The following is a 288,358-nucleotide window of genomic DNA, read 5'->3' as shown; positions in this document are numbered from 1 at the left end:
ATGAAAATTTTCAATATGGCGACCTAAGCTTATCAAATTCTGTGAAGTACTCGTGGATTCAAACTGCTCACTTTCCAGAATGGGGTCACTTGTGGGGAATCTCCATGTTTAGGCACCTTAGGGGCTTTCCAAATGCAACATAGCGTCCGCTAATGATTCCAGCCAATTGTGCAGTCAAATGGCGCTCTTTCCCTTCCGAGCCCTGCTGTGCACCCAAACAGTTGATTTCCATCACACATAAGGTATCAGCATACTCAGGAGAAATTGCACAATAAATTGTATGCTGAATTTTTTCCTTTTACTCTTGTAAAAAAAAAAGCTACTTGGTTGAAATAACAATTTTGTGGTAAAAATGTATTTTTTTTATTTTCACAGCTCAACATTATAAACTTCTGTGAAGCACCTGGGGGTTCAGGGTACTCACCAAACATCTAGATAAATTCCTTGAGGGGTCTATTTTCCAAAATGTGTCCACATGTTGGGGAGCTTCACTGTATAGGCACCTAAGGGGCTCTCCAAATGCAACATGGCGTCCGCTATTGATTCCAGCCAATTTTGCAGTCAAATGGTACTCCTTCCCTTCCGAGCCCTGCTGTGTGCCCAAACAGTTGATTTCCACCACATATAAGGTATTGCCGAACTCAGGAGAAATTGCACAATAAATTTTATGCTGAACTTTTTTCCTTTTACTCTCGTGAAAAAAAAAACAACTACCTGGTTGAAGTAACAATTTTGTGGTAAAATTTTATTTTTTTATTTTCATGGTTCAACATTATAAAATTCTGTGAAGCACCTGGGGGTTCAGGGTACTCACCAAACATCTAGATAAATTCCTTGAGGGGCCTAGTTTTCAAAATGGGATCATTTGGGGGGGGTTTCTGCTGATTAGGTACCTTAGGGGAACTCCAAATGCGACATGGTGCCCGCAATCTTTTTCAGCCAAATTTCCTTTCCAAAATTCAAATATTGCTCCTTCCGTTCCAAGCCCTCCCATTTGTCCAAACAAAGGTTTCAGACCACATGTGAGGTATCACCGCGCTCATAAGAAAGTGGGTAACAAATGTTGAAATCAAATTTTTGGAATTACCTCTTGATAAAGTGAGAAAATTGATGCAAAAACAACACTTTTGAGAAAATTATTAAAATTTTCATTATGACAACATAACGTTAACAAAATCTGTGAAGTACCTGTGGGTCCAAAATGCTCACTATACCCCTAGATAGAAGCCGTGAGGGGTCTAGTTTCCAAAATGGCATCACTTGTGGGGGGTTTCTTCTGTTTAGGTACCTTCTTCTGTTTTTCTCTCCTTTGTTTCTTCTGTTTAGGTACCTTAGCGGACTTGTAAATGCAACATGGTGCCCGCAATCTATTTCAGCCAAATTAGCTTTCCAAAGTTCAAATATTGCTCCTTCTGTTCCGAGCCCTCCCATTTGTCCAAACAGAGGTTTCTGACCACATATGGGGTATCAGCGCGTTCATAAGAAAGTGGGTAACAAGTTTTGGGGTCCATTTTGTTGTGTTATTTCTTCTAAAAATGAATAAATTTGGTTTAGAGCAACATTTTAGGAAAAATTTAATTTTTGCTTTTTTTCATTCCACATTACTTTTGTTCATGTGAAGTACCTGAAGGGTTAATAAACTTCTTGAATGTGGTTTTGAGTACTTTAGGGGGTGCAGTTTTTAGAATGGTGTCACTTTTGAGTATTTTCTTTCATCTAGGCCTCTCAAAGTCACTTCAAATGTGATGTGGTCCCTAAAAAAATGGTTTTGTAAATTTTGATGTAAAAATGAGAAATCGCTGACAAACTTTGAACTCTTCTAACTTCCTAACAAAAAAAAAATTTGTTTCCAAAATTGTGCTTATGTAAAGAAGACATGTGGGAAATGTTATTTATTAACTATATTGTGTCACAGAACTCTCTGGTTTAACGGTATAAAAATTCAAAAGTTGAAAATTGCTACATTGTCAAAATTTTTGCCAAAATTCAATTAATTTCATAAATAAACACAAAAAATATTGTACTACATTTGGTACTAACATGAAGTCCAATATGTGATGAAAAAACATTCTCAAAATCACTGGGATCCATTGAAGTGTTCCAGAGTTATAACCTCATGAAGTGACACTGGTCAAAATTGCAAAATTTGGTCTGGTCATTAAGGTGAAAATTAGCTCCGTCACTAAGGGGTTAAAAAAAGGACATGGGTCCCCCCTATTTTTTTTTTTTTTTTTAATCCAATCAATTTTTATTGTAGGAAGTTACATTACAAAAAAAAGGAGAAATTCAGGTATCATTGGCAATAATACACAAAAAAAACAACGCTGTAACATGTGGTAGTATCACTTTTGATTATGATTCACATTTCCTGTCACACCACCACCAATCATGTCTGATGCAAGTTGCAACTTTTTTAGGTTAATCAATACCCAATACGTATAGAGTCAACCTACCAATTTACTCTTTAATCCTCAAAATGAGGGATCCAAACAACCAGAACCAGAGAGTAAGAAAGGAAGATAAGAAAAGGGAGGGGAGAGAGAGGTGGGGGAGAGGGGGAGAACCATGGATGGTTGCAAGGAAGCAACCAGGGAGGGGGAGGGGGGAGGGAGGGAATTGGATGGCGTTTTGGGGTAGCCCGAGCAGTAACAACAACAGAGATCTAAACACCTTGACTATTGACATGTGGTATGGGTGAACTCCCTGCGTAACACACACTTTGAGCCTATTTGACCCGTTTTTAATTATCAACAGTTTGCCCTGGAAACAGATGCCTGACAGGGGATGCATATACAGAGTTTAACCACGTGTCCCAAATCTGAAGTATTTTGTTTTTGGCGCAGATGGAGTGAGCCAGACAGAACTCGTATTGGCATTGGAGATTAATTCGGTTATATAGTTCAACTAATGTAGGCGTCTTTGGGGATTTCCAGTGCAGACTTATGCAATATCTGGCAGCTACTAGAATGTGAACTAATAAACCCCTGGATTCCCAAGAGAACTCCTCTATACCTACGTTTAGCACTGCCAGAGCCGGATTCGGATTAATACGATTGCCTGTCAGCTCACCCATCAGGCCAAACACCTCCAACCAGAACGAGAAAACCTTGGGACAAGCCCACCAGCAGTGACCAAGAGTACCCCTTTGGAGGCAGCCCTTCCAACAATGTGGCGAATAATTTGGGAGGAACTGTGCTAAGTTGGCTGGGGACCGATACCATCGCAGGTGTACTTTTTTCAGTTGCTCCAGATGATTTATACACTTGGAATATTTTTGGATATTTGCTGATGCCGAGTGCCAGTTTGAAGGTGAGGTAGAGACACTCAACTCCACGTCCCATTTATTCATATAAGGAGATTTTTTCTCTTCGGGGGGGTTATTGAGCCATTTGTATGTCGAGGAGATAGCTTTGGATTTAATTATCTTTTTAAATACCAAAGCTTTTGTTGTAGGTAACAGAGGCTTTGACTTTGGAGGAAATTTAGAGGCCAGAAAATGGCTAATTTGGATGTGTTGATAGAAACAGCCCTTTAAAGAGGGGTGTTCCCGTACTATTTCATTAAAGGGGTTAACACCCAAATCAGAGTATAGATCCGCCAGCACTGTAATGCCCGATCCCTCCCACCTGGCCAGATTCAAAAAGGGGATTTGAGATTCCAACGACTTGAGGGAAATCTCTGAAAGAGGAATCTGAATCTTATGAATCAAGTTATTTCGCCAGACCTCCAGGGAGGCTGACATGGTGGGAACACACGGGGAGAACCGTGAATGGCTCAAATATTCTGCTTCCATCATTCTTCTGACCGAGCCCTGGCGGGACAGGAAATTTTCAATCTGAGCCCATCTATGTGAATTACCTGGACGCCACCATTCCTTTAGTGATTCAATTAGTAAGGCTTTATAATATGCCGTTATGTTTGGGGTGCCCAATCCCCCTAAGTCATATGGGGGTATAACACTTTACCTGCGACCCTAGCCCTTTTATTACCCCAGACAAATTTGTTAGTCAACGATTGAAGTTTCATCAGGGTTTTGTGAGAAATTTTGATGGGAAGGCATCTGAGCACATACAATATTTTGGGTAAGAAAACCATTTTAAAGGACTGTATCCTGGCCATCCAGGACAATGATATTTTTTCATATCTTCCCAATTCCTTTTCTAAATTTTGGATCAGAGGTTCCAAATTTTCTTTAATTAACATCTGCGATGGTGTCAGCTTAATACCCAAATAAGGTATCCCCCTGTCGCACCATTTGAATTGAAAGGCCCCCTCCAGCGCACTCCTGGCCTCCGCCGGTACATTAAACGGCAGTATCAAAGACTTTGCCGCATTAAGCTTATAATACGACACTTTAGAAAAGTTTGATAATGTGTTCACCACTGCTGGAATCGAAACTGCAAGGTTAGAACAGGAAATTATCACATTGTCTGCGTATAAACCAAGTTTATGTTCAAATTCCCCAACTCTTATACCAGAAATGGCTATGTTTTTTCGTATAGCTTCCGCCAGAGGTTCTACCACTAAAGCAAAAATAGCGGGAGACAATGGACACCCCTGGCGGGTGCCATTACTTATTTGAAATTTAGATGACAGAAACCCCGATGCCAACACTAACGCATTTGGGTAAGAGTAGAGGGCTAGAATGGATGACTTGATGTTCCCCAAGAACCCGAATTTTGTTAGAACTCTCTCCAGGTATCCCCAGTGCACCCTGTCAAAGGCTTTTTCAGCATCAAGAGACAGGAATGCACTGGGTTCACCCGATATCTCCACCAGTCCAATCAAGTCAAGCATCCGTCTGGTGCCATCCTTAGATTGCCTCCCTGTCACAAACCCAACTTGATCTGGAGCCACTAAGGTCGGGATCACTTTATGAAGTCTATCTGCCACTAGTTTGGCATAAATTTTAACATCACAATTTAGGAGTGAAATGGGCCTAAAATTACCCGGGGTGTCTGCAGGTTTCCCTGGCTTTGGTAGCGTGATAATTATCACTTCTAAGTTGTCTGGGGAAATTGACCCTTTATTTTGCCAAAAATTGAAGGTTTTTGACATAAAGGGGGACAGAGTGGATGTAAATTGTTTGTAATATTCGTATGGCAGCCCATCGGGGCCCGGGGCAGAGTTAGACTTAGTCATTTTAATGGAACCTAGGATTTCATGTGTAGTAAAGGGAAGATTAAGTTCCTCTAATTGCTCATCTGAGACCCGGGGAAGATCCAGGGTGTCTAGGAAACCCTGTATATCCACTTGAGTCGGCTGTGACGTATTGGAATCATATTTTAGATTATACAGGGCCTCATAGTATTTCGCAAATGCTTCTGCTATTTCAATGGGATGTCTAGTGATTGTTCCGTTCGGGTCCCTCAGGAATTCTATTTTAGATTGGATCTCACGTTTTTTCGTCCTTCTTGCCAATAAGGACCCCGCTCTATCCCCCATAGCATAAAATGTCGATCTATTTTTTTTAAGATTATGTTCGTATTTTTGCAGGAGTAGGGATCTTAGTTGGAATCTATGGGTTACAATTTCTTTAGTCAAGTTAGGGGATGCTTTGGCTTTATTCAGGGATTCAAGGTGATGAATACGGGTTAATATATATTTAATATCTGCGTCTTTTTTTCGTTTTTGGATGGAGGCTATTTTTATGAGCTGCCCTCTGACTACGGCTTTATGAGCAGCCCACAGGGTCTCGTCAGAAATTTCCCCATTATTATTAAGTTTAAAATATTCTGTTAACACTGACTCTACTTCATCATGTACCTTCTGCCTACCAAGCAAGCTGGTATTCAGTCTCCACCTAGGGGAATTTTGAACATTAAAGCTACCCTGAACAGACAAAGAAATCGGCGCATGATCTGTCCAAGTAATTAAACCAATATCAGCTGCCACATTACTTATAGATTTGCTGTCGACCAAAAAAAATCAATTCTACTGTATGAGCGATGCCTGGAAGAGAAGAATGTATAGTCTCTTTCTGATGCGTGCAAATATCTCCAGATGTCATGAAAATGGAATTCATTGATGAGATGCTTAAGTTCCTTAGCATGTGGGATGCTGGTGTTGGAGCAATCCATGGAGCGTATTACAGGTATATTAAAGTCTCCACAGATGATTTCCGCCCCTGTGGCAGTATCTTTGAATGCTTGGAAAAATTTCCTAGCAAAGGTCAATTGTGATGAATTTGGGGAGTAGACCGTTGCCAAGGTATAAGGGATGCTGTTGATATAACAAGACAAAATAATATATCTTCCATCCGCTCCATAACTGACATTTATCAATTTAAAGGCCACTGAGTTCTTTATTAAAATGGCCACTCCTCCTCTTTTTTTTGAGTCATTAGCAAAAAAGGTGTGTTGGAAGCTTGGATGAAGTAGCCGTTTATTATCTGTGGAAAGAAGGTGGGTCTCCTGAATGCACGCTATATCACAGTTAGATGCCTTCACCTCTCTCCACATCATTGACCTTTTTGCTGGGGAGTTGAGTCCGTTCACATTAATAGACAATATCTTAATTCTCATATTGGAGCCGCAGGGGGGTTGAATTCCTAGGTACGCCATCAGGGATGAGAGGGGCTAGACCAGCAAGGAATTGAGAGAAATGTCCAGAAAAAATTAAGGAACATTTGTGAGAAGAGGAACAAAAACAAAAAAATTCCAACAACACCGGTTTGCCCCGAGTAGGGTGCCCGGTGTATAACCGCTCGCCATAGGCGAGAACATCAGGGGGGCTACGTGACATCCCGTGTCACAGGAGCAGGGACAGCAGGTGCCATAAGCAGGAAGGAGTCCCAGCTAAGCTACTGACCATTCAGGGTTAATCCTGTCTGGAGGGCCTCTATGATTCTCCTGCCCACCAGGGTTTGGTGGGTGGGCTATTCCCCAGTCATCCAGCAATTTGCCCAGCTGAGAAGGAGTATGACATATGTGAGTGCCTCCATCTTTGAAAATTATCATCTTCACCGGAAAACCCCACTTGTACTTGATGTCTTGATCTCTAAGGAGTTTAGAAAGGTGGGCAAATTCTCTTCTTTTATTAAGAGTTGCAGCAGAAAGATCTGGGAAGATTTTTAGTCCCATGAAAGTGTCTGGCAGGGCTGGATTTCCCCTCAGTGTGTGAAGCACAGCTTCTTTTGTTTTATAGAAATGAAGTCTAGCCAGGACATCTTTAGGCAGAGCTGGATCTATGCCTTTGGCTTTAGGGACTCTATGAATCCTGTCCACTATCAGGTCTCTGGTGTCCCATCCAGGGAGTATAAGCTGCAGAAATTTGTGGAAGTATTCCTGGAGGTCTTTATCTGCTACTGATGAGGGAATCCCTCTGATTTTTAGGTTATTTCTTCGGGATCTGTCCTCTATATCACTGATTTTAAGTTTTAGTGCCTCCACCTCCTTTTCCAAAGCTGTGTTAGCATCTATCAGATTGTTATGTGATGTTGCAAATTCAGCCATCTTAGTTTCTACATGCTCTGTGCGAACCCCTAGAGACCTGATCTCTTCCTTCAACTCTCTAACTATTTCTCTGAGATCAGCCTGCAAGGAAGCCCTCAGCGTTTTCAGCAGAGCTTGCATTGTTTCCTCTGTCAGAGGAATGGCTGTGCAGCCTCTTAAACAGCCTGTTTCTCCCTGTGAGGAGTGGGAAGAAGCTGAGTGTGAAGCCATCTTGCTTGGTGAGGAGAGATCCCTATCCCGGGGGAAGAAGTCTGTCAGTTTGGCTGGAGTGCCAGTTTTTTTAGGTCTCCCCTTAGGCATAGCTGGGGGCTGGGGTTACTCACACCTCCTGTAGCTGGTAATCCTGTTATCTGTGAGCTGATAAGAGCCGGTTTATCCTGCTGTCAGCACAGAGCTCTCCTTCAAGCAGCCGTCGCCATCAGCGTGCAGGCCACGCCCCGGTCCCCCCTATTTTTCATAGGCAGCAAAAGGTGTTAGATTGTGCTGTCAGAGTTTTACAGCACAATCTAACTAGTTAACAGGCGCAGGCAGATCTCCGATCCACCTGCACCTGTTAGCTGCACATGTATGTCAGCTGATCAGATGAGCCAACATGTGCAGGGAACAACGTCACAGGCCTAGGAGTAAATAGATAATTAAAAAGGTCTCTGCACTGTCCCATCATGTATTGATCATTGTAATAAGATGGCCCCTAAGCCATCGTTTTTTCAAACCGATTTATCCCAAGTTTAATAACCTGGCTTGTTATTACAGTCCACCAATTCCTTTAATAACTTTTGTTGCTCTTCTCTGCTTATACATGGCAGACCTAAATTGTACACCGTATCCTAAAGTGTGGTCGCACAAAACTATGTTCTTGTCATAAGCATCTATGCATAGATAGATAAGCATCTATTTAATGCATCTCATTATTTTATTAGCCTTGGCAGCAGCTGCCTGACACTATCACATGGTGTCTGGCTCAAATGTCAGTGTACTGCCCCGCGGGCTCGGCCAGCTGCCGAGCCACTCGGATCCGTGGTCGTACGGTGGGTGGCTCGAGCTCTTCCACGGACCCGGGGGACCACGTCACTCTGAAAGGGGGAATTGGCGCTACACGCAGGGACTTCGGTGGGGTGTTCCACGGCCGGGGCCGCGGTGGTTTGTAGGGAATTTAAGTTTGTGACGCCACCCACGGGTTGTGGTGAATGGATGGACACCACCGCTGCCGTTGACTAGGCCTCCCGGGGACGGTGTTGCACAGCTTGGTGTTGACCCCTCCGTGGGTAGGGGGAGTGATGGTCCCGGGGGCCTGAGGGAGGGGATGGGTGCGCGCTGGGTGCTGGCGCGGTGCGGTGCGCAGCCCGAAGGCAGTGGTGTACTCACTATGATACAACACACCGGAGTTTTTGGTAAACCAAACGGGATGATGAATGGTGCCCAAAGCCGGCTGCAGCTTCCCCTTAACAGGTTGGTGGTTTGCGCCTTTCTCCTGCACCTCTTTAATGTGAATGTTACGACTCCTATGCCTAAGCAACGGTAGTCCGCTCCCCGGCTTGCTGTGTGTCGGGAGAGCCGTTTGCCCGCAGACGCTGGCTCCTTGGGTCTCTATGCCTTGGCGGTGGCTTTACTCTAATGGTTGGGCTGTTGTCTTCAGTCGGGTCTTGTGTGGGAAAGGTCCTAAAGTACAGTCCTCAATCAGTTTATTCGACTTAGCCCAGTGGTTTCTGGGCTTCGTACTGGGTCTGAGTACCCCTCCTGGTGCTCCGGTTTCCAATCGGCTCCTCGGTTCGGTACCGGCGGGCCAACGCCCGACCCCGGTCCTTAAGGTTCCACCGGCTGTAATCCCAGCTCCTGCAGGCGGCTACCACCGTCTGCCTTCTTGCCAGAGGTGACTGGGCTCCAACCCAGACACCTTGTAGACTATGGCAGGCCTGGTCACAGGTCTGCCCTTGAACTTGACTTCTCTCCTCCACTGTGTCAGGGCCAGGTGGACGGGCAGACCCAGGAGGTGGATCCACTGGGCCGAACTCCTAGATGGTGGTAAGGGGTCCGGTAGCTGAAGCACTATAGGCAGCAGAACAGTCCGTGCACACGAGTATAACGGAGAAGTCCCTGGGACCACGGAGTCACTGATGGTAGTCCGGGTGACGCAGCTCAGGTTCGGAAGCCGAGAAGATGTCAGGCGGGGTCCGGAACCTTTAGAGCGAGATGACGGGTCACCGCAGGGATCCGAGATGGTACGGACTGTCAGGATGGCAGATGGACAGCGTTCGGGGTTCGGGATTCGGCAGGACCGGATGGCGAGGCAGGCACGGCTCTACAAGAGAGATAGGTGAGTATATCATAGAGACACCAGGAGACCTGACTCCTAGCTTAAGAAACACGAAGATCAGGCCCCGCCCCCTTGGACATTAAACCCCTTTATACCCTGTACCTGTTTTGCATCATTTCCTGTTAATGGACGCTGGCCCTTTAAGAAAGGGTCAATGACCGCGCGCGCGCCCTAATGCGCATGCGCGCGGCCCGAGTGCCAGAAGCCAGAGCAGGAAGCTGCGAGGAGGAAGCAGCAGGGCCGGGCTGGGGCTGAGAAGCCGACGGGCGCCGGGAGCGGGGACCAGGACGCCGGGGACGCGCCGGCAATGGCTGCTGGAGAGCGGGGAGCGGCGGTGACTGGACCGAGGAACCGGGAAGCGAGGCAGGGGAGCCGGGGAGCGTGACAGGTGAGCCGGAGGGCAGCGCAGGGGACCCGGGGAGCGTGACACACTGTCAAAGCTAATCTACTTAGAACTCTCTGTTTTTCCCGCCTCCAAGCCTGTGAACTCCTCGGTGGGCGGAGCCAACCACCTGGCTCCGCCAACCTGGTGTGGACATCAAACCTGGAGGGTGGTGACAAGGGTTTGTAGGTTGGCTGCTGTCACCTTTATAAGGGGAGGGGGTGTGTGTGCATGGGTCTACCTGGAACGACCTGACTAGTCCAGGGCGTCACATCAGGACTACTTCTAACACTGTTCACACAGGAGAGTCAGACACTCCGCACGATGCTGCTTTTGAGTTGCACAGACAGGCTAAGGTGTCAACCAGCTGTGCTCTTGTTAGTAATCAGACTGCAGGAGTTAACTTCTGCTAGCCTGTGGATTGCTGCTGGAGTCATATGTTGCAAGAGACCTATCACAGTCACCCCCGCCCTTTTTAAGATGATAGAACTTGTTCTTTCATGCCGATGATAGCTTCATGCGAGTCCGGTCCTTGTGCTTTGAAATCCAGTTGCTGGTGAACTTCTGTCTGCTGTTTTGTGGAAATACTCTTGTTGTCTGATTATTTCCTCCCTTCCTTTAGTTTCCTCCATATTACATCTCGTCTTTACCTTTGTGAGTGATTGTTGTGAGTTTGAGTTTTAGTTTTTCCCCCTTCTGTTTATTTGTTTTGGATTAGTCACTACTGTCCCGGCTCTCTCCTGTGTGGAGAGAGGGGGGCCACTAGACCAGGGTTGTTCAGGAGCTAGAGCAAGGAATACGGACCAAATAATGTCACCTTCAGACATATCTTTCGGATCAGGATCAGCCAGGTTTCACCTAGCCTGGGGGCCAGTTTAGGCTCCCCTGTTCCCGGTGATTTCGTCACACCCCGTGACAGCTGCAGTTTCAATGCATAGTGGGCATCGCCTGTGGCCACGACCCCAGCATTGACTGACAGCACTGATGCAATGATATGACTAAAAGCCGGAGGCTGTCGGAAGGAATAAAGTTAAATTTCCTCCTGCCAGCGGAGCTCTCAGTGCAGCTGCCATAAAGCTGCAGAATATTATTAACCTGATGATTAACCAATAACTGCAGGTTAATAGCATTTTTTTACATTACAGGTGCCCTTTAAAGACAGGAGACCCCCTGCTCACATTTCTGAATCAAATCTACTCTAGATGGGGAACTTTCCCCTATGTTAGAGCCTAACCATGCCTCTATGGGACAAAAGCTTCCCTACCCCCTGAAACCCTGTTTCTGTATAGCCAGCTATGCCTACAATGTGCACATACATACCATGTCAGCAGATCCATATCCCTTGTTGCCCAACCTGTTGGATAATACAGCTGCGTCCAGCAGATTGCAGCGTAAATGTGGATAAAACCTTGTAGTGAAGACTAGGCCAGGAATAGCATGATAGGAAGTCACAGATGAGTTGCAAAGATGCCCAACCAGGTGATAGAGACATCAACAGTTTGTAGAATATAGAGGTTACTGCTTGTTGTTATCAGATACAGTAGAGATAGTCAACACATCAACTGCATAAGAGCCCCAAAAGTCAGAATTAATTAGGGAGAGTTTGACAGTCCACAGTACAGTCATTATTCACCTGTCGGAGTTGGTGCTCTGAGAGTTCAGCAGCCTGCTGAATAGAGATGTGACCCTGAGAATCAACAAAGTGAATGAAGAACACTACACTGAAACATGCTCTGGACAGCAGGGTACTTTGCTCATTCTGTTGACAGCTGAGCAGTAGACCTGTATATATTGCAAGTGGTAATCTGCCGCCCCCACGTCAGCAGTCGGGCTGCTCGGATCCGGATCCGCAGTGTGGCTCGAGGGACTTTCCGGAGCCGGGGGTCTCGCGGACACTTCAAATGAAATGTGACATATATGTACGGGGGTTGCTTTAAACTCTTCGTGACACCACCCACGGTGTGTGGTGAGAGGTGGCACCACCGCTGCTGTTGGGGAGCACCCGGGGGCGATGGGATAGCAGCTGGATATTAACCCCTCCGTGGGTAGGGATGGATGCCCCGGGGCCCAGTGTCTCTGTGCGGAGGATGGTGGCCATTACTCTGTTTGCCTTAATGGGAATTATTTTGCATGCTTCTTTTTCCATCATTGTGATTCTGGTAAAGATTATGGCGTTGTATATATTTACTTATATGTAAACCTGCTTTATTCCATCTTACAAGCTTTTCCATGCCCTATCCTATGGTTGATTGGATTAATATATGTATTTGGGCATTTTTGCATATTGATTTTTACATATTAATGTATTAGCCATTTGTCTTTGGGACTGACACTTATATCTTTGCTGTTTTTTTTTTGTTTTTTTTTTGCATGCTATATGATTATGCTTCATTGGTGTTATTGATTGCAGTACATGGTCTAAAATCTCTGAGGTGGACACTTCTCAGAGGCTTATGCTTTATTATAGCAAACCTATGATGTTTATTGTACTTCATGTTTTTAGATGTTTTTAAACTGTTGGTGTTTTTCCTACAATAAACTTTTGAATATTTATTGCAATTATTGTCTTGGTGATCTCCTCATTAGCACACCACCCTTTTCTCCTTTTCATTGTCACAGTCAGAGAAATCACACAAGTCTTGTGGTAAACCAAGGTGCCAGTGGCCGGCGGCCGGGTGTATTCTGGTCCCTCACCCGGTTTTTAGTTCTCCTTGGACTTCTCGGTATAGAACACGGGAGTCCGCTCCCAGAACTATGGGTAGCAGCCTTGCCCGCAAACGCTGACCCGTGGGATCTAAAGGGGCCCTGGCGGATGCCCTATCCCCCATGGTGGGCTGCCGGTCTGCTTTTGGGACTTTGGGTGGGACAGGACCTGTAATCCTGTTCTCAACTGGTAAATTAACAAAGCCAGTGGTTCCGGTCCTTGCTTCTGGGTCCAGGTACCCCTTTCTGTGCACGGTTTCCGGGTTGGTTCTCCGGTGTCGGTACCGGTGGGCTCCTACCCTGTCCAGGTCCACCTCAGATCTCCGGCAGCCGTCTTCCCGTCTCCTGACAGACACGGACCACCATCTGCCACCTAGCCAGCACGCCGGGGCTCCAACCCCAACGCCTTTCCTCTCTGGCTTAAACTTCAAACTCCAACTTCAACTCTCCACTCTGCACTCCACTCCACTCTCTACTTCAACTGGACTTCAACTTGCACTACTTATTGTCCCGCCCCGGGTTTTCTAGACCCCTAGATGGGCGTTTTCCTTCCGCCTGGTCCCGCCCACCGGTGTGCCTTTCCTACCCTGGGGGGGTGACTAGGGTTTTGTCCGCTCGGTGTAACCCTGTGAGGGAAGGTGTTATGTGGGGGTCTATTAGGTGTGTGACACCTGGTGGCGCCAGGGCGTCACAGTAACAGATATCATGGGCACCTACAGAGAGGAACAATGGTAAAGAGGCAGAGGTCAGAGTAATAATAATAATAATAATAATAATCTTTATTTCTATAGCGCCAACATATTCCGTAGCGCTTTACAATTCAGGAGGATCATATACAAACAAGTAACAGTTATAGAAATACAATATTTAGAGGGGAAAAAAATACAACCCTGCTCGTGAGAGCTTACAATCTACAATGAGATGGGGAGAGAGGCAAGGTTCAAGTTCAAGTGAGTATATTTTTTACAGACAATCATAAGGACTAAAGCCCCCGTCACATTGAATGACTTTCCAGCAATCCCGACAACGATACGACCTGATAAGGATTGCTGGTAAGTCGCTACGTGGTCGCTGGTTAGATGTCAAACAGTCAGATCGCAGCAATGATACAGCTACCGTAGTGACCTGACTAACGATCTCGGTGGTCGTTGGGACCCTGGCTGTTGGGACGTTTCTGAGCGCTGAGTCGGCAACAAGGTCGTTGGTAAGGCGTCAAACACACCGATGCAACCTGCCCAGCAGGTCCTCGACGATCAAAAAATGGTCCAGGCCATTCCGACACAACCAGCGATCTCACAGCAGGGGCCTGGTCACTGCTATGCGTCAAACGTAGTGAGATCGCTGGCGAGGTCGTTGTTGCGTCACAGAATCTGTGACTCAGCAGCGATCTCGCTATGTGTAAAGGTACCTTAAGAGTCCAGCAAGTGACCAGGTAAATATAAGAATGATGTGCACCAATAATTCAGTACACCCCCCCCAGTATCAGTTACTATTGACATCGGACTGATACGAAACATATAAAATACTGTTGATGCTGCTGTCAGCACCACCAAACTGTACCACAATACTGAGAATAGTCTACAGCATGAACCTACAGCATGAACCTTTACTGAGAGACTGTAGCTATTACTCTTACTGCTCAATCCCTGATTTGAGTATCAGGTTTGTGTACAAAAGCTACATAAAAACTGACTGGAGGGCTACAGAGTCCCCCATATAACTACATACTGTATATTTAAGTTTACTTGGCTTTTCAAAATCATCAATAATGCATTAACTGATTTTTACACACAATATATTTCACATATTTCTCACTCCATGATATGTATATATAGCTGTATTTAGTGCCTAGTGGTGTTGCTTCATGGATATATACGTGAAGTAACAGCATAGGTACAGCAGTTATGCCGGCACAATCATTCCCAGGAGGGTGGTTGTGATTGACTTCATTCTTGTTTAAAATAATTTTAATTGAACATTTTCATGTTAACAATTAGCATTTTGATGATTGACTTCAATCTTGTACTTAACAGGCTCTTAAGATCTTAGCACTTCGATCTTACTGTCTTACATAGGAGACCGACCACGAGACAGACTTCTATTGAGCTTGTAAGCACTGATGTGAAACTGGCCAGGATTGATCGAGTGAACTATTGGCTTCCAATCCCTGACATCTTCAGTCCAGTGCTAATATACTAGACAGCAGCAGTGATTGGTCTCTTAGGTTAAAAAAAAAAAAATGCGTTAATATGTTAAAGGGAACCTGTCACCAGATGTTTATAATACTCACCTAACGGTCGGTGCAGAGCAGACTGGTCGGATGGGCGTCTCCGTTCTTCAGGTCGACGCCTCCTCTTTTGGACAGCTTTGTCCTCCTTTTGAAGCTAGTGTGGATGACGCATTCTACGTCATCTACACTAGCTGACATTGAGGTCCCACGCAGGTGCACTACAATACTTTGATCTGCCCTACTCACGGCAGATCAAAATACATCTGCGCGGGACCTCAATATCGGCTTGTGCGTATAACATAAAACGCGTCATCCACACTAGCTTCAAAAGGAGGACAAAGAAGGCCAAAAGAGGAGGCGCGGACCCGAGGAACGGAGACGCCCATCCGACCAGTCTGCTCTGCACTGACAATTAGGTGCTTATAAATATCCGGTGACAGGTTCCCTTTAAGAATGGCTGAAAATTTAATAAACATTATATTGCAAAACTGTGTGTGTTTTTCAAACACTAACCGACATTACCCATCTGTGAAGATGGACATAACTTTTAAAAAGCGTTGTCTGAGAATTGATACCAAAAAATACAGTGCACAACCGCTAAGGCCAGTGGTTGGATGCAAGAATCACATGTCCTTACAGCTTATAAATAAGGACCAGTATACTAGATTGTATTTTGGCAATGAAGAGAATAAGAACAACAATACAGAAGAATGTTTTGTTGGGAGAAGTAAAACAGAGATGGAAACTTTTTGAAGTGTCTTAAGTATGTTAAAATGATTGGCTATTGAAAACACCATCATAGAAAAGTAATTATTAGCTACTAGGTGGAAAATTGCAAATGTAGACGATGTGGAACAATCTGATTTGTAGACTGCGTGAGAAGTGTACAGATGCAAGATATGTAAAGAGTTCAAAGGAATTTGTATAGTAAATAAGTCTAGAATATCGAAAGTCAAAACTACCCCCGTCTGTGCCGCAGTCTCATAATACTGTAATTGATTAGGAAGCCGTGGGCAGCAAATAATGGCTCAGTTACAGGGCTCATTATTCTTCTAGTGAATATAAAACAGAAGAAAATTCTGTGTGTTTGTAACAATCCACAAAAGCTTCATGCAGTATTATATAAAACTGAATTGTGGATCTTAAAAATGTATTATTGAAGGGCATCTTTCAGGTCCCTTAAAGGGAACCGGTCACCAGTTTTTTTCACTATGAAACCAAAAGTATTACCTTCTGCAGATCCTGGCTGCATTCTATGAAGGTGCACCTTGTGCCCTGACTCCCTGTAATACTATTGTATGAACTGAGGATTTCGATTGCGTTGAGGCAATGACAACCAGAGACGGGTTCTTGGTGCAAAGACGTTTATAATATGTAACCACAATATGTACACAGAACATAAACACAGTAGAACATAAACACAGTAAATACCTGCCAGGTTCGGAGCAAAGGGGAATTCCCGGGACCGCACACCGGACTCCCCCAGGGAGACCACCAGGAGCGAACCCCTATACAGGGGCTGTCTGGCGATCACCCCAGAAGGCCTAAATGCGCAGCAGCCGGGACACGAAAGGGCAACAGGTATAGTCCAAAAATGTCCGTACGTGATGTGAGTCCTAGGGTGGATATGAAACGGAAGGAATCGGGCAGAAGTGCCCACCAGAGACAGCAGACGGAGTCCGGGCACAGCTTGATCAGACCAGCTGAAGTCCAGAGCCGGTGTCGGATGTTTCAACAGGATCCAAAATAGCAATCAGGAACCAAGAGCAGCAGGGCAGGAGTAGACAGGAAGCAGTATACTCAAGCAACTAGACTAAGCTTAGGGGCGGGCTTTTAAACAGATGAACAGAAAGTAGGGCAACAGAACAGAAAACTCCATGTTAACAAAGGGCAAGATCCTTCAGAACAAAACTGGAAATCCCGGAACTCTGACACTCCCCTTGCAGACCCCGAATATAACTTTATAAAACCTGACCGTTAGGTATGCTAATGACCTTTGGGGCTCAGATGAGCGTGCTCATTTTCGTCTCTTGTCCCTCCTTGTGGCCTTCTTCGCCATCCTCCTTTCATGATTGATGTGATGACGCCGCCGTCATCATGCACGCTGCATGTGGTGTTTGCGCATGCGCGAGATAATGGTCGGCAATGTGCATGATGTCCCCTGCGTCATCCTCGTACCAGACCATAATCCTGCGCATGCGCAAACACCGCACTGGCTCGCAAGAGGGCGAACTGCGCCTGCGCAAACCGGGAGAATGACTGCACAGATGCAAGATTTAGCCAAGCACCGTGCATGATGACGGCAGCACCTTCATAGAATGTAGCCCAGGAGCTGCAGAAGGTGACACTTTTGGTTTCATAGTGAAAAAACTGGTGACAGGTTCCCTTTAAGTCTAAGTTCACATGATGGGTATTTGGTGAGGTTTTGATGTTGTAGAAATTCTGAACCTTTCATGTAATTTAGGTTAATGTGGTCATGACACACTGTTATGGGGCGAGGATCTGCTGCTGACACTGTTATGGGGATAATGTCCCCAAATTCTCTACTAAAGTACCCCATCTTGATAATCATCCTCCTGCCTTGTATATGATCCCCATCCTTGTATATATGTCCCTCATCCTGATATAGCCCCATCCTGATAAATACCCCTATCCTGCTATATACCCCCATCCTGCTATATACCCCCATCCTGCTATATACCCCCATCCTGCTATATACCCCCATCCTGCTATATACTGCCATCCTGCTATATACCGCCATCCTGCTATATACCGCCATCCTGCTATATACCGCCATCCTGGTATCCGACCTGCATCCTGTGTCACACAAAAAAAAATAAATGTTCGTACTCAACTTTCCTCACTCCAGCAGCATCGCTCTGGAGCCGGTCACCGTTCCCTGCAGCATCGCGATGTCCTCCTGTCTGCTGGCTCCCTGATGTGTGTGGATCCATGCGCAGAGCGATGACGTCATCACTGTGGTCACCGCTCTCTACACAGATCAGTGATCCGGCAGACAGAAGGACATCGCGATGCTACAGGGAACGGTGAGTATACCGTACTTATTCACTGCGCCCCGCGCAGATGATGAAGTGCGGGGGCAGTGGATATGGCCACACATGAACACTCCAGGCTGTAGTAGCCAAGGGTGATCACGCGGGTAGGCTGATAATTATGTGCGCACCACCCATCATCCCGCCCACCTGTCAGTGCCGGCTTCAGTGCTGATTCGCGGGAGGATGCATGCATATGAAATGAGAGGGTCCACATGGTCAAGGTAGGCGCTACTACAGCCTGCTCATGCCCCTGATGACCCGCTCCACCACGGTACCCTCATTCCCTGCAGCAATGCCCTACATTCAGACTATAAGACGCACCCCCCACTTTCTCCCAACATTTGGGGGGAAAAAAGTGCATCTTATAGTCCAAAAAATACGGTATAAAACCACAGAAGTGGTAATTTTGCTTGCTACACTTCCCTCCAAAAAAATAGGGGTAAAAAAGAAATCAAAATGTCATAGGTATTCCAAAGAGGTACAAATAAAAACATCAGCTCAGGGCACTAAAATCCAGACTTCACACAGCTTCATTAAAGAAAAAATGAAAAAGTTGCAAATCAGAAAATGACGACATAGACAAAGAAATAAATAAAAAATTACCACTAAAATAATAAAAAATCCGGACAAGTTTCGTATCACCGTAATTGTAGCGCCCCTGAATCTATCAGGAGCTACAGGGAACTGTATCCTGTCAGAGATGCAGGGCCTACCCCCAGGGACCCAGAAGACCAGTGCCGGTAACACCAAAACACTCATCTGCCTCCCTCTTGGTTCTGGGTCCCCAACTAAATGGTGTTGCCTCCAACAGCAAATCAAATCCTAGATACACACTGCACCACACCCACCAGACACACCAGTGGACGACTTGAGTGGAATAGAGTTGCCCACCTGGGGGGGTCAGGGAGGGGAGGTGACTAGTGTAGTCAGTTAGTTAGTCTGGGAGTAGGGAGAGAGTTGTGAAGTAGCCCTCGAGCTATGAGGCGCTCAGAGGAAGTCGGGAGTGGTGACTCCTGAAGGAACTGTCTAGGTTGCAGACGGTGGTCTGGGCCTAGAGGAGTCGAACCCCTGGTTGCAGGGGATTGTGGCAAGGGGCCTGGAACTGTCGAGGAGGACAGCTGGCAGCCTAGCACTATCACCGGTCTGGGACCAAAGGCACGACGGGGTACATGGACCCTAGGTCGGGAAGTAGCTTCAGGCAACCCGACAATTCACCTGAGGAGAATAGAGCCTTTATGATCTGTTCCCACTCACTCCAGAATCGGGGCACTAGCGCAACGAGGGGGATAGGACTTTCCAAATCCAAAATGGTCCAGAAAATCCCAAACGTGAGCCCTGAGAGCAAGCTCCCATACTTAGCCATAGTAGGGAGCGGGACCCGGCTAGTTCCATGCTACCGGGCCATCAAGTTGAAGTCAAACTAAGTGCCAGGAGGCAGGTCATGGATCACCAGGCAGCACCATAGGGGACGGGACCCGGACGAGCTCTCCTCAAGCGGCAGCGATACCCCGAAATTTGGTTTACCCAGTTATCAGCGTCTGCTTATTGACTGAGAGAGTACCTGAGTGACCCCTGCATCCCATGGCACCCCTCTCCGAGTCCCGGGGCACCCCCCTACCCGTGGAGGGTTACAACACCTTGCTGCACCACTTCATCACCCCGGTACTCCCAACGGCAGCGGCGGTACTCCCCAAATTACCGTACACCACGGGTGGTGTCACAAACTATATACCAGTTCCCCTGTAAATATTCCCCTTATATTTGAGTGGCCGCACGACCCCCGGGTCCGGAAAACTTCGAGCCACAGCGAACCTGGATCCGAGCAGCTCGGCTGCTTCCACGGGGGCGGCACAATAGCACCGGGGGAGTGCAGAGCCCTAGGTCAGGAAAACGCTCCAGGCAGACTTGATAAAATCTGCAGTGAGGGGACCATCCAGGAGCTCACCGACCGTAAAGTCCGGGGCACAGCTGTGACAGAAGAACCTGGGACCGGGAACAGTGAACCAACCCAACATGTTTCAAACTGCCTTCCGTACGGACTAGAACCGACAGACAACCAGGAGGGGAGCCCCAGACGCTCCAAGCCACAGGGACCCACCAACCAGAAACGGGTGCAGGGGAAGTAAGCCACTAGGTCACCACACCGGCAATGGAACTAAGGGGACCAGTGGTGAGGACCAGCCTCCATCGGGTTGCAAGCATCACCATCGTGAATAAAGAACCAGTTACACTGCAATCCCTTGTGTGGACTACCTTCTTTCTGCGCCCCGGTATTACTAACAGACATAAACCACAGCACCATCATTTATCCCCTGGGGCCTAGCCCTACTTGCGGAGGGCAACAACATCCAGGCTGCCATTAGCATCAGTCCCAACAGTGAGAGACAGAGCAGCGGAGGCTCCATCCATATAGCCGCAAATGGCGTCACGATAATAACTTTATTATAATTCCTGTAAATACTCCCCCTTTTAAAAGCGACCCCCAGGGTTCCGGAACCGGGCATCGGCCATTACACCCGTGACACTATCCCCGTGAAACCAGGCCCGGGACCGATTACCCCAAGGCCCTGGGGCGCGTCATAATCATACTTACCTGGAGAATCATGTTGCCACATCATTTTTTTAACACAAAGAATGCTATAAAGATAATACAAAAAAAAACAATGTATATAGGGAAGCAAATTTTTTTTTTTTTACACAAATGAAAAAGTTCACATATGCCTGGTTTGAGTTTGATTGTTGCAAAAAAGTGGCTTACGAGCCATTTAATACGTCTCTGGAAAATTAAATATCCAAATTGCCTCTTCAAAGAGAAAGTGGACTTGAACTCTACTGTCACCTATTAGAAGTAGACAAATCAGATTTCATGCTTTGCAACTGATATGGAGCAACAACCTGAAACACATGTCTGCAAATTGACATTCTGCTTTGGCTTTTATCCGAAGGATCCCGTTACATGTAGCGACGTTCCAGCGATCCCAACAACGATACGACCTGGTCAGGATCGCTGGTACGTCACTACATGGTCGCTAGTGAGCTGACAAACAGGCAGATCTAATTAACGATGCAGCAACGATACGGCGATCCGTATAACTACCTCGGCGTTCGTTGGGACCCTGTCACACAGCAGCTATTCTGACGACTCAGATCTCGATAGAGGCGTAGTGTTTCCACCTAGACGTGCCAACGAGGTTACTCGTCATTGTTATGCCGTTAAACACAGCGATGCATGCTGCCCAGCAGGACACCAACGATCAAAAAATTAACCAGGATGTTCAGGTACGATCGGCGATATCGCAGCGGGGGGCGGTCGCTGCTATGTGTCACACGTAGCGATCTCGCTAACGACATCGCTATGTGTAACGGGGCCTTAAGTCTCGGTAAGGATCAATATTGACTTTTAGGAATGCCACTTTCAATGGGTGGCGCTAGAGTTCAAGTCCTTTTTTTCTCTGAAGAGGCAGTTTGCATATTCAGAAAGGTGCAATTGCTCGAGGAGGATATTTGTAACATGGGCGAGAAGCATGGGCGAGAAGCAGGGGCGGACATATCATTGATGCAACCTATGCAGCCACACAGGGGCCCTAGAAGTAAAGGGGCCCATTTCCACCTCCAAAGCAGGTGTAACTGTGCATTATGATGATGAGCTATTGGATTGCAAAGGGTCCATATATTGTTCTTGCACAAGGGCCGTCTTCCGTTTTTGACCGTCAATGGTCAGAAAGTATGATTTCTCTCGAAGAAAGAAAATTGCAGGAAGAATAAAATTAATCAGTTCAACTACTAAATACACAAATGCAAGTACAGCAATACACAATGTGCTATAGTTCTGTTATTTTTAAAGGGTTTGTCAGGTCTAAAATGATAGGTCTGCGGTCACTCTGTGTCTGCAGACTTATGAATTCTCCCAGAGCACACACTGTGCGTTGTGAGGATTCGTCAGTTTCTGAGCCGGGAACGGGAGTCACGTGACTGCAGGAATTTTATTCTTATATTTTTAGCATATTGGTAAAATAAATTATGCCATTAAAAACTACAACTCATCCTAGAAAACACAAGCTCTTTTAGGTCTGTCGAAGGAAAAATAAAAAAAAATTATAATCTTGGTAGAAAGGAAGGAAAGATCCTATAGAACGAAAGCAAGGAAATTGCCCAGTCCTTAGGGGTTATACGTCAAGATTATACAGCCATTAGCATTTCCTAATGGGATTTCCAAAGCATAAACTTAGACCAGATATAATGGCCAATTTGCCTGTGTCTGGTCCATTGTAAAATGGAAAATGGCAACACCTTTTCCAATTTTTGTACGGTATATATAAAGTCAGTGTATATATATATGTCCAAACTAGACTCGTAGGGTTTGGTTACATGAGATATTTTTGACCACTAGTTCGATACTGCATTGAAAACTGTAACAATTGCTGCGGTTTTGCCACAAATTGTCACAGTTTTGCAACAATGCAGTCATGAAGTTTTTACAGGTAAAACATTAATATTTGATGCAGTTTTTACTAGTCAAAACATCACATTAAATAGACCCTTTGGAGATACGAGAATAGAATTTTGTAAGTAAAATGTGGTTTTATGAAAAGTAAAATAAGGCCTTGTGCACACACTGCGTTTTTACCCGCGGTTTTTCTGCAGAAATTTCTTGAGAAATGTTTGTAACCTTTCTGCAGACATTTCCCAGCAAAACCTATGGGAAAAAAAAAAGCTGTGCGCACACTGCGTTTTTTTTCTCAAGAACATTCTTTTTGCAGAATTTCTTGAGAAAATTTCTTGAGAAAATATGCATGTCACTTCCTTTCCGCAGGTACCTGCGGAATACCCCCGGTACTTCACTCCATTCACTGTAATGTAATCGCGAAATACCTCGGGTATAGCGCAGGTAGCAAATGATGTGCGGTATACCCGCGGTTTACCTGCGGTAATGTTCATCACTGCCTGCGGTTTTGCAGGGAAGTAATGTCATTATGACAGGAAGAGGAAGCAGAGCAGAGAGTAAACACACACATATCGCACTCACACAGAGACACAGACATATAGAATACACATACAAATCAAATGGACATATAAAAATAAAAAAACGCGGGCTCCGCCGTATTTTTACCTTCCAGCCGAGGTAAACACACAGCGGCAGCCCGGTATTCTCAGGCTGGGGAGGGCGAGGGCCAGGGTTAATGCCCCCCTCCTCCCGCAGCCGAGAATATCAGCCCGCAGCTGCCCCGGGACTGTCGCATCCATTATGCGACAGTCCCGGAGTGTCCCCAGCTCTTCCAGATTGCCGTGATGCGGTGGCAATCCAGGTAATATGGAGTGAAATGGCAGCGGATCGCTGCCATTTAAGTCCCAGCTTAATCATGGCAGCGTCTATGAGACAGCTTTCCTGATTAACCCGTGAGTAAAGTGAAAAAAACACACACACCGAAAAATCCTTTATTTTAAATAAAATAACAAAAAGCCCCTTTCACCCCTTTATTACACCCCCCAAACACAAAGCTCCAGCGTAATCCACGGAGGTCCCACGACGCTTGCAGACTGCTGCAGCCACGTCTGACACACTACTGAATGCAGCCTCGTAACGAGCCTGCAGAGGTAACCACAGGTCATTTCTCACGGTCTGTAATGTGGACAACACATTACCGCTCGGGAGAACTGCGGTGATCTGTCCTCTATCTATTGATTATCTATCTATCTATCCATCTATCTCAGAAGGAAATTACTTTTTTTTTTTCTTCAATGTGCTTTATTGCATTGAATGCATTAAAACACATGTACCAACCTGTGGAAAAACCGCGGCAAACACGCACCAAAAACGAGGCAAAACCGCATGCGTTTATCCCGTGGTTTTGGTGCGTTTTTTTACCGCAGATGCGGTAATCTTCAACTCCCAGAAGTTTCTCAAGAAATTTTCTTGAGAAAAATCACTTTTCTAGTGCACACATAGCCTAATGCGGGCTTTACACGAGACGATAGATTATGCGATATGTCGTCTGGGTCAAGGTTTTCGTGACGCACATCCGGCATAGCGCACGACATCTTCTCGTGTGACACCTCTGAGCGACGCAGTATCGCTCACAAATCGTGAGTCGTGTACTCGTCGTTAACTTTCATAATCTCGTTTATTTTCATGGGTGCAGGTTGATCATCATTTCTGCGGCATCACACGTTGCTCCGTGTGACACCGCGGGAACAATGAACACAGCGTACCTGCGTCCCACGACACCCGCCTGCTTAATGGAAGGAAGGAGGTGGGCGGGATGTTTACATCCCGCTCATCTCCGCCCCTCTGCTTCTATTGGCTGGCTGCCGTGTGACGTCGCTGTGACGCCGAACGTCCCTCCCACTTCAGGAAGTGGACGTTTGTCGCCCACAGTGAGTTCGTCCGGAAGGTAAGTACGTGTGACGGGGGTTAAACGAATTTGTGCGCCACGGGCAACTAATTGCCCGTGACGCAAAAACGACAGGGGCAGGTACGATCGATCGTGCTATCGCACAATCGGTCGTCTCGTGTAAAGCAGGCTTATAGGTGTTTACTTGTAAATAGTGGCCAATCACCAGAGCAAAACCAAAGCAAACTGCAATAAAAGGGCAGCTGGTTTTTAAAATGTACTTTTGATGTGGTTTTAATTACAACAACATTCCTTAAACTTATCATGGACAAAACAGAGTTCATTGTCTTTCCCCCTCCTCACTCATCTCCTCCAACAAGCCTTTCCATTAAACTTGATGGTTGCTCACTCTCCCCAGTCTCACAAGCACGTTGCCTTGGAGTAACCCTCGACTCTGCTCTATCCTTCAAGCCACCCATCCAAGCCCTCTTCAGCTCATGCCGATTACAACTCAAAAATATCTCCCGGATCCGTGCTTTCCTTAACCAAGAATCAGCAAAAACATTAGTGCATGCCCTCATCATCTCCCGCCTTGATTACTGCAACCTCCTGCTCTCTGGCCTCCCTTCCAACACTCTTGCACCCCTCCAATCTATCCTAAACTCTGCGGCCCGCCTAATCCACCTCTCCCCTCGCTACTCCCCAGCCTCGCCACTCTGCCAATCCCTTCACTGGCTTCCCATCACCCAACGACTCCAGTTCAAAACATTAACCATGACATACAAAGCCATGCACAACCTGTCTCCTCCCTACATCTGTGACCTAGTCTCCCGGTACCTACCTGCACGCAACCTCAGATCCTCACAAGATCTCCTTCTCTGCTCCTTGCTTATATCCTCTTCCCACAATCGCGTACAAGATTTCTCCCGTGCATCCCCCATACTCTGGAATGCTCTACCTCAGCACATCAGACTCTCACCTACCATGGAAAGCTTCAAGAGGAACCTCAAGACCCACCTCTTCCAACAAGCCTACAACCTACAATAGCCCTCAGTCCAGTAGACCACTGCGCAACCAGCTCTGTCCTCACCTATTGTACCATCACCCATTCCCTGTAGACTGTGAGCCCTCGCGGGCAGGGTCCTCTCTCCTCCTATACCAGTCTGTTTTGTACTGTTAATGATTGTTGTACGTATACCCTCTTTCACTTGTAAAGCGCCATGGAATAAATAATAATAAATAATAATATTAATAATGGCACCAAACTGATCCAAGCATTTACATGTCTATGAGAAGCTTGTAAGTGCCTGCAGGGATGGAGGATACCCGCGTCCTCTTTTTGTCTTCGATTCAATCTTTCCCCAGGACCCTCCATGTATTTCCCTGGACTCTGATATTTCCGCAGGGATTTTGGAACCTGTACCTGGAAGCCTCAATCATGGAGAGATTAAAAGGGAATAATTACCAGCATGTTTTGTCCTATAAACTAGAGGCAAAGCCATGATGGCAGTAGGAGGCTGACTAAAATTATACCTTTAGATAAGAAAACCGAGGCTTGATTGCAGAAAAATCCTTGTTCAAACCTTCAGAAATGACATCATTGGTGTAAAATCTGCAGTATATCAATTCTTTCTGCATGTTTGGCTGCGTGTTCACCATTGAAAGCAATGAAAAAATACATTTAAAAATAATGCATGAAAAAAACCACATCAAATCGCTGCAAAAACTAGAGTTTTTGCAGCAAAGTTTTTCCTGCCAGGAGATGCAGATTTGGTGGAGAAATTTCTGCAGCTAAATCTGCAACATGTGCACATAGCCTTAAAGAGAACCAGCCATCAGGATGTTCATATATAAAGTAAAGCCAGTGCTATACTGGCGCTAGGATGCTGAATGTAAGCATAGCTTGTGTTCTGAGATTGGATGTTTTATTATAGGCCAGGAAGGAAAACAGGGACGGCAATAGATAGCAAAACCTGACCCACATATTCCTGCTCTTGTATATTCCTGCTCTTGTTGCACCTGTCAATCAAATAGCAGTGCATTGCAGTAACTTTACTTGCAGATATTTCTGAAATAATACATCCAATCTCAGAATAAAAGCTATGCTTACATTCAGCATCCTAGCGCCAGTATAGCACTGGCTTTACTTTATATATAAGAACCCTGATGGTTGGCTCTCTTTAAAGTATCACTTTCCTATGTTCTGGTTTTGGCTGCTATTGCCCCCTTGTGGAGATAAAAAAAAAGCACAGCTTCCCAGTTGCAATATCAACTTTTTGGTGCTACTGAATGTAAATTGATATACCCATTCTACTTTACTGACAACTTTATTACCTTTGGTTTCTATTTTCCTCTGCACTACAATAGTTTTCCCTATTCTGTGCATTCCTGCTTTTTTAGTAATCTGCAAGACTGTCTCCTATTGAGCGAATTTCCAACAGCTAACAAGGAATTCTTAACTGCATGGCAAACGTATCTGTTTTGCATAAAGCTAATCTGTTCCTATTACATTTTTGTGCCAATTCATAACAGCAAACTTATCTGAGCTGACTGTTCTGGGTAGTCCAAGCCTAAATTCAGCTGCGTGTAGCTTAAAGGGAACCGGTCATGTGAATAAAACCGCTATTAACCTGTAGATATGGAGTTAATCCACAGGTTAAAGGAAATTTGTCACCAGGTTTTTGCTCCCCTATCTGAGAGCATCATGATGTAGAGACAGAGACCCTGATTCCAGTAATGTGTCACTTACTGAGTTGTTTGCTGTCATTTTGATAACATCACTGTTTTCTCTGCTGCAGATCTAGCAGATATTTGAACGTAGAGAAGGGTTATAACAATGTCATGCATCTGCTGGACTACCTGGCAGCAGGATAAGTAGTCCTCTAATGGTAATTTCCTGCTAATTAAACAGTGATTTTATAACAGCTACACTAAGCAACCCAGTAAGTGACACACCGATGGAATCAGGGTCTCTTTTCCTTCTACATGCTGCTCTCAGATTACTTGGCAAAAACCTGATGACAGAGTCCCTTTAATAGGGTTCTAAAGCTGCCCAGCAACTACACTGAAAGCCCGGTTACCAGGTGGAAATTAAACCCTATTCATCCTAGGTTGCTTCCCTCTCTCCATTTAATGCGGGCTCACACGGCGAGCCTTCATTATTCCCGGCACATGTCAGCTGCTCTGATCAGCAGGCATGTGCAGCCAACAGGAGCAGGTGAATCGGAGATCCACCCATGCCTGTTTACCCTTTAGATCAGAGCTTGACAATGCAATCTAACGAGCTCCAGTGGGTATCGCGTCATTCCCTGCAGCCACGGCAGCCCCCGTGACGTGATCACGGGGTACCAGTGAGTTGCCATGACAGCTGATGATCAGATGACCCCTGTCACTGCCATGACTCACTTCCAGTGAATGGCAGCACAGTGCTGGCATTAACAGAACAGCATTTCTGCTGATCAGAGGGATGCTGAAGCATCGCTCTGATCAGCAAAAACTATTGGATAGTGCTGGCATAAAGTTCCATAAAGGGACTAGTAAAATCAATTAAAAATGTAAAAAATTGTTTTAATAGTATGAAAAAAAACAAAAAAAAAAACAACTAAAAGATGAAATCACCACCCTTTTTCCTTATTGAAAATAAAACAAAAAATACACATATTTGGTATCGCTGCGTTCAGAAATGCCCGATCTATCAAAATATAAAATCAATAATTCTAATAGGGAAAGGGAGCAGTGATAAAAAGATCAAAAATGTCAGAATTACGTTTTTTTTAGTGGCCACAGCATTGCAATCTAATGGATGCGGCAATTCCGGGCAGCTGCTGGCTGATATTTTTAGGCTGAAGGGCTCCCCATAACGTGGGGCTCCCCATCCTGAGAATACAAGCCCTCAGCTGTGTGGCTTTACTTTGGCTGGTATCAAAATTGGGGAGGACCACACGTCTTTTTTTTTTAAATAATTTATTGTACTGCACGATATAGACCCGCCCACCAGCGGCTGTGATAGGTTGCAGTGAGACAGCTGTCACTCAGTGTGGGGGCACGTCTGACTGCAACCAATCATAGGCACCGGTAGGTGGGGGAAGCAGTGAATACGAGATGGAATAATGAGCGGCCGGCATTTTCAAAGCAGGAGAAGCCGCGGGAGCTTTGTGACAACTGTGCAGCACTACGCAGGTGATCGGTGAGTATGAGAGAGGGGGTGAGAAGGAGAGACCGACCGACAGAGAGAGACCGACAGAGAGTGAGAGACCGACCGACAGACAGAGACCGACATCGACAGAGAGAGACCAACATCGACAAAGAGAGAGACACAGAGAGAGAGAGAGAGATATTTTTCTAACCAGAAAGGAATTTACACATGAGCATGCTCAGTTAAAAAAAACTGGATCCGTCGGTGGAATGTGTTTTTTGCTGGATCCGGCAACTATAGGCTTTCATTTTACAACACGCCGCACAAAAAAAATTCCCTTGTGCGTCCTTTCCGGCAGCCGGACACAGAAATTTCGCCGTAACCGACACACGCCGGATGCAACGCAAGGGCATCAGGCACAATCCGGCGCTAATACAATTCAATGAGGATAAAAACGCATCCGGCGCCAGATTCGTTTTATCCGGTATTCGCCGGATTGTGCCTGACGGCAAAAAATGGATGTGTGAAAGCAGTCTAAGGCCCTGTGCGCACTTACCGGATTTTGCCGCGGATTTTTGCGGTTTTGCTGCATGTTTCGCTGCAGAAAATGTTCATAACATCTCTGCAGTGAATCACCAGCAAAACCTATGGGCAAAAAAAATCCTGTGCGCACTAGGCGGAATTTGACAGCTGCATGTTTTTGCTGTGGGATTCCCGCAGCAAAAACAATTGCATGTCACTTATTTTCCGCACGTCGCTGCGGGATTTCACTCCATTGACTCCAATGTTAATCGTGAAATCCCGCAGGGAATAACGCAGGCAGCATATTCTGTGCGGTTCACTGCGTTTTCCTGCGTTATTCCCTGCGGTATTTCGCGGTTTACCTACGGTAATGTACATCGCTTGTCTGCGGTTTTGCAGGGAAGTGATGACATTACAGGAAGAGGAAGCGGAGCAGAGAGTAAACAAACACAGATCACACACACACACACAGACATCACAGACATAGAACAGACACAGACACATAGAACACACATAGAAAGAAAACCGAAATATAGAAAACAAAGAACGTGGACTCCGCTGCATATTTACCATCCAGCCGAGGTAAGCACACAGCGGCGGCCCGGTATTCTCAGGCTGGGGAGGGAGAGGGGCAGGGTTAATGTCCCCCGCCTCACTCCCACCTCCCGCAGCCGAGAATACCAGCCGCAGCTGCCCCGGGACTGTCGCATGCAATATGCGGAGTGTCCCGGCTCTTCCTGCCGCCGTGTAGCAGTGGCAGCAGGGTAATACAAGGGGTTAATGGTGGCGGATCACCGCCATTAACTCCAGGCTTGATCATGGCAGCGTCTATGAGACAGCTGACATGATCAACCCGTAAGTAAAGTGAATAAAACACACACACAGAAAAATCCTTTATTTTAAATAAAACAAACAAGCCTCGTTCACCATTTTATTAACCCCTCCCGAAACAAAGCTCCGGCGTAATCCACAGGTCCTGCGCTGCTTACATCCAGCCGCGACTGACAAACAGCGCTGAATTACCTCTGCTGTCTCGCAGCGAGACAGCAGAGGTAATTACCGGTCATTTCCCACGGCCGGTAATGTGAACTCACTGCCGACCGTGGGAAATGCAGCGATCTGTCCTCTATCTGTCTATCTATCTCTCTATTTATTCTTCTGTCTCTTTATCTATCTACTATCTCATAATGAAATGACTTTTTTTTTTTTCAATGTGCTTTATTGCATTGAATGCAATAAAGCACATCCCAACCCGCACGCGGCAAAACTGCGGCAATACCGCGAACAATACCGCAGTAAAACCGCAGCAAACCGCGGCAAACCGCATGCGGTTTTCGGGTGCGGTTTCCCGCATTTTTTTACCGCGGGTGCGGTAATCTTTGAATACCTGCGGAATTTTGTTGAGAAAATTCCATTTTCCAGTGCGCACATAGCCTAAATAAAAAAACAAAAAACAAAAAACAATCGCAATAAAAATCGCAAGGTGGTAAAAGGGAATAACTTTTTTATTATCAGCAGCCTCCAGCTTTTAGTCATAGGTTTGCACTGGTGAGACTTCAGTTATCACTCAGTTCATAGCGACCGCCAGCGCCGTGCCCCAACACTTAGGGTGGAAACACATCTATGCGAGTAAAATCGGTCCGACTGGGCTGAAAAATACTCGGCTGATTTTAGTTCACGTTAGGTGCGAGTGCAACGCAAGTGCGATGCTTTTTGCTCGCGTGTGTGTCGCGTTTGCGATGCTAGTTTCATGCAACATCTTAATTAGATAAAAGTTATTACACATGTGTCATTTAATTAACCTATGGGAATGTGCTGTCACATTCATCTAATGAGCGAAGTTACTGCCACACTCGCAAATGTGAACGGTTGTGCGCGTGTGTGATGCTACTTTTAATCCCCTTCCATAGGAAATCATTGGGACAAATGGTGCGAGAAACTCGCAAAAAAGCAGCATGCTGCGATTTTTTTCTCGGTCCGATTTGGACTGAGAAAAAAATCGCAGATGAGAGCTGAATCATTCACTAACATGTGTCCGATTTCAATGCGAGTTTTTCTCGCATTGCTCTACTGCGAGAAACTCGCAAGTGAGAAGCAGCCCTTACTGACAGCCGGCACCCCTACTGATCAGCTGAAATCTGCTTTGACAGAGAGGCCTATAGAAGCTGCATAAACTGCAGATGCCTCAGTGCAGAACTGCAATCGATCTTCTATTCACTTCAATACATCTGTAGCTCTAAGTCACTGGTCACTAAGTCATTGGGCTGGTATTGAACCAGATATCAGCTAAATTGTTGGAGTGTCGGGTATCATACCCCCACAATCTTGTATTAAACAGTCTTCAAGTGCAAGGGCTTACTGCATGTATGGAGTGAGGTCAAAAGCCCCATACAGCATAACAGCTGTGTTACACAGCCAGCACCTGGGTCTAACTGCTGTGAACAGAGCTAGCTTCAATCACAACAACTGTATTTTAAGAGGTTGGAAATTAGATAATTTTGTCATGGCAATAAGAGACCTACTGTAGGCCCCAATTTTTGCCACATTTGTGCATCTATAAAATGGTAATCTTACAATACTGTACAATACTGTATTACAGTATTGCAGTATATTGTACAAGGAATTGCAGGTTTAAAGAAGCACTCCTATCAAAGTTTTTTCCTCATAATTATTGCAATCATATTATATAGCATAGTGGGCATACTATTGCTCATTTTGCCTTTCTAACCAGTAAATTCTTCTCTTTTCTCTGCTCTATGCAGAAACAGGAAGTCTCTTGTCCCTGCATGAATCATTCCCCTCTTCAACTCATGGCCCAGCTGCTCCTTCCTCTTGTGTCCAGGAGTTTTGCAGTGACTCGACTCATGCAGATAAGGCCCGTTTCACACGTCAGTGTAAAACACGCACATGTCCCTCCGTGTGCCGTGAATCACGGCACACGTGGGTTGTCTAAGTGCAATCCGGGCTCCGTTCTCCGTGGCCCGTGATTACACTTAGAGATTAACTCACCTGTGCGCGCTCCCGCTCTCCATGGTGCTGATCGCTCCCGCGGTGCAGCATCCGGCCGGCGCTGACCCCCGCAGCAGCTGCTTCCGGGTCGGCTGTGTCGTGCATCATGAATATGCGCGACAGTAATAAGCCGGCTCAGAAGCAGCAGGGAGGACGGGCTGCAGAGGACATCACTGGGACCGGGTGAGTTAAAATGCTTTTTATTTTAGAAGCACGTTTTTTTCTGGCACGTGTTTCACGGATCACACCACTGCGTGGTTCGTGGGACATCAGTGATGCCAGAAAAAAAATGGACATGTCTCCGTGCGGCAATCACGCACACGCGGGTATGCCGCACGGAGACACGTGCAGTGAAAAATCACTGATGTGTGAGCAGACCCATTCATTATAATGGGTCTGCGTATGTCAGTGATTCTGGTACGTTTAAAAAAAAGCACAAACGTACCAGAATCACTGACGTGTGAAAGGGGCCTAAAAGAGAGTTTCTGTTTCTAAATAGAGCTGAGAGAAAAAAATAATCTATAGGTAGAAAGGCAAAATAAGTAATTGTAAGTGCACAGTGCCACAGAGTATGATGATTGCCATATATTAAAGGCTACTTTACACACTGCGATATCGGTCCCGATATCGCTAGTGTGGGTACCCGCCCCCATCTGTTGCGTGACACGGGCAAATCGCTGCCCGTGTCGCACAACAGCCGTCACACATACATACCTGTCCGGCGACGTCGCTGTGACGGGCGAACCGCCTCCTTTCTAAGGGGGCGGTCCGTGCGGCGTCACAGCGACGTCACTGAACCGCCGCCCAATAGCAGCGGAGGGGCGGAGCTGAGCGGGACGTAACATCCCGCCCACCTCCTTCCTTCCTCATAGCGGCCGGGAGGCAGGAAAGGGGAGCTTCCTCGTTCCTGCTGCGTCACACGCAGCGATGTGTACTGCTGCAGGAACGAGGAACAACCTCGTTACTGCTGCAGTAACGAGATTTGAGAATGGACCCCCGTGTCGCCGATTAGCGATTTTGCACGTTTTTGCAACGATGCAAAATCGCTTATCGGTGTCACACGCAACGGCATCGCTAATGTGGCCGGATGTGCGTCACGAATTCCGTGACCCCAACGACTCCGCATTAGCGATGTCGTAGCGTGTAAAGCCCGCTTAAGAGTATAAAAATCTTGCTGGGAGTGCTTCTCTAAGTCCCCTAGTAGTACTAAAAAAAAAGTGTAAAAAACAAAATACTATGGGAATAAAATAAAGATATAAAAGTTTGTTTCATTGTATCACCCCTCAGTAATTGGGTATCGCCTCCAGGGTAACTGAACTAATAAAATGTACAAATATTAATCTGATATACTGAACATCACAAACCAAACAAATATAAATAGCAGAATTGCTGTTTTTTATCTCTTCCCCTCCCAAACTGTGGACTAAAGAGGCTAGAAAGTTGTATGGAATCAAAATGGTAACGAGAAAACCTACAGCTCAGAGGTGAAGCGGGAACCACTGGGACTGTCGCCCAAGGACATGTAACTCGGGGGTGATCATGCCCATAGCTCCCAATCATCCCAGATTCAGAGACAGTCTGGATTGAGGGTTCAGTCCTGCTGTACCGGCAGTCGGGAGTTTGTCCCGGGTTCCTCTCACTTCTCCAACTCCATAGCTTCTTGTCCATAAGGGGGCATGGCCAGCATCTCTCCACACACACATGAATTAAATGAACAATTCTCCTCTAAGGTCTCCAAGAGTCAAACTCATGGACTCAGTGTTCCTCCAGCTGCGCAGGCAGTAGCTCTTGCATTGAGCCATTGCGCACATTAAGGAACATGGTGGAATTTGGTATACTTGAGCTGTATTGCAAGAAGTGAACCCAAGAGCAGATTATACAGGAACATAGAGATACATTGTACATAGCTTTGTACTTCTATGTACCGGTATTCTAGAGGTGAAGAAAAAGTCACAACTGTTAAAATAGATGAAAAACAGTTAAAAAAAAAACCCTTGTATTTTCTATGTACGCCTCTGCTCTCAATGTTCAGTGAAACACTGAGAGAAGCGGGAAGAAAATCCAGATGTCACATGAGCATAGGCATGAAAATTGCTTGTGAGTGGAGTGGCCATGGGATGAATGCTGGACACAGCAGAGCTAAATTCTGACAGGGAATATATTACACATGGTTATACTGGGGATGTTACAGTGCTTAAATTTATAATTAAAGGGGTTGCTAAGGTTTGAGATGAAAGTCTGCAATCATTCTAGGTGACTGCAGGCTTCTGAATTCCCATAGCGTGCACTGCACACTTGTAGGACTCGCCCACGTCAGTGGTGAGAGTGGGTGGTCATGTGAGCACAATTACGTGATTTGTAGACTTCTAGCCACATTCCGACTAGACCTGTCCGTCCTCACTCAATTAATTTTGATTAAACGAGGCCATGCTTGTCCAGTGGGCACGTGACTACATATATGTAAACTTATGGTTTTGTGACCTCTACTCTCACTGCTGGCACCACAGAATCCTGACAGTGTGCAATGCGTGCTGTGAGAATTCAGAAGTCAGCAGTCACATAGAAAGACTGGAGACTTTCATCACAAACTTGGACAACCTCTTTAATTCTCCTAACAAAGAAAAACGTAACCGTTAAATTGTCACACAGCACAATACTTTATTAAAGCGGTTGTCCACTCTTATCCTTAGGATAGGTCAGCAATATCTGTTCATAAAACTGAATAGGATAACTGAAGTGAGCACTAATATATATATATATATATATATATATATATATATATATATATATGAGTGCAAGCCAAAAATACATACTATATATAAGAATAAGGCTGCATATCAAACTTAGATAATGGTATAATGCCTCAAGCATATGGAAAAATATTGGAATATACAATGAAAAATGCTACTTGCTAATTTGAACATGTGAATAATGAATTGCATACCTGCCATGAATATTAGGAAAAAGGAGATATTTAGCAATCGCATTGATCAATGTAACTGAGCCCCAAGGCCTCGTCAAGGCATATCTCTATATTGGGGTCCCTAGCTCTGTGACCCTAACTGTGTGTCATCTCATTGCAATTAAAAACTGCTATGGGTAGCAGTTTTTAATTGCAATGAGATGACACACAGTTAGGGTCACAGAGCTAGGGACCCCAATATAGAGATATGCCTTGACGAGGCCTTGGGGCTCAGTTACATTGATCAATGCGATTGCTAAATATCTCCTTTTTCCTAATATTCATGGCAGGTATGCAATTCATTATTCACATGTTCAAATTAGCAAGTAGCATTTTTCATTGTATATTCCAATATTTTTCCATATGCTTGAGGCATTATACCATTATCTAAGTTTGATGTGCAGCCTTATTCTTATATATAGCAATATCTGTTCGGCCGGAGTCCGATACCCGGCACCCCCATCAAATGGCTGTTCTAAGTGTCGGCAGCAAGTGGCTGGAAGTGCTTAGTTCCAGATCTGCTCCGTCTTCTGATATATCCACCCTCACCACTTCATCCCCCCCCCTCCTTATATCTCCTTGTCTAGTATTGTTTTGTTTGTCTTGTCACATTCCATGTTTTTATTGTATTAGTGGATAGTATGATATGTACACTGATTCTCGGTTTACAGTTATTGCTCATATGCTTGTGAGACATATCTATGCATTCATGTACTTTTTCCGTGTCTGTTTAAAAAAATTTAATAAAACATTCAGGTATAAAAAAACCCCAAAACCCTCGTCAGTACAGAAATACATAACCAGAACCACCATCAGTACATGGTGTATCAATTGTCATGTCAGACCCATATACATTTGTATTGCATGAACCTATAACTACCAGTAAATCATTAACTCCCAGTATGTCCTTACAATTGTTATCAGTCATCATCAGACTGCAGACCATACAGGAACCACAGTACTGATGAGAATTAGTCAGTATCACAAATAATCATTTACATTCAGGTACTTAATAGATGACGTTGTATCCAATTGTAGTAGTCTCTTTATTTTCTTCCTCTTGTCCAGATGCCATGATAACTTTACACATTCACAGCTTGACTGCAGACTTCTATCTGCTCTGGTCTTCTGCAGCACATCATGACACTATACCCTTAAAAATATTAGAATGATTATAATAGTCCTATAAAAAATATCTGCCTTATGCTGTGCCCCTGAATAAATAATGGCCCCTCACTGTGTTCTCTGCACAAACTATGACCCATCTACTGTCCCTTTTATGATATACCCTCTACACTGCTCTCTCCTAACCATACTGAGCTCCCTCTTCACATTGTTATCCACACTGTATCTCCCTATACTGCCCAGTCTTTATACTGTGCCCTCTCATCACATACCTCCTCTTTCCTATGGCCTCACACTGTCCCCCCATGCTGCCCCTTGCTATCCAGTATTTATTCTGTGCCCCCACACATTTTTTTTATTCCATACATCCATGCCCACACCTCTCACTTCTCATACAGTGTCTGCACCCATCATCCCTCACCCCCCATACTGTGTTTACATACAGTCGCCCCCTCTAGCTCCCCATACTTTGTCTGTATAGATTCCCCCTTCGCTCCTCATACTGTTGTCCGCATACATTCCCCCTTGCTCCCCATACGGTGTCTGTATACATTCTCCCCTTCACTCCCCATACACAACTCCCCTCACCCTCTCTCCACATATTGTGTCATAAACCCATATATGTTTCCCCTCATCCTCTCTCCCATTAGAGTCCATATGCATTCCCCCTCACCCTCTCTCCTCATACTAAGTCCATATACATTACCTCATACCTCATCCTCTATCCCTTTACTGTATTCTTATACATCTTCCCTCACCCATTACTATTTCCATATACATCCCCCCTCATGCTCTCTTCCCATATTGAGTCCGTATACATTTTGTTGGCATGTCATCTCTTCCATTACTGTATCCATATTGTGAGGTAGCGTGGTCGGCTGCGCAGCAGAAGACACGGGATCCAGGCATTAAGGTTCACAGCACACGGTTTAATGTCCAAACAAAAGTCCACAACAATATACATGTGCCTCTCCAGCAGAGAACTCAGGGAGTTGTGTTCACTCCCTCACACCCGGCACACCTGCCCTTGTTCCTGTTTCCATTTAACCCTTCATTCAGCTTGTAGGGAAACAGCATTAACCCTAGAGTGGATTTACTTTCTATCATGGAGTGAGCACAACCGGGGCGAGACATACCGGCCGTCATAGATAACCCCGGTCACAGTCTCACATTCCCCCCCCCTCAGTTCAAGCGTGCGGGGTTGAACTCCCGCCATCAAACACGGGCCGCGGGACAAGGCATCGGCGTTGCCCTGCAACCCACCGGCCCTATGTTCAACCGTAAACCGGAAGTTCTGAAGAGAAAGGAACCACCGGGTAACCCGGGCATTCCGTTCCTTGGCGGACTTCATCCAGACCAGTGGAGAGTGATCCGTCACCAAGCGAAACTGCCGTCCCAGCAGGTAATAGCGTAGGGACTCCAAGGCCCACTTGATCGCCAGGCACTCCTTCTCCACTACGCTATAATTCCGCTCGGGAGGGGTGAGCTTCCTACTTAAGAAGGTGACGGGGTGTTCCTCCCCCTGAACCACCTGAGACAGCACTGCCCCCAGGCCGACCTCAGAGGCATCCGTCTGTACTATGAACTCCTTCCGGAAATCAGGGTGTACGAGAACGAGCTGTCCGCACAGGACCCCCTTCAGGGCCCGGAAGGAGTCCTCGGCCTGCGGAGTCCAGCGCACCATGACGGACTTCTTGCCTTTGAGAAGGTCCGTCAAGGGGGCTGATAGTCCCGCAAAATCCTTTACAAACCTCCTGTAGTACCCCACGATACCCAGGAAGGCCCTAACCTGCTTCGTGGTCAGGGGTCTAGGCCACTTCTGGATCGCCTCAACCTTGTTAATTTGGGGCTTAATCACTCCTTGGCCTATCACGTAGCCCAATTAGCGGGCTTCCGTGAGTCCCAACGCACATTTCTTGGGATTGGCTGTCAATCCGGCTGTTCGAAGCGCGTCCACCACCGCTTGTACCTGTTCCAAGTGGGTCTGCCAATCGGAGCTGTAAATAATGATGTCATCAAGGTACGCTGATGCATACGCCTGGTGGGGTTCCAGCACTAAGTCCATCAACCTCTGGAACGTGGCCGGAGCGCCATGTAACCCAAAAGGCAAGACAACATAGTGGAAGAGACCCTCCGGCGTAACAAAAGCGGTTTTCTCCTTGGCGGACTCCGTCAGTGGCACCTGCCAGTACCCCTTGGTCAGGTCGAGCGTGGTAAAATATCGCGCCTGTCCCAGCCTATCAATCAGCTCATCCACCCGGAGCATGGGGTAGAGATCGAACTTGGATATTTCGTTCAATCTCCTAAAGTCATTGCAGAACCTTAAGGAGCCATCGGGTTTTGGTATTAGGACAATCGGACTAGCCCATTCACTCCGGGATTTTTCGATGACCCCCAGGCGTAACATTGTCTTTACTTCCTCCGATATGGCTTGTCGTCGAGCCTCCGGTACCCGGTATGACTTCAGGCGTACCTTCAGGTGGGGCTCGGTGACAATATCATGTCGTATCAGACTGGTCCTACCGGGCAGCTCGGAGAAGACATCGGGGTTCTGCTGAACCAACCGTCTGGCCTCTCGCCTCTGAGTCTTGGTGAGGGCTTCTCCAATCCTTACTTCCGGTTCGTCCTCTCCGGAGGTCACTGGAGCCGGAGGTGAACGACCCGAAGAGGAGGGAGATGGGGAAAAAACAGCCATCAGGCTTTCCCGTTCCTGCCAAGGTTTTAACAGGTTGACATGGTATATTTGTTCAGGTTTCCGCCTACCGGGCTGCAATACTTTATAGTTAACCACCCCGACTCTTTCCTTTATCTCGTAGGGGCCTTGCCACTGAGCCAGGAATTTACTCTCCGCCGTGGGGATTAATACCAACACCCGATCCCCGGGTTTAAAGGTCCGCATGGTAGGTTGTCTATTGTAGCGGCCGCTTTGCGCGGCCTGAGCCTCCTGTAGATGCTCCTTCACAATTGGCATGACCGCGCTTATGCGGTTCTGCATACCCAAAATGTGTTCAATCACACTTTTATGGGGGGTGGGCTCTTGCTCCCATGTTTCCTTTGCCAGGTCCAACAATCCCCGGGGATGTCGCCCGTATAACAATTCAAAAGGCGAAAACCCCGTGGATGCCTGTGGCACCTCTCGTATGGCAAACATCAAATAGGGAAGCATCATATCCCAGTCTTTCCCGTATTTTGAAATCACCCTTTTGAGCATGGTTTTCAGGGTTTTATTGAAACGCTCGACTAAACCGTCCGTTTGAGGATGGTACACAGACGTACGCAACTGCTTGATCTGGAGTAGCCGGCATAGCTCTTTGGTCACTTTAGACATGAATGGGGTCCCCTGATCCGTAAGGATCTCCTTGGGCAACCCCACCCGGCAGAACACAGCAAACAACTCCCGAGCTATAAGCTTTGCTGCAGTATGTCTGAGAGGTATCGCCTCGGGATACCGGGTGGCATAGTCAACGATCACTAGGATGTGTTGGTGCCCTCGAGCGGACTTTACGAGGGGCCCCACCAGATCCATCCCTATCCGTTCAAAAGGGACTTCTATAATGGGTAACGGTACCAACGGACTGCGAAAATGGGTCAGGGGTGCGGTAAGCTGACACTCCGGGCAGGTTTCGCAGTACCGTTTTACCTCTCCAAAAACCCCGGGCCAATAGAACCTTTGCAATATTCGCTCCTGCGTTTTCTTGACCCCTAGGTGGCCACTCATCAGGTGTTTATGAGCCAAGTCGAGGACCCGCCGGCGATACGGCTGGGGCACCACCAACTGTTCTACCCCCACGCCCCGTATTTCATCTACCCGGTAGAGTAAATCTTGCTTAAGAGCGAAATGGGGGTACCTTACCTGGGCGCCGGGCAGCTGTGCCACCCCGTCAACTGCTGTCACCCGACTCCGGGCATGTATTAACGTAGGGTCCTGGAGTTGGGCTGTCCCAAACGTATCCGGGGATGCCTCCAACTTCGGGATGGGCTCGACCATTTCAGCCTCTCCTGCCAATACCTCTAGGGGTGACCTATCGGGTTCACACTCTGTCCCTATCATGGTGACCCCTACGGCAGGCGTCCCGGATTCAGGATTATAGGGCTCAGGTCCCGGACTGACCAATATCTGAGGGGACTTAGGGGGTCCCCTCCATAAAGTCCAAAAATAGGGCAGATCCCTTCCTAGAATCACGTCATAAGGAAGAGTGTTAAGAAGTCCCACCTCATGTTGCACCTGACCGCAAGGTGCTGTGATGGTGACAATCCCCGTGGGATAGTCTCGGCGGTCCCCATGTATGCAAACCACCCCCACTGTACGTCCTGTGGCCTTTACTTTAGCCCTCAAGGTGGATCGCACAAGGGTCACTAAGCTCCCGGAATCCAACAATCCTGTAACCGGACATCCATTCACCTGTATTTGGCACAAGTGGGGCTCCGTCTTTGGGGAGACCAGGTCAGCGGTACACACCACCTGAGCATACATTGAACCCCGCCGGGTAACCCCACAATCCATGGGCTCCGTGGTGAGTGGACACTGGGCTTCCATATGTCCCACCCGCTGGCATCGCCAACATCTAATGGGGACGGAAACCCCCTTGACGGGTTGTCGTTTAGGGTACAGAACCTTCCGGACCTCAGGAATGGCGGCCACGGCCTCTGACGGGACGGTAGGGGATTCCTGCACCGTTGTCAGCGGTGGGTCCTTGGCCCTAGGCTTGGGGGGGCCGGACCGACGGGCGGTACGCAAAGTCTCAGTGTCCCGTATCAAGTCCTGCGTAGCCACATGCCGCTCTACCAGGGACACTAATTGGTCCAGGGTACTCGGGTCACCCTGTCCTACCCACCGTTGAACGGTGACGGGTAAAGTGCGCACAAAACGATCCACTACTACCCTTTCCACCATTTGCGCCGGGCTCAGAGTGTCAGGCTGCAACCACTTTTTTACAAGATGCAATAAGTCATAGGCCTGGGAGCGTACGGGTTTGGCTTCCTCATAGAACCACTGATTTACCCACTGAGCCCGTACATAGGTATTCACCCCCAACCGAGCCAGTATTGCGGCTTTCAGGGTCACATAGTCAATGGCGTCCTCGGTACAGAGGTCTAGGTACGCTTTTTGGGGTTCCCCCGTCAGATAGGGCGACAATACCTCAGCCCACTGGGGGGTCACCCGCTCAAACACCGCCAGGAATGCTTCCACATCATCCCCCGGAGTCATCTTTTGCAACGCTTGTCTCACCGCTTTCCGGACGCTGCCGTCGTCACCCGGTCCTGGGGTTGTTGCTGCCGGTTCGGCACGGATCGACTTGGCCAGGAGAACCATCTGTTCTTGATGTCTTTGTTCCTGCAATTGCAAGGCTTGCTGCTGACGTGCATTGGCCTGAACCAGCTGTTCTTGGTGCCTTTTGTCCTGCCCTTGCAAGGATTGCTGCTGACGTTCCAACGCCCGGAGCAGGTGTGCATTGGTCTCTTGTTGCTGTGCATTAGCCTGAGCCAGCTGCTGTAGTATGTCCTCCATGGCGTCGCCGGGTTTGGGCTGTAGTATAGCCGCTCGAATCCAGGACATGTGCTACTGGGTCACCAGGGATGGATGCTACACCTCACCGGGCTGGCATGCCCGCCGATTCTCCACCATATGTGAGGTAGCGTGGTCGGCTGCGCAGCAGAAGACACGGGATCCAGGCATTAAGGTTCACAGCACACGGTTTAATGTCCAAACAAAAGTCCACAACAATATACATGTGCCTCTCCAGCAGAGAACTCAGGGAGTGTTCACTCCCTCACACCCGGCACACCTGCCCTTGTTCCTGTTTCCATTTAACCCTTCATTCAGCTTGTAGGGAAACAGCATTAACCCTAGAGTGGATTTACTTTCTATCATGGAGTGAGCACAACCGGGGCGAGACATACCGGCCGTCATAGATAACCCCGGTCACAGTCTCACAATATATACAACCCATATGTGTTCCTCTTCGGTATCTTCAGCTCCACTGGAGTACTTACCACCAGAGCTGTCTGCCGCGCCAAGTGATGTCAGTAGCATAATCGACTGACCTGATCACGCTGCTGACGTCAGCCTGACCTGGAAGTGCCGGAGGTCAGGGCTTCAATTGTACTTGCCTCTGAAAGACATGAGTACAATTTATCACAGGGAGCTGATGCGCTGCACCTTCTCTGAGCCGGCTGTCAAATTGACATCCAGCTCAGAGTATAGTCGGCTCCCACTAAAGGTGGGCAGCAAAATGCAGCTGCCTGAGAGACACTGAGGACTGCTGCATCATTTAGCCAAACAGCGCCCCCATGCCAGCTGCGCCAGAGGCAAATGTCCCACCTGCCCCCCTGGGGTACGCCTCTTTTGGACAGTCCTCTATTTGGGTCTACGCCATGCAGTCTTGGGCATCTGCTGATCGTCCCTCACTGCCACCGCCCCTCTGACAACTCTTTCTGCCAGGGTAGAAAGAAATGACAAATGGGTGTGGCTTGTTAAAATCTACTAGTGCTAAGTACACCACATAATTTGTCCCTCTTTCTGTTCGACCAAAGTTGGGAGGTACACATGCCATTATGGAGAACTGTGGGTGGCACTACTGTTCAGCCTAGAATGTATGGGCTGTGTCCAGGCTAGTGGGCGTCACCGTCGGGGTTGGTGGGCGTGGCGATGTTTCCATCCGTCCACTTTATGCTCCCTGCCGCCTCCGCCTGGAGAGACCCCTCTTCTATTATAAACAATTCCATGACCACGTGGACTTTAAAAAAAAACAACTTATTCTGGAAATTAGGGGGGCATTTCGAACACGCCCCTGTCACGTGACAGAAATTACGTCATACCTGGAAGGAGCGCATACAGTCTAGCATCTACACTGACACTAGGCGTGCAGGTACCGGGTGAAGCTGTCACTACAGAGTGATGTGGCCGGAGCCATAAACCTATCACAGGACGTTCGAGATAATGGATATAGCTCTAATACAACAAATATCCCCCCTCCCCCACCGACCTTACTGTACTGTATACACGACCCACAGACCCGCCCCCACACCAGCGGCGACCACACTGATGCGCGATACGCCCCGCCCTGCACCTCCACCAATCGGAATCGAGGAGTGTCTTCCGCCATATTTACTAAGGTAAAGTCTATCCCGACGGAAAGGGCGAACGAGACAAAAATACATCAGCCAATCAGAGAAGCCCAGGTTGAAAATCCACCAATGCGAATATGCAGTGGTATGACACTACTTCCGGAGCTGCTTCTTGGCCTGGACGCCGCAGGTAGTAAGGTGCTGCTGTCTGGGTAGAGAGCAGAGCTGGCAGGCGGACGGGCGCGGCCGGGATGCGGTGAGCATGTGTCTGTGAGGCGGGCACGGAGTGTGGAAGATAAGGGCCGGATGTTACAGCCACGGCTGGGCTGTGCAGGACGCATCCCCTCAGTGGACGGGCTGCTAGGTGAGTATTGTGTGCGCTGAATGCACCGGCTTCACCATATATGGAAGAAGGCTCCTCCCACGTGATGCCTTTCACAAACAAGTCACAGGCAGGAAACCTGTAGTGCTGTGGCATTGTGTACCTCAGTGTGACACCATGCCCCTCCAGTGTGACACCGTGGCCCTCCAGTGTGGCACCATGCCCCTCCAGTGTGGTGCTGCGCGCTCCCTTACCACCCCCCCTCCAGTGTGGCGCCGTGTTCCCCCCCCCCTCCCCCCTCAGTATGGCACCACGCTCCCTTGCCGCGCTCCCCTCCAGTGTGGCGCCGCGCTCCCCTCCAGTGTGGCGCCGCGCTCCCCTCCAGTGTGGCGCCGCGCTCCCCTCCAGTGTGGCGCCGCGCTCCCCTCCAGTGTGGCGCCGCGCTCCCCTCCAGTGGAGGGGGGCGCCGCGCTCCCCTCCAGTGTGGCGCCGCGTTCCCCCCCCTCCCCCCTCAGTATGGCACCACGCTCCCTTGCCGCGCTCCCCTCCAGTGTGGCGCCGCGCTCCCCTCCAGTGTGGCGCCGCGCTCCCCTCCAGTGTGGCGCCGCGCTCCCCTCCAGTGTGGCGCCGCGCTCCCCTCCAGTGTGGCGCCGCGCTCCCCTCCAGTGTGGCGCCGCGCTCCCCTCCAGTGTGGCGCCGCGCTCCCCTCCAGTGTGGCGCCGCGCTCCCCTCCAGTGTGGCGCCGCGCTCCCCTCCAGTGTGGCGCCGCGCTCCCTTTACCCCCCCCCTAAGTATGGCGCAGTGTTTCCTCCCCCTCCCCCTTTTATAAACCATAAATTTCACCATTGTTTTCTGGGGGGCTGGGGTTTTTTCAGGGTGGTTTAATGTTGTATTTTGATCATTTGATCATTTTTGTGGCTGTGATAAGACCAACTATGTTTGTTTTCTTTTTGATCTGGGCAATGGATCAATCTAAACGTTGGCTGTTTAACACAGTCTGCATTTGCCGGTATATACTGTGGGCTCAGCTCCATCAACGCACAGCTCGTAAGTCAGGGTGTGTGGAGAGGTGTATACCAACCGTGCTGCTGTAACCTGATATTGCTGAGGGTCTGACCTCAGACCACCACTGATTTATCTGAATGACTGCCGTATAATGTGCTTCCTTATAGCAAAATCAACTGTGGGGTTCCAAGTGTAGCCGTTCTGTAATGGGATAACCCCCACTGTTAATGGCTGGTTGGATATATGGGTACGAAGCCTTTTGTTTTTTCCCCACTTCTCTCATGTTTCTGTGGTTTCTGTACTGATCTCATCCAGCACGTTAGATTTTGTTGTGCCGAACTGCTCCTGAAGCAGGATAATAATAAAAACATTGCATGCAGCGCTTTTCTGTGCAGCCATGTACATTGCAGTGGCACACAGCTTTGTCATCATTTTCGGCCAGCCTTGGTATAAGGCCGGTTTCAGACGTCCGTGTTTAATCTGGTACAAGCCACATGAATGTTTTTGGTCATGCGTGTGTCATACATGTCACACGTGTGACAACTGTGTTTGCATATGTGTTACACGTACTGGAAAAAACACGGGTCTTTGAAAAAAATAGACTTTCTATATTCACCTGTATCCAGCGCTGTTTTTTCGGCTCTGCTGCCTCCTGCTTCTGGCCGCTGCTCATTATATTCATTGATTATTCACTGCACTGAGGAGCTGGAAGCCGGAGCAGCGCTGAGGACAGATGAGTATCCAGCAGTGTGTGTGTGGTGACGTCCAGGAGGTCATTTGAGTTCCCAATAAACTCTGATGACATCCTGATGACACCTGCGCTGCAGCAGTTGTCAGGATGCTGACTTTACGAGTTCATCAGAGTTCATTGGGAAATTTGATGACCTCCTGGACGTCACTGCACACACACTGCTTGCTGAATACTCACCTGTCCCAGCGCTGTGTCCAGGATGCTCCGGCTTCCAGCTCCTCACTGCAGTGAATTATCAATGAATGAATATAATGAGCGGTGGTCAGAAGCTGGAGGCAGCAGAGCCGGAGAAAACAGCACTGCATTCAGGTGAATATTGAAAATCTTTTTATTTCATAGATCCGTGTTCTCTCTGCTACTTGTCACACGGATCACATCATTGTGCGTTCCGCGTGACACCCGTGCTGCCGGATAACAAAACGGACATGTCTGCATGTGTGTGTGCGGAGCCACGAGGGGTCACACGGTCTGTGTGAGAACACAGACGTGTGAGTAACAGCAAATAATAACATGAGTACGTGTGGCATCAGTGTTAAAAACGGATGTCACATGTACCTGAAACACGGACGTCTGAAACTGGCCTTAGGCTGAGCTTGTGTCCGGTAATCATCCTTTAGGCTATGTGCGCACGTTGCATTCTTCATGCGTTTTTCCTTGCAGATTTTAATCAATACTGCAAGGAAAAACGCATCCTATCATCCCATCTATGAGAATCCTGACTTGCTGTGCACACTGCTGTTTTTTTTTTTTTTTTTTTTTTTTTTTTTTTTTTTTTTAAACCTTGCAGATTTTGTTGCTGAAAGACAAAGCAGCATGTCAATCTGTTCAGCCTATTTTTGTACGTTTCTATAATCCACTGCAGAGCTCGGTCACTACAGTTTATATCACAGCACTTTGCCTCACACACCATGCATACAGCGTGGTCTGTGAGGCAATCCTAGCTCAGTAACCCGGGATCGTAATGCTGATGATCCAGGGTTGCCATTGCAGCGATCGGGTCCCTGTGATTGCATTACAGGGACCCGATCGTCAGGGAGAAGTGATCAATTCCTCTCCTTGCCTCCTAAATGTTTGATTGCATTGATTGCAGCATTCAGGGGGTTAAACTGGCTGGCGCGGGCTCTGCATCAGGCAGTGAGAGATGGGTCCAGGCTGTAACATCAGCGTAGGAACCCACACAATGACCTTGACGTTAAAAAAAATAAATACGCAAACGCGATTAAAAAATACGCATTTTTTCAGCTGCTTTTTTGTGAATACGTTCACAAAGCCTTAGAACGGATCCAGCAGCAATCCATTGGCAAAAAAAAATTGGGCAAATATTACTTTTTTCTTATTCTGTTTTTAAATAATTGAATCTGTTGTTTTTTGGGTTTTTTTCTTTAACATTGAAGTCTATGGAAACAGATCCTTTAATGGATCGCTCTTTATCTTCCATTTGCAATTGATCCAGTAAAAAAGAAATTGGATCCTTTTCAAATGAAAGAAAAACAGATGGCTAATTACCGGATCTGTTTTCCATAGACTCCAAGGTTGAAAAATTGGATCCAGCTAAAATCCATTATTTTAAAAACAGAGAAAAAAAGTTGTTTGCACACACTGTTTCTGTCTCTGTTCTAACGGATGATTACTGGACCTGTGAACCCCTCCGAAGACAGGCTGGAAACAACTGATATATACAGACCCAACCTAATGACAGCTGCAGCACTCTCTTCTGAAATTGGGGCGATCCCAGCAGAGGGAAACCCACTGCATCAATATTATGGAATGCCCTGAATATTACCACTTACTTTTCTGTATACAGTGGGGTCCAGTTATGTGCTACGCTCTATTATCACAGCCCTAAGTTATAAATGAGCTGTTACAAGAAGATCCCACATCTCCGAGGAAAGCATCAGTTACTAAGACAATACAATGACAGAGGTGCCCGGGATGCCAAAGGATTACTGGCACAGACGTGATTACTGCCCAGGTCCGTCTGACCTCTGAGGACCGTACGGGAAGCTGGGCCAGGGTGGTTTGACTTTTTGTTCATCTCTGATCATGGCCACTGAAGTCCAGGAGGTTTGGGATTCTTGCCAGTTGTGCTGCAATGTAGCAGAGTGATCTTGTGATGCTACAGCAGTGTTTCTCAACTCCAGTCCTCAGGACCCACCAACAGATCATGTTTTCAGGTTTTCCTCAATGTTAGACAGGGAATAATTCCATCACCTGTGCAACATTAAGGAAATCCTGAAAACCTGATTGAGGAAAACCTGAAAACATGATCTGTTGGTGGCTCTTGAGGACTGGAGTTGAGAAACACTGTGCTACAGTGCTTTGCAATAAGGGAGTCCATACACTCAGGTTTGGTCTTCGGTCCAGTGTGAAGCAGTCATTGATTTCCGATCTCCAGGCTTATTATGCCTCGTGATAAATATCTAATACAATACACAATTATAGTGCGGACACGGGGCTGAGATGACACAGTTGTCAGAGGTTGCATCATGTTCCCTGTGCGAACAAAATAGGAAAGTATCTAAAGCATGGGCTACGTCTTTGGCAGCTTGTTATAAAGATGGCATCTAAGGCTGCTTTCACACATCCGGTTTTAGTGCGGCTAAATCCGGCTCTAAAACCTATGCGGCGAAAAAACCGCATCCTTTGCATAAGTTTTTACATGCGGCCCGTCCGGTTTTTGCCAGTTGCGGCATTCTACTGAGCATGCGCAGTGCAAGAAGCCGGATGCGGTTTTTGCCACATTGCTCCGCATCCGGCATCCATAGGCATGCATTGGAAAAAGTGCCGCATCAGCTGGATGCGTTTTTTTTTTTGCCGGACAAAAAATGTGCCATGCAACGTTCCATCCGGCCACCGCATGGGCTAAATATGCCGCATCCGGCAAAAACTGGACCGAACGCAAGGCCATGCGGCACAATCCAGCACTAATGAAAGTCTATGCGGAAAAATTGCAACCGGCGGCAAAAAAAAAAACTGTTGCGTTTTTTTTTGCAAAGAGCCGGGTTGTGCCGCACAGCAAAAAAATGGATGTGTGAAAGCAGCCTAACTAATGTCATTCTGGTCACCATGCGGCATGTGACATAACTGTTGCCAAAAATATAGACCTTGATTTTTGGTTTCAAGTCGCTCGTGACAATGCAATTATCGGTTACAATGTCAATCACGTGACTTGCTCATCCCCTGCCTGGGATGGTTTTAAATATGAAGGACTGGAGAAAACGGGTTTATTGCCGCGCTAAAAACCACGAGCATGTATAAGTCAAAATATTCTCTTTATTTAGATCATTCCTACGCGTTTCTGAGGCTCATCTGCCTCCTTCCTCAGGGAAAAAGAATCTTACAGACAGAGAGGATTTATCCTTATGGGATGGTTTTAAATAGTAAAATAGTTGTGTGACCGCAAACCACAGCCAGATCATTAATTCAGGGTTTTTTTTGGGAGGGGTAATTAAACTTGTCAGAGAAGTGTCGTCAAATGGCCAGATTCGCCGTCTAGCCTAAAAGGGAGCCTGTCGGTCAATTCATGCTGCTCAAACTACAGGCAGCATGAACCATAGCCTGGCCAGAGACTGGAGAGACCATCCCTGTCCAGCTCTTCAAGGGTTTTTTCTATCTATAACACTGGATCTTTTCATAGAAAAACAAGCCTGGTGCTGCCATCATACAGTATGAAGCGCCTCAGATTCCCTTCAAAGAGAACCTGTCAGGTCCCCTATACTCTCCAACCCAGAAGCATTCATACCTGTATGTCCAAATTCCCTCCCTACCCAGCCCTGTATAATGCTATTCACTAATATGAATGTTTAAAAAAAAAACAAAAAAAAAACTTTTAACCTTTTAGGCCTGAGACTAGTCTATGGGGTGTTAGTTCCTGTGACTAGTCGTCCTTTTTTCCATGTTATCACGTCTCTGGAAATCTTACACTTGCTCACAAATCATTTCAGCCATGTCAGTGTGCCTTTGAAGCCGGGTGTAAGCTTCTAGACTTCCGTTGGGCACAGGGCACAGTACCGTGACTGTAGGTTCAGCAGATGCCGACTCCTGGAAATTATCACCCCACATGTGGTGTGATAACATGGGAATAGGCCGACTGGTCTGGGGAACGAACACCCCTGCGACTAGTCACAGGCCTAATTAACAGAGGGACAGCGACATTTGTTTGTTTGTTTTATTTTAAACATTGACATTTGTAAATCGCGTTATACAGGGCTGGTTAGGGAGGGAATTTGAGCATACAGCCATGAATGCTGCTGGGTTTGAGGGAATAAGGGACCTGACAGATTCCCTTTAAGCATAATTCCCTGGGCACTGCAAACGATATGCACTTTTATTGCTGGATACCGCTGCTTTTCTGTACATGCCTTTTAAAGGAAACAGGTCACCAGATTTGTCCCTTGTAAACTGCAGTCACCACCAGTAATTTCTTATGTACGGAATTCTAGAATACTGTATATAAGAGCCCAGGCTGATATGTATAACGTAAAAAAAGACATTTATTATACTCGCCTGGCGGGTGGTTTGGTCCGATGGGTGTTGCTGGGCTCGGGTCCAGCAGGTCCTGCATCCTGTGTAGTCGCCATCCTCCTTCCCAGCTCTGTGATGATGCATCCTACGTCATCTACACAGAGGCCTCCATTGTACTCCTGCGCAAGCGCACTGTTATCTGCCCTGCTGGGGGCAGATCAAGTTATTGTAGTGCGCAGGCGCTCTTTGACCTTTTCTCGTGCCTGTGCATTACAGTACTTTGCCCTCAGCAGGGCACATCAAAGTGCGCAGAAGCGCAGTGGAGGCCTCTGTGTGGATGATGCAGGATGCGTCATCCACAGCAAGATATGAAGGAAGAAAGCGATGGATGAAAGAGAGGCTCTGGACCGAGACCAGTGACGCCCATCGGACCTGATTGCCCCACATGTGAGTATAAGAAAAGGTCTGTGTTATACAGAGTGGCCGGGGCTCTTGTGTACAGTATTTTGGAATGCTGTATATAAGGGCTGACTGATGATGACCGCAGCTCATAAGGGAAAATCCTGGTGACTGGATCCCTTTCACTCTTTATACACTTGAAATGTTCCTACCGTGTTACTTGATAGTTTATAACCCCCTACAAGTAAAATATATGTTTACACGTCCTAAAAGTTGATGGAGAACCAAATGTATCCAAAATATTAAAATATATTTTTTTTAATTGAGAAAAATTATCCAATATCACCAGTCTGCGAGAGGTAAAAGTATGGGAACCTTTGCTTTCAGTATCCACTTGGAGGAATTTTATCCCATTACTCCATGTAAATCAGCCTCACTGCTTATGTTGGTGAGTTTTCTCGATAATCTGCTCACTTCAGGTCCTTGTACAACATTTCTCTACAATTAAGGTCAGGACTTTGCTAAAGTTAAACTTTCTTCTTTAACCATTCTTTTGTAGAATGACTTATGTGCTTTGGGTCGTTGTCTTGCTGCATGATCTCTTGAGAATTGACTCATGAACAGATGTCCTGATATCTTTCTTCAGGATCTTCTGATCAAATTTGGAGCTCATAGTTCCGTCAAATAAAATTCTGAAGGGTTCACAAACTCTGAAGCATCACGGTTTATAGGTTTCGAACACTGCCAGTTATTGCATACATTATTTTTTTTTTTTTTACTGGGATACTAAATGCTTTTGTCTTGCTGACATGAATAATCAAAAGATGTTTTAATGTATTTCTCAGGTGATTCATGGCCGGGGACGTGGAAGGGTACTCTTCTTCAATCCATGACAGCAGTGTCACTGCGGGGTTCAGGGCACTGTATGAGGAAGGCCTGCTGGTTGATGTCACCCTTGTGATAGAAGATCACCAGTTTCAAGCACACAAAGCCCTGCTGGCCACTCAGAGTGACTACTTCCGCATCATGTTCACGGCCGACATGAGAGAACGTGATCAGAACAAGATCTACCTTAAGGGATTGACCGCTACAGGCTTCAGCCACGTGCTCCAGTTTATGTACTATGGTAACATAGATCTTAGTATGGCCACCGTCCATGAAATCCTGCAGGCGGCTATGTATGTGCAATTGACTGAAGTTGTCAAATTTTGCTGTTCGTTCCTCATGGCTAAGATTTGTCTGGAAAACTGTGCAGAGATTATGAGGCTCCTGGATGACTTCAGTGTGGACGTTGAAGGTGTCAGGGAGAAGCTTGACACGTTTCTACTGGAAAACTTTGTTCCCCTAATGGCTAGACCTGACTTTCTCTCTTACCTTAGCTTTGAAAAGCTCAAGACCTACCTGGACAATGACCGTCTGAGTCGGTTCCCCGAGATTGAGCTGTATGAAGCTGTTCAGGCTTGGTTGCGCCATGATAGGAGACGCTGGAGACACACAGACACCATCATTCAGAACATCAGGTTTTGTTTGATGACTCCATCCCATGTCTATGAGAAGGTTAGTGAGCTTGAAAGCACTAGACAAGATTCTTCACTTAGCTAGGGCACCACCACATCAATAGGTAAGATATAATTAGGGTTGGGGGGTAAAAAACTAGAAACCTTTTGCAATGGAGATGGCTAGGAAGGATTACCCTACCTTTTACTTGTTTCTGTATATTGTTTGATTTTAATTTTTATAATTTTTCAATATTATTTGTTAAATATTTACAACAAATAAAAATGACGTATATGTGTAGAAAGTATATTATCGTGGTCCTTCTTAACCTGTTTATCAGTACTTACCCTTTTATTTTGTCTTGCATTTACAAGCATGTTTTCTTTTTTTTTTTTTCTTGTTTTTTTTTTGTTTTATTTTTTGTTTTCTGTTTCAGTTCTAAGCCCTTGACCTGTTTATTTTTAGTCATGATTTATGTACAGCAGTCACTGGATTAGCCACCATGATACAAAATTACAATGTAGCCTATGAATATGTGCTGAGAACATGGGCATATGTCCTATCACATTAATGTAGTCATGGGAGGATGACCGCCATCCAAAGTATGTGGACACCTGACCATCACTTGTTGGACATCTCATTCCAAAACACTTGATGAAAAGGACTTTGTCCCCTTTTTGCTGTAGCTTCATCTGCTTTCATAGACTTTCTACAAGATTTTGGATATTGACTACTGGAACATGTATCCAGTTGGACATATGGTTAGCATTACAATAGATTCCAAGAGATACTTGGAGTTTAGTTTTGAGATATGTGCATTTTGGGCAAGTTCTTCTGCATTTTCTATAATGTATGTGTGCAGAACTGAGGGACTTCCATAGACCACTTCAAAATACAGCCCTGCCAATATTTTATCTACTCCAGCTGTGCAGGGATTTTATGAAGTGAACCTTTGTCATGGTAGCATCCTATCGGGGTGCTTTGTCAAGTCTTAAGGCCCCTTTTACACACTGCAACATCGCTAGCGATATCGCTGTAACGTCACCGGTTTTGTGATGTAATAGCGACCTCCCCAGTGACATTGCAGTGTGTGACACGCATCAGCGACCTGGCCTCCGCTGTGAGGTCGCTGATCGCTACAAGCCGTTCAGGACCATTCTTTGGTCCTTTGTTCCCCGCTGTGCAGCATGTATTGGTGTGTTTTCACCGTTACAACGACATCGTTAGCGACCCAGCCCATAGGCGTGCTAGCGTTCCCTTTCCAGCGAGGTCGTTCTGCAGGTCCGTATCGCTGCTGCGTCGTTGGCCAGATCGGCCTGTTTGACAGCTCACCAGCGACTGTTAGACTTCAGAGATCCCGGCCAGGTTGAGATCGCTGGTGGGATCGCTAGAAAGTCTGTGTGTAAAGGGGCCTATAGAGCTCTCAGATAACACTCATCTATTTATCTATGGACGTTGACGATTTTGCCAATATGTGTGGCCAACCCACCAATTTTAGAAGTGTTCAATTTATTTTGGTCATGTATCATATGCAAAGGGAGAGGCTTATGATTGGTTTCCATTGGTCATGTTCACTGCTAATTTCTGCCCCCCAAAATTTCCCAGCTGCCTCACTATTTATCTACTAAATCAAATATTAAAGGGAACCAACCAGCAGGAGTGTCATATATAAACTAAAGCCGATGCTGAATGTAAGCATACCTTTTGTTCAGAGATTAGATATTTTATTTCAGAAATATCTGCAAGTAAAGTTCCTGCAATGCACTGGTAATTGACAGGTGCAACAGGATGGGAATATGTGGGTCCGGATTTTCAATCTATTCCCACCCCTGTCTGTCTTCATTGGAATTAATTTCTATGATGGCGACACTGGGAGGAAGGCCAGACAAGGGTGGGAATAGATAGCAAGACCCAAACTACATATTCTCTTCCTGTTGCACCTGTCAATCAAATAGCAGTGCATTACTGGAACTTTATTTACACATATTTCTGAAATAAAACATCCAATCTCAGAAGAAAAGCTATGCTTAATTCAGCATCCTAGCTCCAGTATAGCACTGGCTTTATTTTATATATGAAATCCTGATGGTTGGTTCTTTTTAAACAGATTGGTTCCAAGTATACAGAGCTAGTCAGTCATATACATTCAGTGCTGCAGGGTTATCATTCATTGAAAGAAGGAAGCCAGGACTACATAAAAGGGAACCTGTGGGGTTCCTAAGGGTCAATAAACTAATTACATTTCTGGTTGGGTTGTTAAGCGACAACTTCAAATGTGCTCAGTCCGCGCCACCAAAGATGTCAATCAAGCATGAGCGTTCAGACAAGGAGTTATTTGGAGTATTGATGTAGTTGCCAGTAATTGGTCCACCCTTGGTGCACTTACACGCATTTACAGAAAGATTTGAGGTATATTTTCTCAGTGATGCAATATATATTTGTAGAAAGGAAGGCATGGTTATACTTTTCTTTTCTACTCTGTACTGCAATGCAATTTGGTGCCCGTAAAGCTTCTGACAGGTTCCCTTTAAAGAGGACCTGTCAAAAGTGAGCAGTTTTTGTTTTTATGATATGCCCTCAGCTCCCATAAGTATTCCGTCTTTTAAGTCCACCAATACAGTTCCAGAAATGGGGCATCTTACGTGGTCATTTTTATAGGGTTTGCCAAAGGGGCATTGCTCACAAGTTAATAAAGCAGAGCAGTCTAACAAAATGCCCCTGGATAAAGCCTATAAAAACTAGCCTAGCAATAAGTTAAAAGCTATGAATCTCTGGAAACATGGCGAATTTTTTTTTTTTTTTTTTTTTTTAAAAAAGGCAAAATATAAGAGCAGAAACTGGTCACTCCTGACTTGGTGACTGGTCCTCTTTAAATCTGTCTGGTAAGTATGATTCTAGAGGTAGGGGCTTAAATGCAACCGTCCATTTTGAGATGTTATGTCCCCCTCTGTATTGTCTTGTATGAAAAAAGTATTTACATTTGTGTAAAGAATAAGTAGACTCTTAATATAAGTGAATGTCTGCAAACATTCCAATAGCCATAGATTATAAACAGATGAAAAAAGAGGTTTACTATAAAGCCAGGGCGGTTGATGCTTCAATCTAGTCTTTATGTGGTAGTTTGTCTTTTTACCTTTTTCAATGCTGTTTTAAGTAGTAGTTCTCCCCTAAAGGGGTTGGCCACTACGTTTTGATCAGTGAGGGTGTAATATCCAGCACTTCTGCCGATCAGCCGTTACCGTTGGCGGATGGAGGTTCTTGGAGGCTGCCGGAATGCAGCATCTCCATCATTACAATAGTGGATAAGGGGTGGATCTGCAGCACTCTGCTATGGCCACTAGTGTAACGACGGAGCTGCTGTGTTCCAGTAGCATCCAACGACTTTTGGCCAGTGACGGCTGATCAGCTGGGGTCAGACATTGATAGCCTTTCCTGGGGGATAGCTCTTCTGTATCAAATAAAAAAAAAAATAGTGGCCATCCCCTTTTAAGGGCCATTTCACAGTGCGTTCTTCCCCACGTTTAGTAATCCCTTTGTGACTTACATATGAAGCACCCCGCAAAGTGGGATTCGGACAAGGGTTGACAGGCCCATTGATTATAATGGTGCAGACTGAGTCACAGTGTTCTCTCTTGCACCATTTTCAGGTGTATGCACCTATTGGAGGTGGACACCCAAAAGTAGTAGATGCGTCTTGAGTGTCCAGTAGGCGTGTCTCCCAAACAATGGTTCACGACAGAGCACACTGTAACTCCTTTTGCACCATTCTAGTTAACGCCCCCATCAGCACGTGTCCAAATCCTGCTTTGCGGAGGGATTCATTTGTAAGCCCCGATGGGACCACTGAACATTGCGGGGGAACGCTCTACAACAATATACAAAGTGTGAACTTGGCTTGACACTGGATGCGCTCTTTCAGAGGACTCCCAGATCTGTCGTGCAGACAGTCTGTCATGTTTGTCACCGTGTCTTTGATTACTTATATTTTTGGTTTTATTTTGTGTTCTTGATTATAACGTTTTATATATGTATAATTCTAAACATTCTTACCAGATGCTGAGGTAATATACTATAATATATTAATATTGCAGTGCAGGTGTTTCTCTACTCCTGTCTTGTACATGAATGTATGGATATCTATGCACGGTTTATGTATGTTTTTATGCACGTCCATGCTTATTACGTGACTCAGGACATTTCTCTTAAGGCCTCGTGCACACGTTGAGTATTTGGTGAGGTTATTTTTCCTCAGATCACAGAAGTGGTGCTGGTGTTTCTATTATACTTTTCATCTGATTTTTTCCTTTTGGTATGTTGGGTTACAAAAACTGAGGTAAAATACTGACCAAATACTGATGTGTGAACATGGCCTAAGTGTTTATAGCTTTTAGTAAGTTACGGTAGATAGCATTTAAGATTGTGACTCCATGATTTTAGTAGGATTATAAGGGGGTAAGAAAATAAGCTCTGCCCTTTTCTATGTCGTGGGATTGGTGATTTACTATTGTGCACCCCCTCCCTCCTCATCTGAACAAAGTAAGGCTAATTTCATTTCTGGCATGAATGTAATGTAAATGCCACATCTTATAAGGGTAATCTCTTACACAGAACATCTTGTGTTTTTTTTCTTTCAGGTGAAAACCTCAGAGTTTTACAGATATTCCCGTCAGTTGAGACATGAGGTTGAGCAGGCACTAAACTACTTTCACAACGTAAGTGAGCAACCATTAATGGAGATGAAGTCCAATCACATCCGGTCAGCAAAACCCCATACAGCGGTGTTCCGAGGAATGATTGGACATAGCATGGTAAATAGTAAAATCCTCCTTTTGCACAAGCCACGCGTTTGGTGGGAACTTGAAGGACCTCTGGTACCTCTACGACCTGATTGCCTGGCGATTGTCAACAACTTCGTCTTCCTACTTGGAGGAGAAGAACTAGGTCCAGATGGAGAATTTCACGCTTCATCAAAAGTCTTCAGATATGATCCACGTCAAAACAATTGGGTGCGAATGTCTGATATGTCTGTACCTCGGTCTGAGTTTGCGGTGGGTGTTATTGGGCGATATATTTATGCAGTCGCCGGAAGGACGAGAGATGAAACCTTTTATTCAACAGAGCGCTACGATATTATAGAAAACAAATGGGAATTTGTAGATCCTTATCCCGTAAATAAGTATGGCCATGAGGGCACTGTTCTCAACAGTAAGCTGTTTATCACTGGTGGGATTACATCCTCTTCAACATCCAAGCAAGTTTGTGTTTTCGACCCAAGTAAAGAAGGAACGGTCGAACAGAGGACTCGTCGAACGCAGGTCCACATGAACTGCTGGGAAAACAAGTGCAAAATGAACTACGCCAGATGTTTTCACAAGATGATATCTTACAATAGCAAACTCTATGTCTTTGGGGGCGTATGTGTTATTTTAAGAGCATCTTTTGAATCGCAGGGCTGTCCCTCTACCGAGGTTTATGACCCTGACGCTGATCAATGGACTATTCTGGCATCTATGCCCATTGGCAGGAGTGGGCATGGAGTAGCTGTGCTGGATAAACAGATCATGGTGCTTGGCGGACTCTGTTATAATGGTCATTACAGCGACTCTATCCTTACTTTTGACCCAGAAGAAAACAAGTGGAAGGAGGATGAATACCCCAGAATGCCTTGCAAGCTGGACGGCTTACAAGTATGCAGTCTCCATTTTCCAGAATATGTTTTAGAGCACGTAAAACGATGCACTTAACAGTAATATGAACTTCCTGTTAGGTCTTTTTGTTTTGATTTGTTTTTTTTTTATGTCTTGAGCAACTCTGCCCTTTTCCCTTTCTATTCTTTGTGTAAGCTCTATATTAATTGCTTTCAGTGAAACAGGGAGCAAAATAATGTCCGAAACTGCAAATGGTTCTGGCCTGAATCTTGCAAAATTTCATAATTAGTGTGAGTAAATTTTATCAAATATTTTTTTGTTTTTTGTTTCTCTATGACCTTACTTGAAAACTTCTTTAATTTTTTTTTGTTTTTTAGCATTGAATCTGCCATGTGGCATGCAAAGAAGAGATCCTATATATTCAGTTAAGGCGTATCATTAGAATTGAATACGTGCTAAAAATTTTCCTATACAACTATCAACGTTCAAATATCTGCATGACTCAGGCCTCTCGCTACCTCTGATATTCTTTATAGCTGCAGCATTTGTCATAGTATTGAAATATGCGGCCACTTCATCTGGTCCATACACTTGATTACCCAAAAACCATGGCAGCTGTAATTGAGGGTGCACAAAGCACAACTATTGATGAGGTTTGCAGAACCCTCAAAACAAAAGGGAAAACTTTTAGCTAATAAATGTATTATTGCTGAAATGACTTAAGTTAATGATTTCTTAAACATTTGAGTTGTTTTTTTAAAGTTAGAATATACTGTACCTTCTGTAATATCCTTCTATCCTTCATACCGTTAGTATTGAGAAGGCTTTTAAAATTAACAGGTTCATAAAAATCTAAAATATAGGTTGACTTTATTTAAGCAAAATCTACATACTACTGGTACTATCTAACATACAGGTATTTATTACTGGATAATTATGAAATGTATTCTCCTGCCCACATCTTTTTACAGTTTTACATATCATTGCTTGGGGGAGATAGCAGTCCAGATCATTGAAGAAATTCTAATAATTTTTAATAGTATGTTGTGCTTATGTTTAACGTTACGTTCCCACAATACGTTATTTTGCCCACAAAAAAAGAAAACTCCGCATCTTACAGTTCCAGCAAAGTGAATGGGTTTTATAGAAATCTCATTCCCTGTGTCTTAGTTTTACACCGCATAAACTGTCCTGACGGTGCGTGTTTTACATCCAGAACATATCCATTTCTCTAATTTGTACACTGCATTTTATGTGCTGATTTGTTTCGTAGAATTTCATTAGATGCAGAAAATCTATAGCTTAAAAATTGCACATGACTGTAATAAAGATTTGATAGATTTGAGCCAGATACCAAGAAAAATTAAAAACCTGCTTAGAGGGTTGCCAGGCCTTGGGGTATAAATTTACAGGAACTCTGTGACTGCATATTTGTGAATCCTCACAGAACGCAGTGCTAACGCCAGGAGCAGGCGGTCATGTAACTGCCAATATGTTTTGCGTACTTCCGGGCACATTCCAACTAGCGGTTTCCAGCATCTCTCAGTTCACTTGCATTGAGCGAGACCATGCACGTCTTGTTGGCACGTGACTGCATGTATGCAAATTACATACTTGAGGTCACACGATTACCTCTCCCGACACCAGAGAATCCTCACAACGAACGGTTGATGCGCTGTGAGATTTCACAAGTCTGCTTGTACTCTAAAAGCCACGTCACACTAAGCAACATCGCTGCTAAGGAACAACCTTTGTGACGTAGCAGCGATGTTGCTAGTGATGTCGCTGTGTGTGACATCCAGCAACAACCTGGCCCCTGCTGTGAGGTCGTTGGTTGTTGCTGAATGTCCTGGACAATTTTTTTAGTTGTTGCTCTCCCGCTGTGAAGCACACATCGCTGTGTGTGACAGCGACAGAGCAACAACTGAATGTGCAGGCTTCTGCGGACGCTGGTAACCACGGTAAACATCGGGTAACCAAGAAGCCCTTACCTTGGTAACCCGATATTTACCTTCGTTACCAGCGTCCGCCGCTCTCACACTGCCAGTGCCGGCTCCCTGTTCCCTGCACTCCTAGCCACAGTACACATCAGGTTAATTACCCGATGTGTACTGTGGCTAGGAGTGCAGGGAACAGGGAGCCGGCACTGGCGTGAGAGCGGCGGATGCTGGTAACGAAGGTAAATATCGGGTAACCAAGGTAAGGGCTTCTTGGTTACCCGATGTCTACCGTGGTTACCAGCGTCTGCAGAAGCCGGCTCCTGCTGCCTGCACACGTAGCAGACTACACATCGGGTAATTAACCCGATGTGTACTCTGGCTAGGTGTGCAGGGAGCCAGCGCTAAGCGGTGTGCGCTGGTAACCAAGGTAAATATCGGGTTGGTTACCCGATATTTACCTTAGTTACCAAGCGCAGCATCGCTTCCACGCGGCGCTGCTGGCTGGGAGCTGGTCACTGGTTGCTGGTGAGATCTGCCTGTTTGACAGCTCACCAGCAACCCGTGTAGCGACGCTCCAGCGATCCCTGCCAGGTCAGGTTGCTGGTGGGATCGCTGGAGCGTCGCTTAGTGTGACATCTCACCAGCGACCTCCTAGCAACTTACCAGCGATCCCTATCAGGTTGTATCGTTGTTGGGATCGCTGGTAAGTTGTTTATTGTGACTGGGCCTTAAGCCCAGACAATCCCTATAAATTTAAAATATGGTGTACCTGGAATTATAAGTTAAATGGATGCCATCTGTCATAATTTAGGCTTCTGTTATAAAATGACAACCCTACACCATACGTTAGTTTTTATTTCTTTTTTAACTGGATGCACTTTGCCAGCACTTAATGTGAAAAGACCCTGATGTGTTGACTCCCTTTGGATCAATTAAGCCACACTAAAGATCTATAGTGATGTAAATCACATTCAGTATAACCAAGGGCTTGTCAGTTAACCACCAGTACAATTCTCCAGTCTGAATGAGGTTTTTAAACTTAAAATTATAGGAATTTTAAAGTGAACCTGACAGTTGATTCAGACTGCCCGATCTATGGGCAGGATGAATCGCACAGTGGCTGCATTATTTTATGTTTTTAGTGTACTTAGAGGGGGACTATGCATCTTAGCTGACTAAGCGGTGGGAAGACTCGTTAGTTTAGAGGAGCGAAGGTGTCGGGGACAAGTCATCTGAGAAGCATGGCTCCCAAGATGTCATGGTTTCTCCTAAAGAGGTTTTCAAAAATACTGGGTAAGCGTGGAGGAAAAAAAAAACCCTCTTCTTTGAAATAGTTACTGATTAAAACCTCCAAGCTAGACACTGCTCAACCAAAAGGTTCCAAACAACACTGCAGGAAAAACTAATCTACGAATCACTTCAAATCCAGTTCAAAATGGCTTCAGGAAAAGAAAAACTTGCTCCAAAATAGAGCATTTCCTGAAGCGATTTCTGCTTTTAAAACTTTTTGTTTAATTGCCCATAAAACTGTGAACATGGCCTAAAACATGGATCACTTATGAAGTTCACTTTAACTTTTCATATTGGGGTTCCCATAGTGATGTCTTACGATTTCTGGCTTTACGTACAATTACATGAATATCCTAATACTTGGTACAGTTTAGATCTCTCCATCATACTGTACTTTATGCTTCGTATTACATTTATCCATAAATATGGTCTATGGGGTAACTTTGGTAATGTGTTACCTTTTATTTGATGTGCTGCTGGTCTTGAGTTGCATCCTGGATTAAAGCTTAGCTCTACGGTCAGCACTCTGCTGATTTTCTTGGAAAACAAATCACAAATTTTATTTTTTTTTTTTCTTACACATCACTAAGCATTAGAAGACAAGCCATCAAGAGTCCTCCAGATCAAAACTATGGGTTTAGTGTGAGGTGACCCTTGCTAATCAGCTAAGGATGCCCTTTATAATGCGGATATAAAGTGGTTGACTAATGACACTTACCAGCATTTGTAAAGTACAGCCCAAAGTTAGTCTAATACTTTTTCCTTTTTTATTTAATTTCTGGTCAAAATAACATTTCAAGTGAATAGATTGCCTAGATTTTCATTATGAATTAACACCTAAGTTTCGTTTTTTTTTTCTAATTAAGATTTCAGTATGTGAATTCCTGTTCTTTTAACAGATTTTATTTATTGCATTATATGGACTTGGGAAACTTTTGTCTGGATGGTGACACATTTGACTTCCATCGGGGAGTGTTGTGTGCATGCTCTGACCTTTTGCCTATCCCCAACATGTCAGGATTTTAAGGCCATGTGCCCACGGGACGCTCGTACCTGCGGATATATTCGCAGGTACGGCCGCATGTTTCCCGCAGCTGCCCGCCGGCAGCCACAGCTATTTTTAGCTGCGAGTTTCCAGCGGAATAGCTGCGGGAAACATGCGGAGATTCACACGATTTACCTGCGGACGTCCCGGCCTCTATCTCCATAGCGGAGGGCCGGGATCTCCGCAAGTGAATCCGCATGAATAATTGACATGCAGTTAGGTGCGGCTGAGGGATCTGCGCAGGAGATTCCGCAGCCGCACTTTCCGCAGCGTGGACACACACTCCCCATGTCCCATAGGGTAACATGGGGAGTGCCTGTACATGCTAGAACCTGTGGATTTATCTGGAAAATCCAGATAAATCCGCAGGTTTTCCGCGGCAAAAAGCTCCCGTGGGCACATGGCCTAATTGTTTATTTTTTTTTATGTAGAGACAAGGGAATGTTGTGTCCTGTTCATTACATATACATATTGATTGTTCACTTTTGATGATCTTTTATATATTTTGCCCATGTAAGTCTAATAAGACCTCTGCTGTTTTTGAAACGTTAGATCTTTAATCTACAAATTTAGCCCGTACAGATATTTTGTACTGCTAGAATTCTACATAAGTATACTACACTGATAGGATACTGAGTTCGGAGCAAAGCTGATCAGTGGCAGTCCTGGTAAGGTTTTAGACCCTACTTTTAAATTTCCTTTCATTTTTTTTGAAAAAAAAAAAAAAAAATCGCAAACAATTTTCATTAAATAGTACCTGCTATGATTCCCCGAAAAGACCTATCCTGAAAATAAGCCCTATCCATTATTTTGCAGGATTTTCGGTGTATGCTTGAAAATGAAGCACTACTTAGTCAAGGCTGGCATGGGGGGGGGGGGGGGAGAACAGCTTGTATTTTGAAGTTAGGAATAAGGACCTTTGGTGGCTTCAGTCATGTGACCAAAGGTCTCTTAATTCCAGGAGTCCACAAGAACTGAGCAGGAGACAGGCTGGTATGCAGGCCTGGCATTAGGGTGAAGGGAGAACACGCTGAGAATTTTTACAGGGCCCAGAATCCGACACAAAGCTGCTCTGATGAAATGTGCAGCTCATCAGACGGAAGCTTGTGTGAGCCTGTACTTCGTGGAGTATGGGCTCACAGACGTTCTTTTGAGCTTGTACAGCGCTCTGTGCACAATGGTGCAGAGCATCTTCCTTTTTTTTTTTTTTTTTTTTTTTTTTTTTTTTTAACAATGGTAGGTGTCTCTTGACCTAGATCCCCACGATCTGCTGTGCATTTAAGGTAATACCGATCTGTTTTTGTTTATTAATTGAGAAGTGCTCTTTAAATGTTATTTTAATTAATTTAAACTTGTTCTACTTATTGCAGATTTCAATGTCCTTTTACTGGTAAGTGAAATATCACAAAATAGGGTACACCTGTCTTGTCATTATAACTGTGAATGAGCTTTTCATATATATTTTTTAATTATTTTTTTTTTTTTGTTTTTGTATATTCAATCTTATTTGAAACTTGAATGCAGATGGAATGTTTATGGGGTCTTTTAGTGGGAGGTGACCGGAGCCAAACGTGTGGTTTTCTTTTTGTTTTTTGTTTTTTTTTTCTTGTAAATGATATAAACATTTGCAAAGTTTTCTGGAGGAAAAAAAAAAACCTTTTACATTTTCATGACCCTTTTGGCGCTTTGGCAAAACTAATTTATTTTGCTTGCTTATAGCGCTAACCTATTACACAGCTCTTTACAGACTCATCACTGCCCCATTGGGGCTCACAATCTAAATTCCCTATCAGTATATGTCTTGCAAGTGGGGGAGGACACCCATGCAAACATGGTGGATACATACAAACTCCTTGCAGATGTTCTCCTTGCTGAGATTTGAACCCAGGACTCCCAGTGCTACAAAGCAACAGTACTAACCACTGAGAATATTTATAAATGTGTCCTTTCTCTCCCTAGAGGGATTTGTTGGTAAGATAGGTGACCGCTTCTAGATTAGTGGGGTCTTATCGCTCAAACCCTTTCATGGGTGCCAGAAGATGGGACCTTTGCCCTCTGCTTGACTTGACTGGCCGTATGTGCTCGACTGCTGTTCCATTCATTGTCTGGTGAGACTGAGAGCTGAGAGAATGAATGGGGCATCGTATTGTTGCTCATTCAAGCATAAGCGGAGTCCTGTTCTGGTGATTGAGGGTTTCTGTGGTTAAAGCCCAGGTGATCTAGACGTTATAAATAGTGATGAGTGAGCACTAAAGTGCTCTTTACTCAAGTCGAGCACGTTGGACTCAGACGGGCTTGAGTAATGGAAGTCAATGATTGGGCAGCTTGGCTCTCCTCCCACATATAGCCAGCCATAAACAGAGTATTTCCGGTGGAGAGTGTGGTGTTTTTTTGTCTGTTTTTGTTTTTATACACACATCATCCAAACACATTGTTTTTATCCCCCCCCCCCCACACACACTCTCCCAATAAGAGCTATTCAGAGACTGCAGGCAGCTCTCACTGGTGTGCCGGCTCCCATCTTTTACTGCAGGGAGTCTGCTCTGTCAGATTATTCACGAACACATCCAAGCACCCGCGATACTCGTCCTAGTATTGCGCATACCCGAGCGCCCAGATCAAGCATTGGTGAGCACTTACGCTCATTATTAGTTATAAGTGTCCTATTAAATAGCTAATGTCTTTATTGCATTCCATTCAGTCTCGGGTATTCATCCATCATAGAATTTCCAAATATAATTTATCTAAAGATATGTATTTAAAAATACGCCAATTACAAGAAAGTTAAAGGCTTGGCCAAGCCTCCTTATCTTCTTTCTGTGATCAGTATAATTCTGTCCAGGCGGGCCATTCACTAACTGCTCTTATTTGTCTTTAACAGTAGAGCTGTCTTGAATATATTTTTGGGCTGGATGATGCTACAACCCCTGATTCTGGATCTCGGCAGGTCTTCAGTTTTGCCTTGACACTGGCCAGCATTTCTGATGCTGACTGCTCATTTCAATGGCTAAGACTCTTTCACACATCCGGTTTTTCCTGTGCGGCACAATCCGGCGCTTTGCAGAAAAAACACAACCTTTTTTTTTGCCGCCGGTTGCGTTTTTTTTGCATAGACTTAAGTAGTGCCGCATGGGCTTGCGTTCCGTCCGTTTTTTTGCCGCATGCGGCAGATTTAGCCAATGCGGCGGCCGGATTGAACCAGGGCTGTGGAGTCGGAGTCGTGGAGTCGGAGTCGGAGTCGGAGCTCATTTTGGTGGAGTCGGAGTCGGTATAAAATGCACCGACTCCGACTCCTAAAATATATAATAAATTGGGGACAGGAGTGCAATGCAGAATGTGCTGAATATTTTACTAAATAATAACATTTAGTATAATGCTTATATTTAAGTGAAAAATTTATTGTAGTACAATGTGAACATCAGACATTTAATTGTTTTTATGATACAATAATCAAGATATTTGGATAGAACATAAAATATTTATTGGAATACAACTTTAGAACACAAAAAACTAATAAATTGTAAATATGTAATATATATATATATATATATATATATATATATATATATATATATATATATATATATATATATATACACACACAGTGTATATACACACACAAGATATATATGTAATCTACTGTATATTACATAGTGTATTACATATTTACAATTTATTACAGTTTTTTGTGTTCTAAAGTTGTATTCCAATAAATATATTTTATGTTCTATCCAAATATCTTGATTATCGTATCATAAAAATTATTAAATGTCTGATGTTCACATACACATATTCATGTACTACAATAAATGTTTCACCTAACTAAGCAATATATGTAGGAGTCGGAGCCGGAGTCGGTGCAAGAGAATTTGAGGAGTCGGAGTCGGAGTCGAAGGTTTGGCTTACCGACTCCACAGCCCTGGATTGAACGTTGCCTGGCACGTTTTTTTTGGTCCGGCAAAAAGAACCGCATCCGGCCGATACGGCGCGATTTGCAATGCATGCCTATGGATACCTCATGTGGCGTCCTGCGGCAAACACCGCATCCGGCCGCCGCATGCGTTTTTTTCCACTGCACATGCTCAGTAGCCTGCCGCAAGCGGCAAAAACCGGACGGGCCGCATGTAAAAAACTTATGCAAAGGATGCGGTTTTGTCGCCGCATCCGTTGCATAGGTTTTAGAGCCGGATTGGCCGGCTCTGCTAAAACTGGATGTGTGAAAGCAGCCTAAGACAGCCCTCTTCTGTCTGTACATTGGCTGTGATACTGAATGGGGCTGGCATGGCCATTTATACAGTGCACAGGTAACATGCCAACACAGGAATACGCTATCCCTTGTCAGACACAAACCAGAAGACAATCTGCTAGGCCCTAGGATAAGATGTTGCTGATCAGATGACCTCTCAGACCTGAATTATATTAGTAAGTAGCAAAAGTCACTCATGGAAACAATTTTACAGTGTTTTCTTTAATCAGTCAGTGGCACAGTGCTAATACAGGAGTGGAGTGGGATAGTTAAGGTGGGTGTGACACACAATGAAAAATATATACAGAATACATTATAGGGGATCTTGCATATATTCAGTGAGGGTTTTATTTTTTTTGGGAGGGGGGGCTGTGCACTAAGCCTTTGCTATAAATATATGAATATATTACACATGCTTAGTCTTCAGAGCATAAAGTAATATGCCCTTATCTTGTCTAGGCCATTGCCCTGAAAATCAGTAGCTACTAAATCCAACTTTCAATAACCCCTACCCCCACAGCTGTTGGAATGCTTTATCCCTGTTACCTCTGAAATGTATTGTAGGGCAAGTGTAATTGGCACGAGGAGAGCTACCATACTAGTATTGGTGCTACCGCATTTCTGGGAAAAACTGAAACCATATGTTGAACATGTGTTGGCAACAGATTTGCCATCTACAAGAAATAAGAAATACATATCTGTAATGGTCAAATATAAATGCGTTACCACTAGTTCTGGTTAAAGGGAACCTGTCACCACTTTTTTGGCCGCCACCACTGGGCTCTTATATACCGCATTCTAACATGCTGTATATTAGAGCCCAGGCCGGGGGTATAACCTAAAAAACACTTTATAATACTTACCTAACGGTCGCGCTGTGGGCCTTTATGGGCGTCTGTTGTCCGCTGCTGGCGCCGCCTCTTTTGGCCATCTTTGTTCTCCTTCTCTAGCCGCAACGGGTCCAACGTCATACACCCTTGCCGGCATTCAAGTCCTGAGCAGGACACATGATTAGTACTGGTAGTCTAATACAGATCTCAAAATATAAATACAATAATAAAACACCTAGGGCCATCTTAATGAGGTAGACTGATGCGCTGAGCTCTTCAGTCTAGTGTGGGGGTGGGGAGGCACTAAATATTTACACCTCTGAATAGTCGCAGAATGTTTAGGCATATGGTTGTTTTGCTTTTTTTTTTTTTTCCTTGCAAGATTACATTTTGAGTACATCTTTTAAGATCATTGTGAATTATTAAATAATTGTATGATAGCAGCCAGTAGTAATCCAAGCAATATAGAGGGACAGTCACCAAATTTTTCATGTTTTAACAATTTAATGGGTACTCTCACACGAGGGAATGAATTGGACAAGTGCAATGCGATAAATCTCGCATTGCACTCTGACCAATGTTGTTCAGTGAGAGAGAGCAGACGGTCAGTTTTCTCTCATCCACAATGTGATTGAGAAAAAAAGTCACAGCATGCGTCGATTGTCAGCGATAGACGTGTCACTTGCACCCTTACAAGTCTATGGGTGCGAGTGAAACATTGGACTGCACTCGCATGACGCCGAAATTGCATGACAATGGAGGAGATAGGGAGATTAATCCCTCCCTCTCCTCCACAGTTGTAGGATCGGATTACAGTCACATGACACTCTGCTCACCATGGCAGCACAGCGGGAGCCGAGGGTCATTAGCATCGTGTGAATCCAGCCTAATAGTGACTGCAAAGTAAAATGGAAAAATTATATATATATATATATATATATATATATATATATATATATATATATATATATATATATATATATATATATATATATATATATTATATATAATATTTTAAACTTTTTTTTTTTTCTTTGCCTATGCGCTCCAGCAGTATTAGCAATGTATGTGGCACTTAAACAATAATTTTCTCCTTTTTAAAGTCCAAGTGAGCATTACTAGGCTATGTGCCCACGGGAGTTTGTACTTGCGGATATATCCACAGGTATGGCCGCAGGTTTCCTGCAGCTGCTCGCTGGAATCCGCAGCTATTTTTAGCTGCGGGATTCCAGCGATATAGCTGCGGAAAACCTGCGGACATTCATGCGGATTACCTGCGGAAGTCCCGGCCCTATCTCCATAGTGGAGGGCTGGGGTTTCCGCAGGTAATTCTGCAGAAAGAATTGCCATGCAATTACATGCGGCTGCGGGACAAACACAGCAAGTTCTGCAGCCGCACCTATCCGCTGCATGGACACAGCACTTCCCATGTCCCATAGGATAACATGGGGAGTGTCTGTACATGCTGAAACCTGTGGATTTATCTGGAAAATCTAGAAAATCCGCGGATTTTCCGCAGATAAATCCGCAGGTTTAATCTCCCGTGGGCACATAGCCTAAAGGCCCCTTTACACACTGAGACTTTCTAGCGATCCCACCAGCGATCCCAACCTGGCCGGGATCGCTACAAAGTCTCTGGTGAGTTGCTGGTGAGCTGTCAAACAGGCAGACCTGGCCAACGACGCAACAGCGATCCGGACCTGCAGAACGACCTAGCTAGTCATTGGGGACGTTGTAAAGCAGCTTTCTTTGTCGCTCCTAATTGGGAGACCCAGACAATTGGGTGTATAGCTACTGCCTCCGGAGGCCACACAAAGCACTACACTTAAAAGTGTAAAGCCCCTCCCCTTCTGCCTATACACCCCCCGTGGGATCACGGGCTCCTCAGTTTTCATGCTTTGTGCGAAGGAGGTCAGACATCCACGCATAGCTCCACTGTTTAGTCAGCAGCAGCTGCTGACTATGTCGGATGGAAGAAAAGAGGGCCCATACTAGGGCCCCCAGCATGCTCCCTTCTCACCCCACTTTTGTCGGCGGTGTTTAAGGTTGAGGTACCCATTGCGGGTACGGAGGCTGGAGCCCACATGCTGCTTCCTTCCCCATCCCCCTTAGGGCTCTGGGTGAAGTGGGATTTTACCGGTCTCCATGCACTGAGACCGTGCTCCATCCACAGCCCCTGGGGATTCTGCTGGATATGGAGCTGAGTATCGTCAGGGACAGGGCCCTGCTACGTCAAGGTACTCTGTGTCCCCGTACAGACCGCGCGCAGACACACTGCAGCATTGCTGGGTGTGTTAGTGCGCCGGGGACAACAGCGCTGCGCGCTTGTGCCATTACTAGCTACAGCTCTGCTGAGTGAGTCAATGTATTGGGAACTGCCGCGCCGGCCGCTGCTGTCAGTTCACGCTGCGGCGCGGCTGGGACTTGTGGTGCGCCGGGGACTTCCGCGCTGGCCGTGCATATATGACGGCCGCGCTTATTACTCGAGTCCCCGGCTTTTGCGGCCTAGTTTCGTTTCGTTCCCGCCCCCAGGCCTGCCAGTCAGGGGAAGGGCGGGACGCTGTACAGAACGTCAGCGCCGAGGGCTGGAGTCTACTTTACATACTCCAGCCCTCACACTGGGCACAGTGGGACGCCAGTTTCCCGCACTTTGTCTGAGGCACGCCCACGGTCCGCCCCTCTTCACAGAACGCCGGCAGCCATTCCTGTGTGCAGTCTGAGCTGGAGAGGGGAGACAAGTTCTGGGAGACCCAGACACGGGATTCTGGCGACCACACACCCGCGTTTGAGCGGGCGGTAAGCGGCACCTCTGGTGCTGACCCCACTAGTGCCGAAGTGTACATTTGTATTTTTATGCTTACATGCTATACATTGCACTGTACGGTCGCTGGTGATTTTTGGCTATATACCCTCCTAGATTGCTCAGAGGAGACAACAGCATGTCATCCGCAAAAAGCAAGGGTGCCAAGGCACAGGCTTTCTATGCTGCTTGTACCGCATGTGAGGCTACTCTACCGGCAGGTTCCACTGACCCCCATTGTGTGCAGTGCTCGGCCCCTGTGGCACTTGCTCGGCCGGGGCCTCTGCTAGAGGTGACCCAGTGAGAACCACCTGTGAATACTGTCCAGGTGACGGGGACGGAGTTTGCAGTTTTTGCGGATAGATTGTCTGTGACTATGACTAAAATTCTAGAAACTTTGCAGTCTAGACCAGTAACTCAGACCATGGGCACTGTTGAATCATTGCTCCCTGGTCCCCCTCAGTTGGAACAGCTCCGGGCTCCGGGGGTGTCTCATGCATCCCAGGGTGAAGGCTCTGACACGGACGACAGTCCCAGACAGCCTAAGCGAGCTCGCTATGAGCGGCCCTCGACTTCATCACACTGGTCAGGGTCCCAGCAGGAGGACTCTCTGTATGATGAGGCGGAGGTAGCTGATCAGGATTCTGATCCTGAGACCGCTCTCAATCTGGATACTCCTGATGGTGACGCCATAGTGAATGATCTTATAGCGTCCATCAATAGAATGTTGGATATTTCTCCCCCAGCTCCTCCAGTAGAGGAGTCAGCTTCACAGCAGGAGAAATTCCATTTCAGGTATCCCAAGCGTAAATTAAGTACTTTTCTGGACCACTCTGACTTTAGAGAGGCAGTCCAGAAACACCACGCTTATCCAGATAAGCATTTCTCCAAACGGCTTAAGGATACACGTTATCCCTTTCCCCCTGACGTGGTCAAGGGCTGGACCCAGTGTCCCAAGGTGGATCCTCCAATCTCCAGGCTTGCGGCTAGATCCATAGTTGCAGTGGAAGATGGGGCTGCACTTAAAGATGCCACTGACAGACAGATGGAGCTCTGGTTGAAATCCATCTATGAAGCTATCGGCGCGTCGTTTGCTCCAGCATTCGCAGCCGTATGGGCACTCCAAGCTATTTCAGCTGGTCTTACACAGATTGACACGGTCACACGTACATCTGTTCCGCAGGTGGCATCCTTAACCTCTCAAAGGTCTGCATTTGCGTCTTACGCGATTAATGCTGTCCTGGACTCTACGAGCCGTACGGCAGTGGCGTCCGCCAACTCCGTGGTTTTACGCAGAGCCTTGTGGTTAAGGGAATGGAAGGCAGATTCTGCTTCCAAAAAGTGCTTAACCAGTTTGCCATTGTCTGGTGACCGACTGTTTGGTGAGCGTTTGGATGAAATCATTAAACAGTCCAAGGGTAAGGATTCATCCTTACCTCAGCCCAGACAAAACAAACCCCAACAGAGGAGGGGACAGTCGGGGTTTCGGTCCTTTCGAGGCTCGGGCAGGTCCCAATTCTCCTCGTCCAAAAGGACTCAAAAGGATCAGAGGAGCTCAGATTCTTGGCGGGCTCAGTCACGCCCAAAAAAGACAGCCGGAAGACCCGCTACCAAGGCGGCTTCCTCATGACTTTCGGCCTCCTCTCTCCGCATCCTCGGTCGGTGGCAGGCTCTCCCGCTTTGGCGACATTTGGCTGCCACAGGTCAGACCGTTGGGTGAGCGACATTCTGTCTCACGGGTACAGGATAGAGTTCAGTTCTCCTCCTCCAACTCGATTCTTCAGAACTTCTCCACCTCCCGACCGAGCCGATGCTCTTCTGCAAGCGGTGTGCACTCTAAAGGCAGAAGGAGTGGTGACCCCTGTTCCTCTTCAGGAGCAAGGTCACGGTTTTTACTCCAATTTGTTTGTGGTGCCAAAAAAGGACGGGTCTTTCCGTCCCGTTCTGGATTTAAAACTGCTCAACAAGCACGTGAAAACCAGGCGGTTCCGGATGGAATCCCTCCGCTCCGTCATCGCCTCAATGTCTCAAGGAGATTTCCTAGCATCAATAGACATCAAGGATGCTTATCTCCACGTGCCGATTGCTCCAGAGCGCCAGCGTTTTCTACGCTTCGTTATAGGAGACGAACACCTTCAGTTCGTAGCTCCGCCTTTCGGGCTGGCGACAGCCCCACGGGTCTTCACCAAGGTCATGGCAGCAGTAGTAGCAGTCCTGCACTCTCAGGGTCACTCTGTGATCCCGTATTTGGACGATCTACTTGTCAAGGCACCCTCTCAAGAGGCATGCCAACACAGCCTGAACGTTGCGCTGGAGACTCTCCAGAGTTTCGGGTGGATCATCAACTTTTCAAAGTCAAATCTGACCCCGACCCAATCGCTAACATACCTTGGCATGGAGTTTCATACTCTCTCAGCGATAGTGAAGCTTCCGCTGGACAAACAGCGTTCACTACAGACAGGGGTGCAATCTCTCCTTCAAGGCCAGTCACACCCCTTGAGACGCCTCATGCACTTCCTAGGGAAGATGGTAGCAACAATGGAGGCAGTCCCTTTCGTGCAGTTTCATCTGCGTCCACTACAATGGGACATTCTCCGCCAATGGGACGGGAAGTCGACGTCCCTCGACAGAAACGTCTCCCTTTCTCAGGCGGCCAAGGAATCTCTTCGGTGGGGCTTCTTCCCACCTCATTGTCAAAAGGAAAGTCCTTTCTACCCCCATCCTGGGCGGTGGTTACGACAGACGCGAGTCTTTCAGGGTGGGGAGCAGTTTTTCTCCACCACAGGGCTCAAGGTACGTGGACTCAGCAAGAGTCCACCCTTCAGATCAATGTTCTGGAAATCAGAGCAGTGTATCTTGCCCTACAAGCCTTCCAGCAGTGGCTGGAAGGCAAGCAGATCCGAATTCAGTTGGACAACTCCACAGCGGTGGCATACATCAACCACCAAGGAGGAACACGCAGTCGGCAAGCCTTCCGGGAAGTCCGGCGGATTCTGACGTGGCTGGAAGACATGGCATCCACCATATCCGCAGTTCACATCCCAGGCGTGGAAAACTGGGAAGCAGACTTCCTCAGTCGCCAGGGTATGGACGCAGGGGAATGGTCTCTTCACCCGGACGTGTTTCAGGAGATCTGTCGCCGCTGGGGGATGCCGGACGTCGACCTAATGGCGTCCCGGCACAACAACAAGGTCCCGGCTTTCATGGCACGGTCTCACGATCACCGAGCTCTGGCGGCGGACGCCTTAGTTCAAGATTGGTCGCAGTTCCGGCTACCTTATGTGTTCCCACCTCTGGCACTGTTGCCCAGAGTGCTGCGCAAGATCAGGTCCGACTGCCGCCGCGCCATCCTCGTCGCTCCAGACTGGCCGAGGAGGTCGTGGTACCCGGATCTGTGGCACCTCACGGTAGGCCAACCGTGGGCACTACCAGACCGACCAGACTTGTTGTCCCAAGGGCCGTTTTTCCATCGGAATTCTAAGGCCCTGAACCTGACTGTGTGGCCATTGAGTCCTGGATCCTAGCGTCTTCAGGATTATCTCAAGAGGTCATTGCCACCATGAGACAGGCTAGAAAACCATCCTCCGCCAAGATCTACCACAGGACGTGGAAGATATTCTTATCTTGGTGCTCTGCTCAGGGAGTTTCTCCCTGGCCATTTGCATTGCCTACTCTTCTTTCCTTCCTGCAATCCGGTTTGGAAAAAGATTTGTCGCTAGGCTCCCTTAAAGGACAAGTCTCAGCGCTATCTGTATTTTTTCAGAAACTCCTAGCACGACTTCCTCAGGTACGCACGTTCCTGCAAGGGGTTTGTCATATCGTCCCTCCTTACAAGCGGCCGTTAGAGCCCTGGGATCTGAACAGGGTTCTAATTGCTCTCCAGAAGCCGCCTTTCGAGCCTATGAGGGATGTTTCCCTTTCTCGCCTTTCACAGAAAGTGGCCTTTCTAGTAGCGGTCACGTCTCTTCGGAGAGTGTCCGAGCTAGCAGCGTTGTCATGCAAATCTCCCTTCCTGGTGTTTCACCAGGACAAGGTGGTTCTGCGCCCGATTCCGGAGTTTCTCCCTAAGGTGGTATCCCCCTTTCATCTCAATCAGGATATCGTCTTACCTTCTTTGTGTCCTCATCCAGTTCATCAATGTGAAAAGGATTTGCATTTGTTGGATATGGTGAGAGCACTCAGAATCTACATTTCCCGCACGGCGCCTCTGCGCCGCTCGGATGCACTCTTTGTCCTTGTCGCTGGTCAGCGTAAAGGGTCGCAAGCTTCCAAATCCACCCTGGCTCGGTGGATCAAGGAACCAATTCTTGAAGCCTACCGTTCTGCTGGGATTCCGGTTCCCTCAGGGCTGAAGGCCCATTCTACCAGAGCCGTGGGCGCATCCTGGGCATTACGGCACCAGGCTACGGCTCAGCAGGTGTGCCAGGCGGCTACCTGGTCGAGTCTGCACACTTTTACCAAGCATTATCAGGTGCATACCTACGCTTCGGCGGACGCCAGCCTAGGTAGACAAGTCCTTCAGGCGGCGGTTGCCCACCTGTAGGAAAGGGCTGTTTTTACGGCCCTATCACGAGGTGTTATTTTACCCACCCACGGACTGCTTTTGGACGTCCCAATTGTCTGGGTCTCCCAATTAGGAGCGACAAAGAAGAAGGGAATTTTGTTTACTTACCGTAAATTCCTTTTCTTCTAGCTCCAATTGGGAGACCCAGCACCCGCCCTGTTTTCTTAGGGATTTTTGTTTTTTTCGGGTACACATGTTGTTCATGTTGAATGGTTTCAGTTCTCCGATGTTTCTTCGGATCGAATTGGTTTTTAAACCAGTTATTGGCTTTCCTCCTTCTTGCTTTTGCACTAAAACTGAGGAGCCCGTGATCCCACGGGGGGTGTATAGGCAGAAGGGGAGGGGCTTTACACTTTTAAGTGTAGTGCTTTGTGTGGCCTCCGGAGGCAGTAGCTATACACCCAATTGTCTGGGTCTCCCAATTGGAGCTAGAAGAAAAGGAATTTACGGTAAGTAAACAAAATTCCCTTCTTTTGAAAGGGAAGTCGCTAACGAAGTCGCTGTTAGGTCCCCCTTACACACTGAGACTTTCTAGCGATCATGCTGCACAGCGGGAAACAAAGGACCAAAGAATGGTCCTGAACGATTTGTAGCGATCAGCGACCTCACAGCAGGGGCCAGGTCGCTGATGTGTTTCACACACTGCAATGTCGCTGGGGAGGTCGCTATTACGTCACAAAACCGGTGACGTTACAGCGATGTCGTTTGCGATGTTGCAGTGTGTAAAGCCACCTTAAGAGAGATTTCACTGGGGCATGTACTGATTCCTCTTTTTGACGCTGACCAATCAAAACCAGCAACACAGTATGGAAAGCACACACTGCCACAATAGGTTAGACCAGGCTCAGTGTGAGACATCTATTGACAGTCTACTCTCCTTACTGCAGAGTGATGATGTGCCGAAGTACAGCAGACCTGAGTGTGATTTAAGAGCTTCTATCTTTCATCTCCAGTTGCCTGTGTGCGAGGGAGAGGCAGTACAACAGACCTGATAGCTCTACATGTGCTTTATAACAGTGCTAATGTGTGTTTGATCCTGACAATAAAGCTTATTTGAAAGGAAAGCTACTGAAGTGTTTTGAGACTCAACTTATGCAACACTGCCCCTTCCTCTACACTGACTACCAGAGTTCTAAGCACGGCGTTGCTCGGCGCCTGCTGTGCCCCGGCACTCGGCGCCTGCTGTGCCCCGGCACTCGGCGCCTGCTGTGCCCCGGCACTCGGCGCCTGCTGTGCCCCGGCACTCGGCGCCTGCTGTGCCCCGGCACTCGGCGCCTGCTGTGCCCCTGCTTGCTAATAATTGTAATTGATCAATGTCAGCAGTAGTAGTACATGCCCCCAGTGAAATCTCTCTGGTAATGCTCTTTTGGACTAAAAAGAATTAACTGTTTGCATGCTAAATACTATAAGCTAATATCTCCACAACAGAGAGCTGAAGTAGGAAAAAAAAAAAAATTTTTTATTCTGTTAAGCAGCCACTATTTAATGTGTCCAGTTCAATATAAATATTTTGTGACAGGTCCTTTCTAAAAAGGGAAACTGTTTTAAAGACTTAGACCCCCAAACCAACACTCTTGTTTATATGCTGTGTGTGGGGTATTGCATCTCAGCCAAAATCAAGCCAATAAGACTGAGCAGCAAGGCCAGTTATGACCAGTGGGCCAGAGTGTACAGTTTCTGGAGGAAAACCGCTATTGTTTTCTAATATACAAACCCCTAGGTTTTTTTTTTTTTTTCTTAATTTACAGCTGTACAGATTTGTGTACCGTATATGACAGTGTAGGCATATGTCATCTTTGTCTTTTATCAACTACTGTTTTGTTTTTGAGGTTTTTTGGTGTTTGTGAAACGTTTTCTACTATTCCAAATCCTTATCCTAATTATGCATATTGCATCCCCTAGCTGAACATCAATGTTTCATTTCTATGAGGATGAATGCAGCGGTTCACTCACAACTGCGTATAAATATGCTGAGTGTAATACAATAAAAAAAATCAGATTCGCTTACATCTGTTATTCAATGATTCGTTGCTGATCTGCAGAATGTTCTGTATGGGCGAGTAAAACGCCTGAGACTTGCCAATGCAAGTCAATGGGTGCGAAAAAATATTACACGGACCATCGTATGCTGTCCGTTTTTCCAGATGCACTGCCATTCTGTAGCATAGTGCACTGTAAATGGTCCTATAATGATTGTAGAATAACAGCTGCTGAGGAGGAAAAAAAAGCATTACATACGGATCCTAGGTGAGAGAAAACAGAGTATGGAATACCAAACGGATTTCACTTGTTCAACTTTTCTGTATGGAGCAATTTTTATTTTTATTTTCATACGCAGATGTGAGCGAAACCTAATGATTGTCCTCCTCCTTCTGATTTTAACTTCAATAATAACAAAAAAAAATATTACTGGTGAACTTATTAGCTTGTGATTCCATGATTTTTTTTATTTTTTTTATTTTTTAAAAGTGACTATAAACATGCCACATTTTGGAGGCTTAAAATACAGTCTATGAGCCCATCCAAGTACACACATTGGATGCAATATTCTTGTTTTCAGCAGAGGCTTTCTTTCATGGGGTGTGCTTTAATCCTGCCTATGTCTGTATACCTCTTTAGGGCATATGAACATTATAGAGCGATTTTTCCACCCCCCTAATAATTGGTTTTGGTTAGAGAGGAGAGCTGTCCACTTATTGGCAGACTCTGCTACAATTTGTTTTGCTATGAACATCATCTCCAATTTCGCATCTGGACCCGGGTGCTCTTGCCACTCTTTTCGTACTGTCCAGTACCTTTTTAAATGGATCAATATAGGGATAATTCATCCATGTCCATGTAAACTGTACTAGATTTGACAAATTTTCACTTGTAGAATTAGAATGTTGCTTGGCAAAATGACTAGTGATGAGCGGGACACTACCATGCTCGGGTACTCGAAACGAGCAGGTCGGACACTAGAACAGGCTAGATTCAAGTACCGAGCATAATGGAAATCAATGGAAACTCAACATTTTTTCCAGAAGATCATCCTTTACTTCCATTATGCTTGGTATTCAAGTGTAGCCCATCCTCGTGTCCAACCTGCTCGTTACGAGCACCAAGCACCCGAGCATGGTAGTGCTCGCTCATCCCTAAAAATGACCATTGTTGAAGACTACTAATGAATTATACTATCCTAGTACCTGATTTCCAAGCATGTTTTATAGCAAAGCTAAACAACCCTGAAAACATTGAGTTGTAAATGACTTAAAGTTTTCTAAAACTTTTAAAGGAGAATGTCATCCTATTCAATGCAAGTCAGATTTGATCTAGATTTAGTTTTGTAAGAGAAATGATTTTAATTATTGGTTTGATGGTTTGAGAGCACTTTTTTTCAATCCTTAGCTAAGCCAGCTCAGATGCTTCACTGATCCCCTGCCGGTCTTTGTTTACAAGCTGCAGGTAATGTGTGGTACCACCAAGAGTCCATTGCAGCAAATTAGAGGCCTTATTTACACATTTCATTCAGCCTCCTCACCACTTAGAAACTGATGGATTTGTCTTATCTGGGGCCACCAGCAGGTGATCCGGCTCTGCATACTTTATCCCAGTTCATACAGCAAAGCATATATATATAACATATATTATTGTCTGACATTTTCTCTCTAAAAAAAAAAAAAAAAGGGGGTGGTTTGCTTGTCTTGTTTATTAATCCCTTCTAGATAGGCTCACCATATCGCCTTTTATTGTAATACACGATTTTTAGATATATAAAAAATACACAACTTTTTTTTTCTCTTTTAATATGCTCTTAAAACTTCTGGTCCTCTTGGCAAATACACTATAAATTAGATCTCATAATTTTAATTACATCAACATTAGGCTCTGCAGAAGGAACGCTTGCCTTGCTTATGTAGTGCTCTCCTAGTCTGTACAGATGGACGTAATGCAAGCAAGCTGGCATCTCATTTCAAAGACTTATAAATGCTTCAGAATCGGCAAACTGCTCTTGGCCATGTCTTGCATGTCAGAATCACTTACTGTTCTATGCAAAAATGCAGAATTTACCCTTTTTGTTATTTTAAAACATTATACAAAGTCATTTACACTTAGCCAAAACAATTATAGGTCATCTTTAAAGGGAAACTGTCAGGTCGGATAACAACTCTGCAGTATATTAATGCAAATCGAGCTGTCAAAGTGCTTACAGCTGACGTTCACAGTATAGTGAGTGACTGTAAGCACTCCTGCATGACTGAAAGCAAACTGCTCCTGGGAGAAATAAAGTTAATTTTCTCCTCGCTGTTGTACTTTCTTTAGAGCCGCCGGATCCCTTCCTATGGGTGCGTGCCCACGATCAGTATTTGCAGCGGTTTAGACGCAGGCAGCATACGTCAGCTGCATCAAAACCGCTGCGGTGTACGGTACACGCATAGTGGACGGGATTTCTATAAATCCCGTGCCCACTATGCTTGTTTTTTCCGGCAAACACTGACCTGCGGAGTGGCTTTCCAGACTGTAGCATGCCAATTGTTTGCTGCGGAATTGCCTGCATCCTCCATAGGGAGATCACAAGCGAGAGACAGCAGCGCACCGAACCCTGATCGTGGGTACCGACGTTCTGAACGCAGCGAGTCCTGATTGTGGGCACATACCCTAAGGCTATTAACCCTTTATCTAGGTTTATAGCGTAATCCACCTGACTGCTTCCTTTTATGCATTATTTCTTTTAAAATGTCCATAATTTTTAGATGTTTCTGGGATGTTTGTTAAACGTTGTTTTTTTTTAAACCATTAATTAAAGTGAACCTGTATCATTTAACATGGTGTCTGCCAGCAGCATGTTATATAGTAGAAAGAGCTGAACAGTGATGTATTATACAGGTAAGGCTGTCAGTCACTTGTTAGGACTGTCTGATGGACTGCTCAGCCCAGCATTACTAAATTATATATCCTATCCAAATTTTCTTACTGTATAACATGCTGCTCAGATTGCACATGCACAGCATTTCCAAGATAACCGATTCCCTTTTTAAGCCTTAAATTAGTCTATTTCTGAATATATCCTTCATTATTCATTGGAATGCAATGTAAAAAGTTGCCTACCCTTTAATGTATGTCTTGATCAAGTCTGAGTTCTCTGCTCTCATTCAGCACTGCAAACCTGAGTTCAGATCGCTCCTTCTGGCTGAGCGCCTGTGCACAGAATATGCTGGGAACTACTTTTTACACACACTTGACTGGTTCCAATACCAAACCACGGAACATGAATACATTTTAGCTTTTTTAGCTTTTGGACTCTTAAAAAGTTTGTATGATTTCAAGTGTAGGTTCTCCTTTTTAAAGTGTTTTGAAAAACTTTTCTTATTTTCCAAAAGTTTTATACTGAATCTTAAAGAGCCTAATTGATATAATTTCTCTTATTTCAGTCTTCCAGGAATAAATCTCAGATGGTAATATACATTTCAGAGTAACTACACAAAGCACAACAGTTTGGTATACCTTGACTTTTTAAAAATTGTATTATGTTTGTTTCTATTTGTCTCTATTGTTTTCTTTATATCACTAAACAGTGTTTTTTGTTTTTATAGTATGAACCTTTTTTTTTTTTTTTTTGTATATATTTTTTTTCTGGACCTCAGGTACATTTACTATTTTTTTTTTTTATTTTTTTTTTTTTTTTTCGTTTTTCTATATTTTATCGATCGCAAAGCATACACTGGAAGGAACTGAACAATTGTGAAGTACTAAAGCCTTATCTGTTTTTGTTTTTTTGGTTCATATTTACTAGTGTAGAGGTTTTTTGCAGTCTAATCACCCAGTATTATGATGGTTAATCACTTTTTCATTCTCAAGATACTAGTTTATTCAGTGTAACATGTTTTCCTTAATTAAGGTAACGGTTACTAATAGGATCATATACAGACCAGTATTCTCATATCTAAGGATTCAAGAACTAAGGCTTGGGACAAGAGTAAAACCTTTGCTACACACTTGTAATCACAACTGTACTCCTTGAGAACCATAAAATCATACAATAAATTTACACAAGTGACTAGCATTTACCGAAACTTTGGACTACTTAAAGGAATCTGTCAGCAGATTTTTGTCATGTAATCTGAAGACAGCCTCTTGGAAGAGTTAACATTCAGATTCAGATTACAACTCTGCCTCTCATCTGAAAGTGTTTGTTTACCTGCAATTTTAGTTTAAGCTTCCTAGCTTTATTATTAGTGGGTCTAAGGAGCCTGTGATCTCTAGTCCAACTGACCAACTCCCACCCCCCTCTGTGACTTAGCAGCTTCTGTCTATGGAAATGTACACTGAAAGCCTGGTGTGGGTTGGGGCAGCTTGCTAAGCTCTGTTACATGCCAAAAATAAAATCTTTGATTATATCAGAACGGCTGCACGCAGTACTAAGTCATACATTGTTAGATTCAGGATGTCTACATGCCTACATCATGCTGCTCTCAGATGAGGAAGCAAAAACCTGCCGACACATTCCCTTTAATAGCACTATCTCTGATAGACAAGCTGGTTATGTGTAATGATTACAACCCAATGCCCCTTCTCTAGCTTGAAGTTGGTTTTGGTATCAGCAGATTCTTCTATAAAACAGATGTTGTGACCTTAAAGTTGCCAAATCAAAACACAGGAGTTTGCAGAATATGCCCTCTTCCAGCCCTATGCCACTCTACCTCCCCAAATCCTTATGTGGGGTTCTATTCTTTTGAAAACTGATTATATTGGGCTACACTCATGAACAGAACGTCATTCCTGGATAGTTGCCATGATTCTACTTGCCCTCTGTAAAAATAAATGCTCATTTTGCAAACTTTAATAGGATTAAACAGAACACCAATATCTGTGCTAAGTGGCTAAAGATGAAGGCCAGATCAAACCCTGACGTCTGTACGTCATGGAGCGATAAGTAAGATTACCAGGGTGGAAGGTTAGTTTTAAAGTGTCAACTACATGATTGTACTTTTTAATCTTTTATGTTCTTTCCATAAAAAAAATCTATTAAGATTTATTTTGAGAAACCTAAACTGTGCAACAGTCAAGGATCAACTATATGAACAATTGGTACTTTACTGGCTAATATGTGTATTTCACAAAGCATTTATGCATATTTTTAGATTGGACAACTTGGAGTTATTTTGATCAAGATTTCTGCATGCATATGTGAAATGGTTAATCCTGCTTTGTTCTCTTGTGTGTAGTAAGAGGTAAATGGTGCAGCTGTCATCACAAATCATACCGGTCGGCATGCACAATCAATAGCTATCCTGTACCTGTTCCTCACTGACATCAGTTGATCTGACTCTGTCCCGCTCACCCCTCGATGTGAAGGACTAACCCTTTAAAGGAAAACTGTTATTTGATTCACACTGCACAAACCACGGGCAGCATGGATCTGAGACTAGCTGATTGCAGCAAACTGTGTTCTTTCTCTTTTAAAACACTACAGCATTATAGAGAAAACAAAGTTTAAAGAGACTGATGGAAGAAACGAGATAAGTTTGATGCACCTTGTCCACTCCAGGCGATTCACAAGTTTCTCCCTCTGTGCACACGAGAGACCTGTCAATCGCCTGGAGCAGGTAGAAGCCACATCGACCTATCTGGCTGCAATCCTGCTCCCTGTGGCTCGAGCAGTATGAATTAAAAGGTTCCCTTTAAGATCAATTAATTTGCAAGCTCCAGTGAATAGTAACAGATTTGTTCTGATATACTTTTGTGGTGTTTTGTGTTAACCACACGCAAATCCTTATGCCAGCAAAGTCCATAAGAATCCTGGAGTTTTGTGCACACGTTGCTTTTTTTACATCTTGCAGATTTGGTGCAGAACTAAATCTGCAGCATGTCCTTTTTCAGCGGTTTTGCAGTCTTTTTCCACCCCAAACTGCATAGAAAAGCTATGGCAAAAAAATGCATCAAAAAGACCAAAAACGCATCAAACAAGCATATTATTTTTCTGCCAAGAGATGCAGATTTGGTGTTGCAATTTCTGCAACCTAATACTCCATGTCTACATAGCCTAAAGGGTGCCTTAAACATTGCGACATCGCTAGCGGTCGCGTGCGATAGCACCCGCCCCCGTCAGTGGCACAATATGTGGTGATCGCTGCCGTAGCGAACATTATCGCACATACCTGTTCAGCGACGTCGCTGTGACTGCCTAATAATCCCTCCAACGGGGAGGTGCGTTTGGCCTCCCCACAACGTCACTAAGCGGCCGGCCAATAGAAGCGGAGGGGCGGAGATTAGTGGGACGTAACATCCCGCCCACCTCCTTCCTTCCGCATTGCCAGTGGACACAGGTAAGGAAATGTTCGTCGCTACTGCGGTGTCACACACAGCGATGTGTGCTGCCGCAGGAACGACAAACAACATCGTAACGGCAGCAGCAACGATATTAAGGAAATGAGCCACGTGTCAATGAGCAACAATTTTTCACGTTTTTGTGCTCGTTGATCGTCGCTCATTGGTGTCACACGCTGCGATGTCGGTAACGGCGCCGGATGTGCGTCACTAACGACGTGACTCCGACGATATATCGTTACCGATATCACAGCGTGTAAAGTACTCTTTAGTGTTCTTACCCCTGTAAGCTATGGAAATGTCTAAGTGAGGTGTCATGGAGGTCACACTACTGACTAGATTGGTGATCCTCTAAAGCACTGTATACTAACCATACATGCCCCAAACACCAGCATTGATGACGTTTCTGTACTGTTGGCAACTTATTGGCAGTGGTAAAACTTTAAACGAATCAGTCAATAAAAATAGAAATCATTTGTTTATTTCATAGAAATGTTTGTTCATTATCACCTTATAATAAATATTTGTAACATTTATGGTTAGTAAAGGTAATGTGCCCTGACTGAAGAACATCCCAGTCGCTGCAGTCCATAAATGAATGCAAATACAGCATGACAAATATCTAGACTATATCTACTGTACACTTATAACCTATGTATTATCCATATGCCGCAACTAACTAAACCAAAATGTATCAATGCACATAATGTATAGTGGTTTCATTTCATCTGAATATAATCTATCCTTGTCTTTGCCTAAATCTATCTAATCTCAAAAAAAAGATCTCACTGGACAGTTTCTAATCTTGAGATTTACCAAGTTTTGTCGTGTAAATTTAATATTAGCTGTTATTACACTACTTGAATTGGAGCAGAGGCTGCTGTGATCACATGACTTTAATAATTCATACAAAATATATAGCCGAGCTACTTTGCTTCTTGGTTTTCTGCTACTAACTATGGATGTCATAGAACGGAGAAAAAAAAATATGGAAAATGTGTCCCTTGGTTATATGTTGTATCTGGGTGGTGAGTATTTCTATTACCAAAACCGAGGCAGGTTAAGAAACAAAACTGATTTCTCATTTTGAACAGTTCAGTTACTAAGCCATGTTCTGAGATGTTTTCTGGAAATGTTCCACTAAGAAACTCTCCCCCAGGGCTAATTAGTAGAGCTTAATATAATGAGGATAACTTTTTATAAATGTTTTACGCTTTTAAACTTGTTTTGGATGGATGTAACATATCTTAATATTGTTTTAATATAAACTATGTACAGTTGTGTACAAAATATTGTAAATAAAATTTTTAGTCTTCAAGCGCATTGCAACTTGGGTCTTTTTTTTTTTTTTTTTTTTTTTTTTTTTTCCCCCTCTATGTGGTCATTTTTATATATTTAACACAACAATTTGAGGCAATATAGACCACAGCCCATATGAGCACCGAATAAATTGTTTTCTTTATTTACAGCAATGGTTACTTAGAGACTGTCAAATTAATAGGATGCTTGTCCAGTGACACATTAAGTCATGCCTGGATATAAAAAGCTGCTGTTGAATCCAGCAGATAGGAGGCAATTTCAGGGCTTCCATTTGGAAGAATTATAGACTAGTAATATTGCTTCTGGACCAATGTACTACAAATCGATTCAATTATGTTCTTAACCTGAGGGTCAGTTCCCACCCATCAAGAAATCTAAGTCCATGAAAATATCCATAGGAAGTGAGGCAGTTGATTTTATTTATTTATTTATATATATATATATATATATATATATATATATATATATATATATATATATATATATATATATATATATATATATATATATATATATATATATATATATATATATATATATATATATATATATATATATATATATATATATATATATAATATATATATATATTATATATTATTATTATATTATATCTCATACACACACATACACACACACACACACACACACACACACACACACACATATATATATATATATATATAATATATAATTATAGTTGTGTATATGTATGTATATGTGTGTGTGTGTATATATATATATATATATAATATATTACAGTGGAACCTTGCTTAACGAGAACAATCCGTTCTGGGACTGTGCTTGTTAATCAAGGTACTCGTTCAGCAGAGCAAGATTTCCCATAGGAAATCATTGCAATGTTGACGATCCGTTCCACATCTTCTAAAATGTCCCATCCTGGTCCCCTATTCTATCATTCCACACATGCACAACCACATACACAAACTCACACATGCACACACACACATATTATGCTCACCTTACCTTCCGTTCCATCGCCGGTCTGCTGGGACTTGCTGTTCTCTGGTACGGGGCCGGGCTGTGTAAAGTGTTACCATAACGACGAGGCAGGAACTTCCCGGCCAGAGCGCTGACGTCAAAAGCAGAGCCGCTTGCCTCTGATTGGCCAGTGCTCTGCCTTTCATTAGCGGTGACAGGAAGTTCCTCCCTCGTCGCTATGGATGCAGATACACAGCGTGGACTGGAGCGCAGCAGCGCACTACAGCACCCAGGAGGCCGGCAATGAAACGAAAGGTAAACATATGTTACATTATATGCTCACCTTACCTTTCGTTCCATCGCAGGCCTCCTAGGTCTTGTAGTTCGCCGCGAGGACGTCGCGATGTACCCGGGAACTACAAGAACCATGAGGCCGGCGGAAGGTAAGGTGAGCATAATACTGTATGTGTGTGCGTGTGTTTGTGTGTACATGTGTGTGTGGACTGCAAGTGCAGGTCAGAGTGTGGTGGATGGACGAAACCGGAAGTGTGTGCGGTGAGAATTTCGCTCGTACAGCAAAGCTTTCTCGTAAAACGGGTTACAAATTTACAGAAAGCTTTGCTTGTTAAGCGAAATTCTCGTTAAGAGGGTTACTCGTTAAGCGAGGTACCACTGTAATATATATCAGTACAGACCAAACATTTGGACACACCTCATTCAAAGAGTTTTCTTTATTTTCATGACTCTGAAAATCGTAGATTCACATTGAAGGCAACTATGAATTAACACGTGGAATGAAATAGTTAACAAAAAAGTGTGAAACAACTGAAAATGTCTTATATTCTAGGTTCTTCAAAGTAGCCACCTTTTGCTTTGATTGCTGCTTTGCACACTCTTGGCATTTTCTTGATGAGCTTGAAGAGGTAGCCACCGGAAATGGTCTTCCAACAGTCTTGAAGGAGTTCCCAGAGATGCTTAGCACTTGTTGGCCCTTTTGCCTTCACTCTGGGGTCCAGCTCACTCCAAACCATCTTGAATGGGTTCAGGTCTGGTGACTGTGGAGGTCAGGTCATCTGGCGTAGCACCCCATCACTCTTCTTCTTAGTCATATAGCCCTTACACAGCCTGGAGGTGTGTTTGGGGTCATTGTCCTGTTGAAAAATAAATGATGGTCCAACTAAACGCAAACTGGATGAAATAGCACGCCGCTGCAAGATGCTGTGGTAGGCATGCTGGTTCAGTATGCCTTCAATTTTGAATAAATCCCCAACAGTGTCACCAGCAATGCACCCCCACACCATCACACCTCCTCCTCCATGCTTCACGGTGGGAACCAGGCATGTAGAGTCCATCCGTTCACCTTTTCTGCATCACACAAAGACACGGTGGTTTGATCCAAAGATCTCAAATTTGGACTCATCAGACCAAAGCACAGATTTCCACTGGTCTAATGTCCATTCCTTGTGTTCTTTAGCCCAAACAAGTCTCTTCTGCTTGTTGCCTGTCCTTAGCAGTGATTTCCTAGCAGCTATTTTACCATGAAGGCCTGCTGCACAAAGTCTCCTTTTAACAGATGTTCTAGAGATGTGTCTGCTGCTAGAACTTTGTGTGGCATTGTCCTGGTCTCTAATCTGAGCTGCTGTTAACTTTCGATTTCTGAGGCTGGTGACTCTGATAAACTTATCCTCTGCAGCAGAGGTGACCCTTGGTCTTCCTTTCCTGGGGTGGTCCTCATGTGAGCCAGTTTCTTTCTAGCGTTTGATGTTTTTTTCCACTGCACTTGGGGGCACTTTCAAAGTTTACCCAATATTTCAGACTGACCTTCATTTCTTAAAGTAATGATGGCAACTCGTTTTTCTTTACTCAGCTGCTTTTTGTTGCCATAATACAAATTCTAACAGTCTATTCAGTAGGACTATCAGCAGTGTATCCACCAGACTTCTGCACAACACAACTGATGGTCCCAACCCCATTAAAAAGACAAGAAATCCCACTTATTAAACCTGACAGGGCACACCTGTGAAGTGAAAACTATTTCCAGTGACTACCTCTTGAAGCTCATTAAGAGAATGCCAAAAGTGTGCAAAGCAGTAATCAAAGCAAAAGGTGGCTATGAAGAACCTAGAATATAAGACATATATTTTCAGTTTCACACTTTTTTGTTAAGTATTTCATTCCACATGTGTTAATTCATAGTTTTGATGCCTTCAATGTGAATCTACAATTTTCAGTCATGAAAATAAAGAAAACTCTTTGAAAAGGTGTGTCCAAACTTTTGGCCTGTGTGTGTGTATATGTATGTATGTATGTATGTGTATGTATGTATGTGTATGTATGTATGTATGTATGTATGTATGTATGTATGTATAGATAGATAGTTATATAGATATAGAGATGATATATACAATATATATATATATATATATATATATATATATATATATATATATCTATAAATTGCCTTATTCTGTCTGTCTTGCTCCAAAATTGTGTCCTTACCGCGACAAGCGTCTGGCCGCTCGCCTCGCCTCAGCTCCGCCCCCCCCCCCCCCGCACGGATTGGCCGCTCGCTCTGGCCCCGCCTCCTGCACGCATTCCCCGAACCGATAGGAGCCCCGACTCCCAGGTCAGTGCTGTACCCCCGGGAGCCCACATCAGCGTACGCCGCCAACCCAGCCGACACATACCCTCGCATTGCTGGGGTTGCTGGCGTACGCTGGTGTGGGCTCCCGTGCGAGCGGGGGGCGGGGTACGGTGGTAACCATGGTACACCGAGTAATATTGTGTAGTATGGTTACCAGCATACACCGGCTCCCAGGTGAGCGCATCAAGGTCCTGCAGCGGCGGAACACACACACGCACACACACACACACACACACACACCAGATCACACTCACTCTCACACACACACATCAGATCGCATCCACACACTCACAACATCCCGTGATATTGCTTGCTTCTCGGCGGCGATACTGTGCAGTGACCTTCCAGGACCTGCCGGAGGATCACATGGCCAGACATGTGGTATCTCCGGATGTTGTGATTGTGTGAGCACGTATGTGCGATATCGTCAGTGTGTGTGTGTATGCGATCAGATGTGTGTGAGTGTGTTCTGATGTGAGTGTGTGTGTGTGAGTGTATGCGATCGGATCTGTGAGTGTCGGCAGATGAGCACGGCGTGCAGCACAGCTGCTGGGACCGCCCACCGGTGGGCACAGGGAGAAGTGGTGTGTGTGTGTGTGTGTGTGTGTGTGTGTGTGTGTGTGTGTGTGTGTATGCGATCAGATGTGTGCGTCTATACTGTCTGATGTGTGACTGTGGAGCACGATGGGGAGTGCGCAGCATGGGGGATGGAGCACGATGGGGAGTGCGCAGCATGGGGGATGGAGCACGATGGGGAGTGCGCAGCATGGGGGATGGAGCACGATGGGGAGTGCGCAGCATGGGGGATGGAGCACGATGGGGAGTGCGCAGCATGGGGGATGGAGCACGATGGGGCGTGCGCAGCATGGGGGATGGAGCACGATGGGGCGTGCGCAGCATGGGGGATGGAGCACGATGGGGCGTGCGCAGCATGGGGGATGGAGCACGATGGGGCGTGCGCAGCTTGGGGATGGAGCACGATGGGGCGTGCGCAGCATGGGGGATGGAGCACGATGGGGCGTGCGCAGCATGGGGGATGGAGCACGATGGGGCGTGCGCAGCATGGGGGATGGAGCACGATGGGGCGTGCGCAGCATGGGGGATGGAGCACGATGGGGCGTGCGCAGCATGGGGGATGGAGCACGATGGGGAGTGCGCAGCATGGGGGATGGAGCACGATGGGGAGTGCGTAGCATGGGGGATGGAGCACGATGGGGAGTGCGCAGCATGGGGGATGGAGCACGATGGGGGGTGCACACCTCCCCCCCAAAACACACATACACCGCCACACACGCACTGCACAACACACCACACACACACTGGGAACCACAAACGCTGCCCTACACAGACACACACACACAACACCCAACACACAAACACCGCGGCACACACAAATATACGCACATACCGCACAACACACACATTGCACAAAACATACCTACCCCAAAACACACACACACACCCCACACCCACACAAACCGCGCAACACACACACAACACGCTACAGACACACCGCTCCACAAATAACGCAACACACAAACACCACCACTCTCACCCCCCTCCACACCCAGACAACACCCAGAACATGTACAGCGCCCTACACAAACACTTGGTAACTACACACAACAACATCTATATATATATATATATATATATATATATATATATATATATATATATATATATATATATATAATATAACAAAAATCATTAACTACACAATAATACGTAAATTCTAGAATACCCGATGCGTAGAATCGGGGCACCTTCTAGTATGTGTGTGTATATGTATATTATTATTATTATTATTATTATTATTATTATTATTATTATGATTTTGTAATGGTAAAAAGAAAATGCAAATTGCCTCTTCAGAGAGGAGAGGACTTGAGCCTTGCCAAATGGCTTGGGATATAAGCTTAACCAGACTCTTCCAATAGGTGGCACTAGAGTTAGTCGTCTGAAGAGGCAATTTGCATACTTAAAGGGAACCTGTTAGTGCATATTGCACCTAACCGTTCTGGATGCATATTTCTAATCCCTGCCTAGCAGTCCCTGTATCTAGTACCATACATAAAGGGATCTTTAGAAAAATGATTTCTAAAGATCCTTTATGATGCTAATGCAGCCAGCAACTAGTCACAAGGGCGTTAGTTCCCTTGGCTAGTCGGCCCTCTTACCATGTATGCGTGCATGCCTGCCTCTGTGGGTGTGCTAACATGCTAATGAGTGCGCACCTTCAGATGTATGGTTGTGCTCACCACTGTGTTGCCACCGCACTCAACCCTGGATTTCAGCTCAGTATGGATGATCCCCGGACTTCCTTATCATGCATACTATGAAGTCGGGTTTGTGTTCTGGCTTCAAACTGTTGTAGTGCGCATAACCGGAAGTGCCGGGGACTTGCAATCATGCTCACCTACCCTGTGTGTGTTTGTGGCGTTCTGAGGCGGTGCAACGGACACAGTTATGTGCGTCACTGCTGATGATGACGCTGGGCAATGGGCATTGAATAGCATGTTGGCATGCCCCTGTGGACGTGTTGACATGTTGAGGGTGGAATGAGCGCTGGAACTAATACCCTTGCAACTAGTTCCTGCGCTCTTTAGCATATCAGAGGATCTTTACTAATACTTTTTCTAAAGGTCGTTATACATGCTACTAGATACAGGGACGGTTAGGCAGGGATTAACAATATGCACCCAGAACTGCTTGTGGTTCTGGGTGCATATTGCACCTCACAGGTTCACTTTAATTTTCCAGAGGTGCATCCAGGGCTTTTAAGTATCCTCATACTGGTAGGCCTGATCTGGCTTGCCAGTCTCCACAAGGAGAGAACTTAGATCCCAATGTGAATGAAAGCAAGAGTAGTTGCCAATGAGGTGGGAAACCAAGGCTGTGGCCACTTGAGGAGTAAGGCTGGAAACAAATCTATGCGAGTAAAATCGGTCCGACTGGGCTGAAAAAAACTCGGCTGATTTTAGTTCACGTTAGGTCCGAGTGCAACGCAAGTGCGATGCTTTTTCTGAATAAATTAATGATTTTACTAGCGTGTGTAATGCGTATTTTTTACTATGTCATCTGCCATTCAGCGCTGTTACATGGTCGCTGACAGCAGACACAGACAGCCATGTAGCAGAGCTGAATGGCAGATGACAGCAGACACAGACAGAGCCGCACAATCAGAATGAACTCGGGTGAACTTCACCCGACTTCATTGTCATGCTGCGGCTCTGTCTGTGCCGCGTCCTGATTAGCGGTCACCTGTGAAGGACTCACCGGTGACCGCTAATCCCCCGAGTGACTGAAGTTAGCAGCCCTCTCTCATATACTCACCGATCCCCGGCGCTGCGCTGCACGGCATTCACACTGCTCCGGCGGCTTTTACTATTTTGAAAAAGCCGGCCGCTCATTAAACAATCTCGTATTCCCTGCTTTCCCCGCCCACAGGCGCCTATGATTGGTTGCAGTGAGACACGCCCCCACGCTGAGTGACAGGTGTCTCACTGCAACCAATCACAGCAGCCGGTGGTGAGTAGCGCGATCAGCTGAGCTGTCACTGAGGTTACCCGGTGGCCGCCACTGGATCCAGCGGTGGCCGCGATTAACCTCAGTGACACCTCAGCAGATCGCGCTACTCATCTCAGTTGCTGCTTGGAGGTGACCGGAGCGGCGGTGTCTGCTGCAGCTCCTGTCACCTGCATGTAGCAGAGCTGGAAGCGACGCTGGAACACCCAGGATTACGCTGGACATGGAGGGCTTTTTCGGGCTTATTAAAATGGTGATGAGGGAATTTGTTTGTGTTTTTTATTTCTAAAAAATGATTTTTTCATGTGTGTGTGTGTGTGTGTGTGTGTGTATTTACTGTAACTTACAGATTAATCATGGAGGGTGTCTCATAGACGCCTGACATGATTAATCTAGGATTTAGTGGCAGCTATGAGCTGCCATTAACTCCTTATTACCCCGATTTGCCAACGCACCAGGGTAAATCGGGAAGAGCCGGGTACAGTCCCAGAACTGTCGCATATAATGTATGCGGCAATTCTGGGCGGCTGCTGACTGATATTGTTAGGCTGGGGGGCTCCCCGTAACGTGGAGCTCCCCATCCTGAGAATACCAGCCTTCAGCCGTATGGCTTTATCTGGCTGGTATTAAAATTGGGGGGGACTGCACGCCATTTTTTTAATTTATTTATTTCACTGCACAGTATAGACCCGCCCACCGGCTGCTGTGATTGGGTGCAGTGAGACACCTGTCACTCAGCGTGGAGGCGTGTCTCACTGCAACCAATCATAGGAGCCTGTGGGCGGGGAAAGCAGGGAATACGAGATTGTTTAATGAGCGGCCGGCTTTTTCACAATAGTGAAAGCCGCCGCAGCAGTGAGAAAGCCGTGCAGCGCCGCGCCACGGATCGGTGAGTATGAGAGAGGAGGGGAAAATGACCGACAGACTGTGAGAGAGGGACAGAGATAGTGATGGACCGACACAGAGAGAATAGAGACCGAGAGGGAGAAACCGACTGACAGAGAATAGTGATTGACAGACATTGTGAGACATCGCTCGTTTGCAGTGTTTTAGGAAACATGCGAGAAATGTATTTAGAAAATCGGATGTCACTAGGATGGTGTGAGTGCCGTCCCGTGACATCCGATTTTTTACACGCTCCCACAGACTTGCATTGGAGAAACTCGCAGTAGAAACTCGCAAAAAAGCAGCATGCTGCGATTTTTTTCTCAGTCCGATTTGGACTGAGAAAAAAATCGCAGATGAGAGCTGAATCATTCACTAACATGTGTCCGATTCCAGTGCAAGATTTTCTCGCATTGCTCTACTGCGAGAAACTCGCAAGTGAGAAGCAGCCCTTAGTGGATTTTTTTTTTTTGTTTTTTTTAGGTGAAGTAACTTGGCAGAATTTGATGCAAACATTTCTGTGACAACTTAGTTTGGTTCATTCAGTTGGCTTGTTTTGGGAACAAGCTTATGAATTTGCTCCTGGAACGAACAACTTTCTCTGCGCTACCCTCCCTACTCTGTGTAAGGGCTCATGCAGACAACTGTGAAATTCTGTCGGAGCACAGAATCTCTGCGAGTCTCCTGACCGAAACTTTACAGTCTTGCACAGACAAACAAAAAGGTAACAAGGTTTTGAACTTTTGACTTTCAGATTCCATGTCTCACCATTCACTACAGATTTGAAAGGGAGACTGTTTATAAAATTAGTATTTTGCAAAACCACCTTTTGGCCTTTAACCCCTTCAGCCCCCAGCCTGTTTTCACCTTAAAGACCTGGCCATTTTTTGCAATTTTGACCAGTGTCACTTTGACAGGTTATAACTCTGGAACACTTCAACGGATCCTGGCGATTCTGACATTGTTTTTTTGTGACATATTGTACTTCATGTCAGTTGTAAATTTAGGCCGATATGTTTTGCGTTTATTTGTGAAAATTTCGGAAATTTGGCGAAAATTTTGAAAATTTTGCAATTTTCAAAATTTGAAATTTTATGCCCATAAATCAGAGATATGTCACACAACATAGTTACTAAATAACATTTCCCACTTGTCTACTTTACACCAGCGCAATTTTTGAAAAAAAAAAAAAATTTCCATTAGGAAGTTAGAAGGGTTCAAAGTTCATCAGCAATTTCTCATTTTTCCTACAAAATTTACAAAAAAAAAATTTTTAGGTACCACATCACATTTGGAGTGATTTGACAAACCTAGGCGACAGAAAATACCCAAAAGTGACCCCATTTTAAAATCTGCACCCCTCACGCTGCTCAAAACCACATCCAAGAAGTTTATTAACCCTTTAGGAGCTTCACAGCAACCAAAGCAATGTAGAAGAAAAAATGAAAATTTTACTTTAACACAAAAATGTTACTTTAGCCATAAAAATTAGTATTTTCACAAGGGTATCAGGAAAAATGCATTATAAAATGTATCGTGCATTTTCTCCTGAGTACGCAGATACCTCATATGTGGTGGAAATCAAATGTTTGGGCACACGGCAGGACTCGGAAGGCAAGGAGCGCCATTTGAATTTTTGAGTGCAAAATTAGCTGCACTCATTAGCGGACGCCATGTCGGGTTTGAAGACTCCCTGAGGTGCCTAAACAATGGAGCTCCCCCATAAGTGACCCCATTTTGGAAACTAGAGCCCTCAAATATTTTTTCTAGATGTTTGATGTGCACTTTGAACCCCTGGGGGCTTCACAGAAGTTTATAACGTTGAGCCGTGAAAAGAAAAAAAACTTTTTTTTACCACAAAACTGTTGCTTCAACCAGGTAGCTTTTTTTTATCACAAGGGTATCAGGAAAAAATGCACCATAAAATGTATTGTGCATTTTCTCCTGAGTATGCAGATACCTCATATGTGGTGGAAATCAAATGTTTGGGCACACGGCAGGACTCGGAAGGCAAGGAGCGCCATTTCACAGCAAGATTGGTTGGAATTATTAGCGGACGCCATGTTGTGTTTGGAGACCCCCCTGAAGTGCCTAAACAATGGAGCTTCCCCACAATTGACCCCATTTTGGAAACTAGACCCCTCATGGAATTTATCTAGCTGTTTAGTGAGCACTTTGAACCCCTGGAGGCTTCACAAACGTTTGTAATGTTCAGCCGTGAAAATATTTTATTTTTTTTACCACAAAATTGTTTTTTCAAACAGGTAGCTTTTTTTTCACAAGGGTATCAGGAAAAAATGCACCATAAAATGTATTGTGCAATTTCTCCTGAGTACACAGGTACCTCATATGTGGTGGAAATCAATTGGGCGTACGGCGGGGCTCAGAAGAGAAGGAGCGCCATTTCACAGTAAAATTGATTGGAATTATTAGCAGACGCCATGTTGCATTTGGAGACCCCCTGAGGTGCCTAAACAATGGAGCTCCCCCACAAAAAAAAAAAAATATGAGCGCCTGCCACTAAGACCAGTGCCAAACGTGAGAGCAATGCACGAGTCTCGCATCGCATCATCCATTCCAGTCTGGAAGCGAGCAACTGCGCTGGATAATGCGATGCGAGAGGGCGGGGCGGCAGATGAGAACGGGCACAGCGGATGGAAGATGGGAAAGGGCGCAGCGGATGGAGGCGCGGCAGAGGATGGGAAAGGGCGCAGCGGATGGATGATGGGAAATGGCGCAGCGGATGGAGGAGCCGCAAAGGATGGGAAAGGGCGCAGCGGATGGAGGAGCGGCAGAGGATGGGGGGGAGGGAGGTGAGATGGGGATACCTACCTTACAGGATGGATCTAGGCAGCAGGATCACAGCAGACAGAAGAGGCAGCAGATGGAGGCAACAGATTGAGGAGTGTGAGAGGGGGCAGTAGATGAAGAGGATGGGAGAGAGCAGGCAGCAGATCGGGGAGGAGGGCAGAGTCTGATGGGAGAGAGAGATGGCACATGGAGGAGGGGGGGCCCCAGAACATGGAGGGGGGAGGGTGGCTTGCAGCACATGGAGGGGGAGGAGGTGTAGTGGCGATGGAGAAGGGGCAGCCGATGAAGGAGGCGGCGGCGGCCGATCGGGAACAGTAGGGGCCTATTTTCAGGGGCAGCAGCGGCTGAAAAAGGTGGGTGCGACGGCGGAGGGGACAGTGGCGAGCGTGGCAGTGGGGACAGTGGCGAGCGTGGCGGCGGGGACAGCGGTGGATCGGGAGCAGCGGCGGGGCGATTGGAGACAGCGGCGGGGCTGGCGGTGGCGATCGGAGCCGCGGCGGGGCTGGCGGTGGCGATCGGAGCCGCGGCGGGGCTGGCGGGCGGGGCAATCTGAGACAGCGGTGGGGCTGGGGCTGGCGGGCGGGGCGATCAGAGACAGCGGCGGGGCTGGCGGTGGCGGGCGGGGCGATCGGAGACAGCGGCGGGGCTGGCGGTGGTGGGCGGGGCGATCGGAGACAGCGGCGGGGCTGGCGGGGCGATCGGAGACAGCGGCGGGGCTGGCGGGGCGATCGGAGACAGCGGCGGGGCAATCTGAGACAGCGGCGGGGCTGGCGGTGGCGGGCGGGGCGATAGGAGACAGCGGCGGGGCTGGCGGTGGCGATCGGAGCCGCGGCGGAGCTGGTGGTGGCGAGCGGGGAGATCGGAAACAGCGGCGGGGCTGGCGGGCGGGGCGATCGGAGACAGCGGCGGGGCGATAGGAGACAGCGGCGGGGCTAGCAGGGCGATCGGGGACAGGGGTGGGCGATTGGGGACAGGGGTGGGCGGCGGGGGCAGCAACTTACCGATGGGCACCCGCAGAGACCGCTCTCCTCGGCTTTTAGGGACGGACACAGGTCACCGGCCCCAGATCCACGGTGATTTGAGAGATCGGTCACAAGACCGGTCTCTCCAGTCAGAGCTGGGGGCGGGTGAAGCACCGATCACCCAGCTCCAGCCAATGGCCAGTGCTACAGCAGCACTGATCAGGGCTGGATTTCAATGTTCCAGCCACTTTCAATGGCTGGAACATTACAGTGACTGTAATTGGCTGAGCGGCGTTAGTCAGCCAATCACAGCCTCTGTAGGTTCGGGGAGGAGGCACCACCCCTCCTGAGGTCAGGCAGAGGTCCCCTCCTTCCCGAATCTACTGTTTAATTAAACAAATTGGACTCCCCAGGGCTCCGGGACCGCGATTTCGCCATGACGTACTGGGTACGTCATGGGTCGTTGAGCACCATGTCACCGTGACGTACCCAGTACGTCAAGGGTCGTTAAGGGGTTAATACTGCCTGACTCCTTCTGAGCATTCTCTCAATCAGATTCAAGCATGTATCGACTGAAATCTGATCCCATGTTTCTTGTATGTGTTCCCATTGTTGGTGCATACTGGTTGACTCTCTTGGGTATGTGTACAGGTTTTTCTTGATAGGGCTCATGCGCACGTTGTGTAATGACATGCATTTACGCTGCGTATAGCACTGTAGCGTAAATGCATGCGTCCTGCGGCCCCAGCAAAATCTATGTAGATTGTGCATGATACGTGCACAGGATGCTTTTTTGAATGCAGCGATTTGGGTGCTAAAATTTTGACCCAAATCCATGTGTTCATAAAAGCAGCATGTCAATTAGTTCTGCATTCTGGATGCAGCTCCTGCTCTGTCTATGGTGGGGGCAGCAGCCATAGCGCATGAAATCAGCTTTTTTTTTTTTCTACAAAAAACTGCATCCATTATGCAGTGTTTCTGCAGCTATTTGAAGTGCACATGTGCTGTCAAATCGCTGCAGAATATTCAGCAGTTACGTGTGCATGAGCACTTAGTTTGGGTTGAGTTCTGGGGCCTTTGGAGAACAATCCAGCAACTCTACTTCATTGTCATTGAATCATTTCTTTGCCAATCTGGACCTATTTTGAGAGTCTGTCTGTTGTCCTTTTCATACCCATAGTACTCGAGTGTACAAAGTAACTTGTCTTGTAGGATACTCATATAGCTCAGCATTGAGACCACAATCTATCCTGGTCAAGTATCCACGCATTTGGCTCCCTCCTTTGAAATTGACTCCCTCCCCCTTTTTTTTTTTTTTTCTCCCTCCTCTTGTTTCGTCAACACCCTTTTCCATTAGAGCCTAGTCTATTTTCTTTTATCTCAATGCTCCAAATCGCCTGTTTCCAACCTTCTTACTGTCCACTTTTTTTTGTACTTTTCTGCAACCTTGAGCTGACACTTCTGACAATATTGAAGCTGAAGCTGCTTCAACTTTTTTTCAGGCCACCGTTCCAGACTTATGTAAGGTGTATCGCACAGTGCTTGCAAGCATAGACAGCTGTGATCTCACTATGATATAGCATTATATTTTATAGCATACGAGCCTCCTCCCCTGCCATGTTTGTCGCACCAGAACTGAAAAACCTTGTGATAAGCCAGCTTGTTCACTGCAATATTTTGATTGGACGTCTATCTCTTGGCTTTTGAATGGATGCACAGACTACATTTCCTATTCTTCCAACTGCCATGGCACTCACATGATGCAGTTTGGAAATTTTCTTGGCAGAGAGACCACTGTTGATGAGCTGGAGAATGCGTTTTTTTTTTTTTCTTGGTAAATCTTCTTCATGGCTCTTCCTTGATTCGAACCAGTGACCTTTCGCAGGGGAATCGACCTAATAACAGACTGAGCTATTAGGAAATGTGAGAACAGGTTCTGATCGTATACAGGAAGAAAAAGATTTTTCAAACATCAGCAGCAAAACAATAACAATAGAGTGCCATGACAAGAATCTGCATAACTAATCATATGCTTAATAGTTGCAGGTCAAATTTATGTATGAGTTAGCCATGGTGACGGTCTATAAAATGAAGGTGGAGTCACACTCAGATGTAGTGGATGGTGAGATATGGAGCATGAAAAATAAAAGTTCAAAGCATTGAACTGTCAAGCCTGTCAAGCTTGAGTCTGGCGTAGAGATGAGCGAACGCGAGGTTCGGTTTTCGAACCGAACACCAACTTACAAAAACAGTCCACTGGTTCAGATGCTTTACGTGTGAACCTTAACTTGCGCGATCAATGCTGTGCTCAGGTACACTCGGTGCTCAGTAATGTGTAAGCCACTTGCAATGTATGGACTGTGCATACTCTACTCTGTAACAACAGCGTGATCACATGTAGCGTACAACAACAACAAAAAAATGCTTGAAAAAGCCCGCCCTTCCCCGGAAGTGATCTAATTATGGCTGGCTGTATGTGGGTGGAGACTCCAACTGCCAGTCAGTAATTCCGATTGTCTTGGGCCAGGTTCAGTTCATTTGCTACTAGCGAACTGAGCCTCCAAAGGTTTACTCATCTTTAGTCAGGAGATCCACAGAAAGTTGATGCCTTGCTGCCTATGCTTGGATCAAGTCTCACTATTGACTGCATGAGCCCATCTGCTGCATTCATACATGAGCCACTGTTACCATCAAAAGAAAAAGGCTGAGTTGTTTTGGGTTTTTTTGGGGTAGGGGGGTTTAACGCTTAGGCTATGTGCGCACAAGAAAGTGACTTTTTCACAAGGAAAATCCGGACCCTCTTAAAGAATCGCACACCTGCAGTAAAAAAACGCACCAAAACCGTAACGAAATCCACATGCGGTTTTGCCGTAGGTCCCTGCAGATTTTTACCATTTATCTATGGCAAAAACTGCAGGGTCTGCAGAAAAGAAGTGACATGCTCATTAATTCTGCAGTGGAAAATCTGCAAGTAAGGCTATGTGCGCACTTTGTATTTTTTCATGTGTTTACGCAGCTTTTTGAACTGCAGCGTTTTAATGCCAAAATGCATGCGTTTTTATTTTCAAGCAAAGTCTATGGGAAATTGGGATTCCTTGTGCGCACTATGCTGTTTAAAACGTAGAGTTTTAGTTGCAGAAAACTTGGCAAAAACTCAGCGTTTAAAGAAGCCGCATGTCAATTGTTTTTGCCATTTGGGCTGCGTTTTGCTAACATTGGAGTCAATGAGAAGTTGCAAAACGCATCCTAAATCAAAATTCCAGCGTTTTACATGCTTTTTTGATGCAGAAAACATGCTTTTTTTGACAAAATAAACGCATGCGTTTTTGGCTTTATAATAAGGGCATAATATGTCCCTTTATATATATACACACACACACACAGTTCGACAATTAAATTAATGAAAATCCATAATTTAACGTTATTTTATGCATAAATATAACAGTTATAATTTTAATAAAATTAGCTATTTTTTTTGCATGATTTTAATCATGATATTTATTATTTTTTTTCCATAGTGTTTGAATGTTCAGACTTTATTTAGTAGTGTATTTGTATACAAAAAGGCATCTGACTTTAAGCAATGAAAAAGCATGTAAATCGCGGTAAAAACGCAAGCGTAGTTATAGCGTCTTTGTGGTCAAAACTAAATTTGACAGACAATTTCTGCCAGAGAATGTTTTTAGAACTGCAACTACCTCGACGCAAAGTGCGCACATGGCCTAAATCCGCAGGTATAAAAAAAGAAGGGAATTTTGTTTACTTACCGTAAATTCCTTTTCTTCTAGCTCCAATTGGGAGACCCAGACAGTGGGTGTATAGCTACCGCCTCCGGAGGCCGCACAAAGAACTACACTCAAAAGTGTAAGGCCCCTCCCCTTCTGGCTATACACCCTCCCGTAGGAGTACAGATTCCTCAGTTTTAGTACCAAAGCAAGAAGGAGGAAAGCCAATAACAGTTTCAAAAACAAATTCAATCCGATAACTAGATCGGAGAACTTAAGAAACAACGTGAACAACATGTGCACCCGAAAAAACGAAACCCTAAAAACAGATAGGGCGGGTGCTGGGTCTCCCAATTGGAGCTAGAAGAAAAGGAATTTACGGTAAGTAAACAAAATTCCCTTCTTCTTTTTCGCTCCTAATTGGGAGACCCAGACAGTGGGACGTCCAAAAGCAGTCCCTGGGTGGGTAAAAAGATACCACATGAACGGGCTGTCATACAGCCTCTTCCTACAGGTGGGCCACCGCCGCCTGAAGGACCTGTCTACCTAGGCTGGCGTCTGCCGAAGCGTAGGTATGCACTTGATAGTGTTTGGTAAACGTGTGCAGACTCGACCAGGTAGCCGCCTGGCACACTTGCTGAGCCGTAGCCTGATGCCTCAACGCCCAGGACGCACCAACGGCTCTGGTAGAATGGGCCTTCAGTCCAGATGGAATCTGAAGCCCAGCAGAACGGTATGTGTGAAGAATTGGTTCCTTGATCCACCGCGCCAGGGTGGATTTGGAAGCTTGCGATCCCTTATGCTGACCAGCGACTAGGACAAAGAGCGCATCTGAACGGCGTAGAGGCGCCGTGCGAGAAATGTAAATCCTGAGTGCTCTCACCAGGTCCAACAGATGTAAACCCTTTTCAAATTGGTGAACTGGATGCGGACACAAAGATGGCAAAGTGATATCCTGATTGAGATGAAAGGAAGAAACCACCTTGGGAGAAAACTCTGGAATTGGACGCAGTACCACCTTGTCTTGGTGAAATACCAGGAAGGGAGATTTGCAAGATAACGCCGCCAGCTCGGACACTCTTCGAAGAGACGTGACCGCTACAAGAAAAACTACCTTTTGTGAAAGCCGAGAAAGGGGAACCTCTTTCAAAGGCTCGAAAGGCGGCTTTTGAAGAGCAAGGAGAACCTTGTTCAGATCCCAGGGTTCCAATGGCCGTCTGTAAGGAGGAACGATATGACAAACTCCTTGGAGAAACGTGCGTACTTTAGAAAGCTGTGCCAAGCGCTTCTGAAAGAATACGGATAACGCGGAGACTTGACCCTTAAGCGAGCTAAGGGACAAACCTTTTTCCAACCCAGACTGCAGGAAGGAAAGAAAAATTGGCAATGCAAATGGCCAGGGAGAAAACCCTTGAGCCAAGCACCACGCTAAGAATATCTTCCACGTCCTGTGATAGATCTTAGCTGAGGATGGTTTTCTAGCCTGTCTCATTGTGGCAACAACTCCCTGAGATAAACCTGAGGCCGCTAGGATCCAGGACTCAATGGCCACACAGTCAGGTTCAGGGCCGCAGAATTCAGATGGAAAAACGGCCCTTGAGACAGCAGATCTGGACGGTCTGGTAGTGCCCACGGTTGGCCTACCGTGAGATGCCACAGATCCGGGTACCACGACCTTCTTGGCCAATTTGGAGCGACGAGTATGGCTCGCTGGCAGTCGGACTTGATTTTCCGGAGAACTCTGGGTAACAATGCTAGAGGTGGGAACACATAGGGGAGTCGGAATTGCGACCAATCCTGAACCAAGGCGTCTGCCGCCAGCGCTCGGTGATCGTGAGACCGTGCCATGAAAACTGGGACCTTGTTGTTGTGCCGTGACGCCATCAGATCGACGTCCGGCGACCCCCAGCGGCAACAGATCTGTTGAAACACGTCCGGGTGAAGGGACCATTCTCCTGCGTCCATGCCCTGGCGACTGAGAAAGTCTGCTTCCCAGTTTTCCACGCCTGGGATGTGAACTGCAGATATGGTGGACGCTCTGCTTTCCACCCACGTCAAAATCCGCTGGACTTCTTGAAAAGCTTGGCGACTGCGTGTTCCCCCTTGGTGGTTGATGTACGCCACCGCCGTGGAATTGTCCGACTGAATCCGAATCTGCTTGCCTTCCAGCCATTGTTGGAAGGCTCGCAGGGCAAGGTAGATTGCTCTGATTTCCAGAACATTGATCTGCAAGGTGGACTCTTCCTGAGTCCACGTCCCCTGAGCCCTGTGGTGGAGAAACACCGCTCCCCACCCTGATAGGCTCGCATCTGTCGTGACCACTGCCCAGGACGGGGGAAGGAACGACTTTCCCTGTGACAATGAGTTGGGGAGAAGCCACCAACGTAGAGAATCCTTGGCAGTCTGAGAGAGGGAGACAGTCCTGTCGAGGGACGTCGATCTCCCATCCCATTGGCGTAGAATGTCCCATTGTAGAGGGCGCAGATGAAACTGCGCGAACGGGACTGCCTCCATTGCTGCTACCATCTTTCCTAGGAAATGCATGAGGCGCCTCAGTGAGTGCGACTGGCTCTGAAGGAGAGATTGCACTCCGGTCCGTAGCGAGCACTGCTTGTCCAGCGGAAGCCTCACTATCGCTGATAGAGTATGAAACTCCATGCCAAGATAAGTCAGAGATTGGGTCGGGGTTAGATGAGACTTTGGAAAGTTGATAATCCACCCGAAAGTCTGGAGAGTGTCTAGCGCCACCTTCAGACTGTGTTGGCATGCTTCTTGAGAGGATGCCTTTATAAGCAGGTCGTCTAGGTACGGGATGACCGAGTGACCCTGCGAGTGCAGAACAGCTACTACTGCTGCCATGACTTTGGTGAAGACCCGGGGGGCTGTTGCCAGACCGAAGGGTAACGCTACGAACTGTAGGTGCTCGTCGTGTATGACGAAACGTAGGAAACGCTGATGCTCTGGTGCAATCGGCACGTGGAGATACGCATCTTTGATGTCTATTGATGCTAGAAAATCTCCCTGAGACATTGAGGCTATGACGGAGCGTAGGGATTCCATCCGGAACCTCCTGACTTTTACGTGTCTGTTGAGCAACTTCAGATCCAGGACGGGACGATACGATCCGTCCTTTTTTGGGACCACAAACAGATTGGAGTAAAAACCGTGACCCTGTTCCTGAAGAGGGACGGAGGTCACCACTCCTTCCGTCTTTAGAGCGGCCACCGCCTGCAACAGAGCATCGGCTCGGTCTGGTGGTGGAGAAGTTCTGAAGAAACGAGTTGGCGGACGAGAACCGAACTCTATCCTGTACCCGTGAGATAGAATATCTCTCACCCAACGGTCTTTGACATTTGCTAGCCAAATGTCGCCAAAGTGGGACAGCCTCCCACCGACCGCAGGTGTGGGCATCGGAGACCGCAAGTCAGGAGGACGTCGTTTTGGCAACGGTTCCTCCGGCTGGTCTTTTTGGGCGTGACTGAGACCTCCAAGAATTTGAACGTCTCTGGTCCTTTTGAGTCTTTTTTGACGAGGCGAATTGGGACCTGCCCTGTCCTCGAAAGGACCGATAACCAGACTGACCCCTCCTCTGTTGGGGCTTGTTTTGTCTGTGTTGCGGTAAGGAAGAGTCCTTACCCTTGGAGTGTTTGATGATTTCATCCAAACGCTCTCCAAACAATCGGTCACGAGAAAAAGGCAAATTGGTTAAGCACTTCTTGGAATGAGAATCTGCTTTCCAATGTCTCAACCACAGAGCCCTACGCAAAACAACTGAGTTGGCTGACGCCACTGCCGTGCGGCTTGTAGCGTCAAGAACAGCATTAATCGCGTACGACGCGAATGCCGCCATTTGCGAGGTCAATGGTGCTACCTGCGGGGCAAATGCACGTGTGACAGAGTCGACTCGCGCAAGCCCGGCCGTGATAGCTTGGAGTGCCCATACGGCCGCAAAAGAAGGCGCTAATGACGCTCCAATCGCTTCATAGATGGATTTCAGCCAGAGCTCCATCTGCCTGTCAGTGGCATCTTTAAGTGCCGCTCCATCTTCAACAGCAACCAAGGATCTGGCTGCAAGCCTGGAAATTGGAGGATCCACTTTTGGACACTGGGTCCAACCCTTGACCACTTCAGAGGGAAAAGGGTAGCGTGTATCTTTAAGTCGTTTAGGAAAACGCCTTTCAGGATAAGCGTGGGGTTTCTGGATTGCGTCTCTGAAGTCAGCGTGGTCCAGAAAAGTGCTTAATGTACGCTTAGGGTATCTGAAATGGATTCTCTCGTGCTGCGAAGCTGACTCCTCTACAGGAGGAGCTGGTGGGGAAATATTCAACATCTTATTGATGTTAAATATAAGATCATTAACTATTGCGTCACCATCTGGTGTATCTAGATTGAGAGCGGTCCCAGGATCAGAATCCTGATCAGTTAAGTCCGCCTCATCACCCATAGATTCATCCCGCTGGGATCCAGACCATTGAGATGAATGTGAAGGCCCGTCATAACGAGCCCGCTTAGGCTGCCCGGGGCCATCGTCCGAGTCAGAGTCTTCACCCTGAGGTGTAGATGCCCGTCCCGGAGCTAGGAGCTGAGGGGGACCAGGGGGCAATACATGCACAGTGTCCGTGGTCTGAAGTACAGGCCTAGCTCGCAATGTGTCAAGAATTTGTGACATAGTGAGAGACATTCTGTCAGCAAAAGCTGCAAACTCAGTTCCTGTCACCTGGACAGCATTCACAGGTGGTACACCCTGGGACACGTCCAGCAGAGGTCCCGACTGTGCAAGCGCCGCAGGGGCCGAGCACTGCACACAATGGGGGTCCGTGGAGCCTGCCGGTAGAAAAGTCCCACATGCGGTGCAGGAAGCATACAATGTCTGTGCCTTGGCACCCTTGCGTTTTACGGGCGACATGCTGCTGGCTCTCTGCATGTGAGAGAGTCTATAGCCAAAGGGCGACCAGCGCTATGTAATACCAAGTATTTGTAGCAACAAAATACTAAGAATACTACGAGCACAAGAGGGGGTGAGCCCTGAGGGCTGCTTACCGCCCGCTGAACAGCGGGTAAGAGGCTGCTGAATGCCTTGTCTGGGTCTCCCCGGCTCCCCTCTGCAGCTCAGCGTGTCTGCAAGAATGGCTGCCGGCTACTGTGGAGAGGGGCGGTCCGTGGGAGTTCCCAAACAAAAGTGCGGGAACAGTGTCCCCTCTGTGCTGACTGTGAGGGCTGGAGTATGTAAAAACGACTCCAGCCCTCAGCGCTGATGCCGTGGCCAGCGTCCCGCCCCTCTCCTGACTGGCAGGTCTGTGGGCGGGAACGAACGCAAGCAGGCCGCAAAAGCCGGGGACTCGAGTTATCAGCGCGGCCGCCGTAAAAGCGCGGGCCGCGCTGAAGTCCCCGGCGCACCGCAAGTGCCAGCCGCGCCGCTGTTCGAGCGGCCGGCGCGACCGAGTTCTGGACGTGGGCAGCGTCCCGCCCCTCTCCTGACTGGCAGGTGTGGGGGGCGGGAACGAAAGGAAGCAGGCCGCAAAAGCCGGGGACTGTAGTTATCAGCGCGGCCGCCGTAAAAGCGCAGGCCGCGCTGAAGTCCCCGGCGCACTACAAGTGCCAGCCGCGCCGCAGTCCCAGCGGCCGGCGCGTCCTATTCCCATAAATGTGCCTGCTTCAGCAAAGCTGAATGAGGCCATGGCACAGGCGCCGCAGCGCTGATGTCCCCCGGCGCACTACAACACCCAGCATGCTGCGGTGTGAGCGCCAGATACACGGGGACACAGAGTACCTTGAGGATGCAGGGCCATGTCCCTGATGTACTCCGCTCCATCCAGCATCTTCTCCAGGGGCTGTAGATGGAGCACGGTCTCTGTGCCTGGAGACCGGTAAATCCCACTTCACCCAGAGCCCTGTAAAAAGGGATGGGGAAGGAATCAGCATGTGGGCTCCTGCCGCCGTACCCGCAATGGGTACCTCAACCTTACAAACACCTCCGACATAAGTGGGGTGAGAAGGGAGCATGCTGGGGACACTATATGTGTCCTCTTTTCTTCCATCCGACATAGTCAGCAGCTGCTGCTGACTAAAAACAATGGAGCTATGCGTGCGTGTCTGACCTCCTTGCGCACAAAGCTAAAACTGAGGAATCTGTACTCCTACGGGAGGGTGTATAGCCAGAAGGGGAGGGGCCTTACACTTTTGAGTGTAGTTCTTTGTGCGGCCTCCGGAGGCGGTAGCTATACACCCACTGTCTGGGTCTCCCAATTAGGAGCGAAAAAGAAAAACGCAGTGTGCGCATAGCATTTTTTTTTTTTTTATACCCATAGGTTTTGCTGGGGAATGACTGCAGAAATGTTAGACACATTTTCTGCTGAAAATCCGTGGTAAATCTGCAGTGTGCACACATAGCCTTATGGGTTTTGACAGATGTGGCTTTTATGGAAGCGACAATCCCAAATATTTATTTTCTTACATTGTGAAAAGTTGAATAATCTAAACATAATTTTTTTTTTTTTATTATTTTTAGCACCTCTTTTCCCTTAGGAAACTCTGATCCTTTCTTTGTATGCTATAATACTTCAGTACTGTAGTGTACAGTAAAGATAAGTCTCCAGATAGGCTTCACAGAAGCTCGAAGATGACGAGATGATCTTCAGCGGGGGGGGGAGAGGGGAATTTGGATATTTATAACATCATACAGGAATATCAACTTGAAATGTATCCTATTATTTGGTCGAACATTTAATTAGTTCCCCCTAGTGTAATGGCTAGAATTGCTTATCGTTGGTGCGATGTGTGAAATTAAGTGGGATAGTGATGATACTACTTGCAACTGCTTTTCCAGATTCTCGTTGGGCTGGAATACAATCAGCTCGCTGCAGCCACTTCTGAAGACATGTATATTACACTGCATGCCTCCTCACTGTGTGAGATATTCATCCCTGCTCATGTAACATTTATAGAACTCAAGCACTGGGAGATCTGAACATACATCAAACAGGAGACACAGAGCCTGCTGTGTATACATCACATAGAAGACGCTGGGGCTGCAGTATACACATCACATGAGGGCTGATGCTGCTGTCTTCAGTGGTGTGGCTATGACTCTACTCACAATGTACATCCTGGCCCTTGCCAGCGTCACAATGAAATCCTTTGCATGTGACCTGACAGTCAGTAGTGAAGGCTGCGTCTGCGTAATATAAAAAGCGATAATAGGGCCGGCAATGCGCAGCCACCAGACTGAGCACTGTGACCCCCCCCCAAGGATTGGCACAGGGGCTGTAGAAAAGGACATTGTGGGATGTAAACTGCTCATCGTCCGAGTACCGCCATCTATTGTAGATGGTAGAGAATTTAGAGTGTGAGTCCCAATGGGGACAGTGATTATGTAAAGCACTGTGGAGTTAATAGAATTATATTTGCTGGTAAAATAATTACTTGTACAGGTTGGACTTATTCTTTTTGCAAATGCCCACATACTTTGCTTTTAATTGAAGGACAACCACCTATCGATATTTGAGGACCCTTGCTTCATTATAAACCATATGTCTTACAGTCCATTTATCCTTCTATGTCTCTGTACTTATTTCCATATTTACAAAAACAGCAACTGAAAATAGTAAAGGATCTAATGCAATCAGCAGCTGTACTTGGCACAGGCGAGTGTTTAGCCACCAATTCTAGCTTTTACAGATGTACGGGAGATGGCATCCCAGATTCATCTACAGACAGGCTCTGACTCCAAGCATAAAGTTTTTCAGCTTCTTCATCCCATGCATCATCATCAGTAAACATCACTTGCTCTTGTTTGCTTGAGAACTGTTGCTGGTTGACAACTCTAGTTTCATCCTGATCCTAACAAAAAAAAAAAATAATTTTATCAAAAATCCATCAGCGGGAGTGTTGGTCTGATAGCCCCGTTGTTGTTTGTATATTGAAAAATCTTAAATAAACACAATATGGTTTTAAAAAAAAAGACAACGTTAAGCTACATGCAGATGAGCACAATAATGGTTAGCATGCTATCTGTGTGCGCTGGAAGGGTACAGCTCACTTGGCTGCTTATGGACGTAGAGACAGGAACACCTTTTCTCAGATACAAAGTAACAAACAGAGAAACAAATGAACACGTTTATAAGGTACTGTAGAGTCCACCCGCTCAGGATAACATCAGTCTCTTTTACAAGAGTAAAACCGCTACAGATCTAAACCCCCTCAACACACAGACACTGACAGATTACAGGTCTCCCTTTTCCCTGAAGCACCACATCCCCAGAGTGGGGATATGTGAGCAACCATATCCACCTATCCCCCAGACTACTTGTAAACCCGGCCCTGTCATGCCCTATTAACCTTCTCAGCATTTAACATGCTGGAGTCTGCTTCCAGGCTTACATCACCGAGGCGATCAATCTCAGTGATGCTTATCTGCTTTCCTAGACTTTTCTTCTTACACCACAAAAAACTAAACAAAGCACACTGTCTACTGCTGTAAGGCTTGTTTTACACGACTCTGAAATATGGAATGTGCTTGGATTGAGAGACTCGGCGATCAGTCAGGAGAGGAACCTACAGCAAGACAAAGATTGACGACTGTTCTGTTTGAAGCGGATACTGGTTTGGGCTTAAGGTACCGTCACACATAACGAGATCGCTAGCGAGATCGCAGCTGAGTCACGGTTTCTGTGACGCAGTAGTGATCCCGTTAGCGATCTTGTTATGTGTGACACCTACCAGCGATCAGACCCCTGCTGTGAGATCTCTAGTCATTGCAGAATGGTCCAGGCCATTTTCTTCAAAGGCGATGTCCTGCTGGGCAGGACACATCGCTGTGTTTGACACTGTGTGACAGGGTCACAGTGACTGCTGAGATCGTTATACAGGTCGCTACTGCGACCTGTATTGTTCCTGCATCGCTGGTAAGATCTGACGTGTGACATCTCACCAGCGACCTCCCAGCGACTTACCTGCGATCCCCATCAGGTCGCATCATTTTCGGGATCACTGGTAAGTCGTTGTGTGTGACTGGGCCTTTAGAAATACAGATGAAGCACTGGCTCAAAAATCGATTTGTAAAAAGCAAAGTCCATTATCGCTGTACATTAGAATTCTTAGGCCCCTTTCACATCTCCAATTTTCTAGGATGTGTTTTGTGTCTCTCCCCAAAAGAACATGTAAAACAACCCAAGAAACTATAATGTGTAAACATTTTTTTAAAAAAAAACTGACCCACACATCCAACAAGTGTGAACAGGTGCTAGCTGTAAAAAGTCAATGAAATACATACAGCTGGACACCAAAAAGCCAACAATGTATAAGGGAACTCTGGTACTGCATTACTGCTATATGAAAAACTGAGATTTTTAGTTTCTGTATTGGCCAATGCATGCAACCCCAGACACTGATATTTTTAACCTAGATAGCATCATTTAAATTAGGTAACCGGATTATAGAGATTACCTTGCCGTTGGGTTCCGAGCTTACATGCATTGGCCAATACATAAACTAAAAATCTAATTTTTTTCATATAGCAGTAATGCAGTACCAAAGTAAGTTCCCTTATACATTGTTGGCTTTTTAGTGTGCAGCTGTATGCATCTTCTATTTATAATGTGTAAATGTCTGTTTTCTTATACAAAATACAAAATGGATACAGCCGCACACTAAATGCCATCAATGTATAAGGGAACTCTGGTACTGCATTACTGCTATATGAAAAATGTTTTTAACCTAGATAGTGGCATTTTAGTTAGGGACCCGGAATATTGAGATTTACCTTGCCGTTGGTTTCCGGGCTTACATGCATTGGCCAATTCATAAACTAAAAATCTCATTTTTTCATATAGCAGTAATGCAGTACCAGAGTTCCCTTATACATTAATGGCATTTAGTGTGCGGCTGTATCCATTTTGTATTTGCGATGTTTTTTTCAGCTGGCACCTATACACACTTGTAGGATGTGCGGGTCAGTTTTTTTAAATATCTGCAGTGTTTTCTTATACAGGCCTATTGACTGTCTCTCCCTACCCCCCCCCTCCCCCCCCCACCCAAAAAATGACATATCTATAACTTTTTTTTTTTTTTTTTTTTTAATACTAGTTGCAGTAACAATGTGCTCTATGGAGTAGTGAACTACATGCCACTTTTTTCTTGAGAAAAAGTAAAACATTCCCTAGTTTTCACATTAATTTTTGGTTCTGTAATTTACTTTTCAGGTTAAGGTTGGTGTACTAATTTTACCTGTTCTCTCCCAGGGCCATAAAATCTCTTCATTTTGGCAACTTTTTCGCCTGGCTTTTTGTGATCTTCGAGATGAATTTCTTGGTGTCGCAGAATAGAGTGATGAGACGTAGATAGAAATTGCTGACGATGGAGGTGGCAAAGGGGATCTATATGAAGAAGGAAAATATAGATTAACAAATTAAACTGAACTACTTGGCTACAACATGCAAACGAAGCTTAAAGACCGAAACGCAAGCTGACGTGCTGAGCGCCACAATTTGCTGGACATCAGCTAAAAGCTTTTTTTTTTTTTGTTAAAGCACACAGTTCTATAGCAAAAAAAACAAAATGATCAAAGCAAGGCCAATAACAATCCAAGTGCTCTAACCTGATCATATCTGCAAATCATGACATTCAGCAAGACTATGCTGCTTTCAGCAGTAATGCCACCCCATCATGTATGTGTCACGGGGATCGGATGACAGGACCGGGAAACCTAAGCTGACCCTCAGACTGGGGAACCCTATGCTGTCCCTCAGCCTAGAGGTTCGCTAGACTGTGGGGGAGGTCATTCAGATACCTAAGCTGCAATGCCCTGCACATGAAGTAAGAGACATCGCTAATCATGAGAACTATACTACATTTCTAATTGGAGGTATTTGCTAATATTATTATTACGCCTACTACATATTGAAATAGGATCTTGGAGATGGGAATACCCCTTTAACACAATCCATGGCACATTTCTACTTGTAGCATTGGCTTACCTGAGCTAAAAATGTTATCAATCACTGGTGAATGTTTGCTTTTGTACATGACTACAGATAGCTAATGTGCCATTTTGTAATTTACATAAAAAAGGGTTATTCCCATCTTATAAAGTGATAGCAGATCTCTAGGATATGTCATTACTTAGTGATTGGTAGAAGCCTGAATACTGTGCCTGTCTGCACTCCCCCCCTCCTTCCCGGTAATAATAAGATAGAGGACTGTATTCCTCTCATAATATCCCTCTTTCATAGCTCGCCCTTGGTCACCCGCTGTGCAGGGACTTGCGGCACAGCCCTACTCAAGATAATAGGATCTGCAGTACCCCCCTACCACTGATGATTTAAAAGGTCTAGCAATTGTACACTCTTCTATTTTTTGCACCCTCCTGATCATGAGTGCTGGTATATCCTAGTAAAACTGAATTTACTTGATACTTGAATTACTGTAAATTAATTAAAATATTACATCCAAGAAGAACATGAATACACATGTTTATACTCATTACCTGCTCTACCTAAATTTAAAACAAAAAAAAAAATCCAAGCCAAAGTAACGTCTGCATTGAGGATAACCTGATTTGGGTGACCGCACTAAGCTGCCGACGCTGGATATCTTCAGAATGAGGCATCAGTAGAAGCTTCATTTCTTCTTTAAGTCTACTGGACAGTGTTCCAGACTCCGCATAGTCCACAATATCGTACATGAGTGTTGTTCTTGGCATATTTTTCAGAGATAGTCTTCTCCAACAGTTATCCCGTCCTCCACGATGAGCTGGAATCTCATCAAGGTGACTTGTGTACTTGAAAAGAAATGAAGTGTCGTATGTACAATGTAAATGACACTACGGTAGGATTTACAGTATATGTATTTATGATTATGATGATTTAACCTGGCTTTAGACTTGTATAACGGGCCTTAGAAGAAGTAATGGGATATGCCATATGTTGCGTACTTGCCGGGGAATTGACTGCAAAAATCTCAGGCTGATGGTCCAGTTACTGTCATGGATTTGCTGTTGAACAGTCATAGATCTTCCCAGTCAGAATCCATATGCTAGTCCAATTAATGATTTATGTAACATACAATTAGGTCCACAAATATTTGGACACTGACTGAATCTACATGACCCTATTGTTGATTTAAAATGAAACAACTGAGATACAATTGAAGTGTGAACTTTTTGGTTTAATTAAAGGGTTTGAACAAAACTACACCTGTGAAACATTTAGGAATTGCAACCATTTTTCAACAAAGCCGCCTCATTTCAGAGACTCAAAAGTAATTGGACAAATTTACTTTACCATAAATAACAGGTTAATTTTTAATATTTTGTAGAGAATCCTTTGCAGGCAATGACTGCTAGAAATCTAGAAGCCATGGACGTCACCAAACCCTCGATTTCCTCTTTTTATGATGCTTTGCCAGCCCTTACTGCAGCTAACTTTAGTTGTTGCTTGTTTGTGGATCTTTTGGCCTTAAGTTTTGTGATAAGCATGTGAAATTCAGCTCAATGGGGTTGATCTCTGGTGAGTGACTCCACCATTGTGGAAAATTCCAGTTCTTTGCTTAAAAACTCCTATATTTTGGGTTATTGTCCATCTGTACTGTGAAGCGCTGTCCAATCAACACTGCATTTGGTTGAATCTGAGCAGGAAGTATCGTCCATTACACTTCAGAATTCATCCAGCTACTTCTGTCTTCAGTCACATCATCAATAAACACCACTGACCCAGTGCCATTGTAAGCCATGGATGCCCAGCCATCACACTGCAAAGGATATGGTGTGCTTTGGATCATGACACGTTCCAAGCCTTCTCCATACTTTCTTCTTCCCACCATTATGGTATAAGTTGATCTCAGTTTCATCTGTCCAAAGAATGCTTTTCCAGAAGGCTTCTTTAGATATTTTTTTTTTGTGCAAAGTCTAAATTTAGCCTTTTTATTTTTAAAGGCTAATTTATGGTTTGCACCTTGTGGTGAACCCTTTGTATTTGCTCTCATGAAGTCTTCTCTTTATGGTAGACTTGGATTCTGAAACACCTACTTCCTGGAGTGTTCATCACTTGGGTGGATGTTGTGAAGGGGATTCTCTTCACCATGGAAAGGATTCTGCGATCATTCAGTACTGTTGTTTTTTTATGGACGTCCAGGCCTTTATTAAGTTCCCAAGCTCGCCAATGTGCTCTTTTAAGAGTCTACCAAATTTTTTATTTGGCCACTCCTAACATTACTGCCATCTCTCAGATAGATTTCTTCTTTTTTTCAGCCTAATGATGGTCTGTTTCTCTTCTATTGAGAGCTCCTTTGACTACATGTTCTGGGTTCACAACAACAGTATACAAATGCAAATGTCACACCTGAAATTAGCTCCAGACCTTTTACCTACTTAACTGATAATGGCTTAAGAAGGGAAAAGCACATGCAGCATGTTAAAGAACTTTTGAGATAATTATTCAATTACTTTTGGTCCCTTGAAAAAGAGGCAGTTACATTTTAAAGAGCTGTAATTCCTAAACCTTTATTCCAATTAGGATGTGAATACCCTCATATTAAAGCTAAGAGTATGCATTTTAAGCCCATATTGATTATATACACTGATGGCCAAAGTGGTAACAATATTTTGAACTTTTGACTTTCAGGCTTCATATCTCACAATCCACTACATTTTTGAACGTGAGACTACCTTCATTTTATAGACAATCATCTTGGCTATCTCATACATAAATTTCACTTGCAAGCATTTAGCATAATAGTTTTGCAGATTCTTGTCATGTCACTGCATTGTTACGGTTTTGTTTTTGGTGATGGAAAAATCTTTTTCTTCCTGTATACTACAAATTACAACCTGTTCACACATACACTAATAGCTCAGTGTGTTATTAGGTTGATTCCCAAGTGAAAGGTCACTGGTTTGAATCAAGGAGCAGCCATGAAGAAGATTTATCAAAAAAAGAGAAACCACCTCATCAATAGCAGTGTCTCAGTCAAGAAATTGGCAAACCGCATCATGTGAGTGCCATGACAGTTGAAAGAAAACAAAGTTAAGTCTGTCCATCTCTTCAAAAGCCAAGAGATGGACGTCTAGGCAACATATCGGCGTCAATAAGTCGGCTTATCACAAGGTCTATCAGTTCTGGTGCAACAAACATGGCAGTGGAGGAGGCTCGTATGCTTCAAATTAGTGTGATGACAGATGTCCATGCCAGCACCGTGCGATGCACATTACTCGAGCCTTGGAACAGTGGAATGAAAAAAGTAAAGAAGCCTCAACATCAATATTGTCATAAGAAAGCTCGAGTTTGCAAAAAAAGTATGAAAAATTGCAGTTGAAGATTGGAAGTGGGTGAAGCAAAGAGATGAAAGTTAGGCTAGGCTCTGATGGGCGTAAATGGGTCTATAGGAAACAAGGGAAAAAAGGGGCTAACAGATCGATACATTTCAAGAGGTTAGAAGAGAATCTGGGGCACTGCTCCACACACTTGTTCTCCTGCTGTGTGATCAGTGTCCATAGCAAACAGGCAAATATCGGTGCTGATATTTCGATAAATTGATTTCAACAGGTAACCCACCTAAACTTTGCCCTGGACCCCCAAATGGTCTTATTATCGATAGGTATTGAAGAATTGCCCAGTAGATACAGACACCTGATATGTCCCTGCATAATTCCTATGAGTTCATCCTAGCATTGAGAAGTAGCCAGATGGGGAAATATAACTCCAGATGGGGACCTTGTATCAGCAACTTGACAAGAACACTTAAAGCATAGCCGGCTGACAACAAGAACAACCTATTTAATTGACAACACGTCATAAATGTAAAGTGTAGACAGCAATGTAAACAGATTGCAGAAACTACAAATTATAACTTGGCCATTGCATAAAAAAAAAAAAAAAATAATAATTAATGTAGGATAAACAGTCACCTGCTCTACCCGGCTTTCTTCCCTTAACTTCCCCATTTCCCCTATAACCGCCCCCATCTATCCCCCCCAGTTACTTTACATTAAGTATTAAACTCTGTATCTTTGATTGTGGAATGTGAGCACAGATTATTCATATTGATCTCATTTAGTAAAATGTACATCAGTGATTTACTGTCTTATTTAGTACTATATTCATAAATTATAAAGCGCTCTTATTTTTCATTGTTAGGAATACTTCCCCCTCCCCCGATCCCTTCCCATTTTCTCCAATAATATTCTTCTAATAAGATGTTACCTCATTTACCCTTATTTCCCCCCTTCCCCCATAAATTGGAAGTATTTATCTGTAATGTCTGTGTTGGAAAAAATCTAATAAAAATATGTTGTACCACAGATCGATAAATTGAAGGAACTGTCAGTTCAGTGGAGGAAGCTTGATATGATGTTGTTTCACACTGAAAAGGCGTTTGATACTTGACGATGATCGATTGTATACTTCAGCATTGAGAAAACTGTTTGTCCACCCATATCCTGTCCACCGCCATTAACTTGAGAACAGCGGCAGCTATAGGCATAGAAGTGGTGTCTAGGTACAGTAAAGTAGCCATGCGCTACACAATGAAACCACCTATTGCGCCACCTGGTGGAAAACAACGGCGTTAGCATTTTTATCTCAAAAACGGAACGAGATAGAGAAAAAAAGTGAATTAAAAAGTTGTAGGGCATCATCAATTCAATACGAATTGACACCTTGCATACAGAAATGCTATGATTAGAGCGTGTAAAACTCAAGGCTGCGGACGTGAAGCGATACCTCATGGAGACCTTCCTACAAGTCATTGGGTATGGTGGCTGCATGGAGTGGCCTCCACGCTCACCCGACCTGACCCCATTGGACTTCTTTGTGTGAGGTCACATCAAACAGCAGGTGAATACGACCCGTCCACCAACATTGAAGGACCTACGACGACGTATCACAGATGGTTATGCAAACTTGTCACCTACCATATTGCACAACGTGCAGCATGATACAGTATGCTGTCCATAGTCCAGATGTGCATTGCAGCTGACGGTGGCCACTTTGAGCATCTAAGTTAAATGAGCGCCATATGCGTGACCAGTATTCAATGTTATGGGGGGGGGGGGGGGTCATGGGTTTCATATCATAGCATTTCTGTATGCAAGGTGTCGATTCGTATTGAATTGATGATGCCCTACAATTTTTTAATTCACTTTTTGCTCTCTCATTCAGTTTTCAAGATAAAAATGCTAACTCCGTAGTTTTCCACCAGGTGGCGCTATAGGTGGTTTCGTTGCGTAGCGCATGGCTAATTTACTATACCTAGACACCACTTCTATGCCTATAGCTGCCGCCGTTCTCAAGTTAATGGCAGTGGACAGGAGATGGGTGGACACACTGTATACGAGTATCCTACAAGATGAGTTACTTTACACTCTAGTACTATGGGTATGAAAAGGACATGAATGGTGTTCCAGCAGAACAACAACCCGAAGCATAAGTCAACATTGGTGACGAAATGGTTCAGTGACAGTGTAGGTGCTGGATTGGCCCTCACAGTACCTGGACCTCAACCCAATCGAACACTTGTGGGTTGAAGTAAGAATCTGTATACATACCCAAATGAGTAGAACAGTATGCACCAACATTGGGAATGTGTAGAAGAGCCCTGGAATCAAATTTCAGTCAAGACATCCTTGAAGCTGATTGAGAGCATGCCCAGGAGGATTCATGCAGTGGTGAAAACCAAAAAGGTGCATATAAATAAAATTTAGATTTTTAAGAGAAAAACAGTAGTAATGTACTGACATAAGAATCTGCACAACTAACTATATGCTATATACAGTAGTTGCAAGTCAGATTTATGTATGAGATAGCCAAGATGATGGTCTATAAAATGAAGGTATTCTCACACTTAAAGCTGTAGTGGATACTGAGATCTGGAGCCTGAAAGTCAAAAGTTCAAATCATTGTTACCCTTTTGCTCATCAGTGTCACTGTATCTTGACGGTGTTTTGGTAAACTGCTAAAAGGCCAAAACGTGTTACTGTTCAAATATTTCTGTATGTCTTATAAACTGCTAAAATATGAGTCTCTTACCTGCATGTAATCCTTAAAGGTTGCCACATCCACAACATCTGTAATTCTGTATTTCTGATGCTCAAGTTGATCACAAATCATTTGTTCATAATACACACGGTGTCCCATTATTTTGAAAGCATCGGTTGCAGCCTACAAAAGAAAAACATGTAGGGGGCTCTCCGTATATATGAATTCATTCACTCATATACTGGTTTGATTAAATTATATGCACTTGACACTTTATAAGTATTTTCTAATCGGTATATCCTTAGGATGGCCTTTGTACGCCTATATTAATTGGGCATTTATGTGTAAACTCTTTTTCTCTCTGCTGGATTAATTTTTGTATGTATACTATTAATTGGCATGTAATTTATAAGCCCTGCATGTATTGTATTACTAAAAAGGAGAGGGTACTCCAGGGTACCATAGAAAATAAAGGGTGGGTCCAGATTCTGCTGGAACCCCACACCATTAGCACAAACTCAATAGCGTAGCATAGAAGGGAGAACAAGAGTTTTTCAAGTGCAAAAATACAAATTTTTATTAGACACAGTAGGGGTGAACATCCATTGGGTCATTAAAAACACATTAAAAGGGTTAATGGCGGGTTACCCCCCCATGCATGATGGTAACATAGGCTGTGGGGTACAAATACAGAACATATAAATATAGCACTGTCAGTTTACAGGGAAGACATATGGGCATTACATATCAACATACTGTCGCTCTTAAAATCATACAGCCCATAAACAATGTGGCACAGTACTGAACACAGCCCGTATTAGGCTAAAGGCCCCACTGAAATCCCTGCACAGGCAGGCGTAAGCAGTACCTATGGTGGGAGTAAACACCAAATGTCAGCCAAAGGAGGTGAAAAGGAGGGGGACTGTCAGAAAAGAGCCTCAAGATAACCTACGTACGTTTCAATTCTTATTAATGGCAATCTTCATCAGGGAGGAGGCGTCTCGTACCACTCGCCCCCAAAATTATGTGCACTTGACACTTTATAAGTATTTTCTAAATCGGTATATCCTTAGGATGGCCTTTGTACGCCTATATTAATTGGGCATTTATGTGTAAACTCTTTTTCTCTCTGCTGGATTAATTTTTGTATATATACTATTAATTGGCATGTAATTTATAAGCCCTGCATCTATTGTATTACTCTTTATGCTTTCATAAAATTTTGACAAATAAAATATTACATTTTAAAAGGTCTGTTTTTTGGTTTGGGTATATATCTGTTCATGTTCACCCAGGGTTTGGCAGAGTATGCTCAAGCTAATAAGTCCCCCCCCCCCCCTTCCCACGCCAAAAACAATCATAGGATGACAACTGTCTAAATAAGAGGAAAATATGATTTCTATTAGCAACCGGGACTGAAGTGAATAAGTACAATCTCCATACAGCACTGTAGGGTGTTACTTCTATATAAGAAGAAATACATTAAAATAAATTCTATACTGAGACTTTCTCACACTGACTTTTCTTTGATTAGCAGATGATCTTGGTTTTGTTAGACCCAACACCTCTCCCAATGTGAATTGCTATAATTAGATCAGGGAAATATGTGGCAATAACGGTGACACTACTATAAATTAGTTCAGATCACTTTTTTTCTAGCAGCTCTTGCCACATATGGTGACATAAAAGATTAATCACATAGCTATAGGAAGCAGAGAATGGTCATACCCAGCAGCAAAGCAATGAAATGAATGGAAACAAAACTGTACTAAACTAAACTTTAACTGCCATTATCCTAAACATTGCGTAGAAGTATACTAACTCTCTGAGACATACAAATATACCTATTTATTGTTCATCTCACATACCCTTTACCTCGCTTGATGGTATAATTATTCTCTTTCCAGTGATATATCGGCTTCCATGTCCCCCAGCACTGTGGAAAATCTTAAAAACTATGAATGGTGGAAACTCATAACCTGCAAATCTGTAAAAGAGAAGAAAATCCTATATTTCACTGCCCTGTATTTATTTTTCTTAAGCCAGCTAGCTACATACACACCCCCTGATGAAGCGTAATACGAAACATACGTCAACGCATTTTTTTTTTTTTATAGGTAAAGTGTACTTTATGCCACAGTGCATTATAATAATTATGTGATAGTATGCCATCCTTGTTTACTTGTATATACTTTAAAACAGACAGAGAATTTTTTTTATCTCATAAAGTATCAGCTACTATCCCCTGTGTGTGTATTTTTCTTTTACTTACTTGGTTAGTAATGTGGAGTGTCTGATAGACATGTCTCCATTACTAACATGAGGGCTTGATACCAGCTGACACTACACAGCTGACATCAACCCCAACTACCATTACCACGATTGACAACGCACCAGGTTAAAAGGGAAGGGCCTAGGCGAAACACCAGATATGGCACATCTCATGGGATGTATCAATTCTGGGGCAGCTGCAGGCTGGTACTTTTGGGCTGAGAAGGTCCAATAACCACGGAACTTCCCAGCCTCTTAATATCAGCCCGCAGCTGTCTCGTTTACCTATGATGGTTACAAAAATGAAGGGGAAGGGGAAAGGAGGGGGGAAAAAAAAAAAAAAAAAAAAAAAAAAAAAAAAAAAAATCGCACAGAGTTTTTATTTTAAATTATTTATTTATTAGGTGAAACCCCCTTTAGTATCACATGAAAGGCACTAAAGGGTGCAAGTTTATATGCAGAGGGGTTGTGGCATTATGGTATATAGCTGCAAGATATCCAGCTAATCTATCTATCTATAGTTTTATATTTTTTTCCTTTGAGATGTGTGCATAAAAAAAAAAAATAAGGATGCCACAAGCATGGTCTGTATTTTATTTTCCTCCTCACACCCACTGACTTGGATTGGCGAGTCTCATAATATACGCAGCCACTTGCAACATGCTGCAATTTTTCCGCACTCCGAATTCGGATGAGGAAAAACTTGCAGATCAGCACTGACTCATTGAATAACAGCCAGTTTGCAATTTTTTTTTTCCTCGCATGGCACTCATACGATTTATACGCTAATGTGAGCAAACCCTAATACTTAGGATACCATAAGTAAGGCGCAGTAGCCAAAACGCATAGGATTCTTGCCTTGGTGTGGATGGGATCAGTGATTGCTTTTATGTATAAATGTGATGCCTTTTAATCATAAACAATAAATGTGAAGTTTTATGGATACCCTCAGATTAGGTTGTCCTATTTTGCATAGCTGGATTAGCAAATAACCTTGATCATCTAATACTACATGGATCCACTGAAATGTGGGGTCTCTGACGAGATCAAAGACATTATGTGGTCCATAAAATGGTAGATCTGGAAACCATGGCTTTTTCTGATAGTAAACGTGTAAAAACAGAAGAACATATATTTCGTTTATAGGATTTCGTTTTTTTGTGCTGCCATTAGCTATAGCTATATTTTGGTAATACCTGAATCTCACTTTACACTGCATCCCCGGATCTCTGAGTAATTCTGCTTCCAGGGGGCTGACTTTCTTGAGAATTTCATATGTTGCATAGGTTTCCTGCAAAACAGTTCATGCAAAAAGTTGTTATAAATGGTGAAAAGTCAACTAGACACTGTGCCCCTTGTTTCTACTTATATAGCCCTTTTACATGAACCTTGGGGGTTCTTTGTGTACTATGGAGTGGATTCATTAAGACAGACTGCCATTGTGCACACCAGTCTTATAGAATCTCTTAAGCCCCCGTCACACAAAGCGAGATCGCTGAAACGTCACAGGTTTTGTGACGTATCATTGACCTCGGTAGCGATCTCGCTGTATGTGACAAGTAGCAGCGAGCGGGGCCCTGCTGCGAGGTCGCTGATTGTGACAAAACGATCAGGACCATTTTTTGCTCGTTTGTCTCCCGCTGTGCAGCACGCATTGGCGGGAGACCAACAAGCGCCCAGCGTCGGACTGGCTACTGGAGGAATCTCCAGTAATGCCAGGCCTGGATTCAGTTACCTGCTTTGCACTCCGGAGCTTTCACCTGAGCTCCAGAGTGCAGTCTAGACTGCACCGCGAGCGCCGAGTGATTGATTCCCTAACGATTGCGGTTCAGTTCATGACAGCTGAAGACAGGCCGGGCTGATCATCGGTGCTCTCACCTGAACTCCGGATTGCAGCCCGGCCTGTTCGCAGCTGTTATGAACAGAACCGCAATTGCCCGGGAATCAATCACTCGGCGCAGTCCTGCAAACTCAGATCAGTCCAGGCTTCAGCTAAGAGCTCCGGAGTGCAAAGCAGGTAACTGAATCCAGGCCTGGCATTACAAGAGATTCCTCCGGTAGCCAGCAGAGAGCCGTCGTTTCACAAGTCGTTGGTGGCTGATCTCTGTGGAGATCTGCCTGATTGACAGCTCACCAGCGACCATGTAGCGACGTTCCAGCGATCCGTCAGGTCGGATTCCTGGTCGGATCGCTGGTGCGTCGCTATGTATAACGGGACCCTTACTAAAGTGCAATGCACTGATCTCATTAAAGGGGTTTTCCCCACAAACAAAGTCCATTTTAATCAATAGAACTTGGAATGATAATTAAGTTTCATAATTGAATGTGTTAAATTAAAATATTTGGGTGTTCTATACATTCCAATATATGCTATTGAAGGGTTAAAATGTAAGATCTTTGATAATGATATGGGTAATATGTACGCTGAGGGGGGAGGGGGAGGGGATGTTGGGGAGGGAAAGTTTATAGTTCTGCTCGTTATTGTTGAATGTTTTGTATATCTGGTGTAAAATAAAAATGTATCTGATTTAAAAAAAATAAATAAATATTTGGGTGTTGAGAATCTTATAAATATTCCCCTGCTATGTACTGTGTAATGGCTGTGTCTGACCAAGCATGGAGTTAGTAGACATACTACATCTTCTAGCCAGGGACGGAAACAAAAAAGTATTCGGACAGCATGGGATAGCAGCTGCTGCATTCTGTGAGGTAAAACATTTCCCTGCCTGTTTAAAAATTATTTTTAACTCGCAAAAAAAATGTTTTACCTCACAGGTTCCGTCCTGTCTCTATACTCGATTCTTCCCCTGGCCACCAGCTGTAGTATGTGCTAATTTTGTTCCTGTACGGTCAGACACAGCCACTACACAGCACATAGCAGAAGCACATATATAAGATTATCTCAGCACAGGAACATTTTTCAACACATCAAATTGTGTAACTCATTTTTATTCCAAGATCTATGATTAAACTATTGTTTGTTTGTGGGACAACCCCTTTAAGACGCGCGACAATTCGGCACATTTTCTCTGACGTACGCCCCCATGTGCCGCCTTACTCCAATCAGGGGAGGAGAGTGACATTTCTGGGGTACAAAATCATCACTTTTCATTAATTTAATGGGCGGGTATTGCCACACCCGTCCCTCCCCACCTCAGTCCATTAGGTCTGAGATGCTTCAAACTGGGCAAAAACACCAAACGTTGCTAATTATTTTTGAAAGTCTGCATTGTGCAAAAAATTGCGACTTAACACTAGAAGTCCCAGAAATTTCGAGCTCCCCCCTGAAGTCCTGAAAGAGGATCAAATGAACTGAATAGAACTAACTAGAAACTAAATGGCTAAACTTAATGGAAAACAACAACCTCCTGTGGTGCGACAGTAATGGCCTTAATTACAGAACAAAAGACGGTCATTATAGGATGTTAGCTAAAATCCTTCAGGTCATTCGACCCGTCTCTGGGTTCCAAAGGTAGAAATGTTAAATGACCCCTCTCTGGGACTTCTAGTGCTAAATGTATTTTACTTCAGTATTCCCGGAAAAAAAAACACTTTAATAAATCCTCTTGTATGTCTCCATATATCCATCTATGACTACAGCTCTGCTGCCACAGGTACTTGCTGATTTTGTTTGTACATATTTGCTATAAAATGTTCTAGCCACATAAATAGAGATTATTATTATTATGGGACACGCTTCCAGACAAGTCCCGTCACAGTACCATCAGCTTTCTACTGTCAGGTTCTATTACATATTATGGAAGACAACAGGATTGTATTATATGGTTATTGTCACTGTATCTTTAAAGTAATAGCAATGAGAAAAGTAAAACAATAATAGAAAGCAAAAAATGATGTTATTACTTACAGCAGCCTGGGCAGCATGCTTTAGGAGGGTGAAGACCTGCTTGTTGCGGTGACATCTCCACGCTCTTTGAATTTGGATCACAGCAACATCAAGATCAATCCTGGACAAAGCAAATAATGGAAAATGTCAATGCACGAAGGCTGGAGATAGATACAGCCATTCTAACACATGATTCTGAGGCCAGCTACAAAACTAAGATCACAGCTTTATAACCTAAAGGGCGCTATTGTTACATCCCACACAATATAATATAGGCCAGAGTCACACTTGCGAGTGCCTCGTGTGTAACTCGCGCGAGTCTCTCATTGAATCATCCAGCACGGACTTGCACTCTCTGGACAGGAGCATCTCAGCTGCATAGATATACATGGAACCGACCCGCTCCTGTCAGGAGAGTGCGAGTCCGTGCCGGGTGATTCAATAAGAGACTCGCGCGAGTTACACACGAGGCACTCGCAAGTGTGACTCTGGCTATATGGTAAATGTAGTAATAGTGTCAACTCACACAGCTTTACACAGTCTGAGTCACCCATAAAGGTCATAAACACAGCAACTTGCTGGTGGAGAGGACAGGTAAAGAGTGACAGACCCCGCACTACACATGGAGGATATGTAGAGAGTGACAGACCCCACACTACACATGGAGGACGGGTAGAGAGTGACAGACCCTACACTACACATGGAGGACAGGTAGAGAGTGACAGACCCCGCACTACACATGGAGGACAGGTAGAGAGTGACAGACCCCGCACTACACATGGAGGACAGGTAGAGAGTGACAGACCCCGCACTACACATGGAGGACAGGTAGAGAGTGACAGACCCCGCACTACACATGGAGAATATGTAGAGAGTGACAGACCTCATACTACACATGGAGGACAGGTAGAGAATGACAGACCCCACACTACACATGGAGAATATGTAGAGAGTGACAGACCCCACACTACACATGGAGGACAGGCAGAGAATGACAGACCCCGCACTACACATGGAGGACAGGTAGAGAGTGACAAACCCCACACTACACATGGAGGACAGGTAGAGAGTGACAGACCTCATACTACACATGGAGGACAGGTAGAGAGTGACAGACCCCACACTACACATGGAGGACAGGTAGAGAGTGACAGACCCCACACTACACATGGAGGACAGGTAGAGAGTGACAGACCTCATACTACACATGGAGGACAGGTAGAGAGTGACAGACCCCACACTACACATGGAGGACAGGTAGAGAGTGACAGACCTCATACTACACATGGAGGACAGGCAGAGAATGACAGACCTCATACTACACATGGAGGACAGGCAGAGAGTGACAGACCTCATACTACACATGGAGGACAGGCAGAGAGTGACAGACCTCATACTACACATGGAGGACAGGCAGGGAGCAGGTAAGTGAAGAACATTCATGAGGAGGTAACGACAGGGCGGCCAGACAGAAGAACCATAGTGGACATGTGGGATCGTGCATCCTCAGTAAACCATTGTAGAACAATTCTGCCAGGAAGGTTTGTCATGGGAACAGCGGCCGCACTGATCCGGAGTTCCACGGTCACTTACACAGGCCTCACTGCTTGCTTTGCTCTCTTCCGATCTTTCCCTGCTGGCAGTGATTGTACAGAGCTGCTGGTGGGGAGGCTGATGGAGATGGATGTGCTGGAGCCGGCACGGGCATCCATGGGGAACACTGCAGCAGAAAACACCGGAAATGTCTGTATGGAGGAAGACAGGCGGAGAGCTGCCCGGGCTCACCGTGCACCGTGCACCGGGGAGGGCAGCGTTTACCATCACCATGACAACCCCGGGGCCACACGTCACATCCTGTCTCATATACACAAGGCGCACAATGCGCCAAGTATTCGCTTCCTGACTCTACCTCCGACCAAGTCATTTATAGCAGAGCCTCACCTCAGAAAAGCCGATTGCAATACCATAGGCTGGGATGCGTTTCCCTGTGCGCAAATCACATCTTGAATTGTAGACATTTTTGTCCTATCCGAGTCGCCGTCGCTCCGCACTGAAGCGTTGCTAGGGGTCTAGCGGTTGCTAAGGGAATCGCGGTCTGGTTTCCTCCTGCAGCCTGACCTCCCCTCCGCTGCCATGCTCAAGGTGAGACAGGAAAGGAAGCGCGAGGTTTACTATAGTGATCCCTGCAGTCAGCATGGCGGCGCCCGCAACCTCAGGGGGAGCCCTATACCCTGCCTACCATGTGTGCCCGGGGCTGCCGTGTAACCACAAGAGGCAGCATGCCCTTCTCATGTCATTAGTATTGTGGAGTCCTGACGTGTGTGTGAGTGTATATATATATATATATATAATGTCTGCCTGTGTTCACTAGCAAGGTGGAGACGCTATTTGCTGCTTTGCCTCATTTCCCTGTATATAAGGCCTCTGCATTGTGCTTTGCTGCTGATTTACAGCTCCATTGTAAAGTGATATACCGTTATCCCCTCCATATCTAATTCCTGTCAGTTATAATGATTTATTTATATGGCGCCAACATATTCTGCGGCACTTTAGAATTTATCGGGGACGTACAAACAATGAGAACAAAAAAATCCATAGTTCACCAGTTACAGGAGGAATGAGGACCCTGCTTACAATCTATAAGGAAAGGGGGGGACTATGGGTAGAATGTGCTTGTCATGTACGACCCGGTCATCATTATAATAAATAGGGCTTTCCTATAAAGCTGCATGATCCGGTCATCAGCCGGTATCGGTCTTAGGTTTCACTGACATCTGCGTGTAAAATCAGTCAGATTTTCCTCCATTTAAAGTGAACCTGTCAGGTGCAATATTTACCCAGATCCACTATCAGTTCTAGGTGCACATTGCTAATCCCTGCCTAACCATCCCTGTATACACTAGCATAGATAAAGGGATTTTTAGAAAATGTATTTCTAAAGATCCTTCGTTATATGCTAACTAGAAGGTTGCCCGATTCTAAAGCATCGGGTATTCTAGAATTTATTGTGTAGTTGATGTATAATTTTTGTTATATATATTAGATGTTGTTGTGTGTAGTTGCTAAGTGTTTGTGTAGGGGCTGTACATGTTCTGGGTGTTGTCTGGGTGTGGCGGGGGGTGAGAGCGGTGTTGTATGTGTGTTGCGTTGTTTGTGGAGCGCTGTGTGTCTGTAGCGTTGTGTGTGTGTGTTGCACGGTTTGTGTGTGTGGTGTGTTTTGGGGGGAGGTATGTTTTGTGCAATGTGTGTGTTGTGCGGTATGTGCGTATATTTATGTATGCCGCGGTGTTTGTGTGTTGAGTGTTGTGTGTGTGCGGCGTTGTCTGTGTGTGTGTGTCTGTGTAGGGCGGTGTTTGTGGTTCTGTGGTTCCCAGTGTGTGTGTGTGTGTGTGTGGTGTGTTGTGCAGTGCGCGTGTGTGTGTGTGTGTTGGGGGGAGGTGTGCACCTCCCATCGTGCTCCATCCCCCATGCTGCGCACCTCCCATCGTGCTCCATCCCCCATGCTGCGCACCCCCCATCGTGCTCCATCGCGCACTCCGAAACGTGGTCCATCCGCCATGCTGCGCACTCCCAAACGTGGTCTATCCGCCATGCTGCGCACTCCCAAACGTACTCCATCCGCCATGCTGCGCACTCCCAAACGTACTCCATCCGCCATGCTGCGCACTCCCAAACATGCTCCATCCGCCATGCTGCGCACTCCCAAACGTGCTCCATCCGCCATGCTGCGCACTCCCAAACGTGCTCCATCCGCCATGCTGCGCACTCCCAAACGTGCTCCATCCGCCATGCTGCGTACTCCCAAACGTGCTCCATCCGCCATGCTGCGTACTCCCAAACGTGCTCCATCCGCGATGCTGCGCACTCCCAAACGTGGTCCATCCGCCATGCTGCGCACTCCCAAACGTACTCCATCCGCCATGCTGCGCACTCCCAAACGTGGTTCATCCGCCATGCTGCGCACTCCCAAATGTGCTCCATGCCCCATGCTGCGCACTCCCAAACGTGGTCCATCCCCCATGCTGCGCACTCCCCATCGTGCTCCATCCCCCATGCTGCGCACCCCCCATCGTGCTCCATCCCCCATGCTGCACACCCCCCATCGTGCTCCATCCCCCATGCTGCGCACCCCCCATCGTGCTCCATCCCCCATGCTGCACCAGCATCAGCCTCTCTGCCCACAGCATCAGCCTCTCTGCCCGCAGCATCAGCCTCTCTCCTTCCAGCCTACCCGAGCCTCAGCCTCCCACAGCCTCTCTTCTCTCAGCCTCCCCCCTCCCCCTCCCAGCCTTCCCCAGGATCAGCCTCTCTCCTCCCAGCATCAGCCTTTTCTGTCCCCAGCATCAGCCTCTCTCCTTCCAGCCTACCCCAGCCTCAGCCTACCCCAGCCTCTCTTCTCTCAGCCTCCCCCCTCCCCCTCCCAGCCTTTCCCAGGATCAGCCTCTCTCCTCCCAGCCTCCTCCAGCACGCCGTGCTCCTCTGCCGACACTCACAGATCCGATCGCATACACTCACACACACACCCGATCGCATACACTCACGCACACACACACTCACACACACCCGATCGCATACTCTCACACACACACTGACGATATTACACATACGCGCTCACACTCACAACATCCGGAGATACCACATGCTTCTGGCCATGTGATCCTCTGGCAGGTCCTGGAAGCTCACAGCACAGTATCGGTGCAGAGAAGCAAGCGATATCCCAGGATGTTGTGAGTGTGTGGATGCGATGTGATGTGTGTGTGAGAGTGAGTGTGATCTGATGTGTGTCTGTTGTTATGTCTGTGCGTGTGTATATGTTACGCCGCTGCAGGACCTTGATGCACTGGTAACTATGCTAGCATGGTTACCAGCGTATCTCGTCCCCCGCTCGCACGGGAGCCCACACCAGCATACGCCGGCCAGGCCCAGCAATGCGAGGGTATGTGTCGGCTGGGATTGCGGCGTACGCTGATGTGGGCTCCCGGGGGTACAGTACTCACCTGTGAGTCGTGGCTCCGTGACCGTGTCGGTTCGGGGAATGCGCGGGGGCTAGCGTGCATTGCGTGAGGGGGGCGTGGCGTGGCAGAGTTGCCAATGTCTGCAGGGTGCCGGGGCGAGAGGCCAATCTGTGGGGGGGGGCGGAGCCTGGGCGAGCGGCTGGCCAATCCGTGTGGGGGCGCAGCCTGGGCGAGCGGCCAATCAGTGTGGGGGGGCGGTGCCATGGCGAGCCCAGCGGCCAATCAGCTTTGTGTCACCGTAAGGACACAATTTTGGAGCATGACAGACAGACAGGCAGACAGACAGAATAAGGCAATTATATATATAGATGAGGCCAGCGACTGGTCGCAAGGGTGTTACTTCCCTTGGCTAGTCGGCCCCGTAGGCTGCTTTCGCACCTCCGTTTTTTGCTATGCGGCACAATCCGGCACTTTGCAGGAAAAACGCAACCGTTTTTTTTTTTTTTGCTGCCGGTTGCGGTTTTCCTGCATAGACTTTAATTAGTGCCGCATTGTGCCGCATGGCCTTGCGTTCGGTCCGGTTTTTGCCGCATGCGGCAGATTTAGCTGATGCGGTTGCCGGATGGAACGTTGCCTGGCACTTTTTTTGTGCGGCAAAATAAACCGCATCGCGCCGCATCCAGCCGATGCGGCGCTTTTCTCAATGCATCCCTATGGATGCCGGATGCGGCAAAAAAATGCATCCGGCCGCCGCATGTGTTTTTTGCCACTGCGCATGCGCAGTAGCCTGCCGCAAGCGGTAAAAACCGGACGGGCCGCATGTAAAAAACGTATGCAAAGGATGCAGTGTTTTCACCGCATCCGTTGCATAGGTTTCACAGCCGGATTGAGCCGCACGGCTCAAACCGGATGTGTGAAAGCAGCCGTAGTACACCCACAAGAGCTTGCTTATATGCTAACATGCTAATGAATGCTCAGCGTCAGATGCATGATCGCTCTCACCTCTTCTGCCACCGCTGGTTTTCGCCTCAGGCAGAGATTAGCAATATGCACCCAGAACTGCTCATGGTTCTGGCTGCATATTACAACTGACGGGTTCCCTTTAAAGTTGAACTAGTGAAATCCTTTTGCTATTCTGTATGCTATGTGAGCCATTGCGAGGGTGCGATTTTTATCTCTCCTAATGTCCGTATGCAATTATTTTTTCTTTTTCAGCCGCTGTTATTCAATCATTTACAGCACCAGTAAGGTTGCGTGTCCACAATCAGAAATCACAGCGGTTTGGATGTAGCGTGTTTTAACTGCTTCCAAAACGCTGCGTTGTACAGTACAAACACAGTGGATGGGCTTTATAGAAATCTCATGCCCACTGTTCTTCTTTTTTCTTCAGAATAAACTGACCTGTGGCGTTCCGAGCAGGAGCATGTCAGTTTACAGTTGCAGAAGAACACAGCAAAAGTAAGCTGTGGCCAGAACCCTGGTCATGGGCACTGGCAGCTGCCTTCTCCCACGGAGAATACTCTCGTTTCCGCAAGACACTTTGTATCCAGAACACAGCGTGTCCAGATCATCGGCACATACTGTGACAGTGTTCTTTGCTGCAGAATGCTAATGTAGAGATGAGAAAAGGTCAGATTCTGGAGATGTTTTTAAGATGCTGGTAACATGATCTAGTGGGTGATTGTATATAGGGAATAAAGGAAAGTTCTGTGTCAACTATAACCCAAAGACTGCGACCATACCGTCTGAGGCCTGAAACACATATCCGTGAAAAAACACGCACGTGTGTTACGTCCGTTTTTTGAGTCCGTGTCCCGTTTTTGTGTCCGTTTTTATGGTCCGTGTGGCATCTGTGTGAACTGCGTATGCTAGCCGTGTGTGCGTGTGGAATGGCCGTGTGTGCGTGTGAAACTTAACTGACGTGTGTGTGTGTGTGTGTTGTCCGTGTGAAATGTCCGTGTGTGATGTAAAATGTAGTTGCTACATGTCCGCTGACAGCAGATAGTGACGCGCGCTGAGAATGAACTCGGGTGAACTTCACCTGACTTCATTGTCATCCCGCAGCTCTGTTTGGGTGTCGCGTCCTGATTAACGGTCACCCGTGCAGGAGTCACCGGTGACCGATAATCCCCTGAGTCACTGAAGTGAGCAGCGCGATTAGCACTGCCGTCACTCAGGTTACCCGCGGCCAGCTGGAGTCCTCCACCCGAGACCGCAACTCACCTGTGATGTCATCGCTGTCACTCGGGCGACTTGCTGTCACAGGTGGAGGATCCAGCGGTGGCCGCGAGTAACCTCAGTGACAGCTCAGCTGATCGCGCGGCTCACCTCAGTTGCTGCGTGGAGCTGTCAGGAGCGGCGGTGTTCTTCTGCAGCTCCAGTCACCTTCATGTAGCAGAGCTGGAAGCGATGCGGGACCTCCGTGGATTACGCCGGACATGGATGGGTATTTGGGGCATAATAAATTGGTGAACGCGGGTTTTTTGTAGTGTTTATTATTTCAAATAAAGGATTTTTTCACTGTGTGTGTTTAACCTGTAAGTTGCAGTACATAATCATTGGGGGTGTCTCATAGACTCCTGCAATGATTAATCTAGGACTTATTGGCAGCTATGGGCTGTCAATAACTCCTTATTACCCCGATTGCCAACGCACCAGGGCAAATCGGGAAGAGCCGGGTAGAGTCCCAGAACTGTCGCATCTATACTATGCGGCAATTCTGGGCAGTTGCTGGCTGATATTGTTAGGCTGGGGGGCTCCCTATAACGTGGAGCTCCCCATCCTGAGAATACCAGCCTTCAGCCGTGTGACTTTACCCTGGCTGGTATCAAAATGGGGGGGACCGCACGTCCTTTTTTTTTTAATTATTTATTTTACTGCACAGTATAGACCAACCCACCGGCGGCTGTGATTAGTTGCAGTGAGACAGCTGTCGCTCAGCGTGGGGGCGTGTCTCACTGCAACCAATCATAGGCGCCGGTGGGCAGGGAATACGAGATTGAATAATGAGCGGCCGGCTTTTTCAAAATAGTGAAAGCCGCCGGAGTTTATTGAACAGCCGTGCAGCGCCACACCGGTGATCGGGGAACAGTGAGTATGAGAGAGGAGGGGAAAATGACCGACAGACTGTGAGAGAGGGACAGAAAGACAGAGAGAGACCGACAGACAGACAGACAGAGAGACCGACCGACGGACTGAGGGAGAATGACCGACATAGACAGAAAAAGAATGACTGACATCGCTACAAAAAAGCACAAAACGTACACGGAGCATACAGAGATGCATCCGTGTCACGTTATTGTGCGCACATACCCATTGACTTTCATGGTGTCCGTGTGTGTGTGTTCTGTGCTGAAAACGGACATGCTTCCATGCAAAACGGAAACATACGGATCACGGACACGGGCACACGGACCTTATGGAATCACGCACGTGTGACCTCAATGATAGATTAACATTGGTGCATGTTTGTCCGTGTCTCCAGTACATATGGAAACGGACCAAACACGCACGTGTTTAATGGATGTGTGTTTCAGGCCTCAGAGTGAACCACCCAAGGTAATTGAAATATCAGGTATAGCTCAGTTAGTGGATGGAGGAAACAGAAGTTCACTTTTGGAGAGATTCAGTTTCTGACATCGAGAGGACATGGTGTTTGACAATCCCTGTTTCTTTGTATTAAGGTGGGGGTAATGTCAGAAGAAAAACTGTATAATTGGGTTTCATCATAATACTGGAAACCAAATCTGCTGCTGGTTTGTCCATTAGGGGCAGTATACAGAGAGAAAAGCAGGGGGCCAAGGACTGAGCCCTGAGGAACCCCGACAGTAAGGGGAACAGAACCCTGCAAAAGATACAGTGAATAATTGGTCAGAGAGGTAGGAGGAGAACCAGGAGAGAAGTGTCCTTGAACCCAATAGAGCTGAGTATAGTGAGGAGCAGCTCTGATCCACAGTGTTGAATGCAGCAGAGAGATTAGATTTAGCTATTAAAGGGAATCTGTTAGCAGGTTTTTTGCTATGTAATCTGAAGACCACATGCTGCAATTGTTTAAACATATAATTCAGGTATGCCTGTCTTGTCAAGGACCAATCTGTTGTTTCTTTACTATATTTGTTTAACCCCTTAACAACCGCGGGGGGTAAAATCTCCCGCTGCTGCCAGCGGCAGCAGTGGGAGATCGGTGCACATCTCAGCTGATTTATACAGCTGAGATGTGTGCCTGCTAGGCACGAGTGGAATCGTTATCTGCCCGTGCTGTTTAACTCCTTAAATGGCGCTGTCAATAAGTGACAGCGCCATTATAAACGCTAGCGCGGTGAACGTTTACATACCGCCCATACCGGAAGTCACGTGACGTGATCACGTGACTTCCGGTGGTTGTCATGTGATGACTCCTGTAGCTCACATGACTCACTTACTGTTTCACACACCCCAGAGCTGGGTGAGACAGGAAATGAGCGTATCTGCTGTTCACAGCTGTGTAGCTGTGATCAGCAGATATGGCAGAGCGATCAGACAACTGATCCATATAGTACCCTAGGGGACCTAGTAAAATAAAATAAAAAAAAAGTTTAAAAAAAAAAAAGTAAAAAACCTAAAAGTTCAAATCACCCTCCTTTTGTCCCATTGAAAATTAAAGGTTTAAAAAATATACACAAATTTGGAATCGCTGCGTTCAGAAATGCCCGATCTATCAAAATATAAAATCAATTAAACTGATCAGTAAACGGCGTAGCGGCAAAAAAATTCCAAATGCCAAAATTTTCGTTTTTTGGTCGCCACAAATTTTGCGCTAAATGCAATAACAGGCGATCAAAATGTAGCATCTGCGCAAAAATCGTACCGTTAAAAATGTCACCTTGAGACGCAAAAAATAAGCCGCCACTGAGCCATAGATCCTGAAAAATGAGAATGCTACGGGTAACAGAATATGGCGTAAAACGTATGCCACTTTTTTTTTTAAAAAAAACTTCAATTTTTTTTTTTTAACCCCATAGATACAAGTAAACCTATACATATTTGGTGTCTACAAATTCGCACCGACGTGAGGCATCACGCCGATACATCAGTTTTACCATATAATGAACACAGTGAATAAAATATCTCAAAAATAATATTGCTATAACACTTTTTTTGACATTTGGAATTTTTTTTGCAGTTTTCCAGTACACTATATGGTGATAGTCATGGTTTCATTTAAAAGTACAGCTCGTTCCGCAAAAAACGAGCCCTCACGTGACCATATTGACCGAAAAATAAAGAAGTTATGTCTCTCGGAAGAGGAATGGCAAAAAACAAAAGCGGAAAGTGCAAAATCGGCCGATCGTGAAGGGGTTAAGCAGCGTGACTTATCATTGCTCGGCTACATTGTCACGTGCACAGCAGTCCAACATGCCCCCATCTGATTGACACCTCACTATCAATGTACAATCTTTATTCAGAGCCTGGTGTAGGCGGGACAGCTCTGTGGACTCTGCTACATGACTAAATCTAAAAATTCTGATTTGTATCGGAATAGCTGCACTCAGTATTCTAAGTGATACATCATTAGATTCAGGCTCTCCTTGCCTACATCATGCTGCTCTCAGATGAGGTAGCAAAAACCAGCTGACAGATTCTCCTTAATTGGTCATTAGTAGTGTTGAGCGGACCCGGACTGGAAAAATCCGGATCCGCGCAGTTTCAGTGGTAGATCCGGGTCCGTGAATTACGGCACACGTGGGTTGTCTAAGTGCAATCCGGGCTCCGTTCTCCATGGCCCATGATTGCACTTAGAAATCAACTCACCTGTGCGCACTCCCGCTCTCCATGGTGCTGATCACTCCCGCGGTGCAGCATCCGGCCGGCGCTGACCCCCGCAGCAGCTGCTTCCGGGTCGGCTGTGTCGCGCAGAATGAATATGCGCGACAGTAATGAGCCGGCTCAGAAGCAGCAAGCTGCACGGGCTGCAGAGAGCGTTGCTGAAGCCGAGTGAGTTAAAATGTTTTTTATTTTAAAAGCACGTTTTTTTTCTGGCACGTGTTTCATGGACAACACCACTGCGTGATCCGTGGGACATTAGTGATGCCAGAAAAAAATTGGACATGTCTCCGTGCGGCAATCACGCACACGCGGGTACGCCACACGGAGACACGTGCAGTGACAAATCACTGATGTGTGAGCAGACCCATTCATTATAATGGGTCTGCATATGTCAGTGATTCTGGTACGTTTAAAAAAAAAGCACAAACGTACCAGAATCACTGACGTGTGAAACCGACCTATCTATCTATTCATCTATCCATCTTTCACTCTATCCATTATCTGTCTATCGATTATCTATATTATTTATTGCAAAACCGCAGGGACCAACCTGCGGTAAATCCGCGGCAAATCCGCATGCGTTTTTCCCGTGGATTTTTCCGCAGGTGCGGAAATCTTCAACTCCCAGACGTTTCTCAAAAAATTTTCTTGAGAAAAATCACTTTTCTAGTGCGCACAGAGCCTTAGAGCCTAGTCTGTAGTTAGCCCCACAATTCTGGATGAGGGGTGTTTTTTAAGTAAAGGAGTTATAATGGCATGTTTAAATGAAGAAGGAAAGAGAGAGGTTAAATATTTTAGTTAGGTAGTGACAGCCGGGGAGAGCTACTGGAGGAGATGAGGGAATAGGGTCACTGGTGCAGGTTGTAGGGTGAAAGGCAAGGAGCCTTCACTTCTTTTGTGACCGGCTCAAAAATAGAAAGTGAGCTTGAGGTTAGGGAGGGAAGGGGATCCAGGCTCTGAAGGAATTGTACAAAAATGTCCTGAAGAATGTGGGTTTTTTTGTTTTTTTTTTAATGAAATAAGTGGCTAGATCATCAACACAGGTTGATGACAGGGCCTGTACTTTAGGGCTCAGGAGGTAGTGGAAGGTTTTGAAGAGTCGTTTTGTTTGGCCAGATGGAGAGCAAAGTTATAAGTTTTGAGCATGAATTTAGTGTATAAAGTGTTCTGCTGAGAGTGATTTTCTTCCCCCTCCGATGCCCGGCAAACTGTCAGGTCTTTCTGCGTGTGGTAGGTGTTGCTTCATCCAGGGCACTCTGCAATGTATTGTTATAATGTGACAATAATGAGTCTGGACAGGAAGGGGAGGGGAGATGGCTAAAGATGACTATACAGTGGAACCTTGGTTTACGAGAACAATCCGTTATGTGAGTGTGCTTATAAACTAAGTTACTCGTCTAGCAAAGCAAGATTTCCCATAGGAAATAATGCAAGCTCAGACAATTCGTTCCACAACTTGTTCAATGTCCCATCCTGGTGCCCTATTGTGCCATTCCACACATGCACAAACACGTATAAACACATATTATGCTCACCTTACCTTACATTCCATTGCCGGACTCCTGGTTCTTGTAGTTCGCCGATACAGGATGTGAATCGGGTAACCATCGCAACCGATGCTGGAGCTTCCGCTGCCAGAGCGCTGACGTCAAAGGCAGGAGCCGCCTTCTACCCGATACACATCCTGTACTGGCAAACTACAAGAACCATGAGGCCGGCGATTAAACGGAAGGTAAGGTGAGCATAATATGTGTGTTTGTGCGGACTGCAAGAGCGGGTCAAAGTACGGAAGTGTGAGTGGTGAGTATTTGCTCGTAAACTGAGTTACAAATTGACAGCAAGCTTTGCTCGTATAGTGAAATACTCGCAAACCAAGTTAATCGTAAACCGAGGTTCCACTGTTTGTTGTTCATAAACTGCTGGGTATTGATGGCCTGTAGAATTCTGTATGTGTGATAAGTGGGGGGGTCCTGGATATGGAGACAGAAAAGAAAAGAAGGTTGTGGTCAGAGAGTGCAAGAGAGGCGTTAGTTAAGTTATTTACTGATCAGAGCTGGGAGATCAGGACGAGCATATTCCTGTCTTCATTCATAGGAGAGTTAGTAAGGTGTAAGGATGAGATTAACCCCTTCAGCCCCGGGGCACTTTCCGTTTTTGCGTTTTTGTTTTTTGCTCCCCTTCTTCCGAGAGCCGTAACATTTTTATTTTTCCGTCAATCTTGCCATATGAGGGCTTGTTTTTTGCGGGACAAGTTGTACTTTTAAATGAAACCATAAGTTTTACCATATGGTGTACTGAAAAATAGCAAAAAAAATTCCAAGTTTGAAAAAACTGCTAAAAAAGTGTGATGGCACAATAGTTTTTGGGATGTTTTATTCACGGTGTTCACTATATGGTAAAACTGATGTGTGGGTATGATGCCTGAGGTCGGTGCGAGTTTGTAGACACCAAACATGTATAGGTTTACTTGTATCTAAGGGGTTAAAAAAATTCACAAGCTTGTCCAATAAAAGTGGCGTACGTTTTCTGCCATTTTCCTAAACCCGTAGAGTTCTCATTTTTTGAGATCAGTGGCTTAGTGACGGCTTATTTTTTGCGTCTCGAGCTGACGTTTCTAATGGTACCATTTTTGCGCAGATGCTACATTTTGATCGCCTGTTATTGCATTTTGCGTAAAACTTGCAGCGACCAAAAAACGTAATTTTGTCATTTGGAATTTTGTTGCCACTACGCCGTTTACCAATCAGATTAATTGATTTTATATTTTGATCGGGCATTTCTGAACACGGCGATACCAAATATGTGTATATTTATTTATTTTTTAACCCTTTAATTTTCAATGGGGGGAAAGGGGGGTGATTTGAATTTTTAGGTTTTTTGTTGTTTTTTTTATTTTTTAAAACTTTTTTTTACTTTTTTTTTTTTTAATTTTACTAGTCCCCCTAGGGGGCTATAGCGATCAGCAATCCGATTGCTCTTATCTATCTGCTGATCACAGCTATAAAGCTGTAAACAGCAGATACAGTCACTTCCTGCTTCCCTGGCCTCCGGGCCGGGTGAAAACGAAAGTGAAACGTCATAGCTGCAGGCGTCATCACATGACCCTATGCTACGATGGCAACCACCGAAAGTCACGTGATCACTCACGTGACTTCCGGTGGGGGCGGCGGTAAGTGAAAATCTTCACCGCGCGTATATACATCTCACTGCCAGACTTTGGCAGCAAGATGTAAGGGGTTAATGTTACGGGTGGAATACGATTCCACTCGTAACATGTAGGCACACATGTCAGCTGTTGAAAACAGCCGATCAACGCCGCTTGCCCGCGGCAGGGGGCGGGGCTTAACGGGACACGCTCCATGATGGATATATCCGTCCATGGTCGTGAAGGGGTTAAAGAAAGATGAGCTGCAGATGAGAAGAGCAGATCATCAATGGGGATGTGAAAGTCCTCCATGATGAGAGTGGGAATATCACAGGATGGAAAGTGTGGAAGTCAGGTGGCAAAGTAATCCAGGAACTCACTGGAGGGCAATACACAACCGCCACTTACAGGGAGAAGGGTTTGAAAAGTGTAACTCTGTGGGCTTCAAAGGAAACATAAGTGAGGGTACTAGGGAGGGGTAATCTGGGAAGCACATTGTGATAAAAGGCGCAGACCAACACCTCCATGTTGTCTGTTTTCAGGTCTGGAGGTCAGTTTCTTTCCGTCCCTGTGCGCACTTACCGGTTTTTCCTGCGTTTTTGCTGCATGTTTCGCTGCATGTTATGTTCATAACATCTCTGCAGTGAATCACCAGCAAAACCTATGGAAAAAAAATGCTGTGCGCACTATGCGGAATTTGACAGCTGCATGTTTTGCTGCGGGATTCCCGCAGCAAAAACAATTGCATGTCACTTCTTTTCCACACGTCGCTGCTGGATTTCACTCCGTTGACTGCCATGTAATCGTGAAATCCCGCAGGGAATAACGCAGGCAGCAAATTCTGTGCGGTTCATTGCGTTTTCCTGCGTTATTCCCTCCGGTATTTCGCGGTTTACCTGCGGTAATGTACATCGCTTGCCTGCGGATTGCAGGGAAGTGATGTCATTATGACAGGAAGAGGAAGCGGAGCAGAGAGTAAACACACACAGATCACAGACATCACAGACATAGAACACAGACACAGACATATAGAACACACATAGAAAGCAAACGGAAATCTAGAAAAAAAACCACGTGGGCTCCGCTGTATTTTTACGTCCAGCCGAGGTAAGCACACAGCGGCGGCGCGATATTCTCAGGCTGGGGAGGGCGAGGGGCAGGGTTAATGTCCCCCGCCTCCCTCCTACCTCCCGCAGCCGAGAATATCAGCCGCAGCTGCCCTGGGACTGTCGCATGCATTATGCGGCAGTACCAGAGTGTCCCCGGCTCTTCTTGTTGCCGTGATGCAGTGGCAATCAAGGTAATGTAAGGCGTTAATGGCGGTGGATCGCCGCCACTAACTCCAGGCTTGATCATGGCAGCGTCTATGTGACAGCTGACATGATAAACCTGTAAGTAAAGTGAAAAAACACACACCTAAAAATCCTTTATTTTAAATAAAACACAAACAAGCTCCTGGTTCACTATTTTATTAACCCCCCCCCCCGAAACACACAGCTCCGTCGTAATCCATGTTTGGCGATGCTTGCATCCAGCCGCGACTGACACAGCGATGAATGCAGCCTCGCAACGAGACAGACTGCAGAGAGGTAATTACAGGTCATTTCCCACGGCCGGTAATGTGAACACACTGCCGACCGTGAGAAATGCACCGTGTGCTCACAGGGACTCTATCTATCTATCTATCTATCTATTCTATCTATTCTTCTATCTGTCTATTTCTCTATCTATCTATCTCAGAATGAAATTACTTTTTTTTTTTTCTTTTCAATGTGCTTTATTGCATTGAATGTAATAAAGCACATGTACCAACCCGCACGCGGCAATACCGCGGTAAAACCGCAGCAAACTGCGGCAAACCGCATGCGGTTTTCGGGTGCCGCGTTTTTTTACCGCGGGTGCGGTAATCTTTCAATGCCTGCGGAATTTTCTTTAGAAAATTCCATTTTCCAGTGCGCACAAAGCCTTATTCTGTATAAACCAAGCTAAAAATATTTGTGGTACTTCATGGACCTCCAAGCTTTGTTTCTAGGTTAACATATGGTCAGACACTCGGGCTCTGTGCATCACCCAATAGTCCATATTCCAAATGTAACACCTCCCCCTATAGTCTATATCCCAAATGTAACACCTCCCCCTACAGTCTATATCCCAAATGTAACACCTCCCCCTATAGTCTATATTCCAAATGTAACACCTCCCCCTATAGTCTATATTCCAAATGTAACACCTCCCCCTATAGTCTATATTCCAAATGTAACACCTCCCCCTATAGTCTATATTCCAAATGTAACACCTCCCCCTATAGTCTATATTCCAAATGTAACACCTCCCCCTATAGTCTATATTCCAAATGTAACACCTCCCCCTATAGTCTATATTCCAAGTGTAACACTTCCAACTGTGGTCCTTATTCCAAGTGTAACATCCCCCCGACCTTTTGTAACTCTATGGAACTAAACTTATAGCACCATCTCAGAGAAGCTTGGAGTAATAAAACTGGTAAAGCAAAATGTATCCCCAAGTTGCTTTGCTGCTTCTGATGCTCTTAGACCTGTCAGTTCTGCCGTGTATAGTGTAAAGCGGGCTTTACACGTTGCGACATCGCTAGCATCGGTTAGCGATGACGAGCAAGATAGCACCCGCCCCCGTCGTACGTGCGATATTGTGTGATCCCTGCCGTAGCGAACATTAGCGCTACGGTAGCGTCACACGCACTTACCTGCTCTGCGACGTCGCTGTGGCCGGCGACCCGCCTCCTTTCGAAGGGGGTGGTTCGTGCAGCGTCACACGGCAGGCGTCCAATAGAAGCGGAGGGGCGGAGATGAGCGGGACGTAACATCCCGCCCACTTTCTTCCTTCCGCATAGTCGGTGGAGGCAGGTAAGGAGATGTTCGTCGCTCCTGCGGTGTCACACACAGTGATGTATGCTGCTGCAGGAACGAGGAACTACATCGCTAATGAACAGAAAACGATTTTTTGTTTCAGGACGACCTCTCCTCGGCAAACGATTTTGACCTCTTTTGCGATCGTTTAAGGTCGCTGATAAAAGTCACACACTGCGATATCGTTAATGAAGCCGGATGTGCGTCACAAACACCATGACCCCGACGATAATTCATTAACGATATCGTAGCGTGTAAAGCCCGCTTAAGGTCAGTGAAACAAAGTTGGGTCGTGGGCACGAAGGACGTTTCAGCTCCTTATATAAAACTACTGCAGATTTAGTTGCAGAAATGCTGTAGATTTGACTCCATGCAAAGGGGAAATCCAGAGCATCACTCAACTTACACTGCAGATTTTCACTGCCACATATGGATGAGATATTGTAAACTCCCATCCTTAATGCTACTACTGTCATATGTAGCGAATTACATACAGCTATTGCCTGGTCCAGATATCATTTACGTGGTACACAGTCAAAGAGAGAGGCAAGTGTACGGTAACTAGTATTCTATGCTTTTATATCTGTGTATCAGAAAATTGCAATTAGCAGCTCCATCCAAATATATCTCGCTAAGGAAAAGCTATTCATAATTTTATTTCACATAATTAAAATGCATTTAGCGCTCATTCAGACGTCCCTGAGAATCGTTCCGTTCATGGTCCAGATTTCACGGGCCGGCTGGGGGGGGGTTTCCTTACCTAAACAGAGCAGCCTCATATTTGCCTATCAGGCTGCTGCATTTGGGTCAGGAGGCCACTGTGGCCGATATTCAGAGACGTCTGAAATGTTACAATAAAGGCAACATTTAGTGTAAGGTTAAGTTCACACGATGAGTTTTTGTTGAGTTTTGGATGCTGCGTATTTTAAAGGGAATCCGTCAGCAGATTTGGGCCCTATAAGCTGCGGCCATCACCACCGGGCTCTTATATACAGCATTCTAACATGCTGTATATAAGAGCCCAGGCCGGGGTTATAACATAAAAAACACTGTATAATACTTACCTAACGGTCGCACGGTTGGCCATATGGGCGTCTTTGTCCTCTGGTGCCGGAGCCTCCTCTTTCGGCCATCTTCGTCCTCTTTCTGAAGCCTGGGTGCATGACGCGTCTACGTCATACACACTCAACGGTTTTGCGCAGGCGCACTACAATACTTTGAGCTGCCCTGCTCAGGACAGATCAAAGTGCGCCTGCTCAGGACCTGAATGCCGGCGAGTGTGTATGACGTCGGACGCGTCATGCACTGTGGCTAGAGAAGAAGAACAAAGATTGTTGAAAGAGGCGTCTCCGGCACCGGACAATGGAGACACCCATATGGCCGACCGCGCGACCGTTAGGTAAGTATTATAAAGTGTTTTTTATGTTCTCACAGCGGCCTCTTATATACAGCATGTTAGAATGCTGTATATAAGAGCCCGGTGGTGGTGGCCGCAGCTTATAGCCAAAAAAGTGGTGACAGGTTCCCTTTAACACCAGGCCTGACTCCAGACTACACAAATTCACATCTTCCACCATCAGATACGGTGAGGGGAATACAGTCATACATTGGTGAGTATTTGACAGAATGCAAAGATTAAATATAGCATAGGTTACAGCAAGCAGAGATATGTACCAAGAAAAGGAGAATGCAGGATTACAATGCAGCATACATGATAGGAACAGCAAGCAGAGATATGTACCTGTGTGAAGAGAGAGAACATGGATGTTAGTCCACTGCCATTGAAATAACTGCCAGGCACTTAGTAACGAGGGCACGCATTTTTTTACAAGATTAGTTATGAATTTTTTACAATACCACAGTATTGCTGCATGTAGTAAAAATTGTCGTCTCCTTTGAAGCCCGACCAAAGGCAAGGTTTCAAGGAAGCTCTGTAATGACAAAATCAGTGGTCTTCAACAGACCCCAGGCTGTCATGGCAACCCATCGACGTTAAGTGGCGCACTGTTAATACCGCTGTGAGAGTTTGACAGCGACATGTAACAGGTTACCAATTGCAGGTGCAGCTGGGTGGCAACCATGATTATTAGAGGTAGGTCCTGGCTATGAACACAGCCATTACCTGCAGCGTATGGTGTGAGCCCTCTCCATACAGCCGCTACCAACCTGCACCGTACATGTTGGGTTAAAGAGAACTTGTCACCATGAAAATGAATTCCAATCTGCAGGCCACATGTGATAGAGCAGGTAAGCAGATCCATTAAATAGCTTTCTGAGATAAGATTCAGTTTAACCTGTGATTTATCCATTTAAACCTCTGTTCTTTCTGGGAATTTCAGACCAGTGGGCGGTCAGTGACTGACAGCTATATCTGTACACACACTTATACAAAGAAAGCTGTCAGTCACTGACCGCCCACTGGACCCAAAATTCCAGATGCAGCAGGGAATGAAATGGTGAAAACACGTTGGGCTCACGCGAGCAAATAATACTGCCGAGGGCTATCCAATCTTTTGTCGGATAGCACTTGATCCATTTTTATATACCGCAATGCTAACCGACGTGTCTTCTCTCATGCCGATTAGGCATAAGTGAAATATCACTGCATGCTGTGATTGATTGTGATAAAGAAGTGAACACAGTGGTGTATAAAGCGATGACCAATGTATGGGAATAGCCCGATAAGCCCATTCTCCTACATTTGATAACATATACCGTATATGCCGGCGTATAAGACGACCCCCAACTTCTGCCCTAAAAATATAGAATTTGGGATATACTCACTGTATAAGACTACCCCGCTCCCAAATGAAAAAAAGTCTGCTTTGATTGCAACATGTTAATTTTAATTCAAATGCATATGACATGCAGGTACTGTATATAGCAGCAAAACTGTCACTTATAAACATAAGGTTGTTTCAAACATGTACGGTAAAGCTAAAACTTTGCAAAACAAACAAGAGAGCAAGTGCCTGGTGAACATAACTGTAAGCTGCGATATTGTAACAGGTCTTGCTGGCATGACAGTTTCCCTTTAAAAGCCTTCAAAATCCTCCTGTTCGTCATCTGATATCATAAGTACCGTACATCAATGACATCTTGTGATACATATTCAGTATGCTAAGAGCAGGGGGCCGCACTGTGTGAGGAGGTGTTTTTTTTACTGTCCAGTATAACCAATAGGATTAGTGCAGGGGCGGGGGAGTCACCGGGCCGAGAAAGGGGGCGGGGTCGGCAGCAGCACTTACTGTAGCAATATGCACACTTAGGCTACTTTCACACATCAGTTTTCTGTATTCAGGCACAGTCCTTTTTTTTCCTGATCCAACGGATCCTGAAAAAAAAGTGAAAACCGTATCCACCGGATCCGTTTTTTAACGGATCCGTTATGCCGGATCCGTTAAAAAAACGGATCCGGTGGATACGGTTTGCATCCGTTTTTGCATCCTTTTCGTCCGTTTTTTGGCTGGATCCGTTTTGTTAATTACATTGGAGCATGCTCAGTTTAGAAAAACGGATCCGGCGGCCGCATCCGTTTTTTACCGCATTACGCCGGATCCGGCGTCCATAGGCTTCTATTGTAAAACACGCCGTATCGCGCCGGATCCGGCGCGATGCGTTTTTTTTGCCGGACAAAAAAACGTTGCAAGCTACGTTGCCTCCGGCCGCCGCTTTAACTAATTTTGCCGCATCCGGAAAAAAACGGATGCAACGCAAAGCCATCCGGTACAATCCGGTAACAATGCAAGTCTATGGGGAAAAAACGGATGCGGTACCGGATCCGTTTTACCCGTTTTTTTCCGGATTGAACCTGATGGCAAAAAACTGATGTGTGAAAGTAGCCTTACACCAGCATGTAAGCTCTTCATTAATGTCCCTGCATGGATGCGAGGGGAATCTGGCGTTACTGCACTAATCCTATTGGTTATACTGGACAGTGAAAAAAAAACACCTCCTCACACAGTGCGTTCCCCTGCTATATATCCGCTATATATCCGCTGTATATGCTGTATGATATATATGATATATGCTGTATATCCGGCGTATAAGACGACCCCCCACTGTAGCCATTATTTTAAGGGGGTAAAAAGTTGTCTTATACGCCAGTATATACGGTAGTTATTTGGTTACAGATTGTTGTATACATGTAGCTTTTGTACTTTGTGACTTGTTGTGGACTTTACACATCACATAACAGCCACAAGGGGGCAGTATATCCCTATGTAAGAGCTGTATAACATTGTTTAATCACCTGTTTTTATTGTAGCATATTATTAACATGAAAGTGTTGTACACGGAGAAGCGTTGTGTAAGTTTGACTGTTCTCAATTCATCATACTAATGACGTAATATACTATAGGCCAGGGATGTCAAACACAAATACCAAAATTACTTCATATAGTATTATGGGCCCCATATAGCCCTCCATACAGAATAATGGGCCCTATATAGCCCTCCATACAGAATAATGGGCCCTATATAGCCCTCCATACAGAATGGGCCCTATATAGCCCTCCATACAGAATGTGCCCCACATAGCCCTCCATACAGAATAACGGGCCTCACGTAGTCCTCCATACAGAATAATGGGCCCTATATAGCCCTCCACACAGAATAATGGGCCCCATATAGCCCTCCATACAGAATAATGGACCCCACATAGTCCTCCATACAGAATAATGGACCCCACATAGTCCTCCATACAGAATAGCCCTCCATACAGAATAATGGACCCCACATAGTCCTCCATACAGAATAATGGACCCCACATAGTCCTCCATACAGAATAATGGGCCCTATATAGCCCTCCATACAGAATAACGGGCCTCACATAGCCCTCCATATAGTATTGTGGGCACCACATAGTCCTCCATACAGAATAATGTGCCCCACATTAAAAAATAACTAAATGAATACGCACCTCTCCTCTTTCCCCTACTTTTCTGACTCTCTAATCTGTTCAGCACAGTTGACGCGAAATAGAGACCTAATCGTGCCCGCTATGCTGAGACGTCAGCCGCTGAATGATTGGGATAGGAGCTGATGGCTTCCCTCCTCCTTCATTGCTGTCAACTCTATCGAGAACTAGGATGGCGATACAGTTGAAAGTGCGATGAATGGCGTAGAGGGTGATGCTGGTGACCGGGATGGTGAGCTGAATAAAATCAGTCCACTGGTCAGAGTTTGACATCTGTGCTTTATGGGAAGAATTCTGAGCATTTTCACGGAGCCAGGGGAGGTCCTTTCACAGTATGTCCACGAACCATAATGCCCAGACCCTGTGTAGGCTCCTGACCGAGATAATAACCTTCCATGTATATACGAGACTATTAGTTCTGGTGCGGTGACCTACAGTCAGTCCGGCCACTGTGGTCCATACACAGACCGTGAAATACATCAGCGTGAAACCCTTCCTAACGGGAATCAGAGAGGAGTCACACACAAAGGGCCGCATTCATCACTTGCAGAGGATTTAAGTCACCTTTCTTGTCTTTCTCCTCTGGTATTCATTGCCCAGTTCTTCAAGCTAGTGGACTTGGTTCATGAATTTTGCACAAAATAAAAAATGATCTTTATTTTTTTTCTTTAACTTCTTTTGCACTGTAAAGTTGCATTGCCTGCTAAAATATTGAAAAATTTACTGTGGATTCTCTGGTGTACATAAAATCACTCCAGTAACTAAATTATTGCACCAGAACCGGCGGCGCTGTGCTGTCCAGCCGGCCACGAGACGCTGTGCTGTCCAGGACGCTGTGCTGTCCAGCCGGCCACGCGGCGCTGTGCTGATCAGCCGGCCACGCGGCGCTGTGCTGTACAGCTGGTTACAAGGAGCTATGCTGTTCAGCTGTGTACATTATTTACAAAGCGGAGCTGGTAACAGCTGATCATAGGGGTTCCCGTTGTCACACCCACACCAATCTGATATGGATGACTGATCCTAAGGGCAAACCATCCATATAGTAATGGACAGCTCCTTTAAAGGGATATGCCCATCTCCAAAATCTAATCCTAATATGTAGTAGGTATAATAATAATATTATACCTCCAATTACCGTAGAAATGTAGTATAGATCTTTTGATTCACAATGTCACTTACCTCATATGCAGGGCATTGCAGAACTTTAGGTATCCATGGTTATGACCACACATAAAGTGACAGTTAATTAGTTTCTTGGTAGTGGTTGTAACCATGGATACCTAAGGTCCTGCAATGCCCTGCACATGAGGCAAGCGACAGTGAATTAGAAGTTCAGTGCTTCAGTACCTCGCACGCTAAGGTAAGAAGGTAGATCCAGGCAACTACCGTCCAGTAAGCCTGACATCAGTAGTATGCAAAGTTTTTGAGGGCATATTAAGGGATGACATGCAAAAATATATTGCAGAAAATAATATAATAACTGACAGACAGCATGGATTCATGAAAGATAAGTCGTGTCTAACCAACCTGTTGGGGTTCTATGAGGGGATAAGTGCAAACCTGGATATTGGTAATGCAGCTGATGTGATTTATTTGGACTTTGCAAAGGCATTTGATACTGTACCACATAATAGCCTTATACTAAAGCTCCAGAAGCAAGGACTAGGGGAAACTATATGCAACTGGGTAAGGAATTGGCTAAAAGATAGGAAACAAAGAGTAGTCATAAATGGAACATTCTCTAAATGGGCTATAGTCATCAGCATTGGGGTGCCGCAGGGATCTGTGCTAGGACCGATTCTTTTTAATCTCTTTATTAATGACCTTGTGGTTGGGATTGATAGTAAATTGTCAGTCTTTGCTGATGACACCAAACTATGTAGGATATTAAAAACTGACCTTAATAGTACAATATTACAAAAAGATCTGGATAAGATGTCAGAATGGGCAGATACTTGGCAAATGAGATCTAATGTTGATAAATGTAAAGTAATGCACCTAGGATGGAGTAATCCTATAACTGCGTATACATTAAATGGAAGTAAACTCGGGACTACAGAACAGGAGAAAGACTTGGATATTCTCATTACAAATAAGCTGAGCAGCAGCACTCAATGTCAAGCAGCAGCTGCAAAAGCAAACAAGATTCTAGGGTGTATAAAAAGAGAGATTAGATCCCGTGATCCCAACGTATTGTTACCCCTCTATAAATCACTTGTAAGGCCACATCTGGAATATGGGATCCAGTTTTGGGCTCCACATTTTAAAAAGGACATTCAGAAGTTAGAGTCAGTTCAAAGGCGGCAACTAGACTACTACAAGGAATGGAAGGCCTCCCATATGATGACAGGTTGAAAAAGTTAGATATGTTTAGCTTAGAAAAAAGACGTCTCAGAGGAGATCTCATTTATATGTATAAATACATGTGTGGTCAATATAAAGGACTGGCACATGACTTATTTCTTCCAAAGACAGTACTAAGGACCAGGGGGCACTCACTGCGAGTGGAAGAAAAGCGATTCCGACAGCTAAATAGGAAAGGGTTCTTTACAGTTAGAGCAGTCAGACTGTGGAATACACTACCACAAGAGGTAGTAATGGCAGATACTATAACAGCTTTTAAAAAAGGGCTGGATGATTTCCTCAGTACACAAAACATTGTTGGTTATAAATGACTTAGGCGGGCTTTGCACGTTGCAACATCGGTAACAATGTGTTACCGATGCTGCCGCGATAGTCCCGCCCCCGTCGCACGTTCGATATCTAGTGAAAGCTGCCGTAGCGATTATTATCGCTACGGCAGCTTTACACGCACATACCTGCCGTGCGACGTCCCTCTGGCCGGCGACCCGCCTCCTTCCTTAGGGGGCGGGTCGTGCGGCGTCACAGCGACGTCACACGGCAGGCGGCCAATTGAAGTGGAGGGGCGGAGATGAGCAGGATGTAAACATCCCGCCCACCTCCTTCCTTCTCATTGCAGGCGGCGGCAGGTAAGGTGAAGTTCCTCGCTCCTGCGGCTTCACACACAGCGATGTGTGCGGCCGCAGGAACGAGGAACTACATCGTACCTGTCGCTCCCCCGGCATTATGGAAATGTCGGAGGCTGCAGCGATGATACGATGACGACGATTTTGCGCTCGTTCATCGTATCATCTAGGATTTACACACTACGACATCGCAAGTGACGCCGGATGTGCGTCACTTTCGATTTGACCCCACCGACATCGCACCTGCGATGTCGTAGTGTGCAAAGCCCGCCTTAGTGACCAAATGTAGAACTGGTGGAGGAAGGTTGGACTAGATGGACCTAGGTCTTTTTTCAACCTTAGTAACTATGTAACTATACTACATTTCTAATTGGAGGTATTTGCTATTATTATTATTATTATTATTATTATTATTATTACTACTAAATCTTCTTCATATTGGGATAGGGTCTTGGAGATGTGAAACCCCTTAGGCTAAGATTGACTCCAGTCAGGATAATAGTGAGACTGAGCAGCTGGGCTTCACTTGTTATGTTTTGCTTTTGTTGTTACATAAACTGACGGCAGCCTTTGATTTTAGCAGGATGCACATAGGAAATCCTCCTGATCGAAAGGCTGATTCGATCTCTTCCAGGAAACTAGTAAATGAAAATCCTGCTTTATGTGAATTTCCTGCTAGTGATGTTTCTGTGCAGTCTGGTAACGTAGCACACGTGAATAGAGCTTGTGTTGTATGTAAGCTGCTATCTCTATGTAAACATTAGCTGGTGAGACAAGGCGACATGTCCAAGTTTGGAGAGTGTCCGTCATATCTGTTATTTATAAAGAACCTATATCCAGCAGAGAGTGCATTTGCTGACGTTGCTCCTTCCTTGTCCCCAGTGCTCGTGATCTCATATCCCTGTCTCAGGGAAAACCTACAACAAGGCCAAACCTACTAGAAGCCATCTGGTCTCAATACGTTTGTACAGTATAGAAAGAAGCAGATGGCGTATAGTACCACTCCAACCTAAATCATACATCATGTTACCACAGCTGCACAGCCGACGTTAACTGTGTATTGACAGCTAACATCATGATTGGATGAATTAGTGGCCTTTAAATGCATATATACTTTGTGGTGTGTCTCTTGTTTTTTTAACTATGGCACCCCCAAAAAATGCCACAATTTAAATTATTATGACAAAACGCTATTTTACAGCGATTGTGGGCAAAAATTACAATTTGTCCATAACAAGTGAATACTACATTATGTTGCATACATACAGACCATCCAAAAAGTGTGCAGATGTCCAAGTGGCTGCTGTCTTCAAATACATTTTTAATAATCAATTATCAATTGATTCCTTGTTAAGGGCCCGAACTGTAAAACAATGTGACCATTAAGGGTAGGGCAAGGCAGTGCATGATTGTTTCACAGTCATACAATTGGGCTCCCGCAGGTGAGCAGAGCTCCGGTTGTGCTGCCACAGGGTCACCGTTATCTAAAAATCAGCAATTCAGGTCCCTTTTTTTGCCATCAGTCACAATCTCATTGCAGTTTCTTACAGGCCAAACGCTATTTGCTATTGAAAACCTTGTATACTGTGGAGAGAGAGACGGATCCTGCGCCCATAGGCTTCCATTTTAACAAACAATGTGTCCGTATTTTTTGACGCACACAAAAAAAGTTACTATTCACGTCGTCTCCGTCTGACGGACAAAGATTTTTCAACATATCCATCGGACGACGAATGCAACGCAAAGCCATCCGTCACTAATATAAGTCTATGAGAAAAAAACGGATCCGTTTTTCCACAATTTGATGGATTGTGACTGATGCCAAAAAACGGGTGTGTGAAAGGGGCCTAATTGACAATTGAAAAGTCGTACAGCACTGTGATTGCGTCTTGGCCACTCAATGACTACTCTGCCAGCATCCAAAGTACAATGACTGCATAGACAAATTTTGGGGGGTTGAATATTACTTCCTCCGCCAAGTGCACACTGTTAAATGTGTTGTGTAAATTTGTGGTCTACATTTCACACGCACATTGCATTTCCATTAATCTGAGGACAAAAGAACAACCTGCATTGTACAATTTTCTCCACTGTATAGGAAAACACAGCACCCTGTACAGAAGGACACCGGAAAAATAAGTATACCACGCCGTGTACGTCCTTTACAATGGGACCCTATGATTGATGGAATGGCATCCATCACAGGTCACTACATGTATTTCAATTGAACATATCCATGTCTCAGAAGATAGGAACTCACCTGAATTGCAGGTCAAAATGAAGACAGTCTATGATGACGTTTTGTGTAATGATTTCTATCTGATGTAAATTGTTTTTATGCAGATATCTGATGCTTTGTTGATCTGCTTAAAGGGAATCTGTCAGTAGGAGCAAACCTAGTAAGCCATCTATATGAAATGGGCTGTTATCAGTGTAAGACATGTAATGACTGACAGTCTGCTCTCCTGTTCTACATGTCTCACACTGGAAACACCCCCTTTAATTTAAAATAAGCTCTGGATGCAGATCCGGAGGTTCTGTGTCCAGCCCATCGATCATAACAGTTAAAGAGGTTTATCACTAGTAATGTGATACCCTTTCTTTTATCCTAATTATTCCTAACTAGAGGTACCGTCACACATAACGAGATCGCTAGCGAGGTCGCTGCTGAGTCATGGTTTCTGTGACGCAGTAGCGATCCCGTTAGCGATCTTGTTATGTGTGACACCTACCAGCGATCAGGCCCCTGCTGTGAGATCTCTAGTCGTTGCAGAATGGTCCAGGTCATTTTCTTCAAAGGCGACGTCCTGCTGGGCAGGACCCATCGCTGTGTTTGACGCTGTGTGACAGGGTCCCAATGACAGCTGAGATCGTTATACAGGTCGCTACTGCGACCTTTATCGTTACTACATCGTTGGTAAGATCTGACTGTGTGACATCTCACCTGCGACCTCCCAGCGACTTACCTGCGATCCCTATCAGGTCACATCGTTTTCGGGTTCGCTGGTAAGTCGTTGTGTGTGGCTGGGCCTTTACCCTTTCGTAATCTACTTCTGCTATCTACTCTGCTTTTGTAAGATGATCTCTAACAGTCTCTTAAATACCTTTTATTGTTGTTTCACTGTAGGCGGCCTCTCTGTGAGTTACACCATTCTGGGCACACATGCCCAGGTCGTACTTCACGCTCCTCTCAGCCAGTAAACATCTAAGCTGTGTTGCCAGCTGATTATTACTGATCTGAGCCGATAACAAAGCGGATACTGTCACTATGCAGATTGCACAGCGAGCAGGGAGGGACAGAGCAGTAATGAGCACAGCCCCGGAAACGAGCATCACTGATGACACTTCTTTTCAGGGACCGATCAGCCACTGCCACCTGCTCTGATAATGCTTTGTTTCAGTATCCCAGAAAGAAAAGAAAAAATAGAATAGAGTAGTTAGGGCAGGGGTCTCAAACTCAGCTGGGTATATGGGCCGCATATAGAAAAAAAAAATTGAGAGGGGCCGCATTATTTGCAGGACAAAGTGAACATTTTTAGTGATTCCATGTTTTTTTTCTATACACCTTTGGATCACTTTTTTAAACATTTTTTGCTTGTATATTATAACAAGTGTGCACTTTTTTTGTTAAGTTTATATATAAAAAAGCATTTTTAATGGCAGAAAAAATGTCCTGCTGGCGTCTACCCACAGCATAAAGCCGCGATTGTCACGCGGGGTCTGCGGGCCGCAACAAGCAGCCTTAGGGGCTGCATGCGGCCCGCATGTTTGAAATTTCGTTTGACTTCAGACCACCCCTTGTAACGTAACTTCTGTGAAATAAAGATCCTGATCTAATAAATAAGTATCTCTTGCACTGGAGGACTTGTACTGTCCTGTACTCATCCCATTAAATTTTATGGGTACGTTGCGATACAAAATATTTGCCTAAGTGGCTCTGCAATTAAAAGGGTTATCCAGGACTATTTTATTGTTTTACTATAGGCCTAAGAACTAAGAGGCAGTTGCTAACTGCCTGTTCTACCTAATGCCAGCCAAGAGCGCTCACCGACTCCTCCTTTCGGCATTACTGCTGCTACTTCTCAACAGTGCAGCTCTTTCTCTCCTGGGCTGTGACTGATGTCATGCTGATTGATAGCCAGTTCTCTGCAGTTAGGCAACAGGGACCAGTCTAGTAATCAGAATGACATTGGCAGTCACGCCCCATCAACAGACCAGAGTGGTAGAGAAGCTTCTGGTCTGTCGATGTAACTGCAGCGGAAGCCACAGAATCTCTTGTCTGTGACCACTTTGTGCCTGCAGAGATTAGCCCCTGGAAGAACAGGCAGCAGCTAATTCCTGGAGGTATCAGCAGGAGGACATGTCTCGATCTGCCTTGGTAAAGCTCCCTTTCTAACAGCTAGGGATTACCCCTTTATTAGTAATGAGAAGGTAGAATAGTTTATTAATCTTCCACCTATTTAGTGGCATTTTTACAGTTACTATACAATGAGACAGTATATGTGGTTATGGTGCATCAAAGTTTTGTGACACTAAGGCCGGTTTTACATCTAATATTTTGCCGGAAGCCGCATCCGGCACACATGCAGTACAGTTACATTAATTTACAGTGGAAGCGCGGCACCATGCAGTTGTGTGTTTCATGCACAACCGCATGTGTCCACATGGTGTAGCGCTTCCACTGTAAATGAATAACTGTACTGCATGTGTGCCGGATCCGGCTTCTGGCAAAATACCGGAGATGTGAAACGACCCTAACTCCCAACAGGCTGGGAATTGCAAATTTGCATCAGCTTAGGAGCCCCAGGTTGGAGACCCCTGTTATGGGGAAGTATCTCCTTAAGAGAGATACACAAAAAGCATTTGCTGAACTGAAAATGTCTGTTTGCTGTTTGTACACATTATAACCACCCAGAAGCCAGGCCATAGCTGTGTATACGCAGCGCTCACTGTCTGATAGATGCAATCATGGCTGAAGGTGTTGGCAATGTTAAAATTGTTGCAGAAAATGAAGTATTTTGCCAAGAAAATTATTGCAATCAATTACACATGCTTTGTTATTCACATGTATATTTTTTTTTAGTGTATTGGAACACAAAAAAATCAGAGGGGGAAAAAAAAGGCAAATTGGATATCATTTCACACAAAACCTGAAAAATGGGCCTGACAAAATTGTTTGCACCTTTCCAAAATTGTGGGTGAACAACTTTATTTCATGCATGTGATGCTCATTGAAACTCAGCTATGGCAAGTAACAGATGTGGGCAATATGAAAATCACACCTGAAACCAGATAGATAGGGGAGAAGTTGACAATATTTGCATTGTGTCTGTGCGTGCCACACTAAGCATGGAGAACAGAAAAAAGAGAAAAGAACTGAGGACTTGAGAACCAAACTTGTTGAAAAATATCAACAATCTCAAGGTTACAAGTCCATCTGCAGAGATCTTTTTGTTCCTTTGTGCACGGTGCGTAACACAATCAAGAAGTTTACAGCCCATGACATTGTAGCTAATCTTCCTGGATGTGAATGGCAGACAAAAAATTAAGAAATATTGCACTGCAGGATAGTGTGAATGGTGGATGAGCAGCCCCAATCAAGTTCTAAAGAAATTCAAGCTGTCCTGCAGGCTCAGGTTGCATCAGTGTCAGCGGGAACTATTCGTCAACCTTTGAATAAAATGAAACGCTATGGCGGGAGACCCAGGAGGACTCCACAGCTGACACAGAGGCATAAAAGAGCTAGACTGCAATTTGCCAAAATGTATGTAAGCCAAAATCCTTCTGGGAAAGCATTTTGTGGACAGATGAGACCAAGATAGAGCATTTTGATAAAGCACATCATCCTACTGTTTACTGGAAATTGAATGAGGCCTACAAAGAAAAGAATATAGTACCTACAGTCAGTTATGGTGGAGGTTCAAAGATGTTTTGGAGTTGTTTAGTTGCCTCTGTCACTGGGTGCTTTCACTGTGTACAATGCATCATGAAATTTGAACATTACCAAAGATTTTTGGATCATAATGTAGTGCCCAGTGTCAGAAAGCTGGGTTGTGTCCTAGCTTGTGGGTCTTCCAGCAGGACAGTGATCCCAAACATACTTCAAGAAACCCCCAGACATGGATGGAAACAAAGCACTGGAGAGTTCTGAAGTGGCAGCAATGAGTCCGGATCTAAATCCCATTAAACACCTGTGTAGAGATCTTAAAATTGCTGTTGGGAGAAGGCGCCTTCAAATATGAGAGACCTGGAGCAGATTGCAAAAGAAAAGTGGGCCAAAATGCCAAAATTCCGGTTGAGAGGTATAAGAAGCTTGTTGATGGCTATAAGAAGCGATTGATTGCAGTCATTTATTACAAAGGGTGTGCAACCAAATGTAAATTTTGTCCATCCCAACCTATATATTGATGGACTGCTAACCATATGTGCAAGACAAAAAGTGTTTATGAACCTTCCAAAAAATCAATATATCATCAGGAAACCTCCTTCAAAATCAAATGTGACTAGTATAAAAAAGAAAATCCTTTGTGAATGTGTGGCTTCCCACCATCCCAAAATAGATTTGCATAACCCATTGCACAAGTTGTACCCATGACTGTACCTTTTTTTGGTGATGGTGGGTGTCAGTAGGTTGGTCCGTGTGGGGCCATGCTCACTACGTACTGACTGGTGACTGAAGACGCATCGGCTGTGCCTCCATGACTGGAAGGAGGAGGTTCCTGAGAAGAATAAAGTTAGTTTCCTCCCTTTAGCCGGGCTTTCAGTGCAGCGGCCGGGAAGCTTTAGAACACTATGAAGCTGCAGATTAACCACATATCTGCAGGTTAATAGCATTTGGGGACGTGACAGGTTCCCTTTAATTAAAGGACATCCTGAGTCCTGTAGTGAATTAATTGGCTCAATTGTCATAGTTGCGTATCCTTAGAGCGGTTGTCCAGGTATGTTCTCCCATTGGCAGAAGTCACTCAAGCCTGGGTGGTATATTTGCCAAAGCAACCATCTGATGCTAAGCAAGTATCGTTTACAGGTGCTATTCTAACTAAAAGGTCTTACACATGACATTCGTTGGATGTCTGACCATTCCCTTGAAGTGGAACAATGCCTGGCATCTTCTCATGCCCAATGTCACAGTGGTTAAATATAACATTATATCAATAGAATCTCCATTAGATTTTACAGTGCCCAACCAAGCTTTCACTCCTCTACCTTCCAAAAAATCTGGCTTGTAAGCTTACTTTTATTTGTATGTGCTGTTGGCTCACAGGTGGGAGGATCATGCATGGTTCCAGCCCCCTGATCAACACTTTGGAGGCCCCGAGAGGGCACAGTAGAGCAGAACAGGCCATAGAATGGCATTAGGACCATCATTGACGATCTTAACACACTCCTTATCTCCTATGTACATGAACACAAGTATTATTTTTTACAGAAATGACACATCTGTAATACATTCTGGATCTCTATTCCTCTGTTCATCAAACAGAATACAGTATAATAATAAACTAGGGCATTGCATTGGAAATAAGAGTCTTGAGCAGATACCGTATGTGCCTGATACGCCCCAATTTCAATGTTTGAACGCACAGTTGTGCTGGAAATAAAAAACGTTCTTGATGGTCACTTGCATTGATTTTTGTTGTGCCACAAACCATGCATAAAGGAAAACTTGTTTCATTCACAGCTGTCTTTTTCTTGGCAGCCAAGAACGCCCACACGCAGGACTGAGCAGGAGACATACTTGGGGAATTCATTCCAGTTGCAGCCAAGTCCTTGAATATTTTATTTGATGTGGCGTAATGGGTGAAATATGACCTTTTATGCTTCCTTTCACAGGGTGGAAACAGACATGGACCTTCTATAAAAAAAAAAAGCATGAATATAAATCTTGTATCAATAAAAGCCCTAAGAAAGCAGAAACAATTGTAGTCTGTACAGCAGTTGACTCTATGAAGCCTTAATTAAAGGGAACTTGTCAGATCCAATAACGCGCTATTAACCTTGATAGGATTATTCAGCAGGTTAATAGCATTATGAAGGTGCCTGGCTATTGTATTGAAAGTGCAGCACCTGGGAGAAAATGAATCTCATTTTTCCCAGTATCAACAGACATTCAGTCATGCAGGAGTGACCAGAGCAATTAGTCACTGTGTCCTGGCACTGACTGATGGTTGGCAGTGTGCTGATGCACAGCGAAGCTGGCTGTCAGTCAGTGCTGGGTCGTGGTTACAGCCGCCGCTCTAATGTGCCGTGAGCGGTGACTGTAACTGCTCTGGCCACGTGTGCATTACATGACTGAATATCAGCGGCTCCCAGGAGAAATAAAATTAATTTTCCCCCGGGTGCCGCACTTTCAGCACAACAGCCAGGCACGTGTATGGTATAAGTCAGAAGCGGGTGTATGGGACAGGCTCATGGTTTGAGCTTGCTCCCCACTCAGTAGGTACTGGCTGTGTGTTACAGCTGAGACCTGCCTCCATTAATCGCGGGTGGCACTCTCAGTCTTTGATAGTGGCATTTAACGTGCGTTGGCATTGGGGCGCACCATTCTATGCACCGATTGGCGCTCCTATGATGTGATCGTTGAGCCCTGATGGGTTGCTATGATAGCCACATGATCAGTTTAAGACCTTCATGCTTGTCATTATGGCGCTTCCTTATAACCCCGACTATGGTCAAAAGAGACTGTGATTTTTCTGTGTACAGCAATGCTACGGAATATATATGTATTGCTGTATATAGCATAAGTGATCAGACGATCACACGTATTAATTAGTCCTCTATAACAAATACAGTGAAACCTAACAAAAAGTTTAACAAACCATAAAGCTTCAATTCACTCCCTTTTTCCCCTATTAAAAATAAAGATTAAAAAAAGAAATACACATCTGGTTTTGCCGCATTCAGAAAACTCCAATCTACCAAGGTATAGTGTACGCCGTATAAAAACAATTCCCAAAAAAAAACAATTAGCTTATTGGTTTTTTTTTTTTACCCTACTGCCATCACACTTGGATTTTTTTTTTCCCCCTTTTCGAGTACACAATGTGGTAGAATGAACGGTGTCATTCTAAAGTACAACTCGTCAAGCGAAAAGCAAACCCTAACACTGCTATATGGACAAAAATAAAAAACGTATGGCTCTGGGAAGAAGAGATAAAAAAGAAATCGGAATTTGACCACGGCTGGAAGGGGTTAAAGTATCATTCCTGTAAAAAAAAAAATGTGAAGTTGTGTATAAAAGGTTTTGAAACCGACTCAAATTTTGATTTGCAAAAATGTTTCTGCTTCAGTGTTTTTAGCTTGTTGGATGTTTCTATTTGATTACTGATTTCATAGGTTTTTAAACTTTTATTGACAATCAAGTTTATGTAAAGACTGTGAAAGCGATCAATCAGTGTTTACAGCGTTTGCATGTTTTCGCTGCGTCAGAAACGTTACGTTGTACCATACAAGCACAATGGATGAGATTTATAGAAATCCCATGCACACTGTGCTTGTTTGTTCTGCAGTGTAAATTTAAATGCGGTGCGGCATCCCTAGCCATAGCATGGCAATTTATTCTGCGGAGCCGCAAGTGTTCTCCGCTGGGAGACTACAGTTTAAGTTTGCAGTGGCAGACATAGCGTTCTCCCGCAGAGGACACTAGCGTCTCTGCAAGAGGAAAGTTTGGAGGATGTCAGTGTGTCTTTGATTTTTCACAGATGCAGTTTTTAACCTATTATTTTTTTATTATTATTATGATTATTATTATTTATTATTATAGCGCCATTTATTCCATGGCGCTTTACAAGAGAAAGAGGGTATACATACAACAATCATTAACAATACAAAACAGACTGGTATAGGAGGAGAGAGGACCCTGACCGCGAGGGCTCACAGTCTACAGGGAAGGGGTGATGGTACGATAGGTAAGGACAGAGCTGGTTGCGCAGTGGTGTACTGGACTGAGGGCTATTGTAGGTAACCTATAAGACTTGGTGTTCCAACACAATACAAATATATTTACTTATTTAAAATCGAGAAGTAAAAATATGAGGGGCTGCTAAGTCTTAGCCTTTGTGATCTTTTTTTGTTTCTATGGTAACGAATGTTGCATCACATGAAAGCTTTATGTATGTAATATAATGTATGTGTTCAAAATTTAGTGTTTGTTGCTTTTGGCAACAATGTTCTACACGTGGGAAAACAAAATGGCGGAATCTAATGCAATATTCACAGCAACTGAGAGCAGAGAAGTGATAAAATTCTTGTTTCTGCAAGACATTGGGGGATCAATGCTCTTCATATTCCATAGATAAGAACTGGGTTGCCAACTTTAAAACAGGGCCACTTCGGCACCAATGATGAGGAACGTCGGACGACCGAGAGTGGTTGTTGTTCCGGAGATCGTCAATGCTGCGCACAACCTCATACTGGAGAATCGACAAATTTCATCTAAAGTAATGGCAAATATCATGGGGATTTCCTGTGAATGTTTGTGTCATTATCCATGAACATTTGGACATGAGGAAGCTATCTGCAAAGTGGGTTCCCAGATGTTTGACAACAGATCAGAGAAGCATGCGAGTGAGAACTTCCCGATCCATTTACAGAGTTTCTTGACTGATAAGAACTTCCTGGATCGACAGGTCACTATTGATGAGATCTGGATTTATTTAGATGACCCTGAAAACAAGGAGTAGTCAAAAGAATGGAGGCACAGTGGTTCTCCTCGTTCAGGGTGCAAAAATCATCCAAGAAGGTGATGGCATCTGTGTTCTGGGATAAGGAGGACGTGCTGCTAGTGGACTACCTTTAAAACGCGTTCCACCATCAATGCAAGTTATTACATTGAACTTTTGGACCAACTGAAGACCAAAAGGCGCAGCAAGCTGTCCAAAGGAATCTTGTTCCTGTAAGACTACGCCTCCGCTCACACTGCACAAGCGACCACGGCAAAACTGGCTGAGCTGGGCTTCCAGCTGGTTGACCACCCACCTTATTCACCAGATCTAGCTCCCTCCGACTATGATCTGTTTCCAAACCTGAAGAAAGAAATCAAGGGTACCAAATTTCACACCATTTCTGATGCCATGGCTGCTACGAATGCCTGGTTTGAGGCACAACCGAAATCCTTTTTTTGCTAGGCTTATAGAACAGAACTTGGAATACCGATTGTAAGAAGTGTGCTGACATCAGTGGAGAGTATGTGGAATAAATGTAAAGTTAATTATCCTCGTTTCTTTCTGGGTAAAGCCAAAGACTTATCGGCAGCCCCTCGTTACTATACTCCACCAGGACGTTTAGTCTATTGTCAGTCAGCAACAGCTTAATCTGTTTCCAGCATACGAGGGGTATTCAATAATGTATCTATCTAAATAGGAAAGCAAAATTTCTGATTAAAATTGAATTTACTATTTTTCAATGTAATCTCCCTTTACTTTAACAATCTTATTCCACATCGGCTCCAGTGATTAATTGACCTCCGAATAAAAAGCGACATCTTGCTGCTATAAGAACACTGTTACTGTCTCTTTGACTGTATTGTCATAAGAAAATATTTTCCCACACAGAAATTTCTTCAGATTCCAAAATAGAAATTAATCACTGGGATCCAGGTCTGGACTGTAGGGTGGATGGTTCAGCTCCATTTAGCCGCATTCCCTGATTGCAGCTTCTGATTTCCGAAACTTGTGAACTTACGCATTGTTGTGAAACAGCAAAAAACCTTCTGACAACTTCCCACTGGGTTTCTCTTTGAATAGCCCATGTAATGACTTAATTGTTTTAGCATAGGAGTTAACCGTAATTGTCTTGTGATATTAATTCTAGTAATAAAACGCCTTCTGTATCCCAAAAAACTGTTGCCATGATCTATGCAGCCTACTGCTAGACACTAATATTGTTTGACATTGGTGACCCTTTTGTGCTTCCATTGCATGGACTTTTGTTAGGCCTCAGGGTCATGGTGGTGGACCCATATTTCATCACTCGCAATAATTTGATATAGAAGTCTCCTGGATTTTCTATAAGCATGTCTAAATTCTCTTGGCTAAATTGCTGGCAACATGTTTTATGCTCAGGCATCAACATTTGTGGCACCCCTGGGGAACTGACCTTTCACATCTTCAAAACATCATGAATGATTTTGGAAACCATGCCAACTGAAACACCTAATTCATGAGATGTTACACCGACTTATACCAGACGATCTTCCAAAATCATGTCCTCCACTTTCTTCACATTTCATCTGAAGATGTTTCGACAGGCTGGACTAAACAGGGTTCATCTTCAATTAATCCCCACCCCACCCCCACCCCATTTAAACTGCCTGTGTCAAAACTTTACTTGGTAATGGAAGGTGCACTATCATCATGTATAGCAATTATCCTTTCACTGTTTTCTTTATACTTCTCTTCTTCCTTTTGTAAGGAATTTCAATTTGGAGTGAAGCTCCAAATCCCTCCCTTTCTTTGTAGTGCTGCACCATACTACAATTGCCATCCTGTCACTCCCAATGGTTTCATCAGACTGAATGTCTACTGTGTCTGTTACATCTTCAGACATGGCTTAACGGGATCCTGTCACCACATTTTTGAGTTCCAAACCGAAACTAGCACCTTAAGCAGCGCCTGTGCTACATTTTATAAAAGTGCATTTTGTCCCCTGACTCTCCCTGTAGAACCCCCAAACACCTTTATAAAAACTCCCGCCATGGATGTAAATCCTTGGGTCTGGTCCAATGGGCTTCCTAGGTTGCAGCTCCTGTCCCTCCGGTCGGCGCTGATCACTGTCCTTTTGATTATCATGGGTGGCAGCGGAGCAAAATCTCGCGCCTGCCCAAAGACATTGCTGGCTCCCACAGGCGCACTTCACTCTGCCCCATTGTGAGCAGAGCCAAAAACATAGGTGCTCTTGCATGAATCGGCAAGTTCCCTGCGCAGTTGCGAGATTTTGCCCAGCGATGTGGATGACGTCACCTGCGTCATTCATGTACCGGGCAAAATCTCACGAAATGTTCAAGAGTGAGCTGGCAATGTCTCTGTGCAGGTGCAAGATTTTACTCGGCTATATGGATGTCGTCATCCACATCAATCATCAAAGGAGGTCAGCGATCAGCGCCAAAAGGAGCGACAGGAGTCGCAACCTAGGATACCCATTGGACTGGACCCAGGGGACAACATGCAGATTTATAGAATGCAACACAGGCGCTTGTTAAGGTGCTAGTTTTCATTTACAACTCAAAAATCTGGTGACAGGTTCCCTTTAAGCTGCATAGAAAAGCTCAGCTCTCTGACATTGACAGAGCATATTTGGGTAGATAACCTATTAAACACCCGTCTTACTTTCACAATATTTAAGGCCCCAAAAACTACCGGTACTTCTGCTACAGCACTTTGGTGATCACTAATGTGTTGCAAGTTGTCCCTTATGTCTTCCTGATATAATTCTCTACAGAACAGAAATGAAAGTGAAACACCACTGCAAAGCTTTATGTGAGGGTGGACATGTTTCTATTAGGCTGGTTTCACACTACGTTTATTTAACATCCGTCCATAACGTTTTTTTAGCGGAAAAACGGATCCAGTGCAAATGCGTTTTCACTTCAATGCATTTGCAATGGACTCGCGTCCACCTGCGTTCGCATGCGTTTGCGTGCGTTAGACACAGGATCCGTACTTTTGCGTTATTTTAACAAGTTTCAAAAACGCTACTTGTAGCATTTTTTACCTTTGTCAAAATAACGCATCTCACAGGATCCTTCACATTGCGCCACGAGCTGCAATGCATTTCAATGAGCGCTAGATACTGCCTAGCAGAATGCGTTGAGTTGCGTTGTAACAGGATCCTGCTTTTGTACTGAGCATTCCCAGAAAGTACTGAGCATGCCCAGAACCAGTCTCGTGTGATCTGTCTCTCTCTCCTCCTCCCTTCCTCACCCTCTCTATCTGTCTTTCCCCCTTCCTCTCCCCCTCCCTCTCCCCCACCTGAGAGCTGCGGACACTCATAACCAAGGTAAATATCGGGTAACCACTTCTCTTAGTTACCTGATGTTTACGTTGGTTACGTGTGCAGGCAGCCCTGCTCCTAGCAGCTGCAGACACTCGTAACCAAGATAAATATCGGGTATCCAAGCCCGATGTTTACCTTGGTTACGAGCGTCTGCAGCTGTCAGAAGCCGGCTCCCAGTCTGGCACGTTTAGTTCCCCTCACTCCCGATCACATGACTCCAATGCCCGCCCCTAAACATCCAGTGACAGGATCCTGCAAAATATCAGATGCGTTTGCATGCGTTTTTTGCTGTAAAAGCAGGATCCGCTTTTGCAGCAAAAAAACGTTCCTGACGCATGTTAAAAAGACGTAGTGTGAAAGCAGCCTTACTCAGCAAGGTAGTCAGGAACACAAAACAATCTCCTTTATATTATTTAGGTTCCCATCATGTCACAAAAACAGCTCTGCTGCATTGAGGCATGGATGTCACAAGAACATTGATGTGTCCTGTAGTGTTTGGCACCAATAAGTAAGCAGCAGACCTGTTAGGTCATGTAAGGTGGTGACTTCAAGGATTGTTTTTGTTTTTCCAGCATATCCCACAAATAATTAAATTGTGATATGGGGAATTTGAAAGTGAAATCAACACTTAGAACCTTTGTTGTGTTCCCTATGCTATTTCTAAACATATTTTTTTTTGAGAATAACATAGTTATGGACTCCAACAATGTTTTTGTTTGTGGTATATGTCAAAGTAACATCCATATGGATATTACATCCAATGTTTCTCAACCGACCATTGCACTTACACTAGATCCGCTGGATTGTTGTCTAATCCAGGAGCCACAGTGACAGAGGTCCAAAGATGTGTGCCGTTTCTGTAGCACATAATAGTTTTGTATGTGTACACCAGCCATGCCATGAGATAAGGAATGTGTCCAGCTTACAATGGTCCTTGCGCCGTTCATCGGACTTTTGTGCTACTGTTCCCTCTCGAGCAAATGTTGATCAGGGGGATGGAACCATGTTTACATTTTTCACTTAAAGGCTTAGCTACATTCAGACGTCCAGCAAGTATCATGCTTGGATCCTTTTAGTTGGAATAGCACCTGTGCATCAGATGGTTGCCTCAGCAAATATACCACCCAGCGTTGAGTGGAGTCTGTCCAAGGGCAACCCCTTAAAATTAAGGTTAGGCAACTACTATGACTACGTGAGCCAGTGAATCCACTATAAGAAATGGTGTGAGGACTCCAAGAATCCTATCAAGGAATTCATAATTTTAAAGGTTTTTTTTGTTTGAAGGTAGACATAAAGTCAACATATAACCTAACCTATTGATCCACAGGAAGGCAAAAACCCCATTCATCATACAGGTGCTAATAGCCCTATATTAGGGAAAAATTCCTTCCCAACTCCAAAATCCGCAATCAGACTAGTTCCTTGGCTCAACGTCACAAAATCTAGCACTCAATATCTGTAATATATTTTCAATAAATCAAGAATGTATCTTTCTTCCTTGAGTTTCTTGGAATGTTTTTTCATTAAAGACGTCCTGGGTCATGGGTATGACCTCACGCAGGTCCTGCAAGAGACAAAGTGAATGTTGTATTGAACATGTATAATACTTATGCTAATTATAACAGGGGGAGGGGATAACTATGAATTCGCCCCCCAGATATTATCTGCTCCTTTTCTGCTGTCACTCAACAAGCAGCTAATTTTATAAACTTTACTTTCTTGGATTTCATAACCTAAACATCCGTGCTGACCACTGCAGGTATGTATAGAATCAGCCTGATAGTGCCAGTATAGCACTGGCTTTAGCTTATATTCAAAAATCCTGGTGATTGGTTCCCTTTAAATACTTAGGGGCCCATGTAATGCTTTATTTCTCCTTTGGTGGCGCTGCAGGAAAACTGAACACTTAGATGTATATCTTTCCTTCAGATTACAACTGATGGTTGAGAATCCCAGCAGCAGGACTCTTGGACATTTTTGACAAAATAAAATCATCCATAGTGAAGTAGGATGTAGTTGCCCAAAATATTCTTCAGATCTTTCTTAGCATAATCTCTTCCTTGAAAAGTTGAGTAAACAACAGAGCCACAATCTGGTGCCTGAACGTCTATGTTTCATCCGTTCTTGCAGGTGTTGTCTAGGATTAGAAAAACATGGCTTCTCTCGTATAGACGCTGCCACTTATGACCATGGTTTGTGATTAGTATTGCTGCTGCATTGAGGTGAATGGAGTTGAGCTGTAATACAACCCATAGTCACGAACGCGGTTTAAAAAAAAAAAAGACCATGTTTTTCTAATCATGAGCCACCCCTTTACGCTGTCTGCAATATCTGGTGGTGATTTTGTGGGGTGCTCATCCACGTTTCAATAATACGAGTGTATTCACACGGGGCAGATTTGTTTAATTGATTGTACAAACTGAAAAGTGGTTCCATACATCTGATATGGGCTGTTTCAGCACCAAGTGACTTTCATTCATGTGAAAAGTAAAAATGTCTGCAAATAAGCTGGCCCTTATGAATACACTATGCTTCCAGTTCCAGAGAAAGAAGAGGTCAGATACCTAAGTAAAGGGTTAATGACCATGGATTTCTGATGTGCATTAACCAACTCTATCTAATCTGTATACAGTTATTGATGCAATAAAACAAATTCTTGAAACGTCAAGGAAACACAAGAGAAAATCATGCGATGGAGCCTGCCTAAGGTCAAACATGGTCACTGAGGAGCAGCAAGTGCACAGGACATGGCGGCCCGTGGAGGTAACGGTCACCAGGAACAAAACGGTTTTCTCTTTGTGTTCAATTGTGTCTGACAGTGAATACTACATACACACAGCATCTGCCTGGCTTCTAGGTGGCTTTAATGTGTACAGACAGCAAACAGACATGTTCAGCATATGCTTTCTGTGCAGCTCACAATGTCGTTAAGGAGGTACTTCCATATATAATAGGAGTCTCCAACCCAAATCTACATTTCAGCCTCTGGATAGTCGTGGGGTCACAACACTTTGATGCACCATAACCACTGCCACATATCATACCATTATAGTAATGTATAGTAACCATAAAATGACGCTATATTTGTGGAAGATTAATAAAATATTCTGCCTTCTCATTATTATTAAAGGGATTCTCTACTTTGGGCAATCCCTAGCTCTTAGGTTCCTTTACCAAAGCAGATCCAAACATGTCCTCCTGGTGCGACCCTCAAAATGAGCCTTCATTTGTAGTGAAACATGGCAGCAAGTATTCAGATTAAGTGCCGTTTAGTGTCACATTGTACCCATATAAAGCAATGGGAGGAGTGCAGGACAGTACAGGTAACCAAGTGCAGAGATGCTCTTTGTTTAGATGGGGATCTTTATTTTTCTAATTGAGTATATGTGGGGACGGGGCTTAAATGAACAAGCCCTTTAAAGAACATTCATTCATCAGTAGTGTTAGTCACAAACATGCAATCAAACTGATTAAAAAGGCCATGTTCAAAAATATTTAAAGAAAGACACTAAAGGAAAGTAAAAGACTTTCAAAGTAGATCTGGGAGATTTATTATGGTAATAGTGGGAGAAATAACAAGCAATTTGTATGAAAAAATGTTCAGATATTTCATATTCTGAAATGCTCAAGTTTCGCATTGACTTCCATTATGTTCAGTACTCGAGTCTAGCCTATCCAAGCATCATAACTGAACGGAAACACTGTGGAGCAAAAAAGTAGGGTCTTAGGCTGCTTTCACACCTCCGGTTTCTGCAATGCGGCACAATACGGCACTTTGCAGGAAAATCGCAACCGTTTTTTTTTTTTTGCTGCCGGTTGCGTTTTTTCTGCATAGACTTTAATTAGTGCCGCATGGGCTCGCGTTCGGTCCGTTTTTTGCCGCATGCGGCAGATTTAGCCGATGCGGCGGCCGGATGGAACGTTGCCTGGCACGTTTTTCGTGCGGCAAAAAAAACCCGCATCTCGCCGCATTCGGCCGATGTGGCGCATTTTTTCAATGCATGCCTATGGCGGCCGGATGCGGCGCAATGCGGCAAAAAACGCATCCGGCCGCCGCATGCGGTTTTTGCCACTGCGCATGCTCAGTAGCATGCCGCAAGCGGCAAAAAACGGACGGGACGCATGAGAAAAACTTATGCAAAGGATGCGGTGTTTTCACCGCATCCGTTGCATAGCTTGCACAGCCGGATTGAGCCGCACAGCTCAAGCCGGATGTGTGAAAGCAGCCTTACCCGTTGGGGGATTTGTGAGAATAATTAGAAAATCACTCACCTATTCAGGTTGTGAAAGTCACAACCCCTGGAAGAGCTTATACTGTTGGTGGTCAGCTGCAGCCCTGAGCAGTACGTGTATATATCCAATGAAGAAGAAATCTGGTTTTAAGCCATGCTATACCACAGGATCCAATCATAAAAAAATCCTTTATTGCAGGTATAAGACTACGCGTTTCAGAGATATATCCATCTCCTTCCTCCGGACATACAAGAAATCATCTTGAATGTCCTGAGGAAGGAGATGGATATATCTCTGAAACGCGTAGACTTATATCTGCAATAAAGGAAATTTTATTAAGACTTGATCATGTGGTATAGCACGGCTTAAAACCCGATTTCTTCTTCATTGGATATATACAAGCATCATACCTGCTCATTTCGAGTGCCGGCCATGGTAGTACTCACTCATCACTAGTGCTAACCAATGCATAGCAGAAACACCCCACAGAACTTAATTTTTTTTTCAAATGATCTGGTTTGTTCTCCTGGCCTTTCGAAGTTGGTTGTGAGTTGCTCAGATCTTTCATAGAGCTGCTCGGACCCACAAAACAGGACTGGCAGATCACTGCTCAATTAAAAAAAATCCCGATCCGCTCCAGAATCCGGTGCTCATGTAAGTCAATAGGGACCAGAATCCGGAGATTAAAAACGTTGGTGAAGGGATAGGGGGGTAGGAGCGCGCGCAGTATTCTCACCCAGTCTGTGTCATGGCGGCAAACTCCTTCCGGGTCACGCTTTTCCCTTCCAGAGCCGACAATTCAATATTCACTGTTTTGCCCGCCCACCGGCACGTGTAATTGGTTGCAGTTAGACGTGCCCTCACCCCGTGTGGCAGACTGTCAGCTGACTGCAACCAATCACAGGCGCCAGTGGGCGGGGAAAGCAGTGGAAGTGTCTGCAGGTCACTATGGTGAGCATGCATGTACACAGAAACACATGCATGCTCCTGTCAGAAGTGTGCGGCTGTGCCAGTGATGCGATGTCAGACTCGTACAAGTCTGGATTGACATCACCCAGCACGGCTTGTCGCTCACTGAACATGAGTGTGCATGTACCTAGAACACATGCACGCTGCTGTCAGAAGTGTGCGCGGCTGTGCCGGTGAAGCAATGTCAGACTTGTGCGAGTCCCTTGCAAGTGTGACTCCAGCCTAAGAGAAACTGCATGCGGCTTTTTTTTCTTTATTATTTAAATAAAGAAATTTAAAAAAAAAACAACGTGCGGTCCCCCTAATTTTTATCCCCAGCCAAGATAAAGCCAGCTGGGGGCTGGTATTCTAAGCCCACAGTTGCCCTGTATTGCCGCATCCATTAGATGTGACTATTCCAGTGCTTTACCGGCTCTTCCCGAATCGCTCTGGTGCAATGGCAATCGGGGTAATAGCAGGCGTTAATAACAGCGCACAGCTGTTACTAAGCCCTAGATTAGTAATGGCACAGGCGTCTTTGAGCTACCTCCATCATTAACCTTTACATGAAAGTAAATAAGAACAAACACAGAGAAAAATTCTTTATTTGGAATAAAATACAAAAACACACCTCCTTCACCACTTTTTATTAACTTCAAACACCCTGTAGGTCCGGCGTAATCCACACGAGATCACACACCGCTTCCAGCTCTGCTACATCTCACAGCCAGCGCCGGCTGTGAGTATAGCCTATGACTGAGCCGCGATGAGTGATGACTGCAGGCAGACGCTGTCACAGGCTGGGGGCGCGTCTGCCTGCAACCAATCACAGACAACAGGACGGCCGGTGGGTGGGGAAAGCACGGAAAGCTGTACTGTGCAGTACAGGAAGTGATTGCGCGACCCGGAAGCAGTTTGCCGCCAAGTTTGACACCAAGTCTCCTAAGTATGAAACTCACTTATTTCTTATTTTCTTTATTTTTCAATTAATTTCCCCAGTGCCGGATCTGGATCGTGCACCCGGAATCCCGGATCCATGTCCAGCACCTGGGCATCTTTGAAACCGCGCGGATCCGGACTTTTGCAGTTCGGATCCGCTCCTCCCTAATCTTTATATTTTCACATTTTTACTTCCTCTCAAAGCATCAACTTAAAGCTACCACACCTGTCTTTTTTTTTATTGTACCTCGGGAGTGGTGCTTTCAATCTTAAGTCCCCTTACACCTGTCTGATACTCCCCTTCCGGCAGCTTCATCTTCTATCTCAGCTGTTGCGAGCAGTGTCCCTCAGTTTGTGACCTGCCAGCAGCTTCTTTCTTGCAGCGTCGGAGGTCACAAATCAATGCAAGTCTATGAGAGCCTCCTTCTACTTCTCATAGAGATGCATTTGGAGCTTGTGACATAACTTTTGACTGCCGACTAGTCAGAAGTTACAGTCACAAGATGGCGCCGTGGGACTGAACTGGCGTCTGTAAATGGTGAAGACACCGGAAGGAGTATATCACAGGGGACTGGGAATGTAGATTTAAAGTGCCACTCAAGCACTTAAAAAAAGAACAACAAAAAACGCTGGAGTGGTGCTTTAATGAATTGACTTTTTATTTGCTGCCTAATTTATATGTGACATTGAGAAGTCAATAAGGCTATGTGTCCACGCTGTGGAAAATGCGCGGATTTTGCCGCGGATTTCTCGTGGAAAAGCCGTGGATTTCCCGAAAATCTGCAGCTCAAGCACTTCCCAGCCATTTCTATGGCATTTTGGAAATGCTGTGCCCATGCTGCGGATTTTTCCACAACGGATTTCGTGCAGATTTTGATCCGGAAAAATCTGCAACATGTCAATTATTGTTGCGGATTTTCATCCGGATTTTGGCTTTAAAATTGGGAAAAAAAATCCGCACCAAAATCCGCATCAAATCCGCGGCAATTCCACGGTAAATCCGCGGCAAATCCGCACCTTTTGAAAAGCTGCGGATTTTGCGGGAAAGCCGCGGATTTTGATGCAGAAAAATCCGCAGCTACATTCTCTCGTGGACACATAGCCTAAATGTTCACTTCAGTTGTCAGTAGATTTCTATTTTCAAAGTTTTATTTCATTTTGACCAAAAGCGCAGTGTACGACATGCAGCTCCGCCATCAGGGCACTACAGCTGTTATTGCTATATGGAGACTCATACCTTCTGAAAAAATATGGCACCTCATTTTGTTTCCACTAGTGATTAATGTCTCCTCATTATTCACCAATATTGCATTTTCCTGGCTTCATGCTCCTGGTATGGCGGACTATGAACACTAGGATGCGCCTGCAGGCTTTGGCACACAAATGCAGCAGTATAGATGTCTGCTGCAGAGCTGCGATCAGCATCTGTGCTGGTGATGTCTAATGCTGCAGACTGTATACCCCCCACCCCTACCGAATGGGCTCCAGGTTTAGCACTGAAAGGTGCACAGACACAAGAACAGCTCATTATCACATCAGAAGCTGCTTTCTCCCACTGATGACTTGGTCGCACTAATGAGCTCAGTGTTACTTGCTCCAGTGCTGCCTCTCTGCCGCTGCTCCTATATTTGATGACGACAGATTGATATCATTTAACCGCGTCAACCTATTTCTGGGCTTAATACTGTCATGCTGTCTACATCTCTAACCACTGAGTGGTCCAGTCATTGGCTGTAGTGGTCATATTTGCTTAGGTTTGATGTCACCATTGCAGCTTGTTAACAATGATCAGAGCAGCAGTGGAGAGGCAGTACTGCAGCATGAGATGATGATTAACACTCCGTTTATTACTTTTACCAAAACCAAGCAGACAGGCATTAAAAGCTTATCTGCATAAAAAAATCCAGTTGTCTATGCTTTTTGTTAGCACTGCCATTGGGTATTTTAAAGTATATTAAAGCAGGATCACCAGGATTTTTGTATATAACCTAAAGCCAGTGCTATATCGGCACTATCAGCAGCAAAGGAGCAGATGATATATTCATAGTTATCCCCTCCCCCGCTCTGTCACAGAAGCAGCTAATTTTATAAACTTCACTTTCTTGGATTTTCAAATCTAAACATCCGAGCTGACCACTGCAGGTATGTATAGACTCAGCCTGATAATGCCAGTATAGCACTGTATGTATAGAATCATCCTGATAGTGCCAGTATAGCACTGTATGTATAGAATCATCCTGATAGTGCCAGTATAGCACTGTATGTATAGAATCATCCTGATAGTGCCAGTATAGCACTGTATGTATAGAATCATCCTGATAGTGCCAGTATAGCACTGTATGTATAGACTCAGCCTGATAATGCCAGTATAGCACTGTATGTATAGAATCATCCTAATAGTGCCAGTATAGCACTGTATGTATAGAATCATCCTGATAGTGCCAGTATAGCACTGTATGTATAGAATCATCCTGATAGTGCCAGTATAGCACTGTATGTATAGACTCAGCCTGATAATGCCAGTATAGCACTGTATGTATAGAATCATCCTAATAGTGCCAGTATAGCACTGTATGTATAGAATCATCCTGATAGTGCCAGTATAGCACTGTATGTATAGACTCAGCCTGATAGTGCCAGTATAGCACTGTATGTATAGAATCATCCTGATAGTGCCAGTATAGCACTGTATGTATAGAATCATCCTGATAGTGCCAGTATAGCACTGTATGTATAGACTCAGCCTGATAATGCCAGTATAGCACTGTATGTATAGAATCATCCTAATAGTGCCAGTATAGCACTGTATGTATAGAATCATCCTGATAGTGCCAGTATAGCACTGTATGTATAGACTCAGCCTGATAGTGCCAGTATAGCACTGTATGTATAGAATCATCCTGATAGTGCCAGTATAGCACTGTATGTATAGAATCATCTTGATAGTGCCAGTATAGCACTGTATGTATAGACTCAGCCTGATAATGCCAGTATAGCACTGTATGTATAGAATCATCCTAATAGTGCCAGTATAGCACTGTATGTATAGAATCATCCTGATAGTGCCAGTATAGCACTGTATGTATAGACTCAGCCTGATAGTGCCAGTATAGCACTGTATGTATAGAATCATCCTAATAGTGCCAGTATAGCACTGGCTTTAGCTTATATACCAAAATCTTGGTGATTGCTTCCCTTTAAGATATTTGGTGCCACTATGGAAGTATTTGTTACTCCACTGTGGGATTTCTATGGTGGATCTTGTGAGGTTTTATGTTTAACACTGGTTTTAATGGTGCTGTGTGCGATATTTCACACTGTGGCCGCTATTACCTTGTGGAATTTGCTCGGCCATATTATTGAAGTATTTTTGTGCCTCAGTTTAGCTTTTGTTTGGCACTGCTGTGTTCACAATTTGTACTGCATTGTTATATTTGGCACTACTGTGGACTCATTTTGTACTGCACTATGGTATTTGTTTATTGCCTCTGTTTGGATAATAAGAGCAATTAAAATTACATTGGACACATCATTTAGTCCAGACTATTTATGAGCGTAAAGCCCCCAAGCCTCTTTCCACCCCTCACCGCATGAGGACAGCTGGTGGCTTTTTTTCCTGTATGCACAGCAGCTTGGTAAAGAATCTCATACACTGGAAAACAATCTTCATAAAAATTGACATTCGGTGGGGAATTTAAATCCGAAGCATGTATTTCCTATTTGTAGACTTCCCAATGGATTTCACTAATACGTTCAATCATGGCCGGTTCCAGGTTTTTGTGGGCCCCGGGCAAAAGAGTCTCAGTGGGCCCCATCCACACATAGACATGTACAGATATATATACATACATACATACACATAAAGGCATATGTACACATACATATTTAAAGAGAAATTCCCAAAAGCACATATAAATAGACATAAATCTAGACAGTCATATACACTGACATACATAGATACACACATCATACATGCACAGGGCCAGCTCCAGGTTCTTGTGGGCCCCGGGCGAAAGAGTCTCAGTGGGCCCCATCCACACGTAGACACCCACATACACAGATACATACACATACAGGCATACATACATATTTAAAGGGAACCTGTCACCACTTTTTTGGCCTATAAGCTGTGGCCACCATCACCGGGCTCTTATATACAGCATTGTAACATGCTGTATATAAGAGCCAAGGCCGCTGTGAGAACATAAAAAACACTTTATAATACTTACCTAACGGTCGCATGGTTGGCCATATGGACGTCTCCGTTGTCCGGTGCCGATGCTGCCTCTTTTGGCCATCTTTGTTCTTCTCTAGCTGCGGTGAATGACGCGTCCGACGTCATAAACACGTGCCGGCATTCAGGTCTTGAGCAGGGCAGATCAAAGTATTGTAGTGCGCCTGCGCAGGACCGGCGATTATGTATACAAAATGCATACAGCTGCACACTAAAATGGCATCAATGTATAAGGGAACTCTGGTACTGCATCACTGCTATATGAAAAAATGAGATTTTTAGTTTATGAATTGGCCAATGCATGTAAGCCCGAAAACCAACGGCAAGGTAAATCTCAATATTCCGGGTACCTAAATAAATGCCACTATCTAGGTTAAAAACATCCGTGTCTGGGCAGCTAGACTAAAAAATTCTAACTTGAAATGCCACTATTTGGACTAACCTCCATGTTTGGGCAGCTAGGACTCCTGGTATAAGGATCATGAACACAGCCTGGTTTATAGGGCGGAGTGCTCAGTCAGAAAGAGACTCATTACAAACTTCAAAAAAACTGACCCGCACATCCTACAAATGTGAATAGGTGCCAACTGAAAAAAACATAGCAACAACAAAATGCATACAGCTGCACACTAAATGCCATGAATGTATATAGTAAATGGAGGTTAGTCCAAATAGTGGCATTTCAAGTTAGATTTTTTAGTCTAGCTGCCCAGACACGGATGTTTTTAACCTAGATAGTGGCATTTTAGTTAGGTACCCGGATTATTGAGATTTACCTTGCCGTTAGTTTCCGGGCTTACATGCATTGGCCAATTCATAAACTAAAAATATCATTTTTTCATATAGCAGTAATGCAGTACCAGAGTTCCCTTATACATTGATGGCATTTAGTGTGTGGCTGTATCCATTTTGTATTTGCTATGTTTTTTCAGCTGGCACCTATACACACTTGTAGGATGTGCGGGTCAGTTTTTTGAAATATCTGCAGTGTTTTCTTATACAGGCCTATTGACTGTCTCTCCCTACCCCCCCCCCCCCCCCCAAAAATGACATATCTATAACTTTTTTTTTTTTTTAATACTAGTTGCAGTAACAATGTGCTCTATGGAGTAGTGAACTACATGCCACTTTTTTCTTGAGAAAAAGTAAAATATTCCCTAGTTTTCACATTAATTTTTGGTTCTGTAATTTACTTTTCAGGTTAAGGTTGGTGTACTAATTTTACCTGTTCTCTCCCAGGGCCAATGCAGTAATGCAGTACCCGAGTTCCCTTATACATTGATGGCATTTTAGTGTGCAGCTGTATGCATTTTGTATTTACTATGTTTTTTCAGCTGGCACCTATTCACATTTGTAGGATGTGCGGGTCAGTTTTTTTGAAGTTTGGCGAGTGTGTATGACGTAGAATGCTGTGGTGGTGGTGGTGGCCACAGCTTATACGCCAAAAAAGTGGTGACAGGTTCCCTTTAAAACATATTCTCAAAAAATACATATAGACAGACATAAACCTATACAGTCAAATACACTGACATACATAGATATACATCTTGGAAAATCTCCAATTCTGAAAACAGTCCTCACCAATCAAAGATTAACCGCTAGTCGTCATTTTGACAGCCCGAAAAAAGCTGCATGCACCGTTTTTTGGGTCATCAAAATGATGAGCCCCAAATTTTGAGGGGAAAATTTAACCCCGCGCTTTAGTTATTCTCCAAAAAAACTCCTTACATTAAAGTCAATGGAGCTGGAAGCTACAGTTCATTAATAGGACTGTGATTGGTTGCTATAGGCAACAAAGGACATTCGTAGTGTAAGAAGCTTATGTGTGAGGTAATATGATATCAGTGGAGAGACAGGGAATGAGAGAGACAGACTGAATAAGAGAGAGACAGGGAATGAGAGAGACAGACTGAATAAGAGAGAGACAGGGAATGAGAGAGAGACAGGGAATGAGAGAGAGACAGGGAATGAGAGACAGAGACGGAAACAGAGCATGAGAGAGACACCGACTACATGCACAGTTACACACACTATACAGTACCTCATCTTGCAGTTCCTGATCGTTAGAGAGCAGGAGAGAAGTCACTAGGAGCTGCAGGGAGGCTGCAGCAGCTGAACACCAGGACCTGCCTCTTCACCGGTCATGTAATCAGGCAAGGTCCTTCACCTTCTCAGCCTCCGTTCTGGTCAGTACATTTCCTGCCCTGCTCTGCCGATCACATAGATCAATGCAGGCAGGAAGAGAGAGGGCAGCTCTCTGTGAGCGACCCGCGCCCCCTCATTGCCCTGATGGCGGCCCCGCCCCCTGAAGCCCGGTGAGCTGAGAGATAAAAGGGGAGGGGCCTGGGCTGTCAGCGGCCCTGACCCCTCCTGGCTTCTGCTCGCGGGGCCCCTTACAGGAGTCACGGTTGAAATGCCCTGACGGCAGCCCTGAGTACGGCTGCCAGCCCAAGCACCTGCAGTTGCCGAAACCCAGCCTGGGGCCTGCAGGACTGAAGACGGCGAGTGGGCCCCCCAGCTGTCCAGCGCCACGGCATTTGCCCATGTGTGCCGGGTGCTGACGCCGGCCCTGTACATGCACACACAGACACATTAGAGATATTTCAAATATTGGGAAGCTGGCAACAGCCTCATCACCTCCCTGCTTGTCTCCCATCCAGCTCATCCTGGGCATGTGTCTGTGCCACACTGATTTGTGGCCTTCACTAACAGACATGGCCACAGATAGAGCACACTGACACTGCTGTATATACATCACAGGAGAGGCTGGGGACATACACATTACTTCGGGACATACATATTACTGAGGAAAGGAGGGATATACAGCAATAGGGGGCATAAAGCTCCAGAGGGTGGCATACAGCTCTAGTGGGGGGGCAGTGGCTCTGGGGTAGGGGGGACCATACTGCTTTAGGGAGGGGGCATACAGCTCTGGGGGTATACAGTACTGGGGTGGGGGGACAAACAGCTCTGGGGTGAGGGGGTGACATGCAGCTCTGGGGGTGTACAGCACTGGAGGTCGGACACACAGCTCTAGGGGGTATACAGCACTGGGGTTGAGTAATATATAGCTCTAGGGTGGGGGACATACAGCTCTGGGGGGGCATACAGCACCGGGGTGGGGGCACATACAGCTCTGGGGTTATATAGCACTGGGGTGGAGGGGACATACAACTCCGGGGGTATAGTAGTATACAGCCCCCATATTCCTCCATATAGTGTTATGAACCCCCCCACAGTCTTCCATATAATATTATGCAACCCCAATGTAATATTATGTAGCCGCCATATTGCACTATGCAGCCCCCATATAGCACTATGCAGCCCCCATATAGCACTATGCAGCCCCCATATAGCATTATGCACCTTCATGTTGTATACAGCACTCGTATAGCTCTATGCATCCCCATATAGCACAATGTAGCCCAATATAGCATTATGCATCCTCATGTAGTATACAGCACCCATATAGAACAATGCAGTCCCATATAGCATTATGCACCCTTATGTAGTATATAGCACTATGCAATCCTATATAGCACAATGTTGCCCCATATAGCATTATGCACCCTCATGTAGTATACAGCCACTATATAGCACAATGCAGCCCCATATAGCATTATGCACCCTCATGTAGTATGCAGCCCCATATAGCATTATCCACCCTTATGTAGTATACAGCCCACATTTTGCCCAATGCAGACCCATATAGCATTAGGCACCCTCATGTAGTATACATCCCCCATATAGCACAATGCAGACCCATATAGCATTAGGCACCTTCATGTAGTACACAGAACCTATATAGCACAATGCAGACCCAAATAGCATTAGGCACCTTCATGTAGTATTCAGCCTACATATAGCACAATGCAGACCCAGATTGTATTAGGCACCTTCATGTAGTATATAACCCACATATAGATCACTGCAGACCCAGATACCATTAGGTACCCTCATGTAGAATACAACCCGCATATAGCACAATGCAGACCCAGATAGTATTAGGCACTTTCATGTATTAGGCACCTTATTTAATGCACCCTCATAGTCATCTGGCCACCGTGATTGAATACCTACTCATACTCACTTCTCCTTGTTCCCCCACTGTTCCGGTCTCCCCAGCGTGTCCACTGCTCTGTCATTCTGACCTTTCAGCACTCACTGCAGGCGCGCAGTGTTGACGTCATCTCGCTCTGGTGCTGAGGTGTCATAGCGCAGACAGACACAGCGAGAGAATGATGAGAGAGGCAGCGCACAGCTCCATCTTATCATTGCTGTCAAATGTATCGGCAACTGCGATGCCGATACAATTGAAAGTTTCATCCTCGACAGGGGGGAGGCAAGTGACAGAGTGGCATCAGGTCTCCCCAACTAGCAGTGGCATGGCCTGCTGCAATTGGCGGTATGCCACTCCTGCCACTGAGAGTGGGCCCCGGCATTTGCCCGGGTGTGCCGGGTGCTGACGCCGGCCCTGTGTTCAATACATAGGAGGAAATCTGCAATAAAATCCATGATGAGGTATTGCCATAATTTTACATAGACTTATGAGTGACCAAGTGTAATTGAGTCCGAATATTAAAGTTTTTTCCCCTGTGCCCCAGCTGCAGTATCTTTTTTAATAAACTGTACTGTACTCATTCTCTAGAGCAGTCATGGCGAACCTTTTACAGGCCGAGTGCCCAAACTGTAGCCCTAAACCCAATTATTTTTCCGAAGTGCCAACCAATCCTATCATGTAAATAATTGATTTTAATCTTACCTTTGCAGTCTTCTCTTCAGCAGGGGGCATCACGCTCATGCATGTTTACCACACATTGAAGCGGAGCCCTTTCCAGACACAGCAGTTGGATTGATCTTTCTGGAAAAAATTGCAGCATATTAGACAGAGATTTTAGCCTGGAATGCAATCAATTTTCACCCTGTAATCCACATCTACATTTCAAAGTCTGAACATCTTGAAATCCCAAAAAGACGTACGATTTGCTCCCCTCCCCTTTCATTGTGTAGTTATGTCCCCTTCCTGGGCCACTTCTTGGTAAACATGTCCCCCATCTGGATATATATTTCCTACATTCTGGTATATTTGTCCCCATCATGGCCCCATCCTGGTAAATGTACCTCATCCTGGTAAATGTCCTCCATCCTGGTAAATGTACCCCATTCTGGCATGTTCCCCCATGCTGGTAAATGTACCCCATCCTGACATATTGCCCATCCTTGTAAATGTTCCGCCATCCCGGCATGTACCCCATTCCTGGTAAATGTCCTCCATCCTGGTAAATGTTCCTAATCCTGGTTAATTTACACCCATCCAGGTAAATGTACCCCCATCCAGGTAAATGTCCCCCTTCCTAGCATGTACCCCTTCCTGGTAAATGTTCCCCTTCCTGGTAAATGTGCCCTATCATGGCATGTTTCCTCCATCTTGGCATGTATGTTTTCCCCATCCTGGCATGTATGTTTCCTCCATCCTGGCATGCATGTTTCCCCATCCTGGCATGTATGTTTCCTCCATCCTGGCATGCATGTTTCCTCCATCCTGGCATGCATGTTTCCTCTATCCTGGCATGCATGTTTCCTCCATCCTGGCATGCATGGTTTCCTCCATCCTGGCATTCATGGTTTCCTCCATCCTGGCATGCATGGTTTCCCCATCCTGGCATGCATGGTTTCCCCATCCTGGCATGCATGTTTCCTCCATCCTGGCATGTATTGTTCCCCATCCTGGCATGCATGTGTCCCCCTCCCCCCATGCTGGCAAGCATGTTCCCCTCCATGCTGGCATGCATGTTTCCCCCCATGCTGGCATGTGCGTTCCCACCTCCCCCACCCCATGCTGGCATGTGCGTTCCCCCTCCCCCACCCCATGCTGGCATGTGCGTTCCCACCTCCCCCACCCCATGCTGGCATGTGCGTTCCCCCACCCCATGCTGGCATGTGCGTTCCCCCACCCCATGCTGGCATGTGCGTTCCCCCACCCCCACCTGGCATGTGCATTCCCCCACCCCCACCTGGCATGTGCATTCCCCCACCCCCACCTGGCATGTGTGTTTCCCCTCCCCCACCCCATGCTGGCATTTGCGTTCCCCCACCCCATGCTGGCACTGCCCCCCTCCCCACCTTGGCACAGCCGCACACGAGTTATAAAAAAAAAAGCAACACACAACTTACCTTCCTGCACACGCTCCCCCACTGCGCGCCGCTGGGTCCCCTCAGTTCCCACGCGGCCAGAAGACGTCATTACGCCGGCGACGCTCACTGATGCTCCTCCGTCTCCTAGGCAACACACCTGAAGCCTGGGGGGAGGAGGAGCGTCAGAGCGAGGAGAAATGTCTCCTCCGCTCCAACACAGCTTTCATCTGCCGGCGCGACTGCACCAGCAGATGAAAGCGGCAGGATCAGGCGACAGCACGCGTGCCAGCAGAATGGGCTCTGCGTGCCCCTGGAGGCAAGGGTGCCATAGGTTCACCATCACTGCTCTAGAGTCTACGACACTGATGTCACGTCGACAACGCTGCAGTCAGTAACTGAGCTCAGCTGCTCTGACTGAGTTGGTGGCACGAGCCGTTGAGCCCACTGATTGGCTGCAGCGCTGTTGTCATATTGTCAACGCTGCAGACAATAGCAGACATCAAGGCAGCAGAGTAAAGAAATTTTGTATATATAATATATAGAATTATTTTAAAACACTGAAGCCTGGTGACAGACTTGCATTGAATCGTAGAATGTTACGGTTGGAAGGGACCTCCAGGGTCATCGTGTTTAACTCCCTGCTCAAAAAGGATTCATTAAACCATCTCGGGCTTATGTCTGTCCAGCCTCTGTTTGAAGACTTCCATTGAAGGAGAACTTGCCACCTCTCGTGGCAGCATGTTCCACTTTTTGATCACCTTCACTGTCAAAAAGTGTTTTTTATTATCTAATCTGAATTTTCTCCCTTTCTGTTTCATTCCATTGCTTCTTGTTTTTCCATGTTCAAATGAAAATATGGCTGGTCCCTCTACACTGTGATATTAAGTCTCTTCCTACCCTTCTTGTTTGGAATCTAAACATTCCCAGATCCTTTAACTGTTCCTTGTAGGACATACGGTAGTTTGCAGTTCTCTCACCGTCCTGGTAGCTCTTTTCTGACTTTGATTGTTTTTCAATGTTGTGATTTTTTTTTTTGATTTTTTTTTTTATTTATAAATGTGGTGCCCAGAACTGTATTTGGAATACCAGTATTCCAAATTAGGTCTGACATGAACTGGACTCTGTTTCTTTTAATACATCCCTAAACTGTGTTTGCCTTTTTTGCTGCTGCATCACACTGTTGGCTCATGTGAAGTCTGTGACCTATTAATATACCCAAAGTCTTTTTCACAAGTGCTGTTGTTTAGTTCTATTCCTCCCATTCTGTAAATGTTTCTTTTAGTTTTTTTTGCCTAGTTGTAAAATTTGATTTGTTTACCTACAGTTCCTTTTATCTAGATCATTTATAAAAGCGTTGAACAACACTGGGGCCAAGACAGAGCCTTGTGGTAGTCCACTTGAAACATTCTCCCAATTGGATGTGCAACCATTTTTTACCATTTACAATTACTGAGCCAGTTATGAATCCACCTAACCGTAGGCTTGTCAATCCTATCCTTTTTTGTTATTTTTTTTCAATACAGATATACAAGATACTAGGTTTAGGTTTTCCTAAATCATAAAATCACTTAAGGCCTTGTGCACAAGCTGCGGTTTTTTTACACTTTTGTTTTTTTTCCAAAATCTGCACCAAATGCTGCATACCCATGTTGAAGCCAGCAAAGTCTGAGATTTCTAAAGTCCTGCACCAATGCTGCATTTTTTTGTCCTTGCAGATTTGTGGCATAACAGTTATTGGTTTGGATTTGCAGCATTTGTTCACCCAGTGAGTTTTAGGTGCGGTTTTGCCACATTTTTGCAGCGGTTTTTAACACAAAAAACTCATGGCTAAAACACGATGTGATGTCATCAGGAGCAGGACAATGTAACAGGAAATGACATCAAGAAAGCTTTTTTTTTTTTTTTTCTTTTTTATTAACCAAGCTTTATTGACAGCCAATTCCTTGTTGCATGCAAAAAAATGCTCCTACCAAAACCGCAGGAGGTGTTTGGTGCTTTTTTTCTGCCACAAATCTGTAATAGCCTTAATGTTCTGTGTTAGAGAATCTTGTGTGTAAGAGTGGCTATAGATTTGTGTATTCTAAAATTTGCCTACGCCTGGAATGAGAATATAGAAGTGATGTTTGGTCACAGGGTGCCTGATTCTTGAACTGTATACTTTCACACTTGCGTTTTTTTCCTTCCGTCACAATCCGCCCTTTTGGAAAACAGCGGAATCCGTTAATGGATTCCGCTGTTTCCCATAGGCTTGTATGGATGACGGATTGTGCTAAAAGTACCTGCGTTGCTTCCGCTGGCCGACGCTGCGTTGCTTCCGCCGGGCGGAGGGAGCGCAGCATGTAATGTTTTTCTGAGCAGCGGAATCCTTAGGATTTCACTGTGCATGCTCTCTCTGGCTCCCTGCACCCGTAACCAGGGTACACATCGGGTAACCAAGCAAAGTGCTTTGCCTAGTTACCCGATATTTACCCTGGCTACGTGTGCAAGGAGCCAGTGTTAAGCAGTGTACACTGGTAACCAATGTAAATATTGGGTAACCAAGCAAAGTGCTTTGCTTAGTTACCCGATATTTACCCTGGCTACGTGTGCAGGGAGCCCGACACTTCCCCACTTGGCTCCGCCCCCTCCCGCACTCCACTCTGCATGTACACACGCGCACGCGCGCACACACACACGCAGGCGTACACACACATGCGCAGTGCATTGCGCACACACACCTGTTCTCAGCATCATGGCCCCGCTTGGCTCCACACAGCCCGCACTCCTCCCCCCTACATTCTCGGTGGCCGAACGATCAGCTGATCACCCGCTGACCGGCTGCTGTGAGCGATCAGTTGATCACCCGGCGACCGGCTGCTGTGAGCGATCAGCTGATCACCCGGCGACCGGCTGCTGTAAGCGATCGGCTGATCACCTGGCGACCGGCTGCTGTGCGCGATCAGCTAATCGTTCACAATAATCTGCCGACGGTAAGTGTAAAAAAAGCTGATTCCATTGTTTTGTACTATCCGTTGCATCCGTTGTGCTACTAAATGCAACGCATCTGTTGCATTCGTCACACAACACAATGCAACGGATGCCGTTCAACGCAAGTGTGAAACTAGCCTTAAGCCCGCTTTATATATCTTACGATGTGTCGGCGGGGTCACGTCGTAAGTGACGCACATCCGGCATCGTAAGGTACATTGTAGTGTGTGACAGGTACGTGCGATTGCAATAGAACGTTGAAACGTTCATCGCATACACATCGTTGAATCCTGACGAATTGCGCGTCTGGTTGTTCAATGTTCCCGAGGCAGCACACATCGCAGTGTGTGACACCCCGGGAACATTGAACAGATCTTACCTGCCTCCCGCGGCTCCAGCCGGCAATGCGGAAGGAAGAGGTGGGCGGGATGTTTACGTCCCGCTCATCTCCGGCCCTCCGCTTCTATTGGCCGGCTGCCATGTGACGCCGAACGTCCCTCCCACTCCAGGAGGTGGACGTTCGCCGCCCACATCGAGGTCGTATGACGGGTAAGTACGTGTGACGGGGGTTAATCGTTTGTGCGGCACGTTCAACAAATTGAACGTGCCACACATACGATGGGGGCGTTGCAAATCGCATACGATATCGTATGCGAAATTGCAACGTGTAAAGCAGGTTTTAGACCCAAGATTTTCTAATGGTTGCCTTGACAACAAGTGCATATATGTCTGTATACTTTGAACCTAATTACAGCCTTGACCTGCAATGAAAGTCAACAGCAACATAAGTACATGCCAACGTCATAAAATACACAGAGAATATCTAGCCTCCAGTGGAAAGAAAAACATGTAGTAAAACAATGTAACCCCCTTAATTGACATTGGTGAAAAGTTGCTGACACCAGTAATTGTTTTCGATACGGTAATGCCGGTTAGCAGAGCTGTATAGTGGTGTGCACAATTCCATTTACCGTAACTACAGTACTTCAGGTTGGCTGGTGCACTGTTAGGGGCCCAGCTATTTCATACTGTAAATCCGAAAACCAGACACTTGTATAGAAATGAGATTGTAGGGAATTTGTTTGCAATCCCAAAGAGAGAATGCAACATTTCAGTTATTGACTCTGACCTTCATCAGGTACACAGACTGCCTTTGCAGAGGGACGTGGATCAAGTTTTGATAAAGCGCTATAGAAGCGTGCGATGCCTGCCATGATCTTTGCTTCGGCTATAGTTTCTCCCATAGTGCGTTATCACAGCTTAATCCACGTGATGCACAGAGTTTTGAAACAGGTTTGTGCTAGTTTTCTAAAGCAAACTGTCTGATAAATCATGGCTTTGATCTCATCATTTATAGTCTTTCGATTAAAGCGAAACTCCAGGATTTTTTCTTTTTCACTGTTGGAGTGGTGCTTCTAATCTAATCCAAATTCCCTGACCCTACTCTTAAGGGTGCTTTACACGCTGCGACATCGCTAACGATATATCGTCGGGGTAATGGTGTTTGTGACGCAAATCCAGCGTCGTTAGCAACATTGCAGCATGTGACAGCTAGGAGCTACTATCAACGATCGCAAAAATGGCAAAAATCATTGATTGTTGACACGTCGCTCCTAATTATAATGTCGTTGGTGTTTCATTCCGCAGGTTGTTCGTCGTTCCTGCGGCACCACACATCGCTGTGTGTGACACCGCAGGAACGACGAACATCATCCTACCTGCGTCCATCGGAAAGGAGGAAGGAAGGAGGTGGGCATCATGTTCCAGGCGCTCATCTCCTCCCCTCCTCTTCTATTGGGCGGCCGTTTTGTGACGTCGCTGTGATGCCGAACGCACCTCCCCCTTGAAGGAGGAATTGTTCGGCAGCAACAGCGACGTCGCTGAACAGGTATGTGCGTGTGACGCTGCCGTAGCAATATTGTTCGCTACGGCAGCGTTCAACACATGTCGCACGAACGACGGGGGCGGGTGCTATCGCTCGCGACATCGCTAGCGTGTAAAGCACCCTTTATACTCCCCCTTCTCTATCTTCACTTTCTATTACTGCTACTCCTGTCAGTCTCCAGCAGTTTGAGACCTGCTGGATCTCCCCAGTGTTTCCTGATCTCATAGACTTGTATTGAGACGGAAGCGTTGCTGATAAAAGGTGAAAACGTCGGAGGGTAAGTGTAAGAGTAGGGGCAGTGACCTTAGATTAAATGTGCCACTCCATCGTTGAAAAAAGAAAAAATTAAATGCTGAAGTTGTGATTTAAAGGGAACCAATCACCAGGATTTTCGTATATAACCCATACTGGCACTATCAGGCTGATGCTCGACATACCTTTAGTGGTCAGCTTGGTTGTTTAGGCTTTCAAATCCAAGAAAGTAAAGTTTAAAAAAATTGGCAGCTGCTTGAGTGACAGTTGCAATGGAACAGATCATATATTCATAGTTATCCCCTCCCTCTGTTAGAATTAGCATAACCATATTACAAATTATTCACTTTGTTGCAGAACCTGTGTGAGGTCCTAACCATGTGATCTGGTATCCAGCTTTGTTGGCTGAGGTCCCACCCCTTCTGGTCACATGGGTATGACCTCACACAGGTCCTGCAACAGACAGAGTGAATTGTTTGTATAATACTTATGCTAATTATAACAGAGGGAGGGAATAATCTATGAATATATGATCTGCTCCAGTGCAACTGCCACTCAACAAGCAGCTAATTTTAAAACTTTACTTGTTTGGATTTCAAAAGCTAAACATCCGAGCTGCCCACTACAGGTATGTATAGAATCCGCCTGCAAGTGCCAGTACAGCACAGGCTTTAGATTATATACTAAAATCCTGGTGATTGGTTCCCTTTAACAACTTCTTACTTTGTGTTGTGCTTTGTAGTCTCCGTTCAATATACGGTGATTGTCCTGATTTTACATGTACTGATTAAAATCTTTCTTTATTAGGCAGTGAAGTTTATGGCTATTCCTACTAGCCTGAGTTTTGCTACTCTACACGTGCATGCAGCCAGTGAAACAAAGGCCCTACCGAAGACACTCATAAAAGTGGAAGAAGTAAGTTGACATATAAATGATTTGCACAGTGGGCGGGGGACGTATTTATGACTTCATAACCCAAACAATGGTAGCTGTTAAAGTGAACCTGCCAGCATGATTTTATAATGTATAATAAAGACATGGCTGTAATGGCGCTGTAAGGTTATATGCGCACGTTGAGTATTTGGTGCAGAAATTTTCTGCATCGAATCTGCACCTTCTGGCAGAAAAATGTACCGAAAAATGCACCAAAAAAAGGCATTCATTTTTTATGCATTTTTTGTACTATGCGGTTTTTTTTTATTGAAGTGAATGGGTGGAAGAACTAAAAACACACCAACAATTGACATGCAGATTATTTTCTGCACCAAATCTCCAAGGAATAAAATAAGCAACGTATGCACAGCACTTCAGAAATCTCATTGACTTTACTGGCATAAAAATAGGCATGCAAATTTGTGACAAATCTGCATCAAAAAACATATCAACGTATTGTGCACACACTGCCTAGTACTGATTACATTTATACCTTTGATGATTAACTCAAATTTTTTGTTCTTCAATCACCATTTGATGTTTCTTGCTAACTAGATTTCGGTGCACATGGGCCGGACTGTGCATTGGATCTTGTTTTTCCAGTCAGTGATTTCTCAAACCCTCCTCTGGTCTGTGAATGACAGGTCACTGCTGAGATTTCAAGCAGAGGAGGAAGGTCATTCACAGACCAGAGGCAGCTGTAGGGGCCTGGGAATCACAGACAGGGAGGAGAGGACCCAGTGTATAATCTGGTCTTTTTGCATCGAAATCTAATTAGCAGGAAACTTCCACTGGTGATTACAGAATATCCAATTGGATCGATTTAATCAGTATTACAGCCACATCTTTATCATACATTATATAATCATGCTGACAAAGATCTCTGTGAAATCAAACTCCCTATAATGACAGAGAGAAATTTGAAAAGGTTGTGACTGTAACCAACAGGTATCTGTTTAGTGGGATTTACCCACAACCAGTTTGACATCAACAATAAGAAGTCACATTATGCCCTAAGCTGTTTTTAATTTTCATCATGGAGACTGAAGTAAGCAGCACATGTCAGCTGGTCACACTGCACAATCTTTTGACTTTCTATTTGAGAAGTAACTAGAACTAAATGAATTACCATGTATAAATGAGACCTTAGCATAACCTTTGTAGGAAGCAAACTTAGGCTTTGTTCAGAAGTGAATTTCATGTATAGAACATTTACTGATTATAGTAAATGGGCTATTGAAACGTCAACGGGTTGTTTGCTGACTAAAGGCCGCTTTACACACTGCGATATCGGTACCGATATCGCCAGCGTGCGTACCCGCCCCCATCGGTTGTGCGACACGGGCCAATCGCTGCCCGTGTCGCACAACATCGCCAGGACCCGTCACATGGACTTAACCTTCCCTGCGACGTCGCTGTGACCGGCGAACCACCTCCTTTCTAAGGGGGCGGTTCGTTCAGCGTCACAGCGACGTCACAGCAGCGTCACTGAACCGCCGCCCAATAGAAGCGGAGGGGCGGAGATGAGCGGGACATAACATCCCGCCCACCTCCTTCCTTCCGCATTGTGGCCGGGACGCAGGTAAGGTGAGGTTCTTCGTTCCTGTGGTGTCACACGGAGCGATGTGTGCTGCCACAGGAACGAGGAAAAACTTTGTTACTGCTGCAGTATCGATATTTGAGAATGGACCCCCATGTCACCGATGAGCGATTTTTCACGTTTTTCCGACGATGAAAAATCGCTCATAGGTGTCACACGCAACGGCATCGCTAAAGCGACCGGATGTGCGTCACAAATTCCGTGACCCCAACGAGATCGCTTGAGCGATGTCGTAGCGTGTAAAGCCCGCTTAAGTGGTCCGCAAAAACATGGGCTCACCTGACTACCTGATTTTCACTTAGTTTTGTTTGTGTTTTATGTATAGCATTTTAATCTATTTTGTTCTGTAATATTTGCAGCTTTCTCTGTATTCCAGTCCTGTTCCAGAAACACGATATGTTGCAGATGAGAAAACAGAGTTGGAGGAGGGAATTTCATGGCTGAGATCATCTACCTCACCATATACTAAGTGGTGTCAGGTACTGTCCCATATGCCACAATGGCTGACATAAGTGTGTTTTATCTACATAGGATTACAATGTAATCTTTAGAGGGAACCAGTCAAATTCATGATTGTCCAAAAAAGGCACTATAGGGGTATGGGTGCATATTTCTTTAAAGCACCACGCCAGCGTTTTGGTTTTTGTAATATCACCATTCGACTGATGCTTTAAATACAAGTCCCCTGTTTATACTCCCCAACCGGCGTCTTCATCTGTTATTGCTGCCGCTCCCTTCAGTCGCCCTCAGTTTATGACCTGCCGGCTGCTCCATTGTTTCATGGAGTGCGCCAGCATCACTATTCAATGCAAGTATATGAGATCCTCGTTCTGGCCTCATTTTGGCACTCATAGACTTGCATGGAGATCTTGTGATGTAATTTTGACTTCTAGCCAGCCAGAAGTTGCAGTTGCATATGGCGCCATGGGATCAGACCGGCATCAGTAAAAGTTGAAGGTGCCATAGGTTGCAGGAAACTTAGGTTAAAATCACCAGCCCAATGCTGAGAAAAAAACAAAACCGCTGGCGTGTTCCTTTAATCTGATAAGGACTTCTATGTTGCACACTCTGCAGTCTTTTATACTGCAGCATCACATATACCATTAAGGCAGGGCTAATTTGTCAGGTTGTCGCTCCCCCCAGGCTTGTCTTACCTTGGGTCTTTTCATCATGCTTTCCTGTGAATTATTAACAGCTGCATAATGATCTTACTATGATGTAGATTGTATGCAATCCTCATCATGGTAAGGGAGGCAGCGGGGGTTCCCTATCTGTCCTGGCCCAGGGTTCCCCTCTCCCTGCCCATGTCAACCACCCAGAGAAAGGCTTGTTTAGAAAACTGGGAGAAGAGCAACAACCTGACTAGCCCTGTCTCATTAGCTTATGGGACACTGCAGTAATAAAGTTAATTTTTCAAAGATTGCAGTATTATTGAGCAATATGAACTAACTTATCAGAATAATGAAATCTGCAAACATGCTGCTATCATAGCGGTTGGAGAACATCAGGGGACCTAAGAGGTTCCAGATAGGATTACATTTGCATCAGTTGGCATATTAAATTACAGCCCATAGTCAGCAATTATCACTGTTTCTCATTCGCTTCATTGGGGGACGCAGGAGACCATGGCTGTATGCTGTTGCCACTAGGAGGCTGACACTAGGCAATAAAAAAAAGTTAGCTCCTCTTTAGCAGGGTACACTCACTGACTGGCCCCAACTAATCAGGTTTAGCTTAGTGTCAATAGGAGGTGAACACGGGTCTGCTTTCAGATCCGGTTCCACCTAAACTTGTGTGTTATTAATCTTTTCCCATTGTCATTCAGCTACAGCTTGTGACTTGGTGTAACCGCTCACCCTGCTTTCCCACCTTAAAGACAGTAAGAACAGTGTGCTCTGAACCATATTGTACCCTCTCTGGTGTGTCCGGCAGGGCCCTATCCCCCTAACACATCAAGAGTGTCTCAGGGTGGCCGCATGGACGTCTTCGCTATCCATCCCCAGCCCAATTGTCCACCATAGCAAGATGACGCTGGGGAAAAACCAGATCCATCTCCAGAGACTCCCTCCTGAGACCTTGGATCCGTCTCCCACTCTGTGAAACAGGACACCACTGAGGGGAAGACAGATCCATCCCCAAAGACTCCCTCTCGGGACCTTGAAGCCGTCTCCCACTCTGTGAAGCATGATTCATGACACAGTTACATGGTCAGCGGGAGTTCCCACATGGTCAGTAGAGCTTCCCTTTCTGTTCTGGCCCAAGATTCCCCTCTCTCTGCCCAGTGCAACAGTTATCCTCCCTTAAACAGCTCCTTTCAGCGATCATTGGTGGGAGCTGCGATAGTTTCCGTCGGCTTCATCAGTTGGTGTCCGCAAAAATGTAGGCTCCAGCTTTGCCAAAGCCTACTTTGCACGGGCCCCGTGAGCTTCCCATGTGCCCTGTCAGCTTCCTACGTGCATCTTTCTAAACTTGCCCACTGCTTTCATCTGCCAATCAAAGCCCTCCTTCCTTGCAGCCTATCACTGTATCCCTTGGATCGAGCCTATCACAGACGCACAAACTGCCCGCACGTGCGATATCCAATAGACTCCACATCCTTTCTCCCTTACCGACGTTATTAACTGCAACTACAGACTTCCTGTCAGCACTGTCCACTGCGCTTCTGTTGCCAGCCTGCCTCAGGACTTCCAGATTGCATCTCCAGCTTCAGGACCTGTTCTTGCAGCTCCTTAACACTCCTTTGCATGGTCATCTCCTCCTACCATTCCCTATGTCTATCCCTGGAGATATCTGCTCCTGCACTTCTCCAATCATCCTACACTTTGCTGTTCCTCCTGCAATAAAAAGCTGCCCTCCAGTCAAAGCTCGGCTCTCTGTCCCATCTGCATTACCTCCACAATGCAGGTCCCACAGGAACCCCCTGCTGCCCAGGATGAAAGCCTGGCCCCCTCTGGTGTTTTCCAATCACAACGAGTTTGATGGGATTTTTTCAAGGGAATGGGAGCATCTGGAAAGATGTTTTCAGAGACGGAGACAATTGGGTATTTTTATCCTTTTCGCTCTGATCTTCTTTAAAATTGGACTGATTCTCCAGTTATGGACCATCCAATCTCTCAGTTGGTCACCAACACGAGTCTTCCACTCTGAGACGACTCTTCCCTCAAAAATCCGACTGACAGGCACATTGAATCCCTGGCCAAGTCCACCTTCAAGGCTGCTGGCACGTCTTTCTGCCTTGCTTTGACCTCCACCACAACTTCTAAATCAGTCTCCGCCGGGGGGAAGCTCCTTCGGCAGGGGAGTCTTTCTAGTGCCCCCGGATGAATTTGAGTACCAGATTTACCACACCGGGAAATATCTTCTATTCACATCTCTGGATGCAGCGTCATGCTTCACAATATCGTTCAGCAACATTGTGGCCATACGCAGGGTCTTATGGTTCAGGGTCTGGACTGCTGATGCGGGTTTAAAGAAGTCTCTCCAGCCCTCCCTTCCAGGATCCATTGCTGTTCGGAACACGATTAGCTCAAATCATCTCTGATGCCACAGGTGGACAGAATAGCTCTCTTTTTCAGCTAAAGCCCAAGCGCTCCCCAGCCAAGAGACAGACAAGGCACTTTAGTTCCTTTCGTCCGTTTTTATTCACGGGGCCCTCCATCCATTGCGACTGGTCTCCTGTCCAGCAGGAGAAGAGGAAACCGTCGTTCAAGCCGGCCCTGTCATGTCGGTTGCCAAAGCAAGTCTTCTCATTACAGATACAATGGGTTTTCCTCCACATGACGGGACGCCCTCATCCCTTAGAGTGGACAGGCATCTTCATCTTTTCAGGATCATCTAGCTTTCCGTAATCAGCAACGCTTGGATCAGACAGATTGTTTCCACCGGTTACAAAATAGAGTTCCCTTCTCTCCCCCAATGACCTTGCTTGATTCACAAATTCTTCCAAGTCATCCTGTCCCTTCTCAAATCAGAAGTTATCATCCTTGTTCCCTCCCAGGAGCGCTTCTCAGGTTTCTATTCCAAATCTTTTGTGTTCCAAAAAAGGATGGCTTTGTGCTGCCTATCCTGAACCTCCAGCTCCTGAACAAGCGAGTTCATCTCTGTCACTTCAGGGTGGAGTCACTCCACTCAATGATAGCCACCATGGAACCCGAAGAGTTAGGGTTCCGTCACACGTAGCGACGTTCCAGCGATCCCACCAGCAATCCGACCTGGCAGGGATCGCTGGAGCGTCGCTACATGGTCGCTAGTGAGCTGTCAATCAGGCAGATCTCCACAGCGATCAGAGACCAGCCACCAGCGACCCATGTAACGACGCTGTGCTTGGTAGCCAGGGTACACATCGGGTAACTATGCAAAGTGCTTTGCATAGTTACCCGATGTGTACCCTGGCTACGTGTGCAGGGAGCCAGTGTATGGCAGGCTGTAACCGGCGTACGCTGGTAACCATGGGACACATTGGGTAACCAAGCAAAGAAAAGCGCTTTGCATAGTTACCCGATGTGTACCATGGTTACTAGCGTACCGCCGGATCCACGCACATTCAGATTGTTGGTCTCCCGCCGTCAAACACATCGATGTGTGCTGCACAGTGGGAGACCAACGAGCAAAAAATGGTCCTGATTGTTTTGTAACGATCAGCGACCTCGCAGCAGGGGCCCGCTCGCTGCTGCTTGTCACACACTGCGATATCGCTGGCGAGGTCACTGATACGTCAGAAAACCTGTGACGTTTCAGCGATCTCGCTAGCGATCTCGCTGTTTGTGACGGGGGCTTAACTGCTCAATAGACATTCAGTATGCTCATCTTCATATCCCAATCTGAGCATCGCACCAGAGATTTGTTTGCTTCGCAGTGCAGGATCGCCATATTCCATTTAAGGCCTTCCCTTCAGTCTGGCTTCTGTTCCCTGAGTTTTCACCAAAGTCATAGTGAGCATCATGGCCATTCTGCGAGCCAGAGTAATGGTAGTCATTCCTTACCTGGATGATCTCCTGATCAAGGCCCTGTCCTATCAAGCCTGCTGCGAAAACCTTCACATCTCTCTTGACATGTTGTCTTTACCGGGCTGGATCATGAACAAGGCAAGGCTCTGATCCCAGTCCAACGTCTTGTTTTTCTTGGCATAATGTTTGACACCGCTCACGCCAAAGTTTTTCTTTCCAAAGAATACATTTCTGCCCTGCTGTTCGACATTCGTTCTCTCAGATGCCCTGCTCCTTCCCATCTACGACGTTGCATGAGTGTGTTTCGCAAGGTGGTTGCAGCAATGGAAGCTGTTCTTTTGTGCAGTTTCATACTCACCTCGTTTAACTAGTTATTCTGTCAGGTTGGGATAAGAAGATTTTCTCTCTGGACTGTCCTACTATCCTTCGCCCCATGATTGAGGCTGTCACTTGGCTAGTTGCAACTTTCACCCCTCAATCATCAAGGGAAATACTTTTTTCCAAGCATTGGCTGATTCTGATGGCGGATGCCAATCTCCTTGAATGGTATGTTATGTTTCGCCAGCTCACGGTGCAGGGATGCTGGAGCCCCCAGGAGGTCCTCTCTTCCTATCAACATCTTGGAGCTCAGGGCGATCTATCATGCTCTCCATCACTGGTAGAATCATTTGTCAGGTCGTCCGGTACACATATAGTCCAACAATGCTACAGCCGTGGCATAAATCAATCACCAGGGTGGAATCCTGAAGCAAGTCAGTCATGTCATAGGTCTCCCGAATCCTACGTTTAGCCAAACAGAAGATTCCGGTGATCTCAGCGGTTCACATTCCTTGTATGGGCATTTGGGCTGATTTCCTAAGCCTATAAGGTATCTCCTCGGGCGAATGGTCCATAATTCTTCAATCTCTACATCAACCTGATAGCATCCAAATTTAACAAGAAGGTTCCCTAATTAATTGCAAATTCCCATGAACCTTTAGCAAACTGCTCTGAAGCCCTAGTCCTCCAGTGGTCCAAATTCAACCTGCTATACCTGTTTCCACCTCGTCCCCTGATCCGCAAAATCGTCAAGATGATCAAGTTGGAAAGAAATACTGGTCATTCTTGTGGCGATAGACTGGCCCAGAAGTGCATGGTACGCAGAAGTAATCAACCTTCTTATGGACATCCCATGGAAGCTTCCAGACCTCCTGTCCCAAGGTCCCCTCTTCCAGAATTCACAGTGTCTTAGTTTAACGTCATGGCTGTTGAAGCCGCAGTTCTAAGAGGCACACGTTTTTTTATATCAGGCAATACAAACAATGATCAAGGCAAAAAAAAACAAACTCCTCTTACCGGATTTATTTCTGCACTTGGAAGGCCTGTTTTAGCTTGGGCCAGGCTAGTCAAGTATCTCCAAGGTCCTTCTCCCTTCCTTCTCTTTTGTCCTATGTGAAGGCGAGCCTCAAGTCCGGTCTGTCCCTCAGCCCTCTTAAGGGACAGGTTTCGACTATTCGCATCCTGTTTCAGAAGAACCTTGCCTCCCGTTTCACATCAATACATTCATGCAAGCAAATGCCCACTCCATTCCTGTTTACCGACCTCACGTGGATCCATGGGACCTTAATCATGTTTTGAAAGTCCTCCAGGATTCCCCTTTATCCCTTTCCTTTCTCTCCAGGAAAGTTGCCTTTTTGATAGCAATCATCTATATGAGGCATGTTTTCAGAGCTGGTGACTCTCTCCTGTCTCTCTCCCTTCATGGTCTTCCGTCCGGACAAGATGGTTCTTCACCCAAGTCTCTCCTTTCTTCCCAAGGTGGTCTCTTCCTTCCACCTCAAAGAGGTCATTGTCCTTGCATCCTTCTGTCCTTCCCATTATTCTCATCTACGAGAACAATCCCATCACAAGTTGGATCTTGTCAGAGCATTGTGTAGCTGGATCCACTCTGCCATCCTAGAAGCATATCATGCAAAGAATAAGCCACCCCCAGCAAGGGTCAAGGCCCACTCCACCCATGCAGCTTCCTGGCCTGTCCAGAATCAGGAATCTGTGTCACAGCTTTGCAAGGCTGTTACTTGGTTTTCCATTCATACCGTCTCCTCAAAGTTCTACTGAGTTCACCCATACATCTCGGCATACGCAGTTATAGGTAGGAAGATTCTGCAGGCGGTGATTGCCCGGATCTTGTTCTGATCCAAGCATTCTTCCTTTTTATCCCACCCTTTGGACTGCCTTTGGACATCCCATGGTTTTCTGTGTTCCCCAATGAAGCAAAAGAGAAAAAAGGATTTTGCAAACTCTCCTAAGATCCCTTTCTCGCATCCATCATTGTGGGACACAGCACACGCCCTTGTATAAAGCTTCATCATTTTCAGCTATTTTGTTCTCACCTTTCTTGTTGCTTAACTGTTGCTTCTCCTACTGCTTTCTCATTAGCTCATTAGCTTTGTGCCAGTTGGTGGGTGCAGCCTGCTGAATAGGAGCTAACTTTTTATTGCCTAGTGTCAGCCTCCTAGTTGCAGCAGTATAGACCCATGATCTCCTATGTCCCCCAATGAAGACTCTGAAAAAGGGATTTTTCAGGAAGCACGGTACCCTAAATCTCTTATTGACTGTGCTTCTCCATCACAAGTCATATGTGTTCATGGTTCAGCAGTTGTGACTTTTAGGTTTATTGGAGTAGTTAGAGAATACAGTGTATACAGCCCAATTTATTAAATATAAGAAAACAGACGGTTAATTTATGTAGAGTAAAAAATATTCCTCATTATGTCTTACATATACAGATACAGATTTCCAGGTCATTCAGGCATACACGCCCTCCCCCATTAAGGAATTTTCAGGATTTTTTTTTATTATTATTATTATTATTGTTATTATTTATTTTCTAACAAGCCAGTCGCTTGTAGTAGATGTTCCTTCTTAATCAACAGTAATTTCCTTGGTAGGGTACAGCATGTTATGAGGTGCCCTGCCTGGCTTCTTGTAATTTATAACGACTTAATTCCTGTAGACGGTAAGCCTCTTCTGCCATGGTTACAAAGCCGTCACACTCCTTTCAAATAAGTTCTATAAGGCATTCCATTTGCCTAAACTAATATTTGCATGGCCTGTTCTGAATATTTTCAGGGTTTAATGAACAACTTGCAGAAAACAAGAACATTTGTGTTTTTAAAGTGATTTAAAGACACAGGAATAATCATATCATTTTCACACACAAGTTCAGGAAGAATTTATATAACTTAGATTATATTAAAATCAATTAGTTTTTCCATAAAAAAAACATAATTTATTTCAGCATCAATTGATCTGATAGTGATAAAATTAGCATACAAAAGAATGAACAAGTGCATCTCAATTAGAATACGCATCATCAAAAATTAATTTATTTCAGTAATTCAATGCAAAAAAGAAAAACACATATATTGATTCATTACACACAGAGTCATCTATTTTAAGTGTTTATTTCTGTTAATGTTGATGATTATGGCTTACAGCCAATGAAAAGGCAAAAGTCATTATCTCAGAAAATTAGAATATTATATAAGACCAACTGAAAAAATTATTTTAAACTCAGAAATGTTGGAGCCTACTGAAAATTATGTCTAGTAAATGCCTCAATACTTGGTCGGGGCTCCTTTTGCATGAATTACTGCATCAATGTGGCATGGTTCAGAGGTGATCAACCTCTGGCACTGCTGAGGCGTTATGGAAGCCCAGGTTGCTTTGATAGTAGCCCTTAGCTCGTCTGCATTTTTGGGTCTGGTGTCTCTCATCTTCCTCTTGACAATACTCCATAGATTCTTTATGGGGTTTAGGTCAGGTGAGTTTGCTGGCCAATCAAGTATAGTGATACTGTGGTTAGTAAACCAGGTATTGGTACTTTTGGCAGTGGGGACAGGTACCAAGGCCTGCTGGAAAATGACATTTCCATCTCCAAAAAGCTTATCGGCAGAGGGAAGCATGAGGTGCTCTAAAATTTCCTGGTAGACGGCTGCGCTGACTTTGTCTTGATAAAACACAGTGGACATACACCAGCAGATGACATGGCTCCCCAAACCATCAATGATTGTGGAAACTTCACCCTAGACCTAAAGCAGCTTGGATTGTTGTCTCTCCACTCTTCCTCCAGACTCTGGGACCTTGATTTCTAAATGAAATGCAAAATTTACTTTCATCTGAAAACAACACCTTGGACCACTCAGCAACAATCCAGATCTTTTTCTCTTTGGCCCAGGAAAGACGCTTCTGGCGTTGTCTATTGGTCATGAGTGGCTTGACACAAGGAATGCGACAGTTGTAGCCAATGTCCTAGATACATCTTGGTGTGGTGGATCTTGAAGCACTGACTCCAGCTGCAGTCCACTCCTTGTGAATCTTTCCCAAATTTTTGAATGGCCTTTTTTTTAACAATCCTATCAAGGCTGTGGTTATCCCGGTTGCTTGTGCACCTTTTTGTACCACACTTTTTCTTCCACTCAATTTTAAATTAATATGTTTGGATACAGCGCTCTGTGATCAGCCAGCTTCTTTAGCAATGACCTTTTGTGGCTTACCCTCCTTGTGGAGTGTGTCATTGACTGCCTTCTGGACATTTGTCAAGTCAGCAGTCTTCCCCATGATTGTGTAGTCTACTGAACCAGACTAATGGACCATTTTAAATACTTAGAAAGCCTTTGCAGGTGTTTTGTGGTAATTATTTTAATTTTCTGAGATAATTACGTTTGGGTTTAATTGGCTGTAAGCCATAATCATTAACATAAACACAAATAAACACTTGAAATAGATCACTCTGTGTGTAATGACTCTATATAATATATGTGTTTCCCTTTTTCTATTGAATTACTAAAATTAACTTTTTGATATTGTAATTTGAGATGCACTTGTATAATAATTTCATAGTCAGGGGAGGAGAGTTAAAAGAAAATCTAAAAAGTTTCACAATAATTATACTTCTTTTCTTAAGAACTTATCAAGGTTGTCCACTACTCGACAACCTCTTATAATTGGCTTTAGGGTGCATAAAAACCCCCTTATACTTACCTCCTGGACTGAAGAAAAATAATTTCCAGACCCCTGTTTAGTTTTTGCAGTTCATTGCACAATATTTAATATAATCTGCCCTTTGTTCATGGTTTAAATGAATATTTGACAGCTTGCCACATCAGAAAACAGAGATGTTCTAGAATATTCCGGCAGTGATATGCCTGATATTCTATTTATGTTCAACTCCTACAATAAGGCAGCAGTTCACTTGGGTCATATGAAATGGCTGACAGAAATTTGGATTGGTGGTTGTGAAAACATTTATCAATACAAGTCTGTCCTACATGATTAATCCCTCATGCTTATCCACTTTGTCTCGCTATATCATGGGTATATCATTAAATTAATCAGAATACATAGTAGTCAAGGTCATCAAATCATGGAAAAATTCTAAAAAAAAAATGTTAGGCTATGTACCCACGGTAGCTTGCTTCTGCGGATTTTGCCGCGGAAAACCTGCGGATTTATCTGGATTTTCCAGATAAATCCGCAGGTTTCAGCAAGTACAGACACTCCCCATGTTATCCTATGGGACATGGGGAGTGTCTGTGTCCATGCTGCGGAATGTGCGGCTGCGGAATATGCTGCGGATGTCCCGCAGCCGCACATAACTGCATGTCTATTATTCCTGCGGAATTACCTGCGGAAATCCCAGCCCTCCACTATGGAGATAGAGGCCGTGACGTCCACAGGTAAATCGCATGAAAGTCCGTTGGTTTACCGCAGCTATTCCGCTGTACTACCGCAGCTAAAAATAGCTGCGGATGCCGGCGGGCGGATGCTGGCGGGCAGCTGCGGTAAACCTGCGGCCGTACCTGCGGATATATCCGCAGGTACGAGCTCCCGTGGGCACATAGCCTTAGAGCAGCAGAGGAAACTTGTTAACATGGTGTCACGCTAGGCATAAGGAAATACTGAGCGAAAAATGAGGGAAGAGGGAAACCATGTGTCTAGGGGAGAGGGACATGGTGACCCCTGATAAAACCTTCTGCTGAACCCTCACGGGACTACGTTTTTTGTTAAGTAAACTTCATCATGGACCATGATGAAGTTTACTTAACGAAACTTGTAGTCCCCTTCCCCCTGTTTGTCTCCTATTCTTATTCTGTTTTTTCTATAACTTTTTTAAGCTAATTAATAAAGACATGTTTTAATCTTTTTTTTTTTTTTTTTTTTGGGACACTTTTTTTTCCTCTCTGGAAAACCCTTCTTTCTCCTTCCTTTGAAAAAAAAAAAGGGAGTAACCCTTTAAAGGGACTCCCTCAGGACATTTTTGCTATGTAATCTGAATTCAGCATGCTGTAAGAGTTAACATACAGTTTGCAGCTAGTAGTCTCTTATCTCAAAGTCTGATTTTGTTAATCTCCAATTTTTGTTTAAGCCTCTTAGCTTTATTATTTTTTTTTTTTATCAACTTTTTATTTTTGAAAAAAAAAATTTAAACAAGTTTTACAATAAATCAGAAACAGATATACATGTAAAGAAAACATTTCTTAGCTTTATTATTAAGGGGGCTTTACATGCTGCGATATCGCTAACGATTTATCGTCGGGGTCACGGTGTTTGTGACGCACATCAGGCGTCATTAGCGACATCACAGCTTGTAACACGTACGAGCGACCTACAACGATCGCAAAACTGGTAAAAATCATTGGTTTTGGAGATCGTCCAAACACCAAAGATCGTTGTCTGGTGAGTAACAAGGTTATTTGTCGTTCCTGTGGCATCACACATCGCTATGTGTGACATCACAGAAGCGACAAACATCTCCTTACCTGCCTCCACCGGCAATGCGGAAGGAAGGAGGTGGGCGGGATATTACGTCCCGCTCATCTCCGCCCCTCTGCTTCTATTGGCCGGCCGCTTAGTGACGTCGCAGTGACGTCGCTATGACACCGAACGCATCTCCCCCTTGAGGGAGGGATTGTTCGGCGGTCACAGCGACGTCGCTGACAAGGTATGTGCTTGTGACGCTGCCGTAGCGATAATGTTCGCTACGGCAGCGATCACCAAATGTTGCACAAACGACGGAGGTGGGTGCTATCGCGCTCGACATCGCTAGCGAGATCGCAGCATGTAAAGCACCCTTTAGTGGGTCTGAGCAGTGAGGTGTACTCCGACTGCCCATTCTGTGATTAGCAGCTTCTGTCTATGGAAATGTACACTGAAAGCCTGGTGTGGCGGGGGCAGCTCCCAAAGCTCTGCTACATACAAAAAATAAAATTTTTCACTGTGTCAGAAAGGCTGCACCCAGTAATCTAAGTGATACATCGTTAGATTCAGAATCTCTTTGCATACATCATCCTGCTCTCAGATAAGGTAGCAAAAACCTGCTGATCGATTCCTATTAAACTAAAATTACAATGTAAGCTGATCTTTAGTGGTAAAGCTGTGTTACACATTATTACAGAAGTATAAAGCTACTGTATGCTCACACATTGCAGTTTGGTTGCAAATATTACGTGTAGATTTGGCTGTGGAATTCACCCTATTTAAATGACAAACCGCACAAGAACGAGCAGGCTGCAGATTTGAGACGCCTCGGCATGCTTTCATTATCGTGCACATTTTTTTTCTACAGTGTGTGACTGGTGTTTTGAGAATGGTGCAAATGTCCTTCTTTTAGCATTCATGTGATTACCATGCATCTCCAAATGTGCCAAATTTTCTACAGTGCCTTTGCCACAAATCAGTCTAACTACCTCCTGTGCATAGACCAATGTTTTTATCACTGCATCATATATCATTGTGGGAAGACAATATAGAAATTATGATAAAATGCAAAGAGAAGTAAAGAAACCCATTTAATAAGAAGTACTGTGTGTTTATGAATTTGTTGGGTTTTTTTTGTTTTTTTTTTGTTTTCATTGATGTTAGTGTTGCAGTGGATGGGGAATGTGTAACCTAATCCTGACTAATGGAAATCACTGATCTTTTCTGCACACTTCTTTTCTTACTTCATAATTTGGCACTAACTGATTTGCAATCACATACTTTAATAATAACATTCTTCCATTTTTTGGGGCAGGATGTGTATGTAAAGGCCAAGCCTAAAGTGGAAACCGCTGTAGAGCACTCAAAAGGTACGAAGCTCACAAGTATGAAAACTGTACTGGAGAGGTCTATCAGTAGTGTTGTACAATACATTCATTGATCTGAGCAAAAACGGGGCATATTACATCAAATTTATCAATATGGCGCTTGTGGTTAGAGTCAGGTTACATAGATTTTTTTTCCTTACATCATTTCATAGCAGATGTATATAGGAATACAAAAGTTTTGTGCAAAGAAAGTGGAGTATGTCTAAGGCTATGTGCGCATGTTGCGTTTTTTCCCACGTTTAATCAGCGCTTAAAACAGCAGCGTAACTGCACGTGTTCTGCTTCCCCAGCAAAGTCTATGAGAAGTCGCAAATTCCATGCGCACATTGCTTTTTTAAACGCAGCGTTTTGGATGCCAATTATTTGACAAAATAGATGCGTTTAAAAAAGTAAAATGTCACTTCTTTTGTGCGTTTTGGTTGCATTTTCCACCCATTGAAATCAATGAGGTATGTCAAAACGCAACCAAAATGCGCTTGCACTACATTTTTGTTGCGTTCTGCATGCTTTTTTGACAAACAGAACGCAGGTCTTTCGGTCTCTCTCTTTGTCTGTGTCAGTCTCTCTCTCTCTGTCTGTTGGTCTGTTTCTCTCTGTCTGTCGGTCTCTCTCTCTGTCTGTTGGTCTCTCCCTCTCCACCCCTCTCTCATACCAATCACTGACCAATCACAAAGCTCCTGTGGCTTCTCCTGCTTTGAAAATGCTGGCCTCTCATTATTCCATCTCGTATTCACTGCTTCCCCCTCCCACCGGCGCCTATGATTGGTTGCATTCAGACGAGCCCCCACGATGAGTGACAGCTGTCTCACTGCAACCAATCACAGCCGCCAATGGGCGGGTCTATGTGGTGCAGTAAAATAAATAAATAATTTAATTTTTAAAAAACGGCATGCGGTCTCCACCTATTTTGATACCAGCTAGGGTAAAGCCACACGGCTGAAGCCTGGTATTCCCAGGATGGGGAGCCCCACGTTATGGGGAGCCCCCCAGCCTAAAAATATCAGCCAGCAGCCTCCCGGAATTGCCGCATCCATTACATACGAGATTCCCGGGACTGTACCTGGCACATCCCGAATTGCCATGGTGCAGTGGCAATCAAGGTAATAAGGAGTTAAAGGCAGCAGCCCATAGCTGCCACTAAGTCCTAGGTTAATCATGGCAGGCGTCTGAGACACCCCCCATGATTAATCTGTATTGAAAGTAAATAAACACACCTGAAAAAAATCCTTTATTTGGAATAAAAGACAAAAAAACACCCTCTTTTACCACTTTATTAAAATCCCCAAATACGCCTCCAGGTTCGACGTAATCCACACGAGATCCCACGACGCTTTCAACTTTGCTACTTGAAGATGACAAGAGCGGCCACAGACCACAACCGCTCACTGTGAGCTGCACACAGCAACTAAAGTGAGCCGCGCGATCAGTGATGACGTCACTCAGGTTACCCGCGGCCACTGCTCTCAGGTGGAGGACTCCAGCTGGCCGCGGGTAACCTGAGTGACGGCACCGCTGATCGCGCGGCTCACTTCAGTCACACAGGGGATATGCGGTCACCGGTGAGTCTGTCACCTGTGATCACAAATCAAGCCGTGGCACACAGACAGAGCCGCGCGATGACAATGAAGTCGGGTGAAGTTCATCCGAGTTCATTCTGATCGCGCGGCTCTGTCTCACAGCCAACCATGCTTCTATGGGGATGTAGCTCAGACGAGTGGGACTGCACTGTCAAAAATGCTGCGTTTTGGATGTTTTTTGAAACGCACATGCAGTGACAAAACGCTGGTTTTTATTTGTCACGCCAGAACGCAATGTGCGCACATACCCTAAATAATTTTACATAGTTTACAGCTCTTTTTACTGCTAGTCCTTTTTTCTACAGTCTTAACTATCGAGGTAGATGTAAGAGATATCTAAAACATATATTAAGTTTAGCACACATCTTGTACTATGACTTTTTTTTCCCCACCTTCACATCATTTTAGTAAATGTAGCTCCATAGATGCCCTCTATGCTTCTTAATTATGTCATGCCTATCAGAATCTGAGCAGAACTAAGCAGCTCCATCCACTGTATAGTAGCTGCAGCGGGTGCAGATTCACCTATATTCATTTGATTCATTCAAATAGGGGTGGATCTGTACCCCGCTGCAGCTACTATACAGTTGGCTGAGTTTTGTTTCTTTGCTCTTCCAACCACCGGCACCAGGAAAAGCTGATCGGCAGGGTACCAAGTGTGTACCCCTACCAATCTGTTAATGATGACCTGCCCTAATGATAAACTGTCAACTTAAAGTTCTGGACAACCCCCCTTAAGTAGTTGTCCAGTTTAGCGAAACAATTTTCGTATACCAAATTAGAGAATTGTGAGTAAATAGAGAGGTTCTCTGTTCAGGATCATCATCACTTGGCCTCAGTGGAGAGCAGGTACAATGAGCATCTCTTGCTCTGGAGGTCCTATTTTGGATTACACACTCGGTACGTCATTTGAATAGCCACTGTGTAATACTTTATTTCCTTTGGGATGGCGCCACAGGAAAAGTAAACCCTTTTTCCAGGTTTACCTGCGTACTACAAGTGATTTATTAGGAATCTCAGTAGGGCAACACTTTGTAATCTACATATTGTCAAGAGACCCTTTCAAAAAGTGGGGATGTCATGTGTGTACATGAGAAAAAGAACCAGTGATCTGTTGTAAGGAGACTAGATGCTGTGATGTCTCCCATACAAAGAATGTAGAGGGATTTCTGCTCTTCTTTTTTCCCTTCCTCCCATGACAGCACCACCTGAGAGATAGGTTGTGCTGTCATGGGCTACTGAAAATCCCACTACCGGTAAGTAATTAAGATTTTCTGTAGCACACAGACGCAGCAGTCTTAGCATGGGAAACATTATACTGCAATATCGAGCAGTGTAGATGTGATTCCTGCTTTGGAGTGAGTTAAAGTAGTTGCTTGAAGCTGCAGCTCCATCTTGGTTTGTCTGCTCCTGTCTGCTTGTCTCACTGTGCTGAGAGCTCCTCACTCCTCCCCATCTCCATAGAATAAATTAGGAGATATACTCTGACATTCACTGTGCGAGCAATGCACATTGCTTTGAATAACACAAATTTGAGCCATTTTTTTCCAGATTGGATGGAAGTTAAAGGGAACTTGAAAGCTGATAAATGCTGCCCAAGTCATGAGCCGCATGTATCAGTCACTGACTGTGTTATCCCAGCCAGGTATGTTTGACTTTGAAACACTGCTTTGTTACGGAGGAAAACATACTATATTAGCTGACCAGGGACCGAGCTGTACCGTAAATTAATCGTACAGGCGGGTCCCAAGTTTCTTCTATGCGCCCACTGCTTAGGACTGACTGGTCTCTGTATACATGTCACTGGCAGTGGGCAGGTAGAAGCCAACAGGGACCTGCCTATACGATTAGTCTACAGCGCAGATCGGTCTCTGGCCAGCTATTAGGCCCTGTGCGCACTTGCCGGTTTTTGCCGCGGATTTCCTGCGGTTTTGCTGCATGTTTCGCTGCATGTTATGTTCATAACATCTCTGCAGTGATTCACCAGCAAAACCTATGGGAAAAAAAATGCTGTGCGCACTATGCGGATTTTGACAGCTGCATGTTTTGCTGCGGGATTCCCGCAGCAAAAACAATTGCAATTCACTTCTTTTCTGCACATCGCTGCGGGATTTCACTCCATTGACTGTAATGTAATCGTGAAATCCTGCAGGGAATAACGCAGGCAGCAATTTCTGTGCGGGTCATTGTATTTTCCTGCGTTATTCCGTCCGGTATTTCGCGGTTTGCAGGGAAGTGATGTCATTATGACTGGAAGAGGAAGCAGAGCAGAGAGTAAACACACACACATCACACGCACACACAGATCACAGACATAGATCACAGACACAGACATAGAACACACACAGATCACACTCACACACAGACATATAGAATACACATAGAAAGCAAACGGGCATAAATACTCCGCCGTATTTTTACCTTCCAGCCGAGGTAAGCACACAGCAGCGGCCCGGTATTCTCAGGCTGGGGAGGGCGAGGGGCAGGGTTAATGCCCCCCCCCTCTCCCGCTCTTGCAGCCAAGAATATCAGCCCGCAGCTGCCCCGAGACTGTCGCATCCATTATGTGGCAGTCCCGGAGTGTCCCCAGCTCTTCCCGTTGCCGTGATGCAGTGGCAATCAGGGTAATATAAGGAGTTAATGTCGGCAGATCGCCGCCACTAAGTCCAGGCTTGATCATGGCAGCGTCTATGTGACAGCTGACATGATCAACCCGTAAGTAAAGTGAAAAAACACACACACACCGAAAAATCCTTTATTTTAAATAAAACACAAAAAAGCCCCTGGTTCACCCCTTTATTAACCCCCCCGAAACACACAACTCCGGCGTAATCCACGTCCTGTGATGCTTGCATCCAGCCGCGACTGACACACTACTAAATGCAGCCTCGCAACGAGACAGCAGAGAGTTAATTACAGGTCATTTCCCACGGCCGGTAATGTGAACAACACACTACCGCTTGGGAGAAATGCAGCGTGTGCTCACAGGGACTCCATCTATCTATCCCTCTATCTATCCTTCTATCTATCCTTCTATCTATTCTTCTATCTGTCTTCTATTCTTCTATCTGTCTATTTATCGGTCTGCTATCTATCTCAGAAGGAAATTACTTTTTTTTTTCTTTTTCAATGTGCCTTATTGCATTGAATGCATTAAAGCACATGTACCAACCCGCATGCGGCAATACCGCGAACAATACCGCGGTAAAGCCACAGCAAACCGCGGCAAACCGCATACGGTTTGCCGCGATTTCTTACCGCGGGTGCGGTAATCTTTAAGACCCTGCGGAATTTTCTTGAGAAAATTCCATTTTCCAGTGCGCACAGGGCCTTAAAGTATGTTTTTCTCTGAAATGCTGCAAGGTTAAAGCATCCCTGGCTGGGATAATACAACCAGTGACTGATATGTGCTGCCCGTGACTTGGCAGCATGTATCAGCTTTCGGTTTCCCTTTAAGTGAACAGGGTGAAAATGAAAAGTTGAAAATGAAGCATATTTTTGTGGCAGAATATTTTATCAATCTTATTCTATACTATTGCTTTATGCAAAATTTGTGGAAATTACAAAGACCATTTAATTTTGATTTATTGTATTCATGATAAAGTCGCTCATCCACTGTGAACAGAATCTTTTTCTTTTTCCATTTATCAAGGCTCCACTGCTTCTCACCATTATGAAGATGGCATTATTCTAGAGCAATTGTCAGATTCTCATGTCACATATTTCTATGTTATATTTCTTCTGGTAAAAGACTTGCTGATTACCAAAAATCTAATACCTTGCTCCCCTTGATTCTAGGGACATATGAAATGCTAAGAGATGCACCGCCAGGATTCTACCCCAGGCTTGGTTTGATTGGGTTTGCTGGTATTGTTGGATTATTCCTTGCAAGAGGTTAGTGGATTCAGGATTAGTTTATATATCTCACTTTAATAGTGTGTGACGTCCATTTAAGCAGCCTACTTCGGGAATATTTCCTCCATGGTGTTGCCAAACTCTCATAATCAACAGAGGTCACATGATGAAACTAAACAATATGTATAGGACGGAGAGTCTGCCCGTATAATCCTGAGAGGCTTCAGCAGCCTTCGTAAAATTGAATCCGGCCTTTACTTGTGTCATGAGATTTTGTTCAAATAGCTGGAAAAGCCTAAAAGTTGTTTTTTTTTTAAAGGGGTTGTTTGGGACAATTTTACTTTTTAACTATGGACTTAAGAGCTAACAGACAGGTGTTTGACAACCAGATCTGCGCTGCTTATCAGCATGACGTGGGCGGTGATGCCCTGTCAACAAGGGAGAGAGGGGAAATTATATCAGCGGGAGCCACAGAAGCTGCGCCAGGAAGAACAAGCAGGTAGTTAGCACTTGCTGCCTGTTAGTTGTAAGGCCCCAATTAAAAAAAAAAATAGTCCCGGTCAACCCCTTTAAGGCCCTCATATATATTAGATGGCTGTCAGTCAACAGTCATTCTAGCCCATTCTCCCATACACAAGAGCACTTGTTCAGCTGAGCGCTCCTGTGATCTGAAAAAGACACTGGCTGACACGTTGGCCGTCATCTTATCTCAATCCGATCCCAATCCAAAACTGGACATGTCTGGTCGACATCTTTTCTGAGCATGAAATGGTCACTCATTAGATAGTCAGCCAAACCTGTCAATATCAACGGACTTTGATATCATATCTCTAACTTGTATGATTAGGCTTTAAGGCCGCTTTACATGCTGCGACATCACTAGCGATAGCACCCGCCCCGTCATTCGTGCGACATTTGGTGATTGCTGCCGTAGCGAACATTATCGCTACGGCAGCGTCACACGCAAATACCTTTTCAGCGACGTCGCTGTGACCGCTGAACAATCCTTCCTTCAAAGGGGAGGTGCGTTCGGCGTCATAGCGACGTCACTGCGGCGTCACTAAGCGGTCGCCCAATAGCAGAGGAGGGGAGGAGATGAGCGGCCGGAACATGCCGCCCACCTCCTTCCTTCCTCATTGCTGGTGGACGGCAGGTAAGGAGATGTTCGTCGTTCCTGCAGTGTCACACATAGCGATGTGTGGTGCCGCAGGATCGACGAACAATCTCGCTACTGACCAGACAACGATTTTTGGTAAATGAACGACGTGTCACAGACCAACGATTTTTAACTCTTTTGCGATCGTTTAAGGTCGCTCATAGGTGTTACATGCTGCGACGTCGCTAACGACGCCGGATGTGCATCACAAACACTGTGACCCCGACAATATATCGTTAGCGATGTCGCAGCGTGTAAAGCCCTCTTTAGGCTTCTTAGCTCATGGTTTAAAGAAATACATACATTCAAGTTTCAGCTGAGAATTGGGACACAACTTTAAAGTCAAAGCTTTGGATTACACAGTTTGAAAAAGAAGAACTAGCTGTAAACAAGGTACTTGAGAAGATTTCTGACAAAATGAAAGCTCTTCTTGAACCTGGCATTCTAAGAAGGAAAGCTACTTCCCTCCTTCTCATTTCCAACCTCAAAAATCCACAGGGAAAGTAAAATTGGGATGTATATATCCCAACAGGACAAGGAAAGGAATTTTTTTGCCTTGATACCAGTTCTAAAGGGGGCTTTACACGGTAGCGATATCGCTAGCAATTTGTAGCGATAGCGAGCGTGTAAGTACCCGCCCCCGTCGCGCATGCGATTGTTTGTGATCGCTGCTGTAGCGAACATTATCGCTACGGCAGCGTCACACATACTTACCTGGTCGGCGGCGTCGCTGTGACTGCCGAACAATCCCTCCTTCAAGGGGGAGGGACGTTCGGCATCACAGCGACGTCACTAAGCGGCTGGCCAATCAAAGCGGAGGGGCGGAGATGAGCAGGACGTAACATCCCGCCCACCTCCTTCCTTCCGCATTGTGGCCGGCAGCAGGTAATGAGACGTTCCTCGCTCCTGCGGTGTCACACACAGCGATGTGTGCTGCCGCATGAGCGATGAACCACCTGGATAAACAACCCTTACCAATTTTTGAGTTTGGGACGACCTCTCCATGGTGAACGATTTTCACCATTTTTGAGGTCGCTTAAGGTCGCTGGTCAGTGTCACACGCTGCGATATCGTTAATGACGCCGGATGTGCGTCACTAACTACTTGACCCCGACGACCAAACATTAACGATATCGTAGCGTGTAAAGCACCCTTTAGACAATGAAAGCAATGCAAAGAAGTGATGCCAATTGTCAGAAAGGACCTTTTAAGTTTCACAGAAAATGGCAGAAGATTACACACAATTAATAGAAAACCCATCCAAGAGGGCGGTACAAAAGGAAAGCCTTCTGAAAATTACTTCAGTCCACCCTTCGCAACAAGGAGCAGAACAGTTTTGTTTAATTTTGGGTGTTACTTGTAAGTAAAAGCCAAGTTGTTATTCACAATAAATATACTTTTAGAAACAAATATTTGCAACCAAAGAGCTTGTCCCTGGTTTTTTTTGCCTTTTTTTAGGCATTTTTAATTTTTTTTAAAACCTCTTGAAGTAGGGATATTTCTATCTTTTGTGTTGAGAAGGCTAACACTTTCACCATGCAGTGTTAGGCTAAGTTCACACACTGCGTTTTTTTGATGCTGCGTTTTTGTGCGTTTTTTTGCGGCAAAAACAGCACAAACGCACCCGCGGCAAAAAAACACGGCAAAAAACGCACACGTTTTTACCGCGATTTGGTGTGTTTTTTGCTGCGTTTTTGCTTACTGCGTCTTTATGCGTTTTTTATCAGTGAACAAAAAAAAAGGTCTGATGTCATTTCCTTCTTCAATATGTTCTTCATTCTCCACTAGTGTATGCAGGAGAGCAGACAGCTGCAGAACTACAAGGCTCAGCATACTCCATCCAATAGTGTATGCTGGAGGGAGAGTCAGGGGGAGCAGACCTACAACGCTCAGCATCATCCATTCAATAGTGTATGCAGGAGAGCAGACAGCAGCTGTCGAACTACAAAGCTCAACATCCTCCATCCAATAGTGTATGCAGGAGAGCAGACAGCAGCTGTCGAACTACAAGGCTCAGCATCCTCCTTCCAGGACTGTATGCAGGATTTCTTTGCCCCCCCAAACAAAAAAAATGACGTGGGCTTCGCCATATTTTTGTATGCTAGCCGGGTACAGCAGGCAGGTACGGGCTGCCCCCAACCCCCAGCTGCCTATTTGTACCCGGCTGGGAACCAAAAATATAGAGAAGCCCTTTTTTCTTAATTATTTCATGAATTTCATGAAATAATTAAAACAAAAAAATGACGTGAGCTTCGCCTAATTTTTGTGTCCAGCCGGGTACAACTAGGCAGCTGGGGATTGGAATCCACAGTGCAGGGTGCCCATGCTTGCACCCCCGCTGTGAATTGCAGTCCGCAGCCACCCCAGAAAATGGCGCTTTTATAGAAGCGCCATCTTCTGGCGCTGTATCCAACTCTTCCAGCTGCCCTGGTGACGGTGGCTCGCTGGGTAATAATGGGGTTAGGGCTAGCTGTGTATTATCAGCTGGCCCTAAGCCCGAAATTCATGGTGTCACGCCAATATTAGGCATGGCCACCATGAATTTCTAGTAAAGATAAAAAAACCACAACACACAGAAAAATATTTTTATTAGAAATAAAACACAACACAATTAGTGACTCCATCTTTATTGAAATAAAGAACCCCCCTCCGCAGTAATCCTGGGTCAAGGGTCCCGCGCCATCCAATCCGGATCCAATATCATCTGATCGGTTTGCTGGAAGGCAAAGCGATCAGATGATGTGTCAGCTTCAAGTGCCTGAATCACATCACACATCAGCTGATTGTATAAAAGCCAATTATACAATCAGCTGATGCATCAGTGCAAAAAAAAAAAATACCTGGAGCGAGTCTGATCCCGGCCGATCGCTGCAGGAGCTGCCGGTAATCAGGGATGAAGTCTCCTGACGCATTCGCTGATAGGTTAAACCGGCCGGGCGCTGGCGTCAGCCCGAGACTTATGATCAGCTGACGCGTCAGGTGACTGCATCAGGTGATCCATCGCCAGGTCCTGCATCCTGCAGGCATACGTACCCGGGGAGACTGCACACAGCCGGAGCGGCGGTACCGTGAGAGGAGATGGGAGCGGGCATGGCACCGGGAGTCTGCAGACAGGTGAATATGACTTTTTTTTTTTTCTACTGTTCACTTTTGATTTCGCAGCTGCCTCCACCTCCCGCCCAGACATGGCGCCGCATGGCAGCATACATGCATAGGACTGGAGGTGGAAGCGGCGGTGACGGTACCAGGAGGATTCACGCTTCTGTATTTACTGACAGAAGGACTCCTCTTCCTGTACATGTCACTTTACTACCCACCTCCTGCGTTTATAGCTGCGCTTTTGGTCTTAGAAACGCACCAAAACGCAGCTATAAAAACAATTTGCGTTTCTCATTGCGTCTTTCAACATCCCATTGCACTCAATGGATGAAAAACGCGGTGAAAAACGCGGGAATAATTGACATGCTGTGTTTTTGTGGTCACCACAAAAACGCACCTGAAAAAAAACGCTGTGTGCATGTGTGCAGACAGCAAAAATGAAAACTCATAGACTTTGCTGGGGGAAGCAAAGTCATGCAGTTTTCTGGGCAAAAACGCAGACGAAAAACGCGCAAAAACGCCCTGTGTGAACTTACCCTTACAGGTTTTTAACCTTCATTCCTTCTCAATACACAAGATCTGCTGTTAGTAAAAGACCTTGCCTTTGGGAGGAAAGTCCTCCAAACAACCGTCTCTCTCTGGAATGTTGTTTGTTATTCAGTATTTCCTTGTGGGGCTGTCAATCTGTCATAGAAGATGATTTAAGAAAATAAGATTAGACCTTACTGGTAATTTTTTTTTTTGGGGGGGGGGGGAATATTGACAGCAAGCTTATTTACCTTCCTTTCATATATTTAAGCTTGCCAGCTTTTGGAAGAGGTAATGCAGATTCTGAAAAGTATCAAGTGGGAATTGCGTTGTCAAACCATTTTTGCATAGCCCTTTTTCTTTTTTACAGGTCACGGTTCTTGTTTCCTACTCGCTAAGGCTATGTGCGCACAGTGCGTTTTTGCAAGTTTTTCGGGTGCGTTTATGGGCTCAAAACTACATGACTTTGCTTCCCCAGCAAAGTCTATGAGTTTTCATTTTTGCTGTCCGCACACAACCTTTTTTAACCCCTTCACGACCTTGGACGGATCTATCCGTCAAGGATCATGTCCCGTTAAGCCCCGCCCCCTGTTTTCAACAGCTGACATGTGTGCCTTCTAGCCGCGGGTGGAATCGCTTCCACCTGCGGCCATTAACCCCTTAAATCTTGCTGCCAAAGTCTGGTAGCAAGATCTAAATGCGAGCGGCCATGTTTTTTACTTACTGCCGTCCCCACCGGAAGTCACGTGCGTTATCACGTGACTATTGGTGGTTGCCATCGTAGCACAGGGTCATGTGATGACGCCTGCAGCTATGATGTTTCACTTTCGTTTTCCCTTGGCCGAGAGCAGAGGGAAAAACAAAGTGACTGAATCTGCTGTTTACAGCTGTATAGCTGTGATCAGCAGATAGATAATAGCGATCGGATTGCTGATCGCTATAGCCCCCTAGGGGGACTAGTAAAATAAAAAAAAAAGAAAGTTAAAAAATAAAAAAAAAACCTAAAAGTTCAAATCACCCCCCTTTCCTCCTATTGAAAATTAAAGGGTTAAAAAATAAATAAATATACACATATTTGGTATCGCCGCGTTCAGAAATGCCCGATCTATCAAAATATAAAATCAATTATTCTGATTGGTAAACGGCGTAGTGGCAAAAAAATTCCAAACGCCAAAATTACGTTTTTTTGGTCGCCGCAAGTTTTACGCAAAATGCAATAACAGGCGATCAAAACGTAGCATCTGCGCAAAAATGGTACCATTATAAACGTCAGCTCGAGATGCAAAAAATAAGCCATCACTGAGCCATAGATTCCAAAAAATAAGAACGCGATGTGTTTCGGAAAATGGCGCAAAACGTGCGCCACTTTTATTGGACAAACTTGTGCATTTTTTTAACCCCTTAGATACAAGTAAACCTATACATGTTTGGTGTCTACAAACTCGCACCGACCTGAGGCATCACATAGATACATCAGGTTTATCATATAGTGAACACGGTGAATAAAACATCCCAAAAACTATTGTGCGATCACACTTTTTTTTTGCAGTTTTTCCACACTTCGAATTTTTTTGCTGTTTTCCAGTACAATATATGGTAAAACCTATAGTTTCATTTAAAAGTACAACTCGTCCCGCAAACAACAAACCCTTATATGGCAAGATTGACATAATAATAAAAATGTTAAGGCTCTCGGAAGAAAAGGAGCAAAAAACAAAAACGCAAAAACGAAAGTGCCCGGGGGCTGAAGGGGTTAAGCTGCGTTTTTTAGTTTAAAAAAAAAATTGACCTGTCAATTATTTCCTGCGTTTTTCTGCGTTTTCCTCCCATGCAATGCATTGGAAAAACGCAGAGATCAAAAACGCACCAAAACGCGGTAAAAACGCATGCATTTTTACCGGTGCGGTTTTTGCTGCTGGTGCGTTTTTATGCGTTTTTGTAATTTTTTAGCGGCCAAAAACGCAGCGTCAAAAAAACACAGCGTGCGCACATAGCCTTAATGTGTGTCTGGATGCTGTGGCTCTATCTGAAGATTTAAAGTCCTTGCATCACCCATAGAAAATTTGCAAAAGAGCTGCTTTTTGTGAGGCTTTTGAAATTCCCTGCATATTTGTCAACTTTTTATAGTCTTCAAACAAGAGAAGAGAAGGGGTTAACGCCGCGCATCAGCCAAATGAAGATGTAGAGTTGATAAATTGATATCCTTTTTTTATTTCATAGGTCTACACATTTCGAGGTAGAAACCTCTTCCTCAGGACGAGAATATCAACAAAGCCTTTCATAGGTCTACGCGTTTCGAGGTAGAAACCTCTTCCTCAGGACCAGAATATCATCAAAGCTTTGTTGATATTCTGGTCCTGAGGAAGAGGTTTCTACCTCGAAACGCGTAGACCTATGAAATAAAAAAGATATCAGTTTATCAACAACTCTACATCATTTGGCTGATGCGCGGCGTTAACCCCTTCTCTTCTCCTGTTTGAATGCTCATCCACGTGGGGCTGCAGCAGACGCCTTTACCTCAAGCTTAAACAGTGGTTGTGACGTTCACAACCACAGTAGGTGAGTATATATACTTTTATATATTACTCGTGTCATTTGGTAATACCCTATCAGCGCTTCTTTTTTCTAGTTTTAATAACTTTTTATAGTCTAAAATGGTGTTACCCAACTCCAGTCCTCAAGAGCCACCAACAGTGCATATTTTCAGGATTTCCTTAGTATTGTACGAGTATTGGAATGATTAAAACATGCACTGCTGGTGTCTCTTGAGTACTGCAGTTGGGGAACCCTGGTCTAAAAGGTCTCTCCTTTCTCTGGGAGCCTTCTGGACATTCCAGGAAAATTGGAAATACATTCCTTTGGTGTAATAAATTACAATTTACCATTATATATCTGAATTTGAACAAACTGGTGGAGGAGGTTGGTAATTGGCTTTTTACCTCTGTCTTTTCTGTCTGGTTACATAGTTACATAGTTACTTAGGTTGAAAAAAGACCTAGGTCCATCTAGTTCAACCTTCCTCCACCAGTTCTACATTTAGTCACTAAGTCATTTATAACCAACAATGTTTTGTGTACTGAGGAAATCATCCAGCCCTTTTTTAAAAGCTGTTATAGTATCTGCCATTACTACCTCTTGTGGTAGGGCATTCCACAGTCTGACCGCTCTAACTGTAAAGAACCCTTTCCTATTTAGGTGTCGGAATCGCTTTTCTTCCACTCGCAGTGAGTGCCCCCTGGTCCTTAGTACTGTCTTTGGAAGAAATAAGTCATGTGCCAGTCCTTTATATTGACCACACATGTATTTATACATATAAATGAGATCTCCTCTGAGACGTCTTTTTTCTAAGCTAAACATATCTAACTTTTTCAACCTCTCATCATATGGGAGGTCTTCCATTCCTTGTAATAGTCTAGTTGCCCGCCTTTGAACTGACTCTAACTTCTGAATGTCCTTTTTAAAATGTGGAGCCCAAAACTGGATCCCGTATTCCAGATGTGGCCTTACAAGTGATTTATAGAGGGGTAACAATACGTTGGGATCACGGGATCTAATCTCTCTTTTTATACACCCTAAAATCTTGTTTGCTTTAGCAGCTGCTGCTTGACATTGAGTGCTGCTGCTCAGCTTATTTGTAATGAGAATACCCAAGTCCTTCTCCTGTTCTGTAGTCCCGAGTTTACTTCCATTTAATGTATACGCAGTTATAGGATTACTCCGTCCTAGGTGCATTACTTTACATTTATCAACATTAAATCTCATTTGCCAAGTATCTGCCCATTCTGACATCTTATCCAGATCTTTTTGTAATATTGTACTATTAAGGTCAGTTTTTAATATCCTACATAGTTTGGTGTCATCGGCAAAGACTGACACTGTACTATCAATCCCATCCACAAGGACATTAATAAAGAGAGTAAAAAGAATCGGTCCAAGCACAGATCCCTGCGGCACCCCACTGCTGACTATAGCCCATTTAGAGAATGTACCATTTATGACTACTCTTTGTTTCCTATCTTTTAGCCAATTCCTTACCCAGTTGCATATTGTGTCCCCTAGTCCTTGCTTCTGGAGCTTTAGTATAAGGCTATTATGTGGTACAGTATCAAATGCCTTTGCAAAGTCCAAATAAATCACATCAGCTGCATTACCAAAATCCAGGTTTGAACTTACCCCCTCATAGAACCCCAACAGGTTGGTTAGACACGACTTATCTTTCATGAATCCATGCTGTTTGTCAGTTATCATATTATTTTCTGCAATATATTTTTGCATGTCATCCCTTAAAATGCCCTCAAAAACTTTGCATACTACTGATGTCAGGCTTACTGGACGGTAGTTGCCTGGATCTACCCTCTTACCTTTCTTAAATATCGGTACCACATCAGCAATCCTCCAATCCTGAGGCACCAACCCTGTTACAAGTGAGTCTAAAAAGATGAGATACAGCGGTCTGTCGATTACGGAGCTCAATTCCCTCAATATTCGTGGATGAATGCCATCTGGCCCTGGGGATTTGTCAATGTTTAATTTACTCAGACGTAGGCGTACTTCATCTTGTGTTAAATTAATTATATCGGGTGGTGGACTTTGATTTTTCACTTGTTGAATGATCCCTGGTACAGTCAGTTCCTTGGTGAATACAGATGAGAAGTGCCTATTTAATATCTCAGTCTTTTGTTTGTCCTCTATAACTAACTTGTTATTATATTTTAAGGGGCCGATACTATCCTTTGTTTTCCTTTTGGCATTAATGTATTTATAAAAGATTTTGGGATTTATTTTAATGTCATTGGCGATTTTTGTTTCAGTAGCTAATTTTGCTTGTTTGATTTCTTTTTTACATTTCCTATTGATATCTTTATACTCCTGCAATGCTATTTCTGTATTCTCAGCCTTTAAGATTTTAAATGCCCTTTGTTTTTGTTTTATTATACTTTGTACAGTCTTATTTATCCATAGTGGTTTCTTTTTATTCCTGGACATTTTATTACCAGAGGGTATACGTTTTTTACAGGACTCTAGTAGTATATCCTTAAACTTACCCCATTTATGTTCGGTATCCCCAGTTATCATGACTTTGTCCCAATCTACACATTTAAGCTCTTCCCTTAATTTGTTTTATAGGCTCGCTTCAAATGTCCATGAAACATGACGGACCGTTCTTGGATTGGAATGCCAGGCTGATATGCAAAGTTATTCCATGTCAGAAAACCTGATGGCCTGGCTGGGAATTCCGATCCAAGCACTGTCCGTATATATGGACTCGAGGAACTGGTCCACGGCCACGTTCAAATGTTCAGTATTTTCCATCAGTATTTGTAAGCCAAATCTAGGAGTGAGTGAATAATGCAGAATTGGTGCCGTGTTTCTATTATACTTTCCCTATGATTGTTCCACTCTTGATTTTGGCTTACAAATGCTGAGGGGAAAAAAATAAATCAAGTGGACGTGGCCTAAGTGTATGGAATCCACCTCCTGTGCTGTCATTGAGGATTCCCAGAAAAAAAATTACCAGTAAAAACTATTTTTTTTTTTTATTATTATTCTTCCCAGAAAAGAAAAAAAGGTATTCAATTCATTATATGTACTGTATAAAAAAAATGGTGTTCTTAAAGAATATAACTTGTCTCACAAAGGTTTTGTCTCTTGAAACGTGATTGAAAACAAAAGAAGTTAATTCCTTAAACTCTCAAAAAGGCCAGACCATAAAGTGTAACCGTTGTTTTAATAGTTATTTCAGAAATCAATAGTACACATTAAATTAAGCAACTTTTTAATATATCTAATCAGACAAATATGCTTATTTCTCTGGTACATTGATCAGTCTGTATCAAAATTCTCAATTCTAAGGTAAAATCTGTCTTCAATGAAGACTTTACCATTACTGAGATAAGAGATGGCAGTTGGAGGAGATTAGGAAAGAAAGGAATGAACCCAGCACCAATTCAATAAAATATAAAAAAAAATTCTTTTATTGGTATCCAGTTAAAATAATGTCGGGGAACTCACTGTACAAAAATATGTATAGCAGGTGAAACTTTACGCGTTTCGGACGAAAGAATTATCTAAAATCAGAAGAGTCCTTAATCCTAATCGGACGAAAGAATTATCTAAAATCAGAAGAGTCCATAATCATAAGTTCTTATGATTAAGGACTCTTCTGATTTTAGATAATTCTTTCGTCCGAAACGCGTAAAGTTTCACCTGCCATACATATTTTTGTACAGTGAGTTCCCCGACATTATTTTAACTGGATACCAATAAAAGATTTTTTTTTTATATTTTATTGAATTGGTGCTGGGCCCATTCCTTTCTTTCCTAATCTCCTGTTACACACACCGGTATGGACTGACCGGCAGGCTTCGTGCACCTTGGAGGGGAGTATGGACTCTAATAACAGGTGAGCTGGATACACTTTCTGCCTTTCAGTTGGAGGAGATGGCAGTTGGAGGAGATGGCAGTTGGAGGAGGTGGCAGTTGGAGGAGGTGGCAGTTGTTACTGATGAGATTCTATGTAGGTAGAAGATGTAGGTGGGGCGGAGCTCTTCCTTTAGCTCCTCCCTCTGCCCCTTGTGCCTACCTGTGCAAACAGCCCATCCCCTATCTCAATAATTGGAAAGTCTTCACCGAATACAGATTTTACCTCAGAATTGAGCATTTTGTTAATGACTGATCAATTCTGGCAGAGAAAGAAGCAGATTTGTGTAATAAGAAATATTACAAAGTTGCTTATATTCATATGTACTATTCATTTATAAAATAAAATGTAAACGACTGTGATTTTCTCTCCGGCCCTAGAATTACACAATACTGGTTACAATAAATAGCACCAACCAATAGAAACTGAATATAAAAAAAGAAAAAGTCTGACTTTATTAATTTACATTAACAGGCTCAAGGATAAAAAAAATAATATATCCACTTGGCTTCATGGGAATTGGTGCCTCCTTATATTATCCTCAGCAGGCAGCTACAATTGCCAAGGTAAGACATTCTGTATTAGTAACGCCTTCTACCTGAGTGCTTTGTCTGTGTATATGTGACATCGCTGTAGCATAGTTTTATACTTTCTCCATGAGGGGCACAAATCTTTTTTTAGTCTTTTGTTTGGATTATGAATGACCTTCATAGATGCAATTTTACCAGCCGTTTGTACAAATCCATATATTATAGCATCAAGGAAGCATGTCATACTAAGAAATAACGAACTTCTACATATAACACAATTGTGATACTACCCCTTGGCAAAATGCAGCTGCCATGTAAGCCTGACACACATTCCTCCATCACAATGGAACGTCTAATTAGACATTCAGTTGTTTTCAGTCTGATTCACGATTGAGTCCCGCACATTTGTCGTTTTTTTTTAATTGAAACTGCTGCATAACTCTGTAACTTAAATGGAAAACCTATGTCAATTCAACGCAGACGACCTTTAGGCCACGTGACCACGTTAAGTATTTGTCGAGGTTTTTACTTCAGTATTTGTAAGACTAAACCAGGAGTGGAACAATCAAAAAATTTAATAGTAACATTTTTTACGTACTCCTGATCTCTTCTTACAAATACTGATGTAAAAACCCCACAAAATACTCAATTTGTGCACGTGGCCTTAAGGCCGCTTTACATGCAACGACATCGTTAACGAGATGTCGTTGGGATCACAGAATTTGTGACACACGTCCGGCCTCGTTAGCAACATCGTTGCGTGTGACACGTACGAGCGACCGCTAACGATGCAAAATACTTATCAAATCGTTGATTGTTGACACGTCGTTCATTTCTCAAATGTCGTTGCTCATTTAGGACGCAGGTTGTTCGTCGTTCCTGAGGCAGCACACATCGCTACGTGTGACACCCCGGGAACGACGAACAACACCGTACCTGCGTCCTCCGGCAACGAGGTGGGCGTGACTTTCATGCGGCTGCTCTCCGCCCCTCCGCTTCTATTGGACGCCTGCCGTGTGATGTCGCTGTGACGCCTCACGAACCGCCCCCTTGGAAAAGAGGCTGTTCGCCGCCCACTGTGACATCATTAGGAAGGTAAGTATGTGTGACGGGTACTAGCGATGCTGTGCGCCACGGGCAGCAATTTAGCTGTGACGCACAAACGACGGGGGCGAGTGCTTTCACGAGCGACATCGCTAGCGATGTCGCTGAGTGTAAAGCGCCCTTTAGGTGGGATTTCAGCATAATCTTAAGCAAAATTGTTTTGCAGGATTACATAGAAATATATATATTTCTCCTAAATATGTGAGATTAAAGGGTTTCTATTTTTTTCTGCAGGGGTGCACTGCTCCCCAGCTTACTAGTTTCCTACATGCAGGGGGCCATTGCTCTTTTGCTTGATTGACAGGCTGAACCAGTAGCCTCACTAAACTATTGGCGCCAAAGGTGCGCTTTCTGATGCTGCACGTAGGGGAAGCTTTGCCTCTATAGCATCAGAAGATCAAAGCTGCACTAAAGTTGGTGGCATCGAACAATGCACTTTAGTGATCTTGCCAGCTTCATAGCAGTGCTTCAGTTGAAAAGAGCTTGTAAGTAGAGATGAGCGAATCCGAATAGTAAAGTTGAATTTTTGTATCGAACACGGACTATACAAAAAATAAATCAGAGTTCAGATGCTTTACGTAAAGCATCTGAAAGTATGCAAACCCACTGGACCAAGCATCGCTGTTCTCGGGTACGCTCAGTGCTCAGCCCAGTGCGAGCCGCTTGCAGTGTATGAATGGCTCTCAGTGGGGGTAACAGCAGCATTATCGGATATAGTGTGCACCCAATAAACAATGAAAAAAGCCTCCCTGCCTCAGAAGTGCTCTGTTTATGGCTGGTTGGAGAGCCGAACTGCCCAATCAGTGACTTCTAATGAGGTTCAGGTCAAGTGCAGGTCCCAAACTGAACTTTAGATAAAGTCCGGCTGAACTCGGCGAACCATACCTTCAACTTCCGCTCATCTCTACTCGCAAGCTCTGTACGTGCTTGGCCACTACTGATAGGCTGTCAGCAGTAGCTGGTAACCTAGGCAATGAACAGTAAACAATTATATATATATTTGATATGATATTAATCTATAGACATTAATATCAAGCAATTTGTAAATTTGCTCGTTTTACAAATATGAAATGTGAAAGAACATGTGATAGCACCTTTAGGCTATGTGCCCACGGGACTCTGTATCTGCGGATTTTTTGGCAGCTAAATCTGCAGCATTCCCCCGCAATCCGCACCTTTTCATAGGTGCTGATTTTGTGCGGATTTGTTGAGGATTTCGTTGTGGATTTTGTGTTTTGTTTTTTTTTTACATTCAATTGAATAGGCAAAATCCGCAGGTAAATCCGCAACAATAAGGCTATGTGCCCATGCTGCGGAAAATGCGCGGATTTTGCCGTGGATTTCTCGCGGAAAAGCCGCGGATTTCCCGAAAATCTGCAGCAGCGGCACTTCCCAGCCATTTCTATGGCTTTTTGGAAATGCTGTGCCCATGCTGCGGATTTTTCCGCGGCGGATTTGGTGTGGATTTTGATCCGGAAAAATCTGCAACATGTCAAGTATTGTTGCGGATTTTGATCCGGATTTTGGCTTCAGAATTAAGAAAAAGAAAAAAAAAATCTGCACCAAAATCCGCGGCAATTCCGCGGCAAATCCGCACCTTTGAAAAGGTGCGGATTTTGCGGGAAAGCCGCGGATTTTCATGCAGAAAAATCCGCAGCAACATTCTACCGTGGACACATAGCCTAATTGACATGCTGCAGATTTTTCCGCACAGAAATCCGCATGATTTCCGCTGCGGAAAAATCCGCAGCGTGGGCACAGCATTTCCCAAATGCCATAGAAATGGCTGGGGAGTAGCTGTGCTGCAGATTTCTGAAAAATCCGCGGCATTTCCACGAGAAATCCGTGGCAAAATCCGCTCATTTTCCGCAGCGTGGGCACATAGCCTTAAGGTAAGTTGCAAAGAAAATATAAGATTCTCTGTTTTATCAGTAGTAATCAAGAACACTGTGCTGGGTGAAACTCTGCGCGGAGGCGAAGTCAGCGCTAACTGCAATTTCTAGCAACTTGATAGAGATGAACAGTCAGTGACCACCGCTGATGTGACAAGAATTAATTGGATGTACATGTGTCACTTGCACAGATGTTTGTTTTTTGGATATTTGCCCAGCCTGACTGCTCTCTACACAGTGATTACCGCTCTGATCAGTGACTAAAGAAGGATCTTATGGTTTAAGAACATTTTATTTTTTATATGTGATAAATTTACTCTTACAATTTATAGATTTTCTTTGTTTCCATATTTTCGTGTAGACAAGTATGAATGAGAAAAGCTTCCCATATGATTTAGTAGTTAGATATGTGACTTGGCCTGATGATTACTTTGCTTATTCCAGCTCGAAGTGGGTTTTATACAGCCTCATTCATACAGAATGAAGAGAACTTTGTGCCCAATATCTGCCAACAGACAAAATACTAATTGTCTCATCCGCTGGAAGAAAGCACTATTTGTTCTGTGGTATTCTGTTCATGCCCTGCTTAATTGGCAGTCAATTTAATATTACTTCAGTCATTTGTCAGAATGTAATCAGGCATTTAACTTCCTAGAGTGAAGAATGTTTCGATTTCTTGAAGTATAAAGTAATTAAAATCCAGTAAAGTAAATTACTGGTTTGCAAACTGCATTAATTGTGTGTGTGTGTGTGTGTGTGTGTGTGTGTGTGTGTGTGTGTGTGTGTGTGTGTGTGTGTGTGTGTGTGTGTGTGTGTGTGTGTGTGGTGTGTGTGTGTGTGTGTGTGTGTGTGTGTGTGTGTGTGTGTGTGTGCGTGTGCGTGTGTGTGTACAGTAATTTAATATAGGAAATATAGTACAAAACACAAAGATGAATAGCAATGATCTTACGTTTGCTGTCCTCACAGAAGCTCCTATACATGTGCACATTTTTCACCATAATATCTGTGTGTGTGACCTAAAATAGAAAGCAGATAAGGAAATTGAACTACAACGGAAAAAGGGAAGGGAAGTTCTTTTTTCGGAATATTCATACATTTACCAGAAATGATCTGGCTACACATGCAATTTTTGTTGATCGGCTTCACATAGTTTGACCTAAGTAAAATTAAAATGGTTATTCGGGACCATGGTTATCTTTTTATAGGGCTAAGAACACAGAGGCAGGTACAGTGGCTTGCAAAAGTATGCACCCCTCCTTGGCTTTTTACCTGTTTTGTTACACTACAAACTGTGTTAAAATATTTTGTAATCTGGTTTGTGTCTTATGCATCAGCACTAAATAGTTCAAGTTGGAGAAGTGAAGTGAAAAAAATCTAGGCAAAAATTAAATATGGAATTAAATAACTTTAAATTGCCTTGTGCATATGTATTCACACCTTTTGATATGGAACCCCTTAAAATTTCTGGTGCAAGCAATTATCTTCATAAATCACATGCTTAGTGAAAGGAAGGCTACCTGTGTGGTGTGCAATCTAAATGTCTCATGATCTGTTAGTATACACACCTTTTCTGAAAGGCCACATCGGCTGCAACACCATTAGGCAAGAGGCACCACTAACCAAACAACATCAAGAAGGCCAAGGAGATCTTCAAATAAGTAAGGGACAAAGTTGTTGAGAAGTACAAGTCAGGGTTGGGTTATAAAAAAAGAAATTATATACAGTAATATATATATATATATATATAATATATGTATATATATATATATATATAATCACAATCTCTGATGATCCCCGGAGCACCATCAAATCCATTATCATCAAATGGAAAGAACATGGTACCACAACAAACCTGCCAAGAGAGGGCTGCCCACCAAATGTCTCAACCCAGGCAAAGAGAGCATTAATCAGAGAGCCAGCACAGAGACCAAGCGCAAACCTGAAGGAGCTGCAGAGTTCCCAAGCAGAAACTGGAGTATCTGTTCAAACGACCACAATAAGCTGTACACTCCATAGAGCTGGCCTTTATGAAAGACTTACAGGGAAAAATTGTAAGGCTCAATTTAATTTTGCCAAAAGACATGTGGGAGACTCCCCAAATGTCTGGAGGAAGGTGCTGTGGTGATATGAGACCAAATTTGAAGTTTTTCACCACCAAGATAAATTATATGTTTAGTGCCAATTAACACTGCTCATCACACCAAGAACACAATCCCCACAGTGAAACATGGTGGTGGCAGCCTCATGCTGTGGAGATATTTTTCAGCAGCAGGGACAGGGAAAATGGAGTGTAGGGGAAGATGTATGGTGCATAGTACAGGGATATTTTAAGAAACCTGTTTGTCAGTTATTTAAGACTGGGACAGAGAGTCATCTTCCAACAAGACCATGACCCAAAGCATACCGTTTAAGCAACACTGGAGTGGTTTAAGGAGAACCGGAGAAATGAATTGGAGTGGCCTAGTAACATCTCCGACCTTAATCCAATTGAGAATCTGTAGTCCGATTTGAAGATTACTGATCACCAGCAGAAACCATCTAACTTGAAGGAGCTGGAGCAGTTTTACCTTGAGGAATGGGCAAAAATCCCAGTGGCAAGATGTGGAAAGCTCATTGAGACTTATCCAAAGTGACTTGCAGCTGTAATTAATGCAAAAGCAGGCTCTACAAAGTACTGACTTTAGGGACGTGAATAGTTGTGCACACTGAAGTTTTCAGTTATTTAGTCCTATTTGTTGTTTGCTTCACATTAAAAAAAAACAAATGTTCCGCATTGTAGGCATGTTGTTTACAGTGAAATTCCAGGTTGAGGTAACGAAACACGAAAAATGCCAAGGGGGTGAAAACGTTCACAAGCCGCTGTAGTTGCTAATTATAGCCTTTTATACCTGGCGATAATCTCTGCCAGCTCAGAGCGATGACAGAGCCATCCTGCCAGCTATTCTCTCTGTTTCAGTAACATCGCATCTACATACCGTGTTTCCCCGAAAGTAGGACCCCCCCGAAAGTAAGGCAGGGTGGGGGTTTCGGGGGGGTCCGCCAATGTAGGGCACCCCCCGATTGTAAGGCAGGGTAGCGGGGGGGCCGGGGAATGTAAGGCCGCCTATGGGTGGGGGTCCCTGGGGAAAGTACAGGAACTTACCGCTGCCGCTGTTCCCTCGCTCCATCCAGGCCTTCTCCAGTCTCGTGCCACCCGTGGTCCGCCTCCGGTGAATGGCCCCCGCAAGGCTCCCTGCTGGCCATCAGCTCGAGCTGCGATTGGCCAGTCAGCCGGCTCGCAGCTGATTGGCCCTCAGCTCGAGCTGCGATTGGCCAGTCAGCCGGCTCGCAGCTGATTGGCCCTCAGCTCGAGCTGCGATTGGCCAGTCAGCCGGCTCGCAGCTGATTGGCCCTCAGCTCGAGCTGCGATTGGCCAGTCAGCCGGCTCGCAGCTGATTGGCCGAAATCAGCCGCGACGTCACCGCCTGCAGCTGATTGGCCGAAATCAGCCGCGACTCACCGCCTGCAGGCTCGCTCCGATTTCGGTAAGTTCCGAAACTCTGTGTGTGTGTGTGTGTGTTATGTGTATGGGTGCCGTATGGGGCTGTGTGTGTGTGTGTGTGTGTGTGTGTGTGTGTGTTATGTGTATGGGTGCCGTATGGGGCTGTATGTGTCAGTGTGTGTGTGTGTGTGTGTGTGTGTGTGTGTGTGTGTGTGTGTGTGTGTGTACGGTACCGGTACGATATGTGTGTGGGTGCCGTGTGGGGCTGTACCGGTACCGTATGTGTCAGTGTGTGTGGTGGCAGAGTGGGGGGCAGAACCACTGTATGGGGAGGCTGCAGGGGGGAGGATGGGGTGGATGCCGGATCTCAAACAATGGGGAGGCTGCAGGGGGGAGGATTGTCATTTTTTTTCTCCAATGTAAGGCCTCCCCCGAAAGTAAGGCAGGGTGGGACTTTTGGGGGTAAAATTAATGTAAGACAGGGCCTTACTTTCGGGGAAACACGGTAGCAGCTCCTTCTCTGCTTAGATATAATAGGGCGTCTCAGCCGATGTCATGCTGATTAACACTTGTCTCCCTACATCCTACCTGCGGATAGACGACTGTGAATCAGCATGACGTTGACAGAGCAGGCCAGAAGAAAATGAGCTGCTTTGTTGACGAGATGAAAAGAAGAAGTAGAGTCAGACCTCATCGCCACACAGAACAAGCATGAAGTTTAGCAACTATCTTTCTTTAAAAATAACTAAAGTCCTGGATCATTCCTTTAAGTTATAGTTATATGGAGTGCCACACGGGGTACTTCACAAACATGGGCAATTCCTATGCTCACATATTGTACAACACGATATTACAGAAAGAATGGAAAAGAGGACAATAGATGACTAAAATCCGTCATTTATTTTAAGTAAATTATTAAACATCCATAGTACATCAGGCATTAACAACTTGCGTGTTTCGAGCATGTTGCTCTTAATCATAGATTAACATTCTATAATTAAGAGCAACATGTACAAAACGCGTAAGATTGTTTGCCTGATGTATTATGTAATTTTAATTAATTACTTTAAATATATCAATTATTTTAGTCCTCTATTGCCCTTTTTGCCTTCCTTTTTATATATATTATACATGTGAGCCAGACAGATGGGGCATGAGGATCTAATGAAGCAGAGCAAACATTCCTGGACTGCAATCAACAGTATATTCTTTTTTTCATATGGTATTACAGACTTCTTCTCTCCTAATCCTATGGCAGAATAGATCCATACTACGCCATCCAATGGCGAAGGTTATAATTCTTTATCCTTTTAAATCAGGACGTACTCTTTCCACTTTGAAATCAGGGATATACAGAAGTACAGTAGAGCAACTCAGAAGTCTTAGTAGATCTCTATAACTCATTTGATGTATGAAGCCACAATATGCCCATGTGCATGAAGCACAGATTCTGCACCACAAATTAACAGAATAATACAAGTAAATGGGTTTTTCCGAAATTCCATTCGCATATTGCGGAAGAGTGTCTGTACAAAAATGAAAACACAATGTGAATCTCAAACTTGCAGTGGGATCATCCTTGTTCAGCTTTTCATTGCAGATTTCACCCTATCCATTACTCAGTAAGGTGAAATTTGCAACACAGCATAAACTGACCCACAATGCCTTTATGAAATCCAAAACATGATTTTCTCTTGCAAGTGCGATGAGTTTTATGTGCAGATTTTCACCTGAGAATTGCATCAGATGCGGAAAATCCCCAATAAAAAACGCGAATTAGTTTTTAGTGTGTGATTCCTTCGCAGAAACCCTCTAAACGCATGTAAAAACAAAACCTGCTTATTTTAAAACATGACATACCAAAAGTAGACAAAGGCTGCAGCATGAAAATGCGAAAAACTGCATGTAACTTATTGTGCCTAAATGGGTGCAGAAATGCAGCAGAAAATCTGAAACATCCAAAAGTCACCTAATACTTGTAGTGGGAATGTTGCCTTGAAGTTCCTATACTACTTTAATAGCAGTTGTCTCACATTCTCCCAACACCCTCCGCATATACAGTTGAAACCAGAAGTTTACATACACTACTACTCGTATCTAAGAAGACACATCTGCAGGTTTTTCTCACTATCTGACATGAAATCAGAATAAACCTTTCCCGTTTTTGTTCAATTAGGAACCAAAGTTATTTATATTTGCCAATATGGACTGTTTTAAGGCATTTTTATTACTTTCTGCAAAGTCAAAAGTTTACATACACTAAGAGTACTATGCCTTTAAACAATATGGGACAGGCCATATGATGATGTCATGTTTTTGGAAGCTTCTAATAGGTTTATAGATTTTAATGTACACCTCAAATACACTGCTTCTTTGTGTAGCATCATGGGAAAGTCAAAAGAAATCAGCCAAGATCTCAGGAAGCATAGAATAAAAACTGTGGAACAAAAGCGCTAAATAGGGTCTTACCAGGTAAGGTAACAGTTAGGCTACTTTCACACATCCGGTTTTTGCTCTGCGGCACAATACGGCGCTCTGCAGAAAAAACGCAACCGTTTTTTTTGCCGCCGGTTGCGGGTTTTTTTGCATAGACTTACATTAGTGCTGTATTGTGCCGCATGGGCTTGCGTTCGGTCCGTTTTTTTGCCTCATGCGGCAGATTTAGCCGATGCCGCGGCCGGATGGAACGTTGCCTGCTCCGGCAAAAAAAACGCATCGCGACGCATCCGGCCGCTGCAGCGCATTTTTCAATGCATGCCTATGGACGCCGGATGCGGCGCGATGCGGAAAAAACGCATCCGGCCGCCGCATGCGGTTTCTTCCACTGCGCATGCTCAGTAGCGTGCCGCAACCGGAAAAAAACGGACGGGCCGCATGTAAAAACTTATGCAAAGGATGCGCTGTTTTCGCCGCATCCGTTGCATAGGTTTCACAGCTGGATTGAGCCGCACTGCTCAAACCGGATGTGTGAAAGTAGCCTTAAGAAAAGATAAAACGCACTCACCTATTAGGGTTGTGCCAGTCCCAACCCCTAATTGCACGTTAGAAAATGGCGACAGCCACAGCCCTGGATTGAAAGTTAGAACCGTAAGAAGGGGGATAACAGGTGTATACTGCGCTATCACCAGAGGAAATGATGTTGATTATTTCATCTCTTAATTCTTTGTTTAGGTAAACATGTTTCAGAGAGCACTGTCTCCTTCATCAGGATACCAAAGAAAATCAACAGTCAGACTGTTGATTTTCTTTGATGTCCTGATGAAGGAGACAGTGCTCTCTGAAATGCGTTGACCTGAACAAAGAATAAAGAGATGAAATAATCACCATCGTTTCCTCTGGTGATAGCGCAGCATACACCCAATCTCCCCCTACTTACGGTTCTAAGATCTCAGGAAGAGAATTGTGGACTTATATCTGGTTCATCATCGGGTGCAATTTCCAGATACCTGGAAGTGCCTCGTTCATCTGTACAAACAATTAAACGCAAGTACAAACAAGATGGGAATGTCCAGCCATCATACCGCTCAGGAAAGAGATGGGTTCTGTGTACCAGAGAACAACGTGCTTTGGTCACACATGTGCATAGAAAAAAAGCAAAAGACCTTGTAAAGATGCTGGCAAAAGCTAGTAAGATAGTGTCATTATCCACTGTGAAACAGTATCAACATGGGCTGAAAGGCCACTCTGCCAGGAAGAAGCCATTACTCCAAAAGAAACATAAAAAAAGCCAAATTAATAGTCCAGAAACTAGAATACACTCCGGCACGCCTGTGGTCTGATGAAACTAAAATTGAACTGTATGGCCAGAATGACCATCATTACATTTGGTGAAAAAAGGGAGAGGCTTTGAAACCTAAGAACACCATCCAAACTGTGAAACATGGGAGTGGCAGCATCATGTTGTGGTGTTGTTTTGCTGCAGGAGAGACTGGTGCACTTTACAAAATAGATGGCATCATGAGGAAAGAAGATTATGTGGCAATACTGAGGCAACATCTCAAGACATGAGCCAGCAACATAAAGCTTGGGCAGAAACGGGTCTTCCAAATGAACAATGCCAAACTTGTTACAAAGTGGCTTAAGAATAACAAAGTTGTTGTTTTGGAGTGGCCATCATAAATCCCTGATCTCAATTCTATTGAAAATTTATGAGCAAAGCTAAAAAGGCAGGTGCGAGCAATGCGACCTACAAACAAGGCTCAGTTACACCAGTTTTGTCAGGAGGAATGAGCCAGATTCTTACCAACTATTGTGAGAAGCTACCTTGACAAGCTTCAAATGCAACCTGAAGACCCACCTCTTCTGACAAGCCTACAACCTGCTGTAACCCTCTCTCTGTTTGATACAGCGCCGCACAACCATCCCTATCCTCACCTATCCCTTGTAGACTGTGAGCCCTCGCGGGCAGGGACCTCTCTCCTCCTGTACCAGTCTGTGTTTTGTATTGTTTATGATTATTGTACTTGTCCCTATTATGTATACCCCTTTCATGTGTAAAGCACCATGGAATAAATGGTGCTATAATAATAATAATAATAATTAATAATAATAATTAATAAAGCTTGTGTAAAGATGTCCAAAACATTTGACCCAAGTCATATAGTTTAAGGGCAATTGTACCAAAAACTAATGAAATGCCTTAAAACATTCTCTCTCATTATTCTGGTATTTGGCAACTATAAATAATTTTGATAATCCTAATTGACCTAAAACATAAAAACTTAATGACAGATTCCCTTTAAAAACACACTTACTGACAATTATTTAATACTTCATATAAAAGCCTTTGTTGGTGATGACAGCTTAAAGATGCCTCCTCTATGGAGAAACTAGTCGCATAGATTGCTCATTTGTGATTTTTGGCCCATTCTTTTACACAAACCTAATTAAAATCCAGAAACAGCTCTTTCTAAGATCCTGCGACTTTTCTGCTAATTCTTTTCACTTCTCTGAAATCTTGTGAGGAGTGCTTTGTCATGAATGATTTGTATGAAATTGTGTTCTTTCCACTTCTAAATTATAGCCCCAACAGTGCTCATTGGACTCTTGAGTAGTTTAGAAATTCTTCGGTAACCAATGCCATTAGTATGTTTTGCAACAATAAGGTTGCAAAGGTCTTCAGACAGCTCTCTGGTTTTACCCATAATGAGATGTTTCTTGTGGCATCTTGGTAATGAGACACCTTTTTATAGGCCATCAGTTGAACCAGCTGTTATTATTTTTCACTAAGTGGCAGGATTGCTTTCTAAATACTGATAGATTTCAGGTGGTATCATAACTTTTTATGGCTTTTTGCACCCCTCTTTCTTCCTGTGTTCACTACTTCTTCCCTGTGTCTTTTCTCATTATTACACACATTTTATAAACAGCTATGGTTTGATTTCTTTGCCTGTGTGGATAGGATGGGTTGTTACCAGCATCTGGTGAGAAATTCATGTCAATAGCACCTTTATAAATATATTAACATAGAAAATTGGTGATGTGTTCAATACTTATTTTACTTGTAAGTCAAAGATCACCAAAGAAGCAGTCTTAGTAAAATGCATGCTGCATAATGTTTTGTTAGTAATCACACTTCTTCTTTCCAAGGACACCGGTACAGTCTTGTATGACTGGAGTCTTCAAGGATTTGTTACTTTAGAATCATTGTGGAAAGATGGGGGAAAAAAGAAATCCTCAAAAAAACATGAAACGGTAAGATTGTATTAAGGGGTTGTTGACTACTGGATAACCCCTTCTTATTAACTAGTGTGCCACACATATTAAAAAAAATAACATATACCTTTTGGTTTAGCAACAATCCTGCAATGCCGGAGCTGTAACTTCTTACAGTCATATGACTTTATTATTTTTTTTTTACTTATTTTATTGAAAACTGTTACAAAACAATAATACATGTATTCCAAAAGACTTCTTCAGAAGTAGGAAGCAAAAGTACAACATGCATTGTTCTTCAAAAGGTGTTTATATAAAGAAGCAGCTCACTCACTTATCGCTCAGTACACTTATTACATACTGTAGTTTGATATCAGCAAGTCAATTAAAACTCACGTTATGCTGAAGCATAGAACCAAGAACCAATATAGATGTTACTCTTCTGTCATCAAACCTGATGTACAAGCTCAGAATTTAAACTGTTGAGATCTAACAATAAAACCATAAAACCTTTTGCTGCCCACTGTGAGATTCCAAACTATATATAACCTTTAACTGGTAGTATAAATGATACCTCAATTGTGAAAGACCATCTGCAGAGATGAGTTCCATATGTCCCATACCTTATAAAACTGTTTTCTCGTATGTGATAATTGTGTTTACGGAATCAACCCAGGGCCTTAACGTTGGGGAGGGAATTACCCATCCATCTTGTAGCTATCAATTTAATGACAAGAAATGAAGTTTTTCTAAGCAAGATTTTGGTATGATGACTCCATATTTCCTCCTCAAGTAGCCCATATAATCATATTTTATGATCTAGTGGAACAGGAATGGATATCAGGGAGGATAGGACGGTGACTACACTCTACCAGAAGGAGAGAATAATTGGTCAAGCCCAAACCATGTGCCAGAATTTTGTGTTTAAGGCAACACCACAAACATTTCGAAGAGGGTAATCTATCCATTGGGTGCAACCTTGATGGGGTTAGGTAGACTTTGTGAATGCAGTAATTTTGCTATTCACTGAAGTTCACTAAAGAGGGAATTCCAAGATCTCCTCTTCAATGAAGTAGAACCAGAACCAATACCTATTCATAACATGTATGTGTACAGGGCTGATATGAAACCTTGCGGGCCGAACATTTATCAATGGGAAGGTAGATATGGTCGCCATTACATTTTATGAATGCAATTGTGATTGGAGAGCGGACCTTAATTGACGATCTCTAAAAAATTGGGGTCTCATCACATATTACTTATTTCTCACCTGATCGAAAGATAACAGTATATTCTGGTCATAAAGATCGCCAAATAAGAAGACATTTTGAGTGCTCCAAAATTGAAAGGACGGGTGAGTTACTAGTGAGGGTAAATAAGTCTTCTACAATAGAGGCATGTCCACTAAAATATGAGTAAAATTTGACACTCGTCTCGCCTGTCTCCAGACTAAACACGCCAACTTCTGCATAGGCCAAATTTTGGGAATGTCAGATTTATCAAGCTCCAAAAGTCCTAATAGACAGCTATTGTTTGCTGCTTCCGTCAAGTGATTCTCCAAATTTGGCAGTTGAGATCCCAGCATCCAACTGCTTAGCTCTTTTAGCTAGCCTGCTGTGTAATAAAGAAAATAATTTGGAAAAGCTGTATGCCCAGCTTGGAGGGTCTTTTGAAGGCTTGATAATTTAAGATTGCTCGATTTGGTACCTTAAGAGCGTATTACCGGGCTGTGGTCTGAAACCTCTCTGGAACCGTGCTCCACCTTCTCCAACCTAATAGCCACACCAATAGGGCCAATATCTATGCGAGATAAAATATGCCTAGATAAGGAGTGACAAGTGAATTCTAGAATATCAGGGTGGGAAGCGCTCTATAAATCCACCCATCCATTACCCTCCATATATGAGGACAAAGTGGTAGAAGAGGGTCTAGCCATGGGTTGTTCATAACCAAATTTAACTCTCCCATACATATAATGTAAGCATCTGGGTAGCTTGAAGCTCTTTTTAATTATTTCTAAATTAGCTAGGGGTGGGTAATATAAACACATTTAGAATTTATTACTGCATATTTAAAAAAAAAAAAAAATTAAAAAAACCGCCTTCTGGATCTCTGTGCTTAACCTTTGCTTCCAACCTAACCAATTCATTTCCTAACAATGAGATTCATCAAGAGTAGCTGGTGTGCAGACCATTGTACCCAGGGTTTCTTCAACACATTGCTGAGTTTTTAATGAGAGGTGTCTCCACGAAGCCTATTATATGTGGTTGGTACTTGTTCACCAGTGAAAATACCTTCACCATCTTACCAGGGAAGTCGAGGCCCTTCACATTCCCACATATATAGTTTCCCAATTAGGATAAATATCTGTTGAAAATCTAAATAAGAGAAAAAGAAAGTACCGCTTCGCAAAGTATGAAAACATTATCATAAAGGATATAGCAGAGCCAGTCTGGTTACTGTGATTCGTAATAGGACAAAGCCTTCCACAAAAAGTGACTCTTCCAATTTGAGTCGTTAATGGACGTAGAAGAGTGGAATAAACTTGGCAGCAAGCATCAAACAAACAAATAGCAACATGACTGTGGAATGATATGGAGATTGATATCTCATAAAGTTTACAATTTTGGAGATACTCACACTAAACATAGTGAAAGGTAGAGCTGTTACCAACGATGTGGGAAACCAGAGCTCTTATTGTTGTGAACTAGACCTGGTTCCTTCTCGTCCCCCCTCTTCTGGGTTCACGAATAAAGGATTGGGGTATTCCACTGTGAGAAAGGTTAGTGTTTCTCCCATCTTTGAACAGGATGAAATTGTAGCCATTCCAATGCGTTGCTGGAGTTGGAGAAGAAAGTTGTGGATCCCTTGTAGACGATGCAGAGGCAAGACGGATAAACCATAGAATAAGAAATGTTCTGATCTTTAAAATTCCTTTTTGCATCTGTGAACTTGTGCGTTTGGAGATCCGCGGAAAAATCGGGGGAATATGGACCCTGTTGCATTGTTATGCTTGAGAGAGTCTCTTTGCCTCCCCAACATTTCTGTCCATGCAAGTCAAAGCTGTGCTAAGAACAGCCTAGGAGGGGCTCCTGGAGGTGGGGATTTAGCTGGGACTCTGTAGGCCCTCTCCACCGTGAACATGGGGGAAAATTCATGTCTCAAATTACATTTAAGCTAGGCTTCAATACATTTTTCAGGGTGTTGACCTTCAGCTCTTTCAGGAAGGCCTATTGTCCTAAATATTATTGGGTCAAAGTTGGTTTTCAAGATCATCCGTATTTTTTACGTCATGCATCGGCTAACCCAGCCACCTTGTTTAGTTTGGTTGCCATAGGGGAAAACTGGAATGTGATACTCTAGATTTCACTTCAGAGACGACCACTTCACGTGATATTATTATGTCATGTGACCATTGCAGTCAATCAGTGGACATAATCACATACACTTTTTTTTCCCCTTACCAAACAGCACATATTATGTGTTTTTTTTTCTCTTGGTCACTTTAATGTTGCCGGCTACTGTACAGTGGAGTGGCTGATCAACAGGCAAACCGATGTTCTTATGGCTTCATGTGGTTACAGTAAATGTTGCCTCCTATAATTGGCCCAATTGACAGCTAATCAAGGAAAACAGAATTCCTTCTACTTCACTGTCTGCCATCCAAACCCTACAGAGCACATATGGGACAATCACTCCCTGCCTATAACTTGTACCAAAATGAGTAAACATTTTTCAAGTAGTTCTACGGAAAATTGTGGTCCACTTCTAGTGACAAGGGGTTTGCTATATGAATAATAGCTTTAATGTAGGGTTTCCACCTCTAAAATTATTGCCATTTGCAAGGGCTTCAATGGAAGAGGTGGCAGCATTCACTTACATGGATAAGAGTTTGGTAAATGACTGTAGTTCCTACTTTATTTCTTAAGCTTTGTAGGATGATTCTAAACTTACCCTGCAGACAAACCTGCGGCAAAATCCGCGGGTACGTTTTTCCCGTGGGCACATAGCCTTAGGTTGATGAATATCAGATCTTTTACATCTATTTCTGTTAGGATTGCAACATCATGGGAAATTCTCACTAATATTTCAGTCTCTAAGATATATATATATATATATATATATATATATATATATAATGTGTATATGTATGTGTGTGTGTGTATAGCTGGGGTCACATCGTAATAAGTGACGCACATCCGGCATCGTTTGACATATCGTAGCGTGTGACAGCTACGAGCGACGGTGAACGAGCAAAAATACTCACCTTATCGTTGCTCGTTGACATGTCGCTCATTTTCAAAAAGTCGTTTCTTCTTCTCTGCGCCGGTTGTTCATCGTTCCTGGGGCAGCACACATCGCTCTGTGTGACACCCTGGGAACGATGAACACAGCTTACCTGCGGCCGCCGGCAATGCAGAAGGAAGGAGGTGGGCGGGATGTTTATGTCCCGCTCATCTCTGCCCCTCCGCTTCTATTGGCCGGCCGCTGTGTGACGTCGCTGTGACGCCGAACGTCCCACCCCCTTCAGGAAGAGGATGTTCGCAGCCCACAGCGAGGTCGTCCGGGAGGTAAGTGCGTGTGACGGGGGTTAACGACTTTGTGCGCCACGGGCAACTAATTGCCCGTGACGCACAAACGACGTGGGCGGGTACGATCGCACGATAGATCATACCGTGTGACGCCGGCATTATTCTTTTGCGTGGTTGTCACACTTAAATGTTTCAGATCTCCAAACAAATTTAAAGCGTGACAATGTATATTTCTGAGGCTAAAATATCAGTGAGAATTTCACATATATGATATCAAAATTTGAGCCACAATGTCCTATTCTAATCAGAATAATTAAATGTTTTTTCTTTTATAGCCTGTGAGTCTGGACCAATCAGCAGGCAATGCATCATCAACTGACATGTCCCAACCAGAGACTCCATCTCAAAGCTCCAAGTAAAGGTAGGTTTTATATCTACTGTATATATTCCTCATGTTCACATACTAAGGTCCAAATTCACCATCGCAAATGTTGGCACAACTCTACTACAGTTTCCCTCTAGTATCGTTTCCTACATACTCAGAAAAGGTTTGTCTTTTTGCAACTTTCTACTCGAAAAGTCACAAAAATGGTTAATGACCGGAAAGAAGCCCTTTCTTTTTCTTAGTTTGTGCCAAATTCATTACTAGAGATGAGTGAACTCGAACTGTAAAGTTTGGGGTTTGTACTGGACAACTAATGTCCGGTGCGCAAATCTGAACACGCACTTCTCACGGAAGTCCAGAGTTGAGTTTGGATACTAATCGTATGCTGAATACGTTTGTTTAACAGCTGCAACACAGCTAATCAAGCTTTTCAGCTGTAGGCCCTTCCGCAACCAACATAACCATGCCGAGTATTGGTATGGCTGTCATTGGAAGCGGATCTGGTGACCCGGCCTGCATAACCGTCGGATCACGGGTGGTGCCGCTCTTGTGCTCTGACAAGCGTGTGGACAGGATGCTGCTTGAGTGAAATAAAGTTTTAGGTTACTCCTCTTATTCCTCTTTTTTTTCTGTGTGGGCACTCTGTAACAGGCTTTGTGGGGGTACGCTTTAAAAAGGCTATGTGGGGTTATTCTGCATACAGGAATGTAATAATCTGCTGGGCACTATCTCTTTGTACACAGGTCGTATAATACTCTGCTCTTTTTTTGGGGTGCAAAGAATGAAGAGAGTATCAAATAAGAAGACGTGGCTATGGTGCTGGTGGTGGAGCTGCTGCAGTGAGAGGACATGGTCGAACTGTGCCTGTTATGCTCTGAAATAAAACACCTTCCTCTGGGGCACGCAAGCGACAGTACATTCTGCATAATATCTTAGGCCCAAGTACTGCTGCACAAATGGTGAGGCCCAAACAAGTAGAGGCGGTTTTAGATTGGATGGCTGAAGGTGCCTACAGTTCCTTTGCTTTGTCTTCCACACGGTTCCCTGCTGAAAGCGCAGTGTTTGCAGAGGTGGCCCATAGACATCTGTCTTCCTCATTACTCCCTAGCAAATCAGGCAGTCTGGAACAGTAGTCTGAGTCCCAAGTCATGCAGCAATCACTTCTGCTTTTTGATGACTTGGCAGGCTGGGGTTCCGTGGGCCAGCCACCTGACCCTGACCCAGAAGTGGCAGAGATTGAGTGCACGGATGCCCAACCGCTTGTTCAGTTTGAGGATGTGGGAGGGCCCATGCACATGGTCAGCGGATCACCGTAGCACATACCTGATGATGACAAAACACATGTTCCAACTGCTGTGGCTTTCCGCAGTGTGCAGACCAACAAGGAAGGCAGAGGTGAGGAGTGAGTGGAAGATTTTTCTTGGGATGATGAAGTGCTTGACCCCACATGAAGTCAAGGCCTTCTGAGTGACGTGCCCAGTTTGGAGGAAGAGGTGGCAGTCCAGGAAGAGGTGGCCCCAGCTGCACAGCAAAAGAGGAAACAGGATGCAAAAGCACAACGGACGGCCCCTAGCCAATCTTCCAGCTACTACTGTCCACCACGCCAATAGATTGAGCACACCAAAGGCATCTTAAAGGAACTCTCTCACGTGGCATTTCTTCAAGCAATGTGCTGACGACAAAACGGGGTGGTTTGTACGCTGTGCTTTCAAAACCTGAAGCAAAGTAGAAATGTACTTAACATGAAAAACAAGGAAAGATTTGAGGTCAGTCTTCTGCTGCTTCAGCCTCCTCCTCCCTCTCCTGGCTCTCCGCAAAGGCTGTGAAAGCACCCCCAGCAGCAATGTTACCGAGCATCTCCACACCATCCCATGGAAGCGTTCAACTGTCCATTGCCCAAACACTGGAGAGAAAGAAGAAGTACCCCCTGCTCACTCACAAGCCCTGGTCCTGAATGGCAGCATTTCCAAATTCCTGCCCTTTGACATGCTGCCATTCTAGCTGGTTGAAACGGACACTTTTAAAAACTTATAGTAGTGGCTGTCCCACAATATGTGGTTTCCAGCCCTCACTACTTTTCCAGGCGGGCCATCCCTGCCCTGCACAAACAAGTTGCGGACAAAATCAGGTGTGCACTGCGCAACGCCATCAAGTATTCTTCTAACCACCAATACGTGGACCAGTAAGCACGGGCAGGGACGTTGTATCTCCCTAACTGCCCTCGGGATAAATGTAGTGGTGGCTAGGCCTGAGGCGGAAAGGGTTTTGGCTCATGTCTTACTATCACTGAGGATTGCTGGATGTTTTTCTGTCCATGTTGCCTCCTCCTCCTCCGCTTCCTCCACCTCCTCCTGATCTGGGCTGTAGAAAACCTGCACAACCAACTTCAGCACAGCCAGGGGGAAATGACAAATCAAAAACGGTCCGTGGAGCCTCTGTTAGGAGAATAGCCAGATATCCCTCCGGGAAGGACCAAACCAAGGAGTGGCTCTTTTTAGGAGACCACCATAATAACCATATTAAGTGGCCCTTTTAGTCAATCCTACTCCACACTGATGAGGGGCAATACTCCGAAACAGCTGTCTGTGGATGGATACCATGTTTTGGTATTGCCCTTGTCATATCATTAAACTCATCAAAAGCTGGATATTGGCAAAAAGGGCCACTTAATATGGTGGTTATGGTGGTCTCCTAAAAAGAGCCACTCCTTGGCTAGGTCCTTCCTGCAGGGATATCTGGCTATTTTCTGTGTTGAGACACTCCTAAGAGAGGCTCCACAGATCTTTTCCGATTTGCATACTTCCCAGGGGGCAATGCACCTAGGATTTCACTGTGTTGTGCGCCTTCGCTGGCTGCCGGCAGTGTTTTCTCAGGCTGGTCTCCTCGAGATCAGTGATTGTTTTGTCTTGTAGGGGGAAATGACAGCAGACTGTTTTGACACACTGTTTGGGGGAAAAATCCCACTCCATGCAGGACCTGTGGACAGGGATTGGTGCCACTGAACCGCAAGCACAGCCTGGTGGTATGCAATAACGGGCGAAATCTTGTAGCAGCTCTGGACATAGCTGATTTGACGCACATTCCTTGCCTGGTACATCTGCTGAATTTGGTGGTGCAGTGATTCCAAAAAAATTACTGTCAGATGTCAGAGTTGCTGAAGAAAGTGATGGCCATCTGTGTACGCTTTCGGCATTCTCACCCTACTGCTGCTCGCCTGTTTGCATTGCAGCTTCACTTTTGCTTCCTGCTTTTATATGATGTACTCACAAGGGGGAACTTCCCCTTGCATATGCTAGAGAAACTGTGCAAGCAGCAGCATGCAATAGTGGAGTGTCAGCTGAAGCACGCACAAATTATTTACACTGCGGAACAACACCACTTCACGACCAACGAGTGTGCTTCCATGCGGGACATGTGTGCCTTGTGTTTTTTCAAATAGTCAACAAACATGGTCAGCGCTGATGACTCTATCATCAGCGATACTATCACACTTCTATGCCTCTTGTAAAACGTAACGTTTGTTAAAATAGTTAAATAATGTGATACTAACAAAGAACAACACACATTTAAAGCATAGTGTTTTCCAACCCAAACTAAACAGATCACACTATGTTATTTTTTAAGCGATTCTGTGATAGTTCTCAAATTAATGAGATCACATCATATTAAGTGTATGTGGTTCAATGATTAAGTTGGGAACACCATGGAGAAAAAATGGGCTACAAGCCCAACCGGTTCCAAATGTTTTTATTTTCTTTGAATACTTTAGCATGGGAATATTAACTTTACTAATAGACTTTTATTTCAATTTCCAATTCATTTCATATATATACAGGACATGATAAATAGTGAGCCAATGATTTATAATCTGTATCCGAGGATATGAGCATAAATAACGTTTGTATATAAACATTATGCCTAGGGAACCTACGGTACAGATTTATGCACTATATATGTTATTTTATGTCAACTGAACCGCAATGCAGTCCAAATATGTTACTGATACTAAAATGGATTCTTTTAAATTTTATTTTTTGTTCCTCGCCCCCTAAGCAATATAATACAGTATATTTTGTGAGAATTATCATACCACAAAAACTGCAATTCACCTAGATATCTAACCAGGGGCGGCAATATGTTATTGATTGTTCAAAGGCTAAAGGGTGGTTTACACGAGACGACGGATCGTGCGATGCATCGTCGGGGTCACGGTTTTCGTGACGCACATCCGGCATCATACACGACGTCGTCTCGTGTGAAACCTCTGAGCGACGCAGTATCACTCACAAATCGTGAGTCGTGTACTCGTCGCTCAGTTTCATAATATCGTTTATTTTTACTTGTGCCGGTTGTTCACCGTTCCCGTGGCAGCACACGTCGCTCCGTGTGACACCACGGGAGCGATGAACTCTGCTTACCTGCGTCCCACGGCTCCCGCCGGCTATGCGGAAGGAAGGAGGTGGGCGGGATGTTTACATCCCGTTCATCTCCGCCCCTCCGCTTCTATTGGCTGGCCGCTGTCTGATGTCGCTGTGACGCCGAACATCCCTCCCTATTCAGGAAGTGGACGTTCGCCGCCCACAGCGAGGGCGCTCAGCAGGTAAGTACATGTGACGGGGGTTTCACGACTTTGTGCGACACGGGCAGCGATTTGCCTGTGACGCACAAACGACGGGGGCGGGTGCGATCGATTGTGGAATCGCACAATCGGTCGTCCTGTGTAAAGCAGGTTTAACACTTAAATTGACTGTCCCTATAAACTGTCAGCTCAAATGTAAGATATCTATAGAGTCTTGCTTTAATAGTATCCCACCAATAAAATTTGTGTATACCCCTTATCCTCTTATTATATTTACTTTAAACCAATTTGTATGAAGCCTGGGCAGCAAAAATATTGAGTACAAATGTCTTCGATAGCTTTATATGCGTCCCAACTTGAACACTGACTGGACGATCCCAGACAAAATTAATTCATCTATCAATATGGAATGGGTGGGCTGCAACACTAAGACAGGTTATTAAACTTGGGGTTATTTAGTTTGGAAAAACAAAGGCTTAGGGGGGATCTAATCACAATGTATAAACATATGAGGGGACAGTACAGAGACCTTTCCAAAGATCTCTTTACACCTAGGCCTGCGACTGGAACACGGTAGCATCCGCTACGTCTTGAGGAAAGAAGGTTTAATCATAATCCCAGACGAGGATTCTTTACTGTACGAGCAGTGAGACTATGGAACTCTCTGCCGCATGATGTTGTAATGAGTGATTCACTACTAACATTTAAGCAGAGCCTGGACGCCTTTCTTGAAAAATATAATATTACCATTATGTATATTAGATTTTATGACAGGGTGTTGATCCAGGGAACTAGTCTGATTGCCGGATGTGGAGTCAGGAAGGAATTTTTTTCCCCATTGGAGCTTATTTGACACATTGGGGGTTTTTTTGCCTTCCTCTGGATCAACATGTTAGGCTACAGGTTGAACTAGATGGACTTAGAGTCTCCCTTCAACCTTAAAAACTATGAATACAGGTATTGTTCATTTCGCTAATTTAGTGATGTTCATTTTGAAATGGCCCTACACGTTTCTTCCTAATCTGATCACTGCCAATAATCACCAGGGGATGGCAGTATATGAAAGATGCATGATACTACCTATGATAAAGCAACAGCAATGTTGTTGGCCTCGTGCATCGGCAAAACTGACCTTTCTTAAGAGACTAAATATTCACACTTGTATGCCTCCTTGAATAAATGCTTCAAGTGATGATGGATGATGTGGTGTCACAGGAGGAAGAGGAACAGGGACCATTCATATGATTATCTGTCCTCACCTATCGTACCATCACCCATTCCCTGTAGACTATGAGCCCTCGCGGGCAGGGTCCTCTCTCCTCCTATACCAGTCTGTTTTGTACTGTTAATGATTGTTGTACGTATACCCTCTTTCACTTGTAAAGCGCCATGGAATAAATTGTGCTATAATCATAATAATTATCAGACCAGTTGTCCACACATGGCTCGGAGTGTGGGTTCCTGTACCAACAGCTGCCAGGTACAGAACTGTCCAGCCATGGTACAGTTTTGGAGGAGAAGGGGCAACCATGTTCACAGCAAAATGGCACCCAAAGCAGCTCAGAGGCATCACAGGAGCATGGTTGGAGGGATACAGAGGACACAGATGATACACTTCCCACCTAGGACAGCTTTTTGTTGCCTCTGGGCATCCTGGCACACATGAGCGAATACATGCAGCAGTACCTGTGTAACGACCACCAAGTTGCTCAGATTTTTACCAGTGCTTATTACTGGGTGGCCCCGCTACAAAGGCAACCTGCCATACTTACTTCCAGCACTGGAGCATGGTTAGAAAATGTGGAAATACCAGCGCCCGCTGGTAAATGCATTACTGACGACATTCCCAACTGACCGCTGGGGCTCTGTGGAAGTACAAGGCATAGTTACATAGTTACATAGTTACTTAGGTTGAAAAAAGACCTAGGTCCATCTAGTTCAACCTTCCTCCACCAGTTGTACATTTAGTCACTAAGTCATTTATAACCAACAATGTTTTGTGTACTGAGGAAATCATCCAGCCCTTTTTTAAAAGCTGTTATAGTATCTGCCATTACTACCTCTTGTGGTAGGGCATTCCACAGTCTGACCGCTCTAACTGTAAAGAACCCTTTCCTATTTTGGTGTCGGAATCGCTTTTCTTCCACTCGCAGTGAGTGCCCCCTGGTCCTCAGTATTGTTTTCGGAAGAAATAAGTTATGTGCCAGTCCTTTATATTGACCACACATGTATTTATACATATAAATGAGATCTCCTCTGAGACGTCTTTTTTCTAAGCTAAACATATCTAACTTTTTCAATCTGCCATCATATGGGAGGCCTTCCATTCCTTGTAATAGTCTAGTTGCCCGCCTTTGAACTGACTCTAACTTCTGAATGTCCTTTTTAAAATGTGGAGCCCAAAACTGGATCCCGTATTCCAGATGTGGCCTTACAAGTGATTTATAGATGGGTAACAATACGTTGGGATCACGGGATCTAATCTCTCTTTTTATACACCCTAGAATCTTGTTTGCTTTAGCAGCTGCTGCCTGACATTGAGTGCTGCTGCTCAGCTTATTTGTAATTAGAATACCCAAGTCCTTCTCCTGTTCTGTAGTCCCGAGTTTACTTCCATTTAATGTATACGCAGCTATAGGATTACTCCGTCCTAGGTGCATTACTTTACATTTATCAACATTAAATCTCATTTGCCAAGTATCTGCCCATTCTGACATCTTATCCAGATCTTTTTGTAATATTGTACTATCCAGGTCAGTTTTTAATATCCTACATAGTTTGGTGTCATCGGCAAAGACTGACACTGTACTATCAATCCCATCCACAAGGTCATTAATATAGAGAGTAAAAAGAATTGGTCCTAGCACAGATCCCTGCGGCACCCCACTGCTGACTATAGCCCATTTAGAGAATGTAGCATTTATGACTACTCTTTGTTTCCTATCTTTTAGCCAATTCCTTACCCAGTTGCATATTGTGTCCCCTAGTCCTTGCTTCTGGAGCTTTAGTATAAGGCTATTATGTGGTACAGTATCAAATGCCTTTGCAAAGTCCAAATAAATCACATCAGCTGCATTACCAATATCCAGGTTTGCACTTACCCCCTCATAGAACCCCAACAGGTTGGTTAGACACGACTTATCTTTCATGAATCCATGCTGTTTGTCAGTTATCATATTATTTTCTGCAATATATTTTTGCATGTCATCCCTTAAAATGCCCTCAAAAACTTTGCATACTACTGATGTCAGGCTTACTGGACGGTAGTTGCCTGGATCTACCCTCTTACCTTTCTTAAATATCGGTACCACATCAGCAATCATCCAATCCTGAGGCACCAACCCTGTTACAAGTGAGTCTAAAAAGATGAGATACAGCGGTCTGTCGATTACGGAGCTCAATTCCCTCAATATTCGTGGATGAATGCCATCTGGCCCTGGGGATTTGTCAATGTTTAATTTACTCAGACGTAGGCGTACTTCATCTTGTGTTAAATTAATTATATCGGGTGGTGGACTTTGATTTTTCACTTGTTGAATGATCCCTGGTACAGTCAGTTCCTTGGTGAACACAGATGAGAAATGCCTATTTAATATCTTAGTTTTTTGTTTGTCCTCTATAACTAACTTGTTATTATATTTTAAGGGTCCGATACTATCCTTTGTTTTCCTTTTGGCATTAATGTATTTATAAAAGATTTTGGGATTTATTTTAATGTCATTGGCGATTTTTGTTTCAGTAGCTAGTTTTGCTTGTTTGATTTCTTTTTTGCATTGCCTATTGATATCTTTATACTCCTGCAATGCTATTTCTGTATTCTCAGCCTTTAAGATGTTAAATGCCCTTTGTTTTTGTTTTATTATACTTTGTACAGTCTTATTTATCCATAGTGGTTTCTTTTTATTCCTGGACATTTTATTACCAGAGGGTATAAGTTTTTTACAGGACTCTAGCAGTATATCCTTAAACTTACCCCATTTATGTTCGGTATCCCCAGTTACCATGACTCTGTCCCAATCTACACATTTAAGCTCTTCCCTTAATTTGTTGAAATCAGCTTTCCTAAAATTCCAGGTTTTAGCATTCCCCCTTTGAAATGTTCTATTGAATATTATGTCGAAGCTTACCATATTATGATCGCTGGTGCCCAAGTGCTCCCGGACCTGTAGATTTGAAATTGTATCCGGTCTATTTGACAGGACCAGATCTAGCAAATTATCTCCCCTGGTCGGTTCATCTACCATCTGAGAGAGGAAATGGTCCTGAATGGTAGATAAGAACTTACAGCTTTTAGCAGAACCAGAAGATTCTATGTCCCACTGTATGTCTGGATAGTTGAAATCCCCCATAATAAGAACCCGATTATTATTATTAGCTGCCTTTTCAATTTGTTCCAGCATTTCACCCTCTATTTGTTCAGGTATGTTAGGAGGCTTATAGCAAACTCCAATTAGCATTTTTCCATTATTCCCCTCCCCATGTACATTTACCCATACTGACTCTACATTGTTGCTGTTCCCCTCAATGTCATCATACAACACAGGTTTTAGGTTAGATTTGATAAATATACACACCCCACCACCTTTTTGGCCTTTCCTGTCCTTCCTAAATGTACTATAACCCTGTATGTTTGTCACCCAGTCATGGCTTTCATCCAGCCAGGTTTCCGTAATGCCCACCACATCATAATCCATGGTTGACATAAGAGTCTCCAATTCATTCATTTTGTTTGCAAGACTTCTTGCATTTGCCAGTAGACATTTAATCCTATTAACACCTTTATTACTCCTAGCCTCCCTACGTTCCTTGTATGTCCCATCCCCCCCTAATCCTTCATTGACCCCTACCGTCTCCCTGTCTCTATCTGCTCTATCTATCCCCTTATTTGCTCCACTACCCTCCCTCCCCCCCGATCCTAGTTTAAAAGCTCCTCCATCCGTCTGACCATTTTCTCCCCCAGCACAGCTGCACCTTCCCCATTGAGGTGCAGCCCGTCCCTACCGTAGAGCCTGTAGCCGACTGAGAAGTCGGCCCAGTTCTCCATGAACCCGAACCCTTCCTTCCTGCACCAATTTCTAAGCCACATATTTATCTCCCTAAGCTCCCGCTGTCTTTCTAGTGACGCTCGTGGCACCGGTAGTATTTCTGAAAACACCACCTTGGAGGTCCTGGACTTCAGCTTCTCTCCTAGTTCCCTGTAATCATTTTTAAGGACCTTCCACCTGCCTCTAACTTTGTCATTAGTACCAATGTGCACCATGACCGCTGGGTTTTCCCCAGCCCCACCCAGCAATCTGTCTATCCGATCCACAATATGCCGAACCCGAGCACCCGGCAGACAACACACTGTTCGGCATTCACGGTCTCGGCGACAGATGACCCTGTCTGTCCGCCTAATTATAGAGTCCCCTACCACCAACATCTGTCTGGGCTTTGCTGCACTCCTATTTCCCTCCTTCCTACAGCAGTTGTTTTCCTGGTTGCTAGGAGCAACGTCCTGCTGTAGTGACCCTAGTCCAGGCCCTTCATTCCTAATATCAGCCAAACAGGCATATTTATTAGGTTGTGCCAGGTCAGGACTAGGCTCCCTGACACTTTTCCCCCTACCTCTTCTTCTAACTGTTACCCAGCTACCTACCTCTGGGTCCTGATCTTCCCCACTTCCACCCTCCTCCATATCACTGGCCCCAGCCAGAGAAAGCTCAGTGAGCTCTAAACTCCTCTCCAGGTTTGCAATGCCCCTTAGTGTTGCAAGCTGCTTATTTAGATCAGTTACCTTGGCTTCCAAACACGCAACATGCTTGCATCGAGTGCAGACATATTCACCCTCGAACGGCTGCTCAAGGCAGAGGAAGAGGAAATCGCCAACGACCCTGGGGCACCGGCACCATGTCAGAAGGAATTTCTTTAAATCATTTCCCTATTCCCCATATTTTACATTGCAATTTTCCTGCTCTTACGACCATTTTACAACACAAACGTTCAGGTCCCATTGACTTCTATGGATTCAGGGTCAAGTCCAGGTACCAAACTGAACTTTTGACTACAGTTTGGCACGACCCTGCAAACTCAAACATCCACAGGTCCACTCAACCCTATTCATGACCCTTGTGCGCCATAATGATTTGTCACAATTCCAGTGATTTCAAAATTCTCTCCAGAGCTTCTGATGAATGTTTCTGTCGTAACAAACCTCTCCGCCAATGTGGAGTTTTCTGGCTTGTCAAGAAGCATCATTGTTACTTAGCTAGAAATGTAATTAAGCCACGGTCAGTGACATAATAGTAATATACTGCATGAAGGGCAACCGCGAGTATCTCCTGTTTGCTATATTTGAGCAAGTGATGTAATGGGGTCCGCTACATGGTGACGGTCAGCCAAGTCTTAGTGCGTTCTATCATTTTCCTACTCTCAAGGATACAGAAAAACATATATACGTATCTATTGGGTACTGTCATTTTCTCCCTTTTACTTTATAACTCTTTTGCATACTTGTATGTCTCCTTATTTTGTTATATATATATATATATATATATATATATATATATATATATATATATACATATACTTTTTTCTTGTTAGCACTGTACTTTTATATTAAAGCCTAAAACCTTTTTCATACGTTTGGACTTTGCATGCTGTAGTCAATCCGTAACCTTTCTGAGTGTCCATTTGCTTGTCAGCAATGTGTAGCTCATCACCCCTTTGAGTGGTGGCAGCATTTTGTGTATCTGGGGTGTGCGACAATCTTGGAGTGTGATTTTTGATCACTTTGTAGTATGAGTGAGAGATGAGTGTAAGATTGAGTGAGTGGAGATTGATTAACCTCTTGTGGTCACATCCACCTCACATGCACAAGAGTGTGCATATGACAAAGATATACTATATTATTTATGACTATAATACACTCTCCCTCCTAATAGTGATTTATTGCTTAGAGGTGCAAAACATAACTTCTTTGCCCTGACATACACTTGTATCATTATGTATGGGTTGTAGTGATCCTTCAAATTGTTAAACATTTCCCACTCTGTCAAATCATAAAAGTCATTGATTAAACACCTATTGATTTGTCCTCTTTTGTGTTGTTAGAAGTGTTGCAGTCAGGAAATATTGTAGATGGACGGCACAGATTCAGTGACCTATTTTCTCTTAAGGATATATACAGTTCCTCTAGACCAGGGGTGGGGAACCTTTTTTTCTGCTGGGGGCCATTTTGGAAATTTCTACCAACCATCGGGGGCCACATAAAATTATCCCCATGAAAATTACCCTAATGTTTGGTTTAACAATTAACTCACCGCTACTGTTTGTGGTTGGAGCTGCTTCTATGTGGTGCGGCTGTGATGTTCGGTGATATTGATCATGTTGCTTCTCACAACTGCTTTTATAGGTTTGTCTCCGTCTGGAGTACAGTCAACAGATTGGTAAATCATATACATCACAGGAGGGGGTGGATGGCTCATATATACATCACAGGAGGGGGTGGAGTACTCATATATACATCACAGGTGGGTTGGAGGGCTCATATATATATATCACAGGAGAGAGTGGAGGGCTCACATATATATCACAGGAGGGGGTGGAGGGTTCACATTACATCACAGGAGGGGGTGGAGGACTCACATATACATCACAGGAGGGGGGGAAGGGCTCAGCACTGGCTGGAGGGCTCACATATACATTACAGGAGGGGTGGAGGGCTCACAGCACTGGGTGGAGGGCTCACAGCATTGGGTCAAGGGCTCATATATACATTACAGGAGGGGAGGAGGCGCTCACAGCACTGAGTGGAGGGCTCACATATACATTACAGTGGGGGGAAGGGCTAACAGCACTGGGTGGAGAGCTCACATATACATTACAGGAGGGGGGGCTCACAGCACTGGGTGGAGGACTCACAGCACTGGGTGGAGGGCTCACATATACATCACAGGAAGGGGGGAGGATTCACAGCATGGATGGATGGCTCACATATACATTACAGGAGGGAGGGGAAGGGCTGACAGCACTGGGTGGAGGGCTCAACATATACATCACAGGAGAGGGGGGGCTCACAGCATTGGATGGAGGTCGGACAGCACCGCGGGGCATGTACAGGGAGGCCAGTAAACCTGTTGCTGCTCTCCTTTTGTGGGGCGGAGCACACCTTGTACTTACCCCGCCCACAGAATATGTTCTCTGGACGCTGACACAGGCCTGCATGCTGAGGATCTGATAGTGTGCTGTGTGCGTTCTCACATCACATCACACATGGTGATTTAAAGAGCCAGCAGCCGAGAAGACCGCGGCTGCCGCCCGAGCACTGTGCTCCCCGGGAATGTGACCAGGGGCCGCATAAAAAGTCATGGCGGACCATAAGCGGCCTGCGGGCCAGAGGTTCCCCACCCCTGCTCTAGACAGTGCACTGAGCAAAAAATTGAAGAACTGAAATGTTACCTGCTGCCAGTGCCACCTATGCCTGTAACAGTTCAAGGCAAAGAGTCGACTTATCACATGCAGCTTGTTAATATATGATTTGTGACGTTATTAGCTGAGATTCAGCGTATAGGGTAGAAATCCTCTCATTCTGGGGGTCATAATGCATAATTTACACTGCAGGGATGGTTAAGGTTTCTAATTTTGCCTGTAAAGTAGTAAAAAAAGGAAGAGGTAACCCACAGCTCTGTCTAGACTCAACTCAACCCATGTGCTGCCAAACAAAACAAAATGTTGATTAGAGCAGGAAAGTCTTACGAGAAGTTCTGGGCCACCTGGTACTATTGGCTTGACTTCCAACAGACAGACGAATATATGGAGGCACTCAGATAAACAGAAAGTGATGCCTTGTGGAGGGACGGCACTTGCCCTCATCAACCCCCCCCCTTTTTTTTCAGTCATATGTGGCCATAGAGATATTTCAACCAAGTATTGAGTGCAGTCCTGTTAATTTTGTTTTGTGCTGATTCCTTGTCACATCCTTGTGCTGTCTTTCTACTTTTCTAGGAAAATCACAGTTTGTATAGTTTATCTTAATGGGGGCCTTGATCTCCCTTTCTGTAGGATTTGTATACATTGAATGGATTTACGGCTAGTATCATACAGATTTTTTTCCACAGCATAACGATGAGATTTGGTAAAATGCATTTTACCATTGATATATATAAAAAAATTTATATTTATTTTCTGTTCTTTGAGCTCAGCATTTACGTTGGCACAAGCAGCTGATATCTGTGATTTAACTGCATCACATTTTTTCTTTATTTTTTAGTCATTCTAGAGGAATTGAAGCTGCAGACTCTTATTGTACATATGGGAATACATTTTGATGTGACTAGTTCAAAAAGACCTCAAGCTACACTGATAACCCATCAACACTCCTCAATTTCATTGCTGAGGCCAATAGGTGCCATTATGCCAAAATACGGAAGTGCCATTCCGATTGCTGCTATTACAGATGGTAGATGTGTAACACAGCCAGCTACTGAACCCTCTCCATACGTGGGGTCATGACATAAAATGTACTACATAGCAATGAGGTTAAAACAACTTCTAAGCCCCCTTTTTCTAAATATACACTTCAGTTCAAAAGTTTGGGTAACAAGACAATTTTGTCTTTTCCATGAAAAATCATACTTTTATTTATCAAATGAGTTGCATAATGAATAGAAAATATAGTCCAGACATTGACTACGTTAGAAATAATGATTTTTACTTGAAATAATAAATTTTCTCTTTCAAACCTTGCTTTCGTCAAAGAATGCTCCTTTGCAGGAATTACAGCTTTGTAGACCTTTGGCATGCTAGCTGTTAATTTACTGAGGTAATCTGGAGATATTTCACCCCATGCTTCCAGAAGCCCCTCTGTCAAGTTGGATTGGTTTGATGAGCACTTTTTGCATACTATATGATCAAGCTGCTCCCACAACCGCTCAATAGGGTTGAGATCTGGTGACTGGGCTGGCCACTCCATTACAGATAGAATACCAGCTGCCTGCTTCTTCCCTAAATAGTTCATGCATAATTTGGAAGTGTGCTTTGGGTCATTATCCTCTTGTAGGATGATATTGGCTCCAATCAAGCGCTGTCCACAAGGTATGGCATGGCGGTGCAAAATGGAGTGAAAGCCTTCCTTATTCAAAATCCCTTTTACCTTGTACAAATCTCCCACTTTACCAGCAGAAAAGCAACCCCAAACCATCACATTACCTCCACCATGCTTGACAAATGGCATCAGGCACTCTTCCAGCATCTTTTCAGTGGTTCTGCATCTCACAAATGTTCTTCTGTGTGATTCAAACACCTCAAACTTCGATTCATCTGTCCATAACACTGTTTTCCACTCTTCCTCTGTCCAAAGTCTGTTTTCTTTTGCCCATATTATCTTTTCCTTTTATTACAAGTCTCAGATATGGCTTTTTCTTTGCCCCTCTGCCCAGAAGGCCAGCATCCCGGAGTCACCTCTTCACTGTAGACATTGACACTGGTGTTTTGCGGGTACTATTTAATGAAGCTGCCAGTTGAGGACCTGTGAGGCATCGATTTCTCAAACTAGAGACTCTAATGTACTTGTTTTGTTGCTCAGTTGTGCAGCGGGGAGTCCCACTTCTCTTTTTGCTCTGCTTACAGCCTGCTTGTGCTCTCCTCTGAAGGGAGTAGTACACACCGTTGTAGGACATTTTCTGTTTCTTGGCAATTTCTCGCATGGAATATCCTTAATTTCTAACAACAAGAATAGACTGTCGAGTTTCACATGAAAGTTTTCTTTTTTCTGGCCATTTTGGGAGTTTAATGGAACCAACAAATGTAATGCTCCAGATTCTCAACTAGCTCAAAGGAAGGTCAGTTTTATAGCTTCTCTAATCAGCAAAACTGTTTTCAGCTATGCTAACATACTTGCACAAGGGTTTTCAAGGGATTTCTAAACATCCATTAGCCTTCTGAAACAGTTAGGAAACACAATGTACCATTAGAACACCGGAGTGGTGGTTGTTGGAAATGGGCCTCTATCCACCTATGTAGATATTGCATTAAAAACCAGAAGTTTGAAGCTAGAATAGTAATTTACCACATTAACAATGTAACAATGTAGAGTGTATTTCTGTTTAATTTAATGTTAGCTTCATTGAAAAAAAAAATATCTAAGTGACCCTAAACTTTTGAACTGTAGTGTAGATCTGTCTGTTGCACCCAGTTTGTATGTTTGTTATTTTGTGCGTATTAATTTCGGGTTACTTGCAGCCACCACTAGAGGGAGCTAAGAAGGCTACTGTATACTGCTATACATTGAACTCAATTTAGTGATCTACCATACTCTCTCTAGTGGCAGCTGCAGGCATCCAGAATTATATCTTTGAACCCTATGACTATGCAGGGGATTGGGCTTCCTGTATCACACTAGTAAAATATATATTTTAACCCTTATTTGCAAAGAATGCTGCACGTAAAATTTATATAGTGTTAAAAGTAGAAATTGCTGAAAACTGTAATATAATTTGCTTGTTGTTTTTTCTGCTGTTGCTTCTCTTACAGATTTCCCAATTGACTTACAATTTTGTTGTGGAACAGCTTCTAGTGCAACTCAGGAAATCCACAATTGCACTGAGGCATCTGAGGAGCTACAATATGTAAAACAAGGCAGCCGTCAATCTGAAGCAGTTATGATCCAAAGGCAAATTCTGTTATTTATGTACCACATGTACACCAGCTAATAAACATGTTTAATTTGAAAATATATCTTTTTAAGTTGTACATTAATCTTTAAAATGAGCACTTTTTTATTATATAGTGTACTATGATGAATTTGATCATATCTGAATAGCCTTGACAGAAGTAGAGCGAGATAGGCAAAGATTAGTTGTGGACATCATGCTATAGTCATGATGATAACGGTCACGGTTCTCTGTGCAGAGCATCTCACAGACCTGGAGATGCTCTGCGGCACTTACAGATCTAGCAGCCTGGTCACTATACTGGAGTCCAGGTTTGCTCTGGGAGGTGCTGATTGCTCAGCTGTTCCTCCTTCTGGGTAATTACTCAGGCTTCTTTACTGGGCATGCTCCTCCAGAACTCTGCCAGTTGTATTATTTTCTAGCTCTGTTGCTGCAAGTGTCTGTCTCCTGGTATAGTGACTTGTCTTGGTATTCGACCCTGAACTGACCTCCTGACTTGCCTCTGTCTACTCCCCTCTGACTTCTCCGTTTCCGTATGGCTGCTTACCACGGCTTTCTCTCCTGACTACTCTATTGTCTGCCCCTTGTGTTCATACTTTCTCTCCTGGTTACCCGACCTCCGGCTTGTCTTACGACCTCTCTCCTGTCTGCTCCCTGTGTCTCTCCGTGTCCTCTCGGTTCTGACCCCGGCCTACTTGACTTCGCTCAGCCTCTAGGTATCCCCAGTGCCACCTATTGTATAGCCTTATTACTGCATCTCTCGCTCCTCTGTGAGAGGGACGTTATAATAACATTATATAGTTTAATATGATTCCCCAATATGATGCTAGTCACTACTCACGGAAAAGCCTTTAGGCAGGATAGCCAAACATTCCGGGGTAAGATACCAAGAGAGCATGTCATGAACTAATGGGAAAGATGAAGGCATAGCAAGGTCATGGTCTGGGGGTCAGAATACCAGGGGGAAAGCGAATCAACGCAAAGGAGCAAAGCAAAAGGATGGTCAGAGGAGGTCGAAGGTCTGACAGCAATAGATCAAAACAAAGAGCATAGATAAACGAGTCCAAGATACACTAAAGAGCAAATGCTTCGATTGGCAGTGATCTGAGGCTGACTGCTCAGCAAAGTTACTGGGCAATCACTCAGAAAGGGGAACATCTGAAGAAGCACATCACCTCCCGGTCTCAAATTGGATGGCTGGACTTTCAATCAGCATACCAACAGCTCAGCACACCCCTGCACTAGACTGGACAACTAAGCTGTCAATCACCAAACTGATAGCTCAGAATGCCTCTGCACTAGATTGGATGACTGTGCTGTCATTTACCCACCCAACAGCTCAGCATGACCCTGATTCCGTAGGGCAGCAAAACTATCACCCACTGTGTCCAAGACACACTGAGGGGAGGAATTGTCACACCCAAGTCTTTTGACAGATATAGAAAAAACAAAACAAAATACTCACCACTGCAGAGACAAGTTTGAATAGATCCTCCTGTTGATATCCAATGGTCCAGCACAGATTACGGCAGCTAGCCGAGAAAATAATGGAACAAAGCAGTAAGAAAAATCCAGCTGGACTCCAGAGGATAAATAAAAACTCTTCTTTATTTATTTCAACTTGATTAAAAAAATATCCAAATTGCAAGTAAAGACACCGGCTTGTGCACACTGATGAATGTCAGATGTATACCACAACGCGTTGAGTGCATCTGCCATTCATCAGTGTGCACAAGCCGGTGTCTTCACTTGCAATTTGGATATTTTTTTAATCAAGTCGAAATAAATAAAGAAGAGTTTTTATTTATCCTCTGGAGTCTAGCTGGATTTTTCTTACTGCTTTGACCCAAGTCTTTTGGAACAGTTTTTTCTCCATTTTAATACTTATGCTTGCAGGCTTATAGAGTGATCAGCGGTGCAAATAGAAATAGAATGACATACGTTTTGGGTTCACCTGGTAAGGTGAATTCGCTAAACAATTGTCAAGGTGAGTAGCATGGACTGGAGGCATGATGCAGCGGAGCTAGGTAATCTGAAAGTTAAGTGGTGTAGTGAAGACCAGTAGAGTTGGATGTTCAGAATGACTAGTGGTGAATTAAGAGCAGCTAGGGTAATGGGCAATTTAGAGGCCATGAGCATCACTAGCAACCGATGTATCATGTGACATGTCACATAATTTCCTCAAGAGATCATATGATAACACACGTGATTAACACACAGGTGCTCTGCTGCACATCTGTAAATGGAAAAAGAGAGAGCGTAGCTCACCTTTTTTTTTCCCTTATGTACAGAGCTATACATAAGAGAGCGAGCATAAACTGCGCTATACTTATCGAGAGGACGCAATTTAATTTGGGATGGCGCTATGCATAACAAAAGGGAAAGCTGTCATAGGGGAAAGCACTATACATCCCATTTTTGTAAATATTCTATTATATCTTTACTTGGGAGAACACTAATATGACAATTAGTTAAATGAAAAGCAGTCAGTGTACAGCTTGTTATAACCATGTAAATGTGGTGCTCTGTAAATAACTTAAGACACAGCCATTAATGTCTAAACCGCCTGCAACAAAACGTGAGTACACCTCTAAGTGAAAATGATCAAATTATGCCCAATTAGCCATTTTCTCTACCTGGTGTTATGTGACTCATTAATGTTACAAGGTCTCAGGTGTGAAAGGGGAGCAGGTGTGTTAAATTTGATATTATTGGTCACACACACATAGCACCTCATGGCAAAGAATTCTCTGTGGACCTCAAAAAAATTATTGCTCTACATAAAGATGGCCTAGGCTATAGGAAGTGTACCAAAACCCTGAAACTGAGCTACAGCACATTGGCCAAGACCATAGAGAGCAGCTTAACAAGTCAGGTTCCACTCAGTACAGAAGGTAAGGATGGTCCTGCACCACTGCGTGTTACCTGCGGTACCGCGTACGTTCCAGAGGACAGCTGCAGATCTCCTGATACAAAGCGGGGTGCTCGTCACAAGAAAGGATCCATGAAAGGCAAAGTATGAAGAATAGACCGCACTCCTTCCGCTGTGCTGGATAACTTATTTATTCAAAGGTGCAGGGTAAAAGGCTGGGAAACAAGCCTGCAAGCCGGCTCCTATGCAAGGACGACGGCCGTTTCGCCTATTGATTAGGCTTCCACAGGTCCACATGTGGGGCTGAAAACACCACGCCTTATATACAGTAGGAGTGCCTACAGGCTGTGTCACAAACCACATAAAAACAATGGGGAATGTACATACATATAAAATCAAGTGGTTGAGCAAAACATTGAAATACAAATACAAGATAAAGCTCATACATCACAATAGGACAAGAGGTAAAACCATAAAGTGTTCCACTCAGTACATACCTCACCATGGTCAATCAAAGACGATGAGTGCATGTGCTCAGCGTCATATCCAGAGATTGTCTTTTCAAAATAGACGTATGAATGCTGCGAGCATTTGCTGCAGAGGTTAAAGGGGTGTGGTGTCCGCCTGTCAGTGCTCAGGACATACGCCGCACACTGCATCAAATTGGTTAGCATAGCTGTCATCCTAGAAGGAAGCCTCTTCTAAAGATGATGCACAAAAAAGCTAACAAACAGTTTGCTGAATACAAGCAGACTAAGGACATGGATGAGTGGAACTATGTCCTGTAGTCTGATGAGCCCAATATAAACTTATTTGGTTCATATAGTGTCAAGTGTGTGTGGAAGCAACCAGGTGAGGAGTGCAAAGATATGTGTGTCTTGCATACAGTCAAGCATGGTGGTGGAAGTGTCATGGGTTGGGACTGCATGAGTACTGCAGGCTGTTGGGAGCTACAGTTCCTTGAGGGAACCATGAATGCCAACATGTACATACTGAAGCAGACCATGATTCCTTCCCTTCTAAAACTAAGCTGCAGAGCAGTATTCCAACATAACGACCCCAAACACACCTCCAAGACGACCACTGCCTCGCTAAAGAAACTGAGGGTAAAGGTACTTGACTGACCAAACAAATTTCCAGACCTATAAACTATTGAACATCTGTGGGCATCCTCAAATGGAAGGGGGAGGAGTGCAAGGTCTCTAACATCCACCAGCTCTATGTTGTCATCATGGAGGAGTGGAAGAGGATTACAGTGGCTCCTGTGAAACTCTAGTGAACTCCATGCCCAAGAGAGTTAGGGCAGTGCTTGAAAATAATGGTGACGACACACAATATTGACACTATGGACATAATTTGGCCATTTTCACTTACCGATGTGTTCAAAGTGTCATATCATCAGTGTTGTCGGAGGAAAAGATATAATAATAAAATATTTACAAAAGTGTGAGGGGTGTACTCACATTTGTTATGTACTGTATATCACAAGACTGGAGGCTTTAATTCATTATAATATCATTTCCTCCCTCCCACCCCCAATTCATTCATTTTATTGAAAAAAATAATTTATAGTTGCCTCTCAATTCGATTTTTTGTGGCCCCAGTTTGGGAAAAGCTCCCTGATAAGAGGTGCCAAAGGTGGCACACAAACTATTATAATGAGGGCAATCTGGCTATGAACTCCCCAGAATTTCGGGTACTGCACAGTAGCCCAAATTGCCGTCATTATAATCCGCCTATGAGAACGACACTTGGATAAGCGGAGCTGGAAACACTGGACTAGTGAGGCAGGAGATATGTACATGCACCTTAAAATAAATCCAGTGATCGGATAGCACCTTAAAGCACTATAATAGAGATGAGAAAGCAGACACGAACCTTGATGAAGCTGGTGCAAGTGTGGAGAACCAGGAACAGCAGAGCTGAATCGATGTTCAGTCACAATGTTGTACTAGAATCAAGTGTGTGTGCAGCACCCAGGAACAGAAGAGCGGAGTGGACGATCAGGTACCTTGATGTACTAGAACCAAGTGTGCGAGCAGCAACCAGGAACAGCAGAACTTGGTCAGCAATCAGGTACCTCATTGTAGAGCTGAGTGTGTGGACAGCATACCGGAACAGTGGAACTGAGTGAGCGATGAGACACCATGATATACTGGAACAGAACAATGGAAAAGATCCAGCTGGACTCCAAGGGGATGAATAAAAATGCTTCTTTCTTTATCGTTCCTATGGGAGACCCAGACATTGGGGTGTGTAGCTTCTGCCTCCGGAGGACACACAAAGTACTACACTAAAAAGTGTAGCTCCTCCCTCTGAGCATATACACCCCCTGGATAACCAGATCTAGCCAGTTCATTGCTTTGTGTTCAGGAGGCATACATCCACACATGCATTCTCATCTGATTTTTCATTTTTGGAAAGTTTTTGAAGAAAAGCGCGTCCAAGCCTGGACTCCCGGCATGTCCCTTCTCACCCCACTGTGTCGGCGGTGTTGTTAAGGTTGATTCCAAGGCTGGAGCCTTACATGCCGCGCTCCTTCACCATCCCTCGGGCTCTGGCTTGAAGTGGGAGCCAGCACGGTTCTCCTTGCTTTGCAGGAGGCCGGTCTCCATCCGCAGCCCTTCAGGATCCTGCTGGACGGAGCACTCATCCCCAGGGACTTGGAACCCTGCGTCTCAGCAAGCTAAGTATCTGAGACGTTTATATTCGGGGGGTCCCTTGTACTTTATTGTTGGGGAGAGTGTGCTGTGTAACTGTTCTGACATTTCCGGCCGGTTCTCTGGTTGTCGCCTGAGAACCGCGCCGATGGGGCCTGCGCGCCAGCCGCATCGCTTAAATTTAGGCCCCGGCTTTGCCGGAGTCCTACTTTCGATTTCACTGCCCTTGCATGTCAATCATGCAGAGGGACAGTGCGGCTCCGCCCAGCGGCCGTTCGGCACAGGGGAGGGACACTCCTCTCTGAGTACATGTCCCCTCCCCTGTAAATCTCCTTGGCCCTCCAGATCCCGCTCTCAGAGCAGGTCCCGCCCCCTCTCCTCGCTCCGGCGCCATTTTATCACCGTTTCTCTCTGCGATCGGCGCTGGCTGCAGCATCCCTGCTAAGCTGCTTGGGGGTCCGGGCTGTGGGATCTGGAGGGCACACAAACGGTCTGGTAAGCCACAACCTCCGGTTGTGGATCTGCTTATATACTCTCTGGGGGTCATTCTGGCTCAGAGCACCCACTTCAGCAGCATGTCTCACACGAGGAGCAAGGCTGCAAGGCTGTACTCAATATGCACTGCATGTAAGCTCGTGCTGCCTGAACCGAGCAAATATCCACATTGTGATGCCTGCTCTAACCTGACAATGCCTCAGCCTGGAATCGCACCCACAGTGGTCCCTCCGGCTGCTCCGGCTCCGGTGGCTGAACCCCCGGCTTGGGTAGAATCCTTCTCTAGGTCAATCTCCCAGTCTTTTGCCGACTCCATGGGACAGCTGTCCCGGACTTTGCTGAACATGCATCAGCTCCCTTCTCAGGGCGCCTCTGCTGCTAGGGCTCTCTCAGCGGAGCTCACAGAGGATTCTTCATCTGGTCCCAGACCCCGTCCTCCTAAGAGGAGACGCAGGGCTCCCTCTCCTTCCTTGTCCCGCGGCTCTGATTCAAGAGCTGACTCGCAGGACGAGGAGGATGCCGTTACTGGGGGCTCGGAGGCTACCTCCATGTGCCCCATTGATCTGTCCGAAAGTGACTCAGATGTTAGTGATTTGATTGCGTCCATTAATTCTGTACTGGACCTCAATCCGCCAGTATCAGAGGAGCAACCCTCTCTGGCAGAAAAGCACCAGTTTACCTTGCCTAAGAGGACAAGGAGTGTGTTCTTTAACCACTCCAGTTTTCAGGCCACTGTGACCAAGCCTAGGGCCTGTCCTGACAAACGCTTCCCAAAGCGTTGTTCTGATGACCGTTTTCCCTTTCCACCTGAGGTGGTCAAGGAGTGGGCTCATTCATCAAAGGTAGACCCTCCGGTGTCTAAACTCTCAGCCCGGACAGTTGTATCAGTGGCTGATGGCACCTCTCTTAAGGATTCCACTGACCGCCAGGTTGACCTTCTGGCCAAATCTGTATATGAGGCGGCAGGGGCCTCATTCTCCCCATCTTTTGCAGCAGTGTGGGCTCTCAAAGCCATCTCTGCTTCTCTAGAGGAGATGCATTCCCTCACCAGGGAATCTATGCCCGAAATGGTTGCCTTAACTTCCCAAGCTTCAGCTTTTTCATCCTATGCCATGTCTGCCATGCTGGAGGCTTCTCACCGCACTGCGGTGGCTTCGGCTAATTCCCTCGCTATCCGCAGGATCTTGTGGCTTTGAGAGTGGAAGGCAGATGCTTCTTCAAAGAAGTACCTTGCTGGGCTCCCTTTTGCTGGATCCAGGCTATTCGGGGAACAACTGGATGAAATTATTAAGGAAGCTACTGGCGGGAAGAGTACTTCCATGCCACAAACTAAAACCAGGAAACCTGCCCAGGGTAGGAACCAGTCGAGGTTTCGTTCCTTTCGTTCCTCCAACTGGTCATCCTCTAAGCTCTCGGCCTCGTCCACTAACTCAGCCAAGGACCAAAAACCCAACTGGCGCACAAAGGCGCGTCCACAGAAGACAGCAGGAGCTGCTGCCACTAAGGCAGCCTCCTCTTGACTATCTGGCCGCGCCAGCAACGTCCTTGGTCGGTGGCAGGCTCTCCCACTTTGGCGACGTGTGGTTTCAACACGTCTCCGATCAGTGGGTGCGGGAAATCATCTCCCACGGCTACAGGATAGAATTCTCTTCCAGCCCGCCAAACAGATTTTTTTCTGTCAACTCCCCCCTGCTCCAAGGCCGCCGCCTTTTCTCAGGCTGTGGCATCCTTGCAGGCCAACGGAGTAATTGTACCGGTTCCCGCCCGGGAACGGTTCAGAGGTTTCTACTCAAATCTCTTCCTAGTCCCCAAAAAGGACGGTTCCTTCCGGCCCATCCTGGATCTCAAGCTTCTCAACAAGCATGTTCAGGTGCAGCATTTTCGCATGGAGTCTCTGCGTTCAGTCATTGCCTCAATGACCCAAGGAGATTTCCTGGCATCCATCGACATCAGAGATGCCTATCTGCATGTGCCAATTGCAGTTTCACACCAGCGTTGGCTACGTTTTGCAATCGGAGAGGAACATTTCCAATTCGTGGCTCTCCCCTTCGGGTTAGCCACGGCCCCTCGAGTATTCACCAAGGTCATGGCAGCAGTGGTTGCGGTTCTGCACCTCCAGGGGTTGGCAGTGATTCCTTACCTGGACGACCTTCTAGTCAAGGCTTCATCCAGCGCAGACTGTCAGCGGAGTATCTCGCTCACTCTCGCCACTCTAGTCCAATTCGGGTGGCTTGTCAATCTGCCCAAATCCACTCTGACTCCGACCCAGAGGCTCACGTACCTAGGGATGCAATTCGAGACTCTGCCGGCACTTGTGAAGCTGCCCTTAGTCAAACAGCAGTCCCTCCATCTGGCGGTGCGCTCTCTGCTGAGGCCCCGCCGTCATTCCATCAGGCACCTAATGCAGGTGCTGGGTCAGATGGTGGCGTCAATGGAGGCTGTTCCCTTTGCCCAGTTCCATCTGCGTCCTCTGCAGCTGGACATTCTCCGCTGTTGGGACAAGCGGACTTCCTCCTTGCACAGGCTAGTGGCTCTGTCGCCACAGACCAGGGGCTCCCTTCAGTGGTGGCTTCGGCCCCTCTCTCTGTCTCAGGGACGCTCCTTCCTGGCCCCGTCCTGGGTGATCCTCACCACGGATGCCAGTCTATCCGGCTGGGGAGCGGTATGTCTCCACCACCGAGCACAGGGCACTTGGACTCTGTCCGAATCAGCCCTCTCGATCAATGTGCTGGAAACCAGAGCTGTGCTTCTAGCTCTCCTAGCCTTTCACCACCTTTTGGCGGGCAAGCACATCCGAGTCCAGTCAGACAACGCGACAGCGGTTGCCTACATCAATCACCAAGGCGGGACACGCAGCCGCCTGGCAATGTTGGAGGTTCAACGCATCCTTCAATGGACGGAGGACTCCAAGTCCACCTTATCCGCAGTCCACATCCCAGGCGTGGAAAACTGGGAAGCAGATTATTTCAGCCGTCAAACCGTGGACAGTGGCGAGTGGTCCCTGCATCCGGCAGTGTTTCGGTCAATCTGCCGCAAGTGGGGCACTCCGGAAGTGGATCTAATGGCATCCCGGCACAACAACAAGGTTCCGGTTTACGTGGCTCGCTCCCACGATCCTCAGGCCTTTGCAGCGGACGCTCTGGTTTAAGATTGGTCCCAGTTTCGTCTGTCCTACGTGTTTCCCCCTCTAGCTCTCTTGCCCAGAGTCCTGCGCAAGATCTGAATGGAGGGCCGTCGGGTCATCCTCATTGCTCCGGACTGGCCCAGGCGAGCTTGGTACCCAGACCTGCTCCATCTGTCCGTAGAGGTGCCGTGGCATCTTCCGGACCGTCCAGACCTTCTCTCACAAGGTCCGTTTTTCCGCCAGAATTCTGCGACTCTCAGATTGACGGCGTGGCTCTTGAGTCCTGGATCTTGACGGCTTCTGGTATTCCTCCTGAAGTCATCTCCACTATGACTTGGGCTCGGAAGTCTTCCTCGGCCAAAATCTATCACAGGACCTGGAGAATTTTCCTGTCCTGGTGTCGCTCTTCCGGCCATGCTCCTTGGCCTTTTTCCTTGCCGACCCTTCTGTCCTTTCTACAGTCCGGTCTGCAGCTAGGACTATCCCTCAATTCCCTAAAGGGACAAGTCTCGGCTCTGTCAGTGTTGTTCCAGCGGCGTATCGCCCGGCTGGCTAAGGTGCGCACCTTCATGCAGGGCGCGTCTCACATCATTCCGCCTTACCGGCGGCCCTTGGATCCCTGGGACCTCAATCTGGTCCTCACGGCCTTGCAGAAACCCCCCTTTGAGCCTCTTAGGGAGGTTTCTTTGTCTCGTCTTTCACAGAAAGTGGTCTTTCTAGTGGCCATAACTTCCCTCAGGAGAGTCTCTGATTTGGCTGCGCTCTCTTCGGAGTCACCTTTTTTGTTTTTTCATCAAGACAAGGTGGTTCTCCGTCCGACTCCGGACTTTCTCCCTAAGGTGGTTTCTCCTTTCCACCTTAACCAGGACATTTCCCTGCCTTCCTTTTGTCCGGCTCCTGTTCATCGCTTTGAAAAAGCGTTGCATACTCTGGATCTGGTGCGGGCGCTCCGGATCTATGTGTCTCGCACCGCTGTTCTTAGGCGGTGCACCTCTCTTTTTGTGCTAACCACAGGTCGGCGTAAGGGCCTCTCGGCTTCTAAGCTGACCTTAGCTCGTTGGATTAGGTCGGCCATTTCCGATGCCTACCAGTGTACTCAGGTGCCTCCCCTGCCGGGGATCAAGGCACACTCGACCAGAGCTGTCGGTGCCTCTTGGGCTTTCAGGCACCAGGCTACGGCTCAGCAGGTCTGTCAGGCTGCCACTTGGACTAGTCTGCATACCTTTTCAAAGCACTACCAAGTGCATGCTCATGCTTCGGCAGATGCGAGCTTGGGCAGACGCATCCTTCAGGCGGCTGTCGCCCATTTGTGAAGTTAGGTTCCGCCTACTTCTCAGTTTTCTGTTTATTCCCACCCATGGACTGCTTTGAGACGTCCCAATGTCTGGGTCTCCCATAGGAACGATAAAGAAAAAGAGAATTTTGTTTACTTACCGTAAATTTTTTTTCTTATAGTTCCGTATTGGGAGACCCAGCACCCTCCCTGTTGCCTGTTGGCAATTTCTTGTTCCGCGTGTTTTCACCGGCTGTTGTCGTGGACAGAGTTTCCGGTTGTTCCGGTTCTTGCTCTGTCTTTACTTCTGGGTGGCTATTCTCCTTCAGCTTTTGCACTAAACTGGCTAGATCTGGTTATCCAGGGGGTGTATATGCTCAGAGGGAGGAGCTACACTTTTTAGTGTAGTACTTTGTGTGTCCTCCAGAGGCAGAAGCTATACACCCCAATGTCTGGGTCTCCCAATACGGAACTATAAGAAAAAGAATTTACGGTAAGTAAACAAAATTCTCTTTTTATTTGTAACTTGGTTAAAAGTAAATATCCATATTCCAAATGAAAACACCGGCTTGTGCACACTGATGAATGGCAGATGTATACCACAACGCGTTTCGGCGGAACGCCTTCCTCAGGTCATAGTCAGTACAACACAAAGGATATTTATAAATGTTTTTCCTAAGCAGCGGACCAACCCACATGTTCTCAATGAATTAATTAAATAGGGGAGTATACGCTGCTCAGGCAAAATCACATGTTCATAAAAAAACAGAAAATACAGAAATAGACCATGAAGTATTTATCCAACCATATATTACACAAATATTCATCTAGATAGAACACAGAAAAATTAATAATTATAGATCATTCAGTTTGTATTTAGGTACATGTACCCTATATATGAGTATATATGCATTTTTTATTTTTTTTTATTTTTTTTTTCCCTTTCTTTAGAAAATGGATATGAAAATCATTAAATACACTAAAACCTCTGTTATATAAACACATTATAGGAACCCCGATATACATAAAAAACATTTCCCAAACATATATGAAAAAATTCCAAAAACATCAATAACATAAAATCAAATCATGTCTGCTATTTAGTCCCTTGGGGAGGCGAGTATCCAGCATAAAAATCCACCGACTTTCATGATTGAGTAACTTTCTCCTATAATCACCTCCTCTCGATGGTTTAAAAACCCTTTCTATACCTTTAAATTTAAATGCTGTCAGATCACCTTTGTGAACTGTGGCAAAATGTCTGGATACCGCAGAGATACCAATTGCATTAACATTTATTGAGTCGGACATGTGTTTACGTATACGTTTTTTAAGGGGCCCCACTGTGCAGCCTACGTACTGGATCTGACACTGTTCACACTCTATCAGATACACCACATGGTCGCTATTACAGTTAATGAACGTGTCAATTTTGAAACTGTTGCCATTGTAAAAAGATACAAAAGTATCACTTTTACTGACAAAGGTGCACTATTTACATTTGGCGGCACCGCACCTGAAAAAACCTTTGAGTCCCAGCCACGTGGCAGATCTGACAGGCCAAAAAGATTATTAGTGAATCATCCTGTGGTCCCGGTGTATCACTCCCTACCTAAAACACACAATGGGCTATTCCCACCTCCCCTTAGACCCATAATAGCGGGTATTGGGGGTCTAAATGAAAAGCTGGGTGAGTGGGTCGACCATTATTTGCAGCCGCTGGTCAGACTCATCCCCAGCTACATTAGGGATTCCAAATCGATTGTTTCTCTTTTTGACAACATGGAATGGAGAGAAGAATACACCTGGATCACAATAGATGTTATTGGTTTATATCCGGCAATACCTCATGATGTAGCTATTAGTTGTTTGGATTATTTTTTGAATAATTTCAGCAACTATAATCCTGCTGTTGTCGAATTTTTGCTTATATCAGTCAAGTATCTCCTCAGTCACAATTATTTTTCTTTTGACAAGCGTTTTTTTTTTTTACAGCGGAGCGCTGTTAGCATGGGAGCGGTTTTCTCACCCTCCCTTGCTAACATTGTTATGGCGGTTTGGGAGGAGAAGTTTCTCTATAGTACCCATTCACCTTTTTTTAGTGACATCCTGTGGCTGGGGAGATACATAGATGATATGATACTTATATGGAAGAGCAGGGAGTCCAGAGCTAAGGAATTGTTTCTATATCTGGATAATAATAAGTTTAATTTGAAATTCACACACAATCTACATAAAACTAAAATTAATTTTTTGGACATTGAGTTCTCCATTGAAGATAATAGAGTGTGCATTTCCCCATTCAGAAAACCTTTGGCCACCAATAATACACTCAATGCATCATCCTGTCACCCCAAACATGTTTTGAGGAATATTCCAGTGGGAGAACTGGTGCATACTAAGAGAAAAAGCTCCAGCCCAGCTATATACAAGAAAGAGGCATAAAGGGTTAAAGACAGACTTAGAGCACGAGATTACCCGGGGTGGGTATTAGGCTATGTGCGCACAGTGCGTTTTTCGCAGCGTTTTTGCGCGTTTTTCGGGTGCGTTTTTGGCCTCAAAACTGCAGGACTTTGCTTCCCCAGCAAAGTCTATGAGTTTTCATTTTTGCTGTCCGCACACATCTGTTTTTTTTACCTGCGTCTTTGAGTTAAAAAAAAAAAATGGACATGTCAGTTCTTTCCTGCGTTTTTCTGCGTTTTCCCCCCATGCAATGCATTTGAAAAACGCAGCAAAACGCAGAGATCAAAAACGCAGCAAAACGCAGCCAAAAACGCACCAAATCGCGGCAAAAACGCATGCATTTTTTGATGCGTTTTTTCAACGCAGGTGCGTTTTTGTGCGTTTTTGTGCGTTTTTAGCGGCCAAAAACGCAGCGTCAAAAAGACGCAGTGTGCGAACCTAGCCTTAGACAGAGCTGAGCATATAGTTGATAGAGCAAATAGAGCAGACCTTCTTGCCGAAAATTTTAAACAGGACAATGATAATCGTTTTATTACCTTCTCTACACAATTTAGTGATCAATTTGATAGTATAAAAAATATCATAAAAAAATACTTACCTCTGCTGAACCAAGATCTGAGACTGAAGGAGATTATGAATAAGAACACAGTCAGATTTGTTGCCAGAAAAGCCCCCACTTTGCAGAACATTCTGTCTCCCAGCACATTTGTCTCCGCACGGCCTGTCAGATCTGCCACGTGGCTGGAACTCAAAGGTTTTTTCAGGTGCGGTGCCGCCAAATGTAAATGGTGCACCTTTGTCAGTAAAAGTGATACTTTTGTATCTTTTTACAATGGCAACAGTTTCAAAATTGACACGTTCATTAACTGTAATAGCGACCATGTGGTGTATCTGATAGAGTGTGAACAGTGTCAGATCCAGTACGTAGGCTGCACAGTGGGGCCCCTTAAAAAACGTATACGTAAACACATGTCCGACTCAATAAATGTTAATGCAATTGGTATCTCTGCGGTATCCAGACATTTTGCCACAGTTCACAAAGGTGATCTGACAGCATTTAACTTTAAAGGTATAGAAAGGGTTTTTAAACCATCGAGAGGAGGTGATTATAGGAGAAAGTTACTCAATCATGAAAGTCGGTGGATTTTTATGCTGGATACTTGCCTCCCCAAGGGACTAAATAGCAGACATGATTTTATTTTATGTTATTGATGTTTTTGGAATTTTTTCATATATGTTTGGGAAATGTTTTTTATGTATATCGGGGTTCCTATAATGTGTTTATATAACAGAGGTTTTAGTGTATTTAATGATTTTCATATCCATTTTCTAAAGAAAGGGAAAAAAAAATGCATATATACTCATATATAGGGTACATGTACCTAAATACAAACTGAATGATCTATAATTATTAATTTTTCTGTGTTCTATCTAGATGAATATTTGTGTAATATATGGTTGGATAAATACTTCATGGTCTATTTCTGTATTTTCAGTTTTTTTATGAACATGTGATTTTGCCTGAGCAGCGTATACTCCCCTATTTAATTAATTCATTGAGAACATGTGGGTTGGTCCGCTGCTTAGGAAAAACATTTATAAATATCCTTTGTGTTGTACTGACTATGACCTGAGGAAGGCGTTCCGCCGAAACGCGTTGTGGTATACATCTGCCATTCATCAGTGTGCACAAGCCGGTGTTTTCATTTGGAATATGGATATTTATTTTTAACCAAGTTACAAATAAAGAAGCATTTTATTCAACCCCTTGGAGTCCAGCTGGATCTTTTCCATTGTTCTGTTCCATTACCTTCTCAGCTTGCTGCTGTAATCCGTGCCGGACTAAAGGACATTAACAGGAGGATATATTCAGGCTTGTCTCTGCAGTGGTGAGCGGTTTTTGTTCTTTTCTCTATATCTACCATGATACACTGGAACCAAGTGTGCCGACAGTACCTAGGAGCAGCAGAACTTATTTGGCGGTCAGGTATCTCATTGTATCAAAGCTGAGAGTGTGTACAGCACATGGGAACAGCAGAGATGAATATATGCACATCACTTAGTTTAGTAGAACACTTAACCCTCCGTCACATACAATAGGCCTGACAGGCACATCTCTTTTACTTTCATTTCTTCTTCCTCACCAGATTGTGAGGAAATCTCCTCCCTCCAGGTAGTCTCCTGTCTCTAGCAGCTCTGTGAAACCTCATACCACAGTTGGATTGCAGAGCTTCAGGAGGACAGATATAACTGCGCTAATCTCTCAGGCTCATTGTATGTGAACACGTCACACTCAATAAGGTTGTTATTTTATGTTTTTATTCATCACATGCTCTGCAAGTGTAATTTTTCTGGGGAAACTTCAGGATCTAATTCTGATTGAATATGTGTTTAATAATACTTAAGGTACGTTAAAATTAAGTTTGTTTCCATAAATTTTCTTTGTAGAGTAGAACTGGGGACTATTTGGCAGGAGATTTGAAATGTTTGTATTTCAGAGTTATTAGTTTTATGTTAAGTAAATGGGTTTTTTTGCACCTGATTATGTGTAGTCTCTTTTATTACATCCCTATGAAGGTCACTGATCACTTTTAGAGCACTGAAATTGCAAACATTAGATATTATAGGTATTTTTCTAGCCTGCGCCTGACAGTCACATTGTATGTGAACTCGTTAGAACCGATATTGTATGTGACGGAGGGTTAAAAGAAGTTGTAACAGAACACAGTAGACATAGAGCTACTTAGACACTATGGGAGCAAAAGAAATGTTTATGGAAACAGCAAGTGTTCTTCAAGTGAACCTGTCAGGTGCAATATGTACCCAGAACCATGAGCAGTTCTGGGTGCATATTGCTAATTCCTGCCTTACTGTCCCTGTATATAGTAGCATAAATAAAGAGATCTTTAGAAAAAGTATTTCTAAAGATTCTTTATAAGATGCTAATGAGAACAGGAACTAGTCGCAAGGACGTTAGTTCCCTTGATTAGTCAGCCCAGGTAATATGTTACCATGCCCACAGGGACGTGCTAACATGCTAATGAATGCGCTACATCAGAGGCATGGTCACTCTAACCTCTGCTGTCACCACTAGTTTTTGGCTCAGTGCGCACAATCAGAACGTCCCCAGGCTTCCAGTCATGCACACTACAACTGGCTTCATAGTTACTCATGTCTGGAAGTCCGGGACTTCTGATAATGCGCCATGAGCAAGAAATCCAGCTTCTGGCGCAGTAGCAGCTGAGAGCCGTGAGATCGACCATGTCTCTGACGCTGCGCTTTCATTAGCATGTTAGCACGCCCCTTTGGGCATGCTAACATGCTAAGTGGGCCGACTCGCCAAAGGAACTAACACCGTTGCGAATAGTCGCTGGCCTCATTAGCATATGACAAAAGGGCTTTAGAAATACTTTTTCTAGAGGTCTCTTTATCTATGCTACTAGATACAGGGACGGTTAGGCAGGGATTAGTAATATGCACCCAGAACTGCTCCTGGTTCTGGGTGCATATTGCACCTGACAGGTTCCTTTTAGCTTGCTGCTTAATGTTGAGTTATCTGCCTAAGCGTCTTACAAGGCCAGACAAGAGGATGTCAGATGTGTGCACTAAGTTATCATAGTAAACTGATGCACACAAAAGCGGAGAGAGTCAGACGGCAGAAAGAAAACATGGGAATCATCCTTTTCAGCGCATTTACTCCATAGTAAGTAATAAAAAATAGCACCAACCTACTCTGCAGCTCTTTACATATGGGGAAGTAAAGCGGGCTTTACACGCTACGATATCGTTAATGTTTTATCGTCGGGGTCACGTTGTTTGTGACGCACATCCGGCTTCATTAACGATATTGCAGCGTGTGACACTTATGAGCGACCTTAAACGATCGCAAAAGCGGTCAAAATCGTTTGCCGCGGAGAGGTCGTCCTGAAACAAAAAATCATTTTCTGATTATTAGCGATGTTGTTCGTTGTTCCTGCGGCACCACACATCACTGTGTGTGACACCTCAGGAGCGACGAACATCTCCTTACCTGCCTCCACCGGCAATGCGGAAGAAAGGAGGTGGGCGGGATGTTACGTCACGCTCATCTCCGCCCCCCCTCTGCTATTGGATGCCTGCCGTGTGACGTCGCTGTGACGCCGCACGAATCGCCCCCTTAAAAAGAAGGTGGTTCGCCGGCCAGAGCGACGTCGTAGGGCAGGTAAGTGCGTGTGATGGGGTTAAGCGAGGTTGTGCGCCACGGGCAGCGATTTGCCCGTGACGCACAACCGACGGGGGCGGGTACGATCGCTAGAGAGATCGCAGCGTGTAAAGCCCGCTTAACAAGAATTGATTCTCTTTAGATTATTTAAACATTTTGGTTAATTTACTGGTTATACACTTTCCAAAAGAAAATGCCTGAAAAGCAGACCCATAATGAGACTTTGTGCCAACAATATGTGCCTCACAATGAATTTGGGGGTCAATGCTGGGGGAAGATGATGGCAAACGTTTTACTTTAATGATCTATTGTTTAGTGTTCACATATAAAAAATGCGTCGCAGAAGATAGCTACTAGTATCTAGCTTTCACTTTAATTGAGTGCCCTGTGCATATAATGTTTTACTTATAGAAATATACAATAGTATGTGTTAAGGTTAAAAGGTTATACATTATCTCATCAGTAATATTCATGAGTTATTGTAAGGACACATCACTTTGCATTGTGTAGTTTATATGACTATAAAAGTCAATTACTGCATGAAAAAGAAATGTAACCTCAAAGTAGCTAAGTGTTACTTATGTGATTATTACAGAGAGGTTTAGACACTTAAAAGGGCTTCTCTACTTTATGATCATTTTAATTTTTAATGTGATGGTGATATGATTTTGTAGCACTCACTAATATGTTACCGTACATAAGTATTACCAATTCTGCTCTTTTATGAATACCGCCTGTTTCTTATTGCTGCCTTTCTCACAGACTGCTTACCTCTCCTGTTCTCAAAATGGCATTAGGCAGAGGAACCCGTGACCAGACCTGAACCCTTGTACCTTTAAATCATCCACAGCCACATCATCATCTGTAATATGTGGCCATGCAGTAGCTTGCTGCCACTGGTTTATGTGCATCTGATAGTATCACACTGACGGCAGCACTCAACTAGATATAGATATATGTGTATATATACACTATGTGCAGAATTATTAGGCAAATTAGTATTTTGATCACATGATAATTTTTTACATGTTGTCCTACTCCAAGCTGTATAGGCTTGAGACCCAACTACCAATTAAATAAATCAGGTGATGTGCATCTATGTAATGAAGAGAAGAGTGTGCTTAATTATTAGGCAACTTCCTTTCCTTTGGCAAAATGGGTCAGAAGAGAGATTTGACGGGCTCTGAAAAGTCCAAAATTGTGAGAAATTGCCAAACTTTTGAAGCGTGATCACCTAACAATCAAGCGTTTCATAGCAAATAGCCAACAGGGTCGCAAGAAGCATGTTGGGAAATAAAGGCGCAAAATAACTGCCCATGAATTGAGGAAAATCAAGCATGAAGCAGCCAAGATGCCATTTGCCACCAGTTTGGCCATATTTCACAGCTGCAACGTTACTGGAGTATCAAAAAGCACAAGGTGTGCTATACTCAGGGACATGGCCAAGGTAAGGAAGGCTGAAAAACGACCACCTTTGAACAAGAAACATAAGGTAAAACGTCAAGACTGAGCCAAGAAATATCTTAAGACTGATTTTTCAAAGGTTTTATGGACTGATGAAATGAGAGTGACTCTTAATGGGCCAGATGGAAGGGCCAGAGGCTGGATCAGTAAAGGGCAGAGTGCTACACTACGAATCAGACGCCAGCAAGGTGAGGTGGGATACTGGTATGGGCTGGTATCATCATAGATGAACTTGTGGGACCTTTTCGGGTTGAGGATGGAGTGAAGCTCAACTCCCAGACCTACTGCCAGTTTCTGGAAGTCAACTTCTTCAAGCAGTGGTACAGGAAGGAGTTGGTATCGTTCTAGAAAAACATGATTTTCATGCCGGACATTGCTCCATCACATGCATCCAACTACTCCACAGCATGGCTGGCCAGTAAAGGTCTAAAAGAGGAAAAAAATTATGACATGGCCCCCTTGTTCACCTGATCTGAACCCCATAGAGAACCTGTGGTCCCTCATAAAATGTGAGATCTACAGGGAGGGAAAACAGTATACCTCTCGGAACAGTGTCTGGGAGGCTGTGGTGGCTGTTGCACGAAATGTTGATCGTAAATAGATCAAGCAACTGATAGAATCTATGGATGGTAGGCTGTTGAGTGTCATCATAAAGAAAGGTGGCTATATTGGTCACTCATTTTTTGGGTTTTGTTTTTGCATGTCAGAAATGCTTATTTCTAAATTTTATGCAGTTATATTGGTTTACCTGGTGAAAATAAACAAGTGAGATGGGAATATATTTGGTTTTTATTAAGTTGCCTTATAATTCTGCAAAGTAATAGTTACCTGCACAAACAGATATGCTCCTAAGATAGCCACATCTAAAAAAAAAAAACACTCCAGCTTCCAAAAATATTAAGCTTTAATATTTATGAGTCTTTTGGGTTGATTGAGAACATAGTTGTTGAGCAATAATAAAAAAAACTCTAAAATACAACTTGCCTAATAATTCTGCACACAGTGTAGGTATATATGATATAAATTATTTTTTTATGTGACACAACAGCACTTTGGTTCTTTTGGGCTGTGGTATGGCAATTGATTTTAGTGAAATGTATGTTTTTATGCAACAGGGCTGCACTGTTTGGTTGATGTTATTGTAATCTAAATTGGGGACTGATTACTATACAATACTATAATTGCTCATAATTACAATCCTGGGGGGAGGTAAAATGATTATTGCAGATTGGCATGTTACTATCATAGGGGGTTATTATTCTGTTACTGGGAGGTGCCATTACGAGGAGCTGCTGATAAGTCTTTGGCTTTGTGATCTTTTTTTGTTTCTATCACATGAAAGCCTTATGTGTCTAATATATGTTTTTAAAATTTTGTTTTTGTTGCTTATAGCAACAGTATTCTACGCACGCGGGAAAACAAAATGGCGGCGTCTAATGCGATAGTCACAGCAACTGAGAGCAGAGGAGTGATAAAATTGTTTCTGGAAATTCCGTGAAGAATTCCGTTCATGGTGATATGTCGCAGACATTGGGGGATCAATGCCCTTCATATTCCACAGTGAAGAACTGGGTGGCCAAATTTAAAACGGGCCACATCAGCACCAATGATGAGGAACATCCTGGATGTAATACTATTGTATGTACTGAGGATTTCGATTGCGTTAGGGCAACAGATATAGTCCAAAAAATGTCCGTACGTGATGTGAGTCCTAGGGTGGATATGAACGGAAGGGACCGGGCAGAAGTGCCGACAGGAGACGGCAGGCAGAGTCCGAGCACAGTTGGATGAGAGGTGAAGTCCAGAGCTGGTGTCAGGTGTTGCAACCGGATCCAAACAGCAATCAGGAGATGAGAGCAGCAGGGCAGGAGTACACAGGAAGCAGTATACTCAGGCAACTAGACTAAGCTTAGGGGCGGGCTTTTAAACAGATGAACAGGAAGTAGGGCAACAGAACAGAAAACTCCATGTTAACAAAGGGCAAGATCCTTCAAGAGAAAACTGGAAATCCCGGAACTCTGACAGTACTCCCCCCCCCCCCCCCCCCCAGAAACGGCCTCAGGACGGATCAGGGCCAGGCTTGTCCGGGTACCTCCGATGAAACTGAGCAACCTTCCGGGGCGCTCAGATGTTACCCACAGGTTCCCAGGAATCGTCCTCAGGGGAGTACCAGATACTGAAGCCAATGCCGATGGAGCCGAGAGTCAATAATGTCCTCAACCACGAACTGCTCCTGGCCATCAACCATCACCGGCGGAGGAGGAGGCACGATACGACCATGAAACGTATTAGGGGAAACTGGTTTTAGCAGAGAAACGTGAAAGACCGGGTGTACCTTTAAATTGTGCGGCAACCTCAGCCGACAGGCCACAGAGCTCACTATCCCGGTGATCTTAAACGGACCAATGAATTTCTGCCCCAGCTTCTGCGAAGGAACACCTAATTTCAGATTTTTGGTGGATAACCACACAGAGTCCCCTACCTTATACATGGGTGCCTGTTTCCGGTGAGTGTCTGCCGACTTCTTGTAACACTCCTGAGCCGAAGCCAAAGAGTCCTTCAAAACCTCCAGATTCCGTCGTAGCTCCGTCAATCTGTCCTCCACCGCTGGCACCGAAACCGCCACCGGTGACCTAGGCAAAATATTCGGATGGTACCCCAAGTTAGCGAAAAAGGGCGTTACCTTAGTGGAGCTGCTCTGAGTGTTGTTATACGAGAACTCCGCCAAAGGAAGCAGCTGCAACCAATCGTCCTGCAGATGGCTGACATAACATCGTAGGTACTGCTCCAGGGTTTGATTAGTCCGTTCGGTTTGCCAATTTGTCTGGGGATGGTATGCAGAAGACAAACAGACATCAATATGGAGTGCCGAACAAAACCCTTTCCAGAACTTAGACGTGAACTGCACGCCCCGGTCAGAGATGATCTCATCCGGTACCCCATGCAATCGAAATATATTCTGGATAACCAAATGCACTGTCTCTGCGGCTGAGGGAAGACCGGTACATGGAATAAAGTGAGCAGCCTTTGTCAACCGATCCACCACCACCAAAATGGTATTGTTACCGCCTGAGACGGGCAACTCCACAATAAAATCCATTGAGATGGATCCCCAAGGGCGAGATGGTACGGGTAACGGTTGAAGGAGTCCCGTAGGAGCCACACGAGGGACCTTGCACCGGGCACAAACCACACATGAGTGGACATAGTCTTTCACATCCTTTAAACAGGTAGGCCACCAGAAAAAACGACTCAGAAATTCCTGCGTCTTCTGTACCCCCCTATGACCTGCCAACACGGAGTCATGGACCAACTTGAGAACCCGAAGTCTTACAGCCTCCGGGACATAAATACGTCGCTCTCTCAACCACACACCATTCCGAAGGACAAGAGTCACATCATTCGGGGGGGCAGCAAGAAATACGTCTCCATCATAGGCCAGCTTGATGTCCTTCCACAAGTCCTGGTCCCGGATTACTCCAACAAAATTGGCATCTGATAAAACGGTCTGAGACGGGGTTCCAGGCACGGAGTCCATGGCGTCGATTCGGGACAAGGCATCGGCTTTCCCAGTACGTGACCCTGGACGGTATGTAACAATAAAATTAAACTGGTTAAGGAACAGGCTCCAGCGGGCTTGCCGTGGACACAGGCACCTGGCAGATTTAAGGAATTCTAGGTTACGATGGTCTGTGAGAACTATCACTTGTTGCGCTGCTCCCTGTAAGTGGTGTCTCCATTCCTTAAAAGCAGAAATAATCGCCAACAATTCCTTGTCCGCAATGTCATAGTTCTTTTCTGCAGGGGACAACCGGCGAGAAAAGAAAGCACAAGGGTGCAAGAGACTCTTGTCCCCAGTCCTTTGTGAAAGGATAGCCCCTAATGCATAATCGGAAGCATCGACTTCCACAATAAAAGGGAGTGCGGGATTCGGGTGTATTAGTATTGGTGCTGAGGTAAAACAAACCTTGAGACGATTGAAAGCTTCCTGGGCCTGGGCGGACCACACAAACTTCTGCCCTTTTTTGGTTAACAGAGTAATAGGACGGATGATCTCTGAAAAGTTACGGATAAAGCGTCTGTAAAAGTTAGCAAAACCGACAAAGCGTTGTACCTCCTTGATGTTTCCCGGTTCCGGCCAGTCTAGAATTGCCCGTATCTTGCCAGACTCCATGTTGAGTCCCTGAGGAGAGATGACATATCCTAAAAATTGTATCTTTGAGCAATGGAATTCGCACTTCTCCAGTTTAATATACAGGTGGTTATCCCTCAGACGGGTAAGTACTGTCTTGACGTGCTCCTGGTGTTCCTGTAGGGAATCAGAAAAGATCAAGATATCATCCAGGTAAATCACCATGAACTGGTCCATTATATCCCTAAAAATATCGTTGACTAGGTGTTGGAAAGCCGCTGGGGCGTTACAAAGTCCAAAAGGCATCACTAGATACTCATAATGTCCATACCGACATCTGAACGCTGTTTTCCACTCGTCCCCGGGACGTATGCGGAGTAGATTATATGCCCCACGGAGATCCAATTTAGTAAATATTTTCGCCTGTTGTACTCTCTCCAATAGTCCGGGAATCAACGGTAATGGATACCGGTTACGGATGGTTATCTTATTTAGTTCCCGGTAGTCGATACAAGGTCTCAGAGTCCCCTCTTTCTTTTTCACGAAAAAGATGGGTGCCCCTGCTGGTGAGGTAGAAGGTCGAATAAATCCCTTGGCTAGGTTTTCATCGATGTAATCTTTTAGTGCTTGTAACTCAGGTGCCGCCAACGGGTAGACCTGACCAAACGGGATCTCTGCCCCTGGGAGTAAGTCTATGGGACAATCATACGGTCTATGCGGGGGAAGCCGATCTGCTTTTCTTTTGTCGCATATATCAGTGAAGTCATTATAAACCGGGGGTAGAACAGGTACCTGTACAGTGCCCTCCGCATTCGGTGTTACTGGAACCGGTACAGTTGGACTAATGGTCGGACCACTCTGGGGTGGGAAGGATATTTCTTTAGTCTCCCAATCGATGACTGGATTTGTAGACCGCAGCCAAGGAATTCCTAAAATTATCGGAAAATGGGGAGAAGAAATCAACATGAAAACAAGGGTCTCCTGCTGACCTGGTTTCATCACACATTCAAGGGGTACTGTCTCCCGATCAACTGGTCCGGAAACTAATGGAGAACTGTCTACCGTCTCCATGGTAACTGGTGAGGATCTTTGTTGAGTCTGGATACCGTGTTTCCTGGCAAAAGAAGAGTCCATGAAATTTCCCCCTGCCCCAGAGTCTATCATAGCAGATGTAGGAATTAACTGTCCCTCCCACCGTATCTGAATGGGAAGCGAGCAATGGGTGTATTTCCCTTCTGGGTCCTTAGGTGAAGTTGACATCAATGTCGAGGGAAATACCGCATCCAGGTGTAAACTTGCCTCAGAGATATCGGACTCTGCGTCTGTGTTGTCACACTCTGCCATTGCTGCCAGTACCTTATTCGGGCGATTTGGACGTTTTGGGCAGTCAATCAGAAAATGGTCCGATTGACCACAATAGAAACACAAACGCTCACGGAGCCGGTGTTCACGACGTTCGTTGGTCTCTCGCTTTTGTAGAGAGTCCACTTGCATAGGAACATCCTCGGCCTCCCGTGGCGTCTTGTGAGCGGGTTCTCTAGAAGGAAACGCAAAGTTGGTTACCCGGTTTACAGCTGCCCATTTTTCCTGTCGGCGTTCCATCAAGCGGGTATCGATACGCACAAAGTGTTGGAGAAACAGTTCAAAATCCCGTGGAGATTCGGCACGAGCTAACTCGTCCTTGATGGTACCGGACAAACCCTTTCTGAACACTGATAATAGCGCATTATTTCCCCAGTCGGTGTCTACCACTAACCTTTTGAACTCAGTGGCGTATTCGACGACAGACCGCTTTCCCTGACGTAAGGAAAGCAGAGCCGATTCAGCGGTAGCACGGCGATTAGGATCATCAAACATTTGCGCCATTGCTGTTAGAAAGTCATCCAGGTTATTTAAACGCATATCACGATTCTCTATCATAGGATTAGCCCAAGCCAGTGCTCGTGAGGTTAACAACATGATTATACATAACACTTTTTACCGGTCAGACCGGTAATAATCAGCATGTACATCAAAAAACAGTATACACTGGTTAACAAACCCACGGAACTGACTTCGATCACCATTGAAACGAAATGGGGGTAACCTAGGCATACTGGCAGCTGATACGGACGTAGTGGGGGCGGCTTCCTGAGCCTTCATTCTGGTTTGCAAATCCTGAATAGCCGGACCCAGTACCTGGTGATCATGGCCCAGCTGTACCTCCACATCTCTAAGCTTAGTTTGCACTGCCTCCATCTCCTGCTGCAAGGAGTTAATCATGGAGAAAAGCTGATCTACTCGTGTCTCAGTCATTGCCCCAGCGAAATCCTCTTAGTGGCCTGAGTATAGTGTAATACTATTGTATGTACTGAGGATTTCGATTGCGTTAGGGCAACAGATATAGTCCAAAAAATGTCCGTACGTGATGTGAGTCCTAGGGTGGATATGAACGGAAGGGACCGGGCAGAAGTGCCGACCAGAGACGGCAGACAGAGTCCGAACACAGTTGGATGAGAGGTGAAGTCCAGAGCTGGTGTCAGGTGTTGCAACCGGATCCAAACAGCAATCAGGAGATGAGAGCAGCAGGGCAGAAGTACACAGGAAGCAGTATACTCAGGCAACTAGACTAAGCTTAGGGGCGGGCTTTTAAACAGATGAACAGGAAGTAGGGCAACAGAACAGAAAACTCCATGTTAACAAAGGGCAAGATCCTTCAAAAGAAAACTGGAAATCCCGGAACTCTGACACTGGACGACAAAGAGTGGTTGTCGTTCCGGAGATTGTCGATGCTCTGCACAACCTCATACTTGAGAATTGACGAATTTCAGCTAAAGCAATAGCAGACATCATGGGGATTTCCCATGAACGTGTTTGTGTCATTATCCATGAACATTTGGACATGAGGAAGCTATCTGCAATGTGGGTCCCCAAATGTTTGACAGCAGATCAGAGAAGCATGCGAGTGAAAACTTCCTGGCCCATTTCTCAGCATTTCCGGATTGATAAGAACTTCCTGGATCGACTGGTCACTATAGATGAGACTGGATTTATTTGTATGAACTTGAAAACAAAGAGCAGTCAAAATAGTGGAGGCACAGTGGTTCTCCTCGTCCAAAGAAGTTTAGGTGGCAAAAATCAACCACAGATGGCATCTGTGTTCTGGGATAAGGAGTGCGTGCTGCTAGTGGACTACCTTCAAAAGGGTTTCACCATCAATGCAAGGTATTACATTGAACTTTTGGACCAACTGAAGGCAGCTCTGATGACCAAAAGGCGCGGCAAGCTGTCCAAAGGAATTTTGTTCCTGCAAGACAACGCCTCTGCTCACTCTGCACAAGCAACCACAACAAAATTGGCAGAGCTGAGCTTCCAGCTGGTTGAGCATTCACCTTATTCACCAGATCTAGCTCCCTCTGACTGTCATCTGTTTCCAAACCTGAAGAAACACCTTAAGGGTACCAAATTTCACACCATTTCTGATGCCATGGCTACTATGGATGCCTGGTTTAAGACACAACTGAAATCTTTTTTTTTTTTGTTAGGCTTACAGAACTTGGAATATCTTAACTAAGATTAATTACTTGGAAGTGTGTTGACATCAGTGGAGAGTATGTGGAATAAATGTAAAGTTTCATCATCCTATCTCATTTCTTTCTGGATAAAGCCAAAGACTTATCAGCAGCCCCTCTTATAAATGGAGATGGGAGAGGGATGGTTCCTTCAAGGCAATATGTAATATTCTGGGTGGGGAGGAATTAATTATTCTGTATTGGTTGTAACCGCTAGAGGATATAGGCCGCTTTACACGCAACGACATCGCTAACGAGATATCGTTGGGGTCACGGAATTCGTGACACACATCCCGCGTTGTTAGCGACGTCGTTGCGTGTGACACCTACGAGCGACCGCTAACGATCGCAAAATAGTGAAAAATCGTTCATCGTTGACACGTCGTTCATTTCCCAAATATCGTTGCTCATTATGGACGCAGGTTGTTCGTCGTTCCTGAGGCAGCACACATCACTACGTGTGACATCCCAGGAACGACGAACAACAGCGTTCCTGTGTCCTCCGGCAACGAGGTTGGAGTGACGTGAATGCGGCTGCTATCCGCCCCTCCGCTTCTATTGGTTGGCCGCTGATTGATGTCGCTTTGACGCCACACGAACCGCTCCCTTAAAAAAGAGGTTGTTCGCTGCCCACAGCGATGTTTCTAGGCAGGTAAGTATTGTGTGACGCGTCCTAGCGATTTGCCCGTAACGCACAAACGACGGGGGCGGGTGCAATCACTAGCGACATCGCTAGCGATGTTGCAGCGTGTAAAGCGGCCTTATGAGATTATAATCCAAGGCAAAGGATTGGTTAATTATACTATGAAGATTACTATTGCAGTGGGGTAAGTGATAGTGATCAGGGGCAGGGGTGTGAGTCAAATTGCAATGTCTTTTTACTATATAATTAGAAATTAAGTGCAAATTGCTTGCTTGTTGTCAATGGCGGAATGGTGTTGTGGAAACTATTGAACCATTAACATTAAATGATTTGTGATTCAGTTCATGATGCAACAGAAAGCATTTTTGTATTAGAATTAGTATTAGAATTTTGTAATGCCAGGAAGAGAAGCTGAGTGTTACATGAGACCCAAGCGCAAGGATGGGCCGCTCCAATTATGGGCCAGTGCTTTGTGCTTGCATCCTACCATCAAATTTGCAAAACCCTGTTCACTAGTTAGGGGTACTTTGCACGCTGCGATATCGCAACTGCGATATCATCTGGGTCAAATTGAAAGTGACGCACATCCGGCGCCGGTAACGACGTTGCAACGTGTAAAGCCTAGATGCGCCAATAAACGATCGCAAAAGCGTTGAAAATCGGTGATCTGTGTAGCGTCGGTCATTTTCATAATGTCGACCAATAGGAGATACGATGTTGTTCCTCGTTCCTGCGGCAGCACACATCGTTGTGTGTGAAGCCGCAGGAGCGAGTAACATCTCCTTACCTGCCTCCACCGGCTATGCGGAAGGAAGGAGGTGGGTGGGATGTTTACGTCCCTGTCATCTCCGCCCCTATTGGCCGCCTGCCGTGTGACGTCGCTGTGATGTCGCACAACCCGCCCCCTTAGGAAGGAGGCGGATTGCCGGCCAGAGCGACATCGCAGGGCAGGTAAGTGCGTGTGAAGCTGCCGTAGCGATAATGTTCGCTACGGCAGCTATCACAAAATATCTCATGTGCGATGGGGGCGGGTACTATTGCTCTCGGCATCCCTAGCCGATGCTAGCCATGTCGCAACGTGCAAAGTACCCCTTAGTCCATACATTACACCAAAGTAAACCCTGCCATGTACTGGGAGTGGATGTACGAAACAGCTCCCAAATTAGTAGCGTCTGAATGCAGGTGCGGTGCACGGAACTACAGGCTAGTTCCTGGGTCAATGACTGCAGTTGAAATGGAAAAAAAACTTCCAACTTCCGCAAATCCATAAAACGTGCCTTTTATTTCTTGATTAAAACATAATATGAAATCTCATAAATGCATTGCACACGTCTACGCGTTTCAGGCTTAGCGGCCTTAGTCTGACAAAAGTCTGAACATAAGTATGGCTTTATATACATAATGACGAAGAGGAAAAATCAATGGAAGAACACACAGACATCACACATTCATAGGAACATAAAATAGATGTAGAATCTGAATGAAAAATGATATCAACATGTAAATTTAAACCTCAAAGTTACCTGCATCAAGGGAGACCATTATACAAGAGAATAGATAACACCATCTCTACAGCTATAGTATACATACACCAGGTCTAAGCAAAAAATGTTGTTTAATACAAACATATTAGTTTAGTCTTAAAATTTAGACCCTGAGGAAGTCTGGTTTTTAATTTTAAGATCCAAAACGCTTCATGTTTCAATATTAGTTTGTGCCAGTCCCCACCTCTGGGGGGGTCGTTTAGCCTTCTCAATACTGATAATCCTGTAGAGACTTGGCTTTGTTCTATATCTAAAAAGTGTCTAGCTAATCCAAACATAGATCATTTTATTTTTGGTGCTCCGGTATAGCATCACAAATTTGCGAATACTGCAGCCCACATAGTATTTGTCACACTCAATGCAAAATGCCAAATATACAATATGAGTTGCAGTGCGGTTAAAGAACCTGTGGTATTTACATGTAGCTGCCGTGTACTGTGACCCTTCCATGATGATAATTTCTAGCTGTATACATTTTTATATGGATAGGAGGAAACTTTCAGGTTATAGTACAGCTGTAAATGTTAATCATTAAAATAAACATAGTTTGGTTATAACTGGACTTACTGTAACATCAGACGTGGTCAAACTTCATTTGGCAACAAATATAATCGCTCTCTCTTTCCAGCAAATTGTGTAAGGGCTCATGCCTGTATAGTTGTGCATGGAAGCCATACCGAGTATGGCCCTTATATGAGCTGCCATATATGCAAAGTCTGATGATATTTCCACAATTTTTGTCTGTTTCAGGCTATAACACACATTGTAGAACATTTTTCGTTCATACTTTTAACCCAACAAAGGAACATTGTTGTGGAATTTTACCTTCAGAGCTACAGATCGACTGTGACTCATGTCAATAGACCCTGCTGTGACTGGAATGCTTTTTTTCCACACAACTACATCAGTCATGTGACTACATGCTGCAAACAACCCAACTGTAAGCCAAGCTTTTAATTGAGTTGTATGGGCTGTCTTATGTTCACACAAGGCTTTTTTGGTAACTTTTTCCTGCGTTTTTTAGCTGCAGTTTTGCCTTGATTTTATGCTAATCCATGCTAATAAAAAGATGCTTTAGCATTGGTCCCAGCAAAGTCTGAGATTTCTGAAATATCTTACACACACACACACGCACACACACACACACACGCACACACACACACACACACACACCAGATTGTTTTCCTGACTGTTTTGTCCAATACCTGCGTTTTTGGTCAGGTTTTTATAGAATGAGCATGTCAATTCTTTGCTGCAGATTTGAAGCGTTTTTTTCATTGATATAACCCATTTTGTAGAAAAAAAAAGCAAATCCGCACCAAAAACGCAAAAGACTCAAAGGAGATTTCCTGCCACAAGATCAGGTTTTGGTCAGGAAAAAAACTTTAAATATGGATCAATGTGCAGAAACTGGTTTCACACAAGGCTTTTTTTTAAACTGCATTTATACTCAAAGATTCCTTAAGAATGCTTGTTCACGATAATCTTTTGTCATACAGGCTACCGATCACCTGAGTAAAATGATCTTTTGTGCAGCACAAAAGATCATCGTTCTCGACGGTGCATCGTCCTACGTACAGTAAAAAAAAAAAAAGTTTAAAAATATGAAGAAAAAAAAACAAGTCACCCCCTTTTGCCCCATTTAAATAAAACAATAAAAAAATGTTAAATATATTTAGTAACATCAAGTTCAGAAATGCCCGATCTATTAATAGATAAAATCAATTCGTCTGATTTGTTTTATCGCTGTGCCCTTTACTGATCAAAATGCCAGAAATATAGACTTTTTTTGTCTCTGTAACATTACATTAATCTCTTCACCCCTGGGCGATTTTCCATTTTTCATTTTAGCTTTTCCTCCCCTTCTTCCAGGGGCCATAACTTTTTTATTTTTCCGTCAATATTGCCATATGAGGGCTTATTTTGTTTGCAGAACATGTTGGACTTTTGAATTACACCATTCATTTTACCATACAGTGTACTGGAAAATTTGAAAAAAAATGACAAATGTGGAGAAATTGAAAAAAAGTGAAATTCTACAATAGTTTTTGAGGGGTTTTATTCACCAGAAGTTTGTCCAAAAATGAATTGTGCTTTTGTCGCCATTTTCCATGACCCTTAGCGTTCTCATTTTTCAGGATCTGGGGTCAGTGACTGCTTATTTTTGAGCAGTCTTGAGCTGGTGTTTTTAATAATACCTTTTTTCGGTAGAAGATATATTTGCCTGTTATTGCATTTTACTGCAATGCTGCGGCAACCCAACAAACATAAATTTGGCATTTGGAATTTTTTTTTTGCTATGCCGGGTACCGATCAGATTAACTACTTTTATATTTTAATAGGTCGGGCATTTCTGAACGTGGCAGTGCCAAATATGTGTATTGTTTTAACTTTATAAATTGTTTTATTCTCAAGGGGGTGATTTGAACTTTTATTTTTTTGATATTTTTTAAAACTTTTATTTATTTTACTAGTCTCCTAGGGACTTTATCACTGCACAGTCTGATCACTCCTCCTGATCAGGAGAACTGCTGATGTCCTGTGAGTGCCAGCGGTTTGCCGGCTCTCACAGGAAGTGAGTCATCAAAGTGTACGGGGTCATCATCTGACCCTGCTATGATATGGTAACACATTGGCGTCCTGTGATCGCGTCACAGGACCACCAATGGCAGCGGGGAACAGTACGATCCCCACCACGGCGCTTTAAATTGCGCTGTCAGTGTTTGATAGCGCAATCTAAGAACAGGCGAGGGTGGATCTCTCATCCACCCGCGCCAGTTAGCGACATGTAATAGTACGTCATTGGTCGTGAATGGGGTTAAAATGCAATAACAGCCGATCAATACATCACAGCTACCCAAAAATAGTATTGTTAAAAATGCCAGCTCAAGATGCAAAAAATAAACTGTCAAAGAGCCCCATATCCTGATAAATGAGAACGCTACAGGTCTCGAAAAATTGCGCCAAAAGCGCTTTTTTTTTTTTTACAAACCTTTTGAATTTTTTTTCACTACTTAGATAAAAGTAAAACTTTACATGTTTGGTATCTACAAATTCGTAATGGCCTGGGGAATCATATTACCAGGTTAGTTTTACTATATAATGAACATGGCACATAAAAAAAAAAATAATTGTGGAATTGCACTTTTTCTGCAATTTCACCACACTTGAATTTTTTTCCCATTTTCCAGTACAATACACTGGGTGCAGAATTATTAGGCAAGTTGTATTTTAGCGGATTTTTTTTATTATTGATCGACAACTATGTTCTCAATCAACTCAAAAGACTCATAAATATCAAAGCTTAATATTTTTGGCAGTTGGAGTGGTTTTTTTTTTAGATTTGCCTATTTTAGGAGGATATCTGTTTGTGCAGGTAACTATTACAGTGCAGACTTATTAGGCAACTTAATAAAAAACAAATATATTCCTATCTCACTTGTTTATTTTCACCAGGTACACCAATATAACTGCACAAAATTTAGAAATAAACATTTCTGACATGCAAAAACAAAACCCCCAAAAATTAGTGACCTTTCTTCATGATGACACTCAGCAGCCTACCATCCATAGATTCTGTCAGTGACTTGATCTGTTTACGATCAACATTGCGTGCAGCAGCCACCACAGCCTCCCAGACACTGTTCCGAGAGGTGTACTGTTTTCCCTCCCTGTAGATCTTCCATTTTATGATGGACCACAGGTTCTCTAAGGGGATCAGAAAAGGTGAACAAGGAGGCCATGTCATTATTTTTTCATGTTTTAGACCTTTACTGGCCAGCCACGCTGTGGAGTAGTTGGATGCATGTGATGGAGCATTGTCCTGCATGAAAATCATGTTTTTTTGGACGATACCGACTTCTTCCTGTACCACTGCTTGAAGAAGTTGTCTTCCAGAAACTGGCAGTAGGTCTGGGAGTTGAGCTTCACTCCACCCTCAACCCAAAAAGGTCCCACAAGTTCATCTTTGATGATACCAGCCCATACCAGTACCCCACCTCCACCTTGCAGGAATCTGAGTTGGAGTGGAGCTCTCTGCCCTTTATGGATCAGCCTATGGCCCATCCATCTGGCCCATCAAGAGTCACTCTCATTTCATCAATCCATAAAACCCTTGAAAAATCATTCTTAAGATATTTCTCGGCCCAGTCTTGACGTTTTATCTTATGTTTCTTGTTCAAAGGTGGTCATTTTTCAGCCTTGCTGACCTTGGCCACGTCCCCGAGTATGGCACACCTTGTGCTTTTTGATACTCCAGTAACGTTGCAGCTCTGAAATATGGCCAAATTGGTGGTAAATGGCATCTTTGCAGCTTCACACTTGATTTTCCTCAATTCATGGGCAGTTATTTTGCACCTTTTTTGCCCAACACGCTTCTTGCGACCCTGTTGGCTATTTGCCATGAAACGCTTGATTGTTTAGTGATCATGCTTCAAACGTTTGGCAATTTCAAGACTGCTGCATCCCTCTGCAAGACATCTCACAATTTTGGACTTTTTAGAGCCTGTCAAATCTCTTTTCTGACCCATTTTGCCAAAGGAAAGGAAGTTGCCCAATAAGTTTGCACCCCTTATATAGGGTGTTGATGTCATTATACCACACCCCTCCTCATTGCAGAGATGCACATTACCTTATTTACTTAATTGGTAGTTGGCTCTCAAGCCTATACAGCTTGGAGTAGGACAACATGTATAAAAATTATCATGTGATCAAAATACTCATTTGCCTAATAAGTCTGCACACAGTGTATAGGGCAGAATGAATGGTGTCATTCAAAAGTACAAATCGTCCCACACAAAAAAAGCCCTCATGTGGCTTTATTATTGGAAAAATAAAAAAGTTAGGGCTCTTGGAAGAAGGGGAGGAAAACACTAAAAACGGAAAATAGCCCTTACGTGAAGGAATCAATTTAAGGCCATTTACATTAGTTATTATTTTTTTTCTGTTGAACCACAATTTAAAAGAAATGTCTAATTTTCATTCATTGATCTTCAATAAATTTAAAGTGATAATTACCTTTGTCAGTTTCAAGTTATTTCAGTGACCATCTTGGATTTTCCTCTTTTTTAGGGGTTGTACAGGTTTGGTATAAAAGTCCGCAGTCACTCTGTGACTTCGGAGTCCTAACAGAGAGCACTGTCAGGATTGTGCAGCATCGGCAGTGGGCAGTCATGTGACTGCAAGTATGCAATATGCATTCTTTTTGCCACATTCCAACAAGATGTGTGTGACCTCGTTCGATACAAGTGAATTTAGCAAGGCAGCGAACATGTAGTTGGAATGTGACTGAAAGTATACATGAATCCCCAGAGTGCAACCAATGTGAGGATTCACAAGTCTGCAGTTACATAGAGTGACTGCAGACCTTCATGGCAAGCCTGAATAACTTTAACAGAAGAATACCAACAATTTTGTCCATGTGTGTAAATTATGTATACAGTACATTTGATCAGACACCACTCCATATGTAAACTATGACGGGTCCATAATCTCCTTTTACAGGGAATCGGTCACTACTTTGACTATCTGAACTATAAATATGGGCATACATGTTCTAGAATGCTGACAATAGTCCTACCTTTATGCCTCATATCAGACGCCTTTTTGTGGATAAAACATCTTTTATCACTTTATGTAAATGAGCTCTTCCAGGCTATGGGGAACCATGCAGAGAACATCTGAATTCATAGATAAAACCTCTAAAACTACTTAGTTGCAAAGGTAGTACGAGTACATAATATTCTCACTGGTCTAGGATTCTTTATTTTTTTTTTATAAATTCTTTATTTAACATTTTAGAATACAACATAGATGGGTAGGAAACCATCATGACACTTTCTTACAAATTATGACAATGTGGATTCAGAAAAAACTTTAAGTATATTAACAACTTATAACACTGTCAGGTGGTTTCATGAATAAAGAAAAGGGGATGTAAGAACAAGAAGGTGGAAGGGGATGGGGGGGAGAATTATGAGGAAGAATATAGGGGTATAATACGTGAGAGAGTAAGGTAAGAAAGGGGGAGCAACAGGAGCAAAGACAAGGAAGAAAAAATAAAACATGCTAAGTTTTCTGTTTGTTTTTTTTTATCGAAATGAGACTTCTCATTGCAAGCTGATGAGACGCAACTTTTCAACTAACTTCTTAGTATGATAACGATGCATTTAGCCAAACCTCCCAGTCATTTTAAATCTTTTCCATGTTTGATTTTTGACAGTCTGATCTTTTCAAGTGTACCTGTCTGGACTGTCTCTCTGATCCATTCTTTAAATGAGGGTGGCTCTTCACTCTTCCAATGTCTTGTTATGACTATTTTAGCAGCATTAACTGTTTGTGGTAACAGAGAATTTTTCCTAAGGAGTGACTTTGAGGGATCTAAGTTGAGGAGAATGAATTCGGAGGATAAGGGTATTTCCGTATTGGTCACCTTTTTATTATGGTCTCTAATTTTTTCCCAGTAATTTTGGATTTTTGAGCATTTCACCCAGATATGTGACAGGGTACCTAGTTCAGATCCACATCTCCAACACAGTGGGGAAATTGAGCTGTTTATTTTATTTAATATAATTGGAGTTTTATACCATCTTGAGATTATTTTGTAGTTTAATTCTTGATACCTCACCGAAGTAGTGAGGGAGTGAATGTTCCCTAGAATTATTTGGATTTCTTCTTGGAGGAATTTTGTATTTAATTCTGTTTCCCATTTGTTCAAAAAGTCTGGAACATCAACATCTTGGGATAAGTTTTTATGTATTTTGGATATTATTTTTTCATTCTTTGTTGTGTTTAGAAAGAGTTTGAGTAATGGTGGGTCCGTAGTTGAGGAAGAGATATCTGGAAGGTGTAGATTTATCATATCTTGTAGGATCTGAATATCTACTTTCTCCAGCTTTAGTGTGGAAATAAGTGCATTAAATTTACCTTTATTCAGTGAGTCCTTTTTGTCTATTAATGACTGTATTGGCATGGTTTTATATTGATCCAGGTGGCTGGTTTTTTTTTGAGTGATCTGTAGCTATTGGGGATTAGGTGAAGAATAGGGGTGGCTTTGCAGATCCTTGGTATCAGATTCATTTTTTTATTTGTTTTATGCCAAAGTTTGAGAGTTGTTATGGTATAAGGATTTGTGATACTTTTGTATTTGAATTTGTTAAAGGAAGTAGGCCACAAGTAATGTAGAAATCCTCTATGTAAATCGCTTAATTCAAGTATCGTCCAAAGTTTTGTTGATGTGTGGGACTGAAGCTCAACCACTCTTGCTATATGTGCTGCTGTCCTATATTTTTCGAAATCTGGAAGGTCAAGACCTCCTCTATGTCTCAGATTTACTAGAATTTTGTGTTTAATCCTATGACTTTTCCCTGCCCATACAAACTTTGATATTATAGCATTCATTTTTTTAAAAAATTGTTGAGGGATATCTATTGGGAGGGTTTGTAAAAGGTAAAGAGCTTTGGGTAGAATTATCATTTGTATCAGATATTCTACAAAACCAGGAAATCGGGGCGTCTTTCCATGACATCAGGGAGGATTCTACTGACTTTAGTAAAGGCATAAAGTTGAGTTTGTAAAGGTGATTGGAAGAATTACTGAGCTTTGTACCCAAGTAAGTGATGGAGGAACATTCTTTAAAGGGAGAGAGAGTAGACAGCTTTTCTTTGTTTTCAGGTGATAATAGGATATGCATTATATTGGACTTAGTTAAAGTTAGAAATTGTGTTAAAGAGACGCAGTTCTGATAGCAATTCTTGTATATAGTCATTTGGGTTTACCAAAAAGAATAGAAAATCATCTGCATAAGCAGCACATTTATGTTCAATTGTGCCCATCTTCAGTCCTTTGATTTGGGGGGATTGTCTAATTTTTTGTAAAAGTGTTTCCAGTGTAAGGATGAATAGAAGGGGGGACAATGGGCAGCCCTGCCTCTTACCGTTCTGTATATCAAAGCTGGGGGACAGTATATTATTCCCTTTGACTCTGGCTGAGGGCGTGGTATATAAGGCCAGGATGTTTTGTAAAAAAATTTTGGGGAAGCCAAATTTAATGAGTGTTTGTTCTATGAAGTACCAATCAACGTGATCAAATGCTTTTTCCGCGTCTGTGGAAAGGACCGAAAATTGTATTTCCTGGTGTTTAGCCAGGTGAATCGCGTTGATTGCCCTCATCACATTAGGTCTAGGATTTTTTAAAAGATAATGTCAAGTGTTCTAGTCGTGTGTCATCTAGTCATTATTGCAGGTTATTCCTACTACGGTAGTGGACAGTTTTATAGCAGCCTTCCCTGTCATCTAGGGTCATTAGTAACATTTGTGTGTGTCGATAGTAACATCTTTGCCATTCTAGGCAGGTGAAGGGTTTTATAGTAACATCTGAGATAGTGGACTAGATAGTAGAGAGGTAACGGCGTTAGTAACATCCTAGTGTGTTAAATAGGTTACTTACATCCCTGGTGTAAATAAACACCTAATTTTTTGGGGGGAGGACTGGCTTTAACCCTATACTGCTTTGCTCCTGACAACTGTATATTTCACATCCCTTTATATAATCCTTGTTCCCTTCTCCCCGAAATGGGTATTACAGCATACAGTAGGTAAAGTGTGCCAGTTTCCGATACTATCTAAAACTGTCCTTGCATAATAAAAATCACAATCATTAGTAATAGTAACACTTGGAATTTGTGCCTCAGATCCCAGATAAGCTCAAGTCTCAAAGGCTAGAAAATGATTGATATGTATATGCAGAAAGCTGTATAACAACCTCCTGTGTTGCAAAGTCCTGATGCCCACACAAAAAGGCACCAGAACTTGATTACTTTCTATGATCTGAAGATATAGTTCTTGGCTCCCTTTCTGTATTCGGGGTGTGCCAAGTCATTCAACCTGGACTAGATAGGGGCAGAAACTATTTGAATGCATAGAAAAAACCTCCAAAACTATTTAGTTGCCTAGTTATAACTAGCGAGACTTACAAAAACAGATAACATGAGGACTAATAATATCATACAGATTTACAAACAGAAAAAAATCTCTTAAAAACAATTTTTATTAAATATAGTTTAACACCTTCACCCCCTGCCGATTTTTCATTTTTGTTTTCTTTTTCCCCTTCTTCCAAGAGCAATAACACTTTTTTATTTTTCCATCAATATAAGGGCTTATTTTTTGCTGTACGAGTTCTACTTTTGAATAAAAACCATTAGTTTTACTGAATAGTGTACTGGAAAACGGGAATAAAATTCCAAGTGCTGTGAAATTGTAAAAACAAAGTGCAATTGCACGATTGTTTTGGGGTCTTTTATTCACCCTGTTAACTATATGGTAAAACTCAGGTCGGTACAGGTTCGTAGATACCAAACATGTACGCTTTTACTTTTATCTAAGGGCAGGGGTTAAAAAAAATTCAAAAGTTTGTCTAAGAAAAGAATTGTGTATTTGGCACCATTTTTTTGCATCATTTTTTGGGATTTGAGGCTTATTTTTTTGCGTCTGGAGCTGATGTTTTTAATTATACCATTTTTGTGCAGATGCTAAGTTTTGATTGCCTGTTATTGTATTTTTAAAAAAAAATGTTGAGGTGACCAAAAAACATAATTTTGGCGTTTGACATTTTTTTCTCACCATGCCGTGTGCTGATCAGATTAGTTGATTTTATATTTTGATACATCTGGCATTTCTGAACGCAGCGATACCAAATATGTGTATTTTTTTTTTATTAATTTATTTTCAGTGGGGCAAAAGGGTGGTGATTTGAACTGTTAGTTTTTTTTAACTTTTTCACTTTTTTAAAAACATTTTTTTACTTTTTTATTGATTTTACCAGTCCCCTCTGGGGACTTTATCACTGCACAGTCTGATTGCTTGTTCATTTAGGCTGATCAGAGCACCATTCCTCTCATCAGCAGAAATGCAGCGTCCATGTGAGAGCCAGCACTCTGTTGACCATGGCAACCCATTAGTGCCCTGTTATTGCGTCACGGAGCTGCCGATGGTGGTGGGGAATGGCGCGATCCCCACCACAGCCATTTAAATCACGCTGTCAGATATTGACAGCTCGATCTAAGTCGTAAGCAGGTGCGAGTGGATCCCTGATCCACCTGCGCCTGTTAGCCGCACATGTGATCAGCAGACATGCGTGGAGATTACCGCAAGCTCGCTGCTGGAGCCTGGGGTTACTGGGGTGGGACATCAAGAGACTTTAGAGTGAAGTGTTCTACCCAGTATAAGAAAACATGGTATGAGTCAAAGTTCATGGATCTTTCAGCAAGAAAATCACTCAAAGCACACATTCAAAAGTACACAGGAATGGTTGAAAAATAAAAAATGGACTATTTTACAATAGCTAGCAATGAATGCTGACCTTAATCTCATTGAAAATCTTTGGGGTGAGCTGAAATCTGCCTTTGGGAGAAAGAACCCTGCAAACATTCAAGAGCTTGAACAAACTGCAAAGGGAGAGTGGGAGAAAATACCAGCTGAGAAGTGCAAGAAGCCTATAGATGGCAACAAGAAACATTTGGAGGCTGTCATCAGTGCCAAAGGGTGTGCAACCAAGTATTTATTAGGGGGGCAATCAAGTGTTAATTAGGGTGGCTTTTATTGCTGCACATGCTGTTTATTCTGTTTCTTCTTTAAAGTTGCTACATATAAGTTGACGAACAATGTTTTTTTGTTGTATTACTTTGTAGCACGAATTAAAAAGTCCTGCGTATATAACTTTGGTACATTTTCATTTATTTCTGAAGATATTGTACAGTGTATGAAAAAAATTAAGGGGTGCCAGTAATGGTGAGCAGCATTGTAATGTGTAATACACATCATATGGCTCCTATATTGTTCATAGATAATATGTGTCCATATTGTCCCAAGGTCTACACATTATAAATATATATATATATATATATATATATATATATATAAATAGTTCCTTCAAAAGAAGAGAAAGAAAATGTATCATAAGGATACTTATCGGTCCACATGATAATAATAATAATAATAATAATCTTTATTTCTATAGCGCCAACATATTCCGCAGCGCTTTACAATTCAGGAGGCTCATATACATATAATATACATAAACATATACAAACAAGTAACAATTATAGAAGATACAATATTTAAAAGGGAAAAAAAAGGCAACCCTGATCGTGAGAGCTTACAATCTACAATGAGATGGGGGGAGGGGCAAGGTACAAGTGCTTATTTACAATGACAGTCCAGCCATCTCAAGGAAATGGGGGATAGATAATGGCTTCCTGGACCAGTTGGCCAGAGCCTTGAGATGCATTTGGGTGCCATGGAG

General features: G+C 44.6%; 3 protein-coding genes across 7 annotated transcripts; 2 read left to right on the top strand and 1 right to left on the bottom strand.

Annotated features, from left to right (window-relative positions):
• The first annotated feature begins 43,462 nt into the window (after positions 1–43,462).
• KLHL15 (kelch like family member 15) lies at positions 43,463–58,412 on the top strand. Its single transcript, XM_075333393.1, has 3 exons — positions 43,463–43,656; positions 51,079–51,790; positions 56,365–58,412. The coding sequence occupies exons 2-3, from the start codon at positions 51,086–51,088 to the stop codon at positions 57,472–57,474; spliced, it is 1,815 nt and encodes a 604-aa protein (XP_075189508.1). The 5' UTR covers positions 43,463–43,656; positions 51,079–51,085; the 3' UTR covers positions 57,475–58,412.
• Positions 58,413–105,926: 47,514 nt separating this feature from the next.
• Positions 105,927–124,212, bottom strand: C2HXorf58 (chromosome 2 CXorf58 homolog). Its single transcript, XM_075333382.1, is given in 9 exon segments — positions 105,927–107,056; positions 109,442–109,486; positions 109,488–109,590; positions 110,767–110,993; positions 116,236–116,367; positions 118,060–118,171; positions 119,652–119,746; positions 122,324–122,423; positions 123,896–124,212. Coding segments are annotated over 9 exon segments (1,101 nt in total). The 5' UTR covers positions 124,015–124,212; the 3' UTR covers positions 105,927–106,888.
• A 50-nt stretch (positions 124,213–124,262) lies between these two features.
• APOO (apolipoprotein O) lies at positions 124,263–248,697 on the top strand. Of its 5 annotated transcripts, XM_075333392.1 has the most exons (10): positions 124,391–124,444; positions 147,581–147,638; positions 183,390–183,497; positions 185,475–185,594; positions 198,118–198,172; positions 203,566–203,661; positions 215,301–215,392; positions 227,423–227,527; positions 232,356–232,441; positions 248,496–248,697. In XM_075333392.1, the coding sequence occupies exons 2-9, from the start codon at positions 147,582–147,584 to the stop codon at positions 232,437–232,439; spliced, it is 717 nt and encodes a 238-aa protein (XP_075189507.1). In that variant the 5' UTR covers positions 124,391–124,444; position 147,581; the 3' UTR covers positions 232,440–232,441; positions 248,496–248,697. The 5 variants fall into 5 exon arrangements, with proteins under 5 accessions (XP_075189504.1, XP_075189506.1, XP_075189507.1 ...); XM_075333389.1 differs by lacking the exons at positions 124,391–124,444; positions 147,581–147,638 and adding an exon at positions 124,263–124,289; XM_075333391.1 differs by lacking the exon at positions 147,581–147,638 and having other exon boundaries at positions 124,339–124,444.
• Positions 248,698–288,358: the final 39,661 nt, after the last annotated feature.

Source organism: Anomaloglossus baeobatrachus, chromosome 2 (assembly GCF_048569485.1).
Source record: "Anomaloglossus baeobatrachus isolate aAnoBae1 chromosome 2, aAnoBae1.hap1, whole genome shotgun sequence".
NCBI lineage: Eukaryota > Metazoa > Chordata > Amphibia > Anura > Aromobatidae > Anomaloglossus > Anomaloglossus baeobatrachus.
This window is presented reverse-complemented; position numbering and strand designations above follow the sequence as displayed.

Bases quoted from the DNA above. Each gene is read 5' to 3' on its own strand.
- KLHL15 (XM_075333393.1), top strand. From the start codon at position 51,086: ATGGCCGGGGACGTGGAAGGGTACTCTTCTTCAATCCATGACAGCAGT. The intron at 51,791-56,364 runs GTTAGTGAGCTT...TTTTTCTTTCAG, and splicing joins CATCCCATGTCTATGAGAAG to GTGAAAACCTCAGAGTTTTA.
- APOO (XM_075333387.1), top strand. From the start codon at position 124,497: ATGGCGGCGCCCGCAACCTCAGGGGGAGCCCTATACCCTGCCTACCAT. The intron at 183,498-185,474 runs GTAAGTTGACAT...TAATATTTGCAG, and splicing joins CACTCATAAAAGTGGAAGAA to CTTTCTCTGTATTCCAGTCC. The intron at 198,173-203,565 runs GTACGAAGCTCA...CCTTGATTCTAG, and splicing joins CGCTGTAGAGCACTCAAAAG to GGACATATGAAATGCTAAGA.